The sequence below is a fragment of the Mobula hypostoma genome, chromosome 10, assembly GCF_963921235.1.
Source record: "Mobula hypostoma chromosome 10, sMobHyp1.1, whole genome shotgun sequence".
NCBI classification, from domain to species: domain Eukaryota; kingdom Metazoa; phylum Chordata; class Chondrichthyes; order Myliobatiformes; family Myliobatidae; genus Mobula; species Mobula hypostoma.
Window position 1 is genome coordinate 28,714,310 of NC_086106.1, and position 288,358 is coordinate 29,002,667.

At 44.7% G+C, this 288,358-nt stretch overlaps 4 protein-coding genes and 1 pseudogene across 4 annotated transcripts in view; 4 read left to right on the forward strand and 1 right to left on the reverse strand.

The window, feature by feature from the left end:
- Positions 1-8,513, forward strand: part of LOC134352468 (Y-box-binding protein 1-like) — a 20,147-nt gene extending 11,634 nt beyond the window's left edge. Inside the window, exon 5 of the mRNA XM_063059745.1 lies at positions 8,394-8,513. Coding sequence (XP_062915815.1) covers positions 8,394-8,513 — 120 coding nt within the window. The remainder of the gene's footprint in view (positions 1-8,393) is intronic.
- A 6,251-nt stretch (positions 8,514-14,764) lies between these two features.
- LOC134352772 (zinc finger protein 239-like) lies at positions 14,765-27,389 on the forward strand. Its single transcript, XM_063060209.1, has 3 exons — positions 14,765-14,794; positions 19,911-19,998; positions 24,324-27,389. The coding sequence occupies exon 3, from the start codon at positions 24,334-24,336 to the stop codon at positions 25,390-25,392; it is 1,059 nt and encodes a 352-aa protein (XP_062916279.1). The 5' UTR covers positions 14,765-14,794; positions 19,911-19,998; positions 24,324-24,333; the 3' UTR covers positions 25,393-27,389.
- Positions 27,390-56,151: 28,762 nt separating this feature from the next.
- On the reverse strand, positions 56,152-175,460 carry LOC134352788 (zinc finger protein 850-like; annotated as a pseudogene).
- Positions 103,870-112,201, forward strand: LOC134352773 (zinc finger protein 239-like). Its single transcript, XM_063060210.1, has 2 exons — positions 103,870-103,895; positions 106,017-112,201. Exon 2 carries the CDS (start codon positions 106,587-106,589, stop codon positions 107,634-107,636), a length of 1,050 nt encoding a protein of 349 aa, XP_062916280.1. The 5' UTR covers positions 103,870-103,895; positions 106,017-106,586; the 3' UTR covers positions 107,637-112,201.
- A 76,327-nt stretch (positions 175,461-251,787) lies between the features above and the next one.
- On the forward strand, positions 251,788-276,150 carry LOC134352779 (histone-lysine N-methyltransferase PRDM9-like). Its single transcript, XM_063060229.1, has 2 exons — positions 251,788-251,951; positions 265,913-276,150. The coding sequence occupies exon 2, from the start codon at positions 266,663-266,665 to the stop codon at positions 267,533-267,535; it is 873 nt and encodes a 290-aa protein (XP_062916299.1). The 5' UTR covers positions 251,788-251,951; positions 265,913-266,662; the 3' UTR covers positions 267,536-276,150.
- Positions 276,151-288,358: the final 12,208 nt, after the last annotated feature.

Here is a 288,358-nt window from a genome sequence, read left to right on the forward strand (position 1 = left end):
AAATTTAACTGATAGCTTCTCCCTCCTGATCCTATTCTGGTGGTAGAATGGTGGTAGGAGGAGTGATGGTGGTTGGTGGGGAGGTAGTGGTGCTGGTGGTAGTTGTAGTGGTAGGAGAGTTGGTAGTGGTGGTGGTGGTGGTAGGAGGGGAACAGATCCAGGGAGCCATGCCTTTCAGCAGTAGGGTGGTAAAACATTCCTGTTGTACAAGCCTGCAGCTCTTTTCTCAAGTGAGATTTAATGTTCTGCAAATTGTAAATTTGAAATAGAAGATGAATGGATATTTGTTAACTGAGGGATTAAAGAATATTCAGCATGTTGGGCATTTGGAATTGGGTCAAAGATCGGACACAGATGAATGAAGAGGCTGTGGGTGGGGAGAGGAGGTGAATCACTGAATCGTTACCGCACTGGTGCAAGTCATTCAAAACCCACTCTGCATCAACAATCCAGTCAGTCTTATTCCCAGCTCTCTCCTTGTAATCCTGCAGTTTTTCCATCTCGGGAATCTGCTGAAAGCTCTTGAAAGTCCCACCTCCCTTTAGGGCAGTGAGTTCCAGGCAGAGACCACTCACTGCATAAAACATTTTCTTGCTGCAATACCCCTGGCCAGCCATTCAACAGCAAGTCCCCAGCTTCTCCTCCCTTCCACCAATGGCAACAGCTTCTCTTTCTCCACTGTCTGGTCCTCTGGTGATTAGAACATTTTGTCACACACGACTGCACATCAAATACTCAAGTAATCACATTGTCAGGTTTGCTGATGTTATAACAGTGGTGGGGCTCATCACTGACAACGATGGCTTGGCCTGCAGAGAAGAGGTGGAAAAACTCGAGGCCTAGTGCCTGGCAAATACTCTTCCTCAGTGTCAACAAGACAAAAGAGACGGTGATGCATTTCCACAAAGTTTAAAGACATTACTTGCAGAAGGTAAATCCGTTGCAGTTACTGGGAAATGTGAGAATTCATAGGTCACCACTGGCACTTAATTTTACAATTGTTACAGCTACTGATCAGCCCCAGTATTGATCCTGCCTGTTTTTGTGGTGGGGAAGGGGCACAGTTTGCCATGGGAACAAGGTTGCTCTTTCATCCTTGATAAAACTGCAAGCTGTGTTTAACTTCTGTTGAGCTGATGTAGCGTCTCGTCCCGAAGTGACGACTGTCTACTTCCCTCCATAGAGTCTGGCTCCCGCATTCTCTATGTGTTTTCTCCAGATTTCTGACAAATGCAGTCTCCAGGTTTCCAGCTTGGTATTTTGGTTGTGTCCTTCTTAGCAACTTCATATAGACCTCTTAGTATGGCAGAATGTTGGACAGACACGGACATGGGCATGGGCACGCGCGCGCACACACACACACACACACACACACACACACACACACACACACCCGCCTCTCCCCAGGTATTTCAATCAGCTTGAGGAAGCCCCAGAACAATGACTACCACCTGTGGAACCGGAGTAGCCAACACAAATGATCACTGTTATCCACCATTAAGAAAACTTACCATGTCATCCCATGCCCACATGTTGGAAAGCCCGACCACCTGGCTATACTTTTACTCCCAGCGTATAGGCAGAGACTAAAGACCGCAGCACCAGTGCTGAGGACCAAGAAGGTACAGTCAAAGAAGGTGGAGGAGCACTTACAGGACTGCTTTGAGTTGGTGGACTGGACAATATTCAAGATTCATCTTCAAATCTGAATGAATACGCCGTAGTCGTCACCAACTTCATCAAAGCCTGCATAGATGAGTGTGTGCCTTTGAGAACATACCAGACTTACCAAATTTGAAGTCTGCTGAGGGCTAGATCTGTAACATTCAAGAGCGGTGAACTATACAGAACCATAAAAAAGTCCAGGTATGCCCTACGGAAGGCTATCTTAGGAGTGAGGAAACAATTCCAGTTGAGGTTAGAGATGGATTGGATGCATATCACCTCTGGCAGGGTTTGCAGGCCATTACTTACTACAAAGCAAATCCTGACAACATGAATGGCTCTGATACTTCACTCCAAAATGAGATTAACTCCATTTATGCATGCTTTGAAAGGGAAAAGAAAACTATGTCACTGCTTTCAAGAAAGAGTTAGATAGAGCTCTTAATGATAGCGGAGTCAAGGGATATGGGAGAAGGCAGGAACGAGGTACTGATTGTGGATGATCAGCCATGATCACAGTGAATGGCAGTGCTGGCTTGAAGGGCCGAATGGCCTACTCCTGCACCTATTGTCTATTGTCTATTGCTAATCCCTGCAGCATCCGGTGACCCTGTGACCTCTGTTTCGGAGGCTGACAAAGGAACATCTTTCAAGAGGTGAGCCCTCACAAGATGTCACGCCCTGATGTGCACCTGCTAGGGCTCTGAAAACCTGTTGTAACCAACCAGCGAGAATGTTCAAGGCCACCTTCAATCTCTCATTGTTCCAAATGGAAGTTCACCCCTCTTCAAAAGGGTGACAATCATACAAATGCCCAAGAAGAACAGGGTGAGCTGCTTCAATGACTAAAGCCCAGTGACATTCACATCTACTGTGATGAAGGGCTTTGAGAGGTTGGTTATGGCTAGAATCAGCTCCTGCCTAAGTCAGTACCTGGACCTACTGCAACTGGCTTACTGCCAATATAGGAGCTTGATGCAAGTACAAAGAAGGCAAGACAGCGGCAATGTTTCATCAGGATTTTGGGAAGGATTTATGTCCAAGGAGGACATAAATAATCTTCCAGAAATAGTAAGGGACAGAGGGTCCAGTGAGATGGAGGAACTGAGTGAAATACATGTTAGTAGGGAAGTGGTGTTAGGTAAATTGAAGGGATTGAAGGCAGATAAATCCCCAGGGCCAGATGGTCTGCATCCCAGAGTGCTTAAGGAAGTAGCCCAAGAAATAGTGGATGCATTAGTGATAATTTTTCAAAACTCGTTAGATTTTGGACTAGTTCCTGAGGATTGGAGGGTGGCTAATGTAACCCCACTTTTTAAAAAAGGAGGGAGAGAGAAACCGGGGAATTATAGGCCGGTTAGCCTAACGTCGGTGGTGGGGAAACTGCTGGAGTCAGTCATCAAGGATGTGATAACAGCACATTTGGAAAGCAGTGAAATGATCGGACAAAGTCAGCATGGATTTGTGAAAGGAAAATCATGTCTGACGAATCTCATAGAATTTTTTGAGGATGTAACTAGTAGAGTGGATAGGGGAGAACCAGTGGATGTGGTATATTTGGATTTTCAAAAGGCTTTTGACAAGGTCCCACACAGGAGATTAGTGTGCAAACTTAAAGCACACGGTATTGGGGGTAAGGTATTGGTGTGGGTGGAGAATTGGTTAGCAGACAGGAAGCAAAGAGTGGGAATAAACGGGACCTTTTCAGAATGGCAGGCGGTGACTAGTGGGGTACCGCAAGGCTCAGTGCTGGGACCCCAGTTGTTTACAATATATATTAATGACTTGGATGAGGGAATTAAATGCAGCATCTCCAAGTTTGCGGATGACACGAAGCTGGGTGGCAGTGTTAGCAGTGAGGAGGATGCTAAGAGGATGCAGGGTGACTTGGATAGGTTGGGTGAGTGGGCAAACTCATGGCAGATGCAATTTAATGTGGATAAATGTGAAGTTATCCACTTTGGTGGCAAAAATAGGAAAACAGATTATTATCTGAATGGTGGCCGATTAGGAAAAGGGGAGGTGCAACGAGACCTGGGTGTCATTATACACCAGTCATTGAAAGTGGGCATGCAGGTACAGCAGGCGGTGAAAAAGGCGAACGGTATGCTGGCATTTATAGCAAGAGGATTCGAGTACAGGAGCAGGGAGGTACTACTGCAGTTGTACAAGGCCTTGGTGAGACCACACCTGGAGTATTGTGTGCAGTTTTGGTCCCCTAATCTAAGGAAAGACATCTTTGCCATAGAGGGAGTACAAAGAAGGTTCACCAGATTGATTCCTGGGATGGCAGGTCTTTCATATGAAGAAAGACTGGATGAACTGGGCTTGTACTCGTTGGAATTTAGAAGATTGAGGGGGGGATCTGATTGAAACGTATAAGATCCTAAAGGGATTGGACAGGCTAGATGCGGGAAGATTGTTCCCGATGTTGGGGAGGTCCAGAACGAGGGGTCACAGTTTGAGGATAGAGGGGAAGCCTTTTAGGACCGAGATTAGGAAAAACTTCTTCACACAGAGAGTGGTGAATCTGTGGAATTCTCTGCCACAGCAAACTGTTGAGGCCAGTTCATTAGCTATGTTTAAAAGGAAGTTAGATATGGCCCTTGTGGCTACAGGGGTCAGGGGGTATGGAGGGAAGGCTGGGTTCTGAGTTGGATGATCAGCCATGATCATAATAAATGGCGGTGCAGGCTCGAAGGGCCGAATGGCCTACTCCTGCACCTATTTTCTATGTTTCTATGTTTCTAATTGGTATGTCAAAAACACTCACAAATTTCTACAAATGTACCATAGAAAACATTCTAAATTGTTGCACCATCATCTGGTATGGAGGGGCAACAGAACTGGAAAAAGCTGCCAAAAGTTGTAAACTCAGCCAGCTCTATCATGGGCACTAGCCTCCCCAGCATTCAGTATACCTTTAAAAGGCAATGCCTCAAAAAGGCGACATCCATCATTAAGAACCCCAATCATTAGGACATGTCCTCTTCTTGTTCTACCAACAAGGAGCCTGAAGACACACACTTGACATTTCCCTTCTGCCATCAGATTTCTGAATGGACAATGAATCCATGAACACTACCTCACCCTTTTCTCCTCTCTTTTTCCACTCCACTATTTATTTAATTTTTTTGAGATAAACTTCTTATTGTAACTGACAGTTTTTACCATTATGTATTGCAATATATTGCTGCCACAAAACAACAAATTTCTTGATGCCAGTGATATTAAACCTGATTCTGATTCTGAAAGGCATCAAGAGTACACAAGAGTGCTAAGAAAGAACAATTAAAGGGGAAGTGAGAGACAGGTGAACAAATTTGGCTACTTCCATATATCTACATTGGTCTTAGTATTCAGGGAGCTTGTTTGTATTTATTGGTATCAGTAAGTCAGGCATTTGTAATCTGGGAAAGGCTTGTATGCTGAGAAGGGCAGACATCACACATTTAGGTGAGAAATAACGAATTGGGCAAGGAGTTCAATGGGTCAGGAAGCATCTACGCAGGCAGAGTCTCCACCCAACAAGTTAACCATCCCTTTCTCTCTACAGGTGCTGCCTGACACACTGAGTTCTTCCAGCAATTTTATTTTTTTTTTGTTTCAGCTCCAGATTACAGCATCTGCAGTCTCATAAATCTCCCCAAGGTTTAAGAACATTACTTGCGGAATGTGTATCCATTGCAGCTGCTGGGAAACGAGAGAGTTTGTGAGTCACCACTGGCATTGAATTCTCCAGTCATTACAGCTACTGATCAATATTTTGTTGAGGGGATGGGCGCAGTTTGTGATGGGACCAAGGCTGTGCTTTCACCCTTGACAACCCCGTGGGCTGTGGTTACTTTCTGCTGAGACCAGAGCTGATTTAGTGTCTTGACCAAACTTCATGCTGAGACCAGGGCTGATCAAGTGTCTTGACCAAATGTTGACTGACACTATTTTGTGTCAGTCATCACGGTGGAGGACACCTCTAATATGACAAAGAAGGATGTTATAGACGAAATGGGAGGTGAGGACCTAGATAAAATCACTGTCATTAAAGAGATAGTGATGAGCAAACTAGAGGGCTTGAAGGTAGATAAGTCCCCTGGTCCTGATGGGATGCATCCCTGGTGCTGAAGGAATTGGCGGAGGTTGTAGTAGACATGTTGGTAATCATTTATCAAAACTTTCTAGACTCTGGGCAGGTCCTGGCAGATTGGAAGACAGCAAATGTCACGCCACTTTTTAAAAAAAGATGTAGGCAAAAGACGGGCAACTATAGGCCAGTTAGCTTAGCATCTGTAGTTGGGAAAATGCTTGAAGCTGTCATTAAGGAAGAAATAGTGAAACATTTAGAAAGGAGTTGTTCCATTAGACAGACGCAGCATGGATTCAGAAAGGGCAGGTCCTGTTTGACACACTTACTGGAGTTCTCTGAGGACATAATGAGTGCATTGGATAGAGGGGAACAGGTGGATGTCATATACTTGGATTTCCAGAAGGCATTCGATAAGGTGCCACACAAGAGACTTATAAATAAGATATGGATGCATGGAGTCAGAGGAAGTGTATTGGTATGGATAGTGGATTGGTTAACCAATAGAAGGCAGAGAGTTGGTATAAATGGGTGTTTCTCTGGTTGGCGGTCAGTGGTGAGTGGGGTGCCGCAGGGGTCGGTGCTGGGCCCGCAGCTGTTTACCATTTACATTGATGATTTGGAAGAGGGGACAGAGTGTAGTGTAGCAAAATTTTCTGATGACACTAAACTGAGTGGAAAAGCAAATTGTACAGAGGATGCCACATGCCACATCCACGAGTCTGCAGAGGGATATAGATAGGTTAAGTGAGTGGGCCAAGGTCTGGCAGATGGAATACAATGTTGGTAAATGCAAGATTATCCACTTTGGAAGGAATAATAGAAGAGCAGATTATTATTTAAATGGTGAAAGATTGCAGCATGCTGTTGTGCCGAAGGACTTGGGAGTGCTTGTTCATGAATCCCAAAAAGTTGGTTTACAGGTACAACAGGTTATTAAAAAGGCAAACGGAAAGTTGCCTTTCCTGATGGTTGAAGGGTAATAACTGTTCCTGAACCTGGTGGTGTGGGTCCTGAGGCTCCTGTCCTTCTTATATATTGGCTTTGGAGGCAGTGCAGAGGAGGTTCACCAGGTTGATTCCAGGGATGAAAGGGTTAACCTATGAGGAGAGATTGAGTCGCCTGGGACTGTACTCTCTGGAGTTCAGAAGAATGAGAGGGGATCTTGTAGAAACATACAAAATTTTGAAATGAATAGATAAGATAGAAGTGGGAAAGTTGTTTCTATTGGTAGGTGAAACTAGAACTAGGGGACATTGCCTCAAGATTCAGGGGAGAAGATTTAGGACAGAGATGAGGAGAAACTGTTTTTCCCAGAGAGTGGTGAATCTGTGGAATTCTCTGCCCAGGAAAGCAGTTGAGGCTTCCTCACTAAATATATTTAAGATACAGTTAGATAGATTTTTACATAGTAGGGGAATTAAAGGTTATGGGGAAAAGGCAGGTAGATGGAGCTGAGCTTACGGACAGATCAGCCATGATCTTATTGAATGGCAGGGCAGGCTCGATGGGCTGGATGGCCTACTCCTGCTCCTATTTCTTATGTTCTATTTCCCTCCATAGTCTGCCTCCTGCTGAGTTCCCCCAGCATGTTGTGTGTTTTGCTCCAGATTTCTGGCATCTGCAGTCTCAAAGTTTCTAACTTGGCATTTTACGGAGTCTTTCCTCTTGTCTCCTTTGGTCTGGCTGACTCTCTCTCTCTCTCTCTCTCTCTCTCTCTCACACACACACACACACACTCACTCACTCACTCTCCGAGGTGGAGGGTCATCCAGGACAACTTCAAAAGCAATGCCTCAGGAAGATAGCATCCATCATTGGAGACTCCTTCTCCCAGGACATGCCCTCTTCTCACTGCAACCTTTGAGGAAGAGGTACAGAAGCCTGAAGCCACAATTCAGTATTTCAGGAACAGCTTCTTCCTCTTCACCATCAGATTTCTGAATGGACAATGAACCCATGAACGCTTCCTCAGTATTTTCCCCTCTCTTTTTGCACTATTTGTTTATTTTTAATATGTACTTATTGTAAATTATAGTTTTATTACTATGCATTGCACTGTACTGCTGCCACAAAACAACACATTTCACAACATATACCGGTGATATTAAACTTGATTCTGTACAACAAAAAGACCCAAACACTGACCACAACCACCACTTTCTCTTGACCATGCTGCACCAGAAAAATATGGATCCCAGATGAGCCTCTACAGTCACCCAAGGACCCAACTAGAGCCAATCTCTTTTGGAACATCATACTCAACTTGAGTGATCACTCTATAACAATATATTCAACATACGGCAGTGTGGACTGAGTGGGTGGGAGGATTGACTGAATTTTCTTTCACATTCGGACTAGGAATATATCCTCTTTCTGGTGTGTACTTGCTGATATACCAGCCGGTCTGATAATTTTCTGTATTCCTTCCTGCACTCAGAGCCGCCGAATGGCCTTCCCCACTACCTCCCCCCCGCCGCACGTGAACTACAGGATGGAGAACAGAATAGAAATGGGTATATTTAATTGGAAGATTATTAAGACCATTAAAAGTTACAGGATTAGAGGACTAATACATTAGCCATGATGGAATGGCGGAGCAGACTCGATGCACCGAACGCCCTAATTCTGCCCCTTTGTCTTACAGTCTAGTGAATCCATTTCCCCACTTGGGGTAGCTGAACCGTTCCTCCCCGGTGTGAAGGGGGCCGGTGTGCCACCAGGCATCTCGTGCGACGACATCCCCTTCCACACTCAGAGCAAGTGAACAGTCTCCTCCTGGTGTGAATTCCCTGCTGTGTTTGCACACTGAGTGATCGAGTGAGTCCGTTCCCACACTTGGAACAGCTGGAAGGCCTCCGGCCTTTGTGAGTTTGCTGGTCTCTCAGATTGGGTGCCAGCATGAGTTGCTTCCTACACTCAGAGCAGGTGAACGTGCTGTCTGCTAAATATTTGCCAGTATCTTCTCAGACTGAATCATTGAGTAATTTCATTCCCGTATCAGAGCAGATCAATGGCAAGCCTCCACTGAGAGTTCCTTGGTGAGTCACCAGCTGGGATGAGTGGCTGAATCCCAGGAAATTGGTAGATAACAGCTCAGTCCATCACAGGTTAAGTTCTCCTCACCATTCAGCACATCTACAAGGAGCAATGCTACTGGAAAACAGCACCCTTAATCATAGACCCCTACCATCCAGGCCATGCTCTCTTCTTGCTACTACCATCAAGTAGGACGTAGAGGAACCTTAGGTCCCACACCAGCAGGTTCAGGAACTTTTATTACCCTACAACCATCAGGCTCCTGAACCAGCATGGATAACTTCACTCACTCTCAACTGTGAATTGATTCCACAACCGGCAGACTCAATTTCAAGGGCTTTACAACTCGTATTCTCTGTATTATATTGTTTATTTGCACGATTTCTTTTGCACATTTGTTGTTTGCCAGTCCTTGTTTATGTATATCTTTCATAAACTCCATTGTATTTCTTTAGCATCCAGTAAATCCCTCAAGAAAATGCATCTCAGGGTAGTATATGGTGCTATATGTGCACTTTGATAATAAGTTTACTTTCACTTCGATCCCTCCCCACACAGAGCGGGTGAAGGGCATGATTGTGTGACTCACGCTCGGAACAGTGGAACGGCCTTTCCCTGCTGTGAAATCGCTCATGTTCTCTCAAGTTGAGTAACCATTTCAGCCCCATACCCACAACTGGAGCAGTGAACAGCATCTCCCCGTTAAGAGCTGACTGCTGTAATAAGGTTGGATGGCAGAGTGAGCCGCTTTTGAATGCTAACATTGCATTTGCCTTCCTCACCACTGACTCAACCTGCAAGTTAACCTTTAGGGGATCCTGCAAAGGGACTACCAAGTCCCTTTGCACCTCTAATTTTTGAATTTTCTCCCCGCTTAGAAAATAGTATATGCCTTTATTCCTTTTACTAAAGTGCATGACCATACACTGTATTTCATCTGCCACTTCTTCCCCAATCTGCCCAAGTCCTTCTGCAACCTCCCTGCTTCTTCAACACTACCTGCCACTCCACCTACGTATCTTCGTACCATCTGACACTTGTCCAGAAAACCATCATCCGAATCAGTGCCATATAATGTGAAAAGAAGTGGTTGCAGTACAGACTCTGCTGAACATCACTATCTAACCTACCCCGAAACCTAGTCCATAATAATGGGCTCCAAAAACTTACTAACCACTGAAATCAGGACAGCTGGCCTATAATTTCCTTTCTTCTGCTTCCTTCCCTTCTGAAAGAGTTGAGTGAGATTTTAGGTTTTCCATTCCTCCGGAACCATTCCAGAATCTAGTGGTTCTTGAAGGATCTTTACCATTTCCTCCACAATCATGTCAGCTACTTATGTCAGAACCATGGGGTGTAGTCCACCTGGTACAGGTTATCATATATCTTCAGACCTTTCAGCTTCCCAAGCACCCTCTCCTTAACAATAACAACTATTACCCCTTAAATTCTTGAATTTCTGGCATACTACTCATGTCTTCTATAGCGAAGACTCATGCAAAATACTATGAAGTTCATCTGCCATTTCTATGTTCCCATTGCTATCTCTCCAGTGTCATTTTTCAGCAGTCTATATCCACTATCACATCTTTTACTCTTTGTATACTGTATCTGAAAAAAACTTTTAGTACTCTCTTTCAAATTTTTGGCTAGCTTACCTTCATGTTTCATCTTTTCTCTCCTTGTGGATTTTTTAGTTGCCTCCTGTTGATTTTTAAAAGCTTCCCAATCTTCTAACTTCCCACGAAATGTTGCTATATTATATGCCTTCTCTTTTGCTTTTATGCTGTCTTTGACTTGCTTTGTCAGCCACGGTTTGCTCATCCTCCCTTTAGAAAATGTCTGCATCTTTGGGATGTATAGTATCTATTCTGCTCTCAGAAACAGCAGCCATTGGTGTTCTGCTGTCATCCCTGATGGTGGTCTTACAGTTTCTTAACTCTATCACAAGAGGTCTACGAGGGGTCATTGATAAACTTGTGGCCTTAGGTGGAAGGAGACAATTTTAGAAAACCTAGCACATTTATTTTTCAACATAGTCCCCTCCTACATGTACACACTTAGTCCAGCAGTCATGGAGCATACAGATCCCTTCTTTGTAGAAATGGTCCACAGCAGGGGTGATTGATAAGTTCGTGGTACATGCACGTGCAGTTCAACTCTTTGAGTTATTATGCAGAAAGTTTGAAATTAATAACTCATCTCCTTCTTCCTTAGGCCACCAGTGATCAATCACCTCTGCTGTGGACCACTTTCTGGAGGTCCAAGACACCGACTTCTACAAAGAAGGGATCCATATGCTTCACGACTGCTAGACTAAGTGTGTAAATATAGGAAAAATAAATGTGCTAGGTCTCCTAAAATTGACTCCTTCTGCCTTAGGCCACGAACTTATCAATCACCCCTCGTACATATTCTGATCCTATGTCACCTCTTTCTGAGGCTTTGATTTCATTTTTTACCAACAGAGCCACCTACCCCTTCTGCTACCTGCCTGTCCTTTTGATATGATGCTATCCTTGGATGTTTAACTCCTCACTATGATCTTTTTTCAGTCATGTCTCAGCAATGCCCACAATGCCATACCTGCCAATCTCTAACTACACTACAAGGTCATCGACTTTCTATCATATATGGTGTGCATTCAAATACAACACCTTCAATCCTGCATTTGTCACCCTTTACGATCTTGCCCCCATGTTGCATTTTAAATCACCACATTGACTGCAGTTTTGATCTATCACCTGTCTGTCCTTCCTCAGTCTTACTAGTCAAGCCAAGTTTATTGTCATTTAACTATATGGATGCATACTGCCAAATGAGACAATGTTTCTCTGGACCATGGTGTACACATAACACACAATACCTTAGGAAAGTATGAATTAAATCTACATATGAATTACTCTTAGATAAATAAAGTGCATAAATTAAATATTGTAGAGTACAGTATGGATTATGCAATCACACTTGTATACCTGGAAAAGCAACCGAGCCTCTGTTTAAAGATTCTCCCAAAGGTCCATCTCTAATGAGATTTCATCCCTCAGTCCCGGAGCTGAGATCCTCAGGTTAGGATATGAACGCTTGAGTTACAGGTTAGAGTATGAACCAGTATTAATTGTTGAGAATTTCATTGTCTGGTTTTCTTGGCTAAATTCTGAGAATTTTATTGACGTGGAATTTAAAGGAATTTAAACCATGAATGCTTTTTGACCTCTTGCAGTTCGATTTTTTTGTAATGCTCCAGGTCCCAGCATCTACAGTCTCTGGCCCGAGGAAGGTTTTGTGAATAGAAATTTAATCTGAACAGGATCTGACAGTTTTGGTGGGAGAAATGCGACTCAGGGGAAAGTTTCAATAGCTCATTGTGATTGTGCCAACGAAGTAGTGAGACTCACAGACCTGAGCAAGAGAGTGCTGGAACAAAAGAACTGCAGGAAGAACCCAGCAGGATAGGTGGCATCTGTGAACGGTCAAAGTTTGGCATGAGGCTCTTCATCTGGACTGAAAGATAGAGGGGTGATAGCCAATAAAAGACCACAGCACATAGGAACAGAATGATGCAATTCAGCCTATCGAGACTTCTCCACCATTCCATCATGGCTGATTTAAATTCCCTCTCAACCCCACTCCCCTGTCTTCTCCTCATAACTTATGATGCCCTTATTCATCAAGACCCTATTCACCTTTGTCGTTTCCACAACCAACAACTCACTTTCAAGGACTCTACAGCACATGTTCTCAATATAGTTTAATTAATTAATATTATTATTATTATGTGTTTTGTATTGCACACCTTGTCTTTTGCACATTGGTTGTTTGTCAGCCTTTATTGCATTTTTTTTCTATCTACTGTGTATTCAAGAAAATCAATCTTCAGGTAGCTATGGTGACATTTTCAAACTTTGATAATAAATTTACTTTGAACATTTTAAGTATACCTGATAACTTAGCTTCCATAGCCGTCTGTGGCAATGATGCCTTCTGGCTAAAGAAATTTCTCCTAATCTCTATTCCAAATGTCCTGATGAAGGGTCTCAGCCCGAAATTTCAACTGTTCATTCATTTCGATAGATGCTGCCTGACCTGCTGAGTTCACCCAGCATTTTGTGTGTGTTGCTTGGTATGCCCTTCTATTCTGAGGCTGTGACTCTCCCACTACTGGAAACATCCTCTCCACAAATATAGTGGCACAGTGGCACACTTTACAGTAGAGATGTCCCAGGTTCAATTCCCGCGGCTGCCTGTAAGGAGTTTGTACGTGACTGCGTGGGTTTCCTCCCACAGATGTGCCAGTTGGTAGGTTAATTAGTTATTATAAAATTGTCCAGTGATTGGGCTCGGATTAAATTGGGATTGCTGTGTGAATTCCATGCTGTAACTCGATAAGTAAATAAAGAGGTGAGGGGAGGCATGGCAAATAATGGATGAATCCAGGTGAAGAAAGGTGATTGGAATGACAGAAATAAATGTCAAAATTCTTGGAGATTTTGTGTCAAACCGAGAGTTAAATTCAACAGGTTATTTTCAGACTGAAAAATTATCACCAGTAGGGGGCAACGGAGTTATTGCTGTTTACAATTTATAGCAGGACTTGGTGGAAGAATCTAAAGTACTGTATTATGTCGAAGTTTGCCACAAAACATGGCGAGTATGGTAGATGCAAAAAATATGTAAAAAGTCCACAAACAGAGCTGAAAAAGGTGGCACTCGTGGGGCTTGAACCGATAATTTGATTGTTTAGAACCTTACAGCAGTTAGACGAAATTATAAGAACAAGAAGTATATGGTGTTGACCATTCAGCTCCTAAGGCCTGCTGTACCATTCAATGAGATCTGTTCCCTGGTCTCAGGACTATCCCTTCTGATTCTACACAGTCTGTTTTAAAATGTACCCCACGGTGAATGAGACCTCAGCGGTACACAGCGCCACAAATGTAGTCAAACCAGAATCAGGTTTAATATTACTGACATACTATATCTTGTGAAAATTGTTTCCAGCAGCAGTGCAACACATAAAAATATAAATATAACAAATTAAGTTATACAAAAAGAAAGCGAAATAGCAGGGTATTTTGATTTATTTATTGAGATACAGCACAGAAGTTGCCCTTCCTTCCAGCCCTCAAGCACTGCCACTCAGCCATCGCCTGATTTAATCATATCTAATCACAGGACAATTTGCAATGACCTACCGACCTACCAACTGTGGGAGAAAACTGGAGCACCCGAGGGAACCCCCGCCCCCCGCCGCCCGTGGTCATGAGGAGAACATACAAGCTCCTACAGGCAGTGGCGGGAATTGAACCCGAGTCACTGGTACGGTAAAGCATTCTGCTAACTCCTCCTGAATAGAAGCAATGAGAAGATAGCATGTAGTGGGTGATGAGGTCCTTCAATTAATTTGAGACATTACCTTTCAGAGATGTCCTCAATGGTGGAGAGGCTAGTGCTCATGCTTAAGCTGGCTGAGTTTATAATGGCTTTTTCCCCAATCCTGTGTTGTGGTCCCTCCACACCAGACAGTGATGCAACCAGTTAGAATGCTCTCCATTTTATATCTGTAGAAAGTTGTAGAACATGAGCAGGAGTGATCCACCAGGATCCCCATTTAGACTGATTTTGACTGGCCCCAACTTCTTTCTGTTCCATTTCTCCACATACCTAAAGTCCACAATCTTACAGATAAAACTATGTGCCACTACTTGAATTACTTCTGATGATTTTGACCTCGAAGACTTGACCACTGTTGTCCTCCATTACTTCTATATTAAAGCTGATATCGCATAACTCCGTGAACAATTTTCTAGCTTTTAGCCACCAGGGAAAAGCTCCGAAGGTGTTTTCAGGTAATTTCCATGGCATCATCCTTACCCAGACACCTAAGCGCCCCAGAAACCGCTGTTAAGTGGGAAAGCAATCTAGTGCGCTGGCGCCGAAAACCGGAAGTCGTATCGGAAATCCTCGCATGCGGCCAGTGAAGAACAGAGGCTGGAGAGTCGGCAGCAGGTAGGAGCGGGTTGTCGATGCGCCTTTAATCAGCACTTCCTCCTCCTGCTAAGGGAGAAGCGGTGCGAGCTTCAGAAACGTTGCGGACTTCCACAGTGCCGGCTCTCCCCCGGTCCCGAAACCCGGCCAATTTCTGGTTCGCTAATTGGAACGCGCTGCCAGGCCAGCCCTGGATTCACTGCTGGCCATCGGAACGCCCGGCTGTTGCTGGAACCGTGATATATTGGTTTCTCACTCATCTGGGGTTATGGGTAAAAAGGTAGGCATGGGATACAGCCGGGGAGCTGTCCAGACTCTGCAGAGGGCGCAAGATCTAATCCAAACACTCTGCCCTCTTCTCACTGTTACCGTCAGGAAGGCTCACACTCAGCGATCCAGGAACAGCTTCTTCCCCTCTGCCAGCCGATTCCTAAATGGACATTGAACCCGTGAGCACTACCTCACTATTCTCTTTTTACCTTGGGGTTTTTTTTTGCAGTACTTAACTATTATATAGATATAGAAAAAAACTGAATTACTATATGTAATATATAGTAATTCAGTTTTTTCTATATTTATTTACCATGTATTTCATTGTACTGCTGTCGTGCATTTTGTTAATTTTACGACATATGCCGGTGATATTAAACCCGATTCTGGGTCGAAGTCGGGTTGATTGTTAAGGGGCAAGTCCAGCAGCGTCACAGGCGCAATGCATCAATTAAGCACCATTTGCAAGAAAACACAAGTCGTACAAACTGAGTGAGAGGAAGACGATCAGTTAAACTCCCAGTTACAACCTTTGTTGAATAATTCTCTTCCAATGGAAACAGTTTACCTTGAAATTACATTATACCCGTCATCAATTTGAACAGCTGCAGTAAATATTCCTTAACATTAATCTGCTCATCGAAGAATATCTTCAATTGTGTCTTTGATTAACTGATGTCCAAGTCAGCAGGGTTAATAAATTTACATCCATAATACCCCTGATAAATGCGGTACTTGGAAATGGGTCAAAAACTCGAATGCTGCTTCTGAGTGTCACTTGTATGCAGTTAAACTATTGCAACCCAGCTTGTGTCAGAGAGTTAAACAGCATGGAGACAGGTCCTTTGCCCCAACTCATCAATGCTAAACAAAATGCCCACCTGAACTAAAGGCATTTGACCCATATCACTCTAACCTTAGCTATATGTGAACCTACCCCTATGTCCTTGTAACATAATTGTAACCCACCCCACCCACAGCTCCACTATTGCCTCTGGTAGTTCATTCCATTTGCTCTCCACTCTCTGTGTTAATAAAAGACATTCACTGCAGGTATGGATAGCAAGATTTTCACTATACCTTAATATGTGACAGTAATAAACCAATTTCTAAATGTTTCTCCTCTCACATTGAGCCAGTGCTCTTTAGTTTCAGTCTCTACTGCCAGGGAGAAACTCTGAATATCCACCTCATCTCCACTCCTTCTGGTTTTATAAATTTCCATAAGGTCACCCCCGTTGCTGTCATTCCAGTGAAAACTGTTCCAGACTAGTCTATGAAAGCTCTCAGTCATCCAGGTCATTGTATATCAAGCAGTAGTAAATGAAGGCAATTGGATTCGCTGTGTTGTCTGGAAGACATTTCGCCACTCATCCGAGAGGCTACTTCAGTTCTGATCCATGGTGGGTGATTTTCCGGCTTATAAACTCTGTGAGTTTAAAGGTATGGCAATCACATGAGGGTCGTAGAGGTAATGAGAGGGTCATTAGTCTTGTCTTTGCATGAACAGAGGTGTGAACTGTTGTGAACAGGTGAGAAGACAGCTGAAACGTCTCAACCCAAGCAAGGCTGCAGGACTGGATGGTGTCAGTACCAGGGTGCTCAAAGCCTGTGCCCCTCAGCTATGTGGAGTACTTCGCCATGTCTTCAACCTGAGCCTGAGGCTCCGGAGGGTTCCTGTGCTGTGGAAGATGTCCTGCCTCGTCCCTGTGCCGAAGATGCCGTGCCCCAGCGGCCTCAATGACTACAGACCGGTGGCATTGACCTCCCACATCATGAAGACCCTGGACAGACTTGTTCTGGAGCTGCTCCGGCCTATGGTCAGGCCACACTTAGATCCCCTCCAGTTCGCCTACCAGCCCCGACTAGGAGTTGAGGATGCCATCGTCTACCTGCTGAACCGCGTCTACGCCCACCTACACAAGCCAGCGAGCACTGTGAGGGTCATGTTTTTTGACTTCTCCAGTGTGTTCAAATCCATCCACCCTGCTTTGCTGGGGGAGAAGCTGACAGCGATGCAGGTGGATGCTTTCCTGGTGTCATGGATTCTTGATTACCTGACTGGCAGACCACAGTACGTGTGCTTGCAACACTGTGTGTCCGACAGAGTGATCAGCAGCACTGGGGCTCCACAGGGGACTGTCTTGTCTCCCTTTCTCTTCACCATTTACACCTCAGACTTCAACTACTGCATAGAGTCTTGTCATCTTCAGAAGTTTTCTGATGACTGTGCCATTGTTGGATGCATCAGCAAGGGAGATGAGGCTGAGTACAGGGCTACGGTAGGAAACTTTGTCACATGGTGTGAGCAGAATTATCTGCAGCTGAATGTGAAAAAGACTAAGAAGCTGGTGGTAGACCTGAGGAGAGCTAAGGTACCGGTGACCCCTGTTTCCATCCAGGGGGTCAGTGTGGACATGGTGGAGGATTACAAATACCTGGGGATATGAATTGACAATAAACTGGACTGGTCAAAGAACACTGAGGCTGTCTACAAGAAGGGTCAGAGCCGTCTCTATTTCCTGAGGAGACTGAGGTCCTTTAACATCTGCCGGACGATGCTGAGGATGTTTGCTGTTGTGTGCTGGGGCAGCAGGGTGAGGGTAGCAGACATCAACAAACTCATTCATAAGGTCAGTGATGTTGTGGGGATGGAACTGGACTCTCTTACGGTGGTGTCTGAAAAGAGGATGCTGTCCAAGTTGCATGCCATTTTGGACAATGTCTCCCATCTACTACATAATGTACTGGTTGGGCACAGGAGTACATTCAGCCAGAGACTCATTCCACCGAGATGCAGCACAGAGCGTCATAGGAAGTCATTCCTGCCTGTGGCCATCAAACTTTACAACTCCTCCCTTGGAGGGTCAGACACCCTGAGCCAATAGGCTGGTCCTGGACTTATTTCATAATTCACTGACATAATTTACATATTACTATTTAACTATTTATAGTTCTATTACTATTTATTATTTATGGTGCAACTGTAACAAAAACCAATTTCCCCTGGGATCAATAAAGTCTGACTATGACTATGACTAAAGATGTTAGGACTGTATTGTAAGTAGCTGATAGGTGGTGTTGTACCCCACCCCCTCTGTCCAGGGATGGGTTATCCAGTTTGACAAACATGGCTTCTTTAACCCTCTTTCAAATCACCTGTCCTCCCTGTCCAAAATGTACACACTTCATTTTGGAACCACTCCACAAGCATAATAAGACCAACATAGGAAGGCTAACACCTCAGGTCAAGACTCGGCTGTATATCTACACCTAAAGGACAAGGGACACCACTTTGATGATAACAATGTGCACATTTTGGACAGGGAGGTCAGTGGCTTGAAAGAGGGAAAACCCATCCCTGAACAGAGGGAGTGTGGGTACGACACCACCTATCAACTACTTACAATGTAGTCCTAACATCTCTAAACTGGCATCTTCACAACAGTTCACACCACCATTCATGCAAAGATAAGACTAATGACTCTCTCATTACCTCTACGACTCTTAATGACCCTCATGTTATTGCTACACCTTTAACACCTCTCAGAGTTTATAAATTGGGAAACTACCCACCACGGATTAGAATTGAAGAAGCCTCTCGGAGAGTGGCAAAGCATCTTCTAGACAACACAGCAAGTCCTTAATTTACTACTGCTTGAGTCCCAGACTGTGTAGACTCTCCTTTAGATTATGAAAACACTCAATCCTTGTTTATTGTCATTTAGAAATGCATGCATGCATTAAGAAATGATACAATGTTCCTCCAGAGTGATATCACAGAAAACAAGACAGACCAAAGACTAACACTGACAGAACCACATAATTATAACATATAGTTACAGCAGTGCAAAACAATACCATAATTTGATAAAGAACAGACCATGGGCACGGTAAAAAAAAGTCTCAAAGTCCCAAGTCGATCAGCTCCTGAGTCTCCGATAGCAGGCGGCAAAAGGGAGAAACTCCCTGCCATAAACCTCCAAGGCACCGACAACTGCCGATGCCGTGGAAGCAGCCAACCACAGCCAACACCGAGTCCGTCCATCCGAAAACTTCGAGTTTCTGACCAGTCCTTTCGAGCGCCATCCTCTGCCGAGCGCCTTCGACCTCGCCCCGGCCGCCAAAACAAGCAAAGCCGAGGATTCGGGGCCTTCTGCTCTGGAGATTCCGGTTACCACACAGTAGCAGCAGCAGCGAAGTGGGCATTTCAGAAGCTTCTCCAGATGTTCCTCCGTACTCTCACGTCCGTCTCCATCAAATCAGGATTTTGCACGGTCCCCTACTTGACAAATAACAGACATCACCACGGAAGTGGCCGCGCGCACTGCCGTCGCACCTCCATCTTCTCCTCCTCCTCCTGGAAAAAGAAGTCAAATCCTCTAGTCCTGGCTGCAACCTTCTGTATCTTTTCTGCACCCTTAACCTATCCTCATAAGGCAGCATGCTAGTAAATCTCCTTTCTCTAATGAGGTGACCAGAACTGAACAAAATATTGCAAGTGAGGTCTAATCAGGGTTTTATAGTTTTATGTTTTAAATAAAGGCACAAAGTTATCCACCCTCCCCTGTGTGTGGCTAATGGTGATACAAAAATCTCTACCAAGGCCCCAGCAATTTCTTCTCTTCTCATAATGTTTTCGTCATAGAGTACTACAGAAACAGGACCTTTGGCCCATCCAGTCTGTGCATTCTGTTCTTCTGCCCAGTCCCACTGACCCACACACAGACCAAAATGATGGTTAAACTTCCTGTACAGCATTGAGGGAACGTTGTAGTTTTAGTGAGGACATTGAACTGAACAGTGTTGGCAGGTATTTCTATTGAGAAACTCCAGTGAGTTACTATGCGTGTGTCTACCATTCCAGATCTTGCTGCCAACATGCTGTAGAAACAGGAGAACAGAGTGGCATCCCCGAGTAAACACTGCCATGGGATGAGCTTGTGACCTACTGGGTGAGTCCACTACTCTCTGTGCTGCGTCTTCCTACAAGTCTCTACCTGTCTCTGCAGTGAGATTCCTTCCTGGGACCACAGCTTTGAAATGGATGGGGTGAACAGAGATGCTGAGTGTGGCACGACACAGTAGCATAGCACAGTGGTCCCCAACCACCGGGCCGCGGACCGGTACCGGGCCGCAAAGCATGTGCTACCGGGCCGTGAGGAAACGATATGACTTGGCGACATGAAAGGACAGGAGTCAGCTGCACCTTTCCTCATTCCCCGTCACGCACTGTTGAACTTGAAATAACCTACCAAATCACACCAAATAACACATAAAACCTAAAATAACGCTAACATATAGTAAAAGCAGCAACGATATAATTCACAGCCTATATAAAGTAAAAATAATGCATGTTTCACTTAAAAGAATCAGGAAGATTAAGCCAAAACTGATCTGTAGGAAAAAAAATCGGCGCATACACACATGCGCACACACAGGTCCCCGCGCAAGGCTTCATGGTCATGGTAGTCTTTCTTGGGGTAAACACAAGTGTCCCGTATTTGACTGCTACTTTTGTCCCTTATTTGGGAGTGAGAAAGTTGGCAATCCTACTTGAACACCACTCCCGTCGGACGGTCCACAAGAATATTGTCAATATTAAACCGGTCCGCGCTGCAAAAAAGGTAGGGACCCCTGGAATAGCGGTCAACACAACGCTTTACAGTACCAGCCACCCGGGTTCAATTCCTGCCGCTGCCTGCAAGGACTTTCTACGTTCTCCCCGTGACCGCGTGGGTTTCCTCCAGGTGCTCCGGTTTCCTCCCACATTCCATAAGACGTACTGGTCGATAGGTTAATTGGTCATTGTTAAATTGTCCTGCGATTAAACTAGGATTAAATTAGGGGATTGCTGGGAGGCATGTTTAAAGGGTCAGAAGGGTCTATTCCGGGTAGAATCTTAATAAATGAATTAAAAAAAATAAAACCATAGAGACACGTTTAGCATTCTGTTCTGGATACCAAAGATCAGCCGGGTCAGTGGAATAGAAACAGATTAGAAGTGAGTCAGCATCTGTGAAGGAGAGAACAGGGTTTGTGACTTGTCAATGACCTGTGGAATTCTGGGAGATAAGTTAAACATGTTGGTTCAGGTGAGGTTCATATCCCTGTATCCTTCGGAATGCTGATGACCCAGGACAGTGTGTTCCAACCAGGCCACTGTACACCCTAGCAGGGGTGGACAGAACAGATGAGTTTGGGCTCCTGGGGTTTCCCTGTAATTGGACAATGGAAATCAGTGGAAAGCTGGAGCTCCTGTTCCAGAGATCTGCAGCTCAATGAAGGAACAAGCGAGGAGTCCCAGGGAGAGAGCTGCACAATGACATGGGTTTGAGATGCTCTGCCAGAGTCTGCTAGAGGGAGGAAGACAAACAGGGTGAATGAACGGCTGGAGAATCAAACAGGTCACTGCAAGTTAACTGGGTCAGTGAGTCCTTGGTCATCCTGTGGAGATTACAGACCTGCAGGCAATGAAATACACTGGGTCTTGTTCACCATGGATTAGACACTGCAAAGTGTCAAGTCTTTGGACAAAATGTTAATGGGGGTCATCATTTTGGATTGAATGGTGAAAAGGTGAATTGACAGAGACCCCAGAAACCCAAAATAAACAATAGTTTGGGAGTGTGAGATGAGGGAATGATTTTGATGGGTTCAATGATGGTAGTTATTGGGCTAGGTGATTTAGCAGATCAGTAGCTATGGACCCATCAGCGTGATTCGAGGGTGGATACACGGGGAGAAGTCTCGTATAGAGGGAGGAAAGTGAAATGGAGAAATGATCAGAGTAATACCTTATCAGTGATGTGATGATCAGTGTCAAAAGGCCAGGGGGGAAGGCAGATGGTGGGCGTGGCTGTGAAAATAAATCCATATGTGGCGAGAGATTGAGGAGGAATAGGAGAAAGATACTTGGTAAGAAGAGAGAAAGAAGGGTTATGAAGTTTGAAATAATTAAACTCATTGTGAAATGAAACCAGGACTGTTCAGTCAGCACACTTTCAGTTATTGCCTGTTTTACTCAGGGGGCTCAGGCTGGGTGTGGGTCAGACGTGCAGGAGATCTTACTTCCTCCGAAGGATATGAGTGAACCACGTGAGCACTGGTATAAGTTTATTACTGTCACATGTACCGAGATGCAGTGAAAAGTTTGCCTTGGCAGTTAATTTGATCAACAATTCCAGTTATCCCCACTCTGTCTATTACCCCTCCCCATCACTGCTGTGTACCGTAGACACCTTAAACTATTTTTTATATTGTAAAACAAAATGTTGGTGCATGCTAATATATTTATTTATGTGCATTATATTCCATATTCAGACTTTATCCTTTAACTCAGTTAGCTCTTTTCCTCTTTTTTGTTTTTATATCATTTATTTTTAAATTATTCTTTATAATTATTGAATTTTTTTTGTCGCATGTCACACCCTGATTGACACACCACAGCAAATTCCTTATACATAGGAAATGGTCTAGTAAAGCTTTATTGCACTGCCTCTATAGCAAGAACATGTTTCCTCAGTACTTCCTTAGGAGGCTAGACATTCAGCATGTCCCTGTGATGCACACCAGTGTCGACAGATGCACCAAAGAAAGCAGCCTGTCCACATGCTTCACGGCTTGCTATAGCAGTGACAGTGCAGAGAGTTGTGAACACAGCTCAGCACATCAGAGAAACCAGCCTCCCCTCCACGGACGCTGTCTACACTTCTCACTGCCTTGGTAAGGCAACCAGCAGAATCAAAGTCCCCACCCAGCCCGAACATTCTCTTTTCACCCTCTTCCTTCGGGCAGTTACAAAAGCCAGAAAGCACTCACCACCAGTCTCAAGAACAGCTTCTACCTCACTGTTATCACACTCATGAATGGACCTCTTGATAAGAAGGTGAACTCTTGACCTCAGAATCTTCCTGGCATGGCCTTGTAGGTTATTGGTGTCGGTTTATTGTTGTTACATCTACTGAGGTACAGTGAGAAGCTTGTCTTCCATACTGTTCCTACAGATCAATTCATTACACAGTGCATTGAGGTAGAACAAGGTAACACAACAGAGATATAGTGTAAGCTGCAATGAAAGGGCAGTGCAGGTAACCAATAAGGTGCGAGATCACAACAAGGTAGATCGTGAGGTCACAGTCCAGGGAACTGTTTAACAGCCAGAATCAGAATCAGGTTTACTATCACCGGCATGTGATGTGAAATTTGTTAACTTCGCAGCAGCAGTTCAATACAATACATAATCTAGCAGAGAGAGAAAAAAATAATAATAAATAAAACAAAACATAATCATAAACAAGTAAATCAATTATGTATATTGAATAGATTATTTAAAAATGTGCAAAAACAGAAATACTGTATATTAAAAAAAAGTAAGGTAGTGTTCAAAGCTTCAAAGTCCATTCAGGAATCAGATAGCAGAGGGGAAGAAGCTGTTCCTGAAGCGCTGAGTGTGTGCCTTCAAGATTCTGTATCTCCTACCTGATGGTAACAGTGAGAAAAGGGCATGCCCTGGGTGACGGAGGTCTTTAATAATGGACGCTGACTTTCTGAGACACTGCTCCCTATAGATGCCCTGGGTACTTTGTAGGCTAGTGCCCAAGATGGAGCTGACTAGATTCACCACCCTCTGCAGCTTCTTTCGGTCCTGTGCAGTAGCCCCTCCATACCAGACAGTGATGCAGCCTGTCAGAATGCTCTCCATGGTACAACTATAAAAGTTTTTGAGTGTATTTGTTGACATGCCAAATCGCTTCAAACTCCTAATAAAGTATAGCCACTGTCTTGCCTTCTTTATGACTATATCAATGTGTTGGGACCAGGTTAGATCCTCTGAGATCTTGACACCCAGGAACTTGAAGCTGATCACTCTCTCCACTTCTGATCCCTCCATGAGGATTGATATGTGTCCCTTCATCTTACCCTTCCTGAAGTCCACAATCAGCTCTTTCGTCTTACTGACGTTGAGTGCCAGGCTGTTGCTGCGGCACCACTTCACTAGTTGGCGTATCTCTCTCCTGTACACCCTCTCGTCACCACCTGAAATTATGCCAACAATGGTTGTATCGTCAGCGAATTTGTAGATGGTATTTGAGTGATGCCGAGCCACACAATCATGTGTATACAGAGAGTAGATGCTGCCCTGGTGTTACATGTATTATAATAATCCACAAGTTTCAGCATCACCTCACTTTGATGGTGGACACACAGTTGTCCGAATTGCAGAATTTGCTTTTCTGTACTGTCTTTCTCTCACACTTCATTTAAATTAATTTCACAGGGTGTCAATAATGGAGGATTCACTGACCAGAAGCTCAAACCAAGCAACAGATCACAACCTGCAAGTGTCACCCAATCCGCTGGAATCTGAACATCAGCAGACTTTGTACATGGAAGCAGAAAGCTCCACTGACAGTGGAGAGAAATGGTCAACGTGTTCTGAGTGTGAACAAGACTTCAGTCAAGCATCCACACTGACGAGACACGAGATCAGTCACTCTGGGGAGAAACCGTGGAAGTGTGAGGACTGTGGGAAAAGATTCATTTCTCCTTCCCATCTGGAAACTCACCACCGAAGTCACACTGGTGAGAGGCCGTTCACCTGCTCTGAATGTGGGAAGGGATTCACTCAGTGTTCCGACCTGCAAAAACACCAGCGAATTCACAGTGGAGAGAAGTCATTTATCTGCTCTGAGTGTGGGAAAGGATTTATTCGTTCGGATAGTCTGGTGATACACCAGCGAGTTCACACTGGGGAGAAGCCATTCACATGCTCTGTGTGTGGGAAAGGATTCACCCAGTCATCCAACCTAAAAACTCACAGCCGAAGTCACACCGGGGAGAAGCCCTTCACGTGCTCAGTGTGTGGGAAAGGATTCACCCAGTCATCCAACCTAAAAACTCACCAACGTGATCACACTGGGGAGAGGCTGTTCACCTGCTCTGAGTGTGGGAAGGCATTCATTCGGTCAGGAAGCCTGGTGATACACCAGCGAGTTCACACTGGAGAAAAACCATTTACCTGCCTTGAGTGCGGGAAGTGTTTCACACGGTCTGACAAATTAATGGCGCACCAGCGCGTTCACACTGGAAAATGGCCATTCACCTGCTCTGAGTGTGGGAAGGGATTCAGTCGGTCAGACATCCTGGTGATACACCAGCGAGTTCACACTGGGGAGAGGCCGTTCACATGCTCTGTTTGTGGGAAGGGATTTACCCAGTCATCTAACCTAAAAACACACCAGCGAGTTCACACTGGGGAGAGGCCGTTCACCTGCTCTGAGTGTGGGAAGGGATTCTCCCAGTCTTCCCACCTGAAGAATCATCAGCGAGTTCACATTACAGAATGAACATTCATCTATCCTGTGTGTGGGAAGGGATTCAATGAACAATCCAGTCTGTGGAGTCACCAGTAAGGTGACACTGAGGTGATGCCATTCACCGGCTGGGAGTGTGGGAAGGAGCTCAGTCTGCAGAATCACCGGTGAGTCGATGAGTGACTGCAGAAGCTGGATATTTCTGTCGTTGCTACTTATGATATCCAGGATTTGACCATGGTCATTGTCCTGGTCTGGGTTCATTCTGCTGATGTTTACAGCCCATGATTAGAGTTTATTCTTGACAAATCAAGAATATATCACCTTGATCTTTAATACCCAGTCTATTTCCTGCATATCTGATATTTAAAGGATAATTTAATTGAAGATTTTATAACAAAGGTAGTGTGGGAGATAAGTCTGCTGGAGCAAGCACCAGGGAATCAGATTTTTTGTGAATGATGTGGTAAAAGGCTGCAATAATTTTTCAGGTAGAAATTTGATGCTGGGTGAATTTGTTAAGCAAGGGATATGGGGTGATGGTTGTTATTTGGAGCTGGGTCACAAGTTGGCCGTCATGGCACTGAATGAAAGGATAGGCTGGAACTGCTCCCACCTCCCTTAGCATGCAGGTGAAGCATCTGTCAAAGAGCAGCAGATGTTGCTTACGCTAGAGTCATGGCGGCCATAAGTACCCAGAAACCTCTCAGCAAAGAAAGCTACCTATCATGGTCAAAGGATGGGAGAATACATGCATGGATACCAGAGACTGGATGTGATGTCAGACCATGCAAGGCATTGTACAGCCACACACGTTCCTCCCTATTGGGCAGCAGTGGGTAGGTCAGTGGCACCGCATGGGTTTAATAGATTTCAGCACTGGTAGTCTTTGTGTTCCCGCCTAGCAGCTATCTCAATCTTTCTCCTTTTTGTTCGCCTTGATCTATCATGCACCAGCCTCTGTCTCCCTTTCCTATATGGTTCAATCTGTCTGGCAGCATTGACCCACCCCTCAGGTTATCACTTCCCTCTACTCTCCATTCCCATTTTCCTCAGACCATTGATCCAGGTCCCTGAGAACAAACTAGTACATCTTCACTGGATAAACTGTTCCACATGTGTCATGAATTCACAATGTCTTCTGAACCACTGGGACAGCAACTAGATCAAATGAGGGAGAAATCATTCATTTGCTTACTGTGTGGAAAGGATTCACCTGGTCGTCCCACCTACTGACATACCAGCGAGTTCACACTGGGCTCCAAATGTGGGAAGGGATTCACTCAATTATCCAGCCTTTGGAACATCAGTGAGTTCACAGCAGACTGAGCCCATTCACCTGCACTGAATGTGGAAACTTGCTCACTCGGTCACCCCACTTGCTGACTTAACAGCAAGTTCACATTGGAGAGAGGCTGTTTGCCTGTTCCGTGTGTGCGAGAGGATTCACTAAGTCATCTCACTTGCTGAATCATCAGAAAATTCACACTGGAGTGAATCATAAACACAAGAGAATCTGCAGTTGCTGGAAATCCAGCGTAACATATACAATATGCTGCTTGAGCAACTCAGCAGGCCAGGCAGCATCTATGGAAAGGAATAAACAGTCGGTGTTTCGTGCCGAAACACTTCATCAGAACTTTGGAGCGAGTCAACTCAGAACACTGGAGCCAGGCCTTCCATCTGCTCCAAGTGTGGAAGGGATTCACCCAACAATCCAACCTGCTAAATCACCAGCAGGTTCACACTGGTGGGAGGCTGTCCACCATATCTGAATGTGGGAGGAGATTTGCTCAGTCAAGGGAGCTCACATGGCAGAGAGGCTGTTCACTTGCTCGGTGTGAGAAGAGATTTATTCAGTCTTCCAATCTGCTGAGACACTGAGTTCACACTGATCAAAATACAGGGTACATTACCATTGCATCTGCTAAAATGAAGGGTCACAGAGGAGAGCAGGCATTATATTCCACAATTATTTATGGTGGTCAATACACACTGGGTTTTGTAGGTAGTTTTGTATTTATGCTGATGTTTCTGTCCCTAATGACTGAACTGGAGTTTAATATTCTGTATGTTACTAATAAATCAGTTCTGCTTTAAATACTCTGTTTCAGGTTGATGTCCCTGCAATAATCAACATGTTCAATAAGAAGAGTCCTAATGAACTCAGGTCATCTGGTCCCCTGGCAGAATTTCTGCTCCTCTCCACTTACCCTGTTTGAATGTTGTATTTGTGCTCAGTGGCCAATTTATTTGGTACATGTGGTTTATGCAAGTTCATGGTCTTCTGCTACTGTAGCCACTCTACTTCAACGTTCAACGTGTTGTGCATCCAGAGATAATCTTTTGCACACTACTAATGTAACTTGTGGTTATTTGAATTACTGTTGCCTTTCTGTCAGCCTGAAACAGGCTAGCCATCTCACTTACAAGGTATTTTCACCCAACAAACCGCCACTCACAGGATTTTTGTTTTGCTTTTCGCACAATTCTTTGTAAACTCTAGAAACTATGTGAAGATACTCAAACCACCCTGTCTGGCACAGACAAACATTCCCCGGTCAAAATCACTTGGATCACATTTCTTCCCCATTCAGATGTTTGGTCTAAACAACAACTGAACTTGTTAACCATACCTACATGCTTTTATACATTGAGTGCTGCCACCTGATCGGCTGATTAAATATTTGCATTCATAATCAGGTGTACAGATGTGTGTAATAAAATGGTAATTTAGTGTAAGAATGCAGAAGTCCCCCAAAGTGTTATTGCTTCATAATTTCGACAAAATGCAACAAAAAAAAACTGAACAGTCAAGGTGTGCAAACTTGAAAATTCTCATTGTCTCCTGTCCTTTCATATTTACTTACAGCACAGGTAGACTGAAGTGCTACACCTGCCCTTTCAGGTGAGGCAACACTTCACCAGCACATCGGTTGGGCTCGCCTATCTGTCTAGTGCTCCCTGAGACCTGACGCAGATTGGTGGACTGCTTTGTTGAGCACCTCTCCTCCATTCCAAAAGCAGGAATTCCCAGTGGCCAACCATTTAAATTCCTGTCCCCATACCCATTCCTACATATTGGTGCATGGCCTCCTCTTCTGTCACGATGAGACCACTCTCAGGTTGGAGGAGCAACACTTCAAATTCCATCTAGGTAGCTTCCGTGCTGATGACATTAATATCGATTTACCCCAACCTCCTGTAATTTTTCCCCTGTCCCTTCTCCAATCTCCACTCTGGCCCCTTACCTCTACTCCTCACCTGCCCATTATCTCCCTCTGCTGCCCCTCCTCTTTCCCTTCATCCCTTGGTCCACTCTCAGGTTCCTTCTTCTCCAGCCCTTTACATTTTCCACTTACACCTCCCATGGTTAGTACTTCATCTGCCTTTCTCCCCCCCCCCCAAATCTGGCTTCACCTATCACCTGGCATGTCCTCCTTTCCCTCCCTTCACCTTCTAACTCTGGCATCTTCCCCCTTCCTTTCCAGTCCTGCAACGTCGGCTGATTATTAATTTCCATGGTTGCTGCCTGACCTGCCAAGTTCCTCCAGCATTTTGTGTGTGTTACTTTAGACCAGGAGTGCCCAACCCTTTTTTTTTATGGAGTGGACCAATATCATTAAGCAAGGGAGTTGTGGACCCCAGGTCGAGAACCCTTGCCTTTGACCTGTGCCTATCGAGTCTATTCTGGCTGTCAGCATCCCCAATCGCCATTTATTTACTGGTAACCTACTCTCTCCCATCTGTAGTTGGGAAAATGATTGAAGCTATCATTAAAGATGAAAAAGGGAGGCATCTGGAAAGAAATGGATCCGTTAGGCACATGCTGCATGGATTCAGCAAAGGCAAGTTCTTTGAGGATATAACAAGCGCAGTGGATAAATTGGAACAGGGATGTTATTTACTTGGGTTTCCAGAAAGCGTCGATAAGATGCCACATAAAAGACTTATCCATAAGATGAGGATGCATAGAGTTGGGGGTGATGTATTAGCATGGATAGAGAATTGGTTAACCAACAGAAAGCAGAGAGTTGGGATACATGGGTATTGCTTTGGTTGGCAATCAGTGGTGAGCGGTGTGGTGCAGGGGTCGGTGCTGGGCCTGCAACTGTTCATAATATACATTAACGATCTGGAAGAGGGGACTGAGTGTAGGGTACGTAAGTGTGCTGATGACACTAAATTGTGCAGATGATACGGAAAGTCTGCAGAGAGATATAGATAGGTTAAGTGAGTGGACAAGGGTCTGGCAGATAGAGTACAATGTTGGGAAATGTGAGGTCATCCAGTTTGGAAGGGAAAAAAAGGTTATTATTTCAATGGTAAAATATTGCAGCATGCTGCTGTGCAGAGGGACTTGGGAGTAATTATGCATGAATCACAAAAGGTTGGTTTGCAGGTGCAGCAGGCCATCAAGAAAGCAAATGGAATGTTGGTCTCCATTACTAGAGGGACTGAATTGAAGAGCAGGAAGGTTATGCTGCAACTCTACAGGGTACTGGTGAGGCTGCACCTGGAGTACTGTGTGCAGTTCTGGTCTCCTGACTTGAGGAAGGATATACTGGCTTTGGAGGCAGTGCAGAGGAGGTTCACCAGGTTGATTCCAGAGATGAGGAGGTTAGACTATGAGGAGAGATTGAGTCGCCTGGGATGGTACTCGCTGAAATCAGAAGTATGAGAGAAGATCTTATAGAAACATATAAAATTATGAAAGGGATAGATAAGACAGAGGCAAGAAAGTTGTTTCCACTGTGAGACTAGAACTAGAGGACATAGCCTCAAGATTTGGGGGAGTAGATTTAGGGTGAAGATGAGGAACTGCTTTTCCCAGAGAGTGGTGAATCTGTGGAATTCTCTGCCCAATTAAGCAGCGGAGGTTACCTCAGAAAATATATTTAAGGCAAGGTTGGATAGATTTTTACATAGTTGGGGAATTAAGAGTTCTGGGAAAATGTAGGTCCATGGTCAGATCAGCCATGATCTTATTGAATGGCCGACCAGACTCCATGGGCCAGATGGCCTCCTATTTCTAAGTGAATCGCTGCTTCCCTGGAAGGGCTGTTCAGATTCCTGGATGATGGGAAGGAATGGAGTTAAAGGACAGATAATGCATCTTCCTTCAATATGCATCTCTTACCTCGTTCTTCCAAAAAAAGTGGAAGCCCCCCCCCCCAGTCAATTCTGGTGGACTCGAATCCGGGACGTGAGGCTTTCAATAACCAGCAAGCTACAGGATCGCCCGAGGGAGATGGCGACCCCAGAACGTGGACTCAGAGAGGGTGGAAGACGGTTCCACCGCGTTGCGCAGGCGCGGGTCGTGCGGCCGGCTTCTGACGAAGGACGCATGTCTGTGACCGGCTCTGAATGCGGGCAGCGCACTTGCGTTACTCGTCCAACTGCAGCCGGCAGCGATACGAGTGCGCCGGCGCGTTGGATCAGACCGCAGTTTCAGCGGGGAAAGTGCGGGTTGTGTTGGCGCGGCGGGTCTGAGGGGAGGTGCTGGTCTGTGGTGGGGAATGATCAGACAGGGTGGGAGGGGTGAAAGGACTTGGTTACTGAGGGGGGAGTGTGGTTTGAGGGGAGGGAGTGATGTGATGGTCTGAGGGAGGAGTTGGGGAAGAAGTGACACTTCTCACGCTCTTAAACTTTTCGATGATTTTAAGTTCCCTGGCCCCCACCGCTTTATTTTCACCATGGATGTCCAGTCCCTATATACTTCCATCCCCCATCAGGAAGGTCTCAAAGCTCTACGCTTCTTTTTGGATTCCAGACCTAATCAGTTCCCCTCTACTACCACTCTGCTCCGTCTAGCAGAATTAGTTCTTACTCTTAATAATTTCTCCTTTTGCTCCTCCCACTTCCTCCAAACTAAAGGTGTAGCTATGGGCACCCGTATGGGTCCTAGCTATGCCTGCCTTTTTCTTGGCTTTGTGGAACAATCTATGTTCCGTGCCTATTCTGGTATCTGTCCCCCACTTTTCCTTCGCTACATCGACGACTGCATTGGCGCTGCTTCCTGCACGCATGCAGAACTCGTTGACTTTATTAACTTTGCCTCCAACTTTCACCCTGCCCTCAAGTTTACCTGGTCCATTTCCGACACCTCCCTCCCCTTTCTAGATCTTTCTGTCTCTGTCTCTGGAGACAGCTTATCCACTGATGTCTACTATAAGCCTACTGACTCTCACAGCTATCTGGACTATTCCTCTTCTCACCCTGTCTCTTGCAAAAACGCCATCCCCTTCTCGCAATTCCTCCGTCTCCACCGCATCTGCTCTCAGGATGAGGCTTTTCATTCTAGGACGAGGGAGATGTCTTCATTTTTTAAAGAAAGGGGCTTCCCTTCCTCCACTATCAACTCTGCTCTTAAACGCATCTCCCCCATTTCACGTACATCTGCTCTCACTCCATCCTCCCACCACCCCACTAGGAATAGGGTTCCCCTGGTCCTCACCTACCACCCCACCAGCCTCCGGGTCCAACATATTATTCTCCTTAACTTCCGCCACCTCCAACAGGATACCACCACTAAGCACATCTTTCCCTCCCCCCCCCTCTGCATTCCGCAGGGATTGCTCCCTACACAACTCCCTTGTCCATTCGTCCCCCCCATCCCTCCCCACTGATCTCCCTCCTGGCACTTATCCGTGTAAGCGGAACAAGTGCTACACATGCCCTTACACTTCCTCCCTTACCACCATTCAGGGCCCCAAACAGTCCTTCCAGGTGAGGCATCACTTCACCTGTGAGTCGACTGGGGTGATATACTGCGTCCGATGCTCCCGATGTGGCCTTTTATATATTGGTGAGACCTGACACAGACTGGGAGACCGCTTTGCTGAACATCTACGCTCTGTCCGCCAGAGAAAGCAGGATCTCCCAGTGGCCACATATTTTAATTCCACATCCCATTCCCATTCTGACATGTCTATCCACGGCCTCCTCTACTGTAAAGATGAAGCCACACTCAGGTTGGAGGAACAACACCTTATATTCTGTCTGGGTAGCCTCCAACCTGATGGCATGAACATTGACTTCTCTAACTTCCGCTAAGGCCCCACCTCCCCCTCGTACCCCATCTGTTACTCATTTTTATGCACACATTCTTTCTCTCACTCTCCTTTTTCTCCCTCTGTCCCTCTGAATATACCTCTTGCCCATCCTCTGGGTCACCTGCCCCCCCCGTCTTTCTTCCCGGACCTCCTGTCCCATGATCCTCTCGTATCCCCTTTTGCCTATCACCTGTCCAGCTCTCGGCTCCATCCCTCCCCATCCTGTCTTCTCCTATCATTTTGGATCTCCCTCACCCCCTCCAGTTTTCAAATCCCTTACTCACTCTTCCTTCAGTTAGTCCTGACGAAGGGTCTCAGCCTGAAACGTCGACTGCACCTCTTCCTACAGATGCTGCTTGGCCTGCTGTGTTCACCAGCAACTTTGATGTATGTTGGGGAAGAATTCTGGTTGGAATGGGTCTGAGGGTAGTTGAAATTGACTATTGCTGTGCGAAAAGAACAGAGATCTTTTCGAGTAGGGTGCAGACGTAGTAGAAGCGTTCCCGCTCAAGTTTCCGGCGAAGAGCTTTAAAAACTCAGTGTCCGTAAAAGAGGGGAGCCGCCTGGCGGAGCGGTCGTCGTCGGAGTGGTCTGAGTCAGAGTGTTGGGCTTTGGCTCAACGGGGCTTCGGAGAGAACAGGCGGAGGCAAGGTAAAGTTCATTCCTTATGAAGAGAATAGAGGGTATATCTACAGAGCCAGTGTTTTGTTCTGGGTGTCAGATGCCAGCCACCCGGAGATGCAGCTCCTTAGACTCTGTGTTAGGAAACTGGAGCTGCAGATCGATGACCTTCGGCTTGTCAGGGAAAATTAAGTGATAGACAGGAGCTACATCGGGTGGTCACCCAGAGGCTACAGGAGACAGATAATCTGTCAGGAGAGGGAAGGGGGATCGTCGGATAGTGGAGAGCACCCATGTGGCCGTCCCCCTTAACAATGTACTCCATTTTAAGTACTGTTGTGGGGGGGGAATCTACCTGGGGGAAGCAACAGCGGCTGTGCCCCTGGCAGTGTCTGGCCCTGTGGCTCAGAAGGGTTGGGAAGTGAAGAGGCTGGCAGCAGTAATAGGGAACTCTGTGGGCAGGGGGACAGATAGGCAATTCTGCGGATGCAAAAAGGAAACATGGATGGTAGTTTGCCTCCCAGGTGCCAGAGCCCGCGATGTTTCTGAGTGAAAAGGAGGGTGAGCAGCCAGAAGTCGTGGTACATATTGGTTCCAACAACATAAGTAGAAAAAGGGAGGAAGTCCTGAAAACAGAATACTGGGAACTGGGAAAGAAGCTGAGAAGCAGAACCTCAAGGGGAGTAATCTTGGGGTTGCTGTCTGTGCCATATGACAGTGAGGATAGGAACAGAATGAGGTGGCAGATAAATATATGGCTGAAGAATTAGAGCAGGGAGCAGGGATTCAGATTTCTGGATAATGCGGACCTCTTCTGGGGCAGGTGTGACCTGTACAAAAGGGATGGGTTGCACTTGAATCTGAGGGGGACCAATATTCTGGCAGGCAGGTTTACTAGAGCTATTGGGAGTGGTTTAAACTGATATGGCAGGGGGATGGGAACCAGTATGATAGAGCTGAGGATGAGCCAGCAGGTTTGCAAGTAGATGATGGATGTAACATGAATGTAAGGAAGGACAAGCCAGTGATTGGGTACAAATGCAGACAGAGCAAAGAGTTAAATTGTACAATTGAAGCAAAATTCAAAAGGGGGAGAACGCAGGACTAAAGGTGCTGTATTTAAATGCATGTGGCATTTGGAATAAGGTGGATGAACTCATGGCACAATTAGAGATTGGTCGATATGATGTTGTGGGTATCACTGAGTCGTGGTTGAAAGAAGGGTCAGAGAATTTTGAATCTTTGTGGAGTTAGAAACTGCAAGGGTGAGAAAAACCATTATGGAAAGCATATATAGGCCTCCAGTAGTAGCCGAGATGTGGGGTTGAGATTGCAAAGGGAGCTGGAAAAGGTAATGTCACAATTGTAATGGGGGATTTCAATATGCAAGGGAATTGGGAAAATCAGGTTGGTGTCAGATCACAAGCAGGAGAATTTGTTGAATGCCTACAAGATGGCTTTAGAGCTGCTTGTGTTTGAGCCTGCTAGGGGAAAGGCTATCTTAGATTGGGTGTTCTCCCAGATCATATTTGGGAGCTTAATGTAAGGGAACCCTTAGGAGGCAGTGATGATAATATGATTGAATTTATACTCTAACTCGAGAGGGAGAAGCATAAGTCACATGACTGAGAAGCTTGCTGACCTTCCAGGTTAAGCTGGTGGACTTCCGGGTTGAGCTGGTGCCAGTGTAGCAGATGATGGTCTGATTGTGCGTGCTGTTTGGGAGATTGTGAGTGTGAGAAAGAGGTTTGGTTGGTTTGGCCTGTAGTATTCTTTTGTTCTATTTTAAACTTTGGATGCAGGTGCTTATACAGCTTGTACTTGGTTGCCTTACAGGGGTTGCAAAGGAGTTGTTTTTTTGGTCTATCCCTTGTTTTGGGTGGCTGGTTTTTTCACCTTTGCATAAGCAGTTTGTGTTTAGCATGTTTTTCCAAAGAGAAAAGCAGACCGATAATCAGAATAGTGGCAAAGTTGTAGGCCTAACAAGGTAGGACTAAAAGTCGCTTTGCAGTATAGTTTACTGCAAGAGGTGGAGAGAAGGGAGTTTACTAACTTTGGCTCAAGAGGCTTCGGTGAGGAGGCACAGTTGAGTAGTGGGTAAAGCTTTTGTAGTGGTCGAATTAAAAACTCACCAAACTACAACTAATTAAATAAAGTAGGGATGATGCAGGATCAGGTGATGTGCTGTAGCTGCATGATGTGGGAGCTGGTAGACCCCATCATGGTTCCTGGTGACCACATCTGCAGCAAGTGTTGGTTGCTCGAAGAACTCAAGCTGAAAGTTGATGACCTGGAATCTGAGCTTCACACACTGCGACACATCAGGGAGGGGGAGAGTTACCTGGATTCTCTGTTTCAGGAGGTAGGCACACCCATTAGATTAGCTGCCTCAAATTCGGACTGTGGGCAGGGACAAAAGGGTGTGACTGCAAGTGAGGCAGGTAGTGGGATCCAAGAGACAATGCTGGAGAAGCCTCAGCCCATGAGCTTGTCCAACAGATGAGCAACCTAACTGTGGTTCAGGGAATCATTCAAGAGGGGGACAGAAAAAAGAAATGTAGTGGTAATTGGGGATAATGTATTTGAGGGAATAGACAAAGTTCTCTGTCGCAGGGATTGAGTGTCTCGAAGGCTGTGTTGCCTGCCTAGTGCCCAGGTTTGGGACATCTTATCTGACCTTCAGAGGAATTTGCAGTGGGAGGGGAAAGATCCAATCGTCATCCATGTGGGTACCAACGCCATAGACAGAATGAGGAAAGAGCTTCTGCTGAGGGAATTTGAGCAGCTAGGGACTAAATTAAAAAGCAGAGCCAAAAGGGTGGTAATCTCTGGATTACTACCTGAGCCACATGCAAATTGGCACAGGGTTAGGAAGTTGAGAGAGTTAAATGTGTGGCTGAAGGATTGGTGTGGGAGAAGTGGGTCTGAATTCACGAGAAACTGGCACCAGTATTGGGGAAGGAGGGAGCTGTACCAATGGGACGGGCTCCACCTGAACTGTGATGGACCTGGATCCGGGGCAAATTGCATAACTCGGGTTGTGGATAGGGCCTTAAACTAAATAGCGAGGGGGGGGCCGGGGGGGGGGGGGTGGGTTCAACAGATTGGAGAAATATGGATAAAGTAAAATATAAAGTATGGATAAAGATAGGGTAAAAGCAAAAGTTAAAGAGAAAAGTAAGGGTGGGGTGCAAAAAAGTCAAGTGCATAAGAGACAAAGATCATTGGATTTTAAAGGCACAATGAGTGTAAGGTCACGTTATCTGAATGCCCGTAGTATTTGTAACAAGGTCAGTGAACTTGTGGCACAAATCAGTATAAAGGGATACGATTCAGTGGCCATTACAGAAATGTGGTTGCAGGGTGGAGAGGAATGGGAATTAAATATCCAAGGATATCAGGTAATACGGAAGGATAGGCAGGAAGGTAAGGGAGGTGGGATAGCGCTCTTAATTAGTATGAAATCATGACAGTAGTGAGAGATGATATAAGATCTAAGGAGCAGAATGTTGATTCCATCTCGGTAGAGATTAGGAATAGTAAAGGAAAAAAAAAATCACTGGTGAGAGTTGTCCATCGTAACATTACATTGGCACAGACAATAAACCAAGAAATATCTGAGGCATGTAAGGATGGAACAGCAGTTATTAGACCAGAAGATACAGGAGCAGAAGTAGGACATTCGGCCCATTGAGTCTGTGGTGGGAGGTTTTAACTTGCACATTGGGTGAATCAAGTAGGTTGAGGCAGTCTTGAGGAAGACTTCATAGAGTGCATAGCATACATGATAGCTTTCTTGAACAGCATGTAACTGAACCTACATGCTATCTTGGATCTGGTCCTGTGCAGTGAGAGAGGTAAAATTAGCAATCTTGTAGTTTGGGATCCTCTTGGAAAGAGTGATCACAGTATGACTGAGTTCCTCATTCAAATGGAGGGTGCAATAGTTTGGTCTAAAACCGGTGTATTATGCCTAAACAAGGGAGACTACAATGGGATGTGGGGAGTTGGATAGGGTAGATTGGGAACACAGGCTGTATAGTGGGACGGTTGAGAAACAGTGGAGACATTCAAAGAGATTTTTCACGGTGATCAACAAAAGTATATTCCAGTTAAAAGCAAGAACAAAAGGGGGAGAGCCAGCCATGGATAACTAAGGAAATAAAAGAAGGCATCAAACTAAAAGCTCATGCATACAAAGTCGCCAAGAGTAGTGGAAAACTGGAAGATTGGAAAACCTTTAAAAAACAACAAAGGACCACTACATGAATAATAAAGAAAGGGAAGGTAGCTTATGAAAATAAGTCAGCACAAAATATAAAAATGGATAGTAAAAGTTTTTATAATTATATAAAGTGGAAAAGGATGGCCAAGTGAATGTAGGTTCCTTGGAAGATGAGAAGGGGGATAGACATTGGGTAATGAGAAAATGGCTGAGGCTTTGAATGACTATTTTGTGTCTGTTTTCACGGTGGAGGACATGTCTAACATGCTGAAAAGAGATCATATGGATACGACAGGAGGTGAGGACCTCGATACAATAGCTATCACTGAAGAGGCAGTGCTGAGCAAATTTGTTGGCCTAATGTTAGACAAGTCCCCTGGTCCTGATGGAATGCATCCCAGGATACTGAAAAAAAAAGGCAGAGGTTATAGTTGAGTCTTTGGTGATAACTTACCAAAATTCTCTGGACTCTGGGCAAGTCCCGGTGGATTGGAAGAAGGTGAATGTCACACCATTGTTCAAAAAAGGATATATGCTATAGGCCAGTTAGTTTAACATCTGTAGCTGGGACAATGCTTGAAGCTAACATCAAAGAAGAAATAGCAAGGCATCTGGAAAGAAATGGATACAATGGACAATAGGTGCAGGAGTAGGCCATTCAGCCCTTCAAGCCAGCACCGCCATTCACTGTGATCATGGCTGATCATCCACAGTCAGTACCCTGTTCCTGCCTTCTCCCCGTATCCCTTGACTCCGCTATCTTTAAGAGCTCTATCTAACTCTTTCAGAGAAAATCCAGAGAATTGGCCTCCATAGCCTTCTGAGACAGAGCATTCCACAGATCCACAACTTTCTGTGTGAAAAAGGTTTTCCTCAACTCCGTTCTAAATGGTCCACCTCTTGCCCTTAAATTGTGGCCTCTGGTTCTGGACTCCCCCAACATCGGGAACATGTTTCCTGCTCTAGCGTGTCCAATCCCTTAATAATCTTATATGTATCAATCAGATCCCCTCTCATCCTTCTAAATTCCAGAATATACAAGCCCAGTCGCTCCAATCTTTCAACATATGACATTTCCGCCATCCCTGGAATTAACCCAGTGAACCTATGCTGCACTCCCTCCATAGCAAGAATGCCCTTCCTCAAATTTGGAGACCAAAACTGCGCACAATACTCCAGGTGGGGTCTCACCAGGGCCCTGTACAACTGCAGGAGGACCTCTTTGCTCCTATACTCATCTCCCCTTGTTATGAAGGCCAACATGCCATTAGCTTTCTTCACTGCCTGCTGTACCTGTATGCTTACTTTCAGCGACTGATGGACAGGGACACCCAGATCTCGTTATACATCAGACAGATGGAGCATGGATTCAGCAAAGACAGGTCCTTTTTGACAAACTTCCTGGAGCTCTTTGAGGATATAACAAGCGCAGTGGATAGAGGGGAACAGAGGGACGTTATTTACTTGGATTTCCAGAAGGTGTTCAATAAGATGCTATATAAAAGTCTTTCAATTAGATAAGGATGCATAGAGTTGGGGGTGATGTATTAGCATGGATAGAGAATTGGATAACCAATAGAAAGTAGAGAGTTGGGATACATAGGGTGTTTCTCTGGTTGGCAATCAATGGTGAGCAGTGTGCCATAGGGGTAGGTGTTGGGCCTGCAACTGTTCATGATCTACATTAATGATCTGAAAGAGGGGACCCAGTGTAATGTATCTAAATTTGCTGATGACACTAAATTGAGTGGAAAAGCAAATTGTGCAGAAGACTATGGAGAGTCTGTAGAGAGAGATATAGATAGGTTAAGTGAGTGGACAAGGGTCTGACAGACAGAGTACAATGTTGGTAAATGTGAGGATATCCACTTTGGAAAGAAAAATGGAAGATCAGACTATTAGTGGTGAAAGACTGCAGGACGCTGCAGTGCAGAAGGACTTGGGAGTGCTTGTGCATGAATCACCAATGGTTGGTTTGCAGGTGCAGCAGGCTATCAAGAAGGCAAATGGAGTGTTGGCCTTCATTGCTAGAGGGATTGAATTTAAGGAGGTTATGTTGCAACTGTATAGGGTACCGGTGAGGCCACACCTGAGTACTAGGTGCAGTCTCCATACTTGAGGAAGGATATACTGGCTTTGGAGGCGGTGCAGAGGAGGTTGATTCCAGAGATGAGGGGGTTAGACGATGAGGAGAGATTGAGTCACCTGGCTCTGTACTTGCTGGAATTCAGAAGTATGAGAGGAGATCTTATAGAAACATATAATATTATGAAAGGGATACATAAGATAGAGCCAGGAAAGTTGTTTCCACTGGTAGGTGAGACTAGAACTAGGGGACATAGCCTCAAGATTCAGGGGAGTAAATTTAGGATGGAGATGAGGGGGAAATGCTTCTCCCAAAGAGTGGTGAATCTGTGGAATTCTCTGCCCAATGAAGCAGTGGAGGCTACCTCAGTAAATATCTTTAAGACGAGGTTGGATAGATTTTTGCATAGTATGGGGAATTCAGGGTTCTGGGGAAAAGGCAGTTAGGTGGAGATGAATCCATGGTCAGATCAGTCATGATCTTATTGAATGGTGGAGCAGGCTCGATGGGCCAGATAGCCTACTCCTGCTCCTATTTTTTAATGTTCTTATGTATCAGTATCAAAATGGAATCACAGAGGCATGAGCGAGGAACTTACCCAGGTAGACTGGGAGACAATACTGCTGGGGATGACTGCAGAGCAGAGGTGGCTGAAGTTTCTGGGAATAGTTCACAAGGCACAGGATAGATGTGCCCACAAAAGAAGTTGTTCACAAATGGCAGGGCTAGGCATCCATGACTGACAAGGGAAGTTAAAGATTGCATAAAAGCCAAGGAAAGGTCATATAGGGTAGCAAAAGTGAGTGGGAAGTTGAATGATTGGGAAGCTTTTAAAATTCAGCAAAGGGCAACTAAAAAAAGCTGTGAGAAGGGGAATGATGAAATAGGAGGGCAAACTAGCCAATAATATAAAGCAAGATACTAGAAGTTTTTTCAGTCATATAAAGAGTAAAAGGGAGGGGTGAGTTGATATTGGACCACTGGAAAATGATGCTGGTGAGGTAGTAATAAACGGTAGATGAACCTAATGAGTACTTTGCATCGGTCTTTACAGTGGAAGATACTAGCAGTGTGCCAAAGGTCCATGAGTGTCAGGGAGGAGGAGTGAGTGCCATTGCTATTACAAAGGAAAAAGTGCTAGGCAAACTGAAAGGTCTTAAGGTGGTTAAGTACCTGGACCAGATGGACAACATCCCAGAGTCCTGAGAGAGGTTGCTGAGGAGATAACCGATGTGTTGGTTATGATTTTTCAAGACTCACTTGATCCTGGCATGGTCTTGGTGGACTGGAAAATTGAAAATGTCACTTCACTCTTTAAGAAGGGAGGAAAGCAAAATGATGGAAATTAGCCAAACTTCAGTGGTTGGGAAAGTGTTGGAGTCTATTATTAACAATGAGATTTTGAGGTACTTAGAGTCTAATGATAAAATAAGTCAAAGTCAGCATGGTTGCTGTCGAGGGAAATCTTGCCTGATAAATCTGTTAGAGCTCTTCAAGGAAGTAACAAGTAGGGTGGACAAAGAGGAAGCAGTGGATGTCATTTACATGGATTTTAAGAATGGATTTGACAAAGTGCCACACATGAGGCTGCTTAACAAGATAAAATCCTATGGTGTTACAGGAAAGATACTGGCATAGAGAGAGGAATGGCTGACAGGCAGGAGGCAGCGAATAGGAATAAAGGGGGGCCTTTTCTGGTTGGCTGCCAGTGACTAGTCGTGTTCCTCAGTATTGGGACCGCTATTTTTCACATTGTTTGTCAGTGATTCAGATAATAGAATTGATGGCTTTGTGGCAAGGTTTGCAGATGATATGAAGATAGGTGAAGGGGTAGGTAGTGCTGAGGAAGCAATGTGATTGCAGCAGGACTTAGACAAATTGGAAGAACGGGCAAAAGAGTGGCAGATGGAATACAGTGTTGGGAAATGTATGATAATGCATATTGGAAAAAGGAACAATAGTGCGAACTGTTACCTAAATGGGAAGAACGTTCAAACATCGGAGGTGCAAAGGGACGTAGGAGTCCTCGTACAAGAATCCCAGAAGGTTAATTTATAGGTTGAGTCTGGTAAAGAAGGCAAATGCAATGTTGGCATTTATTTCAAGGGGAATAGAATATAAAAGCAAGGAGATAATGCTGAGGCTTTATAAGACACTAATCAGGCCGCACTTGGAGTATTGTCAACAGTTTTGGCCTCATATCTCAGACAGGTTGTGTTGTCATTGGAGAGAGTCCAGAGAAGGTTCATGAGGATGATTCTGAGAATGAAGAGGTTAACATATGAGGAACATTTGGTGGCTTTGGGCCTGTACTTACTGGAATTTAGAAGAATGCGGGAGGATCTCATTGAAACCTACCAAATGTTGAAAGGATTATATAAGGTGGATGTTGAGAGGACGTTTCCAATGGTGGAGGTATCCAGAACTTGAGGGCACAGCCTAAAAATTGACCGGCGACCTTTTAGAACAGAGGTAAGGAGGAATTGTTCTAGCCTGAGAGCAGCGAATCTGTGGAATGCTCTGCCACATACTGTGATGGAGGTCAAGTCCATTGGTATATTTAAAGCGAAAGTTGATAGTTTTCTGATCGGTCAGGGCATCAAAGGATATGGCGAGAAGGCAGCAGGTGTATGGGGTTGAGTGGGATCTGGAATCAGCCATGATGGAATGGTGGAGCAGACTGGATGGGCTGAATGGCCTAATTCTGCTCCTATCTCTTATGGTCTAAGATAAAATTGAAGCAACACACACACAAAATACTGGAGGAACTCAGCAGACCAGGCAGCATCGAAGGAAAAGAGTAAATAGTTGATGTTTCGGGCTGAGACCCTTCATCAGGAGATGAAATTCATCAGAGGATAAAATTGAAGTCTTATTTCCTTCACTAAGGCAAAACAAATTTTATAAGACTAAGCAGTGAGTTAAGGAAAGTGACTAGGAAGCAGTGAATTGAATGGGTGTTGGAGCACTGGGAGACAGAGGGAACAGGTCCAGGATAAAGATGTTCAACCAAAGAGGAAGGATGGAGACCTGGATGACAAGAGGCAGGGTGGATGGAAGAAAGTGAAGGTGGGAAGGTTACACTGTATTAGAGACTGAATGCTCAATATTGCAGGACGTCTGTCGGGATTTAGAAAGTGTCAGGATAAAACTTAAAGGGAAATTTGGAAAGTACTGAGAGAGTGTGAAAGTATAATGGCAAGTAAAAATAAACTTAAGGATCTTTTGAGATTACACAAAGAGCAAGAGGTAACAAAAGAGTCAGGTGGGACTGAGACACTAACCTATGCGTGGAGGAGGAGGTAGATATGAGGAAGATGGATAATGAAAATTCTGCAGTTATCTTCACAGAGAATATTGTCAATACAGTCAAGGAAGGTAGTGTGAAATACAGATACAGTAAAATGAGGCATTGTGATTTCACATGTTTGAAAGTATATAAACATTCTGCAGACCAAAGAGATTGGAGAAATTGGAACAAAACAATCAAATATCTGGAGATACTTTAGCGGATCAGGCACCATCTGTGGAGGCAGAGGGATACTTGATGTTTTAGATCTGAGCCCCTTGTGAGGACTTACTGTGTAGATAGCCAGTATACACAGGGGAGGGGTGAGGTAGGAGATGTTAGGTGATAACGGTAAGATGGTTTGACTGGTAAATGTGCGCAGGTCATTGGTGATAGGTGGAGACAACAAAGGACTGTAGATTATGGAATGTGATTTAAAAAGGAAGTAAATGGAACCACAGGGAGGAATGGTAACAGTAGGAGTGGAGGTGGGGAATCAGTGGGCTAGGTGTATGGGTAATGGGCAGATGGAACCAAGTAGCGGAGGGGAAATAACCTGGGTAACAGGATTGTGTGTGGAGAGGGTGGGAGTTGAAAGAGTGTGTAGAGGACTTGGCTTGATCAGGAGAGAGAAAAGAACTGATTACCTGTTCATGCCATTGAGTTGTTTCTCTTATTTACATTTGCCCCCACCCTCACAGTGCCTACAACCAAGAGCTCAAGAAGGTAACTGTGGAAAAACGTGGCAAAGATGTCACCTAATCTGTGTTTGATCTTGTTGATTTGGAGCAGGTCACACCCAAGGCACAATACAATAGGTGAATTTCTTACCTGTAAGGGTTTTGTTAGGTACTTGGATGATGGTGAGGGAGGAAGTGTAGGGCAGGTGTTGCACCTCGGTCTGCAGGGGAAAATGACAGAGGGTTGCAAAGGATGAGCAAACCAGAGAATCACTGAAAGTGTGGTCCCCATGGACAGCAGAGAGGGATGGGGAGGGGAACATGTGGCTGGTGTTGGGATCACATTGCAACTGGCGGAAATGATGGACTCTTTTCTGCCTGCATTGAAAGTGAGAATAAAACTACAGCTATGAGGACTCCTGCAGCACCCAGTGACCCAGTGATCTCTGCCTCAGAAGCTGATGTCGGGCTGCCTTTCAGGAGAGTGAACCCTCGCAAGGCGACCTCGATGCAGTACCTGGTAAGGCTCTGAAAACCTGTGCCAACCAATGGCAGAGGTGTTCAAAGACATTTTCAATCTCTCAGTGCTATAGTCAGAAGTTCCCTCCTGCTTTAAAAGGGCAACAATTACACCAGTGTCCAAGAAGAGCAGGGTGAGCTGCCTTAATGACTATTGTCCAGTAGCACTCACATCTACAGTGATGAAATGCTTTGAAAGTTTGGTCATGGCTAGAATCAACTCCTGTCTCAGCAAGGACCTGGACCCACTGCAATTTGCCTATCACCACAATAGGTCTACAGTGGACACAATCTCACTGGCTCTTCACCTGGCCTTGGACAATACAAGTAGCTATGACAGGATGCTGTTTATTGACTACAGTTCGGTGTTTAATATAATCACTCCTACAGTTCTGATCGAATAGCTCCAGAAATTGGGCCTCTGTACCTTCTTCTGCAACTGGATCCTTGACTTCCTAACCAGAATACCACAATCTGTGTGGATCAGAAATAACATCTCCACTGAATGTGGACTTCAGAAAGGGTAAGATGAGGGAGTACAGTTTCAAGTTCCTGGGTGTCAATATCTCTGACGATCTAACCTTGATCCAACATATCAATGTAACTACAAAAGACAGCACAACAGAGGCTATATTTCATTAGGAGTTTGAGGAGGATTGGTGTGTTACCTAAAACACTTGAACATTTCTACACGTGTCCCTTGAAGAGCATTTTAACTTGGCGTCCATAGTGTTCAGGACATCTTCAAGGAATGGTGCCTCAAAAGGTCAGTGTCCATCATTAAGGATCCCCATCACCCAGGACATGCACCTCTTCTCATTGCTACTATCAGGAAGGGGGTACAGAAGCCTGAAGGGACACACTGAATGATTCAGGAACAGTTTCTTCTCCTCTGCCATCTGATTACTGAATGGATGTGAAACCCATGAACACAACCTACTTTTTAAAATTTTTGTGCTAATTTTATAATTTAACTATTTAATACTTACAGTAATTCAGTTTTTTTATTATTACAGCAAAGTTATAATAATTGTATTATTATTATAATTTTGCTGCAAATGAACAAATTTCATGACATGCCAGAGATACTAAACCTGATTCTGATTCTGAGAATGAAGTTTTGGAATAGAAAGCTTTATCTCAAGAACAGATGCAGTGGAGACAGAGAAACTGAGTAAGGGAGGGTATCCTTGCAAGAGACAGTGGGAGGAGGAGTCTCGGTAGCTGTAGGAGTCAGTGGGTTCATAGTAAATCTCAATGGATAGCTTATCTCTTGATATGGAAACAGATCCAGAAAGGGGAGCAAGATGTCAAAAAGAGTCAAGTGAACATAGAACAGTATGGTACTGGGCAGGCTATTTGGCCTATAATGTGCTGATCTATCTAAAAGTATTTTAAACTCCACCAAACTGCCGACTTCCACTGGTACCCTTGGTAACCCATTCAAGCACCCATCACTTTGCATGTATAAAGATGCCCATCATGTCACCTTTAAACTTCCCCATATAACCTTTAAAGCACATTATCTGGTGTTTGACATTTCTACCCTTGGTAAAAGATTCTCACTGCCCTATCCATGCCTCTCAATTTTAAAATCCTCTATCGCACATGCCCTCAGACTCCGATGTTATAAAGAGACAACTCAAGTTTGTCCAACTTTTCATGAACTCTCAAATCCAGGCAGCATCCTGGTAAACTACTTCTGCACCCTTTCCAGAATCTCCACGTTTCCTGTAATTGGGCAATGAGAACGGCGCACAATACACCCAAAGTTTTATATAGCTGCAACATGACTTCCTTACTTCTATACTCAATCCTCCACCAGTGAAGGTAAGATGCCCTATGCCTTATTTCGGAGTAATCGGCTTCTATACCTACTCTGTCATCTATGGGCCAGCCAGTTCTGAATCTAAACTTGTGATTCACTTTAGATAGACAGATAGACTTTATTGATCCCGAGGGAAATTGGGTTTCATTACAGCTGCACCAACCAAGAATAGAGCATAAATATAGCAATACAAAAGCCACAAACAATCAAACAACAATATGCAAACTATGCCAGATGGAAATAAGTCCGGGACCAGCCTACTGGCTCAGGATGTCTGACCCTCCACGGGAGGAACTGCAAAGTTCGACGGCCACAGGCAGGAGCAACCTCCCATGACGCCCAGTGTTGTATCTCGGTGGAATATGGCCGGAGACCAACAGTAAAAAGTTCAATATCCAGTCCACAAACACATTCCTCGATCGTAATATGACCCGGATTGCACCTTCTGTTGTTAACCAGAACAGCAAGCCCCCAACTCCTTTACGCTTACTGCTCTCAGTGCACTTCCGGTCAGCCCGAACGGTCTGGAAGCCCTCCATGGAAATGTTTTGGTTGGGTATGTCCACGTGCAGCCCCATTTCAGTAAAACACATAACACTGCACTCCCAAAATGTTCTCTGACTCCTGGCTAGCGCCGTCAACTCGTACATTTTATTACCTACCAAACTCCTCCATAAGTCTCTGTTGTCTCGACTCGGTCCTCTTTCCTCGCCTTTGTGATCCCCCTCTGCATCCTCTGTGTGTTTTCCTCCAGATTTTAGCAGGGGTGTCCGCCGCTCTGTTTGCTAAACTGCCCAGCATAAGCGCAATCCCACGCATCTTTATCTTCCTAATCAACCTACCATGAATGGACATTATCTACATGGATTCAAGTAAGGCATTTAATAATGTCCACTGCCTTACATTCACCAAGCACCCCTGTCACATTAAAAAAAATTCAATTAAGTTTGTAAGGCATGATATGGCAAGTGAAATCTATAAACAGTACATTAATGAAGGAGAGTTCACAAATACTTTACATTCATGTCACATAAGCATTCAGCAATTACAATGTCCAAAAATAGAAAGTCCAACTATTACCCTCTGATATTACCATTAGTGAATTCCACATTATTAATATCCTGGGAGTTATCATTGACAAGAAAGTGATGAAGTAGCCAGGTACACAATGTGTCTAGAAAAGCAGGTCAGAGACTAGGAATCCTGTGATGAGTAACATTCCTTACTCCACAGAGCCTGTCCACCATCTACAAAGCTCAAGTTAGAAGTGTGCAAAAGTTCAAAAGTTAATTAATTATCAAAGTATGTGTATGTCATCATATATTACCCTGAGATTAATTTTCTTGCAGGCATTTGGAGTAGATATAAAGAAAGGCAATAGATCAATGAAAAACTGCACAGAATCAAAGATTGACAAACAACCAGTGTGTAAAAGACAACAAATTATGCAAATACGAGAAAGAAAATAAAAATAATAGAGAACGTGACTTGTAGATTCCTTGAAAGTGAGCCTTCAGGATGTGGAATCAGATCAGAGTTGAGGTGAGTGAAATCATCCACGCTGATCCAGGAGCCTGATGCTTGTGGTGTATTAACTGTTTCTGAGCCATGTGGTGTGGTGGGCTGCACCTACTGGCCAATGGTGTCACGAGAAGAAATCAGAGCCTAGATGGTGGTGGTGCTTGATGATGGATGCTGCTTTCTTGTGGCAATGCACCTTGCAGATGTGCTCAATGGTAGGGAGGGCTTATCCTGTGATAGAGTAGGCTGTATTTGTATTTACTGTTTTTTTGTTGGAAGCTTTTCTATTCGTGGGCATTGGTGTTTCCATACTAGTTGTGATGCACCCATCAGGATACCTTCCAATTGCCCCAGAGAGTGCAGCTTGATACCAGGCAGGATGTAGAACCTGCTTGATAAGTGTCCTATCATAGAACCATAGAAACTACAGCACAGAAACAGGCCCTTTGGCCCTTCTTGGCTGTACCGAACCATTTTCTGCCTAGTCCCACTGACCTGCACATGGACCATATCCCTCCATACACCTCCCATCCATGTATCTGTCCAATTTATTCTTCAATGTTAAAAAAGAACCCACATTTACCACCTCATCTGGCAGCTCATTCCATACTCCCACCACTCTCTGTGTGAAGAAGCCCCCCCTAATGTTCCCTTTAAACTTTTCCCCCCTCACCCTTAACCCATGTCCTCTGGTTTTTTTCTCCCCTTGCCTCAGTGGAAAAAGCCTGCTTGCATTCACTCTATCTATACCCATCATCATTTTATATACCTCTATCAAATCTCCCCTCATTCTTCTATGCTCCAGGGAATAAAGTCCCAACCTATTCAACCTTTCTCTGTAACTGAGTTTCTCAAGTCCTGGCAACATCCTTGTAAACCTTCTCTGCACTCTTTCAACCTTATTTATATCCTTCCTGTAATTTGGTGACCAAAGCTGAACACAATACTCCAGATTCGGCCTTACCAATGCCTAATACAACCTCATCATAACATTCCAGCTCTTATACTCAATACTTTGATTAATAAAGGCCAATGTACCAAAGGTATCCACAACCTTCACTCAGTCCTCCCTAAAAGTGGGTTGTAGGAGCCTTAGGTCCCACTCCACCAGGTTCAGGAACAGTTATTACTCTCCCAACCATCAGTTTCCTGAATCAGTGTCGAACTTCACTCACTTCAACTCTGAATTTTTCACAACCTACACACTCACTCTCAAGGCCTCTACAACTCGCTTTCAGTATGCCTATATGTATGTATTTATTTATTTATCTGCTTGCTTATTTATTTAAATTTTAATTTGCACACTTTGTCCTCTGCACACCAGTTATTTGCCAGTCTTTGTAATGTATAGCTTTTCATCATTTCTATCATATTTCTTTATTTTCCTGTAAATGTTTTGAAGAAAATGCATCTCAAGGTAGTACATGGACCAGAAAGCATCTAAGGGAAACCCAACAAGGCTCCTTTGTCAGCCTCTTTCAAATCCATGATATCTACCAGCTACACGGACAAGGCCAACAAAATCATTGGACTACATGGAAGTTTACAAACAAGCCACACACCATCGTGACTTGGAAATACATAACCGTTCCTTCACCGTCACCTGGTCAAAATCCTGGACCCCTTTCTCTGACATTGTGGGTACCCATACCTCAAGAACTACAACAACTCAAGAAGGCAGCTCAATACCACTTTCTCAAGGGCAAGCAGGGATGGACAATTAAATGTTGGCTCAGCCTGCAAAGCCCAGTTACATTGAATGAATAATAAAAGAAAAATAAAATGAATTTGAAGTTCCAGAATGATGGAGGAATTAAAAGTCCTAATCACAAAGGGACATTTGTGGCAAAGTACAAGACTGTTTTTGTCAAACTCCCAGGGAGTTAAATTGTATCCTCTGGATACGTTCTGCCCAGGGACTAATGGGTGAAACTAAAGTGGGGGCACAGTAAAGCTAATGACAAAGCATGATGGGGGAGGTGACCACATGTAGGCTCTGAGACTGATGGCTCAACAGTTTGAGGGAATACACCATTCACTATTATACAGAGAAGGGGATTGCTGAAGGCTAGACAAGAGGGTTGCTGTAACAGGGGAACATCTGCCAGGCCTGTGCAATTAAATCAGTAATATTGGTGACTATTGCGAGGTATATCAGTGCTAAGGGAAAGATAAGACCCGTAAGCACGTACTACAAATTCTGTCCTGCTTGTGGTGTTTAAGATCTTCCTTGCTCACGTTGGAATAAAATTCTTGCAGGTGGGCTGTGACTTAGCATGACTTAGATCACTTTGTGATCTTCTGTTTTAAGGCAATGAGATAGCAGCTCATGTTCCTGTCTTTACAGGCACAGTCTGAAAATTGAGTCTAGTTCTGGACACCACTTTGTATGAATGACATTGAACACTGGAGATGAATGATGTCAGCAATTTGGAGAGGCAGAAGTTGTCAGGCAACATAGTTGGGTTCAAACCTGATCTCCATTTCTGTGTGGTTTTCTCTGTGACCATATGGGTTCATTCTGGGTTCCTGGATTCCTCCCATATTCCAAAGAGGTGTAGGTTTATACAATAATTGGCTCCTGATGTGCAAGTGAATGATACAATCCAGGGAAATAATGGGAATGTATTGAGAGTGAAATAGCTTGGGTGTGGGAATAGGGTTCTGGGTGCTTGCTTGTTGGAGGGGACTTGGTGGACCATATGCTGTATGATTCTGTTGGTCTCCTCAAAGCAGAGAATGTTAAAACGAGATAGCATTGTGGTTTTCAAACAATGGGTTTTATTCACAGAATAATTAGTTTCTGTTAAACATTGCTTCCACTGGCAGAGGTGTAAGTAATCAGTCACAAATTTTAAAAATACTTAACTAAAAATGCCAGGGGTAAAAAACAGGTAGAAATGTTTCATACCCGGCGAACTGCTGTGTGTGTCCTGGGATGTCCTGCCTAAATGGGTAGTAGAAGCAGATTCAATAAGAACCTCCAAAGGAAATTAAATCAAATTGTTAAAAAGGAATCACTTACCAGATCAAGTACTGGAGTCAAACACCACGGGCACGCTCTCAGGTAAGAAGTTCAGCCACTTAAGAATGAAACGATGAGAAATGCTTTGCTGACACAGTAATCAGCTAAAATAAATGTACTCAGAATCAGGTTTAGTATCACTGGCATATGTCGTGAAATTTGTTAACTGTGGGCAGCAGTGCAATGTAATCCATGATAATAGAAAAAACTGAATTACAATATATACAATGCCTATAAAAATAATTTCTCCCATATGTAACCCTCAGGTTCGGCTGGCGGTGTTAGTCTAGCGAAGACGGTCTCTGGACCCGCCAAACTTGTGAAATCTCATTTGTGAGGATGCTGCATGATGTGTTACCCAGTACCGTGAAATATCAGACAGTACACCATCTGCAATCAATGATTCATTTGACCATAGGGTTAGCAAAGAAAACAAAAAGAGAAAGGGTCCATTTTAATTAAACAGTCCAATGTACACATTGCAGCTCACAGTTTTCTGTCCGTTAGTTCTCCATCGATTTCCTCCGCGTGTCATCGACTCCCGGCCCCATTCCAAGTCTACTCCACCCTGCAGTCTAAGACCTCTCCATTCTGGCATCTTCTCTCTCCATCTTCCGCCAAACAAAAGACCTCCAACAACTCAGGGGAAAAAACACTCCCTTTATTGGACAGCGGAACATTCCAAAGCCCGCATTATCTCTAGTCATAACCCAAATACTGCTGCTTCAATGAACAACCATTACATCAGCAGTGAAACCTCTCCCAGGGCATTACACGTTTTATTGTTTTACAACATTGAATCACAGTGGATTTAATTTGGCTTTTTTTTGACACTGATCAACAGAAAAAGACTCGTATCAAAGTAAAAACAGTTCTCTACAAAGTGGTCTAAATTAATTACAGATATAAAATACAAAATAATTGATTGCATAAGTATTCACCCCCTTCAAGTCAGTATTTAGTAGATGCAGCTTTGACAGCAATTACTGTCTTGAGTCTGTGTGGATAGGTCTCTATCAATCTTGCATATCTGGACACTGCAATTTCTCCCCCCCCCCCATTCTTCTTTACAAAACTGGTCAAGCTCTGTCAGATTGCATGGGGATCATGACTGAACAGCCCTTTTCAAGTCCAACCACAAATTCTTAATTGGATTGCAGTCTGGACTCTGGCTTGGCCACTCCAGGACATTAAATTCATTGTTTTTAAGCTATTCCTGTGTATTTTTGGTTTTATGCTTGGGGTCATTGTCTTGTTAGAAAACAAATCTTCTCCCAAGTCACAGTTCACTTGCAGACTGCATCAGGTTTTCCTCCAGGGGTTCCCTGTATTTTACTGCATTCGTTTTACCCTCTATCTTCACAAGCTTTCAGAGCCTGCTGCAGTGAAACATCCCCACAGCATTCACAACTCCCACCATGCTTCACAGTAGGGATGGTGTGTTTTTGATGATGGCCAAAAAGTTCGATTTTGGTTTCATCAGACCATAGAGCCTTCTTCCAGCTGACTTCAGAGTCTCCCACATGCTTTCTGGCAAACTAGCTGAGTTTCATGTGAGTTTTTTTTTCAACAATGGCTTTCTCTTTGCTACACTCTCATAAAGCTGCAACTGGTGAAGCACCCTGGCAACAGCTGTATGTGCAGTCTCTCCCATCTCAGCCACTGAAGCTGGTAACTCCTCCAGAGTTGTCATGGGTCTCTTGGTGGCCTCCTTCACTAGTCCCCTTCTTGCACAGTCACTCAGTTTTTGAGGACCGCCTGCTCTAGGCAGATTTACAGCTGTTTCCATTTCTTGTTGATTGACTTAACTGTACTCAGAGATATTCAGTGACTTGGAAATTTTCTTGTGTCCATCTCCTAACTTGTGCTTTTCAATAACCTTTGCGCAGAGTTGCTCGGAGTGTTCTTTTGCCCTCATGGTGTAGTTTTTGCCAGGATACTGTCTCACCAGCAGATGGACTTTCAGATACAGTTGTATTTTTACTACAATCAATTGGAACACCTTGATTGCACATGGTGATTTCCATTTAACTAATCATGTGACTTCTAAAACCAGTTAGCTAAACCAGTGATGATTTGGTGTGTCATCTTAAAGGGGGTTATTTTATATTTGTAATTAATTTAGATCACTGTAGAGATCTGTTCTCACTGACACAAGTCTTTTTCTGTTGATCAGTGTAAAAAAAGCCAAATTAATTCCACTGTCATTCAATGTTGTATACTAATAAAACATGAAAACTTCCGCGGGTGGGGTGTGAATATTTTTTTATAGTCACTGTGTGTGTGTATATATGTATATAATGGTTAAATAAGTAGTGCAAAAATAGGAAATTTTAAAAAGTAGTGAGGTAGTGTTCATGGTACTTTTGGAGATTATGTATCTGAGGACTCTGGGATTAGGTGTGAGAATGGACAAGCCACAGGATCCGGTTAACAAAAGGTGGCTTGGGTTCAGTGGTCACACAGTGAATCTTTGCTACAATTGGGTATGTTCCAATATTCTCCTGGGCTGATCACTCCATATGACATGGGAGCACAATTAGGCCATTTGGCCCATCGAGTTTGCTCTGCTGTTTCATCACAGCTGATCCATTTTCCTCTCAACCCCATTCTCCTGCCTTCTTCCCATAAACTTCAAAGTCACGACTAATCAAGAACCTATGAAGCTCCACCTAAAATGTACCCAATGACCTGGTGGCAATGAATTCTCGATTCACTGCCTTCTGGCCAAAATTCCTCCTCATCTCTATTCTAAATGGACATCCCTCTATTTTGAGGCTGTACCCTCTGGACTGCGATTTCCCCCATCAAAGGAAACATCCTCCACATTCACTCCAATCTAACATTCAATAGGTTTAATTGAGATTCCCCCCCCATTCTTCCAAAGCCCAGAGACTTCAATCACTACTCATATGATAACTCTTTAATTCCCAGAATAATTCTCGTGAATCTCATCTGAACCCTCTCCAATGTGTCAGCACTTCCTTTCTTTTTGTATTGTAGGGACATTAAGACCCAAGAGTAGTTTAAAACAGAACTGACTTATTAGTAACAGATCCAGAATATTCAACTCCAGTTCGTTTATTAGGGCTAGAAACAACAGCATGAACAATACAAAACAACCCACAAAAGCCAAGATGTGTTGAGCACCATAAATAATTGCACAATCTAATGTCTGCGCTCATCAGTGACCCTTCATTTTAGCAGATGCATTGGTAAAGTACTCAATACATGTGGCTCAGATTGGCAGACTGGGTGAATTCCTTCCCACACTCGGAGCAGATGAATGGCCTTGCACAGTATGATGAGATTGACTCACTCCAAAGTCCTGATGAAAGCTTTCAGCCTGAAACATTGACTGTTTATTCCTTTCCATGGATGCTGCCTAACCTACTGAGTTCCTCTATCATGTTGAGTGTATTACTCTTGGTTTCTAGCATCTGCAGAATCTCCTGTTTATGATTCATTCCAGTATGAATTTGCTGGTTTCAGCAAATGGAACGACTTAGTGAATCCCCGCCCACACTCAGAACAGGTGGACAGCCTCTCTCCTTTGTGAACTAAGCTGGTATGCCAGCAGGTGGGATGACTAAGTGAATGAGTTTCCACATTGTGAAGATGACTGGCATCTCCCTTCTTGCTGCTGCCATCAGGAAGAAAGTATGGGTCCTCAGGTCTCGACATACACTGGAATTTGCAAAGATTTGGCATCACATCTAGAACTTCTATAGATGTGTAGTGAAGAATATATTGACTGGCTTCATCATAGCCTAATATAGAAACATCAATGCCCTTGAATGGAAAATCCTACAAAAAGTAGTGGATATGGCCTAGTCCATCACGGGTAAAGCCTTCTTTATCATTGAGCATATTTACACGAAACGTGAAAGGAAAGCCACATCCATCAACAGGGACTCCACACCAACCAATACATACTCTCTTCTCACTGCTGCCATCAGGGAGAAAGTACAGGAGAATCAGGAATCACACCACCAGGTTCAGGAAGTCATTACCCCACAAACAAATGGCTCATGAACCAAAGAGGATAACTTCACTTGCCCCATCACTGAAATGTTCCTATTGCCTGTGGACTAACTTTCAAAGACTCATCATCTCATTCTTGATATTTATTGCTAATTTATTATTTCATTCTTTTTGTATTTGCATGGGTTGTTGTCTTTTGCACAGCGGTTGAACACCGAAGTTGATGCAGTCTTTCATTGTTCTGTTATGGCTATTATTCTATTATGGATTTATTGAGTTTGTCCACAAAAATGAATGTCAGGGTGGTATATGGTGACATACATGTACTTCGATAATAAATTTACTTTGAATCTATGACCGACACCTATTTCAGGAACTGTAAATTACTCCTCAACCATGAAGCTCCTGAACCAGAGGGGATAACTTTCTTCAGCTTCACTTGCTCCAGCACTAAACGGTTCCCACAACCTATACTCACTTTCAAGTACTCTTCTTCTCATGATTTTTTTTTGTATTTGCACAGTTGTATTTTGCACATTAGTTGTTTTTCCATCTTGTTGTATACATTTATAAAGCACAAGACATTGGAGTGGAATTAGGCCATTCAGCCCATTAAGTCTGCTCTGCTAGTCCATCATGGCTGATTTATTATCTCTTTCAACCCCATTCTCCTGCTTTCTCCCCATAGCCTTTGATGTCCTTACTAATCAAGAATCTATCAGCTTCCACTTCAAATATACCCAAGGGTTTGGCCTCCACAGTTGCCTCATCTCTCTTTTTGGAAATCTGAAACTTTTTGTATCCTTTTTCTATATTATTGGTTAGCTTACCATATTTCATCTCTTTTTTTCTCTTTATAGCTTTTTAGTTGCCTTCTGTAGGTTTTTTTAAAATTTTAAGTTTAAGTTTCAGCCTAATCTTCTATTCAGTGGCATTGTGGCAGATCTGCCATCTCCAAGTATGAACCTTTGCCTCATATCCTTCAGTTAAAAAATTCACCCATTTGTTCCCAATAATTTTTGCTATATGCCCTTTTTTTTTTAGCTTTTATGCTGTCTTTGATTTCCCTTGATCATCTTTGTGAAGTATCTTCCCTACAGCTTCCAAATTGTTCCCAGAAACACCAGCCATTGCTAATCTGCTGTCATCACTGGTAGTGTCCCCTTCCAGTCAACTTTGGCCAGCATGTCTCTCATCCCTCTGTGATTCCCTTTTCTCCACTGTAATACTGATAAATTCAATTTTAGCTACTCCTTCTCAAACTCATTAATTCTATCATGATTCTGTGGATTTATTGTGAATGCCTACAAGAAAAGGAATCTCAAAAGTTGTATATGGTGACATAAATGTACTCATACATTTGTAAATATAACTTTACTTTAAACTCACTGATATTTCAAAAGCTGAACAATTGAGTGAATTCCTTCCCGTATTTGGAGTATGTGAATGGCTTCTCTCGAGCTGAACTTGCCGGTGTGTCAGCAGGTGGAATGAGCAACTGAATCCCTTTCCACACAACGAGCAAGTGAATAAGTTCTCCCTGATTTGATCTTGTTGCTGTCTCAGTGGATCACATGACATTGTGAATACATTACACATGTGGAGCAGTTTATCCAGTGAAGATGTGCTAGTTTGTTCTCAGGGACCAGGATCAACGGTCTGAGGAAAATGGGTATGAAGAGTAGAGGGAAGTGGTAACCTGAGGGTTGGGTGAATGGTGTCAGACAGATTGGACCATATAGGAAAGGCAAACAGAGGCAGGTGGATGATGGATCGAGACAAACAAAAAGGAAGATGGAGACAGCAGCTTAAGTGACAAGCAGAAACACAAAGACTACCAGGGTTGGAATCTGTTAAGGAAGGTGATAATGGGAACCATTAATGGAGAAATAAAAGGCAGAAAAGGCAATGTAGTTCACTTCATAACAGAGCAAATAGTGGGGAGATCTGAGAACAATTGTCATACCTAACATTAGATACATGTTGGGAAGGTGTGCAGAAGCCTTACCATCCACTCTATGTTTTCTAGGTTCAAAAATTCAAAGTAAATTTATTAGCAAAGTACATATGTTACTGTATACAACTGAGATTTGTTTTCTTACGGTATACTCAATAAATTCAATAACAATAATAGTCAAAGAAAGACTGTACCCAACAGGGCAAACAACTAATGCAAAAGACAACAAAGTGTGTAAAACAACAATAATATATAAATAAAGAAACAATAAATATTGAGAACGTGAGGTGATGGGTCCTTGAAAGTGAGTCCATAAGCTGTGGGAACATCTCTGTGATGGGGTAAGTGAAGTTATCCCCTGAGTAATAACTGTTCCTGAACTTGGTGCTGTGAGTCCGGAGGCTCCTGCATATTCTTCCTGATGGCAGAAGTGAGAAGAGAGTATGACCTGGGAGGTGAGGGTCTCTGATGACGGATGTTGCTTTCCTGCAACAATGCTCTCTGTAGAGGTGCTCAATGGTGGGGAGGGCTTTACCCATGATGGACTGGGCCATACTCACTACTTTTTGTGGGATTTTCCATTCAAGGGCATTGGTGTTTCCAACCAGGCAATGATACAGCCAGTCAATATACACTCCACCACATATCTATAGAAGCTTCTCATGCCAAATCTTCCAAGGAAGTAGAGGTGCTGCCATACTTTCTTCACAATTGCACTTAGGTGCTGGGCCAGGGCCGGTCTTCTGAATGATGATATTGAGGAATTTATTGTTGCTGACCCTCTCCACCTCTGATCCCCAAATGAGGACTGGCTCATAGATCACCAGCTGCCTCCTCATGAAGTCAATAATCAGTTCCTTGATCTCACTGACATTGAGTAAGAGGTTATTGTTGTAGCAGACTCAGTCAGATTTTCAATCGCCCTCCTACATGCTGATTCGTCATGATTTAGCCGACCACAGTGGTGTTGTCAGCAAATTAAAGACGGCATTAGCCATACGGTCATAAATGTAAAGCAAATAGAACAAGGCACTCAGCACACTGCTTTGTGCTTCCTCTGTGCTGATGAAGATTGTAGAGGAGATGTTGTTGCCAAACTGAACTGGCTGGGGTTTGTAAGTGAGGAAATTGAGAATCCAATTGCACAAGGAGGAACTGAGACAAAGGTCTTGAAGCTAGATTAGTTTTGCGATTCATTCTACAAAACAACAAAAATTTGCGACACTGGGATAAATTGTCTGCCTCTCCACCCACAACCACACCCTTGTTGTTAAGAAACTACAGGCAACAGAACACATGTGTGTGGCCCAGAGTCCACAGTGTACCCTGGACACAGCTGGCGGTACAAAGCTGCAATGTTCCCACGCCCCACAGCTAGGTGCAGGCGGGCCAAAATTGTCGTCAATGCAGCGGCCTGCGGTGTTCACAGATTCCCCTGATTCTCCCTCATTTGAGAACTGTCCGATGTACCAGGCTCGTTGTTATTTAAACCCATGTCACACCACTAACCTACTCCCTGCTGCCCACCAGGATAAACCTTGTGTGTGTGTTGCTGGTCAATGTCCTGCATGGTTAGACGTCACATCTAGTCTTTGGTATCCATGCACCATTATTCAACCATTAGAGGTAGCTTTCTGTGCTGAGGTATTTCTGGATGTTTATAGCCACTATGTCTCTGGTGAAAGGAACACCTCCTGCTCTTTAATAATCTGCTTGTTCAGGGGAAGTGGTAGCAGTTCCAGCCTATTCTTCTATTCAGTGGCATTATGGTTGACTTGTGACCCAGCCCCAAATAACAACCTTTTCCTCATATCCCTTGATTAGCAAATTCACCCAACATCAATTCCCACCTGAAAAATAATTCCAGACTCTTACCACTTTTGAATGTTTCACCAAATGTTCCTAAAACTTCTGATTCTCTGATGCTCGCTCTGGCACTAGCACAGTTTTATCTGCACACCCGACCAGTTACTTTCATTATAAAATCCTCAGTTAACTTATCCTTTAAATATCAAATATGCAGGAAGCAGACTGGGTGTAAAAGATCAAGGTGATTTATTCAGCATTTGTCAAGAACATTAAACTCCAATCATGGGCTGTAAACATCAGCAGAATGAACCCAGACCAGGACAATGGCCATCTGCAGACTGGATGACCTACTGACCCCTTCCCACAGTCAGGCATCACCCTCCTGTGAACTTGCTGGTGATTCCACAGACTGGATTGTTTGGTGAATCTCTTCCCACATGCAGGATAGATGAATAATCATTCCGTAGTGTGAATCCGCTGATGATTCTGCAAACTGGATTGTTGGGTGAACCCCTTTCCACACTCAGAGCAGGTGAATGGCTTCTCCCCAGTGTGAACTCGCTGATGATTCTGCAGACTGGATTGTTGGGTGAACCCCTTCCCACACTCAGAGCATGTGAATGGCTTCTCGCCGGTGTGAACTCGCCGATGGTTCTGCAGATTGGTTGGGTGAGTGAATCCCTTCCCACATTCAGAGCAGGTGAACGGTCTCTCCCCAGTGTGAACTCTCTGGTGTGTTTTTAGGTTGAATGACTTGGTGAATACTTTCCCACACTCAGAGCATGTGAATAACTTCTCCCCAGTGTGAACTCGTTGATGGTTCTGCAGACTGGCTGGGTGGGTGAATCCCTTCCCACACTCAGAGCAGGTGAACGGTTTCTCCACAGTGTGAACTCTCTGGTGTGTTTTTAGGTTAAGCGACTTGGTGAATACTTTCCCACACTCAGAACAGGTGAATGGTTTCTCCCCAGTGTGAACTCGCTGATGATCCATTAATTTGTCAGACCGTGTGAAACCCTTCCCACACTCAAAGCATGCAAATTGCTTTTCTCCAGTGTGTACTCGCTGGTGTATCAGCAGGTTGCCTGACCGAATAAATCCCTTCCCACACTCGGAACATGTGAATGGCTTCTCCCCAGTGTGAACTCGCTGATGATTCTGCACAGCTGGGTGGGTGACTCCTTTCCCAGACTCAGAACAGGTGACCGACTTCTCCCCGGTGTGAACTCGCTGATGGTTCTGCAAATTGATTGAGAGGGTGAATCCCTTCCCACACTCAGAGCAGGTGAACAGTCTCTCACTAGTGTGAACTCGCTGATGGTTCTGCAGACTGGATTGTTGGGTAAACCCCTTCCCACATTCCGAGCATTTGAATGGCTTCTCCCCGGTGTGAACACGCTGATGATTCTGCAGACTAGCTGAGTGGGTGAATCCCTTCCCACACTCAGAGCAGGTGAATGGCCTCTCCCCAGTGTGAACTCGCTGGTGCTCCATTAATTTGCCAGACCGTGTGAATCCCTTCCCACACTCCGAGCAGGTGAACGGCCTCTCCCCAGTGTGAACGCGTTGGTGTATCAGCAGGTTTTCTGACCGAATGAATGCCTTCCCACACTCGGAGCATGTGAACGGCTTCTCCCCAGTGTGAACTTGCTGATGATTCTGCAGGCTAGTTGGGAAGGTGAATCCCTTCCCACACTCGGAGCAGGTGAACGGCTTCTCCCCAGTGTGAACACGTTGGTGTGTTTTTAGGTTGGATAACTGGGTGAATCGTTTCCCACATTCAGAGCATGTGAATGGCTTCTCCCCAGTGTGAACTCGCTGATGATTCCGCAGACTGGTTGGGTGGGTGAATCCCTTCCCACATTCAGGGCAAGTGAATGGCTTCTCCCCAGTGTGAACACGCTGATGTATTTTTAAGTTGAATGACTGAGTGAATCCTTTCCCACACACAGAACAAGTGAATGGCCTCTCCCCGGTGTGAACACGCCGGTGTATCAGCAGATCGGATGACTGAATGAATCCCTTCCCACACACAGAGCATATGAACGGCTTCTCTCCTGTGTGAACTCGCTGGTGTGTTTTTAGGCTGAATGACTGTGTGAATCCTTTCCCACACACAGAGCAGGTGAACGGCTTCTCACCAGTGTGGCTTCGGCGGTGAGTTTCCAGATGGGAAGGAGAAATGAATCTTTTCCCACAGTCCTCACACTTCCATGGTTTCTCCCCAGAGTGACTGATCTCGTGTCTTGTCAGTGTGGATGCTTGACTGAAGCGTTGTTCACACTCAGAACGCGTTGGCCATTTCTCTCCACTGTCAGTGGAGCTTTCTGCTTCCATGTACAAAGTCTGCTGATGTTCAGATTCCAGCGGATTGGGTGACTCTTGCAGGTTGTGATCTGTCGTTTGGTTTGAGCATCCTGTCAGTGAAGCCTCCATTACTGACACCCTGTGAAATTAATTTAAATGGAGTGTGAGAGAGAAAGGCAAGTTCTGAAATTTAGACAACTGTGACCACCATCAGAGTGAAGTGATGCTGAAACTGGCAGACCATTATAATACACATACCAAAACTCAAGATGTTACAAGACTAAAAAAATATTTATTTATTTAGGTATACAGGCCCTTTGGCCAAAAAATCACTGAGTTAATCCTAGCCTAATCACAGGACCAAATAACCTACTAACCAGTATGCCATTGGAAAGAGAGAGGGAATCCATGGGTTTACATGGAGAAACATTCAAACTCCTTACAGGTGATGTTGGAATTGAATTGTGAACTCTGATGCCCCGAGTTGTAATAGTGTTGTGCTAACTGTGATGCTACCGTGGTGCTCACTCTCTGGTGACTTAAGTTGGACTCCTGACCTCACAGTACTTTGATATGATCTTGCACATTATTGGTTACTTGCACTGCTCCTTTGTTGTATTTGTTAAAGACTTTGTATTGCATTATTCATAAAGGTTGCTGGTGAACGCAGCAGGCCAGGCAGCATCTCTAGGAAGAGGTACGTTTCGGGCTGAGACCCTTCGTCAGGACTAACTGAAAGAAGAGCTAGTAAGAGTTTCAGTTAGTCCTGACGAAGGGTCTCGGCCCGAAACGTTGACTGCACCTCTTCCTAGAGATGCTGCCTGGCCTGCTGCGTTCACCAGCAACTTTGATGTGTGTTGCTTGAAATTCCGGCATCTGCAGATTTCCTCGTGTATTGCATTAATGTTGTGTTACCTTGTTCTACCTCAATGCACTGTGTAATGCATTGATCTGCAGGAACAATATGGAAGACAAGCTTTTCACTGTACCTCAGTACATGTAACAACAATAAACCGACACCAATAACCTACAAGGCCATGCCAGGAAGATCTGAGGTCAAGAGTTCACCTTCTTATCCAGAGGTCCATTCATGAGTGTGATAACAGTGAGGTAGAAGCTGTTCTTGAGACTGGTGGTGAGTGCTTTCTGGCTTTTGTAACTGCCCGAAGGAAGAGGGTGAAAAGAGAATGTTCGGTGTGGGTGGGGACTTTGATTCTGCTGGTTGCCTTACCAAGGCAGTGAGAAGTGTAGACAGCGTCCGTGGAGGGGAGGCTGGTTTCTCTGATGTGCTGAGCTGTGTTCACAACTCTCTGCACTGTCACTGCTATAGCAAGCCGTGAAGCATGTGGACAGGCTGCTTTCTTTGGTGCATCTGTCGACACTGGTGTGCATCACAGGGACATGCTGAATGTCTAGCCTCCTAAGGAAGTACTGAGGAAAAATGTTCTTCCTGTAGAAGTACTGCAATAAAGCTTTACTAGACCATTTCCTGGGACAGCAGGTTTGATGTATGAGGAGAGATATCGACAATTAAGCCTATATTCAGCCAGTATTTAAGAATGAGGTGGAACCTTGACTTCACAATCTACCTTGTCATGATTTCCCACGTTATTGCATACCGACACTGCATTCTCTCTGTAGCTGTTACACTTTAATCTGCATCGTTAATGATTTCCCTTTTTCTGCCTCGATGCACTGTGCAGTGAGTTGCTCTGTGTGAACAGTAAGCAAGGATCAACTTCTTTCACCATCTACACTTGCATGACCTAATACACAAACTGTATTCCTTCCTCCACAGATGCTGACTGACTAATAATTATTTCTAGTGGTTGCTATTTCTATTCCACTGACTAGGTTGTTCTCCAGTCTCCAGACCAGACAGGAACCTTGTGGTCTGCTACCGGCACCTCTATTATTTTATCAGGGCAGACTCAGCACCCCTGTCCATCACATCCATTTCAAATCTGTGGACCGACAGAATCTCACAACAGGGACGGAAGTGCAAACAAATATGAGAGACTTGTGGGGTGACACAGCACAGGACTTTTGGCCCAATGAATCCTTGCCAACCATCAGCACCATGTACTTTGAACCAACAATATGCAATCACGAGGCAAGCCCACCACAATCTTTACTTTCATAGAAGGTAAAGTTTGACTTGTTACCTAACACTCAAACAAACCTCTACAGATGCACTGTTGAAAGTATTCCAACTGGTTACATCTCTGTCTGGGATGGCTGTCTGAACGTGCATGAATGTAAGAGATTGCAGAGAGTCGAGGACTCACCCAGTACATCAGGCACACACCCCATGGCAGGGTCTCCATGGTGCAGCACAGTAACATAGCGGTTAACACAACGCTAAGCAGCATTATCTGAAAGATCGGGTTTTCATTCCCGCCACTATCTGTCAGGTGTTTAAAGTATTCTTCCCCAGGACCACGTGGATTTCCTGCAGGTGTTCCGGTTTCCCCCCCATATTCCAAAGATTACATCGGTATGAGCGAGGTGTTGGCCAAAGTAAATAGGAAGGAGCTGCTGGCAGGGATGTCAGCACAGCAACAATGGCGTGTGTTTCTGGGAAAAATGAGGGAGGTGCAGGATATGTGTATTCCAAAAATGAAGAAATACTCATATAGTAAAATAGTACAACCATGGCTGACAAGGGAAGTCAAAACCATTGTAAAAGCAAAAGAAAGGGCATACAACAAAGCAAAAATTAGTGGGAAGATAGAGTAGGGGTCACCAACCCGTCGATTGCAATCGACCGGTCGATCTTTGAGACTTTCCCAGTAGATCCCGAAGAAAAATCAAAAATAAATACACAAGTACTGTTGTAATGTGAGCATTATAAAAGTAAGTAATACTAATTAGGATAATGGTAATATAGCAATATTTTCACTAAAAAGCTGTTTGTAAAGAGAGATTGTTTCCGGGTTACGGGGGTTTAGTTCCGTTCTTTCTGCCCAGTGCGCATGTATGTAGTTCGCCCACCATGTGCCGCGTTTTCAGTGTAGCCCGTGCTGCATCAAAGTGACCAATTAGATTAGGTAACAGTACAGACTGTCGCAAACATCAATATACGGCAGTGTCCCCAACCTCCGGGCCGCGAAGCATGCAGGGGTGCAGCAGTAGTCGGGATGCACGCAGCACATCTTTAAGAAAAAAAGCCGAAATAAACAAGCTAATTAATTAGGTGAATGTCGGCTCAGATCAGAGGCGACACAATCGGCACTCGCTCATGATATCCTGATAGCATGGCGGAGGCTCCACGAAAGAAGGCGCAAACATACAAATTCCATCCAGAATGGGAAGAGGAATTTCTATTTACCTTGGTGAAAGACAAGTGTGTATGTATGTTGTACCACCAAACACTAGCACTGACTAAAAGAGGGAATCTGGAGCGGCCCCACCACACCAACCACCAGGAATTTAAAGACACCTACCCCCCAAAGAGCGCAATTTGTGCCTGGAAAGTTGAGGAGCTGAAATCAGGGTTGAAGGCCCAGCAATCGTTTTTCACAAAACATGCTGCTCAAATTAAGGCTGCTATTGAAGCATCATTTTGTGTAAGTCACCTTTAGGCTAAACACAAGAAGCCTTCTACAGATGGCAATTTATTCAAGGAAGCAATGGTCATTACCGCAGAGACTGTTTTTAGTGACTTTAGAAACAAAAACGGTATCACAACCGGAATACATAATATACCGCTTGGCCCTGCAACAGTGACAGGGAGGGTAGAGTCACCATCAGAGGACGTGAATAGTTTACACTACAGTTCGATGAATCCCTGGATGTAATGCAAACAGCTCAGCTTATTGTATTTGTCAGAATGGCTTTCCAGGATTTTACAACAAAGGAGGACATCCTCACTCTTTTGCAATTAAAGGAAAGAACGAGAGGTGAAGATATTTACAATGAGTTTAAAAAATATGTCCGTGAAAATGACATCCTCATTCATAAACTGGTGGCAATTATTACTGATGGGGCTGAGCAATGCGCAGTGTGTGCGTTAGTTTTATAGCACTGAAAGTCAGTGCCTACTTCCGGTCAACTTATCTATGTGAAATTGCATTTTCACAGATGAAAATTATTAAATCTAAGTACAGGAGCTGACTTACTGACAGACACCTCACTAGGGTTGCCAACTTTCTCACTCCCAAATTAGGGACAAAAGTAGCAATCAAATCCTGGGACATTTGCGTTTACCCCGAAAAGACTACAATGACCATGAAGCCTTGCGTGGGCACCTGTGTGTGCATGCGCGTATGTGCCGATTTTTTACCCCACGAATCGGTTTTGGCTTAATTTTCATTATTTCTACTTTATATAGGCTGTGTACTTATCATATCATTCCTGCTTTTACTATATGTTAGTGGTATTTTAGGTTTTATATGTTATTTGGTATGATTTGGTAGGTTACTTTTTTTGGGTCTGGGAATGCTCAAAATTTTTTCCATATAAATTAATGCTAATTGCTTCTTCGGCGTAAAGCATTTCAGCACGAAAGGTTTCATAGGAACGCTCTACCTTAGCGGGGGGAAATACAGGACAGGTGGCAACCCTACACCTCACAGACTGTCTCAGACTGGCTGTCTGTAGTTATGAGCCAAATTTCAGGGAACTAGTAGAAAGTATTCAGCCCCAGTCATCACACTGAGTGCAACAGTCAATTTTTATCCATTTATTTTTCGTGTTGAAATAAAATTAAATAATGAAACTTAGAATTAAAGGTGTGAAGTATTGTAATATTCTTAAAGAAAGACAGCTATGGCCTGTTTGATATGCTAGTTACAGTGTTTTCTTGTTTGAATTAATTTGAAAGTTTGACAAAAGTATTTTGTGTAATTCAAATACAATTTGCCCAGATAAGAGGCCTCAAATTGGAAGTACAATCTGATCTGTTTTTTCTCTAAACGATTTAGTAGGTAGATCTTGCCTTTCACTGAGGTCGAGGTAGGGGATTTTGGGCTTAAAAAGGTTGGTGACCACTAAGATAGAGGATTGGGAAGTTTTTAAAAACCTACAGAGAGCAACTAAAAAAATCATTAGAAGGGAAAAGATAAAATATGAAGGCAAGCTAGCAAATAATATCAAAGTGGATAGTAAAAGTTTTTTCAAGTATGTTAAGAATAAAAGAGAATGACAGCGGATATAGGACCACTAGAAAATGAGGCAGGAGAAAGAAAAAAACAGGGGACAAGGAGATGGCTGATGAACTAAATGAGTATTTTGCATCAGCCTTCACTGTGGAAGACACTAGCAGTATGCCTGACGTTGTAGTGTGTGAAGGAAGAGAAGTGGGTGCAGTTACTGTTACATAGAAAATAGGTGCAGGAATAGGCCATTCGGCCCTTCGAGCCTGCACCGCCATTTATTATGATCATGGCTGATCATCCAACTCAGAACCCCGCCCCAGCCTTCCCTCCATACCCTCTGATCCTCCTAACCACAAGGGCCATATCTAACTCCTTCTTAAATATAGCCAATGAACCGGCCTCAACTGTTTCCTGTGGCAGAGAATTCCACAGATTCACCACTACATGAGAGAAGGTGCTCAAAAAGCTGGAAGATCTAAAGGTGCATAAGTCAACCAGACCAGATGAAATGCATCCTATGGTTCTGAAAGAGGTAGCATTAGAGATTGTGATGGCATTAGAAATGATCTTTCAAAAATCTTTGGACTCTGGCATGGTGCCAGAGGACTGGAAAATTACAAATGTTACTCCACTCTGTAACAAAGGAGGAAGGCTACAGAAAGGAAATTATAGACCAGTTAGCCTGACCTCAGTGGTTGGGAAGATGTTGGAGTCAATTGTTAAGGATGAGGTGATGGAATACTTGGTGACACAGGACAAGATAGTACAAAGTCAGCATGGTTTCCTTCAGGGAAAATCCTGCCTGATCAACCTGTTGGAATTCTTTGAGGAGATTACAAGTAGGATAGGTAAAGGTGATGCAGTGGATGTTGTATATTTGGACTTTCAGAAGGTCTTTGACAAGGTGCCACACATGAGGCTGCTTATCAAGTTAAGGGCCCATGGTATTACAGGAAAGTTACTAACCTGGTTAGAGCATTGGCTGATTGGTAGGAGGCAGCAAATGGGAATAAAAGGATCCTTGTCTGGTCGTCTGCCAGTGACAAGTGGTGTCCCGCAGGGGTCAGTGTTTGGACCGCTTCTTTTTATGCTGTATAGAAATGATTTAGATGTTGGAATAGATGACTGGCTTTGTTGTCAAGTTTGCAGATGATAAGAAGATTGGTGAAGGGACAGGTAGTGCTGAGGAAACAGGTAGGATGCAGAAGGACTTAGACAGATTAGGAGAATGGGCAAGAAAGTAGCAACTGAAATACAGTGTTGGAAAATGCATGGTCATGCACTTTGGTAGTAGAAATAAATGTGCAGACTATTTTCTAAACAGGGAGAAAATGCAAAAACCTGAGATGCAGAGGGACTTGGGAGTCCTGAAGGTTAACTTGCAGGTTGAGTTGGTGGTGAGGAAGGCAAATGCCATGTTAGCATTCATTTCAAGAAGAATAGAATACAAGAGCAAGGATGAGGCTTTATAAGGCACTGGTGAGGCCTCACTTTGAGTATTGCAAACAGTTTTGGGCCCTTCATCTTAGAAAAGATGTGCTGGCATTGGAAAGGGTCCAGAGGAAGTTCACAAGGATGATTCCAGGAATGAAAGAGTTATCATATGAGGAACGTTTGATGGCTGTGGGTCTGTCCTCACTGGAATTCAGAAGGATGAGGGAGGATCTCAATGAAACCTTTCGAATGTTGAAAGAACTGGACAAAGTAGATGTGGAAAGGATGTTTCCCATGGTGGGAGAGTCTAGGACAAGAGAGCTCAGCCTCAGGAAAGAGGGGTGTTCACTTAAAATAGAGATGTGGAGAAATTTCTTTAGCCAAAGGATGGTGAATTTGTTGAATTTGTTGCCACACGCAGTTGTGGAGGCCACGTCATTGGGTGTATTTAAGGCAGAGATTGATAGGTTCTTGATTGGACAGGGGAGAAGGCCGGGAACTGGAGTTGAGGAAGAGGAAAAAAAGGATCAGCCATGATTGAAAAACGGAGCAGACTCGATGGGCCAGATGGCCTAATTCTCCTCCTATGTCTTATAGTCTTAAGGTTTAGGGTTAGTGAGATTTGGCCATGTTATCTTGGCCTTGGAAACATTGCAATTTGCAGGCTGCCAAGTACAACCCTCACTGATTCGAACTGATACAAACAATGCAGTTCACTATATATTTCAATGGGCATGTGACAAATAAAACTAATCTTTATATTACAGGAGGTGCTGACTCAAGAAGGTAAAATCTATCATCAAAGATCCCCGCAACCCTGGTCATGCCATCTTCTCGCAGCTACCATTAAACAGGAGGAACAGAAGCCTGAAGTCCACACAACCACACTCAAGAACAGCAACTTCCCTTCAACAGTTCAGTCCTTGAACCAACTTGAACAACCTTAATCACTACGTCACTACAGCAACAGTGTGGCCTCTGGTGAATCTGACTGTTAATGATTCCTCGTGGCTACAGTGTGCATAACAGTTTACTATGCCTCCAGTGGCTATACGAAGTGTGAATCTAGAAACTTTGTACTGCATTAAGTGAATAAATGGTTTTTCATTGGTTGATTTTACCTGCAGTATTGACTGAGTGCTTTCCAATTATTATTTTTAGATTATAATTCTTATAATCTTATTTCTTATCTCTATGTGTACAGCTGTTTTTTTTTGGCTAGGTGTAATATTCTTGAAACTGTCTGTTCACTTTCCTTCTGTTTTATGAACTCTTAATAAAACAATCATGAACAAAAACAACAGGAATTCTGCAGATGCTGGAAATTCAAGCAACATACATCAAAGTTGCTGGTGAACGCAGCAGGCCAGGAAGACAACAGGAATTTTTAAGTGCACAACAAAAGTGATAAGAACTTCCTCCCTTCCTCTGTTGTCTGAGAGAACCCCAATCAGGAATGGCCAACTAGTACAAGAACTTATGATGCTAACAACTGCCATCAGAAGTTGCTGTATTAAAATGTAAACGCCACTGAAAAACGACTACAACGCAAAGCTGCGGAAAGGCATACACAGATGAAATTACAAAAAAGGCAGCACAGGACGGTTGATCAAGTACCAAAAACAGTGAACCCGAAAATTGGAATTATGAAAACAAAGTTAAAGTCTGTATCACAGATGACCTTGAAGCAACAAGTTCTATGCCTTGCTCCTGACTTCTTAAAGAATCTTGGATTAAAACAACAAAATCCATTACCACGCTGATCATTTTGAGCTACTATCTGGTGCTACATGCCTGTGATAGTAAGTTTCTATTGAACTTCTGCATACATATACAATCTGTGGCCACTTCATTACATCCAGGACTGGGACCCGATGTGCTGCTCTAGCCTATTCACTTCAAGGTTTGTTGTATTGTGTGGTCAGAGATGGACTTCTGCACACCACTATTGAAATCCATGAATATATGAGTTATTGTCACCTTCCTTTCAACTTGAACTTGTCTGGTCATTCTCCTCTGACCTCTCTCATTAACAAGGCATTTTTGTCCACAATAGCTGATCAGTGGATTTTTTTTTGTTCTTCTCATCATTCTCTGTAAAATCTAGACATTGTTGTGTGTGAAAATCCCAGGATATCAGCAGTTTCTGAGATATTCAAACCACACTGCTTGGCACTAAAAATCTTTCCACAAAGTCACTTCGATCACATTCCTTGCCAATATGGATGTTTAATCTGAACAACTACTGAAGCTCATGACCATGTCTGCATGCTTTTATACGTTGAGTTGATGCCATTTGATTGGTTGATTAGATATTTGCATTAATTAGGTGTACAGGTGTACCTAAAAGTGGCCACTATGTGTATATTAACAATTTGGGTGAGAATGTTGCTGGCTCACTTTGCAGTTGACACCAAATTGAAGAAGTCTGTCCAAGATTACAACAGGTACTAGATCAACTGGGAAAGTGAGCAAAGGAATGGCAATGGAACACAGCTCAGACATGTGGAGCTAAAACAGGGCACGACTTGCAGAGAGAATGATAGCCCCATGGAGCATTAGACAGAGAGACTTAGGAGTGTGTATATATGGAGTACCACAGCACAGAAACAGGCCCTTCAGCCTATATTCGTGCCAAACTATTAGCTTACCTAGGCCCATCACCTGCATCTGAACCACAGCTCTCCATACCCTTCCGGATACTTTCCCAGAGTTCTTTTAAATGTTGCATTCAAACCCACATCCACTACTTCTGCTGGCTGCTCCCGTTCCACACCCTCATTACCCTGAGCGAAGATCCCCCTCATGTTCCCCTTTCACCCTTAACCTATGACCGTTAGTTCTATAGTTCCTTGTAAGTGGCAACAAGAGGAGGTGCCGAAGAAGCCATATGGCATGCTTAACTTCATCAGGTGGGGCACTGAGTACAAAAACTGGGACCACAAAGTACAGCTGCACAAAACCGTACCAGAAATAGTGTGTAGTCCTGGTTGCCATACCCAGGAAAAATATGATTCAGATGGAAAGGTGCAGAAGGTTGCTGCTATGCTTGGAGGACTTGAGTATTATGAAGTGTCTGTACTGGCTGGGACCGTTATCACTGGAATGAAAGCAGCTGAGGGTGACTTTATGGAAATTTATAAACCCACGGGGGGTGGAGATGAGGTGGATATGCACAGAGTTTTCCCAAAATTGTAGAGCACTGGTGTAACAAAGTGTGGTAATTGGGTTGTTACTCTCACATATACTGAAGAGTACAGTGAAAAACTTCAGCCTGCATGCCATCCACACTTGCAATACATGTTTCTATTTAAACAGAGAGTGGAGAGTATATGGAGTGAGCTACAGAGACAATTATGGTGGTGGTGAAGCTGGACGTAATGATAGTTCATTTTCGATAGGTGAAGTTTGAAGGATATGGGTCAAGTGCCCTTGGCTCAGGAGTTGGGTCAAAGGGCCTATTTCATGCTGTTTAACTCTTTGACACAAGCCAGGCTGCAATATTTTAATTGCACGCAAGTGAAACTTCAGAAGGAGCATTCGAACTTTTAACCAATTTCCGAATGCCACAGTATTGCGGCTCTAGAGATTTGTTATGAGAATTCAGTTATCTAAAAACACTGTTGAAGATATTCTTCAGTGAGCAAAGAAGTGCTTGGGAATATTTAATATGGGAGTTCAAACTGTCAACGGGGTATCATGTAATTTTCAAGATGAACTGTTTCTATTAGAAGAGAATTATTCAGCATACGTTGCTACTGGGAGTTTATCACCTCAGTCATTTGTGTTCCAGTCGTGTGCTTTTTTTATTCACTGTGCAACGGTAGTGTAGCAGATTCGTGACGCTACCGCAGTTCGGAGCATTGGAGTTAAATTCTGACATCAACTACGGAATCCATGTGTGTTCTCCAGTTTCCTCCCACAGTCCAAAGGCATACCATTTAATAGGTTAACTGGTCATCGTACACTGTCCCGAGACTAGGCTAGGGTAAATCAGGGGTTACTAGATGGCACGGCTCGAAGGCCCTACTGCGTGCAGTATCTCCATAAATAAATAAATAACGTGCTAACGTTGCTTCCCTAATGGGTTTGTGCCTGTGATGCCTCTGTACGTTTTACGCCGCACCCGTGCATACATATTCTGATGCCCATGATAATAAACTGGGTTGTGACCCTGAAGTCCTTGCAGAGTCTGGACAGTACCCCGGCTGTAATCTAAGACCGTTTCTTTACCCACAGCCCACATGAGCTAGAACCTAATGCGTCCATGGCGCAGGCGCCAATACCCCAGCAGGGTAAAGTATCTGGAACCGGCCTGTCCGACTCCCCATGGAAAAAAACAGAAAATCGCTCCATTTCGGGGCGGGGGTGAGAGCCAGGACTATGGCAGTACGACAATTTCCGAAGGTCGGACCGAACCTCCCTCAGTGGAGGGAGGCAGTCCTGATTAAACACACACCGACCACGAACTCCTACCTCCGGCCGATCCACCAGGCGTCTGCTCTCAACTGCCCGCATGCGACTGCTTCTGACACCATTTCCGGGTTTCGGCGCATGCGCACAGGATTCCAACCCTACCAACGGCGGGTTCCAGGCTGCGCAGATTTGTGGGTAAAGAAGATGCCATAGTGATGCTCTGTACGTATCATCTGAGCTTTTCCACGACTGCTGACGTCTAGTAAATTGTTGATGCGGGCAACATAGCAACCAATTAAACACAGCAAGCTCCCATGGACAGTAAAGTAAAAACATACGTGAAAATCAAAATACATGCAGTCAAATTCGAGTTTACTGTCATCTCCAAAAGTTCAAAGTAAAATTTATTATTAGAGTACATGCTGGCTGGTGGCATCGGCCCTGGACTTTGGAGCGAAGGCTCCCGAGTTCAAACCCATCCAGCTCCCCTGACACGCTTTCCATCCGTGCTGGGTTGAGTGTCGAGCTAGCAACTCGACCTCGTAAAAAAGAAATTGCCTGCTACAGAAACAGCAACAGCAAAAAGTTGATGGCCTATGCGCTCTTGTAAGTTTAAAAGGCAATTTCCATTCCATCAGAGTACATACATGTCACCACATACAATCCTGAGATTCGTTTTCTGTGAACATACTTAGCAAATCTATGGAACAGTATCTGTAAACAGAGTCAATGGCCAACAAACTGTGCAAATGCAAATATAAATAGATAGCAATGAATAACAAGCATGAAAAAAACAAAATAAAGAGTCGTTAAAGTGAGACCGTTGGTTGTGGGAACACCAGACGTAGAATGAGTGTAGTTAACCCCCTTTGTTCAAGAGCCTGATGGTTGAGGAGTAGTAAATGTTCTTGAACCTGGTGGTGTGAGTCTTGAGGCTCCTGACCCTTCTACCTGATGGCAGCAGTGAGAAAAGAGCATGGCCTGGGTGGTGAGGATCTTTGATGATGGATGCTGCTTTTTGCATCAATGTTTCATTAGATGTGCTCAATAGTTGGAAATGTTTTATCCATGATGTACTGGGCCAAATCCACTACCTTTTTTCAGGATTTTCCACTGGAAGGCATAGGTGCTCCCATACCAGCCATAATGCAGCCAGTAAGCACACTTTCCATCACACATCTATAGAAGTCTGCCAAATTTTCAATGACATGCTGAATCTGTGCAGACTCCCGAGGAAGTGGAGGCATTGCCGTGCTCTCTAGACTAGTAAAATACATGTGTGCAGAAGTGCAGTGAAACACTTGAAGACATCACAGGCGCATCGCATCAGATAAGCAAGATAAGAAATATAAAACAAATTAAAAACAAATTATACACATTGTTTACAAGAAAGAACACAATTGAAACAAAAATAAAGTGCATTGTAGTGGTGATGTGTTTGTATACTGTGGTAGTGATTAAGGTTGCGCCAATTGCTTTATAAACAAAGGTGTTGAGACTTCAGACTTCTGTACCTGCTGCCTAATGTCAGCTGTGAGGAGATGGCACGGCCTGGTTGTGGGGATCTTTGCTAATAGCTTTTTCCTTCGTGAGAGAGTGTCTGCTGCAGATATTACTGATGGTGGGGAGGGACGTACCGGAGAGGTATTGAACAGAGACTATTACTCTCTGCAGCTTCTTACATTCCTGTGCATTCAAGCTGCCGTTACCAGGCAATACTGGAATCAATCAGGGTACCTTCAGCAACCCCTCTGTAGAAGATGTGGTCATGGAGATTTACAGGTTTGAACAGCCAGTAATCAGGGAGTCACCTCAGATGCCAGCTTCAATGTAAAAGCAATGAAGGATAACTCTTCTTCATCTTTCAACTCTAAATTAGAAGTCATTGAGATAGAGGCAGATTTTTTTCTGAGATTGGGTATTTGTAGTATATTGAGAAATGGAACAGAAAGGAGTGGGGGCCCATGCAGGTCAGCCAAATCAGACTAAATTATGAAGCATGCTTGGGGAGCCTGGCGGGCCGCTCTTGCTCACGTCCTACAGATGTATCATGGAGAGTATTCCAACTGGTTGCACCACCGCCTGGAATGGAGGGGCCACTGCACCAGAAAAATCTGCAGAAGGTTGCAAACACAGCCAGATCCATTATGGGCATCGGTCTCCCCAGCATCGAGGTTACCTTCAAAGGCAATGCTTCAGAGGGCAGCATCCCTCATTAGGAAGCCCATCACCCAGGACATGCTCTCTTCTCATTCTACCATCGGGGGGATTGAAGAAACACATTTAATGCTTTAGGAAGAACTTCCCCTCTGCCATCAGATTTCTGAGTGGACAATAAGCCAAGTTATGAACACTACCTCTCTATTCTTGCATTACATACTTAGGTACACACGTGCGAGCTAGACGCTCAAGTGCATGGACACTGTCATGCCAGGACTAATATATTTTGGCCCAGTTAAACAGCTGGCCCAATTAGTCAAAGGTTTGTGGAGATAGTTCAAAAGGTATTAAAAAAGACAAGCTATCGTTTAACTCAGTAACAAATTACGTAGTACTTAAATGAAATACAGAGCAAATTAGAACAGAAATATGAAACCATGCATTAGTTCCTAATAGTTATCAAAGGAGGAATTAATCCAGCGTACACTGCTGTGTTCTTTTGATTGACTGTAAATGAACAAAATCAGCACACACTTGGGGCATATAATGGACTGCCTTCACATAATACTTTCAACAATTGCACACTCCATATCTTCATTTTCATGTTTATTGTAACATACAAGCTGATTGCCAATATTTTCAAATTCTCCGTAGTGCCTAACTTGTTGGAGTAGTAAAATTATTTCATTTCTGGTATCTCCAAGCCTGAATGCCTGAAACTGCAGTGAGCAACAGTTCTCAGTTGCCTTATTGTTGCCTCTTGGTTTTGCATCAGTTCATGATGCTAAACATTCAACACTTTCAGCAGTTATTTCCGTCATTCCAATCACCTTTCTATACCTGGATCTATCCATTACTTGACAGCTCTTGCTCCACACCTCCACCTCACATCTTTATATTTGTGGAGAGGATTGTTCCAAGAGTGGGGAAGTGTAGGATCAGAGGGGACAGCTTCAGAGTAAAAGGTTCCGCCTTTGGAACAGAGATTAGGGGAAATGTCCAGAAGCAGAAGGTGGTGGACCTGTGGACCTCACTGCCATGGGCCGCCGCAGAGGCCAAATCATCGGGTATATTTAAAACAGAGGTGGATAGATTCTTGTTTGGTAATGACGTCAAAGGTCACAGGGAGGAGGCAGGAAAATGGGGTCAAGAGAGAAAAGAAATCAGCTATTATGGAATGGAGAAGACACACTGAGCTGAGTGGCTTAATTCTGCTCCAATGTCTTGCGGTCGTATATTGGTTATACCCGCTCTCCTCTATACTTCAATCCAGATGGAGAGCCTCCATGCCACAGATGCTGCCTGACCTGCGGTGCTCTTCCTGCAGCTTGGCTTTTGCACCGGAATCCTTTCACTCCGGGGGGGGGGGGGTCTCACTACCTCGTTGGTCACAATCAGCAGTGAATTCTGTCCCCCGAGTCACACTGTGCAGACACTTCCCCTACCATGACTGTCAGATCCTGTTCAGATTAAACTCCCATCCCCAAAACCTTCCTGTTAACAAGGGCCACCATAGATCCCTTTAAATTCCCTGTCAATAAAATTCACAGAAAATAGCACAGAGAACAAGAAAAAAAAAATACTGATTCACACTCTTGCCTCACAAGTTCCAGTTCTGACCTGAGGATCTGAGGTCCGGTGCTGAGGGAGGTACACCATCAGAGATACACCCTCATAAGCATCTTGAAGAAGCTCAGTTGCTTTTCCAGCTGTACATAGATGTCCTCCAGCCCATTATTTACCTTTCCATAAAGCATCCTGCTATATCTATAGCCGACCGGGCGCGATCATTCGGAATAATCCCCACCTTTTCCCCTGTGTTTGTCAGTTATTATCTCCCTCAGGATGGCACTTTCCAAGTCCAGCACCTGCGCTCTCCGGTCTCGTGACATGAATACATCACTTTCTGTGCGGTGATTTTTAGTTACAAAATAACACCACGGAAGCTATGATGTGTTAGATTGTCCCTTCTCGTTTTACAGGCCATGGAAAGTTTGAAAACTAGGGCGCTGCTGTTTTGTGGGGCACTCAGCAACCAATCATCTTCTTCCCCCCTTCCTTCTCAGTCCTGAAGAAGGGTTTAGGATGTAACGCTGGCTGTTTATTCATTTCCATAGAGGCTGCCTCGCAGCTGAGTTCCTCCATCTTGTGTGTGTTGCTCTGGATTTCCAGAATCTGCAGAACTTCTCATGTCAATTATTTGTTTTCCTTGTCAGCAAATGGGAATTCTCATGAACCTATCCATGATTCAATCACCTTGCGCACCCATTCTAGTTAATTCAAATGATCTTCACTTGAATCTATGTGATTGACTATGTCTGACTAAGGGCTATTTTCTCTTCTACATACAGTCAGCTGTTGGCAGAAATGCAGAAGCATTTTACAAGGAAGGGTCATCACTGGTCAATCAGCAGCATCGATGACAGCTTCTAATTTCTATCACTCTGGTTACCCAGAATCCGCCACTCTCTGTAGACTCGAATTGCAAGTGTCTCAAAAAAAAAGAGGCGAGATCAGGCCTTCCTACAGATGCTGGGAAGACAAAAAATATTGGAGGAACTCAGCCAGTCAAGCAATATCAATGGAGGGAATGGATGTTGACGTTCATGGGCCCTGCTCTCGGTAGGAGCTCACAAAGTCATAAAGTGTAGAGTAATGTAATTGGGAGAAATGTGCATAATTCACAACCACCGACTTTGAGTCAGACGTGATGACAGTGTTACGTAAAGGTTTTCAGTGCGCTTTTGTTGGAGTACAATATAATGTGTTACAGGTTTCATTAAACAGAAGTCTTGGAGTACAATATAATGTGTTACAGGTTTTATTAAACAGAAGTCTTGGAGTACAATATAATGTGTTACAGGTTTCATTAAACAGAAGTTTTGGAGTACGATATAATGTGTTACAGGTTTCATTAAACAGAAGTATTGGAGTACGATATAATGTGTTACAGGTTTCATTAAACAGAAGTTTTGGAGTACGATATAATGCGTTACAGGTTTCATTAAACAGAAGTTTTGGAGTACGATATAATGTGTTACAGGTTTCATTAAACAGAAGTTTTAGAGTACGATATAATGTGTTACAGGTTTCATTAAACAGAAGATGCCTCACTTTGTTTTATTTGTGGAAACCTACATTGATGACTCTGAGAAGGTTACTCGGGTCTCCCTACCTTCTGTCCAAGACCTCTTTCAGAGTCGATGCCTCCAGAAGACACGGTACATCATTAAAGACCCCTCACACCCTCTCCATGAACTGTTTGTTCTTCTGCCATCAGGCAAACGTTACAGGGGCATCAAAACTAAAACCACAAGGCTACTAAACATCTTCCTCCCACAGGCAGTCAGGCTGCTAAATAGCTGCTCCACCTGACTCTGCTTTGGACACTTTTAACTTGCACTGGACACTTATAACTTGATTTTAACTGACATGTGGCTGTTGTGTTTTACTATTTATTGTTATGTTTATTATTTAGCATTGCATTTGTTATGTTATGATTGCACTGCTCCTGAGAAACGCTGTCTCATTCTGCCCTGCAGAGCTGATATACGGTTAGAATGACAATAAAGTTTTTTGAATCTGAATCTTGAATCTGATGCTCTCGGATGATTCCGGAGTGACTGAACATGTTGGCCAATGCAGTTGCTTTGAAGCTGCTGGAGTTTTGGGAGCAAAATGCCGCCGCTTGGTTTGTACAAGCTGAGGCCCAGTTCACCCGTGAGAAATCTCCGCTGACAACACCGAGTATTTCTATGTGATAGCGTCGCTCAGCATCTCCACGGCTGCGAGGGTGTTGAGTCTGCTTGAACACCCGCCTGAACACAATAAATATCGATTGCTGAAAACTCACCTTTCACAGGCTTTTGGACGATTGGAGTTTGAGAGCACCAAACAGGTGCTCTCCTTGCCTGGCCTCAGTGATGTAAGCCTTCGGAGTTAATGGACAACTGGGAAAATCACCATCCCTGTTTTATTTTTAAAGAAGTCTTCATGCAGCAAATGCCTGATCAAGTTCACACAGCTCTTGCGAATGCACTCATGAAGGAGTATAGGGAGCTTGCTAGAATGGCTGATAGTCCATACCCAGCTGGGCAACGATGCATTATTCCACCTCCCTTCTCAAGCTCAATAAGACGGGCCACCAAGGCCCCCAACAGAAGAAAGCCCACATTTGCAAAGCAGACGTCGCCGGATCTGTGCCTTTGCCATGATCGCCTTGGTACGACAGCTAGGAAGTGCCGACTGCCTTGTAGGTTCGACAGTGCCAGAACATCAGGACATCAGAAGTACGTGAACACCATGGATTCCAGCTACCAGCGTCATCTACTGTTCACTATGGACACCCTGTCAGGGTGGCGTTTCCTATGTGGCATGGGTGTTCAAGTGTGCTGCCAGCATCACCCATTGATGAGAAGGCAAAGAACGAAGAAACCTCACTGGAAGCCACCAACGACAGCAAAATCCAGACCTGTGGGCCATGACAGGTGATGTTACACATGGGACATTGTCCTGGCTAAAGTGGCTAGACCTCTGCTTGGTGCGGATTTCCTGTGCTCCAAAGGACTGTTGGTCGACCAGCTTCTAGATGTCTAGGACTTTGGGTCATTACAACTCAACTTCCTGAACATGTCTGCATGCTTTTATACATTGAGATGCCACCACCTGATTGGCTGAATAGGTAGTTGCATTAACAAGCACTGCTACTACTACCACTACAACGTCAACTCAGGCCTAGGGGGCCGGCGTCGGGCACAATGACGGACTCTCCACTTCTCCCTCTCCCCCATCAGTGTGTTCAGTTCATCTACATTAGCCGCGCCGCTGTCTTCTAGGAGCGTGTTGACCATAGTCTTGGGAGGGTGCTGAAGGCTATTATTAACGAGCAAGTGTACTAATAAAGTGGTAATTGCATGTAGGAAAGCAGTGGAATAGCGGAAGATCCCCACAGTGTTATTGCTCCACAATTTATTGAATAACAACCTTGTCAGAATACAACAAACAAATTGAACAGTAAAGGCGTGCAAATTTCTCATCGTCTCCAGTCCTTTCGTATTTCTCATATTTACTTATGACATAGCTAGACTGAAGTGCTACATCTGCCCATTCACCTCCATTCCGGGCCCCAAACACACCTTCCAGGTGAGGCAACACTTCACCTGTGAACCTGCTGGGGTCGTCTGTTATGTCCGCTGCTTCTGATGCGTCTCCTCTCCAATGGTGGAACCCGACGTAATTTGAGGAACTGTTTTGTCAAGCACCTCCATTCCATCCACAAAAGGCAGGATTTCCAGTGGCCAACCATTTCGATTTCTATCCCCATTCCCATTCTGACATGTTGGTCCATGACATAGAATACAGAAATCTACAGCACATTACAGGCCCTTCGGCCCACAATGTTGTGCCAACCATGTAACCTACTCTAGAAACTGCCTAGCATTTCCCTAGAGCACAGCCCTCTATTTTTCTAAGTTATCTAAGAGACTCTTAAAAGAGCATACTGTATCCGCTTCCACCATCGCCACTGGCAGTTCATTCAACACACCCACCACTCTGTGTGTGAAAAACTTACCCTGACATCCCCTCGGTACCTATTTCCAAACACCTTAAAATAATGCCTCCTTGTGTTAGCCATTTCAGCCCTGGGAAAAAGCCTCTGACTATCCACACGATCAATGCCTCTCATCATCTTACACACCTCTATCAGGTCACCTCTCATCCTCTGTCGCTCCAAGGAGAAAAGGCCAAGTTCATTCAACCTATTCTCATAAAGTACGCCCTCCAATCCAGGCAACATCCTTGTAAATCTCCCCTGCACTCTCTCTCTAGTAGCCACATAGTATAGAATCTCTATAGTATCTAGAGTATGACCTCCTCTTCTGCCATGATGCGGCTACTCCACCAGTTTGAGGTACAACACTTTATATTCCATACAGGTAGCCCCCAACCTGATGGCATTAAACATTGATTTCTCCAATTTCCAGCAATGTTTTCACCTCCCACTTCCCTCTTCTTCAATTCCTCACTCTGGCCTTTTACTTCATGTCCTCAGCTGCCTATCACCTCCTGCTGGGTCCCCTCCTCCTTCCCTTTCTCCCATGGTCCACTCTTGTCTCCTATCAGATTCTTTATTCTCCAGCCCTTTACCTTTTCCACTTAGGCAGGTGATAGAGAAGGGATGCATTCAGACCGATGGTTTGAGATGTGTCTATTTTAATGCGAGGAGTATCATGAACAAAGCGGATGAGCATAGAGCGTGGATCAGTACTTGGAGCTGTGATGTTGTGGCCACTACAGAGACTTGGATGGCTCAGGGGCAGGAATGGTTACTTAGAGTGCCAGGCTTTAGATGTTTCAGAAGGGACAGGGAGGGAGGCAAAAGAGGTGGGAGCATGGCACTGTTGATCAGAGATAGTGTCACGGCTTCAGAAAAGGAGGAAGTTATGGAAGAATTGTTTAGAAGTCTCTGTGGGTGGAAGTTAGGAACAAGAAAGGGTCAATAACTCTACTGGGTGTTTTTTTATAGACCACCCAAAGTGAAAAGGGACAGTGAGGAGCAGATAGGGAGACAGATTCTGCAAAGGTGTAATATTAACAAGGTTGTTGTGGTGGGAGATTTTAATTTCCCAAATATTGATTGGCATCTCCCTAGCGTAAGGGGTTTAAGATGGGGTGGAGTTTGTTAGGTATATTCAGGAAGGTTTTATGACACAATATGTAGATAAGCCTACAAGAGGAGAGGCTGTACTTGATCTGGTATTGGGAAATGAACCTGGTCAGGTGTCAGGTCTCTCAGTGGCAGAGCATTTTGGAGATAGTGATCACAATTCTCTCTCCTTTACCATAGCATTGGAGAGGGATAGGAACAGACAAGTTAGGAAAGCATTTAACTGGAGTAAGGGGAAATATAAGGATATCAGGCAGGAAATTGGAAGCATAAATTGGAAACAGATATTCTCAGGGAAATGTCCGGAAGAAATGTGGCAAATGTTCAGGGGATATTTGCATGGAGTTCTGCACCGGTACATTCCAATGAGACGGGGTAAGGATGGTAGGGTACAGGAACTGTGGTGTAAAAAGGCTGTTGTAAATCTAGTCAAGAAGAAAAGAAGAGCTTACGAAAGGTTCAAAAAACTAGGTAATGATAGAGATCTAGAAGATTATCAGACTAGCAGGAAGGAGCTTAAGAAAGAAATTAGGTGAGCCAGAAGGGGCCATGAGAAGGCCTTGGCGGACAGGATTAAGGAAAACCCCAAGGCATTCTACAAGTATGTGAAGAGCAAGAGGATAAGACGTGAGAGAATAGGACCAATCAAGTGTGACAGTGGAAAAGTGTGTATGGAACCGGAGAAGATAGAAGAGGTTCTTAATGAGTGCTTTTCTGCAGTATTCACTACGGAAAAGGATCTTGGCGATTGTAGGGATGATATACAGTGGACTGAAAAGCTTGAGCATGTAGATATTTAAGAAAGAGGATGTGCTGGAATTTTTGGAAAGCATTAGGCTGGGTAAGTCTCTGGGACCAGACGGGATGTACCTCAGGCTACTGTGGGAGGCGAGGGAGGAGATTGCTGAGCCTCTGGCAATGATCTTTGCATCATCAATGGGGACAGGAGAGGTTCCGGAGGATTGGAGGGTTGCGGATGTTGATCCATTATTCAAGAAAGGGAGTAGAGATAGCCCAGGAAATTATAGACCAGTGAGTCTTACTTCAGTGGTTGGTAAGTTGATGGAGAAGATCCTGAGAGGCAGGATTTATGAACATTTGGAGAGGCATAATATGATTAGGAATAGTCAGCATGGGTTTGTGAAAGGCAGGTCATGCTTTACGAGCTTGATTGAATTTTTTGAGGATGTGACTAAACACTTCGATGAAGATAGAGCAGTAGATGTAGTGCATATGGATTTCAGCAAGGCATTTGATAAGGTACCCCGTGCAAGGCTTATTGAGAAAGTAAGGAGGCATGGGATTCAAGGGGACATTGCTTTGTGGATCCAGAACTGGCTTGCCCACAGAAGGCAAAGAGTGGTTGTAGACAGGTCATATTCTGCATGGAGGTCGGTTATCAGTGGTGTGCCTCAGGGACCTGTTCTGGGACCCCCTACTCTTGGTGCTTTTTATAAATGACCTGGATGAAGAAGTGGAGTCAGTAAATTTTCTGTTGACACAAAGGTTGGGGATGTTGTGGATAGTGTGGAGGGCTGTCAGAGGTTACAGTGGGACGTTGATAGGATGCAAAACTGGGCTGAGAAGTGGCAGATGGATTTCAACCCAGAAAAGTGTGAGGTGGTTCATTTTGGTAGGTCAAATATGATAGCAGAATATAGTATTGATTGTAAGACTCTTGGTGGTGTGGAGGATCAGAGGGATGTTGGGGTCTGAGTCCATAGGACAATCAAAGCTGCTGTGCAGGTTGACTGTGGTTAAGAAGGCATACGGTGCATTGACCTTCATCAATCGTGGGATTGTGTTTCGGAGCCGAGAGGTAATGTTGCAGCTATATAGGACCCTGGTCAGACCCCACTTGGAGTATTGTGCTCAGTTCTGGTTGCCTCACTATAGGAAGGATGTGGAAACCACAGAAAGGGTGCAGAGGAAATATACAAGGATGTTGCCTGGATTGGAGAGCATGCCTTATGAGAATAGGTTGAGTGAACTCAGCCTTTTTTCCTTGGAGTGATGGAAGATGAGAGGTGACCTGATAGAGGTGTGTAAGGTGATGAGAGGCATTGATCGTGTGGACAGTCAGAAGCTTTTTCCCAGGGCTGGAATGCCTAGTATGAGAGGGAACAGTTTTAAGGTGCTTGGATGTAGGTAAAGAGGAGATATCAGGGGTAAGTTTTTTATGCAGAGAGTGGTGAGTGCGTGGAATGGGCTACCGGCGACGGTGGTGGAGATGGATACGATATGATCTTTTAAGAGACTCCTGGACAGGTACATGGAGCCTAGAAAAGTAGAGGGCTATGGCTACCCCTAGGTAATTTCAAAGTAAGGACATGTTCGGCACAGCTTTGTGGGCCGAAGGGCCTGTATTGTGCTGTAGGCTTTCTATGTTTCTATGTTTCTAGTAAACTTCCAAGCTCTTTACTTCACTCCCTCCCCCTCTCCTAGTTTGTGCTATATGGACAAATAGATGAATGTATAGATGTAATGAAAACTGTCTATCACAGGCAATATCAGATAAGCCACAATTACAAACAAAAGCACAAATTGAACATAAACTACACACAAATTTGTTCAAGCAAGAACAGAACTAGAACAAAAATCACCTGCTACCTTGTACTTCTTCCTCCTCTCCTCCAACCTTCTTATTCTGACTTCTTCCCCCTTCCCCTCCAGTCTTGATGAAGGGTCTCGGCCCAAAACATTGACTGTTTATTCCCGTCCATAGATGCTGCCTGACCTGCTGAGCTCATCCAGCACATTATGTGTCTTGCTCTGGATTTCCAGCATATGTATTACCTCTTGTGTCTACAAAAAGTGATTGCCAACATTATGACTGCCCTTCTCTTTACGTTAATGGTTTCCCTCTCTTTGTTTTCTTAATTTTTTTCACCAATTCCTTTTTTTTTTAAATGGTCATTTTGTGAAATGCTTCCAACATTAGAACACTTTTAAAAAAACACCAAATCTAGTGGAGGTCAGGGTTGGCTTCCTGAACACTCTAAGTCACTTGCCTTAAGCCACTCAAGCATGCTGCCAGACTCTTGATCCATTGGTCCAGAGGTGTAGATAGGAGTGTGGTGACTAGAACAGATTAAACTAAAATCAATTTATTGCCATATGGACAAGTAAATGAATGCACAGATGCAATGAAAACTGACTATCAAAGGCACGTAGCATCAGATAAGTAGCAATTACAAACAACAACACAAATTCAACCCAAGCTATACACAAGCTTTTACAAGCAGGAACACAACTAGAACTAAATTACACAGTCCTTCATTGTGCAGAGTGATCAGCGTGGTCATAGTGTTGCTGTACTGCCAGGATTTAAGGTTATACTGGTTGGTTCAAGAACCAAGTGGTTGAAGGGAATTTGATGTTCTCAAACGTGGTGATGTGGGACTTTAGGCTTCTGTCACTCCTGCCCAGTGGAAGCTGCGAGAAATCAGCGTGACCAAGATAGTGGGGATCTGAGATGTTACATTCTTGAGGATTAGCTTTATTTGTCACATGTACATTGAAACATACAATGAAATGCATCGTTTGCATCTAATCAAATCAGTGAGGATTGTGCTTGGCAAGTTGCCATGCCTCCAGTGCCAACATAGTTTGCCCAAAACTCTCTAATCTTACATGTGCATCTTTGGGAAGAAGCTCTCTGCAGTTACTTTCATACCTGCACATTCAGACTGTCATCCCAGACAGTGATTCAACCTATCACTATGCTTTCAACAGTGCATCTGTAGAAGTTTGAGTGTTTGGTCACAAGTCAAACCTCCTTCCCTTCTATGAGAGTAAAGATGGTGGTGGGCTTAGCTCGTGATTGCACATTGTAGGTTCAAAGTACGCAGTGGCTGATGGTTGGCAAGGATACATTGGGCCAAAAGTCCTGTGCTGTGTCTCCCCACAAGTCTCTGATACTTGACTGCACTTCCATCCCTGTTGTGAGATTCTCTCGGTCCACAGATTTGAAATGGACGTGATGGACAGGGGTGCTGAGTCTGCCCTGATAAAATAATAGAGGCGCCGGTAGCAGACCACGAGGTTCCTGTCTGGTCTGGAGACTGGAGAACAACCTAGTCAGTGGAATAGAAATAGCAACCACTAGAAATAATTATTAGTCAGTCAGCATCTGTGGAGGAAGGAACAAAGTTTGTGTTTCAGGTGAATGACCTGTAGAATTCCGAGAGGCAAGATGATAAACATGGAGGTTCAGGTGAGGCCCAGCTCCATATCCCTGTATCCCACCCTTTGGAATGCTGATGACCAAGGACAGTGTGTTCCAACCAGACCACCTTACATCCTATCAGGGGTAGATAGAACAGATGGGATGAGGGTCGTGGGTTTGAAATGGGTCTGCTGGGAGGAGGATGGTGAGGGGGAGGGAATGTGTTTCCTATAATTGGACTCTAGGAATGAGGGAAAAGCTGGGACCTTCTGATAGGGTGAACTCTTGTTCCAGTGTCTGCAACAAAGGGAAGACATAGAAGACGAGTCCTAGGGAGAGATCTGCACAGTAACATGGGTTTGAGCCATTCCGGCTGTCTCTGCCAGAGAGAAGAAGACAAGCATGGATAATAGGCAGCTGGAGAATCTTACAGGACACACCAACAGGTCCAGAGTTATCTGGGTCACTAAAGCAGACCCACAGGTAATGAAATGTGCTGGGCTCTGTTCACCATGGTTTAGACACTGCAAAGTTTCAGGTCTTTGGTGGCTTTGAATAAAACGTTAACGAGAGTCAATATTACATAATGTTGGGCTGAGTGGTGAAAAGTGAATTGGCACAAACCCCAGAAACCAATGAATAACAGGGTGTGGGAGGAATCAATGGGGTGACCATGAAAGTGGGTTGGAGAGATTATATGTGGAAAGAAATTAAGGGAGAATTGGAGAAAGATCAGGTGAGGAGACAGAGAGTAACGATGAATCTTGAAATCACCAAGGATGAAACTTGTTGTGTTACCAGTGTTGAAGTTCGATGTTTTAGATCCAAGGTTCTTTAGAAGTCAAGAATAATGCAAGAAACTTGTTGCTTCATGATCATTTTATTGAGAGTCAATCAAGCAGAGAAAAGTTGAACAGACAGTGACAGAGAAAACTAAGATTAAAGATGCTGATTTATGTTTAGCTATTTTAAAACACAGAGATAAGAAAAAATCCATTCAAATCTGTAGATATGAGACAACCATTAAGAAGGTACTCATTCGAATACTGCAGTACCAAGTTAACCAATGAGAAAGGACTTATTCACTTAATGCAAAACAAAGAAGCCTTAAGAGTTTTCCAGAATTATTCTTTGTATATTAAAAATACATATAGGAACTGCTTACATACAAATAGATAATTAATTGTTAAACTGCAATGAAATGACCAATTAAACAGTCTAATCTAAGAATTAAACAGTCGGATTCAAAAAAATCCCCCAATTGATTCTAACTCACACATTTAGAATCATTACATCTGAAAATTCAGAGGCAGAAAAACATGGTATCTACATTATGAATAAAATAATCAAGAAGCTACTTAGGTTATGAAATATCAAAGTGCATAAAGTCTTCAAGTTTTCATAAGATTATACCATAGTTAGGCAGATTAGTAGACACACCTACATGAGTTTGAACTATTCTATAAATAATCACCCTTTAAACACGTAAAAAAGATGTAAATTATGATAATTCATATTAGTATGAATAACATGATTTGTGATATGAGTAACCCCAGCTTCTGGGACTTGAATTAATTCTCTCAAAGAAATCCCGTTTATCAGATTGATGTATTTTAGTGGTTTATTTATGAATATAAACAGCCAAATTAGCTATGCTTTCAGGTTCATCGGATATGTAAGTACAACATTCCTTGTCTATAATTGCGCATGTTCTCCCCTTAACTGCTAAGAGAAGATCTAATGCCGTATGATTTCAAAGAGGCATCTTATGCAGATGGTTCCTTACCCAAGGCTTCAGCTGTGTTATTGCTTACCATTTCTAAAGCTTCAGCAACACCATAAAATGGGAATAAATTTGATGCCAAATGATCTCCTTCTGAAATGCAATACACACAAAATGCTGGAGGAATTCAGCAGGCCAGGTAGCATCTATGGAAAAGAGTAAATACTCAATGTTTCAGGCTGAGACCCTTCATCAGGCCTGCTGAGTTCCTCCAGCATTGTGTGTGTTTTGCTTTGTATTTCCAGCATCTGCAGATTTTCACATGTTTGTGATCCTTCTGAAATGTTTCATTTACTTCTGGACAGTAAGGTCTATGTATGTCTCATGGCAGGAAAAACATACCCTAAGTAACAAGATCCTAATGAATTACATGGAAAAGAAGTGTAAGCTGAATTTCTGCACATAAAATATGCATTGTTCCGTGAACATAGACTATCTCTTATTAGTGATAGGAGTTTTGCTGAATTGTAATGTCTTTCGAGTCTTCAATAAAAATTCCAGAATCATTACCCCATTTAGGACAATGTAGAGTGTAACTGCATAAACTATGTCGAACTGGAGTGGTACCTTCTGAAGTCAAGCAAAAGGTAGCTTTTACAGTGAACATGTGAAAAGCTTTGATAGGAATGTTACGTGTGGCTATATCCCAGGATAGGACATGAATAGGGTCAGGTATGGTATTCCCAAAATCATGCTGATTATATTCACATTAATGATCCAGTTTCGGACAGTATGTCAGGGAGCATGATAATTACATATTTACCTATCCCTTGAAAATAGTGAATCACAGGCATAATGTCTGCATCACCATTGCTGGATTGTTAATAAGGAGAGTGCATGTTTGTCTGGGTCCGCAGGAATGCCTACCATTGGTAAATATTTTGAAGTGTGTGGTACATATTGACATATCCAACACCTAGAGTCGTGAACAACCTCAGCAAATTCATTGTGATACTCATATTATGAGTCATCTCAATTGGCACATTATGAGTAGGGAAAATTCAGCAAATGACATGTGAATAAACTTCCTAGTATCCATTAGTTGTTGACTTGTTTGATGTCTTTTGGCTGGTTAGTGATTTGCTCCCTGTAGCCCAGCAACATAGGTACTGTGACAGAGGTTGCCAGCATATTAACCACAGGACTTGTTGTCTTTGCTGGATTCCACTTTAGCTCGCTTGCAGAGGCTGGCGTGTATCCACTTACTTTTACCTTCTACTTTCACTGCTGAGTTGGTAATTAACAGCACTTGATGACGACCTTCCCAACAAGCTCCCAGTGGATCCTTATGCAGTTTCTTAATCCGGCCCCATTCGCCAGGAATCAGGGTGTGTCCTCCTTCTGTTGAATCACTTCAAGCAGAGAAACCTGTTGAGAAGCAGGCTGGACAGATCAGGTTAATTTAATGATATCCGCCATAATGTGAATACTAGCCTCTCCGAGATTAAGAGGTCCTGACAATGACATGGGTCACCCGTAACTATCTTGAATGGACAGTTTCATTTTCCTGGTTGCTCTGATGCTACATAAGACCATAGGACCAGAGGCAGGCCATGATATGCCTTCCTCATGATACTTAGTCAATCATTATTTGATGGTTCCATTTATTTGTTTGACGTGTCCTGATGACTCTGGGTAATGTGGGCAATTGAAAACTATTCAATGTTCATCCCCTATTCCCAGTGAAATGTGCTCCTCAGTCAGAGTCAGTGTGATGTGCCAATCTCCATCTGGGAATATAGTCTTTGATCAGAATACTTTTTTTTTAGAATAGCTTCCATCCATCCTACTCATACATCTGAGTATCATTGACACTTTAATAAAGAAATATCATTCAGGTGGTGTAGGACTTAATTGTGGCAGCTTTTTCCACTGCTCCAGGATTCGTTTTCTGGCATGTCATTCTTCTTCCTTATGTTTATTGAGCTTGTGCCCTGAACTTTGGTGGGAGGAGAAGATGGTGGCGCAACTCAGCTCGCAGCGGCCACTCCAGGGGTGATGTCTGTTATTTGTCAAGTAGGGCGCCGTGCACAATCCTGATTTGATGGACATGAGAGCACGGAGGAACATCTGGAGAAATTTCTGGAATGCCTGCTTTGCTGCTGCTGCTACTGTGTGGTCCGGAATCTCCGGAGGAGAAGGCCCCGAGTCCTCGGCTTTGCTTGTTGCTCGGCGGCCGGGGCAGGGTTGAAGCGCTCGGCAGAAGATGGTGCTCGGATGGGGTGGTCAGATGCTCGAAGTTTTGGACGGACTCAGAGTCGGCTGCGGTCGGGTGCTCCCAATGCATCGGCAAGTTGTCAGCGCTTGTAGGTTCATGGCAGGGAGAGTTTCTCCCTTCTGCCGCCTGTGTTAGATGATGAGTCGATCAGGACTTTGAGACTTTTTTTACTGTGCCCGTGGTCTGCTCTTTATCAAATTATGGTATTGCTTTGCACTGTTGTAACTATATGTTATAATTATGTGGTTTTGTCAGTTTTAGTCTTGGTTTGTCCTTTTTTTGTGATATCATTCTGGAGGAACATTGTATCATTTTTTAATGCATGGATTTCTAAATGACAATAAATGAGGACTGAGTGTCCTCATAATCTAATCTAATCTAAAAACTTTGGATTCCACCACCATTGGGAGAATCTGTTGATCATCTTTCATACTCCATTTTGTCCCGGGGAGTGTGTCTGCTGTGCCAGATAAGGAAGCAACATAGTAGGACCTACTCGTGCCATACCTCCATGCTCCATCACTGTTTAACCTTCCACTACTCTCCACCCAGGACCACACTTTTCCCAGTTAGAGCACTGGGCTTGCATCTCTTGGATATCTTGTATGTTTGTCTGTGATACAGAGTTCAACTTTATTTTTATAATTCCAGTTATTGGGTTCACTGTTCTTGGCACTTCATTTACATCTTTTATTTCCTCCTGTGCTGCTTTTTTTTTTTGCAATTTCATCTGCAAATGCACTTCCACGAATTTCCATTGTAGTCATTTTTGAGTGGCTTTTACATTTTAATGCAGCACCGTCTGACGGCGGTTGTATAGCATCCATACATTCTTGTACTAGTTGGTCATTCTTTGATTGGGTTCCTACAACCACAATTACTCCTCTTTGTCTTCAAGTTTCAAAAATTCATGAACAACTCTAAAAGCACATCAAGAATCAGTGTAGATATTAACTCATCTTCCTTCAGCTAAGTTACAGACTTCAGTCAGAGCTTTCAGTTCTGCCCATTGCACAGAGGTACCAGGAGCCATGCTTCCTGATGCTAGCTCTTCAGTTCCAGAGACCACCACCTATGCTTTCTCAATCACCGAGGAGCCAACAGTGTACAGACCTTTGGCAGAGTAATAACCAACAGGACACTGTCGGTCTCCATATTCTTGAGTGAAGACTGCTATAATGTGTTTCTTGTTGCCATACAAGGTGGTCTATCTGTATCAGAGATTAAAGGCAACATTGTCCAGCTGTTCTTTATCAAGAGTCACAGGGATATCTGAGTGCTTACCGCCTTTCAGCAGGATGTTGAGTGTTTGAGCAGTAGTTGATAAATTGGCCAGTATCTTGACAATACATTGATTAGCAATGGATTCATTGTCAGTCCTGTATGTCTTCACGCCCTTGGTCTTTATTAGAGCGAGCTGTGACGTAGCTGTCAAGCTTATTGATTCATCATTGTCATCTTCACCTGAGTCACTAGGGGCCGCTGTAGAGTCCATGTCATGTCCATGCTGTAATTCTTCGGAATTCAGATGGTCATGGCGTTGCTGTCTTGGAAGACTGTCCACTTTAGGCTGTAATTCTCCGGAATTTGGATGGTAGCGCTGTGTAGGGAGACTGTTTGATGTGGACTTCAGTTCCTCATGTGGACCGTATGAAATAAATGTTTCCCAGGGTGGAGTGCTAGCAGTAGCGTCATTGGCAACGTCACTCTAGCGTCTCTAGCAGGACTGCCCCCTCAAATTCACGACTGCACTTCCTTACATGGTTTCAATTCGTTTCTAAGCCCAGAAGAATGTACTCATGCCTAATTATTCCGTTCTTTGCTTCGCTCGTTCCGTTAATGCAAAATATTACTCTTTAGATTTTTTATTGTCTCTATTACGCTGCTTTGTAGTTTAGCGCAAGTGTTGCGTTTCTTTTGATTACTAAAGGACTTTACTCGTTACGTTAACTCTCCATCGTTCATACATTCGATCAAACTGACCACATAGTCTTGTCTCTAAATCAGTAGCAGCCATTTCCTGGCCTTAACGTGGGCCTCCTAAATAAATGTAACAGTGTTGGTATCAGTGTAAGAAGTAGACCTAGATGAATACAGCTCTGAAGCAGACCTTGAGCACAGAACACGTGGAAAGAGATATTCTGGGTGCTGACATTTCATGGAAGGAGTCGTCGGAAGCTATGTGAGAGAGCGTGCTGGAATCCATGCTAGGTTAAAAGGCTAACCCTGCAGCCCGACTCTCTGGTCAATAATACTCTGCAATGTTCCCTCCATGAAAAACAAACAGGATTATCTTCCTCTGCAGCTGACCCAGCATGAGATGAGGAACTGCTGTGTGCTTATTCTTTGCAGAAACGTGGCTCCAGGACAACATCCCATCCACCATCAATCCTCAGGTTATTCCACTCAAGGACATGGACTAATAATATTTTGTGAGTGTGTTGTGCATTACCACAACTATATCATAATTATACGTATCTACAGGGTGCGGCTATATGTACCATGTTTTGCTTTGGCCCCAGAGGAACGATGTTTCGTTTAGCTGTAGACATGTGTATACTTGAATGACAATAAACTTAAAATTAACCTAGTACATGAAGGGACAGTTTGATGAACTACAACAATACTAGCTTGCAGATTTTGAAGTAATGAATCAGGACTAATTAATGGATCTGTACTAATGAGATTTCCTCCTCCTTCTTCAAAAAAGGGCATTCCTTCCTCCACCATAAACGCAACCCTTAACCGCATCTCTTTGATTTCGTGCATGTCTGCATTCACCCCATCCTACCAGGAAAAGGGTTCCTTTTGTCCTCACCTACCACCCCGGTAGCCTTTGTGTCCAGCATATAATTCTCCATAACTCCTGCCATCTCCAACAGGATCCCACCACCAACCATATCTTTCCCTCCTCACCACTTTCCACTTTCTGTAGGGATCTCTTCCTATGTGACTCCCTTGTCTATTCATCCCTCCCCGCAGATCTCCCTCCTGATATCCTTGCAAGTCAAACAAGTCCCACATCTGTTCCTTCATCTCTTCCCTCTCTACCACTCAGGGCCCCAAACAGTCTTTCCAGGTGAGGCGACACTTCACCTGTGATTCTATTGTGGTCATCTACTGTATCTGGTGCTCCCGGTGTGGCCTCCTGTATATCAGTGAGACTCGATGTAGATTGGGAGATCACTTCACCGAGCACCTACTCACTGTCCGCCAGAAAACACAGGATCTCCTGGTGTCCACCCATTTTAATTCCACTTCCTATTCCCTTTGCAGCATGTCAGTCCACGGTCTCCTGTACTCATGCCAGGAGGCCACACTCAGGTTGGAGGAGCAACATCTTATATTCCATCTGGGTAGCCTCCAACCTGATGGCATGAAAATCAATTTCCCGAACTTCCGGTAATTGCCTCCCCTTCATAATTCCCATTTCCCTCTCTCACACCTCCTTATCTGCCCATTAACCCCCTCTGGTGCTCCTCCCCCTTCCCTTTCTTCCATAGTCTTCTGTCCTCTCCTACTCAATTCACCCTTCTCCATCCCTTTATCTCTTTTCACCTACCTGTCATGGTCCGGTCCGTGAAGTCCGTATTCCGGTTCACAGTCCGGTCCATCGACCCTTGCTCCAGGTTTTCCTGTCCACCCTGTTTCTGTTCTTGTTGAGCTCTAATTGAGTCAGCTGATGCTCGTTGGGGCTGGCTGCATAAATACCTTCAGTGACCAGGGTGTGGCTGCTGGATTGTTCTTGTCCTTACTCCTTGTATCCCTTCCTCTGCCTTCTGTTTCCTCGCCTGAAGACTTGCCTTGTCTTGCCGGTAACTCTTACCTTGCCTGAAGTTCTCGTTTCGCCTTGCATTGCCTGAAGCCTTGCCTGGTCTTGCTGGTAACTCTCGCCTCATTTCGCCTTTAGTCTTGTCCTGGAGCCACCCCGTACCTAGCTCCCTTCCTGTCCCTTGCCTCCGCCAGGTAAGTCAGGCCACCTTGCCGTTACCTGCAGTTGGTTCTGTCCTTTCCTGTCCCTTGCCTCCATCAGGTGGTGATCCGCACCCTGCCCAGGAGTACCGTGCCCTGCCCAGGAGTACCGCACCCTGCCCAGGAGGAGCCTCTAGCCTCCTGCCAAGCCTCGCCTCAAGTCTCCAGCCTCCTGCCTCCTGCCAAGCCTCACCTCAAGTCTCCAGCCTCCTGCCTCCTGCCAAGCCTCACCTCAAGTCTCTAGCCTCTAGCCTGAAGACTCCAGCCTCCTGCCTCCTGCCAAGCCTCGCCTCAAGTCTCTAGCCTCACCTCAAGCCTGAAGACTCCAGCCTCCTCCCTCCTGCCAAGCCTCGCCTCAAGTCTCTAGCCTCAAGCCTGAAGACTCCAGCCTCCTGCCTCCTGTCAAGCCTCGCCTCGGGTCTCTAGCCTCAAGCCTGAAGACTCCAGCCTCCTGCCTCCTGCCAAGCCTCACCTCTAGTCTCTAGCCTCAAGCCTGAAGACTCCAGCCTCTAGCCTCCTGCCAAGCCTCGTCTCTAGCCTCTAGCCTCCTGCCAAGCCTCGTCTCTGGCCTCCAGCCTCCTGCCAAGCCTCGCCTCTAGCCTCTAGCCTCGAGCCTGAATACTCCAGCCTCCTCCCTCCTGCCAAGCCTCTAGTCTCTAGCCTCAAGCCTGAAGACTCCAGCCTCATCCTCCCTGCCAGCCAAGCCTCGTCCTTGCCTAGTTCTGGGGTCCAAGCCAGAGGCAAGACCCAGGTACTGGGTCCTTGTCCAGTCTTTGGCTCGGAGTCCAAGCCCAGGCTCCTAGCTCTCTTGTCCAATCCTGTTCTGGGTTCCCGGTTTTCGTGTCCATGTCCTTGCCCTCACCCTGTATCCTAGTCCTGTCCCTAGTACTTCAGTGTCTGTGTCTTGCACTTGGGTCCGTTCCTAGCCACCTCCTTATGACACTATCAGCTTCCCAGCTCTTCACCACTGCCCCCCCTCCCGGTTTCAGCAATCATCTACTACCTCGTACTTCTTCCTCCCCTCCCCCCACCTTCTTGCTCTAACTTTTCATCTTTTTTCCCAGTCCTGATATGTTGACTATTTACTCTTCTCCATAGATGCTGCCTGGCCTGCCAAGTTCCTCCAGTATTTTGTGTGTGTCTTGCTCTGGATTTCCGGCGTCTGCAGATTTTCTCGTTTTAATGGATGAGGTAATTGTGGGATGCCATCAGGACTGAAGGAGTTAAAGAAACAGAATGGATAAGGACTAAACTTATGGCTGTAAAGAACAGAGCAAAGGCTGGAGAGGTATGAAAAGAAATGTATAGAAAGATGTCTAACAAGATACCTAACAGGAGTGACTCCAGGGACCAACCACTGAAGAAGACTGAGCCAGGGACTCCGAGAAGAACTTGCCAAGATGAAACTCTAGTCAGATTTGTCAAGACAGGTAATATGTACGTCCATTGGTAATTTTTTAGGTACACCCTGTTACGTACCCCGTAACTGGGTTGCCAAACCAGCAGAAATGGATCACTCAGTTGGAGTCTGGAGTACTAGAACTAAGAAAGTTTTATTAAAGAAACAAGCAACACATTAATCGAAAGGATAATAAATGCAACAGTTCAGCGATGATAAACGCACATGTGCACAGAATTAAGATAACAGCATCAATCAAGCTCTATCGTTGTCTAGGGGTAAATGACCAATTTCAAAATGACTCAAAGTTCAGTCCAGTTAGTAGTTCAGTTCGCAGTAATCGTTGCCATGGCGATGGACACGGTGGGGGAAGAGACAGAGATAGAATAGGAACAACTGATCATTCAGAACAGCTTCACTCACAGACCAGCGGTATGGCTCACAAGCAGCTTTTGGGCGGGTCCTTGGTGATGTCACCTGAGGTCACCGACTGTGACCCCTCCTCCAGATGCGGTCGATCCTCTGCAGTGAACCCGGCACCCAGGCAAGGGCGGACACACACCGGGTTCCCGCTGATCGTACCTTTCCACCCTTGTCGTTGTCTGGCACTTCTCACCCACTCGTGAGAGGCGCACCGCTTCCAGGGTCTCGTTACCTCGGGTGGCGTGTGTCCCTGTCTTAGCGAACCTGTCCCTTTTTATCCCCCTGCTGGGGTATCGCCTGTCCATCACTTCAAACAGTTCAGGGTTCAAAGGGGGGAGCCGCTCCAGACAGCTCTCTCTCCCACATCCCTTCATTACACATCTCCAGACGCTGCTCCATTGTTCCTTATCTCTCCTTCCCCTGAGGGCAGGTGGCAGACCAACTGCTGATGCCACTGATGCTAGCCCAGGCCAGCAAACATCTTAATTTTATGTGTATTCTCGTCACACTTCCCCCCTTTTAAGGATTTTTACCGGGAGGTAAAAATTACAAACATGACTACATTATCTGATACATACACAATATACATCTTTAACAGTTATTTAGCTAATACAGAGAATTTGAAGCTGTCAACACCTTGACAGACAGTCATCACATTTTCTGTTCCTTTTACACGTGTTATTAATAATCCCTTAGACCAGGCTCCAACTCAGCAAACTTCATAGTGGCCAAAAACACTGATGAATTGCGACCAATGTAACCTCTCATTTGGTTTTGTCCCGGACCACAACAACAAGGGTCGTCCCATTCCGGCTCAGTTTTCTCTCGCAAGGGCTTAGTAGGAGGGGAACGGGTATTGACCGCAGAATTATTGCAAAACTTCCTGCAGTACCCCACCATCTCCAAGAGCCTTCTGAGGGCCCTCTTGTCTGTCGGGGTTGGGAGGTCAGCGATAGCCTGCACTGTAGCTTGCATCACTGCCAGCTGCCCCTGTGTCACCACAATTCCCAGGTAAGTGACCCTCGTGTGGCCGAATTCATTTTTTTCAAGGTTCACTATCAAACTGGCTTCAGACAGCCGTATTAAATTGCCAATACACACCTCTGTGTTCATCAGCCCTTTAGTCACTGAATTACTCAAAAAATATGGGTGTTGTTTACTTGGCTGCCCTATTGTAACCACAATCACCCAACGTCCCAGTTCTTTGCATTTCCTCGGGACAATCAAACACATGGGTGCGAGTCGTTTAATTACTCCTTCGGGGATTAAGGGAGAGACTTTATCAGTAGACCTGGCCAAAACAATAGCCTTCTCCCATCTGACCGATCCCATCCTAATCTTTTCAAAATGGTTTTTTTCTCTTATCAAGGGGCCCCTAGCTTCATTGATTTCCACGCTAACACCGACTAGGTTTGTTAGCATATCAAAAGCCGGTGACCGTCTCAGTTCGCGTCGGTCATGATCAATAACATTTTTCCCCCTGGGCAGCCGGTAAATCTCTTTCATGATTCCACCAACTGTTTCCTCCAGCACCGCAAAATGTCCACCGGGGGGTACCTCGTGGGCCATGTTAAAAACCTCATCCCCATAACTCTTTTGCACCACCCCCCACTCCTCATCTGCGGATGCTGTACTTGATTTCCCTTTCTTCCTTAGCACTTCCTCATCCGCACAATAGCTTGTCAAGGCTGTGTCAGAGAGAGCGGTCTCGGCAAAAACCATCAGCCCCTCGTCTCGCTCCTGCGTCTGCACAAATTCTTTCCTGGCTACTGCTACGTCCGTCCCAGCTCCCTCACTACCTCTTATCTCACTACACCCTGTCTCATACAAGGTTGGCAGAAATGTTTCAGCCAAATTCACCATCGCGGGCGGGGCCTCCATGCTGGCAGGCTGACCCGTCAATCTCACGACTGGGAACACGATTCCTCCGGCGATGTCATTACCGAGCAAGACTTCCACGTCTTTCATCGGTAATTCGGACCTCACCCCAATCGTGACTAGTCCGGAGACCAGGTTGCTCTGTAAGTGTATCTGGTGCAAAGGGACTGACTCTGTCCCTTCCCCAACACCTTTGACCTCTACCTCCCCAGTCTGGGTCTCTGAGCTAAACTCTAATACACTCTTCAGTATTAGTGACTGACACGCTCCCGTGTCTCTCCAGATCCGCACTGGAACTGGTTTTAACCCCTCCTTCACTGACACCAGTCCGGCCGAGATAAACCTCTCGCGCCCTTCCTGGACTTTTTCAGACCTGTCCTTCGCTTAACAGCTCGATACAGCCATTCAAAATTTCCGCTTTTCCTTTCCCCGTCTCCTTCCTTGGGGCAAAGCACCTGGACGCAAAGTGTCCGGCTTTCCCACAATTATAACAGACGACCCCAGGAGACTTCCTACCAGACTGCTCCCGGTCTACCTTATCCTTTTCACTAGTCCCCGGCTTACTTTCTGACTTTTCCGGCGGACTCTCCCCGCCGTCCTGACTACCCTTCTGGTAGCCTTTACTCGGGGCAACCTTCATTTTATGCGTCAACGCATACTCATCCGCTAACTTAGCAGTTGCGGCTAACGTGGCTGCCTCTTTCTCATCGAGGTAGGGTCTCATACCCTCAGGGACACAACCTTTAAACTGCTCAATCAGGATCAGCTGCAGCAGTCTGTCATAATCCCCCTCTACCCCCTTCGAGGCGCACCAACGCTCACAATATGTTTGCATCTCGCGAGCAAACTCCAAATACGTGCGGTCCCACCGCTTCCTCGCATTCCGGAACCTCTGCCGGTATGCCTCCGGGACCAACTCATAAATCCTGAGGATGGCCTCCTTCACCACCTCATACCTCTGGGCATCTTCCGCGGATAAAGCGGAGTAAGCTTGTTGGGCCTTCCCTTTCAGTACACTCTGAAGTAAAACAACCCACTTATCCCTCGGCCAGTCCTGACTTATAGCTACTTTTTCGAAGTGGAGAAAGTACCGATCCACATCGGTATCGTCAAATGGGGGAACCAGCCTAACCTCCTGGGTCGCCCGGAACCCTCCACCTTGGTTCGGCACGAGCCCCTGCTCGGCCCTTATCTTTAACTTCTCCAGCTCAAATTCCCTTTCCCTCTGTTTCTCCTCTCTCTCCAACTGTCTTTCTCTCTCTTGCCTTTCTACCTCTTTCTCTCTCTCCCGCCTTTCTAACTCTTTCTCTCTCTCCCGCCTTTCTAACTCTCTCTCTCTCTCTCCCGCCTTTCTAACTCTCTCTCCTGCCTTTCTAACTGCTTTTCTTCGTGTTCTAACTGCCGTACCCGGAACTCGTGCTCGAGTCTCAGTTTTTCAAGCTGTACCTGTACCGCGTCTCCAGCAGGTTTTTCAATAGACACCTCCCCCAGCTCACCTTGGGGAAACACACCTTTAGATACATAGTGCTCTACAATAGCTCTGTGTATCTCCTCTCTCCTCATTGTCGACTTCACCTTAGCAAGATTCACCCGTTTGGCCACAGCTATCAATTCCGATTTCCTGGCATCCTCTAATGCCTCCAAGGTCGGCGCCTTTATAAATTCCTCAACCTCCATTTCTGCTGTTTGTCTTTTCTTTCTTTCGGGAATTTTAACCCAATCAATTTACTCCGTCCCAAATTTAGCGTTCAAAATCCCGGACGAGAACCCCACTTATGTTACGTACCCCGTAACTGGGTTGCCAAACCAGCAGAAATGGATCACTCAGTTGGAGTCTGGAGTACTAGAACTAAGAAAGTTTTATTAAAGAAACAAGCAACACAGTAATCGAAAGGATAATAAATGCAACAGTTCAGCGATGATAAACGCACATGTGCACAGAATTAAGATAACAGCATCAATCAAGCTCTATCGTTGTCTAGGGGTAAATGACCAATTTCAAAATGACTCAAAGTTCAGTCCAGTTAGTAGTTCAGTTCGCAGTAATCGTTGCCATGGCGATGGACACGGTGGGGGAAGAGACAGAGATAGAATAGGAACAACTGATCATTCAGAACAGCTTCACTCACAGACCAGCGGTATGGCTCACAAGCAGCTTTTGGGCGGGTCCTTGGTGATGTCACCTGAGGTCACCGACTGTGACCCCTCCTCCAGATGCGGTCGATCCTCTGCAGTGAACCCGGCACCCAGGCAAGGGCGGACACACACCGGGTTCCCGCTGATCGTACCTTTCCACCCTTGTCGTTGTCTGGCACTTCTCACCCACTCGTGAGAGGCGCACCGCTTCCAGGGTCTCGTTACCTCGGGTGGCGTGTGTCCCTGTCTTAGCGAACCTGTCCCTTTTTATCCCCCTGCTGGGGTATCGCCTGTCCATCACTTCAAACAGTTCAGGGTTCAAAGGGGGGAGCCGCTCCAGACAGCTCTCTCTCCCACATCCCTTCATTACACATCTCCAGACGCTGCTCCATTGTTCCTTATCTCTCCTTCCCCTGAGGGCAGGTGGCAGACCAACTGCTGATGCCACTGATGCTAGCCCAGGCCAGCAAACATCTTAATTTTATGTGTATTCTCGTCACACTTCCCCCCTTTTAAGGATTTTTACCGGGAGGTAAAAATTACAAACATGACTACATTATCTGATACATACACAATATACATCTTTAACAGTTATTTAGCTAATACAGAGAATTTGAAGCTGTCAACACCTTGACAGACAGTCATCACATTTTCTGTTCCTTTTACACGTGTTATTAATAATCCCTTAGACCAGGCTCCAACTCAGCAAACTTCATAGTGGCCAAAAACACTGATGAATTGCGACCAATGTAACCTCTCATTTGGTTTTGTCCCGGACCACAACAACAAGGGTCGTCCCATTCCGGCTCAGTTTTCTCTCGCAAGGGCTTAGTAGGAGGGGAACGGGTATTGACCGCAGAATTATTGCAAAACTTCCTGCAGTACCCCACCATCTCCAAGAGCCTTCTGAGGGCCCTCTTGTCTGTCGGGGTTGGGAGGTCAGCGATAGCCTGCACTGTAGCTTGCATCACTGCCAGCTGCCCCTGTGTCACCACAATTCCCAGGTAAGTGACCCTCGTGTGGCCGAATTCATTTTTTTCAAGGTTCACTATCAAACTGGCTTCAGACAGCCGTATTAAATTGCCAATACACACCTCTGTGTTCATCAGCCCTTTAGTCACTGAATTACTCAAAAAATATGGGTGTTGTTTACTTGGCTGCCCTATTGTAACCACAATCACCCAACGTCCCAGTTCTTTGCATTTCCTCGGGACAATCAAACACATGGGTGCGAGTCGTTTAATTACTCCTTCGGGGATTAAGGGAGAGACTTTATCAGTAGACCTGGCCAAAACAATAGCCTTCTCCCATCTGACCGATCCCATCCTAATCTTTTCAAAATGGTTTTTTTCTCTTATCAAGGGGCCCCTAGCTTCATTGATTTCCACGCTAACACCGACTAGGTTTGTTAGCATATCAAAAGCCGGTGACCGTCTCAGTTCGCGTCGGTCATGATCAATAACATTTTTCCCCCTGGGCAGCCGGTAAATCTCTTTCATGATTCCACCAACTGTTTCCTCCAGCACCGCAAAATGTCCACCGGGGGGTACCTCGTGGGCCATGTTAAAAACCTCATCCCCATAACTCTTTTGCACCACCCCCCACTCCTCATCTGCGGATGCTGTACTTGATTTCCCTTTCTTCCTTAGCACTTCCTCATCCGCACAATAGCTTGTCAAGGCTGTGTCAGAGAGAGCGGTCTCGGCAAAAACCATCAGCCCCTCGTCTCGCTCCTGCGTCTGCACAAATTCTTTCCTGGCTACTGCTACGTCCGTCCCAGCTCCCTCACTACCTCTTATCTCACTACACCCTGTCTCATACAAGGTTGGCAGAAATGTTTCAGCCAAATTCACCATCGCGGGCGGGGCCTCCATGCTGGCAGGCTGACCCGTCAATCTCACGACTGGGAACACGATTCCTCCGGCGATGTCATTACCGAGCAAGACTTCCACGTCTTTCATCGGTAATTCGGACCTCACCCCAATCGTGACTAGTCCGGAGACCAGGTTGCTCTGTAAGTGTATCTGGTGCAAAGGGACTGACTCTGTCCCTTCCCCAACACCTTTGACCTCTACCTCCCCAGTCTGGGTCTCTGAGCTAAACTCTAATACACTCTTCAGTATTAGTGACTGACACGCTCCCGTGTCTCTCCAGATCCGCACTGGAACTGGTTTTAACCCCTCCTTCACTGACACCAGTCCGGCCGAGATAAACCTCTCGCGCCCTTCCTGGACTTTTTCAGACCTGTCCTTCGCTTAACAGCTCGATACAGCCATTCAAAATTTCCGCTTTTCCTTTCCCCGTCTCCTTCCTTGGGGCAAAGCACCTGGACGCAAAGTGTCCGGCTTTCCCACAATTATAACAGACGACCCCAGGAGACTTCCTACCAGACTGCTCCCGGTCTACCTTATCCTTTTCACTAGTCCCCGGCTTACTTTCTGACTTTTCCGGCGGACTCTCCCCGCCGTCCTGACTACCCTTCTGGTAGCCTTTACTCGGGGCAACCTTCATTTTATGCGTCAACGCATACTCATCCGCTAACTTAGCAGTTGCGGCTAACGTGGCTGCCTCTTTCTCATCGAGGTAGGGTCTCATACCCTCAGGGACACAACCTTTAAACTGCTCAATCAGGATCAGCTGCAGCAGTCTGTCATAATCCCCCTCTACCCCCTTCGAGGCGCACCAACGCTCACAATATGTTTGCATCTCGCGAGCAAACTCCAAATACGTGCGGTCCCACCGCTTCCTCGCATTCCGGAACCTCTGCCGGTATGCCTCCGGGACCAACTCATAAATCCTGAGGATGGCCTCCTTCACCACCTCATACCTCTGGGCATCTTCCGCGGATAAAGCGGAGTAAGCTTGTTGGGCCTTCCCTTTCAGTACACTCTGAAGTAAAACAACCCACTTATCCCTCGGCCAGTCCTGACTTATAGCTACTTTTTCGAAGTGGAGAAAGTACCGATCCACATCGGTATCGTCAAATGGGGGAACCAGCCTAACCTCCTGGGTCGCCCGGAACCCTCCACCTTGGTTCGGCACGAGCCCCTGCTCGGCCCTTATCTTTAACTTCTCCAGCTCAAATTCCCTTTCCCTCTGTTTCTCCTCTCTCTCCAACTGTCTTTCTCTCTCTTGCCTTTCTACCTCTTTCTCTCTCTCCCGCCTTTCTAACTCTTTCTCTCTCTCCCGCCTTTCTAACTCTCTCTCTCTCTCTCCCGCCTTTCTAACTCTCTCTCCTGCCTTTCTAACTGCTTTTCTTCGTGTTCTAACTGCCGTACCCGGAACTCGTGCTCGAGTCTCAGTTTTTCAAGCTGTACCTGTACCGCGTCTCCAGCAGGTTTTTCAATAGACACCTCCCCCAGCTCACCTTGGGGAAACACACCTTTAGATACATAGTGCTCTACAATAGCTCTGTGTATCTCCTCTCTCCTCATTGTCGACTTCACCTTAGCAAGATTCACCCGTTTGGCCACAGCTATCAATTCCGATTTCCTGGCATCCTCTAATGCCTCCAAGGTCGGCGCCTTTATAAATTCCTCAACCTCCATTTCTGCTGTTTGTCTTTTCTTTCTTTCGGGAATTTTAACCCAATCAATTTACTCCGTCCCAAATTTAGCGTTCAAAATCCCGGACGAGAACCCCACTTATGTTACGTACCCCGTAACTGGGTTGCCAAACCAGCAGAAATGGATCACTCAGTTGGAGTCTGGAGTACTAGAACTAAGAAAGTTTTATTAAAGAAACAAGCAACACAGTAATCGAAAGGATAATAAATGCAACAGTTCAGCGATGATAAACGCACATGTGCACAGAATTAAGATAACAGCATCAATCAAGCTCTATCGTTGTCTAGGGGTAAATGACCAATTTCAAAATGACTCAAAGTTCAGTCCAGTTAGTAGTTCAGTTCGCAGTAATCGTTGCCATGGCGATGGACACGGTGGGGGAAGAGACAGAGATAGAATAGGAACAACTGATCATTCAGAACAGCTTCACTCACAGACCAGCGAGATGGCTCACAAACAGCTTTTGGGCGGGTCCTTGGTGATGTCACCTGAGGTCACCGACTGTGACCCCTCCTCCAGATGCGGTCGATCCTCTGCAGTGAACCCGGCACCCAGGCAAGGGCGGACACACACCGGGTTCCCGCTGATCGTACCTTTCCACCCTTGTCGTTGTCTGGCACTTCTCACCCACTCGTGAGAGGCGCACCGCTTCCAGGGTCTCGTTACCTCGGGTGGCGTGTGTCCCTGTCTTAGCGAACCTGTCCCTTTTTATCCCCCTGCTGGGGTATCGCCTGTCCATCACTTCAAACAGTTCAGGGTTCAAAGGGGGGAGCCGCTCCAGACAGCTCTCTCTCCCACATCCCTTCATTACACATCTCCAGACGCTGCTCCATTGTTCCTTATCTCTCCTTCCCCTGAGGGCAGGTGGCAGACCGACTGCTGATGCCACTGATGCTAGCCCAGGCCAGCAAACATCTTAATTTTATGTGTATTCTCGTAACAACCCGTACACACGTTTGTAAATGCAGAAGGTTAATCAGTTAATCATATGGCAGCAATTCAAAATATAAAATCACGCAGACATGGTCAATAGGTTTGGTTGTTGTTCCGGCCAAAGATCAGAATGGAGAAGAAATATGATCTGAGTACACTGACCTGGGAATGATTGTCGGTGCCAGATGGGGTGGCTTGAGTACCGCAGAAATGACTGACCTCCTAGGATTTTCACGCAGAACAGTCTCCAGGCTTCACAGAATGGTGCAGAAAACAAAAAAAAAAAATAACAACCAGTGAGCGAAAGCTCTCTGGGCAAAAATGCTTTGTTAATGAGAGAGGCCAAAGGAGAGTGGCTAGACCAGCTCAGGATAACATGAAGGTGATGGTATCTTAATTAACCACGTGTTTACCACAGTGCTGTGCAGAAGGACATCTGTAAATGCGCAGCGTGTCGAACCTTGAAGTGAATGGGCTACACAGCAACAAGAGACCATGAACGGAGATACAATGGCCACTCTGTTAGGTACAGGAGGTACCTAATAAAATGACCACTGAGTCTATGTTGCGCAATAGACTTTGTAGATAGGTGGAAAATGAACGGGATGAACAGATTGTCCAATATTCATTTCTAACTTCCAATGCCTCGACCATGTGCATCCCCCCGACCACTGGAATCTCTAAGTTATTGCTTAGTGCAGGTGAGGGTCGAAAAGAAAAGTGAACAGGCATGTGTGAGAGAATGACTTGCAGGGCTGTAAGTTAGTAAAGAGAGGGGTAACAGGACTGGTTAACTATTTGCAAATTAGTGAGGTCAGCGTCTGAATGAAGGACGATATCACTTGGTTTGGCCTTTATCATCATGCAATGATTTATTGTTGGCCCACAGCTGACCTTTGACTTCTGAGGAGGATGCAGGGAGGCTGTGGTGAAGGTTGGGAGTGGATGATATGGATAGGTTAAGCTAATGGGCCAGGCTGTAGTAAAGGGAATACAGTCAGTTCGCGGTTTAAGGGTCTTGACCCGAAATATGGATTGACCATGCCCCTCCAATTGTTGGTGCCTGCCCAGCTGAGTTCCGCCAGCGCTCAGAGTATTGCTTAAAATGACACAGCCGTCATCTCAATATTGCTCATGGCAGCTTTCTGTGCATTGATAGGCAGCGGCGTTTCCTAATGACAGCAGTCACTGTGCGTGTGTGGAATGATCTGAAGCCGGGAACGACACCATCTAAAAGTAGCCACTCGACGACTGCTAACCACAAATCACCTGGGACGAGAAAGTGCGCGAAGGAGATTTAAGGAGCGCGTGCACGCGCACACGGGAAGTGACATAACGTGAATGATGTGCGCAAGCGCTCCGGGATGTTCGGCGGAAGGTAGGAGAGAGGCTTCGGGCTGTGGGTCAAATCCAACGCGGGAGAATGGGTTCGAGGCTCAGCTACCATTTGCGGGAGACTAGGAGGGAGCTGCAGAAAACCCACAGACAGCCACACCGGGTCAGACGAGGCCCCCTTGCCGCTGGCCGTGCTCTGCAATCAGGCCCGGGATTTTCCCTGCTTCCCACGGCCCCACGGCGAGAAGCTGGGATGCGCATGCGTTTTTTCCCCCGGGCGTGATGAGTGCAGAGCACTTTCTGTCGCGTGCGGGATTGTGGGTAGCCAGGTGGCCATTGACTTCGCTGGAATAAGCGTTTGTGAATATAAACCTTTCCATATTCTAAAACAACAGGAATTCTGCAGATGCTGGAAATTCAAGCAACACACATCAAAGTTGCTGGTGAACGCAGCAGGCCAAGCAGCATCTATAGGAAGAGGCGCAGTCGACGTTTCAGGCCGAGACCCTTCGTCAGGACTAACTGAAGGAAGAGTGAGTAAGGGATTTGAAAGCTGGAGGGGGAGGGGGAGATGCAAAATGATAGGAGAAGACAGGAGGGGGAGGGATAGAGCCGAGAGCTGGACAGGTGATAGGCAAAAGGGGATACGAGAGGATCATGGGACAGGAGGTCCGGGAAGAAAGACGGCGGGGGGGGGGGTGACCCAGAGGATGGGCAAGAGGTCTATTCAGAGGGACAGAGGGAGAAAAAGGAGAGTGAGAGAAAGAATGTGTGCATAAAAATGAGTAACAGCTGGGGTACGAGGGGGAGGTGGGGCCTAGCGGAAGTTAGAGAAGTCAATGTTCATGCCATCAGGTTGGAGGCTACCCAGACGGAATATAAGGTGTTGTTCCTCCAACCTGAGTGTGGCTTCATCTTTACAGTAGAGGAGGCCGTGGATAGACATGTCAGAATGGTAATGGGATGTGGAATTAAAATGTGTGGCCACTGGGAGTTCCTGCTTTCTCTGGCGGACAGAGCGTAGATGTTCAGCAAAGTGGTCTCCCAGTCTGCGTCGGGTCTCACCAATATATAAAAGGCCACATCGGGAGCACCCGATCTGATCCCGCCAGAGAAAGCAGGATCTCCCAGTGGCCACACATTTTAATTCCACATCCCATTCCCATTCTGACATGTCTATCCACGGCCTCCTCTACTGTAAAGATGAAGCCACACTCAGGTTGGAGGAACAACACCTTATATTCCGTCTGGGTAGCCTCCAACCTGATGGCATGAACATTGACTTCTCTAACTTCCGCTAGGCCCCACCTCCCCCTCGTACCCCAGCTGTTACTCATTTTTATGCACACATTCTTTCTCTCACTCTCCTTTTTCTCCCTCTGTCCCTCTGAATAGACCTCTTGCCCATCCTCTGGGTCACCCCCCCCGGCCGTCTTTCTTCCCGGACCTCCTGTCCCATGATCCTCTCGTATCCCCTTTTGCCTATCACCTGTCCAGCTCTCGGCTCTATCCCTCCCCCTCCTGTCTTCTCCTATCATTTTGCATCTCCCCCTCCCCCTCCAGCTTTCAAATCCCTTACTCACTCTTCCTTCAGTTAGTCCTGACGAAGGGTCTCGGCCTGAAACGTCGACTGCGCCTCTTCCTATAGATGCTGCTTGGCCTGCTGCGTTCACCAGCAACTTTGATGTGTGTTGCTTTCCATATTCTAATCTTTGTTTAAAAAATTCTTTCTGATTTTGGCTTTCATATTAAATTAATTCATTGTCCTTTGCTTCTTGTCCCTAATGATAAAGGAATCATTCCCTTCATTTACTTGATGCTTAATGATATTTAACACTTCTGTCAGAATTTTTTCTCATCCTCTTTTAATAACAAGAATAACTCAACTTCTAGCCACCGAACTAATGTCCCTATTTTTGGCATCATTCTGGTGCCATGGTGATAAATTCCCAGTTCTCTGTGAATCTCATGAACGATATCGCTACAAACAGTGTAGTAATCTGCGAACATTGATTTGGAGCAGTGGGTTTGATTTTGTTGTCATTAGTTGGATAAATGTCCAATCTCATGCAGAAGTCACAACGCATCATTGAAATTGAAATGATCTAATCTAAAATGCAGTCCTGTATCACTTATTAATGGCTGTTGTAAACTCCTTTTACAGGATATATTTAGAGGATTGTTGTGTGGGAACCCCAAATTCAAACCTGTGCAATTCCGTTCACCAGCATCATAATGTCAACAAATGTAGAAGAAGAGAAGGACTGATTGACTTCTGAGGAGAAATTATAAACCGCAGTGTAACCAGCAAGACAAGACTTGTTCCACTGCATGAGTGATCAAGAGCACCAAATCTGGGAAGACCTTTGGCCAGTCACACAGTCAGAGAAGATGGTTCACCAGTCACATCAGACTGAAACCGTATGCTTGTTCTGCACGTTAGTAAGGTTTTAATGAACCACCTTGGAGATAAACTTTATAAATTATTTTTCATTCTGAAGGAGGGAGCAGATATTTGTTTGATTAAAAGCAATAGACAATGAGGGGTGTTGATGCCAAGTAGCAATACTCCATTCCAACTGGAAACATATAGTTACTTTGTGTCTGAACTGAAGTTTCCAGTTTTCTTTGGTTAAAATGTCTTTGTACTAGAATCATTGATCCAGGACCTTGAGAACACAACAGCACGTCTAGGACATTCTTCTCCTCCAGGTCCTCTCTCAAAGAACCCGCAATGTCATCTGATCTGATGAGACACCAGCCAGTTTTTTCCAGAAAGAAATCATTAAAGTGTTCTGTGTGTGGGAAAGGATACAATGCTCTAACCAGCCTCAAGGTACAGCAACAAGTTCATTCAGGAGAGAGGCCTTTCACCTGCTCTGACTGTGGGAAGGGATTCACTCAGTCATCAGACTTGATGAAAAACCAGCAAGTTCCTGCTGGGGAGAAACCTTTTATCTGTTCTGAGTGTGGGATGGGATTCACTTGGTTGTCCAGCCTGGTGACTCACCGGCGAGTTCACACTGGGGAGAGGCCATTTACTTGTTCGGAATGTGGGAAGGGATTCACTCAGTCATCCAGCTTTTGTACACATCAGCAGGTTCACACTGGGGAGAGGCCGTTCACCTGTTCCGTCTGTGGGAAAAGGTTCAATCACCCATCTAACTTGCAGAGGCACCAGCGACTTCACACTGGGGAAAGGCCGTTCAGCTGCTCAGAGTGTGGGAAGGGATTCACTCAATCATCACATCTGCAGGAACACCAGCGGGTTCACACTGGGGAGAAGCCCTTCATCTGCTCTGAGTGCGGGAAGGGATTCACTCGGTCATCACATCTTCAGGATCACCAGCGCGTTCACACTGGGGAAAAGCCGTTCATCTGCTCCGAATGTGGGAAGGGATTCACTCAGTCGTACAGCCTGATGATACACCAACGAATCCACACTGGTGAGAGGCCATTTGCCTGCTCTGAGTGTGGGCAGGCATTCAGTAGATCAGACAGCCTGTTGATACACTTGCAAGTTCATTCTGGGGAGAGGCCCTTCATCTGCTCCCAGTGCGGGAAAGGATTTATTCAATTATCGGACCTGAAGACACACCAACGAGTTCACACGGGGGAGAGGCCGTTTATCTGCTCTGAATGTGGAAAGGCATTCACTCAGTCATCCAGCCTAAGGACACACCAACGGGTGCACACCGGGGAGAGGCCGTTCACGTGTTTTAGGTGCGGGAAGAGATTCACCCAGTCGGCTGGTCTTTGGAAGCACCAGCGCGTTCACAAGTGACCACAGGAGCTGGGTTCTCCAGTTGTTGCTCATGATAATCACGTCCAGGGTTGGATCACACTCACTGTCCCAGCCTGTCTTCACTACTGAGGTTAACAGCTCCTGCAGCTGGGCTGAGTTTAATGCGATGATGGTGGTCATTGTGGGAGGAGGGGTGACAGTCGAAGGGCTGGGAAAGGAGAATTAAACCAGGGAGCCGTGCCTTTCAGCAGTACGGTGGTAAATAATTCCTGCGTTTACAAGTCAGCAACTCTTTCTCAAGTGGGATTTAATGTTTTGTAAATTTGAAATAGAAGATGAATGTATATTTGTTAAGTGAGGGGTTAAGGGGTATGCAGCATGTTGGGCATTTGGAATTGGGTCAAAGATCGGGCACAGATGAATGAAGAGGCTGTGGGTAGGGAGAGGAGGTGAATCACAGAATTGTTACTGCACTGGTGCAGGTCATTCAAAACCCACTCTGCATCAACAATCCAGTCAGTCTTATTCCCAGCTCTCTCCTTGTAATCCTGCAATTTTCCCATCTCGGGAATCTGCTGAAAGCTTTTGAAGATTCCACCTCCCGTTGGGGCAGTGAGTTCCAGACTGAGACCACTCACTGCATGAAATTGTTTCTCCCTGCACCATCCATGGCCAACCGTTTTACAGCAAATCCCCTGCTTCTCCTCCTTTCCACTAATGGCACCGGCTTCACTTTCTCCATTGTCTGGACCTCTGGTGAGTAGTTTACAGAAAAGTACAGCACAGTACAGGCCCTTCAGCCCACAATGTTGTGCTGACCTTCTAACCTATTCCACCATCCCTCTGGCACAGCCCTCCATTTTTCTTTTACCCATGTGCCTATCAGATGTATCAGTATTACAGTGGAGTAAAGGGAATTACAGAGGGATGACCAGAAAAGAACTCTGGCAGAGATGACGACAGAGCAGCAATGGGTGGAATTTCTGGAAGCAATCCAGAAGGTACAGGATATATACGTCCCAAAGAGGAAGAAGTATTTTAAAGGCAAGATGAAGTATTCAAAAGGGAAGGAAAGTCAAGACCAACATAAAAGCCAAAAAGGGGGCATATAATAGAGCAAAAATTAGTGGGAAGTTAGGGGATTGGGAAGCTCTTAAATACCAACAGAAGGCAACTAAAGTGTTATTAAAAGGTAAAGATGGAATACAAAAGTGATCTAGCCAATAATATTAAAAAATGATACCAAAACTTTTTTTCAAATATATAAGGAGCAAAATAGAGGTGAGTGGATATCGGACTGCTGAAAAATGATGCTGGAGAGGTAGTGATGGGAGACAAGGAAATGGCAGATGAACTGAATAAATATTTTGCATCAGTCTTCAAAGTGGAAGACACTAGCAGTATGGTGGAAGTTCCAGGTGTCAGGGGTCATGTGCATGAAGTTACCATTACCAGAGAGAAGGTTTTTGGAAAAATAAAAGGTCTGGAGGTAGATAGGTCACCTGGACCAGATGGTGTACCCTCCAGGGTTCTGACAGAGGTGGCTGAAGAGATTGTGGAGGCATTAGTAATGATCTTTCAAAATCACGAGATCCTGGAATGGTTCTGGAAGATTGGAATATTGCAAATGTTATTCAACTCTTCAAGAAGGGAGAGAGGCAGAAAAATGGAAATTATAGGTCAGTTAGTCTGACCTCAATGGTTGGGAAGATGTTGGAGACAATTGTTAAGGATGTGGTTTTGGGGTACTTGGAGGCACATCATAAAATAGGGCGTAGTCAGCATGGTTTACTCAAGGGAAAATCATGCCTGACAAATCAGTTGGAACTCTTTGAAGAAATAACAATCAGGATAGACAAAGGAGAATTGGTCGATGTTATGCACTTGGATTTTCAGAAGGCCTTTGACAAAGTGTCACACATGAGGCTACTTAACAAGCTACGAGCCCATGGTGTTACAGGAAATTTTTTTATCATGGATAAAGCAGTGGCTGATTGACAGGAGGCAAAGAGTGGGAATAAAGGGAGCCTTTTCTGGTTGGCTGCCAGTGACTAATAGCGTTCCACAGGGGTCTGTGTTGGGATTGATTCTTTTTACTTTATATGTCAGTGATTTGGATGATGGAATTGATGGCTTTGTTGCAAAATTTGCAGATGATATGAAGATAAGTGGAGGGGCAGGTAGTTTTGAGCAAATAGGGAGGAGGAGAATGGGCAAAGAAGTGGCAGAAGGAATGTAGTGTTGGAAAGTGTATGGTCATGCTCTTTGGTAGAAGAAATGAACGATTTGTCTATTTTCTAAATGGAGAGAAAATACAAAAATCTGAGATGCAAAGAGATTTGGGAGTCCTTGTGCAGGATTCCCTAAAGGCTAATTTGCAGGTTGAGTCTGTGGCGAGGAGGACAAATGCAATGTTTGCATTCAGTTTAACAGGACTCTGATATAAAATCAAGGATGTAATATTGATACCTTATAAAGTATTGAGCATTTTTGGGCCCCTTAAAGTACTTAAACTGGAGAGGGTTCAAAGGAGGTTCATGAAAAAGATTCTAGGATTAAACGGCTTGTCATATGAAGAGTGTTTGATGGTGGGCCTGTATTCACTGGAATTTAGAAGAATGAGGGGTGACCTAATTGAAACCTATCGATTGGTGAAAGGCCTTGATAGAGTGGATGTGGAGAGAATGTTTCCTATGGTGGGAGAGTCTAAGACCAGAGGACACAGCCTCAGAGTAGAGGGGCTTCCTTTTAGAATGGAGATGGGGAGGAATTTCTTTAGCCAGTGAGTGGTGAATCTGTGGAATTTGTTGCCTTAACAGCTGTAGAGGCCCTTTATGTCTATTTAAAGTACAGGTTGATAGATTGTTGATTTGAAAGGGCATGAAAGGATATGGGGGAGAAAGCAGGAGATTGCAGCTGAGAGGAAAAATGGATCAGCCATAATGAAATGTCAGAGCAGACTCAATGAGCCAAATGGCCTAATTTTGCTCCTAAATATTATGGTCAATCTGAGAGTCTCTTGAATATCTCTTAAATGGGGTACTTCGTAAATATTAATAGTCCTAGAAATAGTGGAAGTGGAGAGGATGCTTCCAATAGTCGGACAGTCTAGAACCAGAGGGCACAGCCTCAGGTTGGAAGAAAATCCCTTTTGAATTGAGATGACGAGGAATTTCTTTACCCAGAGGGTAGTGAATCTGTGGAATTCATTGCCATAGATGGGTGTGGAGGACTAATCATTTTTGGGTATATTTAAAGTGGAGGGAAGTTCATAGGTTCTTTGGACACTTTATTCAGATGATCGTTCCTGTCCTCCTGAGAGAATACAGGGCCCACAGTGTAATATCTCACCTGGACAAGGTTCCCTCTGAAAGTCCATCGTTCTCCTAGCACTGTGCAAGAAGTTGGATTGTTGTGTATGAGTCTCAGGAACTAGAGAGGAAACTGAACCTTGAGCCCCACAGGTCAGAGTGCAGCCACTAAATCCCAGCTGACCAGAGAAATTAGAAATCTCTACTCAGAATTTCTCTCCCACCCTTATTGATGGCTTTTGGATTCTCCTCCATAGATGCTGCCTGACCTGCTATGTTCCGACAGCATTTTGTGTGTGTTGCTCTGGATTTCCGATACTCATCCACGTAGTGCTCTCTAGCTCTTCAATGGAAAAACTGCCTGCTTGAGCCAAAAATGTCAAATTGTGACTGGTCAGCCCAGAGTATTTGTTGCCATTGTTGAATAGCGCAGTCCTTGCGTTTTTGTGCATAGGTGAGTCTCTTGGCTTTGTTACCACTTTGCAAGAATTGCTTTTTGGCATGAAGACCCCTTTGGACAAAGCTTCTCCGGACTTTGAAAGGGTGTACTTGGGTTCCAGTGGTTTCTGTGAGTTCAAAGCTGATAGGAGTGCTGGACGACTTCCAGTTTGGAAGGGGTGTCAGTCTGATGTATCTGTCATCTGCTGCGCTCAGTTCCCATGGCCAGCCACTGCATTTCTGGTTCTTTACCTTGCCCACTACTCCGTGCTTCTTGAAACTCCTGTCTGCCATGAAATATCTGCTTGGGAGATCCTTGCTGATGCAAGGTGACCACCTTGTGTCTTGCTGCTATGCTCACCCTTGTCAAGGTGTAAGAATAGGTGATTTGAAGGTTAAACTGTCACATCTGCCACACCCTCACCTTTCAGTTTGGTTGTTCTTCACCATGTTTGATTCCTCCTACACATGTTTCTGTTTCATTTAATCAGTTTAGTTCACTTAACTCATGATGTCATTGACCTGTTTGCTATCTTTGTTTAATCATGCACTGGGCTTCATACCTACAAAGTATTAATTTTTGTTTGAAAAATGGCCTATTACTTAATATGTTACTTTCTTTAACAAAATACAAAAAACTCTGTAAATTTTTTTTTGAAAATGAATGTTCAGAAATCTAAAATGTTTTCTTTTCTACTGACACAGTAATGCAGAAAACAGAAAATAAACATGTAAAACAGAATGTATATAAGAAATCTAGTGTGCCTAAGGCTTTTGCATTGTACAGTAGTAATTTTACATATTGCACTGTACTGTTCCTGCAAAAAACAAAATTCATGACATGATGGTAAATCTGACTCGTATGGGACTCTATTGTAGACTGAGAGTGGGAAGGGGACAGGGAGAGGGGAATCATGGTGGGGAAAAGAGGAAGGGAGAGGGACATTCTGTAATGATCAATAAACCAATTGTTTGGAGTCAAATGACCAAGCCGGGTGTGTCTGCACACATGCCACCCCCTGCACCGACACCCCTTGTCTGCCACCTGCCCCACACCCCTCCTGTGCCACTCCACCCTCACCATTCCCCAACATTCTTTGCTCCCGTCAGATTTACAAACTCGCTTTCTGCTTCACGTTGACAAATACAATACTATGCAAATAGTCTTAGGCACATGTATATTGTTATAGTGTCCAAGACTTTTGTGCAATATTGTACAGCAGACTACAGTCAGAGTTCAATACAATCATACCCTCAATTCTAATCAACATGTTCCAAAACCTGGACCTCCGTACCTCCCTCTGCAACTGTATCCTTGACTTCCTCACTGGGAGACCACAGTCTGTGCAGATTGAAAACAACATCCCCTCGCTGACATTCAACACTGGCTCATGTCGATGATGTATGCCTCGGCTACTGTTTTACTCTCTCTATACCCACGATTGTGTGGCTAGGCACAGCTCAAAAGCCATCTATAAGTTGCTGATATAACCTTTATTGGCAGAATTTCAAGTGGCGATGAGGAGGCGTACAGGAGCAAGGTAGATCAGCTGGTGGAGTGGTGGTGTAGCAACAACTTTGCAATCAATGTCAATAAGACCAAAGAATTGATTGTGGACTCCAGAAGGGAGAAGTCTAGGGAACACACACCAATCCTCATCGAGGGTTCAGAAGTGGAAAGAGTGAGCAGTTATCAAGTTCCTGGGGTCAACATCTTTGGGTGCAATATATTGATCCAATTACAAAGAAGGCATGGCAGCAGCTATATTTCATTGAGATTTTGAGGAGATTTGGTATGTCACAAAAGACACTGGCAATTTTCTATATACACACACCATGGAGAGCATTTCATCTGGTACTGCACTGTACAGGAGATGAAATCAAGCTCAGTCATCTCTTTCGTAAGCATTCGCCGCCATAGCATCCAGGACTCCTTCAAAAGGTGATAGCTGAGAAAGACAGCATTAAGGATCCTCATCACTCAGGACATGCCCCTCTTCTCATTGCTACCATCTGGGAGGAGGTACAGGAGTGCAAAGACACACACTCAATGATTCAGGAACGGCTTCTTCCCCTCCGCCATCAGATTTCTGAATGGACAATGATTGTTCCTCTCTTTTTGCACTACTTCTTTAAACCTCTAATATATACATCTTATTCTGATTTATAGTTTTTATTGTTATGTGTTGCAATGTACCGCTGCCGCAAAACAACAAATTTAATGACATATGCCGGTGATACTAAACCTGATTCTGAATGACTTGACGTTGATCTACTTGCACAGCGGCAGAAACAACCCGAGCAGTGCTCAGAACGGTTACACCTGGGAGTGACGAACGGCTGCAATAACTACGGGATCAATGCATTAAATTTTTAAAAATATATCGTCAGCTGTAAAACAAATGAGGATCTCAGGCCGCGAAAGAAGCTATTTAAAAACCTACATGAGGTATTTAGGGTTTAGGCGGAATTCTTTTCCTGGTCGAAGCAGTGACGTAACGAAGATGTAGAATGTTCTTGTTCTCGGCGGGGGTGGCCCCTCTAGAAATGGGAGAGGGGGATGTGGGTGAGAGTGATCCCTGCCTGAGAGGTGGGGATGACAGAATCAGGGTTATTGTTGTGAAGTGTTGTTGTGCGGCGGTAGTGCAGTGTGATGTGTAAAGATTTTGTAGGTTTATTATGATGTTGCTTATGCTGCATTGGATCCCGAGAAACAATCATTTCGTTTTCTTTTACACTCGTGTACTGAAAAATGACAATAAACCATCTTGAACTTTGATAATAACCCTGATTTTTGATTCTGACCTTCCATGCAATTTCGTGTTATCCAGAAATCCCTCAGCCTCAGAAGTCGGTTTTATCCAAACTGAAGTGCTGTGGTGGTTTCTGAGCATTCCCAATGCGAGCCAGTGTCCTGGAGGGACGAGGCAGGAACACAACCAGTTTCATTCCCTCCCCGGGTAGGACTGCGGGAGCTCAGCGGCAGGTAGAAGCGGGGCGTTGGGCTGTGAAGGTGCGGAGGAGCGGTCCCTGGATAGGGCAGAGTCGGTGTGGTGGAAGGAAACAACGTGGGCGTCAAACTGGCAGCAGAAATTTACCTACAATAAATATAGTGCAAAATAGATAATTAGGTAATGATAAATAGACAATAAATAATTGTCATTTAAGACAAATTTTGATGAGTAACAACCAGGTCTTTATTTTGTATTCATTAATTTAATAAGGCAACTATTACTGTAGTGTGATTGTGTAGACTTTATTGACCTCATCAGAAATCTGATAGCGGGCAGAAAGAAGCTGTTCCTAAATCGTGATGTTCCTGTGAAATCTCTCTCGTAACCTTCAAGGGGACTGATCTTATTGTTTTCCATTCCCTTCGTCGTGTTTTCGGTGGTAAATCATCTCCGGGCTTCCATGCTCCCAAAATGTCATGGTCAGTAATGGTAAACCAGAGAAAATCTGCAGATGCTGGAAATTCAAGCAACACACATCAAAGTTGCTGGTGAACGCAGCAGGCCAGGCAGCATCTCTAGGAAGAGGTACAGTCGATGTTTCAGGCCGAGACCCTTCGTCAGGACTAACTGAAGGAAGAGGTAGTAAGAGATTTTACTAGCTCTTCCTTCAGTTCGTCCTGACGAAGGGTCTGGGCCTGAAACGTCGACTGTACCTCTCCCCAGAGATGCTGCCTGGCCTGCTGCGTTCACCAGCAACTTTGATGGTCAGTATTGGTCCAGGTTCTTTCTCTTGTCTAGCCAGTGACGTCATGAAGATGTGGAAGCCTCGCCCCGCCTGGGTGAGCCGCTGTTGCATATCTAAGCCACAAGATGTCGCTGCAGAGTCACAAGCGATTCTGCCGATGTTGGAGATCCCGAGCAAATCCCACAAAATGCAGGAGGAACTCAGAAAGTCAGGCAGCATCTATGCAGGGCAGCAAACATTCAACGTTTCGGGCCGAGACCCTTCATCAGGACCGGAGCGGAAATGGGCAGAAAACAGAATAAAAAGGTAGGGTCGGGGCGGGGGAGGGACCGTTTGGATACCAGGCAAAGGGTGAGGTGGCCATGTGCTAAGAAGCTAGGAGGGAAAAAGTGGGGGAGAGAGAAACATAGACAACCTACAGCACAATACAGGCCCTTCGGCCCATAATGCTGTGCCGAACATGTACTTACTTCAGAAATTACCTATTACCCATAGCTCTCTATTTTTCTAAGCTCCATGCACCTATCCAGGAGCCTCTTAAAAGAAAAGGGATGAAGAAGGAGGAATCCGATAGAGAAAGAGAGGGAGGGGGAGTGCCAGAAGGAGGCATGTGAACAGAATAGAAGGGGTGAAAGGGTAAACTAGAGGGAGATGATGAGCAGGTTCACCTGGCCGTACACTTCCCCTCCCTCACTTCCCTATTCTGGCTTCTGCCTCCTTCCTGGAAGAGATTTGGCCCAACACGATGTCTGTTTATTCCCTTCCACAGATGCTGAGTTCCTCTGGTATTTTGTGTGTGTTGCTCAGGGTGTTACTGCGGACACTTTATGCACAATAATCTTGAATGAGAACCACGTGGAGTGTCCTGGGAGAAACTTACTGTGCCGGAATCATCGCATTCTGATGGAGAGCAGCAGTTCTTTTGCAGACAAAATACAGAGCATGTGTCAGTGTGTTTCAGACTGTGGTTGTAAATGGTTATACATTTAAACTCTTCTCAGAGACATTGTTATCCGGAGGAATAAACTGAGGTGCCAGAGTCTTTGGGGATTGCACGGCTGCGGGAGGAAGGTGTAAGCACCAAATCAGGCAGAACCCAGCTTGGTAAATCAAACCATCAGCTGGTCCAGTCAATGTTTGCGAGGTCTTCTGGGGAGGCATTGACAAGTGCAATCTGCACCACTGGTGATTGTTTCCTGCAGGGATCTGTTCTGAGATGCTCACTCTTTGTGATCTTTACCAATGACTTGGATGAGGAAAGCAGGTTAGTAAATTGGAAGGTCGAATCTGAAGGCAGAATACAGGGTTAATTCAAGGTACATTTTGTACAAAGTACATAATAGCAGAATTCTTAGGAGTGTGGAGGAACAGAGTGATCTTAGGGAAGACATCCAACGATTCCTCAAATTTGCCAAGTAACCTTGGTGATAGGGCATATGATGAGTTGGCCTTCGTTAGTCGGTGGAATTAGTTCAAGCACATGGAACTCTGATTAGCTGAAGCCTATAAAATTCTGATTGGACCACACACTTGGAGGGTTGTTTTCATTTCCCATTAAAGGAAGGATGTGGAAACTTTAGAGGGGATGCAGAGGAGATTTATCAGGATGCTCCCTGGATTAGAGAGCATGTCTTATGAGGACAAGTGGAGCTGGCTAAAGCTTTTCTCTTTGTAGCAAAAGAGGATGAGAGGTGACTAGATAAGATGCATTAGATTGAGTGGAGAGCCAGATACTTTTCCCCAGGACAGAATAGAGTAATACAAGACAGCATAATTTTAAGGTATTTGGAGGTAAGTATAAGGGGGTGTCAGAAAGCGTTTTTTTTCACATAGAGAGTAATCGGTGTGTGGAATGCCCTATCGGGGATGGTGGTAGAGGCAGATACATTAGGAACATTTGAGAAATTCTTAGGCAAATGGATGATAGAAAAACAGAGGGGCTATGAATGAAGGAAGGGTTTGGTTTGATTTTACAGCAGGTTGAAGGGTCGGTATAAATCATGGGCTGAAGGGCCTGTACTGTATTCTATAGTTTGTGTTTACCATCCTGTCAGTGAGCAATGTTTCTGGACCCCAAGATCCCTCAGTGCTCCAATGCTGTTCAGGATTCTGCCAACAATGGTATACGTTCCCTTTACATTTGATCTCCCAAAATGTAACATGTCATACTTGTCCAAATTAAACTCCATCTTCCAATTCTTCACTCAATCTTCAACTGCTCTGTATAATGCTGTTATCCTTTGGGAACCTTCTACATGGTCCACAGCTCCACCAATCTTAGTTACTCTGGGGAATCTCTTTTGAACTCACTCAAATGTTACTGTATCCTTTCCTGCATAATTGTGGCCTCACCAACACCCCGTAACACACCTTCATATTTCTAAACAAACCCATTTACAATAAAGGCCAATAATCTCATTTAACCACTTGCAGCATCTGTCTTGTGGGCATGTGGCCATTGGACTAGCGACCTGAAGGTTGCGAGTTTGAGCCCCAGCCGAAGCAATGAGTTGTGTCCTTGAGCAAGGCACTTAATCACACATTGCTCTACGACGACACTGGTGCCAAGCTGTATGAGTCCTAATGCCCTTCCCTTGGACAACATTGGTGGCGTGGAGAGGGGAGACTTGCAGCATGGGCAACTACAGGTCTTTCATACAACCTTGCCCAGGCCTGCGCCCTGGAGAGTGAAGACTTTCCAGGCGCAGATCCATGGTCTTGCAAGACTAATGGATGCCTTTAAAGCACCTGTCTGTCAACCCATTTGTGACTCACAGAGCAGGACACCTAAATCCCTTTGTACTCATTCAGCTGCAGTCACTTTCTACATAGATAACCTACTGTTTATTCCTCTCACCCAGGTCCAGCACCTCACACTTTCCATATTGAATCTAATTGGTCAGGTGTAACTCACTCACTCGATCAACACTGTTTCAGAGTCACAGTACATTCACCACAACTTGCCTTTCAACCTCTGAGCTATCCACTTCCTTCTTGTCCCACCCCAGCCCCTCTCACTCTGTTTCATTCCCCAATTCGGCACACACAATGTGCCCAGCACCCACGGTTTCCTCTCCCCATTGTTCCACACTCTGCTCACTCCCCCCCCTTACTTGATTCCATTCTCCACCTCCCTTTTCTGTCAGATCTCCTCATCTGCAGCCTTTCATTACCTCCAGCCTCCATCACCATTTCCACTCTTCACTTGTCCAACTGCCAACTCTTACTCCACCCCTACCCCTCACCACTATCTCCCTCAGACCGATGAGGGACTTGACGTGAAATGTTGACTGTCCATTTCCCTCCACACCGAGTCCCTCTGGCATCTTGTTTGAACATAGAACATGGAGCAGACCAGCACAGTACAGGCCCCTCAACCCATGATGTTGCCCTTCAACCTATTCCCATGCAAGTGGCAGCTCTGAAGGACCCCTTCCCCCAGTGCTCCTGCACCCAGGGGAATCACGTGTTTCCAGTGTGAATTTGTTGGTGTTTCGACAGACTGTCTGCATGAATCTCATCCCATGAACAGAGCAGGTGAACAGACAGTCACTGCTCCAGGTGTGTGGATGGATTCACATACTCTTCCATTCCCCTGAGACACCAGGGCGTTGATGGTGAGGTGAGGCCATTCACCACCCTGAATGTGGTGCCCTCCCGAGATACCAGTGATTTCACACTGGGGAGAAGGTTTACATGTGTCCTGTGGAATAGTTCAACACCTTGTCTCTGTGATGTCAGAAAGACATTGGATTCACAGTTATTGCTGCTGCTCATCACACTCAGGAATGAGCCCTGATCACCAGCATAGATGGAGTTTGCTCTGCTGACGTTAGCGACCCCGGTAACCGGGCTGGGGTTCTATAGTCTCGACCTAGCCCAAATAAAGCAGTTCTGTTTGAAACAAGAGATTCTGCAGATGCTAGAAAGCTTGAGCTACACACAAAATGCTGGAGAAACTTAGCAACTCAAGCAGCGTCTTCATCAGGGCTGTTTGAAACTCTCTTATCTCTCAAATCCTTACTGTCTCCCCACTACAAAATCAGAATTAGACCATTTATCACTGACTTATATGGTGATATTTGTTGTTTAGTGACAGCTATACTGCACAAAGACATAAAATGATCATAAATTACAAAATAAATCAATAGTACAAAAAAGTGAGTTCATGAGTTCACGGACCTCACAGGAAGCTGATGGTGGAGGAGAAGCTGTTCCTAAAGAATTGTGTGGGTCTTCAGCCTCCTTGAACTCCTCCCTGATGGCAGTAATGAGAAGAGGGCATGACCCTGGCAAATATCCTTGGTGATGGGTGCTGCCCTCTCGAGGCACCTCGTCCTGAGGCTGCCCTCGCTCAGCCCAGTGGGGACCACACCGAGAACAATGTTAACCCCTTCATTCCTGGAACCATCCTCGTGAGCCTCCTCTGGACTCTCACCAATGACAACACATCCTTTCTGAGATAAGGGGCCCAAAACTGTTGGCAATACTCCAAGTGCGGCCTGACTAGTGTCTTACAAAGCCTCAGCATTATCTCCTTCTGTGAGTCTTGCATGAGGACTTCCACAAATGTTTGTAGGTCCCTTTGCATGTTTCATTTTCTCTCCTTTTAGATAGTAGTCTGTACTGTTGTTCCTTTTACCAAAATGCATTATCATACATTTCCTAACACTGTATTCCATCTGCCACTTTTTTGCCCATTCTTCCAATTTGTCTAAGTCCTACTGCAATCGTGTTGATTCCCCAGCACTATGCACCCCTCCACCTATCTTCATAGCACCCGCAACCTTTGCCACAAAGCCATTGTGGCAATATCGTGTTATTCATTATGGACTGTGCCTTTAAAAAGAGAGAGAGAGAGCATGCAGCTGGATTCAGAGAGAGAGAGGCACCGAGCCGCTCGTAAGTTGCTATGGTGATAGAAGCGAGGAGCTATATGATGGACAGCTGGTGTTCAGCACAACAGTATTTAAACCAGCGTAGTTGCTTGTTTCACAGGACACGCAGACACACTAAGGTGTGGTTAAGTTACCACTATTCTGTTCAGGTGCCCACGAGTGTGGGACTGAGGATCGATTGTGAGGGATGGATGTGTGATTATCGGTGCGTGAAAGAGTGACCCTGTGGAGTCTACCCGTGTGTCCAACCTTTGCCTGGGTTGGTAGACCATCACTTGACGACGGTGCTCTAAAGTTGGTCAAGTGTGGCTAACTTGGAAGTTTCGGAGGACAACGGGAAGAATCGACGGCATCGGCTTACATGGACAACAAACCACCTCTCTCTCTCCTCAATCCTACTCAACTCAATATCATGAACTGAACTGACTTCATTTACGTACCATCGTAAGACTGTATCAATTACCACCTACATTTGAAGAAGTTTGGGTTTTATATTTCCACACCTATATATGCATAAACTCTGCTAACCTGTTCGACTTATCTAGTTTTATATTACTGTGTTGCATAGTTACTAATAAAGTAGTGTTAGTTAACAGCAAAACAGACTCCAGGTGTGTTCCATTTCTGCTGGTTCCTTTAACATGTTACGCGGTATGTAACAGCCATCAATTGCCAAATCATTGACAAGCAATGTGAAAAGTGGTGGTCAACTACTGACCTCTGAGGAACACACTAGCAGCCAACCAGAAAAGGTCCCATTTATTCCCACTCACTCTCCTGTCTGTCAGCTAGTCCTATATCCACGCCAGTATCTTTTCTGTAATGCCATGGGATTTTATCTTGTTAAGCAGCCTCATGTGTGGCACCTTATCAAATGCCTGTGAAAATCCAAGTACATGATATTCACTGCCTCTTCTTCAACATTTTCCCAACCACTGAAGTTAGGCTAACTGGCCTACAGTTTCCTTTCTTTTGCCTCCCTCCCTTCTCAAAGAGTGGAGTGACATTTGCAATCTTCCGGTCCTTTGGAACCATGCCAGAAATAGAAACATAGAAAATAGGTGCAGGAGTAGGCCATTCGGCCCTTCGAGCCTGCACCACCATTTATTATGATCATGGCTGATCATCCAACTCAGAACCCTGCACCAGCCTTCCCTCCATACCCCCTGATCCCCGTAGCCACAAGGGCCATATCTAACTCCCTCTTAAATATAGCCAATGAACTGGCCTCAACTATTTCCTGCAGCAGAGAATTGCACAGATTCACCACTCTCTGTGTGAAGAAGTTTTTCCTAATCTCGGTCCTAAAAGGCTTCCCCTTTATCCTCAAACTGTGACCCCTTGTTCTGGACTTCCCCAACATCGGGAACAATCTTCCTGCATCTAGCCTGTCCAATCCCTTTAGTATTTTATACGTTTCAATCAGATCCCCCCTCAATCTTCTAAATTCCAACGTGTACAGACCCAGTTCATCCAGTCTTTCTTCATATGAAAGTCCTGCCATCCCAGGAATCAATCTGGTGAACCTTCTTTGTACTCCCTCTATGGCAAGGATGTCTTTCCTCAGATTAGGGGACCAAAACTGCACACAATACTCCAGGTGTGGTCTCACCAAGGCCTTGTACAACTGCAGTAGTACCTCTCTGCTCCTGTACTCAAATCCTCTTGCTATAAATGCCAGCATACCATTCGCCTTTTTCACCACCTGCTGTACCTGCATGCCCACTTTCAATGACTGGTGTATAATGACACCCAGGTCTCGTTGCACCTCCCCTTTTCCTAATCGGCCACCATTCAGATAATAATCTGTTTTCCTATTTTTGCCACCAAAGTGGATAACTTCACATTTATCCACATTAAATTGCATCTGCTATGAATTTGCCCACTCACCCAACCTATCCAAGTCACTCTGCATCCTCTTAGCATCCTCCTCACAGCTAACACTGCCACCCAGCTTCATGTCATCTGCAAACTTGGAGATGCTGCATTTAATTCCCTCATCCAAGTCATTAATATATATTGTAAACAACTGGGGTCCCAGCACTGAGCCTTGCGGTACCCCACTAGTCACCGCCTGCCATTCTGAAAAGGTCCCGTTTATTCCCACCCTTTGCTTCCTGTCTGCTAACCAATTCTCCATCCACATCAATACCTTACCCCCAATACCGTGTGCTTTAAGTTTGCACACTAATCTCCTGTGTGGGACCTTGTCAAAAGCCTTTTGAAAATCCAAATATACCACATCCACTGGTTCTCCCCTATCCACTCTACTAGTTACATCCTCAAAAAATTCTATGAGATTCGTCAGACATGATTTTCCTTTCACAAATCCATGCTGACTTTGTCTGATGATTTCACCGCTTTCCAAATGTGCTGTTATCACATCTTTGATAACTGACTCCAGCAGTTTCCCCACCATCGACGTTAGGCTAACCGGTCTATAATTCCCCGGTTTCTCTCTCCCTCCTTTTTTAAAAAGTGGGGTTACATTAGCCACCTTCCAATCCTCAGGAACTAGTCCAGAATCTAACGAGTTTTGAAAAATTATCACTAATGCATCCACTATTTCTTGGGCTACTTCCTTAAGCACTCTAGGATGCAGACCATCTGGCCCTGGGGATTTATCTGCCTTCAATCCCTTCAATTTACCTAACACCACTTCCCTACTAACATGTATTTCGCTCAGTTCCTCCATCTCACTGGACCCTCTGTCCCCTACTATTTCTGCAAGATTATTTATGTCCTCCTTAGTGAAGACAGAACCAAAGTAATTATTCAATTGGTCTGCCATGTCCTTGCTCCCCATAATCAATTCACCTGTTTCTGTCTGTAGGGGACCTACATTTGTCTTTACCAGTCTTTTCCTTTTTACATATCTATAAAAGCTTTTACAGTCAGTTTTTATGTTCCCTGCCAGTTTTCTCTCATAATCTTTTTTCCCCTTCCTAATTAAGCCCTTTGTCCTCCTCTGCTGAACTCTGAATTTCTCCCAGTCCTCAGGTGAGCCACTTTCTCTGGCTAATTTGTATGCTACTTCTTTGGAATTGATACTATCCCTAATTTCTCTTGTCAGCCACGGGTGCACTACCTTCCTTGATTTTTTCTTTTGCCAAACTGGGATGAACAATTGTTGTAGTTCATCCATGCAACCTTTAAATGCTTGCCATTGCATATCCACCGTCAATCCTTTAAGTGTCATTTGCCAGTCTATCTTAGCTAATTCACGTCTCATACCTTCAAAGTTACCCCTCTTTAAGTTCAGAACCTTTGTTTCTGAATTAACCATGTCACTCTCCATATTAATGAAGAATTCCACCATATTATGGTCACTCTTACCCAAGGGGCCTCTCACGACAAGATTGCTAATTAACGCTTCCTCATTGCTCAAAACCCAGTCCAGAATAGCCTGCTCTCTAGTTGGTTCCTCGACATGTTGGTTCAAAAAACCATCCCGCATACGTTCCAAGAAATCCTCTTCCTCAGCACCTTTACCAATTTGGTTCACCCAATCTACATGTAGATTGAAGTCACCCATTATAACTGCTGTTCCTTTATTGCACACATTTCTAATTTCCTGTTTAATACCATCTCCAACCTCACTACTACTGTTAGGTGGCCTGTACACAACTCCCACCAGCGACTTCTGCCCCTTAGTGTTACGCAGCTCTACCCATATCGATTCCACATCTTCCCGGCTTATGTCCTTCCTTTCTATTGCGTTAATCTCTTCTTTAACCAGCAATGCCACCCCACCTCCCCTTCCTTCATGTCTATCCCTCCTGAATATTGAATATCCCTGAACGTTGAGCTCCATCCTTGGTCACCCTGGAGCCATGTCTCTGTGATCCCAACTATATCATAATCATTAATAACAATCTGCGCTTTCCATTCACCCACCTTATTACGAATGCTCCTTGCATTGACACACAAAGCCTTCAGGCGCTCTTTTACAACTCTCTTAGCCCTTATACAATTATGTTGAAAAGTGGCCCCTTTTAATGTTTGCCCTGGATTTGTCGGCCTCCCACTTTTACTTTTCTCCTTAGTACTTTTTGCTTCTACCCTCACTTTACACCCCTCTGTCTCTCTGCACTGGTTCCCAACCCCCTGTTGTGAACTAACCTCCTCACGCCTAGCCTCTTTAATTTGATTCCCACCCCCCAACCATTCTAGTTTAAAGTCACCTCAGTAGCCCTCGCCAATCTCCCTGCCAGGATATTGGTCCCCCGAGGATTCAAGTGATTCTTGAAAGATTATGACCAATGCATCTGTTATCTCTTCAGCACCTCTCTCAGGACTCTGGGATGTAGTCCATCTGGTCCAGGTGACTTAAGACCTTTCAGTTTGCCTAGTACGTTTTCCTTTGTAATAGCGTTGGCACTGATTGTCGCTCCCAGACGCACACGGACCTCTGGCACACTGCTTGTGTCTTCCACAGTGAAGACTGATGCAAAGTACTTATTAAACTCATACGCCATTTCTTTGTCCCCCATTACTACTTCACCAGAGTAATTTTCCAGCAGTCCAATATCAACTCTCACCTCCCTTTTACTCTTTATATAACTGAAACTTGATCCTGTTCCTGCATTTGATCTGGTATTGGGAAATGAACCAGGTCAGGTGTCAGGTCTCTCAGTAGGAGAGCATTTTGGAGATAGTGATCACAGTTCTATCTCCTTTACCATAGCATTGGAGAGGGATAAGAGCAGACAAGTTAAGGAAATGTTTAATTGGAGTAAGGGGAAATATGAGGTTATCAGGCAGGAACTTGGAAGCATAAATTGGAAACAGATGTCCTCAGGGAAACGTATGGAAGAAATGTGGCAAATGTTCATGGGATACCTGCGTGGATTTCTGCACAGGTAAGTTCCAATGAGACACGGAAAGAATGGTAGGGTACAGAAACCGTGATGTACAAAGGCTGTTGGAAGTCTAGTCAAGAAGAAAAGAAGAGCTTATGAGAGGTTCAAAAAACTAGGTAATGATAGAGATCTAGAAGATTATAAGGCCAGCAGGAAGGAACTTAAGAATGAAATTAGGAGAGCCTGAAGGGGCCATGAGAAGGCCTTGGTGGACAGGATTAAGGAAAACTCCAAGGCATTCTACAAGTATATGAAGACCAAGAGGATAAGGCGTGAGAGAATAGGACCAATCAAGTGTGACAGTGGAAGAGTGTGTATGGAACCGGAGGAGATAGCAGAGGTGCTTAATGAATGCTTTGCTTCAGTATTCACTATGGAAAAGGATCTTGGCGATTGTAGGGATGACTTGCAGTGGACTGAAAAGCTTGAGCATGTAGATATTAAGGAAGAGGATGTGCTGGAGATTTTGGAAAGCATCAATCTGGATAAGTCACCGGGACTAGATGAGATGTACTCCAGGCTACTGCGGGAAGCGAGGGAGATTGCTTAGCCTCTGGCGTTGATCTTTGCATCATCAATGAAGATGGGAGAGGATGCAGGGTTGCGAATGTTGTTCCCTTATTCAAGAAAGGGAGTAGAGATAGCACAGGAAATTATAGACCAGTGAGTCTTACTTCAGTGGTTGGTAAGTTGATTAAGAAGATCCTGAGAGGCAGGATTTATAAACATTTGGAGAGGCATAATATGATTAGGAATAATCAAAGGCAGGTCCTGCCTTATGAGCCTGATTGAATTTTTTTGAGGACGTGACTAAACACATAGATGTAGTGTATATAGATTTCAGCAAGGCATTTGATAAGGTACCCCATGCAAGGCTTATTGAGAAAGTAAGGAAGCATGGGATTGAAAGAGACATTGCTTTGTGGATCCAGAACTGGCTTGCCCACAGAAAGCAAAGGGTGGTTATAGATGGGTCATATTCTGCATGGAGGTTGGTGACCAGTGGTGTGCCTCAGGGATTTGTTCTGGAACCCCTACTCCTCGTAACTTTTATAAATGACCTGGATAAGTGGAGGGGTGGGTTAGTAAATTTGCTGATGACACAAAGGTTGGGGGTGTTGTGGATAGTGTAGAGGGCTGCCAGAGGTTATAATGGGACATTGATAGGATACATAACTGGGCAAATGGAGTTCAAGTGTGAGGTAGTTCATTTTGGTAGATCAAATATGATGGCAGAATATAGCATTAATGGCAAGACTCTCGGCAGTGTAAAGGATCAGAGGGATCTTGGGGTCTGAGTCCATAGGACACTCAAAGCTGCTACGCAGGTTGACTGTGTAGTTAAGAAGGCATACAGTGCATTGGCCTTCATCAACTGTGGGATTGAATTTAAGAGCCAAGAGATAATGTTGCAGCTATATAGGACCCTGGTCGGACCCCATTTGGAATACTGTGCTCAATTCTTGTCGCCTCACTACAGGGAGGATGTGGAAACCATAGAAGGGGTGCAGAGGCAACTTTCAAGGATGTTGCCTGGATTGGGGAGTATGCCTTATGAGAATAGGTTGAGTGAACTCGGCCTTTTCTCCTTGGAGTGACGGAGGATGAGAGGTGACCTGATAGAGGTGTATAAGATAATGAGAGGCATTGATCTTGTGGATAGTCAGAGGCTTTTTCCCAGGGCTGAAATGGCTAGCATGAGAGGGCATAGTTTTAACGTGCTTGGAAGTAGGTACAGAGGAGATGTCAGGGGTAAGTTTTTTTACGCAGAGAGTGGTGAGTACATGGAATGGGCTACTGGCGGGGGTAGTGGAGGCAGAAACAATAGGGTCTTTTAAGAGACTCCTGGATAGGTAAATGGAGCTTAGAAAAATAGAGGGCTATGGCTAAGCCTAGGTAGTTCTAAGGTAAGGACATGTTCGGCACAGCTTTTGGGCTGACGGGCCTGTATTGTGCTATAGATTTTCCATGTTTCTATGAAAAAACTTTTAGAATCCTGCTTTATATTGTTGGCTAGTTTGCCCTCATATTTTATCTTTTCCCTTCTTATAACTTTTTGGTTCCCTTTTGTTGGATTTTAAAAGCTTCCCAATCATCCAACTTCCCACTCACTTTTGCTACCTTATATGCCCTTTCCTTGGCTTTTATACAGTTGAAAACTTCCCTTGTTAGCCCAGGTGCCTACCCCGGCATTTGAAAACAACTTTTTCTGTGGGACATATCTATCCTGCACCTTGTGCACTATTCCCAGAAGCTTCAGCCATCTCTGCTCTGCTGTCATCCCTGCTAGTATCCTCCTCCAATCCACCCAGCCAAGCTCCTCTCTCATGCTTCTGTAATTCCCTTTATTCCATTGCAATACTGATACAGGTGACTTATGTGTCTCACTCTCAAACTGCAGTATGAATTCAATCATATTATGATCACAGTCACCTAAGGGTTCCTTTATATTAAGCTCCCTAATAAGATCTGGGTTATTACACAACACCCAATCTAAGATAGCCTTTCCCCGAGTAGGCTCAAGCACAAGCTGCTCTAAAAAGCCATCTCATAGGCGTTCAACAAATTTCCTCTCTTGCAATCTGACACCAACCTGATTTTCCCAATCCCCTTGCAATCTCAGCCCCACATCTTGGCTACTATTTCGAGGCCTTTATGATTCTCATATGGTTTTTCACCCTTGTAGTTTCTTAACTCCACCCACAAAGATTCAACATTCTCTGACACAATGTTACCTCTTTCTAAAGACGTGCCTTCCTGCCTGTCCTTTGAGTACAAAGTATACCCTTTGATGTTAAGCTCCCAACTCTGACCTTCTTTCAGCCAAGGCTCAGTGATGCCCACAACATCATACCGACCAATCTCTAATTGCACCACAAGTTCATCCACCTTATTCTGAATGTTAAGCGCATTTAAATACAGCACCTTCAGACCTGCATTCTTCGCCCTTTTGAAATTTGCCTCTGTGGTACAATTTAACTCTTTGCTCTGTCTGCATTTGTACCCAGTCACTGGCTTGTCCTTCCTTACATTCATGTTACATCCATCATCTACTTGTAAACCTGCTGGCTCATCCTCAGCTCTATCATACTGGTTCCCATTCCCCTGCCATATTAGTTTAAACCACTCCCAACAGCTCTAGTCAACCTGCCCAGAAGAATTTTGGTCCCCTCAGATTCAAGTGCAACCCGTCCATTTTGTACAGGTCACACCTGACCCAGAAGGGGTCCCCATTATCCAGAAATCTGAATCCCTGCCCCCTGCTCTAATTCTTCAGCCACGTGTTTATCTGCCTCCTCATTATTGTGGATGTGTTCAGAAACATCGCGGACCCTGGCACCTGGGAGGCAAACTGCCATCCGTGTTTCTTTTTTTGCATCCGCAGAATCACCTATCAGTCCCCCTTAACTCCAGAATCTCCTATTACTGCTGCCGTCCTCTTCAGTTCCCAACCCTTCTGAGCCACAGAGTCAGAGAAAAGTTGTGTTCACACACCAGTGGGTCACTGCAATACAAGAAGATGAAACAGGGAGAAATCTCCTCAGGTTGGTGCGAGTCTGAGAGCAGGGAGAGGACCCATCGCTGAGGATGTCCCAGTGTGGCTCCGGCTGGGACGATTGTCCTGTCTCTGACTGTACATTCTCTGTATTACTGAATGGAACAGGGCAGAAACCAGATAGGGACCAGCACAGACCAGGAATGACAGCAGAGAGAGGGAATCTGCCCAGGATCAGGGATGTGGGATGTGCATAGGAGATTGGCCCATCTGAGATTAGATTGTATTCACCAGGGTTCTGCATCTGTGAGGAGGACTTGGTGAGTGTGTACGCAGCGGACTGTATCAGATGGGAGCTGGGCACAGCTCACCCGTACGCTATTACTATAACCACTCCACTGGCTCAGCAGAGGATGTTCCTCTTCCAGCAGCTGGTAAAATTCCATCTTCTCCAGAACATTCTGGTGCAATTCCACACCGGCATCATAGACAACGTCCTCACATCAGCCACTGCACGCTGGTTTGTTGAAGCAACCCCCTCATGATATACAAAAACTACAGTGAATAGTCATGTCAGCAGAAAAGGTCATGACTGCAATCACTGCAGGGCTTGTATGCGTCCAGGATGAAGGAGCAGCAAGAAAAATCATTGTGGACACTACACACCCTGAAAACTGCCTTTCCCAAAAAACTTCCATCTGGAAAGTATTATAAAGTGTTATTAAAACAAAAACTTCAAGTCAACTGAAAAATTACTTTCTCCAGGCAGTTAATCTGATCAACCATTATAGTTATCCCACCCCCCCCATCTATTACCTCAGTCACTTCCCTGCACTGTAAACACATTAAAACAGATTTTATAACCATGTCTACATTGTAAATACATGATGGATTTACATACATTTTATTCCACATTCATAATTTAACCTCTAACTTTACTTTTATATAATCTTTGTTCTTTATAATTTGTTTTGCATATTGCATTCTGAACAGCACGCCACAGCAAATTCCCCATACATTTGGTGAATAAAGTTGATCCTTGATCCTTTCTACCTCTGAACTAAATACTGGGCTAAGGAAAAGGAGAGATCTTCCCTTGATTTACTGAGCTTCATTATCACTCAGCCTCACTTATTAAAGTTTCTGCACTTTGACCTCAAGCCACACACGCTCTCTAAATCGACATGGTTAACTGGTGTTGTGCTTGCAAACTCAATCAAAGCCTCCTAGGTGCCAGGGTCTATAATGATTCTGAATGCATCCACAATATCTCGAAATGGGAAGGTGAACAGCCAGAAGATGTGGTACATATTGGTACCAACGACATAGGCAGAAAGGGGAGGAGGTCCTGAAAACAGAATACCAGGAACTGGGAAGGAAGCTGAGAAGTAGAACCTCAAGGGGAGTAATCTTGGGGTTGCTTTCTGTGCCATACGACAGTGAGGATGGGAATAGAATGAGGTGGCAGATAAATGTGTGGCTGAGAATTAGAGCAGGGGGCAAGGATTCAGACTTCTGGATAATTGGGACGTCTTCTGGGGCAGGTGTGACCTGTACAAAAGGGATGGGTTGCACTTGGATCTGAGGGAGACCAATAAAGTAACCACTGAGTGTAAGTTAGAAGCTTTAAAAATGGCTTCATGTCAAAAAGCACTTAATTTACCAAGAAACTTCCTGGTTCACACACCAACAACTACCCTCAATGGTTTATTTTTGTTTATATTTATGTAGAGATAAAGCATGGTAACAGGTCCTTCTGGCCCAACCAGCCCATGCCACCCATGTGACCAATTACCCCTCTAACCCGTGCATCTTTGAAGTGTGGGAGGAAACCAGAGCATCCGGAGGAAACACGTGGTCAGAGAGGAGAAGACATAGAACATAGAACGGTACAGCACAGAAACAGGCTGTTCGGCCCAGAATGTTGTGCCAAACCAGCTAAAAAGCAAATCAAAAGCACTCAAACACTCATCCCTCCATCTTCCTCACATCCATGTGCCTATCTGAACATTTTTTAAAAGCCTCTGATGTATTTTTCTCTACCACCACACCAGGCAGCACAGTCCAGGCATCCACCACTCCCTGAGTAAAAAACTTACCCCCTTTCATGCATGCCCTCTGGTATTTTGACATTTACACCCTTGCAAAACACATACTACCTGTCTACTCTGTCTATGCCTTTCATAATCTTATGAACATCTGTCAGATCTCCCCTCAGCCTCCAGCGTTCCAGAGAAAACAACCCAAGTTTATCCAGCCTCTCATGATAGCACATGCTCTCTAAACCAGGCAGCATCCTGGTAAACCTCTTCTGCACCCTCTCCGAAGCCTCAACACCCTTCCTATAGAGGGGCCAACCAGAACTGTCTGTAATATTTCATAGAGTTTTATAAAGTTGCAACATAACTTCTTGACTTTTGAACTCAATGCCTCAGCTAATGAAAGCAAGCAATCCATAAGCCTCCTTAAACACCCATTAACCTGTGTAGTCACTTTCAAGGAGCTATGAACTTGGATCCCAAAATCTCTCTGATCAGCTACACTGTTACGGCTCTTTCCCTAACAGTATACTGACTCCTTGCATTTGCCCACCCAAAGTGCAACACCTCACACTTCTCTGGGTTAAACTCCACCTGCCATTTCTCTGCCCATATCTGCAGCTGATCTATATCACATTGTATTCTTTGCCGGTCTTCTACACTATCCACAACTCCACCAATCTTGGTATCATCAGCAAACTCACTTACCCACCCATGTACATTTTCATCCACGTCATTTATATACTTCAAAAACAGCAGAGGTCCCAGCACAGATCACAAGATCTCCAGCTGACAAGAGCAGAATTCCATCCTGACTACTGTCTACTACAAAGAGCTCACTTCTTCTTGTCTGTGCCTCTGCCTGTTCACGCCAAAGCCTTCCCACTCTATCACTGGCACACTCTGACAATGACCACTCCAAAAGTGGCAGAAATGAACCTGGACTGCAATACCGCAGCACTACCATGCCGATTTAGTAAAGATTTTTACATGCAAGTCAATTTAAGTACATTTCATCTTGAAATATTCTATACAGAACATAATTCAATACTCTTCCTGCATGAAAACTGACTGGTGTGACACCTGATTGGAGGGATGAGTGAATTTCCCACCATCTGCTCCAAGGACTCAGAGTGAGCGAATTGTTGGGCCCCATTGTGATTTATTTGGTGGGTCAGGAACTAGATGATTGACTGAATTGTTTCCCACACTTGAAGCAGATGAATGCCCTCCATGTCCCTTACTGCAGTCAAACTGGCCTGTCTCCAGTGAGGACGTGCTGGTGTGCATTCAACATACCAGATATTAGAGGAAGGAAATGGTGTTTTCACCATGATGACCTACCTCCCAGACACAGACCAGGTGAAGTCCCACTCATCCTGATTCACGTTTCCACCTGGGATGGGGAACTGTTTCCTTCCCAAGCATTTACAACCCACACCAAAGTATCACTTTTATGAGGGAAATAACTTGTACGTTTTGCAAATCCCTGCAAGGCCGCTGGGAAAGTTGAAGGTCCAATGTCTGTGAACTCGAGTGCGAGTCCACTGGGGCCTGGGGGCCAAAGACAGCCCACCCTAGGGTTAGAGGACTGTGTGTGTTCATGGGAGAGAGGAAAGGGGGAATCTTGCTGTAGTTCTTTTGTTGTGTACCGTGTTGTTCTGCTGAGGAATGTGGGCGCACTATGTTGGCATTGGAACACCGGTCCCTGCAGCTCATGCAAATGATGCATTCACTGTACGTTTTGATGTACATGCAATAAATCTGCGAAGAGCCTTCGGTACCATACTGCCCTCATTGCTGGGGGGAAAGCTCCATTCAATGCAGGTTGGCACTTCCATTGTCCTGGATAATGGACTACCTGACTGGCTGACCACAGTTTGTGTGGCTTCAGAGCTGTGTGTCAGACATGGTTATAAGCAGCACTGGGGCCCCACAAGGACTGTATTGGCTCCCTTCCTGTTTACCCTGTAAACCTCAGACTTTAGATACAATACAGAGTCATGTCGTCTGCAGAAATTCTCCGATAACTCAGCAATAGTTGTGTGTAAAAAGGGAGGACGGGAGGATGAGTACAGGACTCTGGTGGAGAACTTTGTCAAAAGGTGCAAGCTGAATCATCTGCATCTCAACATCAGTCAGACACAGGAGATGGTGATGGACTCTAGGAAGACTAAGCCTGTTACTATCGATGGTAAGGACGTGAGAATGCTGAGGACCTACAAGTACCTGGGGGTGCACCTGGATGACAGACTTGAGTGGAGCACCAACACAGAGACTGTGTACAAGAAGGGCCAGAGTCACCTCTACTTCCTGAGGAGACTGAGGTCGCCAGTACAACGTTCTATGCGGTGGTGTGGTGGGGAAATGGCATTCACATGGGTGACGCCAGCAGGCTCAATAAACTGATTAGAAAAGGTATACGAGTCAAACTGGACATACTGGAGGCTGTGGTGGAAGAAAGGACCCTATGGAAAATCCTGGCATTTCTGGAGTGTTTCTCACCCTCTGCACAGAGGAGCACTTTAGTAATAGACTAAGACAACTGCACTGCTCCAAAGAATGCTACATAAGGTCATTCTTACCCTTGGCCATTAAGCTGTATAATTAATCAACCTGGGAACTGTTGACCCCGTCCTGTTAGAATGTCTGTTTACTTCTGTTCACCCCACTCTGCCATCACCAACACCCTGTGCATTATTGCCATCACTTCTTAGCCGGACGGTGTGAATGGGCACCTTTTACTGTATAATATTATGACGATTCTTGCACTACCATCTTATCATTGTCAACTTGGAAATCTTGTACATGTTACTTTTAAGGAAACATTTTTAAAATTCTTTCTTGTAGCACGTCACACTCAAATTTCCTTTGGGATCAATAAAGTATCGATCTATTTCTGTGAAGACATGAGAGATGGCAGACAGTCTGAGGCGTAAGGCACACGAACAGGTCCTTCAGCCTGAATGAGTTGCGACCCGAACTCGTCCAATTTATTAGCATTTGGCCCAGATCCTGCTCAACCTTTCCTGTCCATGAAACTGTCCGAATGCCTTTCAGACACTGTAATTGTCCCTGCCTCTACCACTCCCTCTAGCATTGTGTGACGAACACCCACCACCCTCTGTGTGAAAAACCTGCCCTTAAAGAGCTAGTTCAATCTTTCTCTCTTTCTCTCTCACCTGAAACAGATGCCCTCTAGCTTGACAGTCCCCTACCCTGAGAAACGGCCGTGATTATCCACCTTATCGATGCCTTTCATCACTTTATAAACCTCTGTAAGGTAATGACTCAACCTACTATGCTCCAGAGGGGTATAACCAGCAGAGGAAAGTGTTTTTTTATGCAAATGGTGGTATGTGGAACAGCCTGCCCGAGTTGGTAGAAAGAGATACTTTAGGGGCATTTAACAAACTCTGAGATGAGCACATGGATGATAGAAAAATGGAGGACTATGTATCCGGGAAGGGTTAGATTGATCTTAGGGGCAGTTAAAAGGTCAGATCAAAGGGCCCACACTGTGCTGTTGTGTTCTATGTTCCATCCAGTCTCTCTTTATAACTCAAGCCTTCCTGTCCTGGAATCATTCTTGAGAATCTATTTTGCAACTTTGCCTTTTTAATGTTATCCTTCCTATAGATAGGTGACCAGAAATGCACATAAATTCTGACATTTTCTACAGTTGCAACACGACGTACTGACCCTTGCACTCAAACCCCTGACTAAGGAGGGTAAGTGAGCCAAATGTCTTCATCACCCCGTTTACCACGTTGCCATTTTCAAGGAGCTCTGTACATATTTGTCTCTAGTGCTCCCCAGGACACTGCAATTCACGGTGCAAGGTTTATCTTCCCAAAATGCAACACTATGCACTTAGCTTAAGCTGCCCCTGCAGTTCTCGGCCCATTTCCCCAGGTGAACCAGATTCTGGACCCTGGGACCACAAAACAGGACGCTGAGCGAGCTCAGCGGGTTCAGCAGAGCCTCTGGACGTTGAAGGTACAAGTTGCTGTTTCCAGTCGAGACCCTGCGTCAGGAAACCCAGACCACTGACTCATTCCTTCTGCCTCCACAGACGCTGTTGGACCCTCAGTGTGTTGTGCTGCCTGCTTTGTGTGAGCATCATACCACAGGAAAGGGCCACCTGGCCCCTCTCTCTGCCCCATCAGTTAGCAAGGTCATGACTGACAGTGATTGGACACCGTTTTCCTGCCGTCGAACATCTCGTGATCAACTTAACATCAGAAGTTTCCACTGAGGTTGATGATCTCCTACTTCTAACATTTGACACCATCTGCCGTGTTCTTGTCCGTCCCTTCAGCTTGTCCACATCCCCTCAAAGTCTCTTCACACCCCCCTCAAACCCAGTTCATTCACACAGAACAGATCTATTTATAATCGATGCAGAATACAAATGTACCTGCAGTCCCAGGGGAAACAACCCAAATGTGTCCAGTAACCAGGGTCCAAACCTGGATGTGATCAACAGCAGCAATAACGGCAGAAGCAGTTCCTGCAGTCACTTGTAAACTCACCGCTCTCTCAGCAGCTGCCGTGTTTAAATGCCCCCCCCCCCCCATATGTACCGCACATTTAAACTTTCCCTTCAGTGTGAGCTCGTCGGTGCCTCCAGAAGTGAGAAGACCGAATAAAGTTCTTTCCACATTCTGGGCAGGTGAATGGTTTCTCCCCGGTGTGAACTCGCTGGTGCATCAGCAGATCAGTTGAACGAGTGAAGCCTTTACCACAGTCAGAGCAGGTGTACGGTCTCTCCCCGGTGTGAATTCGTTGGTGCGTAAGAAGGTCAGACGACCGGATGAATCCCTTCCCGCACTCGGAGCAGGTGAATGGCCTCTCCCCGCTGTGAATTTTCTGGTGTATCTGGAGGTTTGAGGTCCGGCTGAACCCCTTCCCACACTCGGAGCAGATGAACAGCAGCCTCTCGCTAGTATGAATCTGCTGGTGTACCAACAGGTTGGCTGTCCGAGTGAACGCTTTCCCACAATCAAAGCAGGAGAATGGTTTCTCCCCGGTGTGCACCCGTCGGTGGGTCTGCAGACTGGATGAACGGCTGAATCCCCTCCCACACTCAGAGCAGGTGAATGGCCGCTCCCCCGTGTGTATTCGCAGATGTGTCAGGAGGTGGGACGACTGAGTGAACCCCTTCCCACACTCGGAGCAGATGAATGGCCTCTCCCCGGTGTGAACCCGCTGGTGAGCCAGCAGTTTGGATGACTGGGTGAATCCCTTTCCACACTCAAAGCAGGTGAACAGTCTTTCCCCAGTGTGAATTTGCTGGTGTATCAGTAGGCTGGATGACTGAGCAAATCCCTTCCCGCACTCAGCGCAGGTGAATAGTCTCTCCCTGGTGTGAACTCGCTGGTGTACCAGTAGGTGGGTTGACTGAGTGAATGCCTCGCCACACTGAATGCAGATGAACGGCCGCTCCCCAGTGTGGACTCGCTGGTGCCTCTGCAGGTTGAAGGAATTGTTGAAACTCTTCCCGCAGTGAGAGCACGTGAATAGCCTCTTCCCAGCAGGAACTCGCTGCCGTTTCATCAGTTCTTTCCCGTGGTCGGATGGCCAAATGAATCCTCTCCCACAGAAGAATGGCCTCTCCTCACACGAGCTCAGTGGTGTGTCACCAAATGGGATGAGGGAGTGAATCCTTTCCTGCATGCAGAGCAGATGAACGGCCTCTCCCCCGTACGAATTTCCCAGAGTCCCATCGTGACCGAGTCCCTACATGCGCCTGAAGCAGGGTGACAAAGTTTCTCCAGGACCTCAGTGATCAGTCCGTAAAAAGATGACTGAATTGATTGCTTTCTTCAAAAGGAAACAGGTGGAAAGAACATGGGAATACTCTCAGGGAAATGGATCAAGTCTATCTCAGTCAAAAGAATGAATGTTTCCTGGTGCAGAAACAAGGATGTGGTGAACACGTTCCCAGTCACAGATCAGGTGAGCTCACCTCCCTCAGCGTGTCACACACGGTCTCTTGTTGCAGTGGGTGTTCCTTTCCCAATCTGCACTGCACTGATCACTGCCCGCTCCTTCACAGGCTGTAAGAAGTTACACGGCTTCTCTGCAAACCTCATGGAAGTGGTTTCTCCCCTCACCGCTGTAGACAGTGTCTCACTACCCAGCTGTGTCACGGTCGGTGTCCTGCAACAGCCCTCACTGCCTGGGGTCTGAAGTGAAACAAACCAGCATCTCTCCTTCCACGTTCACAGGCCGATGATATTCAGGTGCTGGGGAGCTGAGTGGGGTGTAGACCTGATGTGATATTCCATCTGAGATACCCAGTCGCAATTCCTCCACCTTTGACGTCCTGTAAAAAGATACCAAAATCATCAGTAAGTACAGGGTAGTGACTCTGAATTTTAATCTCCTGGGTTGGCTGTGACTCAGTTGGTGGCTCTCTGACTATGACACTGTAACTGTGACATTTAAGAGAACATTTCAGTGCTCTAACATACTATGATGGCAAGGACACCATGTTTAATTTGGGGCATTGCGGTAAGCCCTTTCCTTCTGTTCCACAGGCAAGAATGAAGGCTGATTTATACTTGTGCATACTAGTTTGCGCTGTAGCCTACACAAATGGGTTACGCCGTTGTGAGCATTTTTACTTGTGCACTGGTGTGTCTGCGTCATGCTGCAATTCACCGCCAAAACGCTAGTTGGCGGTGGGGTTTCTATGCCACTGTGTTGAGTTTCTTCGTGTTGAGTTTCAACACGAAGAAAATCAAACTTCAAACAATGGTGACAGAAACTGAAGGAGGGTGAATTTTCTGTGGTTGTCCGGCCACTGAGAGACATGGACGAGGAAATGCATTTCAAATATTTTCTGATGTCGGCAGGTAGATTTGACGATTTGGTTCATCATCTCCAACTGTTTATTTCGCATCAGTGTACGCACAGTACACTCAGAGACTGGCAATCACCATTTGAGTTTTAGCTTCAGGTGGAAGTCAACAGGCTGTAGTAGCTAGCTACAAACTGGCGTCAAGCACAGGGTCCTCCATAATTCCGGAGGTCTGTAAAGCGTTACGGAAAGCATTGCAGCCAGAGTTCCTTCCCTGCCCCTCAGTCACCCAATGGGAAGCTACTGCAGCGCAGGAGGAAATGCGAGGCTACCAAGCAGACCAATCACAGTTGTTTCGGTCTGTGACACCGCAACGCATAGTTACATTTTGGGAGAGGTGCCCGTTAGGCTACGGCGTAGGGTTTGCGTAGAGTGTGCCGCTATGCCATACCTACGGCGTATATTTGAGGCATAAGTATAAATCAGCCTTAAGGCAGCCTACACCACAGCTAACACACTACTGTAGCAGAGACATGAGGAAAAAATACTAAGTGGCTATACTTCAACAGGAGTCTGAGATTTGATATCTCACCGATGTTTTGCTGCACAATTGAGTGCTCGGTGGGGGGTGCCAATGCTTTTCTGCTGGTGGGGGAGGCTTTAGGGTTCTAACATTTAACTGTCACTCATTCTTTGGGGCACTCCTCTGTTTTCGTGGATGTTTGCGAAGAAAAAGAACTTCAGGATGTATATTGTATACATTTCTCTGACATTAAATGTACCTATAGAAATTTAACAGATTTACTGTGCATTCTAACCGGTTGTGCCACCATCTGGAATGGAGGGGCCGCTACACAGATTAGGAAAGAGCTGCAGAGAGTTGTAAACTCAGCCAGCTCCATCACGGGAACTAGCCTTCCCAGCATCGAGGACACCTTCAAAAGGTGACGCCTCAGAAAGGTGCCGTCCATCATTCAGGTGCCCTAACACTCAGCACGTGGCCTCTTCTCACTGGCATGATCAGGGAGGAGATACAGAAGCCAGATGACACACACTCAACATTTTAGAAGCAGCTTCTTCTCCTCCACCATCAGATTTTTGAATGGGCAATGAACCCATGAACATTTCCTCATTATTTTTGCTCTCTTCTGCAACACTGTTTTTTTTTATGTACTGCACTGTACTTTTGCCACAAAACAATAAAATTTCATTGAAGATAAACCTGATTCGGAAATCCTTCCAAATCATTACTGGGCCTCAGCTGGTCCATCAGGAAGGACACCGAGGATTGACGGTGGATATGCAATGGCAAGCATTTAAAGGTTGCATGGATGAACTACAACAATTGTTCATCCCAGTTTGGCAAAAGAATAAATCAAGGAAGGTAGTGCACCCGTGGCTGACAAGAGAAATTAGGGATAGTATCAATTCCAAAGAAGAAGCATACAAATTAGCCAGAGAAAGTGGCTCACCTGAGGACTGGGAGAAATTCAGAGTTCAGCAGAGGAGGACAAAGGGCTTAATTAGGAAGGGGAAAAAAGATTATGAGAGAAGACTGGCAGAGAACATAAAAACTGACTGTAAAAGCTTTTATAGATATGTAAAAAGGAAAAGACTGGTAAAGACAAATGTAGGTCCCCTACAGACAGAAACAGGTGAATTGATTATGGGGAGCAAGGACATGGCAGACCAATTGAATAATTACTTTGGTTCTGTCTTCACTAAGGAGGACATAAATAATCTTCCAGAAATAGTAGGGGACAGAGGGTCCAGTGAGATGGAGGAACTGAGCAAAATACATGTTAGTAGGGAAGTGGTGTTAGGTAAATTGAAGGGATTGAAGGCAGATAAATCCCCAGGGCCAGATGGTCTGCATCCTAGAGTGCTTAAGGAAGTAGCCCAAGAAATAGTGGATGCATTAGTGATAATTTTTCAAAACTCGTTAGATTCTGAACTAGTTCCTGAGGATTGGAGGGTAGCTAATGTAACCCCACTTTTTAAAAAAGGAGGGAGAGAGAAACCAGGATATTATAGACCGGTTATCCTAACGTCGGTGGTGGGGAAACTGCTGGAGTCAGTTATCAAAGATGTGATAACAGCACATTTGGAAAGCGGTGAAATCATCAGACAAAGTCAGCATGGATTTGTGAAAGGAAAATCATGTCTGACGAATCTCATAGAATTTTTTGAGGATGTAACTAGTAGAGTGGATAGGGGAGAACCAGTGGATGTGGTATATTTGGATTTTCAAAAGGCTTTTGACAAGGTCCCACACAGGAGATTAGTGTGCAAACTTAAAGCACACGGTATTGGGGGTAAGGTATTGATGTGAATGGAGAATTGGTTAGCAGACAGGAAGCAAAGAGTGGGAATAAACGGGACCTTTTCAGAATGGCAGGTGGTGACTAGTGGGGTATCGCAAGGCTCAGTGCTGGGACCCCAGTTGTTTACAATATATATTAATGACTTGGATGAGGGAATTAAATGCAGCATCTCCAAGTTTGCGGATGACACGAAGCTGGGCGGCAGTGTTAGCTGTGAGGAGGATGCTGAGAGGATGCAGAGTGACTTGGATAGGTTGGGTGAGTGGGCAAATTCATGGCAGATGCAATTTAATGTGGATAAATGTGAAGTTATCCACTTTGGTGGCAAAAATAGGAAAACAGATTATTATCTGAATGGTAGCCAATTAGGAAAAGGGGAGGTGCAACGAGACCTGGGTGTCATTATACACCAGTCATTGAAAGTGGGCATGCAGGTACAGCAGGCGGTGAAAAAGGCGAATGGTATGCTGGCATTTATAGCGAGAGGATTCGAGTACAGGAGCAGGGAGGTACTACTGCAGTTGTACAAGGCCTTGGTGAGACCACACCTGGAGTATTGTGTGCAGTTTTGGTCCCCTAATCTGAGGAAAGACATCCTTGCCATAGAGGGTACAAAGAAGGTTCACCAGATTGATTCCTGGGATGGCAGGACTTTCATATGAAGAAAGACTGGATGAACTGGGCTTGTACTCGTTGGAATTTAGAAGATTGAGGGGGGATCTGATTGAAACGTATAAAAATCCTAAAGGGATTGGACAGGCTAGATGCAGGAAGATTGTTCCCGATGTTGGGGAAGTCCAGGACAAGGGGTCACAATTTGAGGATAAAGGGGAAACCTTTTAGGACTGAGATTAGGAAAAACTTCTTCACACAGAGAGTGGTGAATCTGTGGAATTCTCTGCCACAGGAAACAGTTGAGGCCAGTTCATTGGCTATATTTAAGAGGGAGTTAGATATGGCCCTTGTGGCTACAGGGATCGGGGGTATGGAGGGAAGGCTGGGGCGGGGTTCTGAGTTGGATGATCAGCCGTGATCATAGTGGGTGGTGGTGCAGGCTCGAAGGGCCGAATGGCCTACTCCTGCACCTATTTTCTATGTTTCTATGAATCTGTGAGATAGTAATACAACTGTAATGTCACAGGGATCATGATTATCTGGAGTGACTGGAGCAGTCAATAGACAATAGGGGCAGGAGTAGGCCATTCGGTCCTTCGAGCCATCACCGCCATTTACTGTGATCATGGCTGATCATCCACAATCAGTATCCAGTTCCTGCCTTATCCCCATAACCTTTGATTCTGCTATCTTTAAGAGCTCTATCCATCTCTTTCTTGAAAGCATCCAGAGATTTGGCCTCCACTGCCTTCTGGGGCAGAGCATTCCACAGATCCACAACTCTCTGGGTGAAAAAGTTTTCCCTCAACTCCGTTCTAAATGGCCTACCCCTTATTCTTAAACTGTGGCCTCTGGTTCTGGACTCACCCATCAGCCGGAACATGCTTCCTGCCTCCAGCGTGTCCAATCCCTTAATAATGTTATATGTTTCAATCAGATCCCCTCTCATCCTTCTAAATTCCAGTGTATACAAGCCCAGTCGCTCCAATCTTTCAACATATGACAGTCCCGCCATCCCGGCAATTAACCTTGTGAACCTATGCTGCACTCCCTCAATAGCAAGAATGTCCTTCCTCAAATTTGGAGACCAACTGCACACAATACTCCAGGTGTGGTCTTACCAGGGCCCTGTACAGCTGCAGCAGGACCTCTTTGCTCCTATTCTCAATTCCCCTTGTTATGAAGGCCAGCATGCCATTAGCTTTCTTCACTGCCTGCTGTACCCGCATGCTTGCTTTCAGTGACTGATGTACAACACCTAGATCTTGTTGTACTTCCTCTTTTCCTAACTTGACTCCATTTAGATAATAATCTGCCTTCCCGTTCTTACCACCAAAGTGGATAACCTCATATTTATCCACATTAAACTGCATCTGCCATGCAGCTGCCCACTCACCCAGCCTGTCCAAGTCACCCTGCATTCTCATAACATCCTCCTCACATTTCACACTGCCACCCAGCTTTGTGTCATCAGCAAATTTGCTAATGTTACTTTTAATCCCTTCATCTAAATCATTAATGTATATTGTAAACAGCTGCGGTCCCAGCACTGAACCCTGCGGTACCCCATTGGTCACTGCCTGCCATTCCGAAAGGGACCCATTAATCACTACTCTTTGTTTCCTGTCAGCCAGCCAATTTTCAATCCATGTCAGTACTCTGCTCCCCAATACCATGTGCCCTAATTTTGCCCACTAATCTCCTATGTGGGACTTTATCAAAGGCTTTCTGAAAGTCCAGGTATACTACATCCACTGGCTCTCCCTAGTTACATCCTCAAAAAATCCCAGAAGATTAGTCAAGGGCAATTTCCCCTTCGTAAATCCATGCTGACTCGGACCTATCCTGTTACTGCTCTCCAAATGTCAGTGAGATTCCCCATCAAGCAGGGACTGAATAGAGATATTCAAATCAATGGGCTGATTTTAGACGAGATTGGGAGAAAAAAATAAGAAGTGACAATGTGATATTCATCCCTTTGCCTCTGATCCCTCCCTTCAATGTATCTTCACAACAGTCTTGTTAATGACAGAGGTCAGAGGACAATGTCCAGATGGGTTCAAGCTGACAGGAAGGTGACAGTAGCTTAAATAATTAAGCGTTACAACAGGGATGTGCAGGAGAACATCTCTGAATGTGTAACACATCAAACCTTGAAGTGGATGCTCTACAACAGCAGAACACCATGAACATACCTCCTGTGTCTAATAAAGTGGCTACTGAGTGTAAATGCACTATTATTTTTGAAATAACTTCCATCATTTTAACTGCTTGCTGTACCTGCACACTCATTTTCAGTGACTCATGTACAAAACTCCCAGATCTCTCTGAACACCCTCACTTCTTAACTTGTAGTCATTTACAAAGCAATCCGCTGCTCTATTTATTTCACTGAATTGGATAAGCTCACTTAAAGCCAGAGTCAGTCCTCTCCATGTGATATTTCATTTGCCCTATTCTCACCCACCAGGGGCAGCACCTCTGGTGAAGGGCCTTGTTGTGTTCATTCTGTGGCAGCACATCATAAATCTGTGACAGTCATAGACAGAAAGAACACAGAGAAAGGCCCTTTCACCAAGTACATGCCAACTATATATGCACTACATCAACATTGTTTCTGTTTTATTTTCCCAGAATTATATCAATTCCTCACCTACTCACTCGGGGTAATTTACAATGGTCCATTTATCTACCAAACGAAAAAGGGTAATTGTTCTTGCACCACCTGTTATAATTGCAGTTAGATCAGAAATATTTCTTTATTTATTAACTGGCAGTGTAACTCCGTTCCTTTTTATTCCGTCTGAGTTCCAGCTCCAGCCAGTGCACGCCCAGATCTGAGCATTGAGAACACGGCGGGGTCTGCCTGTGCAACAAACGCTGTGAGATCAATGGCCGCCTCGTTACCCAACATGCAATGCACACAAGCAGCCGCTCTACTCCATCAATACGTATGCGCTGCCACGTACATTTCAGGCCGCCAGTGACGGCTCGGGGCGACGAGTCACAAGACGGGCGGTGAGGAACGGGGGCGGGGACCGTTTATCATTAGCGCGGCGGCTAGCGATGCGTGTAGCGTCCATACCCGTTTTTACCTCGTTGGGGTCTGTTCCTTGAGGTTGATTAAACGTGCGACCCGGCGCTTGACTCCGAGCCGTCGCCGAACTCCTGAGTAGGATCGGTGGCGTCACGTCCGATGTCGTGCGCATGCGCTCTGGGCTCCTGGACAATCTTGGAAACTGTTTTAGACCTGAAGACCATAAGGTATAGGAGTAGAATTAGGCCGTTTGGCCCATCGAGTCTGCCCCACCATTTCATCATGGCTGATCAATTTCCATCTCAGCCCCAATATCCTGCCTTCTCCCCGTAGCCCCTCATGCCCTGACTAATCAAGAATCTTATCAGCCTTTGCCTTAAATATACCCAATGACTTGGCCTCCACAACCACCTGTGGCAATGAATTCCACAGATTCACCACTCTCTGCCTAAAGAAATTCTTCCTGGTCTCTGTCCTATCTAGGTTTTTCAACATGCAATAGGTTTCAGTGAGGTCTTCCCTCATTCTTCTGAATTCCAGTGAGCAGAGTCCCTGAGCCATCAAATGCCCCTCATATGATAAGCCTTTCAATCCCAGTATAATTTTCATGAACCTCCTTTGAACCCTCTTCAACTTCAGCATATACTGCCTTCGATAAGGGCACAAAACTGCTCACAATACTCCAAGTGAGGCCTCACTAGCACCTTATAAAGCCTCAATGTTACATCCTTGCTTTTATATTCTAGGCCTCTCGAAATGAATGCTAACATTACATTCACCTTCCTTACCACCAACTTAACCTGCAAGTTAACCTTTGGGGAATTCTGTGTAAGGACCCTCAAGTCCCTTTGCACCTTTGATTTTTGAATTTTCTCTCCACTTAGAAAATAGTCTGCACTTTTATTTCTTCTACCAAAGTGCATGACCACGCGCTTCCCAGCACTGTATTCCATCTGCCGCTTCCTTGCCCTTTCTCCCAATCTGTTTAAGCCCTTTTTCCTGTTTCCTGAACAATACTTGCCCTTTCACCTGCCTTTGTTTCATCCACAAACTTGGCCACAAAGCCATCAATTCTGTCATCCAAATCATCAACATATAATGTAGAAAGAATTGGTCCTAACACAGACCCCTGTGGAACACCACTAGTCACTGGCAGGCAACTAGAAAAGGCTCTCCTTATTCCCACTCTTTGCCTCTTGCTGATCAGCCATTGCTTTATCCATGCTGGTATCTTTCCTGTAATACCATGGGTTCTTAATTTGTTAAGCAGCCTCATGTGTGGCACCTTGTCAAAGGCCTTCTGAAAATACAAGAGTACAACATCTGCTGGATCTCCTTTATCTATTCTGCTTGTTATTTCTTCAAAGGATTCCAACAGATTTGTAAGGCAAGATTTTCCCTTGGGGAAACCATGCTGACTACGGTGTATTTTATTATGTACCTCCAAGTACCCAGAAACCGCATCCTTAACAACTTCCCAGCCACTGAAGTAGGGCCTTTAATTTCCTATCTTCTGCCTCTCTCTCTTCTTGAAGAGCTGAGTGACATTTTCAATTTTCCAGTCCTCTGGAACCATGCCAAAATCAATTGATTCTTGAAAGATCAACATGAATGCCTTCACAATCTCTTCAGTCACACCTTTCGGGACCCTCGGGTGTAGACTATCTGATCCAGGTTGTCTATCTGCTTTCAGACCTTTCAGTTTCCAAAGCACCTTCTCCCTAGTAATGATAACGTCATTCACTTCTGCTCCCTGACATTCTTGAACTTAGGGGATACTGCTAATGTCTTCCACAGTGAAGTCTGATGCAAAATTCAGTTCATCCACCATTTCCTTGTCTCCCATTACTACCTCTCCAGAATCATTTTCTAGTGGTCCGATATCTACACATGCCTCTTTTTTTTACATTTTATGTATCTAAAGAATATTTTGGTATCCTCTTTAATATTATTGGCTAGCTTACCTTTGTATTCCATCTTTTCTTTCTTTATGACTTTTTTAGTTGCCTTTTGTTGCTTTTTATAGCTTTCCTATCCTAAAACGTCCACTATTTTTTGCCCTCTGGATTTTATGTTCGCTTTGACTTGCCTTGTTAGCCACGGTTGCATCATCATGCCTTTAGAATACTTCTTTGGGATGTATCTATCCTACACCTTCCAAATTGCTCCCAGAAACTCCAGCCATTGCTGCTCTGCCATTATCCCTGCTAGTGTTCCCTTCCAATCAATTTTGGCCAGCTCCTCTCTCATGCCTCTGTAATTCATTTTACTCCACTATAATACTGATCCGCATGACTTCAGCTTTTTATTCTCAAACTGTAGGGTGAATTCTATCATATTATGATCATTGGCACCTAAGGTTTCCTTTACCTTAAGCTCTCTAATCAATTCCAGTTCATTGCACAGCACCCAATCCAGAATAGCTGATCCCCTAGTGGGCTCAACCACAAGCTGCTCCAAAATGCCATCCCATAGGTATTCTACAAATTCCCCCCCTTGTGATCCAGCACCAAACTGATTTTCCCGAACTACTTGCATATTGAGATTGCCCATAACTATCATAACATTGCGCTTTTGACATGCATTTATGCATCTTCTATCTCCCATTGTAACTTGTAGACTGTGTCTTTACCACTGTTCGGGGGTCTGCATATAACTTCCATCGGGGTATTTTTACCCTTGCAGTTTCTTAACTTTACCCACATTGATTCTGAATTTCCCAATCCTTATGTCACCTCTTTCTAAGGATTGAATTTCATTTTTCACCAACAGAGCCACCCCACCCTCAATAGATACTCTTGGACATTAAGATCTGAGCTATAACCTTTAATCAACCATGATTCAGTGATGCCCACAATGTCATACCTGCCAATCTGGAACTGTGCTACAAGTTCATCTACTTTACTCCGTATACTGTGTGTATTCAAATATCACACATTCATTCTGTATTCATCACCCTTTGCAATTTTGTTCCCTTTTACAATGCAACACATCCCTTTGACTGCAATTTTGCCCAGTCATCAGCCTCTCTTAATGCCACCTCTGTTTGTAAACCAACTATCCCTTCCTCAGTACTGTCACTACGGTTCCCATCCTCCTGCCAAATCAGTTTAAACCCTCCGGAACAGCTCTAGCAAACCTGCCCGCAAGGATATTGGTCGCCCTTGGGCTCAGGTGCAACCTGTCCCTTGTGTACAGGTCATACCTCCCCCAGAAGAGATCCCAAATGATCCAGAAACCTGAACCCCTGCCCCCTGCATCAGTTCTGCAGCCACACATTTATATGCCAAATCATCCTATTCTTACCCGCACTGGTGCACTGAACAGGCGGCAATCCAGAGTTTACTACCCGAGAGGTTCTATTTTTCAGCTTTCTACCAGGCTCTCTAAAATCTCTCTTCAGGACCTCCTCGTCTTTACTACCCATGTTATTGGTGCCAATAGCTACCTTGACTTCTGGCTGCTCACCCTCCCCCTTTTCGAACGCAGTGGACCCGATCCGAACATACCTGACCCTGGCACCTGGGGGGCAACATGCAATCCGGGGTCCTCTATTGCGTCCGCAGAATCTTGTATCTATTTCTCTAACTATGGAACCTCCTATCAGCACTGTAGTCCTCTTCACCTCTCTCCTCTTCTGAGCCACAGCACCGGACTCACTTCCAGAGACCTGTTTCCTTCCCCCGGTATGTTGTCCCCCTCAACAGTATCCAAAGTGGTATATTTATTATTGAGGGGAACGGCCACAGGGGTGCTCTACACTGTCTGCGCATTTCCCATCCGTCTCCTGATGGTCACCCAGTTAGTCTCCTGCGACCTAGGGCTGACTACCTCTCCTAATTTCCATTTAGTCTGCACTTATCCAGCATCTGCCACTTTTCCAGCTTCCTTGATGCTTTATGGTTGATTATCGTAATGTCAGAGAAATATATTAACAGCAAATCAGAGACTCTATGGAGGGGAATAAGCTGTCGCCGTTTCGGGCCGAGACCCTCATCAGGAGCGGAATGGAAGTGGGCGGGATAAGAAGGTGGGGGGGGGGACGGGGAGAGGTACAAGCTGGCGGGTCACGGAGGGATAGCAGCGAGAGAGGGTCTCCCCGAATTTCCCTCCATAGACACTGCCTGACCTGTCGAGTTCCTCCAGCATTTTGTGTGTGGTATCCACAGCCTCCCACAAACGACAACATTACCATGAAAGGATCTGTAACGTTGATTGGGGAGCAAATGTTAATTGGGACCTTGGGAATAGATTTCCATGGTTCACATAGTTCCCTATTTCAGTTGAGAGAACAGTTCTCTTGAAGGATGCTGTAGTGTATTTAATATTTCAGTAAAATTTGAGTACTATTGAAAATACATTGTTTGATTAAGCATTCTTTGTTTACATAACTGTATGTACAACATATGTGAATGGCGCACGTTATTATGGCAGCAGGTCATGTGCGAGTGCCTCACGAAAGTAAAACTAAGTACATGAGTATCTGTGGACTCCTGCGTTTTCCTCTCTACTAGTTTCTGAAGTTACAAAGCATAACAGATGCTGCGTGTAGCAGTGTGACAACCTGTCATCACAGCACTGGAGCAGGAGGCTACACTTGATCAACTCTTCACAGTTGGACTGTGAATGTTCAGAGTCATGGTACAGAAACAGACCCTCCAGCCCAACCCGTTCACGGGTCTCTACACTAATCCCACTTGCATGAACATAGAATATATAACTTCACAGTACAGGCCCTTCGGCCCACAATGTTATGCTGACTTTCTAACCTTTCCTGAAGTCTTATCCTTGCACCTAAACAGCCCTCCATTTTTCTGTCATCCATGTGCTTATCCAGGAGTTTCTTAAATGACCCATCGAATCTGCCTCCACCAACACCCTTGTCAGAGTGTTCCATGCACATACCACTGTCAGTGTAACGACCTCTTAGCGGTCATTCCCCCATTCCCAATTCATTCCTCCAGTTTAAAATTATGCTTTTGTATATTTTTGCCCTGGGGAAAAGGCTCTGACTATCCACTTGATCTATGCTTCTTATGGGCTTATAATCCTCTCTCTCTTTGTTTTACACCTGGCAATTAATTTTTGAATTACAGGCACTTATTCAGCTGTTATTCAGCTGTTCTTCATTTCTCTGTTTAACTGCCTCTCAGCACTGTTCTAGATTGTTTCTGCTGGTGTGTAAATAGATCTATGACAAATAATTCAGTTGTTTTAAACACAGCGTATTCAAAATTGTCACTAATCAGTGCCTAGTTCCCTGTTGGTTGTCATATACATCAAAGCTGTGGGTGATAAAGTAGGTTTCATGATTCGTAAGTTTACAGGTGACACCATAATTGGTAGTGTACTTTACAGAGAAAAAGTTGTCTAAGGTTACAACATGATCTGAGTGAACTGGGAAAGTGGGTAAAGGAATGGCAAATGGAATTTCACTCGGAAAAGTGTGACATCATACATTCTGGGAAGTTAAATGATAATAGGACATGCATGTGAATGACAGGATCCTGGGGAGCATTGTAGAACAGAGACCAACAAATACAAGTACGAGGGGTGATCGATAAGTTTGTGGCCTGAGGTAGAAGGAGATGAGTTATCAACTTCAAACTTTCTGCATAATCACACAAAGAGTTGAACTACATGTGCATGTATCGAGAGCGGTATAACTCATCTCCTTCTACCCTAGGCTACGAACTTATCAATCACCCATGCTGTGGACACTTTCTGGAGGTCTAAGATCCATATGCTCCACGACCGCTGGACCAAGTGTGTAAATGTAGGAGGGGACTATGTTGAAAAATAAATGTGATAGGTTTTCTAAAATTGAAATTAAAAGGAGTTAGAGAGCCTCGTGGCTTGGTGTTGTGTTAACAACCTTTGCCCGAATGTCGGCAAAACTAAAGAGCTGGTCATTGACGTCAGGAAGTGGGGCAAAGTACACGCTCAGGGATGAGTCAATGATGCTGAGGTGGAGATGGTTGACAGCTTCAAGTTTCTGGCTGTAATGACAATCTACCTCAATATGCCCTTGCATCTTACAGTATTGACTTGCTACCCTGCACTTTCTCTGTACTTCTTACAATTACTGTATATTCTTCATTCCATTCTTGATTTTCACTTTACCGTCTTGATGCAAGGGACTTATTCGGGAGAGTCAACATGGCTTTGTGCGTGGTAGGTCATGTTTGACCAATCTATTGGAGTTTTTCGAGGAGGTAACCAGGAAAGTGGATGAAGGGAAGGCAGTGGATATTGTCTACATGGATTTCAGTAAGGCCTTTGACAAGGTCCCGCATGGGAGGTTAGTTAGGAAAATTCAGTCGCTAGGTATACATGGAGAGGTGGTAAATTGGATTAGGCATTGGCTCAATGGAAGAAGCCAAAGAGTGGTAGTAGAAAATTGCTTCTCTGAGTGGAGGCCTGTGACTAGTGGTGTGCCACAGGGATCAGTACTGGGTCCATTGTTATTTGTCATCTATATCAATGATCTGGATGATAATGTGGTAAATTGGATCAGCAAATTTGCTGATGATACAAAGATCGGAGGTGTAGTAGACTGTGAGGAAGGTTTTCAGAGCCTGCAGAGGGACTTGGACCAGCTGGAAAAATGGGCTGAAAAATGGCAGATGGAGATTAATACAGAAAAGTGTGAGGTATTGCACGTTGGAAGGACAAACCAAGGTAGAACATACAGGGTTAATGGTAAGGCACCGAGGAGTGCAGTAGAACAGAGGGATCTGGGAATACAGATACGAAATTCCCTAAAAGTGACATCACAGGTAGATAGGGTCGTAAAGAGAGCTTTTGGTACATTGGCCTTTATTAATCAAAGTATTGAGTATAAGAGCTGGAATGTTATGATGAGGTTGTATAAGGCATTGGTGAGGCCGAATCTGGAGAATTGTGTTCAGTTTTGGTCACCAGATTACAGGAAGGATATAAATAAGGTTGAAAGAGTGCAGAGAAGGTTTACAAGGATGTTGCCAGAACTTGAGAAACTCAGTCACAGAGAAAGGTTGAATAGGTTAGGACTTTACTCCCTGGAGCGTAGAAGAATGAGGGGAGATTTGATAGAGGTATATAAAATTATGATGGGTATAGATAGAGTGAATGCAAGCAGGTTTTTTCCACTGAGGCAAGGGGAGAAAAAAACCAGAGGACATGGGTTAAGGATGAGGGGGGAAAAGTTTAAAGGGAACATTAGGGGGGGCTTCTTCACACAGAGAGTGGTGGGAGTATGGAATGAGCTGCCAGACGAGGTGGTAAATGCGGGTTCTTTTTTAACATTTAAGAATAAATTGGACAGATACATGGATGGGAGGTGTATGGAGGGATATGGTCCGTGTGCAGGTCAGTGGGACTAGGCAGAAAATGGTTCGGCACAGCCAAGAAGGGCCAAAAGGCCTGTTTCTGTGCTGTAGTTTCTATGGCTCTATGGTTCTATGAGGCATTTTGATATGATCTGTAGAGATGTCATGCAAAACAAGGTTATTCACTGTATCTGTGAAGATGTAGGGGAAGTATTTAATTTGGGAAAAGGGAATTACGATACTATTAAACAGGAACTTGGGAGCATAAATTGGGAATGGATATACTCAGGGAAATGTGCAACAGAAAAATGGAGGTTCTGAATAGGTTTATCTAACTGAGACAGGAAAAGGATGGTAGGGTGAAGAAACCGAGAGACGTGGAGCATCTAGTCAAGAGGATGAAAGAAGCTTACTGAATGTTTAGGAAGAAAAGGATCAGATGGTGCTCTAGAGAACTACAAGGTAGCCAGAAAGGGGCTGAGGAATGGACAGGAGAGCTAGAAGGGAGCATGAGAAGGTCTTGGTGGCAATAAAGGCCTTTATGAAGACCATAGAGCAGAGAGGCAGCAGCCTGCAGAAGGGGGATTTAGTTTAGTAGGTTAATTGGTCAGATGGGTGTAACTGGGCAGTGCAAGCTTGTTGGCCTGGTTGGATCTGTTACTGTGCTATATTTCTAAATAAAATATAAACTAATTTTAAAAGACTAATGATTTTCAATATTATACTGGTGTGAACTGTAGAATAGAAAGAGATGAAAAGATTAGGAATAAACAGGCTGTTTCTAGGTTATGAAGTTGTAAGGATCAATGCAGGGGCCCCAACTCTTCATAAGCCATGATTAATGATTTAAGGCCGAATGTCTGTATCCACAGTTGCTGATGATGCAGAACTGGATAACTGATTGTTTGTTTGTCCGTCCTGTCTGACGATGACCGTGAACCTGTGCAGGAGAGTTTTTAACGTGGAAAAGCTGTTTGCACTGGGGCAGGTCCACTCTCTCGACCTCAGAAGTCTGGACCAAGAGGTCTGAATATTTTGGCTACCATGGTAAAGAAGTTGTTAGCACGGTGTCCTCTGTTAAAAGTGAGATTAGATATTAGATCACTGGAAAAGGATGCTGTAAAGTCAGGAATGGGGGACAAGGGGGACAAGGAAATGGTGTATAAACTGAATATATATTTTGCAACAGTCTTCACTGTGGAAGAAACTAGCGGAATACCAGAAGTTCGAGACTGTCAGCAGGCAGAAGTGAGTAAAGTTGCCATTACTAGGGAGAAGGTGCTTGGGAAACTGAAAGGTCTAAGGTAGATAAGTCACCTGGATCAAATGGTCTACACGCAGGGTTCTGAAGGAGGTGGCTGAAGAGACTGTGGAGGCATTAGTAATGATCTTTCAAGAATCAATTGATTCTGGCATGGTTCCAGAGGAATGGAAAATTAAAAATGTTACTCAACTCTTCAAGAAGAGAGAAAGGCAGAAGAAAGGAAATTATAGGCCTTTTAGTTTGACCTCAGTGGTTGGGAAGATGTTGGAGTCGATTAAAAAGGATGTGGCTTTGGGGTACTTGGAGGCACGTGATAAAATAGGACATAGTCAGTATGGTTTCCTTAAGGGAAAATCTTGCCTGACAAATCTGTTGGAATTCTTTGTAGACATAACAAGCAGGATAGACAAAGGATAAATAGTAGATGTTGTCTGCTTGGATTTTCAGAAGGCCTTTGACAAGGTGCTGCACGTGAACCTGCTTTAACAAGTTAAGAGCCCATGGTATTACAGAGAAATACCAGAATGGATAGAACAATGACTGACAGGAGGCAAAGAGTGTGAATAAAAGGAGCCTTTCCTGATTGGCTGCCGGTGACTAGTTGTGCTCTACAGGGGACTGTGTTGGGATCGATTCTTTTTATGTTATACAATATGCCAGTGAATTGGATGATGGAATTGATGGCATTGTGGCCAGTTTTGGTGATGATACAAAGATAGGTGGAGGGGCAGGTAGTTTTGAGGAAGTAGAGAGGTTACAGAAGGACTTAGACATATTAGGAGAATGGGCAAAGAAGTGACAGATGGAATACAGTGTCGGGAAGTGTATGGTCATGCACTTTAGTAGAATAAATAAAAGCACGGACTATTTTCTAAATAGAGAGAAAATTCAAACATCTAAGGTGCAAAGGGACTTGGGAGTCCTTGTGCAGGATTCCTTAAAGGTTAATTTGTAGGTTGAGTCTATGGTGAGGAAAACAAATGCAATGTTAGCATTCATTTCAAGAGGACTAGAATATAAAAGCGGGGATGAAATATTATGACTTTACAAAACATTGGTGAGCCTTCACTTGGATTATTGTAAGCAGTTTTGGGCCTTTATCTAAGAAAGAATGTGCTGACATTGAAGAAGGTTCAAAGGAGTTTTAAGAAAATTATTCCAGGATTGAAAAGCTTTTTGTATGAGGGACGTTTGATGGCTCTGGGCCTGTACTCACTGGAATTCAAAAGAGTAATGTGGGGAGACCTCACTGAAACCTATTGAATGTTGAAAGGTCTCAGTACAGTGGATGTTGAGAGGATGTTTCCTACCGTGAGGGATTCTAAGACCAGAGGTCACAGCCTCACAATAGAGGCATGTCCTTTTAGACATGAGATGAGGAGGAATTTCATTAGCCAGAGAGTGATGAATATGTGGAATTGATTGCCACAAGTAACTGTGGAGGCTGATTTTTTAATGTATATTTAAGACAAAAGGTGATAGATTTTTGATTGGTCAGGGCATGAGGGGATACAGGGAGAAGGCAGGAGATCGTGGCTGAAAGGGAAAATAGATCAGCCATGATGAAATGGTGGAGCAGACTTGATGTGCCAAATGGCCTAATTCTACTCCTATATCTTATGGTCTTATGGTCATTCAACGATCTGCCAAAAGGCAGTAGGTGCTTAGATGATGCTGCGACTCATAATGAAGGAGACCAACTGGAAGCATTTCAAACTCTAAAGGTGACATTATGCACTGTACCTGCATTCAGAATGTCTGATACTAGTAAATCATTTATCCTGCATATCAATGAAAAACACATGATGGCCGTGTAACTCACAAACATGGGCACCGATAGTGTCCCGTTTTTTACTCCTTTGACAAAAACCTGATTCTGTACACTGATAGCTCCTCAACTGTTGAGAGAGGAATTCCAACGACTGTTTCTGAAGCTGAAACACTGACATCAGGAAACATGGCTCCCAGTACCTCTGTACAGCTGTCATGGTTCCGTTTGGCTGTTCCCCTTTAACGCTCCTTTCTCCCTGATTATGCCCTAATTTCAGTCATTAGATTCCAGTTGCTGCTAGTTCACCTGGTTTTCATCAGAGACTGTGAGATAAGTACGATGGCTTCTCTATCTCAGGTTGCCGGTTTGTTGGTTTATACTCGTGTGATACCTTGTTCTCTTGTCAGCTTAGAACCATTAGTTCTAAGTTTAGTTCCAAGTTCTGCTCTAGTTTCAAGATAGTCCCTGGAGATCCCGTCTCCTTGTCAAGATTCCTCTGGTTTGCTGTTCTACGTTCATGTCTACGCCGGCATCCCCAACTCAGTCGACGTGCTGGTGTCCTGCACTTGGCTTCTCCTCAGTCACCCTGTGCAACAGCAACAGGCAGAACTGAAAGCTCTGACTGAAGCCTGTAACGGCAGAACAGACGTGAGCTAATATCTACACTGATTCTGTATCTGCATTTTGAGTTGATCATGATTTTGAAAACTTATGAAGCCAAAGGGGATCTCTTATAGTTGTAGGAAACCCGATCAAGAATGGGAAGCTAGTACTTACAAATGTCATACAGTAGTGGCTGGATTAACATGTAAAAACCGCTCCAAAAAGACAACAAGGGAAAGCTGTGGATATATATTCGTGAGTGAAATCGCAAAAAAAGGCAGCACAGAAATAAATATAGAAAATTTTAAAAGTACTGAAAACATATGCAGTGAACAAGACAACTGAAGTTATGAATACAAAGTTGGACTCTGTATCGTGGATGAACATACAAGATATTGGTAAGGCTCACAAAACCTGTGCCAACCAGCTGGCAGGAGTATTCAAGGATATTTTCAACCTCTTGCTGCTAAGGGTGGAAGTTCTCATTTGCTTCAAAAAGGCAACAGTTATACCAGTGCCTAAGAAGAATAAAGTGAACTGCCTTAATGACTATCGCCTGGTAGCACTCACACCTACAGTGATGAAATGCATTGAGGAGTTGGTCATGACTAGACAGAACTCCTGTCTCAGTAAGGACCTGGACCCATTGCAATTTGCCTATTGCCACAATAGGTCAGCGGCAGATGTGGCCATCACACGGTCTTAGACCACCTATGTCAGGACGCTGTTCATTGACTGTAGCTCAGCACTTAATACCATCATTCCCACAATCCTGATTCAGAAGTTACAGAGCATGGGCCTCTATACCTCCCTCTGCAATTGGATCCTCAACTTCCAGAGTTGATCGTCAGTGAGGAGGATATATTATCACCAATCTGCACGGATTGTGATCTTCTGGTTAGATAGATAGATATACTTCATTAGTAACAAAACTAAATTTCCCTCAGGATTAATAAAGTATATCTATATATCTATCTAACCAGAAGATCACAATCCGTGCAGATTGGTGATAATATATCCTTTTCACTGACAATCAACTCTGGCGCACCTTGGGGTGTGTGCTTAGCCCACTGCTCTACTCTCTGTATACACATGACTTGTGTGGCTAGGCATAGCTGAAATACCATCTATAAATTTGCTGATGATGGAACCATTGTTGGTAGAATCTCAGGTGGTGAGGAGAGGGTGTACAGGAATGAGATATGCCAACTAGTGGAGTGGTGTCACAGCAACAACCTGGCACTCAATGTCAGTAAGACGAAAGAGCTGATTGTGGGCTTCAGGAAGGGTAAGACGAAGGAATGCATACCAATCCTCATAGAGGGATCAGAAGTGGAGAGAGTGAGCAGTTTCAAGTTCTTGCGTGTCAAGATCTCTGAGGACCTAACCTGGTCCCAACATATCGATGTAGTTATAAAGAAGGCAAGACAGTGACTATAGTTCATTAGTAGTTTGAAGAGCTTTGATATGTCAACAAATGCTACTACTTCTATAAATGTACCATGGAAAGCATTCTGACAGGCTGCTTCACTGTCTGGTATGGAGGGGCTACTGCACAGGACTGAAAAAAGCTGCAGAGGGTCGTAGATTTAGTCAGCTCCATCTTGGGTACTAGCCTACAAAGTACCCAGGACACCTTTAGGGAGCGGTGTCTCAGAAAGGCAGCATCCATTATTAAGGACCTCCAGCACCCAGGGCATGCCCTTTTCTCACTGTTACCTTCAGGTAGGAGGTACAGAAGCCTGAAGGCGCACACTCAGCGATTCAGGAACAGCTTCTTCCCCTCTGCCATCCGATTCCTAAATGGACATTGAACCCTTGAACATCACCTCACTTTTTAAATATATATTATTTCTGTTTTTACATGATTTCAATATACATATTCTGTAATTTATTTATTTATTTATTTTTTCTTCAGTATTGTATTGTACTGCTGCTGCTAAGTTAACAAATTTCATGACACATGCCAATGATAGTAAACCTGATTCCGATATTGATCTTTGTGTTAAACATACTCATGGACTCAACTGTCTGCAGTTGACTCTTACCACAGGCTGTGAATTTCCACAGCTTTCCCTTGATGTTATTTTGCAGTTGTTTTTATCTTTTAGTATAGCCATTGCTGATGGCAATTGTATGACATTCATAAGTATTTGTACTAGTTGTCCATCTTGATTGGTTTTCCTACAGCTGTTAAGAGACCCTTTGTTTTCATTAGTGTCTAAAATCATGATCAACTCCAAAAGAGTATTGAGAATCAGTGTGTTATTATCTTCTGTTCATTCTGCCAAGTTATAGGCTTCAGTCAGAGCGTTCATTTCTGCCTGATGTGCAGAGGTACCAGCAACCACTTTTCCCGATGTCAACATTTCAATATTCCAGACACCATCTCACCAGGGCCTCTATATACTGAGTGGCTACTTTAATAAGTACACAATAGACAATATGTGCAGGAGTAGGCCATTCGGCCCTTCGAGCCAGCACCACCATTCACTGTGATCATGGCTGATTATCCACAATCAGTATCCAGTTCCTGCCTTATCCCCATAACCTTTGATTCTGCTATCTTTAAGAGCTCTATCCATCTCTTTCTTGAAAACATCCAGAGACTTGGCCTCCACAGCTTTCTGGGCCAGAGCATTCCATATATCCACCACTCTCTGGGTGAAAAAGTTTTTCTTCAACTCCATTCTAAATGGCCTACTCCTTATTCTTAAACTGTGGCCTCTGGTTCTGGACTCACCCATCAGCCGGAACATGCTTCCTCCCTCCAGCGTGTCCAATCCCTTAATAATGTTATATGTTTTAATAAGATCCCCTCTCAGCCTTCTAAATTCCAGAGTATACAAGCCCAGTCGCTCCGATCTTTCAACATATGACAGTCCCACCATCCCGGGAATTAACCTTGTGAACCTACGCTGCACTCCCTCAATAGCAAGAATGTCCTTCCTCAAATTTGGAGACCAAAACTGCACACAGTACTGCAGGTGTGGTCTCACCAGGGCCCTGTACAGCTGCAGAAGGACCTCTTTGCTCTTATACTCAATTCCCCTTGTTATGAAGGCCAGTATGCCATTAGCTTTTTTCACTGCCTGCTGTACTTGCATGCTTGCTTTCAGTGACTGATGTACAAGAACACCTCGATCTCGTTGTACTTCCCCTTTTCCTAACTTGACTCCATTTAGATAATAATCTGCCTTCCCGTTCTTACCACCAAAGTGGATAACCTCACATTTATCCACAATAAACTGCATCTGCCATGCATCTGCCCACTCACCCATCCTGTCCAAGTCACCCTGCATTCTCATAACATCCTCCTCACATTTCATACTGCCACCCAGCTTTGTGTCATCGGCAAATTTGCTAATGTTACTTTTAATTCCCTCATCTAAATCATTAATATATATCGTAAACAGCTGCGGTACCAGCACTGAACCCTGCGGTACCCCACTGGTCACCGCCTGACATTCCGAAAGGGATCTGTTAATCACTACTCTTTGTTTTCAGTCAGCCAGCCAATTTTCAATCCATGTCAGTACTCTGCCCCCAATACCATGTGCCCTAATTTTGCCCACTAATCTCCTATGTGGGACTTTATCAAAGGCTTTCTGAAAGTCCAGGTACACTACATCCACTGGCTGTCCCTTGTCCATTTTCATCGTTACATCCTCAAAAAATTCCAGAAGATTAGTCAAGCACGATTTCTCCTTCATAAATCCAGGCTGACTTGGACCAATTCTGTTACTGCTATCCAGATGTGTCGTAATTTGATCTTTTATAATTGACTCCAGCATCTTTCCCACCACCGACATCAGGCTAACCGGTCTATAATTCCCTGTTTTCTCTCTTCCTCCCTTCTTGAAGAGAGGGACAACATTAGCCACCCTCCAATCCACAGGGACTGATCCTGAATCTATAGAACATTGGAAAATGATTACCAATGCATCCACGATTTCTAAAGCCACCTCATTAAGTACCCTGGTCCAGGGGACTTATCAGCCTTCAGCCCCAACAGCCTATCCAACACCATTTTCTGCCTAATATAAATTTCCTTTAATTCATCCATTACCCTAGGTCCTTTGGCCACTATTACATGTGGGAAATTGTTTGTGTCTTCCCTAGTGAAGACAGATCCAAAGTACCTGTTCAACTCGTCTGCCATTTCCTTGTTCCCCATAATAAATTCACCCGCTTCTGTCTTCAAGGGCCCAATTTTGGTCTTAACTATTTTTTTCCTTTTCACATACCTAAAGAAGCTTTTACTATCCTCCTTTATATTCTTGACTAGTTTACCTTCGTACCTCATTTTTTCTCCGCGTATTGCATTTTTAGTTACCTTCTGTTGCTCTTTAAAAGTTTCCCAATCCTCCGGCTTCCCACTCGTTTTTGCTATGTTATACTTCTCTTTTATTTTTATACTGTCCATTACTTCCCTTGCTCATTAATGCAAATATCTAATCAGCCAATTGTGTGGCAGCACCTTGATGCACAAAAGCATGTGGACATGGTCAGGAGGTTCAGTTGTTCTTCAGACTAAACATCACAATGGGGAAGAAATGTGATCTAAGTGACTTTGACCGTGGGATGTTTGTTGTTGCAGATGGAGCAGTTTGAGTATCTTAGAAACTGCTGTTCTCCTGAGATTTTCACGCAAACCAGTCTCTAGAGTTTATAGGGAGTGGCGCAAAAAACAAAAATTACCCAGTGCGCAGCAATTCTATGGTTGAAAGTGCCTTGTTAATGAGAGAGGTCAGAGGAGAATGGCCAGACTGATTCAAGCTGTCAGGAAGACAACAGTAACTCAAATCACCACAAGTTAAGTGATCTGCAGAAAAAACCCATCTCTGAATGCACACCACCTCGAACTTTTAGGTAGATGGGCTACAGAGCAGAAGATCACAAACATACACTCAGTGGCTACTTTATTAGGTCCAGGAGTAAAGTACCTATTAAAGTAGCCACTAACTGTAACTTCAGTATTATGTTTTAAAATTTGCTAGCAATACCTTCCATCATCTTAACTGCTCGCTGTACCTGTATATTCACTTTCAGAGACTTCATGTACAAAGCTCCCAGGTCTCTCTAAACACCTCACTTCTGAATCTGTAGTCATTTACAAAGTAATTGATGTCTCTATTTATTTCACCAAACTGGATGAACTCATTTAGAGCCAGAGTCACAGATAAGTGATATTTAATTTGTCCTATTCTCACCCACCGGGGTAGCACCTCTGGTGAAGGGGCTTGTCGTGTCCATTCTGGGGCAGCTCTCTCACTTTTAATCCCCGCCAGACACTCAGCTCTCACCTGTAGCTCCAAGCAGCTGTTATATGTGACGGTACACCCTGGTACCCGTTTCAACAATTGGACTAAACTGAGATGAGGGTATCTGGCAGGTCTCGTACCCTGATGAGACAAGGACATGCCTGTCCTAGCTTGCAAACTCAGCTCCAGTGGACTGTGCAGATGAGATCACCAGTGGGATCCAGCAGCCAGAAAGGCGGTTCTGCAATGGTTTTGGAAAGTGAAGGGCATGACAAGGCACAGAAGTAGTCCTGGTCATCCACAGCAACCAAGGAAAATCCTGTTTGTGATGAATACCACTTATATCACTGGTCCCAGACATCTAAGTTCGAGAATGGAACTGCCCCAGTTCCATGGCTTTAAAAATTCTTCCACACGGGTTTCATTGTCATCATCAGATAGGATGGACAACTGACTGATCAACTTTTCTCACTCATACATATCCAGTACACTTGATCACCTCTGTACCCATTGTTACAATATACACAGTCACCCTGTTCTGCAGCATTGACAACTGTGGATACAAGACACTTGGCTCCAAATCATTGATCATGGCTTGTGAAGAGTTGGGGCCCCTGCATCAATCCTTACAGCATCCTAATTAGAAATAACCTGCTTATTCCCATTCAATTTCTATTTTCCAATCCTCAATACACATGTATAGTATTGCCAACCTCTTGTTTTTCATTGTTATTTCTATTAAATGAGATAGCATAGTAACAGGCCCTTTTGGGCCAATGAGTCAATGCTGTCCGATTACACCCATGACCAACTAACCACCAAAATGTTCACCTTTGCAAAGGGGGAGGATACAATAGACAATAGGTGCAGGAGTAGGCCATTCAGCCCTTCGAGCCAGCACCACCATTCACTGTGATCATGGCTGATCATCCACAATCAGTACCCCGTTCCTGCCTTCTCCCCATATCCCTTCACTCCTCTATCTTTAAGAGCTCTATCTAACACTTTTTTGAAAGAATCCAGAGAATTGGCCTCCACTGCCTTCTGAGGCAGAGCATTCCACAGAACCACAACCCTGTGTGAAAAAGTTTATCCTCAACTCCGTTCTACGTGGCCTACCCCTTATTCTTAAACTGTGGCCTCTGGTTCTGGACTCCCCCAACATCAGGAACATGTTTCCTGCCTCTAGCATGTCCAATCCCTTAAAAATCTTATATGTTTCCATCAGATCCCCTCTCATCCTTCTAAATACCAGAGCACCCAGAGGAAATCTAATTAATGGTGGAAATTCAACCTGTCATTCACACTGTATTAGCATTGTGCTAACCACTACACTATCGTGCCACCTTAATTTTGTTTCATAACTTTGTGTGGCACCTTTCAAAGGTCTTCTGAAAATTAAAATAAACTATGTCCACACCTATCTGTTTTAGTTACAACACCAGCAAATAAGAAAAATAATCATCATTTTCTTATTTTAAAAAGTACACCACTGAAACAGGACCTTCAGCCCATCTAGTCTATGCGAAATTATTTAAACTACCTAGTCCCATCGATCTGCACTGGGACCATAGCCTTCAATACCTCTGCCCGTCCAAACTTCTCTTAAACATTGGAACCAAGCTCACATGCACCACTTGCCCTGGCAGCTCATGACCCACTGAATGAAGACGTTTCCCCTCATGTTCCCCTTAAACTTTTCTCCTTTCATTCTTAACCTATGACCTCTAGTTGTAGTCCCACCCAACCTCAGTGGAAAAAGCCTGCTTGCATTTACCCTATCTATACCCCTCATATTTTTCTGTGCCTCTAGTGACTCATGTACCCTTCAGCTACGTCTTCTAAAAATACAGAATCAGACTACAACAAACTCAGAGTGGATCAAATTATAAGTGTGCTTATTACTTATAAGGGAAGGCTACCTCCATACGTTGTCATTGGTAGGTAGCTTCAATCTTGTATGTCAAAACAGAACGTTTTCATACATTTTTATACATTTACAAAGTCCAGTAATTCATCAACTTTATGTCTTCGAGGTCGTTTCATCCCGTAGTTACATTTCTGTCTTATCTCGCATCCACTTTGAATGAATTGTATTTGTCTTCAATGGGCCCATTTGTCTTGAAGGTTTCTCCTCCAACAGCTGTGACCAGCTTTTCTCTGCTTTCAATCACGTAATGTCAAAACAGTCCCTGCTATAAATTACATATTCTTTATGTAATTTATGTGCAAGGTTCCCACATCAGCAAACCAGTAAAGCACTTTGGAATCACACAGGTTCCATTTTGTCACATTACATTTTACAAAAGTTATAAGTTCATAAAGACTTCAGGGTAACATACATTTCCACACCCTCCTTTCTGTCATTTTATGACAACTCCATAATCTTCAAAGCACAAGGGTTAAGGTATGAGTACAGTTATCAAAATGATTTCAGATATTTATGTAATCTTACAGTCTCAGAGCTTTAGTCAAGCAAAATCCCCTTTCCATAGTCCGCACCTACAGGTACCCATTTTCAATATCCTCACCTCCTTAGTCCTACCAAACTACACAAAAATTGCAAAGGAATAACAGCTATTATTATGATACTGTAATGTGAGATAGTCGCCTATCATCCCCTAAAACACTTGTTGTTTTCAAATTCATATCCCCACCTTCCTGCAGTAACATTCTAACTGTACCAATAAGGGGAGGAAGGAGGTCTATGTTTCTGAGCCCAATCATCGTTCCCCCAGAAACCAAACATATGCAGGGCTGAGGGCTTGGACCAGTTAAAGTTACAGTTCATCTCTATTTCATTGAGGGGCTTGGGCAAAAGGGAACACCCATTTCTACATGTGCAGGGACAGCCATACAAACCCAGCAGCTTGAGAGATTGGTCCTGTTTGCATATTTGGAAGTCGTCGCCTAAGAATATGTTGGTGGCAATTAGATCTGTCGGAGAGAAGACAAGCACTAATCCAACTACCTTCATTAGTGGTTTTATTTATTTTTTGTAGTCGTTAGACACCTTCTTACAGAGAGAGGCGTGGATCCACGACGGCTTTTCTATTATCGTGATGGCTGTATTGGTGACTAGTGATACCTGAAATGGTCATTCAAATCAAAGTCTTAAATGTCCGTACTAGCACGTAATCTCCAGGGTCCGTGTCGTGACACTTGGCGTCTGCTACTGGTTGCTAGGCTTTTTAAAAAAAAACTGTTGGTGATATTTGTAGTGCTTTTTGTTAGGACAAAACAATAGTCCAGCATACCCTCGTCCATTCATTTGCTTAACTCCTGGTGGCGCGTCAGATGGCAGGCGCAAGGACCACCCTATTGTGATTCCTGTGGGGACTGGCCAATGATTCCATTTGCAGCGGCTGGAATAGTCAGCAGAACCCAAAAAAAACCTCTTTCCACTTTAGTCCAGTTTCCTCACGCGTTTTGCTAAGTTTCTTCTTAATCATTGCATTCCTCCTTTCCACTCGGCCCGCTGACTGAGGATAATGGAAATGTTGATCCACCTGTAAGGCTTTGCAAGCTTTATTAGTTTACCAGTGAGTTGGGTAACGTTGTCGCTAGATAGTTTCTAGGGGATCCCAAGTTGCTGGATTATTTCCTTTAACAAATATTTCGCCGCTGTAACTGCACCATTCTCTCTACAAAGAAATGCTTCAACCCATCATGAGAATACATCGATAATGTCTAATCCATACTGACACCCTTCACATTGATATGATATAATATAATATAATTTATATTAAATTATATAAAGTCTACCTGTAAATGTAAATCTGACAGCGGGGTATGAGCCCCTGTAACTTGTACCAATTTTACCTGATTCTATCAGGCACATATTATACATTGCCTACAGATTTGTTCTGCACCTTGAGACACTCCAGGGGCATACTGCACCAAGTTGGGTTTACTCATCGAACCCACTTGTGTGGATTGTGAATTTATGGCTCAGCTTTTCCCACTTTCCCCTTCCGGCCGATGGAGCAGTGGACTAATATGCTCCTACGTCCTCCAAAGTGGGAAGTATCATCAGGGCCAGCTGCGTGGGGCTGCTTGTTTCTGGCGCAAGAGTGGGTCTAATTGCCGCCTCTTTTGCTGTACAATCTGCAGCTTTATTTGCCCTTAGAGACCTCATCCATTTCTCCAGTATGTGCTGCGCATTTAGTAATCGCATCCTGTTTAGGCTCCCGTAATGCAGCCCATAAGTTTTGTACGCGCGCTGTAAACATCGCCGTAATTTCCAGATCTGTCCACAATGGTGTGCTACTCCAAGGGCGTAGCTCAACTCAGTATAAACATTAGCAATCTGACCTCTAGCAAATATGCACGCCCTAGTGAGCACAAGGAGCACTTGATGTGCCGAAGTAGACACGGGAAGTGCCGTTGCCTCCACGGCATGGGTGTACATATCCGGCACATGGTTTTCCCATATCCTTACGTTAAACTGAACGGTTAACAAAGAAAATTTAATCGGTATTAGCAACAGTAAATCCACACGAGGTTTCATTACTGCTTGTGTAACGGTTTCACAGCAGAGTGGATCACTGTCTTCCTCCGTGGGGCCAAGAGTAGCGGGATAACGAGTGGCACAGCGAGTAATTCTAACATTTGGGGTTGTCAATAACTCCACTCTGTACTTAGCGGGGGCAAGGTGTTGAATAGCACGGCGAGTCAGTGACGTTTCCGCTGAATGCAGGACACGGACATGAGCAAGATGATTCAGAGTTAGGGACTGCCTGTTCTCAACAGCGATGCCAAAGCCTGCCGCCGCTGGAAGACAATCCGGCAAACCTCTGGCTGTTGGGTCTAACTGACCACTGAAATAAACGACCGGCCTCTGTCTTCCCCGTGATCCTGAGTCAAAACGACCCGAGCAAAACCATTCTCATGGTGAACGAAAAGGGGAAACTCCTTTGGGTCTTCCCCGTGATCCTGAGTCAAAACGGCCCGAGCAAAACCATTCTCATGGTGAACGAAAAGGGGAAACTCCTCTGGGAGGCCCAAAGCTGTGATGGATAACACTGCCTCTTATATATGTTCTAATGCCTCCTTAGCTTCAGGGCGCTGCGTAACAGATGTGGTTGACTGGGAAGAGACATATTCCGGAGGGATCTAACAAAAAAAGCATAATCTAAAATCCACTGTCTAACAATACCGTCACCCCCAGAAAATGCTCAGTTCCCTAGGAATCACTGGCTGCGAGGCTTTGACTATAGCTTCGAGTCGTAACCATGGACCTTGTATCCTGGGAGAGTGTATGTCCCAGACAGGTAACTTTGATACTTTATGACCTTTCTTAGCTAGTTTATGTAAAAAGTAAAGGGAGTCCTGCTCGCAAGTTTCCTTGCCTGGGGAGGCCAACAGGTGGTCAGGCACGTACTGTATTAGAGTAGAGCTCCTGGGGAACTCCTTACCTTCCACAGACTCCACTCCGGGTTTTCCAGTATCCTTCTTCTTGACATGATCTGAAGTTCTTTGACCATTAGTCTCAGGTCTTTTATCTCCCTTCTTTTGGCAGCTGCCGGTAAGGTGGGGTGCTTGATGGTCTCGATCTTAAACCATCCACTGGTCCTCGGGTGGTACGATTGATTCCACCACCACCACTGAATTCCCTACAAAAAATCTCGAAGGTATGCAATACAATTTCCTTACCTACAAAGGGACTTAGTGTCCTCCCCATTTGCTGGTTACTCCCGTCGGGTCAAAAATTGCCATACAGTGTAAGTCACAGTTCAATACCGTAGTAACTCCCCTCAACTGCAGATGCTGCTTTATAAAAAAATATTGTAACCATGGGACAGATGTGTAGGTGTCATTTGCCATTTATGCAGCAGAGGCTGTCTTGATGAAAAATAATACAATCCAAAACAGCCCTCCGGCACCCACACATTTAGCATGGAATAGTAGCTTGCATTTTACACAGAGAATCTCAGCCACATCTATTCCCAGGCACATCTGGAGAGAGGAAGAATGTGTTAAACATCTGCTGGTGATTCACATTCGTCTCAAAGGGGTCCAACCTCATAACATTTATGGGGTGTCCCCCTATTTCAGTCACACAAACATTATCATTACCTGCTGAAATACTGTTTGGACTATTACAAGCCTGTGGTCGTTTACTGTGACTGTTTCTTTAAGAGCGCCTGAGTGAGGCGGGACTATGACATCAGTCACAGGCTAACAAACTGGGGAAGCCGATAGCTTAACCTTGTCACCTTTCCTGGTTCCGGTAGCTTGGAACTCTCCTATGCCCACAGGGGTCAGTTGATCATCAGCACGCAGTGCATAACGAATAAATGACTATCACTTTGTATAATCCATAGGAGTGGATTTTGGGATATCCTGTGGGACCACTTGTGTGTTAACCCTTGCCCGGGTATGTGGTGTGTGCTACCACTCGAAGACGATATTCCTGTGACAGGTCGCCTTCGGTGATAATTCGTATGTGGATTTGGAACGACTCGACGGACTAGATCTTCAGCGATTGTTATCTCGTTTTACCAGTGTGGAACCTGTGGAATTCGACGTGACTCGCTCTCTCTCTCTCTCTACATTCCACTGTGAATTACAAAATCTCTCTCCAATCATCATTTATTTTGTGGATTACAGTACCGTACTAATTTTCCATCTTAAGACTTTAGTAACTATTCCTAAGCTTGATAGTTACACATATATACACATAACACTTTAAACTTTTGTTTATCTCATTAAGTTACTAATATATCTACATATAAGTATATCTACATATAAGTAGATACTAATAAAGATAGTGGTTTTAACATTAAAACCGGACTCAGTGTGAAATCTCTTGCTGCTGATTTGTTTCTATACCACTACAGTTCGTAACAGGACCAATCTAATATTTAAATTGAACTTCTATTTTCAATTTACATAACAAAACACTGACTGCATCAAACTACTTTCCAAGGAATCTCAAACTCAAAATCAATATATCAATATTGAGCAACATCTTTAATGTTTTTTGAAAGTCTTGTTAGTGAAAGTAACTTTTAGGATTGCTCCCAAAAGATTCGTCTTTCCAAACTTGTTAGTTTCCAATTCCCAATTTAGCTGTCTACCAATAAGCAATTCCCCCAAATACCCATTTCCTTCTGAAATGTGGCTTCTCATATCCAGAATCGAGATGCACAGATTTCCATTTCCTTAACCTAGATTCCACATGGCCAATGTTGAATCCAGGTGTCTCTCTAAACTCAATTCCATGGAAAACAAATAAAGGAACTGAAACCAAAAACACAGACAAGACACAACAAAAATCCATTCTTTTCTTCCTTCACAACCTTCTGAAATAAACTGCAAAACCTAAAATAAACTTAATACCCATTTAGAAACATTTTTAAAGAACAAAGGAAAATATAATTTTGCAGGACAATTTAACATATTCATAAAGGCACAGCCGCTTAAAAGAAATGCTCCAACTACCTTTTTTTGCTTAATGCTCCAACTACCCTTTTTTGGTTTTCTCAGACGATATTATGCTTGAATTTGGAGAAAATTAGAAGCAATCTTTATGATTCCTCACTTAAATTTGAACAGACCTGGAGATCTTTTATTCAACATTTTCATTTAATGTAATTTTTTTTCTCCTTTTTTTTTGCTCCATATTTATATACCCTTCTTGTTTTTTTTACTGTTTTTAATGGAGGTCGGGATTGAGGACGTGATTTTAAGTTTTTGAACTCTGCTTGGTTCCAAGTTAGCCCATTGCTTTGCTTTGCTTTTAGTTAGTTGCACGGTGGTTTTTTGGGTTTTTTTTTTCCTTTTCTTTATTGATATATATATATAAATTAGTATACTATTATGTTACCTTAGTATGTTATGTTTAAATTACATTGTTTGTATCATTTTTTTAATATTAATACTTCCTGTAATTTTATTATATTCTAACAGTGTATTAGTGCCTATATGGCTTACCTTTTTGTATATTTATTCAATAAAAAGATTTAAAAAGAAAAGAAAGAAATGGTAGGAAAATAAGTAAATTGATTATATTTTTCATCTGAAGCACAGGATTAATTCAATCTCTATCTCTCCCTTCTCTCTCTTCTCCTTCTCTCTCTTCTCTCTTTTCTCTCTCTCTCTCAACCTCCCCCCCCCCCCACACACACACACAAACAGACACACACTTCACACAATTAAAACATGAAAACCATTTCAGAAATGTTAAGGGATAAGCTGTTACCAAACTATCCAGTTACAATCAGACAAAATTGAGGAGATATATTATGCTAAGACTTTAAAACAAAGATACAGTGGAAGTTATTCATCATGCATAAGTAAACATTTAACAAGATTAAAGCATGACATCCCTAAAATTCCAACATATTCGGATCCTTCTTTAAATCGACTTTCTGACCTCATGTTAATCTATGTATTCCTTGGAACAGCACCCATAGATGGGACAAAGATGCAGTGTGTGTTCTCCATTCCGCTGGATATATTGGCTAGTGTGTCTACCGGGCCCCCCTGTTAACACCCACAACAGTCAACAGTGGATTCTTTAATTCCTCGTTTGTTGCCCTAGCATGTTGCTGTGCTTCTGACATCTGTGTATGATCAGATGCAACCAATCAATCTCTTTTCCTCAGTGTCATCTAGACTGTGTATTACTCTCTGATGACTAGTTCCCTGGAACAGATCCCTAGCATCATCCCTGGGGCATATATAGATCCCGATATCCTCACCAATATCCCTCAGCTGCTATAGTAACTGCGGGGGGGGGGGGGGCGGGCAATCACACCAATAGTAACACAGACTCTTTTTGGTTGTTTGACAGCTGGAGATCCTCCGGTGAAAGATCCTCATCATAACCATAAAGGTCACTTTTTCTGCTACATCATTCCAATCCATACTTCTCTGCCCCTATAAAACAGTAAGTTTATCTTTCTGGATGAGGGAAAAATACACCCTGCCTCATCTTTTACTTTATCTCTTTTTCCCCTTCTTTTTATGCTGACGTATATTTTATCAACTTCCCAGTTTTCACTACATTTTTTCACTAGTTTTTGCTACAGTTTTCATTATGGTTTAACAAATCATTCAGTAGTTAGGTTTGTCGCTAAGTGCCTCTGACACCCTTTTGTTATTCGATAAAACATGGAACAAAAAAACATTATAGCACAGGAACAGGCCATTTGCCTACAATGTTGTGCCAAACCAGCCGAAAAGCAAATCAAAAACACACAAACAGTAATCTCCCCTACCTACACCAATGTCCATATCCCTCCATCTTCCTTCCAACACTGGGAAACAGATACCACTGTCCACTCCATCTATGCCTCCCATAATCTTGTAAACCTCTATCAGATCTCCTCACAGTCTCCGACACTCCAGAGAAAACAACCCAAGTTTATCAATCCTCTTGTGATAGCACATGCCCTGTAAACCAGCAGCATCCTGGTAAACCTCTTCTGTGCCCTCTCCAAAGCCTCAACATCCTTCCTATAGTTGGGAGACCAGAACTGTACACAATGCTCCAGATGTGGCGTAACCAGGGTTTTATAAAGTTGCAACTTAATGTCCTGACTTTTGAACTAATTTCCTGTTTCACCATAGCTTAGTAAGATATTATGTCCTAGATTGATCTGTATGTGTCCCTGACACCAAGACATTCAGTTTGTCTGTTTGCCTCTTTTATTACTCGCACAGGTATGATCAAAAGGCAAACATCCTTCACCAAAATCTTACTTTAAAATCAAACTCATAAAAGAAACCATACCTTACTATAAATACAAGCCTGATCTAGTTTTAGAGTCAGAGTCCTACAAGTTACATTACGACTGAACCATTGTTACTGATAGGACAATCGATAACAACCGTCCAGCTATAATATTGCAGGATAAAAAGGAAAGGTACGTCGCATCCGGAGTTTCTCCGGTTAGCGGACGATCTCCCTCCACGCCTCTCTGACGTAGAGGGGAACCGCGTATGAGGTAAGTTACAGCAGTGGTTTGCCATTGCCTTCTGCCGGGTGAGTTTCCAAAGAGATCAGCAGCTCGTAAACCAGCACAGATGGAAAGTGTGCAGGGGAGCCGGCTGGAGCTGGATTCGAACTTGGGACCTTTCGTCCCGAAGATTACAGGATAAACAAGCAAGAACAACTTACTTAATAGATATAGCTATTCCAAATACACGCTGAATGCATTGGAATCATGATGAGAGAAACTTATCCACTCACAACCATAGCATTGATCAGAGTGTATAGGGCGAAAGTGAAAAGAAACCCAAAGTCTGCCTTCCAACAGAGAAAGACTGTCTGTAGGAGTGAAAAGAACTCACTCTTCAGTGATCACTTCTCTCCAGGAGTTTTGTGTAGGTTGCCCAGTCCTCGGAACTCCCTGTTGTGCTGTCACACCTAGACAAGCAAATCTCGGTAGACCTCCAAATTCTGTTGTGTACCATTCAGCTAGGTCTTCTAAGTAACCAACTACAACAAACCCAGAATGGATCAACTTCTACGTGTGCTTATTATTCCCGCTGTACTTTAAATCGCTGATAAATAGCTTCAATCTTACAGATTAAACAAGGTCATTTTTATATGTTTACAGAGTCCAGTAATTCATCCACTTCACGCCTCTGAGGCTGTTTCATCCCTTAATTGCATTCCTGTATAATCATGCATCCATCTTGAATGACCCCTTTTGTCTTGGAGGCTTCTCCCCACCCCCGCAACAGCACTGTCCTGTTTTTCTCCGCTTTCAATCATGTATCTCAATCAAAATATTACCTGCCATAAATCACATACCTTTGCAAGTTTCCCAGTCAACTGCTTCAGCAAACAAGCCATGCACTCTGGAGTCACACAAGTTCCATTTTGTCACATTACATTTTGCAAAATTTATAAATTCATTAAGGGTTTCAGATTTATTTTCACACCAACTATCAGTGACAAAACCATTGTTTTTTAACTCAAGCATACACAACTGACACCATTTAAATTGTATTCATTCTAAGTATAGTGCAGTGTCTAACTGCCACATAAGTGCACATGCCTGACACTATTCAGCAATGGTCTCCTGTCCCAATTAAGCAGCATAGTGTCCCAAATAAATGAAGAAAATTCCCAGCTGTTTTCTCAATTAGTTTTTGTTGCTTAAGAGTTGTCCCGAGTAAGTGGCTGCCCCGATTAACTGATTGCCCAATAAAGCAGAATTCACTGTATACCCAAATGATTTGCTCTAACTTAGACAGAACGTCTTCACCCACAGAGTGAGGACAGGGTGGAACCCATCACCACAGGGAAGGGCTGAGGTAATCTGCAGGAATGGATTTAACATGAATCTGAGTGAACATGGAGAGGACAGAGAGACATGAGAATATTCCTATATGGTGAGAGGGGATAGACAGTTGTGGAACAGAAACACTGGCAGGGACCAGCTGGACTGAATGATGTAGAGACACTGAGAGTCTGAAACTGTGTGTGTGTGTGTCTGTGTGTGTGTGTGTGTGTGTGTGTGTGTGTGTGTGTTTGTGTGTGTTAAAGAGAATAGGTGCAGAATACTGGAGCCTGGTCACAACAGCAGAACAAATCCCAGCCGTGCCCAGTAACCAGGGTGCATTCCTGGATGTGATGAGCAACACCAGTAACTGCAGAATCCAACACCCACAGCCACTCACTGTTGTCTCTGCATTGCCAGAATTAAATAGACACAAATAACATAGAACACTACAGCAGTACAGTTCTTTCAGTCTCGGATGCTGTGCCCATTTTTACCCTACTCTGAGATCAATCTAACCCTTCCCTCACACATAGCCCTCCAGTTTTCTTTCATCCATGTGCCTCTTAAATGATCCTAATGTATCTGCCCCCACCACCACCACCACTGGGAGTGTGTTCCACACACCCACCATTCTGTGAAAAAAAAACAAATGTACCTCTAACATCCCTATACATTCCTCCACTCACCTTAAAATTATGCCCTCTCGTATTAGCCATTTCTACCCAGGGAAACAGGCACTGGCTAACCTCTCTATCAATGACTTGTATCACCTTGTACTCCTCTATCAAGTCACCCCTCATCCCTCTTCACTCCAAAATGAAAAACCCTAGCTCTCTCAACCTATCCTCATAAGACATGCTCTCTGATCCAGGCAGCATCCTGGTAAATCATAAGAGAGAAAGTTTTGAGAGACTGATTTTCTGTTTGTATTCAAAAATAGTATATGCAACCCTCCAGGGAAAAATAATAGAAAAGATCATGGGATTTGGAGGTCATTTGGAACACAAGTGCTTTGTACACAAATCCACTTGGTTTCGTGATATCTACAAATTTTCTCATTTGTTCCAAAATCCCTGAATCAAACTCCAACCACAGAACTTGCTGATACTCAGATTGGCACCGAAGTGGGGATATGGGTTCTCACGTACAGTCATTGGTCACTTTATTAAGTGCCTCCAGGTCGGTTTCTGTCACATAATGATGCTGAAAAACTAATTCGCTCCTTTATCAAATAGACTAGATTACTGCAATGCAATTCTTACTGGCCTTCCAAAGCAACCTGTTGACAAACTTCAACTCATTCTGAATATGGTTGCTGGACTTTTGACTACAACCAGGATGAGGAAGCATATCAATCCCGTCCTATCTACCCTGTATTGGCTTCCTGTATTTTTTACAGTTGATTTTAAGGTTCACATACTTGCTATTAAAGCTCTCATTGTCTGTGACTGGAGAACATCACAGAATCACTTTTGTTTCATGATCTTGCTGAGCTCTCAGATCTTCTTCCATCGGTATCTTAAACGTAAACAATCTCCCTCAGAAGTAAATTGTCAGGTCGTTTTTTTTTTTAACTACATTCCTGAACTTTGAAACTGAACATCTAAAACTTTAATGGATACAGTCTTAGATGACACTTCCAAACAATAGTTTAAAGCAATTTACTTAACCTTGCTTTTAATTAACATAATTTTGCCTTTTATTTTTACGTTTGTACTTTATCCCATTGTAAAACTCTTTGAACTGCAGCTTTTCTATGAATCAGTTTTTATTTACCTGCACACTCATTAATACAAATATCTAATCAGCCAATCATGTGGCAATATTTCAATCCACAAAACCATGCAAACTTGGTCAAAAGGTTCAGCTGTTGTTCAGAATGGAGAAGAATTGTGATCTAAGTATCTTTGACCATGGAATGATTGTTGGTGACAGATGGGGTGGTTTGAGTATCTCAGAAGCTGCTGATCTCTTGGGATTTTCATGTACAACGTTTTCCAGAGTTTCCAAAGAATGGTACAAAATTTTTAAAAAGCTTCCAGTCAGTGGCAGTGTTGTAGGTGAGCACAACTCGTTAATGAGAGAGGTGAGAGAGGAATGGCCAGACTGGTTTATGTCGACAGGAAGGTGACAGTAACTCAAGTAACCATGTGTTACAACAGTGGTGTGCAGAAGTGCATCTCTGAATGCAGAACATATTGAACGTTGAAGTATATGAGCTCCAGCAACAGAAGACTACAGAAGATTCCACTCCTGTACCTAATTAAGAGGCCTCTGAGCGTAAGTTAGAAGCTTTAACAATGGCTTCATATCAAAAAGCACTTAATTTACCAAGAAACTTACTGTTCCACACACCAACAACTACATTCAGAGGGTTATTTCTATTTCTAAACATTTAGAGATACAGCTTGTAACCAGTCCCTCCAGCCCAACGAGTAGTTCTTGAAGTTTTGGTTCTGAGTCAGCTATTAGTACAATGTCATCAGCATATCTGATATTATTTATATTATGCCCTCCAATTGTGAATCCTTTGATGTCTTTGATACTTCTCAAGATATTTTCACTATACAGGTTGAATAAGTCTGGCGAAAAGACACAACCTTGCCTGACTTTTCTCATTATATTCATATACTCACTCACTTCTCCTTCTATTCTGATGGATGCTGTCTGGTCCCAGTGTAAGTTTCTTAAGAAATGTATATCTTTCCCATCTATGTCAAGATCTTGAAGCATTTCCAGAAGATCTGGCTGTTTGACAGTGTCATCCAGTAGCAATTACATTCACTGTTATAAAAGACTTTGAGAGGTTGGTGATAAAACAGATCAACTACTGTCTGAGAAGCGACTCGGATCCACTCTGATTTGTCTACAATCACAAAAGGTCAAAAACAGAGGCCAATTCATTGGCTTGTCCTCAACCCTGGAACATACTTACATCAGAATGCTCTTCATTGACTGAGCTCGGCATTCAACACTATTCCCCTCATCATTAATCAATAAGCTCAAAGACCTCAATACCTCCTGGTGTAACTGGATCCTCAACTGCACCCTTCGCTGTAGACTCCAGTCAGCTCAGATTGGCAACAACATCTCCTCCACAAGCTCCAAGCACAAGGCTGTGTGTTTAGTCCCCTACTCTACTCACTTTATACTTATGACTGTGAGGCTAAGCACAGCTCCAATGCCATATTTAAGCTGGCTGATGACATGCAATCATTGGGTGAATCAGATGTGGTGATGGATCAACATATAGGAGGGAGATTGACTAGCTGGTTGAGTGGTGCCATAACAACAACTGCTCACTCAGTGTCAGCAGGACCAAGGAGCTGACGACTGATTGCAGGACAACAAAACCAGATCCATGAGCCAGTCCTCATCAGGGCATCAGAGATGAAGAGGATCAGAAACTTTAAATACTTAGGTGTTATCATTTCAGAGAACCTCTTCTGGGTCCAATTACAAAGAAAGCATGGCAGAGCCTTACTTTCTTAGAACTTTGCATAGATTCAGCATGTCATCTGAAACTGTGACAAACTTCGATAGATGTATGTTGGAGCGTATGTTGACTGGTTGCGTTACAGTCTGGTATGGAAACACCAATGCCCTTGTACAGCAAAAGCTACACAAAGTAGTGGAAACGCCCACCACATCATGTGTAAAGTCCAGCCCACCATTGAGCACATATACATGAAGCATTGGTGCAGGAAAGCAGGCTGTGATCTCGTCCTGCTACTGCCAGCCAAAGGGATGTACAGAAACCTCAGTACCCATACCACCAGATTCAGGAACAGTTATTAACTCTCAACCATCAGGGTCTTGATCAGAAGGGACAACTTCACTCACCCCAACACTGAGCTGTTCCACATCATATGGAGTTACTTTTAAGGACTCATCATTTCATGTTCTTGATATTTATTGCTTTTGTTTCATTTTTTTTTTGTTTTTACTCTGAATTCTCACAATAAAATGAATCTCAGGATAGTATATGGTGACGTATATAAACTTTGATAACAAATTTACTTTGAATTTGAACTTTGAATCGTTTCCTTCCCAAGTATCAACAACCCATAGTTCATAGTTCAAGTTGAATTATCATTCAACCATACATGAATACAGCCAAACAAACTAACGCCGCCCCAGGACCAAGGTGCAAAACACAATACCAACAGTCATAAACACCACAAAGCACATACAAGATGGCAAGCACGTATCAGTAACATAGTCCAAAACCCTACATTAAAAAATATGTATATATAGCCCAAGACCCTGAGTCCTGAAATCAGTCATCGAACATAATACGGCTGTCTTCTGCCAAACAAACACTGGGGGGCAGCACCAACTGCCGTTTGGACGCCGCGCCGCGCCGCATCACTTCTGGTGGGTGCCCCGACTCTGACGCCTCTCTCCTGGGGGGGGGGGGGGGGCTGTAAACAGCTGACACCACGGCTTGTGTCCTATTCCTCACTACGACTGAGGTTCTGCAGCTCCTCCTGACCCCCCCCCAACCCCACCATCCACAAATAAATCAGTGAATCAGACCAACAATGGTTACAAGAAAAGCGACTAAAACGATCCCTCGCTGTTAGACTGCACACCACCAGTTCTGTTCTGTTTTGTGGTGTGCTGTGTTGTTCTGCTGAGGACCGTGTCGTGCTAAGCTGGTACCGGAAAGTTTGGTGACACTCGCAGGCGGCTCCCAGCACATCCCCGGGTGTGTTGGTTGTTAACACATATGACACATTCACTGTGTTTCGATGTGATAAAACTGAATCTTGAATCATTCCTCTGGAGACCTGAAGAAAACGTACCTGGCTTCACTACAGATTGGTTCTTCAAAACCTCTCAGACCATGTCTGTATCCGCCCTGGTGTCTCCGGTTGTGGACTGCGAAACGCCTTCTCCACGGTCAGAACACTCTCATTCATGGCGCAAGTTTCGCTGGCTTGCCAGTCACATTGTAGTCTGCAATCTGGTGTGAGAAATAAAACTGGAAATCATCTCCTCTACACTCACAAGGCAGCAAAAGCCTGAGCTGCTCTGGTCATCTGTGAATAAGTACCAACACCCTCACCTCTGTCAGAAAACTGGGCCCTACATGATGTCAGTTGAGGTAAATGTACCATGGAGAGAATTGGAACTGGTTACAGCGGGGTTAGGGTACAGGATCGGAAAAAGCTGACAAAGGTTGTAAACTCAGCCAGCTCCATCAACGACATCTTCAAAAGGCAATGCCCCGAGAAGGTTGTATCCATTATTAAGGACCCCTATTATCCAGGACATGCCCTCCTGTCATTACTACCATCATGGAGGACGTACAGGGGCCTGAAGACACACACTCAACAATTTAGGGACAGCTTCTTCCCCTCTACCATCAGATTTCTGAACGGACAATGAACCCATGAACACCACCTCATTACATTTGCTCTCTTTTTGTACTACGTGTTTAATTATAAATGTTTAATAGTATTTATGTAATGCACTGTACCGCTGCTTCAAAATGGCAAATTACGTGACATGATAATAAACCTGAATTTGAGCCAGTGTGCGAAGGTGTGTGGAGTAGCAGACTTCCAGGTCAGAAGAATAAGTTTCTTAGCCACCACCATTCCTAGACGCAGAGCACTCTGCATGTCGTGCGGCAACTCAAGGGTCTCTGCAGAGCATCCAAAGATGGCGAGGTCGTGACTGGGCTGAATGTCTCCAGAATAGACTTTTGAGAGCCACTCAATAATTGCAGTCCACAAGTTGTATCATGTAGGACAAAACCAGAAAAGGTGTGCTAGTGAGCCCACAGCAGAGCGGTACTTATCACATTCAGGAGACACAGGTGGGAAGATGTTTCAGTTTTGTTTTTGAATAATGTAATCTATACATCACATCGTACTGGATTAACCCTGTAGCAACAACAGTGCACCCGGGACACTGCCTCCTCCCAAAGTTCCGCTGATATCTCTGAGTTCAAGTCCCTGGCCCAGGCTTCCCTGATAAAATCTGTAGAAACCAAAGGAGTACAGCAACTCACAAATTTTGACTTTAACTGTTTGGAGTCTGGAGGGAGCAAGAGGTTTTTCAAGAAAGGGATGGGTGGTGGAAGTAGGGTGGAAGTGTGGCCAAGGAGATGTTGTCTATTATACAAACGGAAAGACTGCGTCTGCACAAACCCAATACACAGAATACATTTGAGAGAATATGGGGACCCTTACTGGCTCTGTGTCATTTTAGCTCACATGCATAGTGACCTTGACCTGTCCAGTCTCACGAGTGGGTGTGGTGCCTAACCAGATTTCTTTATTAATTTCACTTCACATTGCTTCTGTGATGTCAGTATTGTGTCAACTCCTTATCTGAAAGTTTATTCATGTAATCTTGTATATTGTTTGGCTGCCTTTTTGTTTTTTTTTTGTCCTTGATTTGTTTTGTCTGTGCTCCAGCTGGAGCTGTATTCCTTTGTATTGTTTTGTACGTCTTCAATATACTTTGTCTTTGTAAAACTGAAAATTGTAAATAAAGTATTAACAAAAATAAACCTGATTTTGATTCTGACCAACTTCTCCAGGATGTGACAACCCCTTGTGCTTTCACTGCTTCTGTAATTCATGATGTGCACACCCTGCAGGTTTCTTCACATACTTGGAGGAAACTGATTTTGTGTCTCATCTCAAGGTCCGACCAGGTTAGGGAAGGACAGAAGTGAAGGCAATAATGATGCACCAAATCCTGTTTCTGAAATATTCTGTGAACACTCCCCCTACCCCCCGCCTCTGAAAGAACTTCACCTCAGATGTAATAGTGGTCAGAGGACCTAGGGTTACAGAGGAACTGAAGGAAATTCGCATCAGGCAGAAAATGGTGTTGGGTAAACTGATGGGACTGAAGGCTGATAAATTCTCAGGACCTGATGGTCTGCATCCCAGGGTACTTAAGGAGGTGGCTCTAGAAATCGTGGACGCATTGGTAATCATTTTCCAATACTCTATAGATTCAGGATCAGTTCCTGAGGACTGGAGGGTAGCTAATGTTATCCCACTTTTTAAGAAAGGAGGGAGAGAGAAAACAGGCAATTATAGACCAGTTAGTCTGACATCAGTGGTGGGGAAGATGCTGGAATCAATTATAAAAGATGAAATAGCGGCATATTTGGATAGCAGTAACAGGATTGGTCCGAGTCAGCATGGATTTATGAAGGGGAAATCATGCTTGACTAATCTTCTGGAATTTTTTGAGGATGTAATTATGAAAATGGACAAGGGAGAGCCAGTGGATGTAATGTACCTGGACTTTCAGAAAGCCTTTGATAAGGTCCCACATAGGAGATTAGTGGGCAAAATTAGAGCACATGGTATTGGGGATAGGGTACTGACGTGGATAGAAAATTTGTTGGCAGACAGGAAACAAAGAGTAGGGATTAACGGGTCCCTTTCAGATTGGCAGGCAGTGACTAGTGGGGTACCGCAAGGCTCAGTGCTGGGACTGCAGCTATTTACAATATACATTAATGATTTAGATGAAGGGATTAAAAGTAACATGAGCAAATTTGCAGATGACACAAAGCTGGGTGGCAGTGTGAAATGTGAGGAGGATGTTATGAGAATGCAGGGTGACTTGGACAGGTTGGGTGTGTGGGCAGATGCAGTTTAATGTGGATAAATGTGAGGTTATCCACTTTGGTGGAAAGAACAGGAAGGCAGATTACTATCTGAATGGTGTCAAGTTAGGAAAAGGGGAAGTACAATGAGATCTAGGTGAAAGTAAGCATGCAGGTACAGCAGGCAGTGAAGAAAGCTAATGGCATGTTGGCCTTCATAATAAGGGGAGTTGAGTATAGGAGCAAAGAGGTCCTTCTGCAGTTGTACAGAGCCCTGGTGAGACCACACCTGGAGTATTGTGTACAGTTCTGGTCTCCAAATTTGAGGAAGGACATTCTAGCTATTGAGGGAGTGAAGTGTAGGTTCACGAGGTTAATTCCCGGGATGGCGGGACTGTCATATGTTGAAAGATTGGAGTGACTGGGGTTGTATACGCTGGAATTTAGAAGGACGAGAGGGGATCTGATTGAAACATTTCAGATTATTAAGGGATTAGACACGCTAGAGGCAGGAAACATGTTCCCAATGTTGGGGGAGTCCAGAACCAGAGGCCACAGTTTAAGAACAAGGGGTAGACAATTTTGAATGGAGTTGAGGAAAAACTTTTTCACCCAGAGAGTTGTGGATCTGTGGAATGCTCTGCCTCAGAAGGCAGTGGAGGCCAATTCTCTGGATTCTTTCAAGAAAGAGCTAGACAGAGCTCTTAAAGATAGTGGAGTCAAGGGACATGGGGAGAAGGCAGGAGAAGGGTACTGATTGTGGATGATCAGCCATGATCACAGTGAATGGTGGTGCTGACTCGAAGGGCTGAATGGCCTATTCCTGCACCTATTGTCTATTGCCTATTCAGCAGCTCAGAGCCTACATTGTTCCTTGTTCTGTTCTACCACAAACAGAGATGTCTGTGAGAACATCAGTCTTCTCATTGTGCACTAATTTGACTGGGAGAAATTATTCACCAGCAGATTTTATTCTTAACAATTCAGTTTAATTCTTAAAAGTTCAGTTGGAAAAGTTCCCTCTTATCATGTGTGGTATGTAGCATAGCGGCTGGCAAAATGTTTTACAGTGCCAGAGACCTGGGTTCAATTTCACATGTCTGTCAGGACCTTGTATGTACTTCCCATAACCACTGGGATTTCTCCAACATTCCAAATATGTACAGGTTACAGATGCTGCCTGACCTCCAGTATTTTGTGAGCGTGTGACTCGTGATTTCCAACATCTTCAGAATCTCTTGTTTTGAACGAGTGACCAATTTTACATGCTTCAAGTGTTCAGGTGGAACAGTTTCTACTGACAGGAGAAGGGGAAAAACTAGTCATTTTGAGCTGATGGGCTTCATCAGCAGTGGTTGGCAGCTCATCTGGAAGGTTAGTGCTGATCTCAAACTGCTTTGTGGTTAGACTGTCTCATGGGGAAGGCTTCAGTAGTAAACTCCGAGGAAAAATCCTGAGCTGGATTCTGTAAGACAGTCCTACATTGAGTTCAAAGGTGTTTGTCAGCTCCTGTGATGCCGTTGGTTTCAAACTGCATCCGTCTCTGCAGTTCTATTGGATTTATCGGCTGTGCAGAGAGGGGTAGCCTGCTATATGGGTAACAGGTTACTCCCAGTCTCATACTGCCTCTGGTTTGCATATCACGGCTGGCACACTACATCCATGGTTGACCCCTACAAACAGAGAGCCTCAGAGTAGGACATGGTGCAGGGATTTGGAAATTGAAGTGACTAATTCAGCAGCAGGAATGTGGAGGAATAGGTGTTAGATAGGAAAACAGAAAGAAGTGTTCAAGTGCTTGTCATTTCAGTGGGATTGGAGAGGAACATGAGGCTGTGCGAGAGACCAGAGGGTCTGGGACTTTGGAACCCCTCATACCCGGCTTTGATCCTGAATTTAGGTGTTATCTGTGTGAAGTTTGTACTTGTTCCCTTGTGACAGAGCAGGTTTCCTCTTATACCAAATATTTGATGGAGGAATAATTAATTCTATAGTGGGATAATGTTGTGCATCATTCAGTTGTGATCAGAACTGTAGTTCTCTGACCACAATATAAAGACAAAACACAAACTGATTGCAGATACAGGCCTTTCACAACCTTCTTTGAAACTGGACTCTTGTTTCTTTACAATCTTCTCTTCAGAGGTGCTCTCTCCACAGACGCTGCCTGACTTGTTGAGTATGTCCAGGGTTCTCTGGTTTTATCCCACTGATCGGGCTGGACTCTGGTTTCTAGAACAGGCAACAGCCTCACTGCTGACAAGTGGTGCGTCCACCACTTGTTCAGGGTCCAACCAACAGTCTGCTCATCCCACTCACCCCTCCCCACTGTGGACCGAGCGATTACACTACAGCACTAGAAATATGACCAAACATTAGCAAAATACCCTAAAGTGATGTCACAAAGGGGTGCTGGGAACAGACCCACATGTGAGACACAGACACTGAAGTTCAAGGAACAGGACCTGACAGGATTCAGACCAGGAGCAGGGACAAGAACACAGACTTGGGCTAGGGAAAGCGGGACCAGGACTAGGAACCAAAGACTAGGATACAAGGCTTGGACTCTGAGCCCGAGACTGGACAAGAACCCAGAACCTGGGTCTTGCCTTGGCTCAGACCCCAGAACCAGGCAAGGACATGACATGGCTTCAGGACAGGACGTGGCTGGGGTCTAGAGGCCTGAGCTTGGAGACAGGCCGGGGTCTTTGCTCTTGATCCTCGAGGCTTGGGTTCTTGAGTCTTGAGCTTGGCTGTGGGATCATCAAGGCTTGGGTTCTTGAAGCTCAGAGACAGACTAGGAACCGAACATCAACATAGAGGCAGGACTTATCCTTCGACAAGCCGGGACTCATCTTTAACACGACACTAACATGAAACAGGACAGAACATAAACATAGAGCCAGGACTTATCCTAAGACAAGCCAGGACTCGACTTAATCTCCACACCAAGGTGGGACAGGTCTCTCCGTCAGGTAACGGCAGAACAGCCAGACTTACCCCACAGAGGCGAGGACAAGACAAGACTGGACCCCCTACAGGGCAACAGCAAGATGGACTGGCTTACCCCACAGAGGCAAGGACAAGAAGAGATGAACACCAAAGAACAACAGACAGTTCCATCTCTGCTCCGGGGTTCCTCCAAGTCTCAGTTCGGCCAGCAACCGCAGCTGGCTACAGAAACAGCCAGATTCCTACCTAGCTCGGAGTGCCTGGCAGCCACTCAGCTGGCCCGGGAAACAGCCGAATCCATACCACAAAGACTACTCCAATGAATGGCAACAAGACTCCATGAAGCAGTGGTCCTCCAACCAGGCCTAGAGATCACAAATGGCTTCACTAGCCTTCCATCAGCAGGTTGCTCCAAGGGGGACTGACAAGACAAACCAGCAGCCCACAATCAGCCCCAAGGCTACTTACATTCCAAGCCCAAAGATGGGAATCAGGTGCCTATGATTAACTCAAACAAGGGACAGCTGGAAGACCCGGAGTCCTGAGTCCACGGACTGGACCGTGAATCAGAATGCGGATTTCACGGACCGGACCATGACAAATGATCAGTACTCCCAAGATTGTGCACTAATCTTTGACATAGTCAGGTAAGGTGTAAAGCCATGCCAAGTGGAAGTTTGCAGGAACTATCACAACCATTTCTTGTATCACAGTGTTTCTGCTCCAGATAACCTCCAGTCCATGACCTCTGTTTCTTGGCCCTATTGCCAATGGACATGCCTCCCCTCGTCTACTTTGTCCCCACTTTCAATGATACCCAACTCCCTGTTGAGATTCCCCACTAACATCCACACAAGTACGAGATCCTCAGCTTCTCCTGTATGTCCACGTCTTTAAGCTCCTTCTTTGCAGACGTCCGGCATGTAGAGCACTTTTTTTCTTTCCTACCTTTTGTCCTCAAAATAGACAATTCACCCAACATTAATTCCCACTTCTGGAGGCCGACCAGACTTGTACCATACGGGAATGTGTCACCACTCTGCTCCGAGTCATGAAATCCTCACCAGCAGAACAGATGCTGCACACCAGCTGTCTTCAATATAAACCATTAGAACAAAATTTCTATCAAATGTTCCATTGGACATCGAAGTTCTTTAGAGTGCGTCGTGTGTTACTCCGGGATTTATCCAGCTGGAATGGATCCCACTTCTCGGGGCTGTAACTGTGAGTAGAATTAACCCAGGTGGGAGAGTGAGTGTGAGCAGGTGAAGGGCCTCTCCCTGGTGTGAAGCTGTCTGTCTCTGCAGGTCTGATGTTGGACTGAACCCCCTCCCGCAAGGAGATAGCAACATACGCAGGGAACCCCATTACCCAGCGTCCATTCCTTCTACCCCGTTCGGCCCTGCGGCGCAGCACAACGGACAGTCGCATCGGGCTGAGTCTGTCCGGCAAAACTGAGGTCCGGGGCTGCGGCCGGACGAGACTTGAAGCTCACAACTGAGCAGTGACACTGACACTGGGGGATGAGGGGACGGTGTTGCGGTACGCAGGAGATCCAGGGCCCGGAATGGGAGACAAAACCTGGCTGAGAGCTGCAGTATACTCACCAGGATTAGTGACAATGAACTCTGCACGGACTTTGAACCTATTGAATTTGAAACAGAACTGATTTACGTGACATAAATCCACCTAACGTATGTTTGACACCAACTGAAACAAACCGCAGCAGTGCACGGAAATTCAGGTTTGATTGTAGATATGACGAGCAGCGGTAAAAACTGGTAATAACGAGCGGCAAGATGAATGGACAGAACGGAAACGTACTTTACCAGATATAAAACAAGCACGGATAATATCAGACTGCGTAATCGGCGTTTAAAAGATTGTCATCCCTCCACAGTGTCCAGTTTTAACATCGGCTTCGGTACGCGTCCCATCGTGTTATGGGAACTGAGGCCGTGATGCCATCGACTGGAACAATTCCAGAGGTAGAGTAATGCCTCACTGGGACATTCCGGCCCGTTAACTCTTCGCCCCAATTCGAGCCGCGGGATCCTCCAGTTTCACACCGAAGATTTCACCAAGAGTCGGGCTCGGACGAGCCTGGAACCCGGTCCTTGTACTGTCCATCATAATCACGAGAAAGTCTACAGATGCTGGAAATCCAGGCTACACACAGAATGCTGGTGTCTCGGCCCAAAACATCGACTGTTTATTCCCCTCCATAGATACTGACTGACGTACTCCGTTCCTCATCCGATCCCACATCGTTCAGGGAAGGGAGCTGGTCTCCCGGTCTGGCTCTCACTCAGCCGTCGGAGGAGTGTCATGGTCCGGTCCGTGAAGTCCGTATTCCGGTTCACAGTCCAGTCCATCGACCCTTGCTCCAGGTTTTCCTGTCTACCCTGTTTCTGTTCTTGTTGAGCTCTAATTGAGGCAGCTGATGCTCGTTGGGTCTGGCTGCATAAATACCTTCAGAGACCAGGGCGTGGCTGCTGGATTGTTCTCGTCCTTACTCCTTGTATCCCTTCCTCTGCCTTCTGTTTCCTCGCCTGAAGCCCTGCCTTGTCTTTCTGGTAATTCTCGCCTCGTCTCGCCTGCAGTCTTGTCCTGGAGCCACCCCGTACCTAGCTCCCTTCCTGTCCCTTGCCTCCGCCGGGTAGGTCAGGCTGTCTTGCCATTACCCTGCGGCTGGTTCTGTCCCTTCCTGTCCCTAGCCTCCGTTGGGTAAGCCAGGCCATATTGCCGTTACCTATGGTTGGTTCTGTCCCTTCCTGTCCCTTGCCTCTGTCTGGTGGTGATCCGTGCCCTGCCCAGGAGAAGACTCCAGCCTCCTGCCAAGCCTTGCCTCAAGTCTCTAGCCTCTAGCCTCAAGTCTTAAGACTCCAGCCTCATCCTGCCTGCCAGCCAAGCCTCGTCCTCGCCTAGTTTTGGGGTCCGAGCCAGAGGCAAGACCCAGGTTCTGGGTCCTTGTCCAGTCTCTGGCTCGGAGTCCAAGCCTGGGTCCCAGCTCTCTTGTCCAGTCCGGTTCCGGGTTCCCGGTTTTTGTGTCCGTCCTTGCCCTCACTCTGTATCCTAGTCCTGTCCCTAGTACTTCAGTGTCTGTGTCTTGCACTTGGGCCCGTTCCCAGCCACCGCCCTATGACGAGGAGAGAGAATAGGGTGAGGTGAAGAGGCTGAAGCTTGTCAGTGATTTCAAGGTTTATCATTGCTCTTCCTTCTGTCCTCCCTTGAGTCTGGCTCCTCTCATTCTCCCTCGATGTCCCTCTACATAAAACCCTGCACCAGTTTATAGAAACAACTTTACCAAAACAAAGAAGATTTTAACTACTCAAAAATCCAGTGGAGCTGCATTGTTTCCAGGAATCAGATTGAGAGACCATTTCGCCAAGACATTTTGCTCCATACACTGCAAAAAGGTGAATGTAGTGCACGGCGAGAGAGCACCTTCACTTTCCCCCTTCCCCTCCCACCAAACACCCCTCTCCACCTCCTGTATGGTTCACTGTGCTCGCCTATCAGATTCCTTCTTCTTCAGCCCTTTACCTCTTCCAGCTGCCAATCGCAGCTTCCTACCTCATCTCTCCTCCCCGCCCGCCCCTCACCATCCACCCAGCTGATACGGTCTCACCTGTCACCTGCCGGATTCCACTCCTCCCCCCTTCCCCACCATCCACCCACCCGACACGGTCTCACCTGTCACCTGCCGGATTCCACTCCTCCCCCCTTCCCCACCATCCACCCAGCTGACACGGTCTCACCTGTCACCTGCCGGTTTCCACTCCTTCCCCCTTCACCACCATCCACCCACCTGACACGGTCTCACCTGTCACCTGCCGGATTCCGCTCCTCCCTCCCCCACCATCCACCCACCTGACACAGTCTCACCTGTCACCTGCCGGATTCCACTCCTGCCCGCCCGCCCCTCACCATCCACCCAGCTTACACGGTCTCACCTGTCACCTGCCAGATTCCACTCCTCCCCGCCCGCCCCTCACCATCTACCCAGCTGACACGGTCTCACCTGTCACCTGCCAGATTCCACTCCTCCCCCCTCCCCCACCATCCACCCACCTGACACGGTCTCACCTGTCACCTGCCGGATTCCACTCCTCCCCCCTTCCCCACCATCCACCCAGCTGACACGGTCTCACCTGTCACCTGCCGGATTCCACTCCTTCCCCCTTCCCCACCATCCACCCACCTGACACGGTCTCACCTGTCACCTGCCGGATTCCACTCCTTCCCGCCCGCCCCTCACCATCCACCCACCTGACACGGTCTCACCTGTCACCTGCCGGATTCCGCTCCACCCTCCCCCACCATCCACCCACCTGACACAGTCTCACCTGTCACCTGCCGGATTCCACTCCTCCCCGCCCGCCCCTCGCCATCCACCCAGCTTACACGGTCTCACCTGTCACCTGCCGGATTCCACTCCTCCCCGCCCGCCCCTCACCATCCACCCAGCTGACACGGTCTCACCTGTCACCTGCCGGATTCCACTCCTCCCCGCCCGCCCCTCACCATCCACCCAGCTTACACGGTCTCACCTGTCACCTGCCGGATTCCACTCCTCCCCCTTCCCCACTATCCACCCACCTTACACGGTCTCACCTGTCACCTGCCGGATTCTACTCCCCCACCCGCCCATCCATCCATCTTATTCTGGCTTCTGCAGTGACAGCGTTAGATTTTAGTTGGAGAGATTTCGTTAGTGGCCCTGTTGGCCCGGCGTTTATTATGTTTCCTTCCGATCTGCGCAGTTTTATTAAACCCGGTGAACTGTTGGTTCTGCTGCTGTGTCTCTCCCTCGGCGCTCGGCGCTCGGCTCACTACAGAGCACCTTGTTAGGAAGACGGCCATTAAAATGGACCCTTCGGAGAGGCAGCTGCTGACCTTAGCCCCGAGGCTCGTTGGGCAGTTGGAGAGCAGTTAATGTCAGTGGAGACTGGGTTGGCAGAAGTAGTTCACACTGCGCGACAACTACCTGCAGAGCGGCAAACCCAGCCCTAACATGAAGAACAGGTGTCAGCACTCACGGTCACGGTTCAACATCTGAGCACGGAGAGCTGGAATCAGACGGCAGCCATTATTGCTCTCACTGCCGCTGTTCAGCTCCTCACTACCAACAACTAGAATCAGATGGCAGTCATTCCCCTCTCACTGCCGCAGTTCTGCAGTCTTCATCCAGGGCAGTCCCATTTCCAACATCTCCCACATCCTTCTGTATGATAGTCTCATTAGCCTCAGCCTGAATGCCACGATGCCCATGGCAGCTTTAGCATCGGAAATGAGTATTTCCCCAAAAGGCTGATACTCTGGTGACCCCGGATGCTGCAGGAACTTTATTACCCAGTGCGAGACGACTTTCCATGCCCAGCCAGGTCGGTTCGGTGATGATGCATGTAAACGGGTTGACATTGTGAATCTCTTCGACGGATCCCCACTCGGAATCTCCAACACTCTGCGAGACAAGGCCCACCCGCAGTCCAGTCCTTCCAGCAATTTGTAGCCGAGGTCAGGGGAGCGTTTGATGTTCCAGAACACGGTCAGAATTATGCCCACCGACACCCGGAACATCGCTGCCTCCCGGTGTGGGCTGAACGCAGGGGTCCGGCATGGGATTGTGTGATGAACACGACAGCCTGGAAGATCTGATAAATCTGTCCATTTGAATAGATGTGGGAAACCGAGTTGCGCAGAGAGAGAATGCCGTGAGTCCCTACTCCTTAGATCAGCGTCTGCCTTCGCGTTCTCTCTCATCACTCAGCACATAGGCTTCAGTGGAGTCCGTACGGGCGTGGGAGGGGGTGCATACATCTATATCAGGAGGAATGACATCAGTCCAGGAGAATCTACTTCAGCACTCCAGAACATTTCTGGGAAACGTGTCCCAAGCGTCCGGTAACATCCAGCAGGAAAGGGAAATCTGAGGAATCGATTCTCCCTGCGAGCGTCTTCCCATAAACGCGTAATGCTTCCAGCTTCCTTGTTGTAGGGGGGTCTCAGATCCAGGTGCTTCCGTCATTTACTGACTCCTGGACAGCCGGGATCCTCATGATGTCCCTCTGTCTCCAAGATGGGGAGTTCCAACTCCACAAATGAGAGCGAATATTAGTGTTAAGGCTCAAGATGGTCGGCCCCTGGACACCGGCAAGATCCACCTGTTTGCAGTTGCCCTTCCAACGTGCCAGAAGGCAATCAGCGGGAATAATTCTCCTTCTATCTTGTAGATTTCCCTGAAATGCTGCCGGTGCTTGACCTTCTCTGACCTTCTCGACAGAAGCCACGGATCGATTGGTCCCTCAAGGTGTTACAGAGTGGGGATAAGAATGTCTGTCTACGTATCTGGGTCCAACTGTAGCTCCTGTCAGCATATCCACTCCCCTGCCAGCTGCTAGCCTGGACCTGTCTGATATTCCAGCCGAACATTCCTCAGGTGTTCATTAAGGCGGCTACCTCCCTGTATCTACACCGGCTCTACGTCAGCGCCATTGTTACTAGCCCTCCCCAGGGCCAGTCTTTTCCCTTTTTTATCCTGAAATTGTGGCCATGAAGAGGCATTGGCTTTGGGACTTAGCTGTCCATCAATCTCACCAGCATCGTCAGCAGTCAGGTCATAAGTCTGCGAGTCCACTCAAGAAATCTAAATGGTCAGGTATGTGCTATGGACCATGTGAGCCCGATGATGGTGATGGTGATGATGATGATGATGATGATGATGGTGATGATGGTGATAGGAATGATGACGATGATGACTGTAATGATTGTGAGTACGGTGATGAAAAACAAGCAGAATGTGAGGAGAAAGAACCCTTGTTTATAGCATTTAAAGTAAATGAAAAACTTGTTAAAGTTCTGCTAGATTCTGGTAGCTCACTGATGTTTATTAAAAAAGTGCAATCCCTGTTTTTGGTGTTGACGACAGTCACCAAACACATCTCTAATGTGTCAATGGTGACTGGAAGTCTGAGCCACTGGTAGAACTCACCATTGAACTGGATGACCACAACTACTTGATGAATGTCGGGGTGATGGAGAAACTACCAGTTGACATGATTCTGGGGGGAGATTTGCCTATGTTACATGAGTTACTGAAGAAGGGAAATAACCAATCACTTTCATTTGTTAATTCGTGCAGCAGATAGTTTTGTATTTTCCCATGGGGGAGACCTCGTCCATCTCGATGGTGGCCAACCAGTGGAGTTGCAGAGGGCGTTTGATGGCTTTGCACAGCTGTTCCAGCAGAGACTAGGACAGGCAAAAGTCTTAAAACATTATTAGATTATGAGAACACTCAGTCTTCTTTTATTGTCATTTAGAAATGCATACATGCATTAAGAAATGATACAATGTTTCTCCGGACTGATATCACAGAAAACAGGACAAACCAAAGACTAACTCTGACAGAACCACAACATTCCATCAAGATCAGACCTGACCAGGGTTCAGCACACCAACCACTGCTACAGGTCGATCGCCAGAGTGACTAGTGGGAGCCCTGAGAGGCACGAAGTTCGGACCATGCTGGAGTTGGGAGTCACCAAGCTTTCAAACAGTGATGGAGTAGTCCTATCCTTATTGTTCCAAGCTGGAAGAGCAGCCCGTGGGTGTGGATTGATTTCTGGAAGCTGAATGCTATTTCTTATTTTGGTGCTTATCCTGTGTTTGTCCTGTATTGATAACCTACTGGAGCGGACTGGAGGGGCAAACTACAATAGTACACTGTACCTTAGTAGAGGATACTGGCAGGTTCCCCTGGATAACCAATCAAAGCCCCTCTCTGCCTTCTGTAACCTCTGGGTCTGTTTCAGTTCGGAGGTTCCCATTGGTCTTCATGGTGTCCCAGCAATGTTCCAGCAGTTGATAGCCTGGATGCTCTATGGTTGTGAGGACTGCAGAGTGACCGGCCTAGATGACGTGGTTATCTATAGCTAGAGCTGGTCAGGGCGCCTGGACCATCTGCGCAGGGTCCTGGGGAAAATTCTTGCTGCTGGTCTCACCCTCGATTAACAAAAATGTGACTGGGCAAGAAGGGAAGTCAGATACCTTGGCTACCAACTGGGACATGAAGAGGTTCGAGCACAGGTGGAGGAACTGGAAGAGGGCTGCAACAGGCCACAATCTCACACCGAAAAGGGAGTGAAGTCTTTCCTGTGTCTGATCGGGGGTGGGATGTCGTAGGGGCAATCCCCAATCTGTCAATCTGGGCACTAACATGTGCCCTTCGCCTGTTCTTCAGAGGCCAGACTTACAAATACGTAGTTCCTTGTCCTGCTGGATGCTCCAGGAGTAGGAATTGGAGCAGCGTTGGTACAACGAGAACCGGAGAAGAGTGACCAGTCCCTTACATCAGCTGAAATCTCCTCTGAAGAGGAACCAGGTATTCCACTATTGAAGAGGAGAGTCTGGCGCAAGACACAGTCTCCGGTACCTTCTCCTCTGCAGGAAGTCTGGAATTTATACAGGCCACAGAGCAGCGGCATGGATTGGGACAATGAAGGACTGTAATACCGGGAGTGACCGAGTGGGAGCTGGAGCTCCAACATTTCAAATTCTGTGTCCATCAAAAAGCAGGGAAAGGAAATGTTACCGCAGACTAACCTGTCTCGGTTGCTGAACATCGTCGCCGCAGGAGAGGGGAGTGGGAATGCGATGGAGACTGATCGGAACCACACTATGTACACATGAGCACACACACACACAACATTGCCTGTCATTCTGCTGTCGTTAAACTGAGTGTGGGCAATTCAGTTTCTTTCCCCGGTATATTCTCATAATGGGTTCACTTTCTGAAGCCTTTCTCGCCGAACACGGTGGTACGTTACATTTCTTTGTTAATGGGGAGGTTTAAATGCGTTTTTATCGATTGTATGCTCTAATTAAGAAAGGTACTTCTGTTCTCTTTGTAACAGAGTGTAACGATGTTGTGAAGTGCATCATATTCTGATCCACGTGTGGTCTCAAGTTAACTTTGTCGGTAATTAATGATTGTTTGGCCTGGTACCTTAAACAAAAACGGGCCGGATGACTCTCGGCAGGGAGAGAGAGAGGAAGGGATCGAGTTCCCGGGAATTCACACTGAAAATAGTACATACCTGTAGTCATAACGGTGCTTTCTAGAAGAAATTTTTTTATAAATATTGACAGTTTTATATTTGTTAATAAAGTTTATTTTTTAACACCTGCAATAAACACCTTTGCATAAAAGAACTAAGTGACTCCAGCCATTATTTTCTTCGGTCACAGACCAAGTACGTCACAGAGAGCGACTAAATACTGAAAACCCTGGATAGACTAGACACGGATAGGATGCTTTCGGTCCTGGAAGAGTCGAGGACCAGAGGCCTCAGCCTAAGATAACAAGGATCTCCCGGTAGAACAGAAATGATGAGGAATCTCTTTCCCAGCCAGTGGAGAATCTGTGGATTCGATTGCTAGACGGCATATTTCAGCGGAGGTTGAGAGGATTTTTATTAGTAAAGAAATCTAAGATTACAAGACGACATAAATGAGCAATAATTGCATAGCAGAGCAGAACTGGTGGGAGTGGGACAAAGAATCATTTTCAACTGTGTCTGTTACCAGGTTCGGATACGGCCCGAGTGCGGAGTCAGAGACACTGAAGCAGGTCGATAGTTCACAAACTTTATTGCGAACAGTGTTAAAGGGGAAATGAACGATGAACGCTGGGCCAAATAGAGCCGATAACTCTCAAATGGGAAACGAAGCCGAAACTACGGCCGAAAAGAAAACCTAAACATTAAACGAATACCGCTAGTCTGCAAAGTCAGTTAACGCAAAAGTCCCAATTTCTCAGGGAAGGCCGAAAGCAAACAGGCAGCGAAGCGTTGCTGTACTCTGAACAAGTCTCCACAAGCACTACGACAACAAGTATGGAGTTAAATACTATCACGATTAGCTGACACGTGCAAATTGACGAGCGCAATAGTCGTATCTACTGCGCTGCTGAATCCGTGCATGTGACTGTGTCCAGCATCAGACCAGGAGACCCTGATCCCTATTGCAAACTCACAGCTGTTCCTTTTGTCCTATGCACACCTCCGCAACTATCCCTGCAAGTTAAACAAGCTACTATATTTCTCTTCCCAGTTCAGATGAAGGTGTTTCCAGCTGAAACTTTAATAGCTTCTGTCCGTTCAATAAAAGCCATAAAATATATCAGTATTCTGCAGAGTACAACACCAGACAGTAAATTGACAAAGCACTGTTTGCAAGACATTTCATCATTATTACCCAAGAACATCAAAGTCTATCCTCGTTAAAAAGGCTGTAAACATCAGAAGATTCAATTCAGACTGGGACAATGATCTGGATCCAGCCCTGGATAGACACTTTAGAGATCGCACACTGCATGCAATTATAAAGTATATTTGCAAATGTGTAAGTGTGAACATTCTGTTTGTAAACTGTACTTAAGCTAGATTATTCTCCTTGTTTTCTAATATGATTGTAACAACATTGTGGAGCGCATCATAGTTTGATTCATGTGTACTCTTAAGTTAATTGTCTGGGTAATTAAAGATAGTATGTTCGGGTGCCCACAAAACGCGGAGGATCGCTCTCGGCAGGGAGAGAGCGATCAAGCTGCCAGGAACTCACACTGAAATAGTACATAGCTGTACTGGTGTTTTCTGGTAGAAACCCTTTTATAAACAGTGAGTTTTCTGCTCTCTAGTTTCACTATTTTCTGTAATATTTTAAAAAAACAATGACCGAATAAACACACTTTCACGAAAGTGTTAAGCGACTCCAGCCATTCTCTTATTCGGTCGTAACACACGTACATAACAGAGACCCGGTGAATGTTGAAACGCCTGGAGAGACTGACATAGATAGAATGTTTTCAGTATTGGGAGAGTCGAGGACCACAGGGCACAGCCTCAGAAAACAAGGATGTCCAGTTAGAACAGAGATTAGGAGGAACAACTTCTGCCAGAGAGTAGTGAATCTGTGGAATGCATTTTCCCCGATAACTGAAGAGCTCTGCGGCTAGATACCGCGGCGATAACCCCACCTCTCTCCTGCTTCGTTTGTCTAAGACGCACAGTATACGATTCTGGTCCCGCCAGTTCCACGGGATTGTTTTGTCTTGCCCACACATGGTTTGTCTGAATGTTGTCTCATTTACTGCCCTGCAATAGCCACTGGGCATGAAATAACAGATCACACGCTGCATACAGTTATAAAGTATATTTGTGAACGTTAACTTAACCAAAGATTTAGTAAAGGAAAGAAAATAACTTAACAGTCATATGGGCACAGGTCAAATCGTCCAAAAGCCACATTCACCGACCTCCACGCCCGGGCTCCAGCGAATCTTGTTCCCCACCCGGATCAAATCCCACGACTGGTTCCCTCCAGCGACCTCTCTCTTCATCTCCCGCCGAACTGAGACAAAGACCCACCACCGGTGTCAATCACAAAACCGCTCCCCCAGCCTCCTCTCGTGATAGGATGGCCCACACTCCTAAGCAAACCTTATCTCCCACTGTAACCTAAGCAATGCTTCTACAGAAAGGTTGATAGGTTCTTTATTAGTGAAGGCATCTAAAATTAAAATATGAAAACCAGAAATAATTGCCTGTGTTTGTACTATCAGTTTCCAACTGTCCCATTAGCAAACAGCCCAGGAGACTGGTCCCCATTGCAACCTCTCACAGTCGTTCCTTCTGTCCGAATCATCCAACTCCTACGATCCCTGTCATTCATAAGAGTAGAACAGCAGCCATAAACAGACAAAAAATCTTTATTCGAGACCTTTATTCATTGTAGCCCGAGAACATTAAGATCTATCCTAGTTACAGTGGCTGTAAACATCAGCAGAGTCAATTCAGACTGGGACAATGATCTGGATCCAGCCCGGGATATAATTATCAGGAGCAACAGGGGAATCCAACTCCTGCAGTGACCTGTGGACACATTGGTGATTCCACAGAGCAGCTGACTGACTGAATCCGACCCACACTTGGTGTGGGTAAATGGTTTCTTGGTGTGTCATCATGATGTCTGACCCACCAAACCCTTTTCCCCTGTAGGGATGCAAGAGTCCTCCTTGCAGTGAACTCGCTGGTGTGTCCTTAGTTTGTTAGCTGTTGTGAATCCCTTTCCACACACAGAGCAGAGAAACGACTTTTCCCTAGAGTGAACACACATGTGAGTCTTAAGGTTTGATGTTTGACTGAACGCCTTCCCACACACAGAGCAGACAAATGGCCTGTCCCCACTGTGAACACGCCTGTGACTCTGAAGGTTTGCTGCCTGACGGAATCCCTTCCCACACACGGAGCAAATAAATGGCCTCTCCCCAGTGTGAATACGCCTGTGCCTCTTAAGGGTTGATGTCTGACTGAACACCTTCCCACAAACAGAGCAAATAAATGGCCTCTCCCCGGTGTGAAGACGCTTGTGAATCTTCAGGCTTGATGACTGACGGAATCCCTTCCCACAAACAGAGCAAATAAATGGCCTCTTCCCAGTATGAACACGACTGTGGACCCCCAAGCCAGATATATTAGTGAATCCTTTCCCACACACAGAACACAAGTATGGCCTCTCTCCAGTGTGGACTCGCTTGTGGGTTCTCAAGTTGGTTGCATGTAAGAATCCTCTTCCACATGTTGGGCAGATGTACGGCCTCTCCCCAGTGTGAACACGTTGATGCCTCATCAAGCTGGTTGCCCGAGTGAATCCTTTCTCACACACAGGACAGGTAAATGGACTCTCACTAGTGTGAGTGCGTCGATGGTTCCACAAGTTCCAGGAACAGGTGAATCCTTTCCCACACACAGGGCAGGTAAACGGCCTCTCCCCAGTGTGACTGCGGTAATGAATTTCCAGAAGGTATGGGAATTCGAATCCCTTCCCACAGTCTCCACATTTCCACGGTTTCTCCCTTGTGTGACTGTTCCGGTGTCTCGACTGTCTGGTTCCTTGGCTGAAACCTCGTCCACACTCAGAACCTTGATGCGTTGTTTGGTTTGAAATTCCCTTCATTGCTGTGATCCTGTGAAAAATATTCAAAACAGGAAAGGGGAGAGGGAGAGAAAGACAAGAATGAAAGGCAGGATGTGAAATTCGGAAAAATAAATATCAGTGGATCATGGTGAAGTCCAACTGGTTTAATTTCCCCAGCTAAATTAAAGTGAACAGTCTGAGTGACTCTAACTTTGACCATAATGAAAAACTTTGAGAGATTAGTAATGGCACCAGCACCCAGTCAGTCTCTGCTGCAAACAGGAAAGATAGGTCTATGGAGGACACCACCTCCCAATGTGGAAGCCAAGGGGAGACACAGTAGAGAATAATAAGGTTATGTGAGATATAGATAGATTAGGCAGACAGTGGTTCTCTCCCAGGGTCAAAATGTCTAATAGTAGAGAACCTATATTTAAAGTTTAAGGGGAGAAATTCACCACAGGATGTCCACAGCAGATGCAATTTCATTTGTTCCTCTCATAGCCTTGGATCATCTGGACAATACTAATACCAGTACTACTGTTTGTTGACGGCAGCTCAAAGTTTAACACAGTGGTTCTTGCAGTTCTGATCAAGAATGCTTCAAAACCTAGGCCCTTGTATCCTCCACTACAACTGGGTCTGTGACTCCCCCACTGTCGGAGCAACAGCCTTGCACTTAATGTCAGTAGGACCAAAGAATTGATTGCGAACTTCGGTATGGGTAAGATGAAGGAAAACCCATCAGTCCTCATCGAGTGACCAAAAGTGGGAATGGTCAGCAATTTTGAATTCCTGGCTGTCAACATCTTCGAGGATCTATCCTGAGCCCAACATCTCGATGCAGATACAAGGAGCCCGAAGGCACGTGTGCAACGATTCTCCCCTCTGTCATCAGGTTTCTGAATCAACTTTGAAGACATGAACACTGCCTCACTACTTTCCGTTCTCTTTTTGCAATACCTGCTTAATTTGACTTTTTAAAAAGATGTATTTTCCCTGTAATTTACAGTTTTTATTACGTATTGCATTGAATGCTGCCACGTAACAACAAACTTCATGGTAAATACCAGTGACACGTCAAACTGATTCTGATGCCCTTCTATTCTGAGGCTGGACACTCTGGTCCGAGACTCTCCCACTATTAGAAATATCCTCTCCATGTCCACTCTGTCTGGGCCTTTCAACAGTTTCATTGAAATCCAACCACCCCAAACCCCGAGAGAATTCCGGAGTCAGTGGCTTTCTAGAATATATCAGAAGGTCTGTCTTCTAAGATGGAGACAAAGAGATCAGGGAAGTGAAGGGAGGTGTTGGAGATAGACAAGTGAATCTGAGGGCAAGGTGGAAGTTGATGGAGGAGTTGAGGGATTGACAAGGGCTGCACTGGTGCTGGTGGGGGACATGAATGCAGTTGTTGCTATAACAGAGAAACATGCGGAGTGCTGGCATTCCAGGTTTGGACACGGATCGCACCAGATATCCAGTGAAAAGGCACGTAGACCTGGGGTCAGTGGCAGTGTCCACAGCTACAGCGTTTTTTCCCTCAGAAAGTGAGGGTGCCAAAAAGCAAAGCTCCTGTGGATAAGCAGCAGGTCTGATAGATGGACTGGGGTAGCGGTGGAGGGCAATTATCAGGTCCGTTACCCAGAATGAAAATGGAGAGTCCGACTGGGGCAGTTAGATCTGTGGATCTGGAGTAGGTAGTAGAGATGGGCAGTGCGGTGTTGGAGGATGATGAGGATGGAGACTGTAGTGGGGAGATCTCCAGAGGAGATCAAGCCAGTGATGGTGAGGGAGACAGGGGTCCGATATAGTGGCAATTAGGAGGAGGTGTTGTAGAGCTCACCTCTGACCTCAGACAAGTTAGCCAGGCTACAATATCACTATTCATGTCTGCTTGCTTGAGAGTGAGGTTGGGACTGGTACAGAGTGAGTGGCGTGCAGTGCATCCAGAGAGTGGAACCACTGAACCCTTGAAGTCCAGTCACTCACTAACTGTCCCTCCTTGTTTATCGTAATCGGATTCTGAGCTTTGTGTCAATTCACCAACAAGTGAATCCTCTACTGTCAGGACGGAGTTAATAGAATCTTGAAGTCCCACACGACCAGGATCAAGAACAGCTACTTCCCTGTCACCATTGGGTTCTTGAACCAACCAGCACAACCCTAATCATCCGTCTGGTAACACAGACCACTTTGCATTAAAATTCACTTTTGTTCTATTTGTGACTTTTCTGGTGGAAATTTGTTACAATTCATGTTTAATTTCTGTTTTCCTTGTGAATGTTACCTATATGATCCCAGGTACCTGTGATGCTGCTGTACGTTTGTCATTACACCTGTACAGACATGTGCTTGTCCACAGGACAATAAACTCCACCGGCTTGGAATCTGAAATGGTTAATGTTGACCCACGGTGACATTTTGTTTTGAGCCACCAAGACCTGACACGTTCCAATGTCTAAACCATGTAAACAGAGCCCGGCATGTCTTTCATTACCTGTGTTTCCCGGGTGGAAGTCGTAATCTCTGCAGTACGACCTGCGGCCTCAGCACCCCTGACAACTTTGGATCAGACACCGTGTCCCACGAGCTCCCCCAGTCGCCCATTCTCTCCACTTCTCCAGCATCCATTTCCCTCTCACGAGGTCTGTTGGCCAGGACTCTGGCTTTATTCTTTTCCTCAGGGTTGGACCTTGATAAAAGGAGTTTTCCCAGTTAGTGACTTCTGTAAACCACACCTGCTTTTCATTGTCCAATTACATTGGGGACTTCCATCCAAACACTTTAATGTACTTTTAATAGTGTCCAATATTAACCAGAAGCGCCTGTGCCCCAGAAAGCACCCTATCAATGTTATGTGAATGTCAATGAAACTTCAAAAATGGAATGGCTCCTGACCCTGCGAGATCGACAATGTCTCGGTGGGAAGGAGGGTGGCCACATCAGGGTTTGTTCTCTCCCCGAGTTGAGGGAGGCTGCAGCAGCTCAGCTACTGGTAGGAGCGGGACATCAGGCTGTAACTTCAGTCAACAGCGAGGTTGCCAAGGAATGGTTCCCTGATGGAGGAAAATTGGGGCAATATCCATCACAATAGGACTTGTGTCTTGTTGGATGCAAAGGGATGGATAACTGGAGCACGAGGGAGCCTGGGTAGGATGGCAGCCATTACTTCCATTCGCAGAGGTCAAATACATTGGAAAAAGCAGCCAGAGAGTTCATCATCACTAATCTGCTTTGACGTCCCTGACACCCATAAATATCATGTTTAGCATCATATTCAAGATAGAGGAGTCCAGAAACAGGGCCATAGATTTGGGGTGGGGGAAAGATTTGAAACAACACGACGGCCAATATTTTTCCATGGAGAGGGCAGCAAATACATGAATTACTGGGTATGTCGAGCTACCGGGTGAACAAGTAACCTTTGGCCTACTGCAAGTCTGTGTCTTTGATGATGCTTTGCTGTACACTTGAATGCTTGGTGGGGATTACCGATACTTTTTTGCTGGTGGGGAGATGCTTTGTGGTTCTGACGTTAACTGCCTTTCATTCTTCAGGGCACTCCTCTGTTTTTGTGAATGCTTGTGAAGAAAAAGAATTTCAGGATGTATATTGTATACATGTCTCTGATGTTAAATGTACCTATTGAAACAGGCTTCCAGAAAAAGTGATTGATGCAGGTACAATAGTATCATTTAAGAAACACTTGGATAGGTTACATGGAGGGGCAGGGCAGAGAGGGATCTGGATCCAATGTACAAACCTGGGAATAGCTGGGTGAGCACCACATCCAGCATGGATTTGTTGGGCCAAATGGCCTGCTTCTGTGCTGTATTGCTCCATGACTTCACATTTTCTAAAGCTTAAGGTTAAGTTCAGAGTAGGATTTGTACAATATACTACATTCAGATTCAATTTCTTGCGAGTGTTTACATAAATGGACAAAGATTGACGAATAGTCAACGTGCAAAAGAACGTGAACTGTGCAAATATATAAAAATAATTCTGAGGACAAGTTGAATAGAGATTTTGAAACAGAGGTCTGTGAATCAGTTTGGAGTAGTGGTGACTGACGTTGTGTAAACCTGTTCATGAGCCTGACAACTGTAGGGTAATCACTGTTCCTGACCCTGGTGCTGAGGGACCTGAGGCTTTTGAGCAGGAGATGACAATGGTAGTAGTGAGAGGAGATCAGGGCCTGGATGGTGGGGGTCATTGATGATGGATGTTGCTCTCTTGTGGGGACACTCCATTCAATTGCCTGTGATGGACTGACCCATGTCCACTACTTTCTGTAGCCTTTGTTGTTACTGGTCATTGGTCATTCTACACCTTGTCATGATGCCACCAGTTAAGGTACTCACCAATGTCCATCTATAGAAGTTTGTCCAAGTTCTTGGTGACATGCCAAATCTATGCAAACTCGAGGCACTGTTGTGCCTTTTTAACAATTGCATTTCTGTGCCAGTTCTAAGGGAGATTGTCTGATATGTGACCACTGAGGAATTTAAAGCCACTAACCCTCTCCACCTCTGATCCCACAATGCAAACACTAATAAGAACACATCTGCACTATCGTCATCTTGGCCTGGGACCTTCAGATATCTGTGAACATTATCCTCCTATTAAAATCTCTCATTCCCCCGCCCCCCCCCATTCTGTTAGTGGATCTTTTCATCTTTTGTTCCAAAGTTACCATTGGCTGCTAGGGTCCTAGACTCTCCCACTATTAGAAACATCCTCTCCATGTCCACTCTGTCTAGGATTTCAACGGTTTCATTGAAATCCAACCACCCCAAACCCCGAGAGAATTCCAGAGTCAGTGGCTTTCTAGAATATGTCAAAAGGTCTGTCTTCTAAGATGAGACAAAGAGATCAGGGAAGTGAAGGGAGGTGTTGGAGATAGACAAGTGAATCTGAGGGCAAGGTGGAAGTTGATGGAGGAGTTGAGGGATTGACAAGGGTTGCACTGGTGCTGGTGGGGAGCATGAATGCAGTTGTTGCTATAACAGAGAAACATGCGGAGTGCTGGCATTCCAGGTTTGGACATGGATCGCACCAGATAGCCAGTGAAAAGGCACGTAGACCTGGGGCCAGTGGCAGTGTCCACAGCTACAGCACTTTTTCCCTCAGAAAGTGAGGGTGCCAAAAAGCAAAGCTCCTGTGGATAAGCAGCAGGTCTGATAGATGGACTGGGGTAGTGGTGGAGGGCAATTATCAGATCTGTTACCCAGAATGAAAATGGAGAGTCCGACTGGGGCAGTTAGATCTGTGGATCTGGAGTAGAAGGTAGAGATGGGCAGTGCGGTGTTGGAGGATGATGAGGATGGAGACTGTAGTGGGGAGACCTCCAGAGGAGATCAAGCCAGTGATGGTGTGGGAGACAGGGATGCAATATAGTGGCAATTAGGAGGAGGTGTCGTAGAGCTCACCTCTGACCTCAGACAAGTCAGCCAGGCTACAATATCACCATCCACATCTGCTTGCTTGAGAGTGAGGTTGGGATTGGTACAGAGTGAGTGGCGTGCAGTGCATCCAGAGAGTGGAACCACTGAACCCTTGAAGTCCAGTCGCTCACTAACTGTCCCTCCTTGTTTATCGTAATCGGATTTCGAGCTTTGTGTCAATTCACCATCAAGTGAATCCTCTACTGTCAGGACGGAGTTAATAGAATCTTGAAGTCCCTCACGACCAGGATCAAGAACAGCTACTTCCCTGTCACCATTGGGTTCTTGAACCAACCAGCACAACCCTAATCACCCGTCTGGTAACACAGAGCACTTTGCATTAAAATTCACTTTTGTTCTATTTGTGACTTTTCTGGTGGAAATTTGTTACAATTCATGTTTAATTTCTGTTTTCCTTGTGAATGTTACCTATATGATCCCAGGTACCTGTGATGCTGCTGTACGTTTGTCATTACACCTGTACAGACATGTGCTTGTCCACAGGGCAATAAACTCCACCGGCTTGGAATCTGAAACGGTTAATGTTGACCCACGGTGACATTTTGTTTTGAGCCACCAAGACCTGACACGTTCCAATGTCTAAACTGTGTAAACAGAGCCCAGCATGTCTTTCATTACCTGTGTTTCCCGGGTGGAAATCGTAATCTCTGCAGTACGACCTGCGGCCTCAGCACCCCTGACAACTTTGGATCAGACACCGTGTCCCACGAGCTCCCCCAGTCGCCCATTCTCTCCACTTCTCCAGCATCCATTTCCCTCTCACGAGGTCTGTTGGCTGGGACTCTGGTTTTATTCTTTTCCTCGGGGTTAGATCTTGATAAAAGGAGTTTTCCCAGTTAGTGACTTCTGTAAATCACACCTGCTTTTCATTGTCCAATTACATTGGGGACTTCCATCCAAACACTTTAATGAACTTTTAATAGTGTCCAATATTAACCAGAAGCACCTGTGCCCCAGAAAGCACCCTATCAATGTTATGTGAATGTCAATGAAACTTCAAAAATGGAATGGCTCCTGACCCTGTGAGATCGACAATGTCTCGGTGGGAAGGAGGGTGGCCACATCAGGGTTTGTTCTCTCCCCGAGGTGAGGGAGGCTGCAGCAGCTCAGCTACTGGTAGGAGCGGGACATCAGGCTGTAACTTCAGGCAACAGCGAGGCCGCCAAGGAATGGTTCCCTGATGGAGGAAAATCAGGGCAACCTCCATCATAATAGGACGTGGGTCTTGTTGGATGGAAAGGGATGGATAACTGGAGCATGAGGGAGCCTGGGTAGGATGGCAGCCATTACTTCCATTCACACAAGTCAAATACATTGGAAAAAGCAGGCAGACTGTCATCATCACTAATCTGCTTTGAGATCCCTGACACCTGTAAATATCATGTTAAGCATCATATTCAAGATAGAGGAATCCAGAAACAGGGCCATAGATTTGGGGTGGGGGAAAGATTTGAAACAACATGAGGGCCAATATTTTTCCATGGAGAGGGCAATAAATGCGTGTCACAATGGAGCGCTGGGAACGGACCCAAATGCCAGACACAGACACTGAAGTTCAAGGAACAGGACCTGACTAGAGTAGGGATGTGACAGGATTCAGGCAAGGGGCAGGGACAAGAATGCAGAGTTGGGCTAGGGAAAGCTGGATGAGGACTAGGAACCATGGACTTGGAGACAAGGATTGGACTCCGAGCCCAAGACTGGACAAGGACGCAGAACCTGGGTCTTGCCTTGGGCTCAGACCCCGGAACCAGGCAAGGACATGACATGGCTTCAGGACAGGACGTGGCTGGGGTCCAGAGGCCTGAGCTTGGAGATAAGACAAGGTTCAGACTCCGAGCCCGAGACCGGAAAAGGATCCAGAACCTTGGTCTTGCCTCGGGCTCAGACCCGGGAACCAGGCAAGGACATGACATGGCTTCAGGACAGGACATGGCTGGGGTCCAGAGGCCTGAGCTTGGAGACAAGACAAGGCTTGGACTCCGAGCCCGAGACTGGAAAAGGACCCAGAACCTGAGTCTTGCCTCGGGCTCAGACCCCGGAACCAGGCAAGGACGGGGCTTGGGTTGAGGCCGGGGTCTTGGGTTCTCGGAGCTTGGCCGCCGGATCCCTGAGGCTTGGGTTCTCGGAGATTGGCTGCCGGATCCCCGAGGCTTGGGTTCTTGGAGCTCAGAGACAGACTGGGAACCGAATATCAACATAGAGCCAGGTCTTATCCTTCGACAAGATGGGACTCATCTTTAACACGACACTAACATGAGACAGGACAGAACACAGACATAGAGCTGGGACTTATCCTGAGACAAGCCGGGACTCAACTTCATCTCCACACCAAAGTGGGACAGGTCTCTCCGTCAGGTAACAGCAGAACGGCCGGACTTACCCAACAGAGGCGAGGACAAGACAAGGCAGATCCCCCCGCAGGGCAATGGCAAAACAGCCTGGCTTACCCCACAGAGGCAAGAACAAGAAGAGACAAACACCAAAGAACAACAGACAGTTCCATCTCTGCTCTGCAAAAGCTCCAAGTCTCAGTTCAGCCATCAACCTCAGCTGGCTATGGAAACAGCCGGATCCCTACCTAGCTCAGAGTGGTTGGCAGGCCTGGCAGCCAGTCAGCTGGCCCGGGAAACAGCCGAATCCATACCACAAAGACTACTCCAACAAGTGGCAACAAGGCTCCATGAAGCAGTGGTCCTCCAACCAGGCCTAGAGATCACGAATGGTTTCACTAGCCTTCCATCAGCAGGTTGCTCCAAGGAAGACTGACAAGACAAACCAGCAGCCCACACTTACCCCCAAGGCTACTTACATTGCAAGCGCAAAGATGGGAATCAGGTGCTTTTGATTTAGTCAAACAAGGGACAGCTGGAAGACCTGGAGTCCTGGGTCCACGGACCGGACTGTGAACTGGAATGCGGACTTCACGGACCGGACCATGACAATATGTGAATTACCAGGTATGTCGAGCTACCGGGTGAAAAAGTAATCTTTGGCCTACTGCAAGCCTGTGTCTCTAATGATGCTTTGTTGTATGCTTGACTGCTCGGTGGGGAGTTCCGATGCTTTTTTGCTGGTTTGGGGGGCGGGGGGCGGAATGGTTTGTGGTTCTAACGTTAACTGCCTTTCATTCTTCGGGGCACTCCTCTGTTTTTGTGAATGCTTGTGAAGAAAAAGAATTTCAGGATGTATATTGTATACATTTCTCTGATGTTAAATGTACCTATTGAAACAGGCTTCCAGAAAAAGTGGTTGATGCAGGTACAACAGTATCATTTAAGAAACACTTGGATAGGTTACATGGAGGGACAGGTCAGAGAGGGATCTGGTTCCAATGTACAAACCTGGGAATAGCTGGGTGAGCACCACATCCAGCATGGATTTGTTGGGCCGAATGGTCTGCTTCTGTGCTGTATTGCTCCATGACTTCACATTTTCTAAAGCACAGGGTTAAGCTCAGAGTAGGAGTTGTACAAATTACTACATTCAGATTCACTTTCTTGCAAGTGTTTACATAACTGAACAAAGATTGACGAATAGCCAATGTGCAAAAGAACAGAAACTGTGCAAATATATAAAAATAATTCTGAGAACACGTTGAATAGAGATTTTGAAACAGAGGTCTTAGAATCAGTTTGGAGTAGTGGTGACTGACGTTGTGTAAACCTGTTCATGAGCCTGACAACTGTAGGGTAATCACTGTTCCTGACCCTGGTGCTGAGGGACCTGAGGCTTTTGTCATCTCCTGCTCAATGGTAGTAGTGAGAGGAGATCAGGGCCTGGATGGTGGGGGTCATTGATGATGGATGTTGCTCTCTTGTGGGGACACACCATTCAATTGCCTGTGATGGACTGACCCATGTCCACTACTTTCTGTAGCCTTTGTTGTTACTGGTCATTGGTCATTCTACACCTTGTCATGATGCCACCAGTTAAGGTACTCACCAATGTCCATCTATAGAAGTTTGTCCAAGTTCTTGGTGACATGCCAAATCTATGCAAACTCGAGGCACTGTTGTGCCTTCTTAGCAATTGCATTTCTGTGCCAGTTCCAACGGAGATTGTCTGATATGTGACCACTGAGGAATTTAAAGCCACTAACCCTCTCCACCTCTGATCCCACAATGCAAACACTAATAAGAACACATCTGCACTATCGTCATGCAGGCCTGGGACCTTCAGGTATCTCTGAACCATTGGCTATTAAGCACATTGGTCTGGGTGGGGGGGGGGTGACTGTACAGAGCTGAAGAAGTTGATGATGGGAGTAGATACAGTGAATGGTCAGTCCTTTCCCCATTGTAGGGGAGGCTACAACAAGACAGCATAGACTGAAGATGGGAAAGATGAAAAAGGACACGAGGAGGAAAATCTGGCCAATTGGCCCATCAATTCTACTCCCACAATCAAACATCTCTATTCTAAATGAATGTCCTTGTGTTCTGAGACTATGCCTTCTGGTCCTAGACTCCCCCACTATCAGACACATCTTCTCCGCATCCCCTTTACATAGGCTATTAAATACTCAATAGGTTTCATTGAGACCCTGCCACTCATTCTTCTAAACTCCAGCCCATAAACATCATTGGTGGGGAAGATGCTGGAATAAATTATAAAAGATGAAATAGCAGCATATTTGGGCAGCAGTAGCAGGATAGGTCCAAGTCAGCATGGATTTATGAAGGGGAAATCATGCTTGACTAATCTTCTGGAATTTTTTGAGAATGTAACTATGAAAATAAACAAGGGAGAGCCAGTGGATGTAATGTACCTGGACTTTCAGAAAGCCTTTGATAAGGTCCCACATAGGAGATTAGTGGGCAAAATTAGAGCACATGGTATTGGGGGTAGGGTACTGACATGGATAGAAAATTGGTTAGAAGACAGGAAACAAAGAGCAGGGATTAATGGGTTCTTTTCAGAATGGCAGGCGGTGACTAGTGGGGTACCACAAGGCTCGGTGCTGGGATCACAGCTATTTACAATATACATTAATGATTTAGATGAAGGGATTAAAAGTAACATTAGCAAATTTGCAGATGACACAAAGCTGGGTGACAGTGTAAAACGTGAGGAGGATGGTATGAGAATACAAGGTGACTTAGACAGGTTGGCTGAGTGGGCAGATGCATTTTAATGTGGATAAATGTGAGGTTATCCACTTTGGTGGTAAGAACAGGAAGGCAGATTATTATCTAAATGGTGTCAAGTTAGGAAAATGGGAAGTACAACGAGATCTGGGTGTCCTTGTTCATCAGTCACTTAAAGTAAGCATGCAGGTACAGCAGGCAGTGAAGAAAGCTAATGGCACGTTAGACTTCATAACGAGGGGAATTGAGTATAGGAGCAAAGAGGTCCTTCTGCAGTTGTACAGGGTCCTGGTGAGACCACACCCGGAGTATTGTGACAGTTTTGGTCTCCAAATTTGAGGAGGGACATTATAGCTATTGAGGGAGTGCAGCGTAGGTGAACGAGGTTAATTCCCGGGATGGCGGGACTGTCATATGATGAAAGATTGGAGCAACTGAGCTTGTATACACTGGAATTTAGAAGGATGAGAGGGGATCTGATTGAAACATATAAGATTATTAAGGGATTGGACACGCTAGAGGCAGGAAACATGTTCCCAATGTTGGGGGAGTCCAGAACCAGACAGCACAGTTTAAGAATAGGGGGTAGACCATTTAGAACGGAGTTGAGGAAAAACATTTTCACTCAGAGGTTTGTGGTTCTGTGGAATGCTCTGCCTCAGAAGGCAGCGGAGGCGAATTCTCTGGATGCTTTCAAGGAAGAGTTAGATAGAGCTCTTAATGATAGTGGAGTCAAGGGATATGGGGAGAAGGCAGGAACAGGGTACTGATTGTGGATGATCAGCCATGATCACAGTGAATGGCGGTGCTGGCTCGAAGGGCTGAATGGCCTACTGCTACAACTATTGTCTATTGTCTAAATACTTAGCACATGATAAACGTTTCATTCCCAGGATCACCCTGTGAACCTCCTCTGGACCCTTTCCAATGCCAGCATCCCCATCCTTGGTCAAGGACACAATAGTTCTCACAATTTTGTTGAATCAATTTGGAGAGATCAGATCTCGGAGGGAGTGGACACATACAGTTCCTATCGCAGCTAGCACCTGGTTTGTGTTTCCAACACTTTCCACTCGTTCACCTCCAAATCTAAAGGCAAAAGTCCCTTTCCTTGTTTCCGTATTTCTTTGTTCCACTCTCTGTCACGTTCCCCTTCTCTCCTCTGAACTTGACCTCTTGGTGTTTTTCCCTGGAAAAACTTTCTCTGAAGCACTTTCAATTTCCCAACCATCTCTCAAACACAGCATCTGCTGATTCGCACCTTATCCGGTATATTTCATCAATAAGTATTTGAAGAGCAAGAGGATAAGACGTGCAAAAATAGGACCAATCAAGTGTGACAGTGGGAAAGTGTGTATGGAACTGGAGGAGATAGCAGAGGTGCTTAATTAATACTTTGCTTCAGTATTCATTACGGAAAAGGATCTTGGCGATTGTAGGAATGACTCGCAGTGGACTGAAAAGCTTGAGCATATAGATATTAAGAAAAAGTATGTGCTGGAGCTTTTGGAAAGCATCAAGTTGGTTAAGTCACCGGGTCCAGACGAGATGTACCCCAGGCTACTATGGGAGGTGAGGGAGGAGATTGCTGAGCCTCTGGCGATGATCTTTGCATCATCAATGAGGACGAGAGAGGTTCTGGAGGATTGGAGGGTTGCGGATGTTATTCCGTTATCAAGAAAGGGAGTAGAGATAGCCCAGGAAATTATAGACCAGGAAGTCTTACTTCAGTGGTTGGTAAGTTGACGGAAAAGATCCTGAGAGGCAGGAATTATGAACATTTGGACAGGCATATGATTAGGAATAGTCAGCATGGCTTTGTCAAAGGCAGGTCGTGCCTTACGATCCTGATTGAATCTTTTGAGAATGTGACTAAACACATTGATGGAGGAAGAACAGTAGATGTAGTGTATATGGAATTAGCAAGGCATTTGATAAGGTACCAGATGCAAGGCTTATTGAGAAAGTAAGGAGGCATGGGATCCAAGGGGACATTGCTTTGTGGATCCAGAACTGGCTTGCCCACAGAATGCAAAGAGTGATTGCAGACAGGTCATATTCTGCATGGAGGCTGGTGACCAGTGGTGTGCCTCAGGGATATGTTCTGTGACCCTTACTCTTTGAGATTTTCATAAATGACCTGGATGAGGAAGTGGATGGATAGGTTAGTAAATTTGCTGATGATACAAAGGTTGGGGGTTTTGTGGATACTGTGGAGGGCTGTCATACTCTACAGTGCGACATTGATAGGATGCAAAACTGGGCTGAGAAGTGGCAGATGAAGTTCAACCCAGATAACTGTGAGGTGGTTCATTTTGGTAGGTCAAATATGTTGGCAGAATATAGTATTAATGGTATGACTCTCGGCAGTGTGGAAGGTCAGAGGGATCTTGGGGTCCAAGTCCATAGAACACTCAAAGCCGCTATGCAGGTTGACTTTGTGGTTAAGAAGGCAGACAGTGCATTGGCCTTCATCAATCATGGATTGAGTTTAAGAGCAGAGAGGTAATGTTGCAGCTATATAGGACCCTGGTCAAACCCACTTGGAGTACTGTGCTCATTTCTGGTCGCCTCACTATTAGAAGGATCTGGAAACCTCAGAAAGGGTGCAGAGGACATTGACAAGAATGTTAACAACAGGAATTCTGCAGATGCTGGAAATTCAAGCAACACACATCAAAGTTGCTGGTGAACGCAGCAGTCCAAGCAGCATCTATAGGAAGAGGCGCAGTCGACGTTTCAGGCCGAGACCCTTCATCAGGACTAACTGAAGGAAGAGTGAGTAAGGGATTTGAAAGCTGGAGGGGGAAGGGGAGATGCAAAATGATAGGAGAAGACAGGAGGGGGAGGGATGGAGCCGAAAGCTGGACAGGTGATAGGCAAAAGGGGATACGAGAGGATCATGGGACAGGAGATCCGGGAAGAAAGACAAGGGGGGGGGGTTGACCCAGAGGATGGGCAAAAGGTATATTCAGAGGGTCAGAGGGACAGATGGAGAAAAAGGAGTGAGAGAAAGAATGTGACAAGGATGTTGCCTTGATTGGGGAGCATTCCTTATGAGAATAGGTTGAATGAACTTGGCCTGTTTTCCTTGGAGCGACGGAGGATGAGAGATGACCTGATAGAGGTGTAGAAGATGACGAGAGGCATTGATCATGAGGATGGTCAGAAGCTTTTCCCCAGGGCTGAAATGGCTAGCATGAGAGGGCACAGTTTTAAGGTGCTTGGGGGTAGGTTAAGAGATGTCAAGGGTAAGGTTTTTTTACGCACAGAGTGTGAGTGTGTGGAATGGGCTGCCTGAAACAGTGGTGGAGGCAGATACGAGTCTTTTAAGAGACTCTTAGATAGATAGATAGATAGATAGATAGATAATAGACATACTTTATTGATCCCGAGGGAAATTAGGTTTCGTTACAGTTGCACCAACCAAGAACAGAGTACAAACATAGCAATACAAAACCACAAACAATCAAATAATAATATGTAAACCATGCCAGATGGAAATAAGTCCAGGACCAGCCCACTGGCCCAGGGTGTCCGATCCTCCAAGGGAGGAGCTGCTAAGTTTGAAGGTCACAGGCAGGAATGCCTTCCCATGACGCTCAGTGCTGCATCCTGCTGGAATGAATTTCTGGCTGAATGTACTCCTGTGTCCAATGGTGTAAATGATGTTACACGCCGACGTCAGGTTAGCAGAGGGAGGGATGTACACAACAACCACAATTGCAAGTGAGATTTCCCTTGGCAAATAATGTGGCCGGAGTCCAACAGCAAAAAGTTCAATATCTAGGCTTCATCGTAATATGATCAGGATTGCGCCATCTGTTGTTAACCATCACAGCAAACCCCCCTCCTTTACACTTACTGCTCTTAGTGCACTTCTGGTCAGCCCGAATGGTCTGGAAGCCCCTTATGGAAACGTTTTGGTCGGGTATGTCCTTGTGCAGCCATGTTTCAGTAAAACACATAACACTGCACTCCTGAAATGTTCTGTGACTCCTGGCTGTTGGATAGGTACATGGAGCTTAGATATATAGATGGCTGTGGGTAACCCTAGGTAATCTCTATAGTAAGGGGGGACATGTTCGGCACAACTTTGTGGGCTGAAGGGCCTGTATTGTGCTGTAAGCTTTCTATATTTCTATTGTTGTCCATACATTCAAATTCTCTGAAGTAGTGAAATCGATTCATTTTCACACCCAGCCATATCTGGTATCTCCAGGTCTTAAAACTTGAAACCATAGTGACCAGAACAATTTAAAATTTGCTTACTGCATATTTCTCACAAACTATCAGTATTAAAATAAGTTTTTTGAACACAAACATGCATAATTAAAGCTATTTCAATAGTGTTCTATCTAACCACAGTGCTATTCAGCAATAGTATCCTGCCCCAACTGAGCTGCATAGTGTCCCAAATAAATTGAGAGATTTCCAGCTATTTTCTCAGTTTGTTTTTGTTCTTTTAGTGTTGTCCCGATTAAGCGATGACTTAATAAAGCAGAATCCACTTTATACCAAATAATCTGGCCTAATTTATAGAAAGCATCTTCAGCCACAGAGTGGGTTCAGTGTGGAACCCGTCTGAACAATATAGAGACACTGAGCATTTCAAAGCGTGTGTGTCTGTGTCTGTGTGTGAAAGAGAATGGATCCAAAATACTAAACTGCAGCCTGGTCACCACAGCAGAACAAACCCCAGTCGTGCCCAGTGACCAGGGTCCAGTCCTGGATGTGATGAGCAACAGCAGTAACTGCAGAACCAGTCCCAAAGAGAACCAAGTATTCTAAATGGAACTAAAGGCAACTGTGGCTGAAAATGGAATCTTAAACAGCATAAAAGTGAAAGAAAGGGCATTGATTCAGCTCCTCGAGTGACCAAAAGTGGGAATGGTCAGCAATGTCAAGTTCACAACATGCAGGAGGAACTCAGCAGGTCAGGCAGCATTCATGGAAACTATCAGTGAATTTTTCGGGCTGGAACCCTTCGTCAGGACTGAAGGGGGATGGGGCAGAGGCCCTATAAAGAAGGTGGGGGAGGGTGGGAAGGAGAAGGCTGGTAGGTTCCAGGTGAAAAACCAGTACGGGGTAAGATAACGGGGTGGGGGAGGGAAGCAGGGAGGTGATAGGCAGGAAAGGTGAAGGAATAGGGGAAAACACAATGGGTAGTATCCCCTTTCACTCTGCCCCCTTCCCCAGCTGCCCATCACCTCCCTCATGGTTCTGCCTCCTTCTACTACCCATTCTGTTTTCCCTATTCCTTCTTCACATTTCCTGTCCATCACCTCCCTGCTTCCCCTCCCCCACCCCTTTATCTTTCCCCTGACTGGTTTTTCACCTGGAACCTACCAGCCTTCTCCTTCCCACCCTCCCCCCACCTTTTTTATCGGGCCTCTGCCCCCTCCCTCTACAGTCCTGATGAAGGGTTCCGGCCCGAAACGTTGACTGATCGTTTCCACGGATGCTGACCGACCTGCTGAGTTCCTCCAGACTGTTGTGAGTGTTGCTTTGACCCCAACATCTGCAGAGTATATTCTGTTCAGCAATTTCAAATTCCTGGCTGTCAACATCTTCGAGGATCTATCCTGAGCCCAACATCTCGATGCAGATACAAGGAGCCCGAAGGCACGTGTACAACGATTCTCCCCTCTGTCATCAGATTTCTGAATCAACTTTGAAGACATGAACACTGCCTCACTACTTTCCGTTCTCTTTTTGCAATACCTGCTTAATTTGACTTTTTAAAAAGATGTATTTTCCCTGTAATTTACAGTTTTTATTACGTATTGCATTGAATGCTGCCACGTAACAACAAACTTCATGGTAAATACCAGTGACACGTCAACCTGATTCTGATGCTCTTCTATTGTGAGGCTGGACACTCTGGTCCGAGACTCTCCCACTATTAGAAATATCCTCTCCATGCCCACTCTGTCTGGGCCTTTCAACAGTTTCATTGAAATCCAACCACCCCAAACCCCGAGAGAATTCCGGAGTCAGTGGTTTTCTAGAATATGTCAGAAGGTCTGTCTTCGAAGATGGAGACAAAGAGATCAGGGAAGTGAAGGGAGGTGTTGGAGATAGACAAGTGAATCTGAGGGCAAGGTGGAAGTTGATGGAGGAGTTGAGGGATTGACAAGGGCTGCACTGGTGCTGGTGGGGGACATGAATGCAGTTGTTGCTATAACAGAGAAACATGCGGAGTGCTGGCATTCCAGGTTTGGACACGGATCGCACCAGATATCCAGTGAAAAGGCACGTAGACCTGGGGCCAGTGGCAGTGTCCACAGCTATAGATTTTTTTCCCTCAGAAAGTGAGGGTGCCAAAAAGCAAAGCTCCTGTGGATAAGCAGCAGGTCTGATAGATGGACTGGGGTAGTGGTGGAGGGCAATTATCAGGTTCGTTACCCAGAATGAAAATGGAGAGTCCGACTGGGGCAGTTAGATCTGTGGATCTGGAGTAGGATGTAGAGATGGGCAGTGCGGTGTTGGAGGATGATGAGGATGGAGACTGTAGTGGGGAGACCTCCAGAGGAGATCAAGCCAGTGATGGTGTGGGAGACAGGGGTCCGATATAGTGGCAATTAGGAGGTGTCAGAGTTCACCTCTGACCTCAGACAAGTTAGCCAGGCTACAATATCACTATTCATGTCTGCTTGCTTGAGAGTGAGGTTGGGACTGGTACAGAGTGAGTGGCATGCAGTGCATCCAGAGAGTGGAACCACTGAACCCTTGAAGTCCAGTCGTTCACTAACTGTCCCTCCTCATTTATCGTAATCGGATTCTGAGCTTTGTGTCAATTCACCAACAAGTGAATCCTCTACTGTCAGGACAGAGTTAATAGAATCTTGAAGTCCCTCACGACCAGGATCAAGAACAGCTACTTCCCTGTCACCATTGGGTTCTTGAACCAACCAGCACAACCCTAATCATCCGTCTGGTAACACAGACCACTTTGCATTAAAATTCACTTTTGTTCTATTTGTGACTTTTCTGGTGGAAATTTGTTACAATTCATGTTTAATTTCTGTTTTCCTTGTGAATGTTACCTATATGATCCCAGGTACCTGTGATGCTGCTGTACGTTTGTCATTACACCTGTACAGACATGTGCTTGTCTACAGGGCAATAAACTCAACCGGCTTGGAATCTGAAATGGTTAATGTTGACCCACGGTGACATTTTGTTTTGAGCCACCAAGACCTGACACGTTCCAATGTCTAAACCGTGTAAACAGAGCCCGGCATGTCTTTCATTACCTGTGTTTCCCGGGTGGAAATTGTAATCTCTGCAGTACGACCTGTGGCCTCAGCACCCCTGACAACTTTGCATCAGACACCGTGTCCCACGAGCTCCTCCAATCGCCCATTCTCTCCACTTCTCCAGCATCCATTTCCCTCTCACGAGGTCTGTTGGCCACGACTCTGGCTTTATTCTTTTCCTCAGGGTTAGACCTTGATAAAAGGAGTTTTCCCAGTTAGTGACTTCTATAAACCACACCTGCTTTTCATTGTCCAATTACATTGGGGACTTCCATCCAAACACTTTAATGAACTTTTAATAGTGTCCAATATTAACCAGAAGCGCCTGTGCCCCAGAAAGCACCCTATCAATGTGACGCGAACGTCGATGAAACTTCGAAATGGATTGGCTCCTGACCCTGTAAGATTGACAATGTCTCGGCGGGAAGGAGGGTGGCCACATCAGGGTTTGTTCTCTCCCCGAGTTGAGGGAGGCTGCAGCAGCTCAGCTACTGGTAGGAGCGGGACATCAGGCTGTAACTTCAGTCAACAGCGAGGCCGCCAAGGTATGGTTCCCCGATGGAGGAAAATCAGGGCAATATCCATCACAATAGGGCCTGGGTCTTGTTGGATGGAAAGGGATGGATAACTGGAGTATGAGGGAGCCTGGGTAAGACGGCAGCCATTACTTCCATTCGCACAGGTCAAATACATGGGAAAAAGCAGCCAGAGAGTTCATCATCACTAATCTGCTTTGACGTCCCTGACACCCGTAAATATCATGTTAAACATCATATTCAAGATAGAGGAGTCCAGAAACAGGGCCATAGATTTGGGGTGGGGGAAAGATTTGAAACAACATGAGGGCCAATATTTTTCCATGGAGAGGGCAGTAAATACATGAATTACCGGGTATGTCGAGCTACCGGGTGAACAAGTAATCTTTGGCCTACTGCAAGTCTGTGTCTTTGATGATGCTTTGCTGGACACTTGACTACTCGGTGGGGATTACTGATACTTTTTTGCTGGTGGGGAGATGCTTTGTGGTTCTGACGTTAACTGCCTTTCATTCTTCAGGGCACTCCTTTGTTTTTGTGAATGCTTGTGAAGAAAAAGAATTTCAGGATGTATATTGTATACATTTCTCTGATGTTAAATGTACCTATTGAAACAGGCTTCCAGAAAAAGTGGTTGATGCAGGTACGATAGTAACATTTAAGGAACACTTGAATTGGTTCATGGAGGGACAGGGCAGAGAGGGATCTGGATCGAATGTACAAACCTGGGAATAGCTGGGTGAGCACCACATCCAGCATAGATTTGTTGGGCCAAATGGCCTGCTTCTGTGTTGTATTGATCCATGACTTCACATTTTCTAAAGCAGTGGGTTAAGTTCAGAGTAGGATTTGTACAAATTACTACATTCAGATTCACTTTCTTGCAAGTGTTTACATAACTGAACAAAGATTGACGAATAGCCAATGTGCAAAAGAACAGAAACTGTGCAAATATATAAAAATAATTCTGAGAACACGTTGAATAGAGATTTTGAAACAGAGGTCTTAGAATCAGTTTGGAGTAGTGGTGACTGACGTTGTGTAAACCTGTTCATGAGCCTGACAACTGTAGGGTAATCACTGTTCCTGACCCTGGTGCTGAGGGACCTGAGGCTTTTGTCATCTCCTGCTCAATGGTAGTAGTGAGAGGAGATCAGGGCCTGGATGGTGGGGGTCATTGATGATGGATGTTGCTCTCTTGTGGGGACACACCATTCAATTGCCTGTGATGGACTGACCCATGTCCACTACTTTCTGTAGCCTTTGTTGTTACTGGTCATTGGTCATTCTACACCTTGTCATGATGCCACCAGTTAAGGTACTCACCAATGTCCATCTATAGAAGTTTGTCCAAGTTCTTGGTGACATGCCAAATCTATGCAAACTCGAGGCACTGTTGTGCCTTCTTAGCAATTGCATTTCTGTGCCAGTTCCAATGGAGATTGTCTGATATGTGACCACTGAGGAATTTAAAGCCACTAACCCTCTCCACCTCTGATCCCAGAATGCAAACAGTAATAAGAACACATCTGCACTATCGCTCATCTTGACATGATAAACGTTTCACTCGCAGGGTCACCCTGTGAACCTCCTCTGGACCCTCTCCAATGCCAACATCCCCATCCTTAGTCAAGGACACAATAGTTCTCACAATTTTGTTGAATCAATTTGGAGAGATCAGATCTCGGAGGGAGTGGACACATACAGTTCCTGTCGCAGCTAGCCACCTGGTTTGTGTTTCCAACACTTTCTGCTCGTACACCTCCAAGTCTAAAGGCAAAAGTCCCTTTTCTTGTTTCCTTATTTCTTTGTTCCACTCTCCGTCACGTTCCCCCTTCTCCTCTAAACTTGACCTCCCGGTGTCTGTCCCTGGAAAAACTTTCTCTGAAGCCCTTTCAATTTCCCAGCCATCCCACAAACCTAGCATCTGCCGATTCGCACCTTATCCGGTACATTTCATCAATAAGATGGAAGGTGTACAGAAAAAATTTACAAAGAGGTTGCCGGGTTCGTAGGACCTAAGTTATAGGAAAAGGTTTCAAAGGTTAGGTCTGTATTCCCTGGAACGTAGGGAAATAAGGGGAGATTGGATAGGGGTATACAAAATAATGAGAGGTATAGACTGGGTCTCACCCGAACACAGTCCGGTGTCTGAGCCGCGGTGAGCAGAGCGCAGCGGGTGTCATTACCTGTGGGTCCCGAGTGGAAGTCACAATTTCCGCAGCCACAGTGCCCTCGATAACTTCGGATCCGCCTGTGTGTCCCGAGAGATTCTCCAATCGCCTGATCCCTCGGCTGGTCTTGTTTCGGTTCTCTATCGAAGTCCGAATCCCGTGTTCCCGCACACTTTCCTACCCGACACGTTAGTTTTGTTTCGCCCGCTGGCGGCAGATCTCCAGCAGGAGCTCACCCGATCAACAGTTCGATAACTAATCCAGTGTAAACTCTCCAGGTACATGGGTGACCCCGGCTAGCCAGGTAAGGGAAACTCCGTGACCCTGACACTATCTGTTCCCTCCGCCCCGTTAGCTCATCAGCCATGTAGCGACAGTGGGAACACATTGTCCCTGGCCATCAGCATCCCAAAGCGGGAATACAGCTCCATACATTCACAGGTGGTTAGCGAGCTGGTCTGAAACTGGGCTCGCCGTGGTTTATCAGGTTGTCACAGGGATTCCACAAACCGTTTCTGGGACTTTCTGTTCCTGCCCTTGTACAAGCAGAGCCGAACATCAGTCTCTTAGCGAATCAGAATTCTTAACACTTGTTGAAAATAAAACAAAATATCGAAATCGGTTGGATGTGCAACTTGAAATGCAACATGATATGCTTGTAGCTTTGTCAAAGACAACGTCACAGTTTAATGTTCGGGTTTAAAGTAAGCAGCCTTCACACTGCTTTATTTTAAAAATAAAATTTTAATTTGAACTTGCCTGTGTTTTAAATGTATAGTTTTGTTATTTAATACGACAACACGGAACCACACATGACTATATCACAAATGAGTTTTATTTAATATTTTGGTAACTGGATTTCCGTATAATTTCTGCAGATGCTGGAAATTCAAGCAACACACATCAAAGTTGCTGGTGAACGCAGCAGGCCAGGCAGCATCTATAGGAAGAGGTGCAGTCGACGTTTCAGGCCGAGACCCTTCGTCAGGACTAACTGAAGGAAGAGTGAGTAAGGGATTTGAAAGTTGGAGGGGGAGGGGGAGATCCAAAATGATAGGTGAAGACAGGATCTCCACCGCATCTGCTCTCAGGATGAGGCTTTTCATTCTAGGACGAGGGAGATGTCTTCCTTTTTTAAAGAAAGGGGCTTCCCTTCCTCCACTATCAACTCTGCTCTTAAACGCATCTCCCCCATTTCACGTACATCTGCTCTCATTCCATCCTCCCACCACCCCACTAGGAATAGGGTTCCCCTGGTCCTCACCTACCACCCCACCAGCCTCCGGGTCCAACATATTATTCTCCGTAACTTCCGCCACCTCCAACGGGATCCCACCACTAAGCACTTCTTTCCCTCCCCTCCTCTCTCTGCATTCCACAGGGATCGCTCCCTACACAACTCCCTTGTCCATTCGTCCCCCCTATCCCTCCCCACTGATCTCCCTCCTGGCACTTATCCGTGTTAGCGGAACAAGTGCTACACATGCCCTTACACTTCCTCCCTTACCACCATTCAGGGCCCCAAACAGTCCTTCCAGGTGAGGCAACACTTCACCTGTGAGTCGACTGGGGTGATATACTGCGTCCAGTGCTCCCATTGTGGCCTTTTATATATTGGCGAGACCCAACGCAGACTGGGAGACCGCTTTGCTGAACATCTACGCTCTGTCTGCCAGAGAAAGCAGGATCTCCCAGTGGCCACACATTTTAATTCCACATCCCATTCCCATTCTGACATGTCTATCCATGGCCTCCTCTACTGTAAAGATGAAGCCACATTCAGGTTGGAGGAACAACACCTTATATTCCGTCTGGGTAGCCTCCAACCTGATGGCATGAAGATCGACTTCTCTAACTTCTGCTAATGCCCCACCTCCCCCTCGTACCCCATCTGTTACTTATTTTTATGCACACATTCTTTCTCTCACTCTCCTTTTTCTCCCTCTGTCCCTCTGAATATACCTCTTGCCCATCCTCTGGGTCCCCCCGCCCTTGTCTTTCTTCCTGGACCTCCTGTCCCATGATCCTCTCGTATCCCCTTTTGCCTATCACCTGTCCAGCTCTTGGTTCCATTCCTCCCCCTCCTATCTTCTCCTATCATTTTGGATCTCCCCCTCCCCCACCAACTTTCAAATCCCTTACTCACCCTTCCTTCAGTTAGTCCTGACGAAGGGTCTCGGCCTGAAACGTCAACTGCACCTCTTCCTACAGATGCTGCTTGGCCTGCTGCGTTCACCAGCAACTTTGATGTGTGTTTCCATATAATTTGCTTCTTTTGTAATCCTATTTTATATATTTCAATACATTATTCTGTGAAGGGGGTCTATAGGCTTCACCGAACTGACAAAGGGATCCGTGACATCAAGAAGGTTGAGAAGCCCTGTTCTACGCACAAACTCCCTGGCACCTAAATATGGCTCTTTTGTTACAGAGTTATACAACTATTCAGATTACTAAATCACAAAACAGACCTGTTTGTACTGTACATGAAGTGGCAGCTATACCCCTTAAATACAGGAGATGGGCACTTAATGCCGTCCCTACCACAATTGGAAGGTCACCAATTAACATGGATATTCATCTGTTGTTCCAATAGTTCCCAATCAAAATGTCCCTCAAGTTTTAATAGCCTTTAACAAAAGTTAAATTGTGAAGAGATTTTATTTCTTAAAGATTGGTTCTCATTTTCATTAATGTCTGTATCCATAGTAACATTATTTACATTGTTTTCGAGTCACAGTACCTTCACCTCCACTTGTTCATCTACCTCCTGAACTACCCACCCCAGTCCCTGCATCCTGTTTAATTCCCCAATTCCCCCAGCACCAATGGCCACAACCTTGGCAAAATAAAACAGTTCATTTTGAAACACAGGAGGTTCTGGAAATCTTCAGCCGCATGTAAAATTCTGGGGGAGCTCAGCGATTCAGATAGCATCTTTGGAAAGGGACAAACAGTCAACATAACAGTCTGACCTTCCGTCAAAACTGAAAACTCCTCTCTCAAATCTTTACTCTCTCCCCAGTACAAAATCAGAATCAGACTCATTATCACCGACTTATATGATGTGTTATTTTGTTTTTAATGACAGCTATAGAACACAAAAATATAACATTATTATAAGTTACAAAATAATTAAATAGTGGAAAAGAAAATAGAATAATAAGGTAAACTTTCGGAAATTTGATGGTGGACGGAAAGCACATTAAACCACATTTTTTGCATGTTGGTCCTCAAGTCCGAAGCTACCGACGTTGACCCTGGTTGCCGTTTTATTCTGAGCCGCCGACACCCGAACACAGTCCGGTGTCTGAGCCGCGGAGAGCAGAGCGCAGCGGGAGTCATTACCTGTGGGTCCCGAGTGGAAGTCGCAATTCCTGCAGGACCATCCGCAGCTTCAGAAAGTTTTGGATCAGTCAGTGTGTCCCGAGAGATTCTGCAGCCGCTCATGGTCTCCGCTGGTCTTGCTTCAGTTCCAGTCTGTCAGAGTCCGCTGCAGCGTCCCAAACCCGAGTGTCTGCACATTTCCCTCCCCGAACTGTCTGTTTTCTTCCTTCAGACCGCGAGTTAGAGTTCACTCAACCCGAAGTTCTTCTTCTTCTTCTTCTTCTTCTTCTTCTTCTTCTTCTTCTATTTCCGGTAGTTTAGACACATCTAGACGTATTACAGCCCTCCGCAGGATGTATAATTGATTATAGAACTTCAAGGAACTCAAATTCTCAAATATAACCTCGTCTCACGTATAAACTGAATGATAAACGCTTCAGTCTGATGTTGGTATTTATGACATTTCATTCCGTATCTGTGTTTTAACTTCTGAATTTATTTTTTGTGATTTTTTTGGCATACAAATATTTAATAGCAAACCAGAATAATTTTAAGCCTGATAGCCTCTTGAACAATATGCTTCTTTCAATTTTGTATCGATTACAGCTCAGCAAAACAGGCTGGACTGTCTCTGGACTACCAAAGTCGCATAATCCAGTAGGATGTTTTCCTATTATCTTTAAATAATAGTTTAGCCCACAATGCCCAAATCTAAGTCTTGTAAATTTCACCACATCTCTACGATTTAAGAGATAACAGTCTGAGACCTTTTTAATTAGTGGGTGACTGGAAAAATAATGCCTGCCCCTTAATTCATTTTTCCAATCCTCCTGACACTTCTTCTCTATACTTTTTTAATCCTACTTCTCAATTCTGCTCTGCCTAGGGGAACTCTAATTTCTACTTGCCTGCTCTGTAAGGAAGACTTTGCAATGCCATCCACAATTTCATTTCCCTCCACCCCAGCATGCCCAGGTATCCATGAAAATCTAACTGCACAACCCATCTTCCCTACTCTAAACAACACTAAGAGAATCTCAATACTGTAACTATGTCAGGACGAGCTTTTGATTTACTCCCTTTTATAGCCGCTAAGGCAGCAGCAGAATCCGAACAGATGATAACCCTACGTGGTCAAGAGTCTTCTATCCACCATAAGGCCCAGAGGATTGCTAATAATTCTGTCGCAAAGATAGAAACACCATCTGAAACCCGGTGACCAATCTTAACTCCAAGTTGAGACATATACATCCCAAATCCTGCCCTACTGCTCTCTGGGTCCACTGAGCCATCAGTAAAAATCTTCAGATAAGATCCCCATTTATTATTTAAATATTCATTTGTGATCAACGCTGATGAAATTGCACTGCTTCCTTTAAGCTGAAAAAGAAGGAATAGGTCTACTTCTGGTTCTGGAAAGAGCCAAAAAGGGACGGGTGGCAGGCAAATTTGGTCAACTCTGTCTTCTTCAGTCAGTTTCAATTTCACAGCCCAGTCATTAACCAAATCTAAAAATGGGTATCTTTTAATTTTACTTTGGTGCTCCGACTTCCCCTGTAAAAGACACTTTGGTGGACAGCTGTGATTGAATCCATTTAGTTTTACCCAATACTGCAAGCCCAGCTGAATTCATCTTAAATGCAGAGGCACTTCTCCCATCTCCACACATAATGCCGGGACTGATGTTGTTCTAAAAGTTCCACAACAGAGTCTAAGTGCTTTGGACTGCACAGTGTCTAGTTTTCCAAGCACTGCTGTAGCAGAGAACTATAAGCAATACAACCATAATCTATGATTGATCTAATCATAGCTAGATATCTCAAGTACATAGTTTCCCGCCCTGCTCCCCAGTCGCATCCAGCAATACTTCTCATAACATTTAAAACTTTCTCACACTTTCCAATTATTTTATCTATATGAACCCTCCAAGTAAGTCTTTCATCAAACCAGACACCTAAAGCCTTGAATAGCTTGACATTTTCTACTGGAGAATCATATAGACCCAATTCACAATCAGGAATCTTTCTTCTAAAGCCAAGAATCATATATTTGGACTTAGAAGCAGAAATCCTGAAACCCCATTTATTAGTCCAGTTTTCAACTGATCTTAAAGCCTTTTGTACCTGTCTTAATATATACTTGACGTTTCCTCTTTTCCAGATTGCACCATCGTCTGCAAAGTATGATTTGCCAAATCCTGTCCCTACCTGATCAAGGATATCATTTATCATGACACTAAAAAGAACTGGACTAATGACACTTCCTTGAGGGGTACCATTACCTATTTTAACTGACTTGGAGCTTGTTTCGCCTGTTCTTACTTGAATTGTCCTTTCCTTAAGGAAATCTTTGATCCCATGAAACATTCTACCTCTAATTCCCGCATCATAGAGTTTAATCAATTTCCCCCGGGATCAATAAAGTATGACTATGACTAATTAATAAGCCATCCTTCCATAGTGAGTCATATGCTCTTTCAATTACCATTACTTCTCTACTTTGAATTGCTTTTTTAATATCATGATCTAAAAGGGCATCAGATTCCATTGTTGATCTTCCATTTCTAAAACCATTTTGATAGGCAGCAAAATTTCCCTTATTTTCCAAAAAATAAACAAGGCTGTTGGTGACCATTCATTCCATAATTTTACAAAGCACTGACGTTAAAGCTATAGGCCAATATGAACTAGGACTAGACAAATCCTTACCTGTCTGTAAAACTGGAACTACTGTGGCATGCTTCCATTCTACTGGTAATTTCCCTTCTTTCCACACTGAATTAAACAATGCCAGTATCTCTATTAACACAGATGCTTAAACAATTCATAACACAGTCCATCCCTACCAGGAGAAGTGTTTGAACCTGATTGGACAGCTTCCTGCAATTCCTGAAGGGAGAAAAGCAAATTTATGGAGCTATTATCATCCAAACTCCTGTCCAATTTCCAACTTTCCTTTAACATAATTTCCTTTCTCAAATCACCTAACTCTCCAGAACTGTGTAACACTTGGAACACCTCTACAAACATATCAGCCTTTTCCTTATTGGTTACAGCTTCAATATCTCCTTCCAGCAAAGCTGGGATAGATGTTTTCCTATATATCCCTGACATTCTGTGAATGATCGTCCATAGCTGCTTTATAGGTGTCTCAGGGCCCAGGGTTCCACAAAATCTTCTCCAACTATCCCTCTTTGCATTTTTAATTACTCTCCCTGCTACTGCTCTTTCCTTTTTATACTCCATAACATTATCTAACACTGGGTACTTTCTTAATTTCCTGTAAGCTCTATTTCTGTTTCTTACTGCTATATCACAATTTTTATTCCACCACGGAACTAGTGCTCGAGCCTTAGGAACATTCCATAGCGGGATAGTCAACTGAGCAACTTTACGAATTATAGAACAGAGGGATTCATTCCAATCGTCTATGGAACCCTCGCTATTAATCTCTTCTATTATATCCACAGCTTTCTCCTGGTACTCATCTCAATGGGCCAAAGAGAAATTATACCTAGTAGAACTCCTCAACTTCTACTATCAAATTTCTAACAAATCTAGATAATATAGGATAGTGATCACTTCCTAGTATGTATCTGTTCATAACATCCCATTCCCCAACCCTAGCTAAGTTTGAGGAAGTGATAGATAAGTCTAAGTGACTGCAAATATTCTTTACAATATTAAATCTTGTAGGCCTTCCGTCATTTAGCAGTACCATGTTGTATTTATCTAGAAACTCCTCTACTACCGCTCCATTACTAACTTTACTTTCACTACCCCATATAGGATTATGGGCATTGAAATCTCCAACCCAGATTACTGGGGATTTTACCTTATTCATAATTTCATCCAAATCTGATAACCTGGATTATAAAAGTTAATCAAAGTTATTTGACCATGAGAGCTCCAAACCTCCACAGCCACACTTTCAAGGTTAGATTTAAAATCAAGACTTCTAAACTGGAGTCCTGTTTTTACGAAAGTTGCACACCCTCCATCAGATTTACCTGTTCTGTCAGCTCTCAAGCTATAATATCCAGGGATCACAAAATCTAAATGAGGCTTTAACCATGTCTCCTGTAAACAGATCAAATCAGGCTTGTCTTTAAAAGTTCCAACAAATCTTTTAAATTCTTGACCATTTGCAGATAAACTTCTTGCGTTCCATTGTAATATTAAAAACATCCAAATACTAATTATCGGCCTCTTCATCCACATAAAGCTCTTCCGTACTCTCTGATCCTGACAACTGGGAAGTATTCAGTGATTGTTTTTCTGTCATATACTCATGTAATTTTTCCAGTGAAATCTGTTTTCAATCAAGGAATCTCTCTGCAGCTCCAACAACTATTCTTATCATATCCGACTTCTTGGTTGTAGCTTTAGCCCCAACCAGGACATCAACATTTTGGAGCGTAGAAATTTGAGGGGGTACTTGATAGAGGTTTTTAAAATTATGAGGGGGATAGATAGAGTTGATGTGGATAGGCTTTTGCCATTGAGAGTAGGGGAGATTCAAACAAGAGGGCATGGGTTGAGAATTAGAGGACAAAAGTTTAGAGGTAACATGAGGGGGAACTTCTTTACTCAGAGAGTGGTAGCTGTGTGGAACGAGCTTCCAGCAGAAGTGGTTGAGGCAAGTTTGATGTTGTCGTTTAAAGTTAAATTGGACAGCTATATGGACAGGAAAGGAATGGAGGGTTATGGGCTGAGTGCAGTTCGATGGGACTACATGAGGGTATGCGGAATGTGCTGACTCCCCATCATTCCAATCTCAAACTTGATAAGACATGCACCCAAGATAGACTCTAACTGGAAGAACATCACTTGCACAAACCAGAAGAACAGGGGAATCCCAATCACCACTTTCTCTCGATTTTTAATCATTTGGCTTCAATCACTCGACCACCTTTAATATTGTCCAAAACTTCCTTTTCAGTCATGCCAGACCAAATACCATTAACTCCCTTCCTTTAGGAGTAATACACTCCACTTTCACAACCAATTTCCCCACCATTTTAGCACTCTTATATTGGTCAATATCTTTGCAACAATTTTTCAGCAATCCATTAGACAAAATCTTGGCCTGGAATCCTTTACCTATTTGGTTCTCTAACCCTGCTGCCACTTTCAAAGGATTAACGGCTCTAAATCCTCCTTCCCCTTCCTTCTGACCTTTAATTTTATACAGAACTATAAATTCCTCCAATTCACCCATTTTCCTCAATTTGTTGTCCCCCATTACTTCAGGTCTTTCACTTGATGCACCCCTTTTTTGGCTACCCTTACTTCTGGAGCATTCCACAGTCTCCTGCCCTCCTCCTTCAATCTCACCCCCCTCCTCCCTCCCTTCCTTCTGCAGCCATAGGCTACAAACTAACCCTTTCCAAACTACCAGGCTGAATCTGGGTAAGATATTTCCAACCCCCTGATCCTTTAGCCAGCCAGCCTCAACCCGAAGTTTCGATCACTTGTCCTTTGTACGCTCCCCAATTACAGGGGTGACCCCCGCTCGCCAGATTCCCGGAAACCCGGGACCCTGACACTATCCGTTCCCTCCACCCAGTTAGCTCATCAGCCGATTAAAGGGGATGTAGCGACCCCGGGAACCCATTGTCCTTGGTCATCAGCATTCCAAACCGAGAATACAGATCAATATATCTACAGCTAGTTTGCAAGCTCGTCTGAAACCGGACTCTCCGTGGTTTATCCCGTTATCACCGGCATCCTACAAACCGTTTCTGGGACTTTACGTTCCTGCCCTCGTCCAAGCAGAGCCGAGTCCTTTAGCGATTCAGTATTTTCAAATCAATTTGGAAACTAAATTAAAACAATATCGAAATCGATTGGATGTGCAACTTGACATGCGTACTGCTTTGCCAAAGACCGCACCACAGTTTAATATTCTCATTCAAAAACGAAGCAACAACGGTCTTCACGCTGCTGTCTTTAAAAAATAAAAAGTAATTTTAACTTGCCGATAATCCATTAATAAAGAAGAATATATTACCATATCAGGAACAGGTTTTTAATATTTGATAGCTGTATTTCAATAAGCGACACACACAAAACTCTAGAGGAACAAGCGTCGTGGCCATCATAAAAAGTCAGCTATCCCTACCGAGACCCTTCATCGGGACGCGGGACTTCCCGAAGAAGGGTCTTGACCCGAAACGTCGACTGTTCACTCTTTTCCATAGATGTTGTCTGGCCGCCTGAAATCCTCCAGCATTTTGTGTGTGTTGCTTTGGGTGTCAGCATCTGCAGGTTTTCTCGTGTTTGTGATTCTGTGAAGGGGTCAATGGCACACAAAGAAGGTAAAGAACCCCCGTTCTAAGCACAAACTCCCGGACACCAAAAATATAGGTCTTTTGTTGCAGAGTTGTGAATGGCTTGCTGATTATACAACTATCCAGATTAATGAAGCACAAAACAGACCTGTTTGTACAGTACATGAAGTGGCAGCTAAACACCTTTAAACAATATGTTAATACAGGAGAGGGGCACTTAATGTCTTCCCTATCACAACCAATTAACGTGGATATTCATCTTCCCCTCTGCCATGGATATTGAACCCTTGGACACTACCTCACTTTTTAAAAATATGTAGTATTTCTGTTTTTGCACGATTTTTAATCTTTTCAATGTACGTATACTGTATAAAGTATACTGAACAAGATTTACTTATTTTTTATTATTATTACTATTAGTATTTTAGTTTTTTCTTATATATTTTGTATTGCATTGAGCTGCTGCTGCTAAGTTAACAAATTTCACATCACATACCGGTGATAATATGCCTGATCCTGATTCTGATCTATTGTCTTCACCTGCTGCTTTACAATCAAAATGTCCCACACCCAGTAATAGGTTTTAACAGCCTTAAATCAACAGTTGAACTTTAATTGTGAACAAATTTTATTTCCTGAAGACTTGTTCTCATTTTAATTAATAACTGCTGTCCATAATTTCACAACTCCATGATAATCGCTGACATTACCTTCAGCTCAACTTGCCCTTCTACCTCCTGAGCTACAGAGAAAATAAGTTTGATTATTAAGGAGATAATAAGGAGACAGTAAGGATTTGAGAGATAAGAGTGTTTCAAGCTGTCCTGATGAATGATGTCAGACTGAAACGTTGACTGTTTATTCCTCACCTGTTCCACACCCGTCTCGTGGTGCTGTAACCTCACCTTTCACAACATCCTTTGCTCCTGCCATATTTACAAACCTGCTCTCCCCTCCGCATTGACAAGTACAGGTCTGTGCAAAAATCTTAGGCACCCTTACTATATATTTGCACAGTACTGTATATCCTCAAAATAAGTTTTAACATTGCATTTTCCTTCTTTACCACTGACTCATCCTACAAGTTTTAAGTCATCCGTTAGTCTTGCGAGACCATGGGTCTGCGCCTGGAAAGTCTTCACTCTCCAGGGCGCAGGCCAGGGCAAGGTTGTATGGAAGACTGGCAGTTGCCCATGCTGCAAGTCTCCCCTCTCCATGACACCGATGTTGTCCAAGGGAAGGGCAAGGGCCGATACAGCTTGGTACCAGTGTCGTCGCAGAGCAATGTGTGGTTAAGTGCCTTGCTCAAGGACACAACACGCTGCCTCGGCTGGGGCTCAAACTCACGACCCTCAGATCGCTAGTCGAATGCCTTAACCACTTGGCCACGTGCACACAAGTTAACCTTGAGGGATTCTTGTACAAGGACTCCCAAGTCCCTTTGCCTCAAGTATTTCCTGTTTCACCCCATTTAGAAAGTAGTCCACTCCTTTATTCCTTCTACAAAAGTGCATGACTATACACTTCCCCACAGCATATTCCATCTGCCACTTATTTTCCTTTTCCCTCAATCTGTCCAAATCCTTTCTGCTGACTCCCTGCTTCCTCATCGCTACCTATCTTTGTCTGCTGAGCCAGGTCTGTAGAAGAAAACCCAGGTATAACTTGCAGGGGGCTATTTCAAGAGCGAAGAAACAATTCTGAGCAAAGTTGGAGGTGACATCGGATGCACGTCAACTCTGGCATGGTTTGCAAGATATTACTTCCTACTTTCCTATTCAAGAATTGATTATTTCTTTATTGATTCTCGTCTTATTCCCTCAGTGATTAAATGTGATTATGATTCTATAACCATTTCGGATCATGCTCCACTTAAGCTTTCTATTAAAATTCTGGCCAATATACAAAATAATAGACAATGGCGTTTTAATTCGCTGTTGCTTCAGGACTCGGACTTGGTTAACTTTATGAATGAACAGATTGATCTTTTTTTTACAATTAACCATACAGAGGATATTTCTGTTAACACTCTTTGGGATACTTTTAAAGCTTATATTCGTGGTCAGATTATCTCGTATTCTGCTGCTTTGAGGAAGAAGCAGAAGCAGGAGGAGTTGGTAATTGTGGACAAGATTAAGGAAATTGATAAGAAATATGTTATAGCTCCTTCTGAGGAGTTATATAAACAAAGAACTGAACTTCAAATGGAACACAGTTTTTTACTCTCGTCCTCGATTGTAAACCAATTAAAGAAAACAAGAAGTGAATTTTATGTACACAGTGACAAAATTGGTAAACTGTTGGCTAATCAATTGAAGTCTAATTATGCTAAATCTCAAATTAATCAGATTTATAACCAAAATGATCGACTAATATTTGATCATGTGGGGATTAATCAAACCTTCTGTGATTTTTACTCTTCCTTATATCAATCAGAGTCTCCTCGAGATTCTAAATATATGAATGATTTTTTAGATAATTTAGACTTACCTGAGATTTCACAGGATATGGCTTCTATGTTGGATACTCCTATTACCATGGATGAGATTAAGAATGTTATTTTCTCTATGAATTTGGGGAAAGCTCCTGGCCCTGATGGGTTTACCGTAGAATTTTATAAATGTTTTGCTCCTTCATTAATCCCTTGGCTCTGTAGGGTTTTTGAGGCTTCATCGAAACTTGGTAAACTTCCTGAATCTTTTAATAGAGCGTCAATCTCTTTAATATTAAAGAAGGATAAAGATCCTGCTCAATGTGCATCTTATAGACCAATATCTTTATTAAATGTTGATTCTAAAGTTTTTTCTAAGTTATTAGCAAATAGATTAGAAAAAGTACTTCCCTCTATTATTTCGGAAGACCAAACGGGTTTTATTAAAGGTCGTTACTCTTTTTATAATATTCGTACACTGTTAAATATCATTTATACTCCCTCATAAAATGTTCCTGAGTGTGTTATCTCTTTAGATGCCGAGAAAGCTTTTGATAGAGTAGAATGGCCTTATTTATTTAAGGTGCTTGAAAGGTTTAATTTCAGCTCGAAATTTATATCCTGGATTAAACTCTTATATTATTCTCCTGTGGCCTCGGTCCGTACTAACTCTTTAAGTTCACCTTTTTTCCCTCTTTTTCGAGGTACTCGACAAGGCTGTCCTCTTAGTCCCTTATTATTTGATATTGCATTAGAACCTCTTGCAATTGCCATTCGAGAATCTCCAAATATTACTGGGATAACTCGGGGCTTAAAGTCCCATAAATTATCACTCTATGCTGATGATTTACTTTTATATATTTCTAATCCTCAAAAATCCATCCCGGCTGTTTTAGAGTTATTAGCACAATTTGGTCTTTTTTCAGGTTATAAATTAAATCTTAGTAAGAGTGAACTCTTTCCGATTAATAAACAACTTCCCTTATATTATAAATTTCCATTTAAATTGATTACTAATTATTTTTCATATCTTGGGATTAAAATTACTTGTAAATACAAAGATTTATTTAAGACTAACTTTTTACCATTAATAGACCATATTACTCAACTTTCATCTAAATGGCTTCCTTTATATTTAACTTTGATTGGTCGTATTAACGCAGTTAAGATGTTTTTTTTGCCAAAATTTTTATATATATTTCAGGCGTTACCAATCTTTGTTCCAAAATCTTTTTTTGACAAAGTTGACTCTAAAATTTCTTCATTTATTTGGCAGAATAAAAACCCAAGACTGGGTAAAATACATTTACAGAAAGCTAAGAGAGATGGAGGCTTAGCATTACCTAACTTTAGATTTTATTATTGGGCAATTAATATTCGACATATGAAATTCTGGTTACTGGACCAGGATATACTATCCATTCCTAAATGGGCAGTATTGGAATTACAATCTGTTCAGGGTTTTACACTTGGTTCCATTTTAGGTTCCTCTCTTCCTTTTGATTGGAAACGCCTTAAACAGGTGTCTAACCCGATAGTTAAATATACCTTGTGTATTTGGTTTCAATTCAGAAAATTTTTTGATCTTAATCAATTTGGGTTAGCGATTCCTATTTTAGGTAACATATTTTTTCCTCCCTCTTTTACGGATCGTGCTTTTCAAATTTGGAAGACTAAGGGTATTTCACGGTTTTTGGATTTATTTTTAGATGGTTCCCTTATGTCTTTTGAACAATTATCTAATAAATATAACTTATCAAGAATACATTTTTTTAGATATTTACAAGTTAGAAATTTTCTAAGTACTATACTTTCTTCCTTTCCAATGCTCCCTCCTACATACATTTTAGATACTATAATCAACCTTAATCCATGTCAGAAAGGTGCATCGGCTATGATTTATAATATTATTATGAAACTTAGGAAAGCTCCATTTGATAAGATTAGGGTAGATTGGGAACAGGAATTGGGGTTTACCATTTCTGTGGATGACTGGGGGCAGATTTTACAATTAGTCAATACTTCCTCTATCTGTGCTAAACATTCCCTAATTCAATTTAAAGTTGTTCATAGAGCACATATGTCCAAAGATAAGTTAGCGCGCTCTCATATTAATCCTTTTTGTGATAGATGTCCGGGGCAGATAGCCTCTTTAACTCATATGTTTTGGTCTTGCCCTACTTTGGAAACTTTTTGGAGAGACATTTTTAATATTATCTCCAAGGTATTGAATATAGATATCTCTCCTCACCCTATTACTGCTATCTTTGGACTACCTAAAATTTCCAGTAATCTCTCCCCTTCAGCCCGTAGAATGATTGCATTTCTTACTTTAATGGTGAAAAGATATATCTTACAACATTGGAAAGAGCTTAATGCTCCAACTACCTTTTTTTGGTTTTCTCAGACGATATTATGCTTGAACTTGGAGAAAATTAGAAGCAATCTTTATGACTCCTCTTTTAAATTTGAACAGACTTGGAGATCTTTTATTCAATATTTTCATTTAATGTAATATATACCCTTCTTGTTTTTTTCACTGTTTTTAATGGAGGTCGGGATTGAGGACGTGATTTTAAGTTTAACTCTGTTTGGTTTCAAGTTAGCCCATTGCTTTGCGTTGCTTTTAGTTAGTTGCACGGTGGGTTTTTTTTTGGGGGGGGGTTTCTTTTTCTCTATTGATATATATATAAAATTAGTATACTATTATGTTACCTTGGTATATTATGTTTAAATTACATTGTTTGTAGTATTTTTTTTGTATTAATATCTTCTGTAATTTTATTATATTCTAACAATGTATTAGTGTCTATATGGCTTACCTTTTTGTATACTTACTTAATAAAAAGATTTAAAAAGAAAGAAAGATATTACTTCCTACAAAGTGAAACACCACAGCATGAATAGCAGTGATGTTTCACTATCAGGTGAGCTCAACGCCTTCTATGCCACTTTGAAAGGGAGCCCACAATGACAGCCGTGACGATCCCTGGTGACCCTGTGACTACTGGCTCGGAGGCTGATGTTAGGCTGTCTTTAAGGAGGGTGAACCCTTGCAAGGCGGAAGGCCCCATTGGAGTACCTGGTAAGACTCTGAAAACTTCTGCCAACCAACTGGCTGGAGTACTTACAACCTCTCACTGTTACAGACAGAAGTTTCCACCTGCTTCGAAAAGGCAACAATCATACCAGTGCCTAAGAAGAGCAGTGTGAGCTGCCTTAATGACTATTGCCCAGTAGCACCCACCTCTACATTGATGAAATGCTTTCAGAGGTCGGTCATGACTACAATAAACTCCGACCTCAACAATAACCTGGACTCACTGCAATTTGCTGATTGCCACAACAGGTCTGTGGCAAATGCAATCTCAATGGATATTCATATGGCCTTAGATCACCTGGAACATACAAACATCTTTGTCAGGATGCTGTTCATTGACTATAGCTCAGTGTTTAACACCATCATACCCACAGTCTTGATTGATAAGCAACAGAACCTGGGCTTCTGTACTTCCTTCTGCAGTAGGATCCTTGACTACCTAACTTGAAGACCGCAATCTGTGCAGATTGGTGATAATATCTCCTCCTCACTGACGATCAACACTGGTGCACCCCAGGGTGTGCTCCCAGCCCACTGCTCTACTCCTTCTTTACCCATGACTGTGTGGCTAGGCATAGGTTAAATACCATCTATAAATTTGCTGATGATACAACCATTGTTGGTAGAATCTCTGATGGTGACGAGACCACGTACAGGATCAAGATATACTGGTGAATTGAGTGGTGATGCAGCAATAACCTTGCACTCAATGTCAGTAAGATGAAACAGCTGATTGTTGACTCCAGGAAGGGTAAGATGAGGGGACACGAACCAATTTTCATAGACATAGTCATAGTCATACTTTATTGATCCCGGGGGAAATTGGTTTTTGTTACAGTTGCACCATAAATAATAAACAGTAATAAAACCATAAATAGTTAAATAGTAATAGGTAAATTGTGCCAGTAAATTATGAAATTATAATATAGAGATCAGAAGTGCAGACAGTGAGCAATTTTAAGTGCTAGGTGTCAAGATCTCTGAGGATCTAACTTGGTCCTAGCATATCGATGCAGTTATAAAGAAGACAAGACAGTGGCTATATTTCAATAGAAGTTTAAAGAACTTTGGTTTGTCAACTAAAACTTTCAAAAACTTTTATAGATGTATCATGGAGAGCATGTACCATGTAGGCTGCATCACTGTGTGGTTGGGGGGGGCACATGGCTACTGCACGTTGGAACACTGTCCTTACATATGCCTTTTCTATTTCCCATTGAAATTGACATCCCACAACTTAGGTACTGTTCAGGGGTGGGGGCTGTATATAACTCATCAGTGTCTTTTCTCCCTTGTACTATCTTAGCTCCACCAACATTCTACAGCTCCCGGCTGTATATCACCTCCTCCTACAGATTCATTTTTAACCAACAGAGCTCCCCATCTCAGTGCCAACTTGAGTATCAGCAAGTTCTGTGGTTGGAGTTTGATTCAGGGATTTTCGAATGAGTGAGAAAAACTGCAGAAGTAATGAAACCAAGTGGTTTTGTGTGCAAAGCACGTGTGTTCCAAATGACCTCAAAATCTCATGGTCTTTTGTGTTCTTCCTCCCCCAGAGTTTGCAGATATTATTTTTGAATACAACCAGAAACTCAACCTCTCAGAACTTTCTCCCCAATGATTTGCCAGGATGCTGCCTGATTCAGCGAGCATGTCTTATGAAGATAGGTTGAGTGAGCTAGGGATTTTCATCGTGGAGTGAAGAGGGATGAGGGGTGACTTGATAGAGGAATACAAGGTGATACAAGTCATTGATAGAGAGGTTAGCCAGTGCTTGTTTCCCTGGGTAGAAATGGCTAATACGAGAGGGCATAATTTTAAGGTGAGTGGAGAGATGTGTAAGGGGTTGTTTTTTTCACACAGAGTGGTGGGTGTGTGGAACAGACTCCCAGTGGTGGTGGTGATAGAGGGAGATACATTAGGGTCATTTAAGAGACTCTTAGATAGGCGCATGGATGACAGAAAACTGGAGGGCTATGTGTGAGGGAAAGGTAAGATTGATCTTGGAGTAGGGTAAAAATGGGCACAGCATCCTAGACTGAAAGAACTGTACTGCTGTAGTGTTCTATGTTATTTGTTGTCTATTTAATTCTGGCAATGCAGAGACAACGGTGAGTGGCTGTGGGTGTTGGATTCTGCAGTTACTGGTGATGCTCATGTTACGTACCCCGTAACTGGGTTGCCAAACCAGCAGAAATGGATCACTCAGTTGGAATCTGGATTACTAGAACTAAGAAAGTTTTATTAAAGAAACAAGCAACACAGTAATCGAAAGGATAATAAATGCAACAGTTCAGCAGTGATAAACTCACATGTGCACAGAATTAAGATAACAGCATCAATCAAGCTCTATCGTTGTCTAGGGGTAAATGACCAAATTTCAAAGTGACACAAAAGTTCAGTCCAATTTAGTTCAGTTCGCAATAATCGTTGCCATGGCGATGGACAATGTTGGGGGGGGGAGGGAGAGAGAGAGAGAGAGAGAGAACGGGAACGACTGATCATTCAGAACGGCTTCCACTCACAGACCGGCGATATTGCTCACAAGCAGCTCTCGGGGCGAGTCCTTTGTGATGTCACCTGGGGTCACCGACTGTGACCCCTCCTCCAGATGCGGTCGATCCTCTGCAGTGAACCCGGCACCCAAGCAAGGGCGGACACACACCTGGTTCCCGCTGATCGTACCTTTCCACCCTATGCGTTGTCCGATACTTCCCACCGACTCGTGAGAGGCGCACCGCTTCCAGGGTCTCATTACCTCGAGTGTCGTGTGTGTGTCCTGCCTTAGCGAACCTGTCCCTTTTTATCCCCCTGCTGGGGTATCGCCTGTCCATCACTTCAAACAGTTCAGGGTTCAAAGGGGGAGCCGCTCCAGACAGCTCTCTCTCCCGTCCCTTCATTACACATCTCCAGATCGCCTGTCCATCACTTCAAACAGTTCAGGGTTCAAAGGCGGAGCCGTTCCAGACAGCTCTCTCTCTCCCGTCCCTTCATTACACATCTCCAGATGCTGTTTCATTGTGTTCCTTATATCTCTCTTGAAGACAGGTGGCAGACCAACTGCTGATCACACAGGACAGCTAACATCTTATCTATGTGTATTCTCGTCACACTCATCACATCCAGGACTGAACCCTGGTCACTGGGCACGGCTGGGGTTTGTTCTGCTGCTGTGACCGGGCTGCAGTTCAGTATTCTGAATCCATTCTCTTTAACACACACACAAACACATAGTGTTTTAAACCCTCAGTGTCTCCACATCATTCATCCCAGCCGGTGTTTCTGCTCCACAGCTGTCTATCCCCTCTCACCATGTAGGAATATTCTCATGTTTTTTTTAAGATTATGAGGATACGCAGTCCTCTTTTATTGTCATTTAGTAATGCATGCATTAAGAAGTGATACAATAGTCCACCGGTGTGATATCACAGAAACACAGGACAGACCAAGGCTGAAAAACTAACAAAAACCACATAATTATAACATATAGTTACAACAGTGCAACAATACCATAACTTGATGAAGAACAGGCCATGGTCACAGTAAAAAAGTTCAAAGTCTCTCTAAAGTCCCACATCTCACCCATGCCCGACCACAGTCCGACTCTGAGTCGTCCGAAAACTTCGAGCCTCCGACCAGCCCTCTGACACCGAGTACCGAGCACTATCTCTGCCAAACGCTTCGACCCCAGCCTCGGTCACCAGCAGCAGGCAAAGCCAGGGATTTTGGGGCCTTCCCTCCGGAGATTCTCGATCGCACAGTAGCAGCGGCAGCGAACCGGGCATTTCAGAAATTTTCTCCAGATGTTCCTCTGTGCTTCTCACGTCTGTCTCCATCAAATCAGAATTGTGCATGGCATCCTACTTACAAATACGATATAATTTCACCGGAGAGCTGCGCGCGCTGCGTCGCGCCACCATCTTCTCCTCCCACCTGTGAGATGTTTCTCTGTCCTCTCCATGTTCACTCAGATTCACATTAAATCTATCCCTGCTGATTATCTCAGCCCTTCCCTGTGGTGAGGGGTTCTGAATTAAACCAAATCATTGGGTATATGGTGGATTCCACTTTATTGGGCCATTGGTTAATTGGGACAGCCACTTATTTGGTACAACTCTTAAAGAACAAAACGAAATCAAGAAAATAGCTGGGATTTTCTTTGTTTATTTGGGAGACTATGCAGCTCAATTGGGGCAGGATACTGTTGCTGAATAGCACTGTGGTTAGAAAGAACACTATTGAAATAGTGTCATTTGTGTATGCTTGTGTTCAAAAACAGTGATTTTTGTCACTGATAGTTGGCAAGAAATAAACAGTAAGACAATTGAAAACTGCTTTGATCATTGTGGTTTCCAGCCTTCGGCTTTGGAGATGCCAGATATGGCTGGGAGTGAAATTGATACGATTTCACTACTTCAGCAAGTTAGGAAATGCAAAGAATTTGAATGTATGGACAATAATCTTGAATGTTACAATGAAACTGAGGATTTGGAGGATGTAATTGTCAAAGGCATTGTATAAAGGCAGTCTATTATCTGCATTAAGTGTCTGCACTGATTTTGTTCTTTTACAGTCAATCAGAAGAACACAGCAGCGTACACTGGGTGAATTCCACCGTTGATAGCCCTGAGGGACTAATGCACAATTTTATAACATTTTAGTGGTATTGGTAGTGTTCTAATTTGTTCTGTATTTCATTTAAATTAATAATTTGTTACTCAGTTAAATGACAGTTCATATTTGTTAAACCTTCTGAACTAGTTTCATGAAACTTCAGCTACTTGGGGTGTTGCTAAATTGGGCCAAAATGTACTGGTCCCAATGTGTTCCACTGTATTTAAAGCAGAAGTTGATAGGTTCCTGATTAGTAAGGGTGTCGAAGGTTCTGAGAGAAAGCAGGAGAATCTAGTTGAGAAGGAAAATACATCATCCATGATCTCATGGTGGGAACTCAATGGGCTGAATGGCCTTATTCTGTTACTATGTCTAATGGTCCTCTGGGATTTCCTACAGACTGCCTCACTATATGAGTTCTCCCGTCTGTGCTGATTGAGCACTGCTGGTGATATTTTCCCCCATCAACCCTCCCCCACCCCCCGGCTCTGTCACGTCTACAATAGCAAAACCTCGGAATATTGAGCCACCAGTTTTGCCCCTCCTGCAACGAAGCCTCACTAATGGCTACAATACCATAATTCCATTTGTTGATCCATACTCTGAGTTCATCTGCCTTTCCAACAATACGTCTTGCATTGAGGTATACACAGTTCAGAACATTAGTTGCACCATGCTCAGCCTTCTAATTCTTGACTTTCTCTGAGATCTTAATATCTGTCACCACAACCTTTCCCATAAATGTACTGGCACTTGGGCTCCCATCCCCCCATAACTCTAGTTTAAAAAAAACCCCATGCAGAATTAGCAAACCTTCCCGCTAGGATATCATTCCTCCTCCCATTCAGGTGCAAACCATCTCTTCTATTGGGTTCCTGCCTTCCCTGAAGAGATCCAAAAATCAGAAGCTCTCTCTCCTACACCAACTCCTTAGCCATGTATTAAACTGTATAATATTCCTAGTTCTGACCTCACTAGCATGTGCCACAGGTAGCAATCCTGACATCACAACACTTGAGGTCCTTTAACTTCCCACCTAACTCCCTGAACTCACTTTGCAGAACCTCATCTCTCTTCCTGCCATACGGCATTGATTCCTACATAGACCATGACCTCTGGTTGCTCACCCTCCTACTTAAGGATCTGAGGATGTATTCAGAGATGCCCTGGACCCTGGCAGCCAGGAGGCAACATGCCATCCAGGAACCTGGTTCTTGTCCACCAACGTTCTTTCTGCTTCCCTAACTATCGAATTCCCTATCACCACAGCTCACCTCTTCTTCCCCCTTCCCCTATGGTTCATTGAGCCAGACTCTATACCAGAGACCTGACCACTGTGACTTTCCTTGGTTACATCACCATCACCGGGTGGACATACCCGACCAAAACGTTTCCATGGAGGGCTTCCAGACCATTTGGGCTGACCGGAAGTGCACTGACAGCAGTAAGCATAAAGGAGTTGGGGGCTTGCTCTTCTGGTTAACAACGGATGGTGCAATCCTGGTCATATTACAATTGAGGAACATGTTTGTAGCCCGGATATTGAACTTTTTACTGTTGGCCTCCGGCCATATTCCACCGAGATACAACACTGGGCGTCATGGGAGGTTGTTCCTGCCTGTGGCCGTCGAACTTTGCAGCTCCTCCCGTGGAGGGTCAGACACCCTGAGCCAGTAGGCTGGTCCTGGACTTATTTCCATCTGACATAGTTTGCATATTGTTGTTTGATTGTTTGTGGTTTTTGTATTGCTATATTTATGCTCTATTCTTGGTTGGTGCAGCTGTAACGAAACTCAATTTCCCTCGGGATCAATAAAGTATGTCTATGTCTATGTCTATGTCTATGTCTATGTCTATGTCTATCTCCCCCCCACCCCTCCACACACACACACACACACACACACACACACACACACAGAACCCAAAGTCTTATATCTTTTGTTGAGGGGTACTCTACACTAGCTGATTAACCCCTTTCCTCTTCCTGACTGTCACACGTCTCCTCTGTGCCGCACCCTCAGTGTCCCTAACTACCTCTCTATGTGTCCTATCTATCACCCGCTGCTCCCAGTGTACCGAATGATCCGGAATTCATCCAGTTCCAACTCTAAATCCTTAACATGAAGTGTTGGGAAGAAGTTGCAGCTGGATGCCCTTCTTGCAGGTGAAGTAATCAGAGACAGAGAAAGATCTCCTTGCCCCCCTGCCTCCCTACGTTCAACCATCCTACCTCGCCATCCCCACTGTTCTAACTGTGCAAATATAAAGAAGGAAAAACATTAAATAAACAGGGGAAGCTTACAACTTTGTCGCCTTCTCTCATTCATGCCCTTCCTCGATGAAGCGTCGAAGAGCTGAAGATTCAAAATTCCCACTCTAACACTATCCATTCCATCAAAGGCACTCAGCTTGCCCGCCTTATTTTAGTTTATTGCCAATCAAACCCTATCACTGATTGGCCACTGTTCAAAACACCAAACTACCATGAACTGATGCATTATATACTATTGAAAAGAATTGTTTTCTCATGCTCCCAATTGCTGATTGGCTACTGCTCAAAAGTTCAGTGAAGTTATCCCCACTGGTTCAAGAGCCTGATGGTTCAGGGGTAATAAGTGTTCCTGAACCTCATGATGTGAGTCCTGAGGCTCCTGTACCTTCTTCCTGGTGACAGCAGCGAGAACAGATCGTATCTTGGGTGGTGGAGCTCCTTGATAATGGATACTGTTTCCTGCAACATTGGTGGGGAAGGCTTTATCTGTGATGTAATGGGCTGTATCCATTACTTTTTGTAGGATTTGCCTGCTGCTTCTTTGAAATTCAACATAGCGAGTCAATAAATTCTTCAATAAAAATAGTATAAGGAAGGCAGTTCTAAAATCTGCAGACAGATCATCGCAAACTGCACGTTGTCAACACTGTCTGCATCAGAAACCAGAAGAGGAAATGCGATTGTGTACGATCATGAAATGTATTTAACATGCCAACAAGGTACAGAGTGACAACCTTTGGTGTGCATTTTAAGCTCCTATGTATGCTAGTTGTAAAAGATGTGTGCGCACACGCACCTTAGAGGGGATGTTGTCAGTGAACACTCCAGCTGGTTGAACAGGATAGATCTTTAATACAGGCACCCCACCTGGGCCGGAAACTGTTCCTGGATTCACCCTCCTGAGGGCTACTCACACATCAGCCTCAGAGACTGGAATCACAGGAGTATCTGGGGCTGTGGAAGCTTGTGATGTTTCCCCCATGTTTTGACAGTCAAAGCGAGCATAGAAGGCATTGAGCTTATCTGGAAACGAAGCCCTGCTGTCACCTATGTCACTTGATTTAACTTTGTAAGAGGCTTTGTAATTCAAGCCCTGCCATAATTGTCGAGCATCCTTCGTTGATTCAAGTTTAGAGCAGAATTTTCACTTTGCCCATGAGATGGCTTTCCAGAGATCATACCTTGTAACTTTCTTGGTCACCAGATTTGAATGTCTCTCAGCAGATCACAGATCTCTTGGTTCATCCAGGGCTTCTGATTGAGGAAGAGTCTAACTGATTTTGTGAGGACACACTCAACTACAACAGTTTTACAAAAGTCTGTGCAACCATGGTGTATTCATTCAGATCCACAGAGGAGTCCCTGAACACGGCCCAGTCCAGTGACGGTGCAATCCCACAGTCATTCCTCTACCTCCGGCGACCAGCAGAGATTTGGACAACAAGGTTAGCAGAATCAGAACTGGGTTAATCATCACTATCTTAAATGATGTGAAATTTGTTTTTTTGTAGCAGCAGTACATTGCAAAGCAGTAAGGAATATATTTACAAGTTCAGTGGGTCAGGATCAGGCAGAAACAATAAATACCGTAAAAAGAGCAAAAACAGTGAGGTACTGTTCATGGGTTGATTGACAGTGGGAGATATTCAATGAGGAACCCAACCATCTCCAGTGGCTCCACACAAAGATGTCCTCTTTGGTCTTGGGGGGAGTTGGGGTCCTACTCTCGAAGGGTTCTCGGCACAAAATGTTGACTATCTGTTCCTCTCCATAGATGCTGCCTGGCCAGGTGAGTTCCTCCAGCAACTCGTGTGTCTCTCCAAAGACACATTTCCCTTTTATTGGATTTTGAATTGACTTTATTTCTTACATCCTTCACATACATGAGGAGTAAAAATGTGCAATCATAGTAATTTATAATGATTTATAATAAATAGAACAGTCAGTGTAATATAGAGTCACTCAAATCAGCGTGAGCTAATCTTTCTGATGGCCCGGTGGAAGAAGCTGTCCCGGAGCCTGTTGGTCCTGGCTTTTATGCAGTGGTACCATTTCCCAGATGATAGCAACTGGAATAGGCTGTGACTGGGGTGACTCAGGTCCCCAATGATCTTACGGGCCCTTTGTACACAGCTGTCCTTGTAAATATTTGAAATCATGGTAAGTTCACAACTACAGATGCGCTGGGCTGTCCACACCACTCTCTGCAGAGTCCTGCGATTAAGGGAGTTACAGTTTCCATACCAGTCAGTGATGCATCCAGTCAGGATGCTCTCAATTGTGCCCCTGTAGAAAGTTCTTGGGATTTGGGGGCCCATACCAAACTTCCGCAACCGTCTGATGTAAAAGAGGCTTGTCTCCATTCCTTCTGTAATCCACAACCAGCTCCTTTGTTTTTGCAACATTGAGGGAGAGGTGGTTTTCTTGACACCACTGTGTCAGAGAGATAACTTCTCTCCTGTAGGCCACCTCATTATTGTTTGAGATAAGGCCAAATCAATTTAGTGTCATCAGCAAATTTAATGAGCAGATTGGAGCTGTGAGTGGCGATACAGTCGTGGGTATACAGGGAGTAAACGAGAGGACTCAGTACGCAGCCCTGAGGGGCTCCTGTGTTGAGAGTCAGAGGGGTGGAGTTGAGAAAGCCCAGTCTTACAACCTGCTAGTGATCTGACAGGAAGTCCAGGATCCAGCTGCACAAGGCAGGGTCAAGGCCGAGGTCTCTAATCTTTTTGTCAAGCCTGGATAGAACTATGGTGCTTAATGCTGAACTGTAGTCCAAGAACAGCATTCTCACATAAGCATCCTTCTTCTCCAGATGTGTAAGGACGGTATGTAGAGCTGTGGCTATTGCATCATCTGTTGATTGGTTGTGTTGGTAGGCGAATTGTAGGGGGTGGTAGCAAGCTGCAGATGTAATCCTTGACCAGCCTCTCAAAGCATTTGCTTACTATTGAGGTGAGTGCGACAGGACGCCAGTCGTTCAGACATGTTACTTTGGTCTTTTTTGATACAGGGACAATGGTGGATAATTTGAAGCAGGAGGGCACTCTACTCCGGGAGAGGGAGAGATTAAAAATGTCTGTAAACACACCTGCCAGTTGTGCTGTGCACACCTAAGTACTCACCCTGGGATGCCGTCCGGTGCCGCAGTCTTGTGACTGTCCACTCGTTGGAAATATCTGCATACCTCAGCCTCAGAGATGACCAGGTTGCAGGTTGTGGTGATGGCTTTCCTCGGAGACTCTGAGTTAGTGACATCGAACTGAGAGTGAAAACGATTGAAGTCATCTGAGAGTTGACGTTCTCTGCCAAAGCTATCTCCGTGCCCACGTTGTCCTGATTTTCATTGTGAGCCCGCTGCTGCATCCCCTATAGTCCTCCAGGGATTCACTTGATCCCAGCTGCCTGTACCTGACCCACGCCTCCAGCTTTCTCCTGACTAGAGCCTCGACATGCCTCATCCATAGCAACATACAGAAAATGCAGGTATGGGAGCATCCATGGAGGGGAATATGCAGGTAATGCTTTGGGTTGAGACCCTTCATCAGAACTGGAGAGGAAGGGGGAAGAAGGCAGAATATGAAGGTGGGGGAAAGGGAAGGACTACCAGCTGGCAGGTGATAGGTGAAGCCAGGTGAAGGGGAAGATGGGTGACCGGGGGAAGGGAGATGAAGTGAAAAGCTGAGAGGTGTAAAGTGAAAAAGGTGAAGGGCTGCAGAAGAAGGAATCTGATAGGAGAGGAGAGTGGACCATGGAGGAACAAGGAGGAGGAGAGGATCGAGGGAGAGGTGATAGAGAACTGAGGAGAAGAGAAGGGGTAAGAAGGGAGTTATAGTGGGGAATGAAAATAGAGAGAAGGGGAGAAGGGGAAAATCAATATTCATGCCTTTGGAAGCTACTCGGACAGAATATCAGGTGTTTCTCCTCTAACCTGAGAGCGGCCTCCTCATGGCAGTAGAGGAATCCATGGAGCTCATCCATAGTTCTCTCCTACTGCCAGACTTGTCATCACTTTAACTGGAACATGCAGGCCAAGACTGCTCTAGAAAAGCCTCAAACTTTGAAATGTCTCCTGCTCCCTGGGTGTCTCTTTCCCTCCAAATAATCTACCCAATTCACTTTTGCAAGTTCTAGACTAATCTGTTGACTTTGGGTTCTATGGTAGTGTAGTGATTAGCGTAACACTATTACAGTGACCCAGGTTCAATTCTGCCGCTGCATATGATCAAATGTGTTTCCTCCGGGTACTCTGCTTTCTTCCCACATTCCAGAGATGTACGTATTCACAGATTAACTGGTCACATGGGTGTACTTGGGTGGTGCAATGCTTTTAGGCCATGTTACTGCGCTACATCATGAAATAAAATAAAAATGAACATGTCCTGCATTTTGTTTTGTTATTTCCGATTCCCATTGTGGTTTCCTGAAGCGGGGGTCTCGGCCTAAAACGTTCACTGTTTATTCATTTCCTTTGATGCTGCCTGACTTGCTGAGTTCCTCCAGCATTTTGTGTGCATAGCTTTGGAATATTATTTTGTTGTTTGCACATTTCAAATACAGTTCCCACTTACGGATAGATATTGTAATTGTTTCAGCAATGGGAAATGCACGTGTGTGACTTGGTTTAACATGGGTAGCCACCACACAGTCCTTGATAGATCAAAGAGTGTCAGGGTCCAGTGACACAGAATGCAAGATAACTGGGACCCTTCATAACTGGACCAAGTGGAAATGTTCCACCAACCTGCTTTGGAATGGCCTGGCTTATTGGTTCAGAAACTCACATTACTACAACAGGTTCCAGACATCCCACCTCTCCCGGAAGTTCCGGCAGTCTCCTGCATATCGATAGTGGCTCCCTGATGCCCGGAAATTATATACAATATCCCAGAAGTTGATTTTTTTGAGAGGGAGAGGGAGAGCGAGCATCCTGATTGGTCTCTCTTCGTGCTAAGTAGACCTATCAGTTTTGTCTGTGGTCGGGCTTTACAATCGACCTCAAAAATAATAGCAGTGTTGCTCGCTGCACTGTTTGCAACAGTGACTTTTCTATTGCCCATGGTGGGTTAAAATGCAAAAGACATGTTGAGGTGAATTTAATAGATGTTATTCGTTCATTGGTGTAGCTAACATTATTTAAACTTGCTGGCTAGCTGCAAAGGAGCTACACTATTGATGTCCTACGTGACGAGGCCAAACTCCCTGTAGACTTGCTTAAAGTTGTAATAGAATAAACATGATAATATAGCATAATATAAGTACATATTTTAATGTCATATTTTCTGCATATACGCAACTTTTACAGATTAGAGAAAATCACTAAACAAAATATTACATACACCCTTGGAGGTCAACTGTGGGGGGAAGGATATGGGGTTGCGGGGGGCAGGGATGCTACCTCCCTGAAATGAATATTTGCAGGGTGGGATGTCTGAGATTCTATCTAAAAATAAAAACCACAAAACAACAATGATATTTTGTGTTATATTTCTAAATTGTGAAGAGTACAACACTTGTACTAATTAAACATTATGTGCTCAAAATCTAGAAAATTTATTGGGCACTGGTAAGGGACATTAAAAATCATTCCAGTTACAGGAGCTGTAAACATCATCAGGAGGATGCCAGGCTGGGATAGTAAACCCGGTCCAATCCTGGATACAGTTCTAAGGAGCAATTACCGTGGAATCCAGCTCCTACAGTCACTTGTGGACTCACTGGTGATTCCACAGACTAACTGACTGACTGAGTCTCTCCCCCAACTTGGAATCAATGAACACCCTTCCTCCAGTATGAATTTGTTGGTGTGTCTTAATCCTCAATGACTGAGTGAAAGTCTTCCCATACTGATGGATGTCTCTTCTTCATATGCTTTTGCTGGTGGGTGTTATAAACTAGTTGAGGGATATTCATCTGGGTCAATTAAGAAACTCTTCGATAAGCACATGGGTGACAGAAAAATGGAGGGCTGTTTAGGTGGCAAGGATAAGACTTTAGAAAAGGTTAGAAGGTCAGCACAACATTTTCGGCAGAAGGGTCTGTACTGTACTGTACTATAATGCAGCTTTATATATTCTATGTTTATTCAAATGGGATTAGTGTAGAAAACTGTGAACGGGTTGGGCTGGAGGGTCTGTTCTGTGCCATGACTCTGAACATTCACAGGGTGCACAGTCCAATTGGGAAGAGTTGATGAAGTGCAGCCTCCTGCTCTAGTGCTGTGCACACGGTATTGGGGGTAAGGTATTGATGTGGATAGAGAATTGGTTGGCAGACAGGAAGCAAAGAGTGGGAATAAACGGGACCTTTTCAGCATGGCAGGCAGTGACTAGTGGGGTACCGCAAGGCTCAGTGCTGGGACCCCAGTTGTTTACAATACATATTAATGACTTAGATGAGGGAATTAAATGCAGCATCTCCAAGTTTGCGGATGACACAAAGCTGGGCGGCAGTGTTAGCTGTGAGGAGGATGCTAAGAGGATGCAGGGTGACTTGGATAGGTTAGGTGAGTGGGCAAATTGATGGCAGATGCAATTTAATGTGGATAAATGTGAGGTTATCCACTTTGGTGGCAAAAACAGGAAAACAGAATATTATCTGAATGGTGGCCGATTAGGAAAAGGGGAGGTGCAACGAGACCTGGGTGTCATTATACACCAGTCATTGAAAGTGGGCATGCAGGTACAGCAGGCGGTGAAAAAGGCAAATGGTATGCTGGCATTCATAGCAAGAGGATTCGAGTACAGGAGCAGGGAGGTACTACTGTGTAAGTGAAAAGGGGGTTAGAGTACGGGATAGGAAGGGTTAAGTGGTGTATGTGACCTGGAAAATATAGCAGGGGCGGGAACTAGACAACAGAACCGGCACGGTTAGGATGTGGCAAATGCATGTTCATTTCTTAGAACAGAGGTGCTTACTGACCTGTATATCTGCACGTGAAGCTATGGAGACCATGATGAAATTGCTAACCACAAACCGTCACAAGCGTGGACAGGGAAAACAGGTGCTAACTAAAACCTTTTTTTCTGGATATAAATGTAACCTTGTACTCGTGCTAGGCAGAGTTGATTGCCAGACGCTGTAGATGCGTATGGTGATTACCTCTCCTTCGATCAAATTAAATAAAGAATTGATCGAGCGAAAACGTGGCCTCTGAGTGTTTTCTCCGACTGAATAAAGAATCGATAAGGACAATTTGACGAGCCAGCCAGGAGTCCCAACGGGGGCTCCAGCGACCCTGGTGTTAGTGAACTAGCGATCCACTGGACGCCGCAGAGACGGACGGGCGGGCCAACGGGGTGACTTTCCCCCAGTCCTCTCACGGTCTCCTTTGGTTGCTTGTTCCCCTCAGGGTTCCTGTTGAGCTGCTCAGCGGACTCCACAGACCACAGTCGGTAGAGGCCACGAGGTTAAGTGGTTTTAACGTTGATTGATTTCTGATAAGAGAATCTGTAAGAGAAATAGTGTTTGAAAAACGGGGAGTCGGGGACTCCGAGACCAGGGGCCGACACGCATGATTTGTTTTGGAGGTCCGGGACCTCAATGAGGGGTTAGAATCCCCGACGAAGTATCGTGAGTATTAAAGCCTGCCGGTGCTAATAAATTGGGCAGCGGATCATTGGTAGTGATCTATTACATTTTTCTTTGAGTGTGTTACAGCAAATTGGTCAGCGGGTCAGTGGCAGTAACCTATTACATTTTGAAGCTGGTAACCATTCTAATGGCGTAGGAGGGGACGGGGCGTGCAGATTAAATTGATCAGCACAGGACAGAGCAGATGTTTGGCCAAACACAGGGGAAGTGGCTCTCCCCTGCAGTCTATCCGGATGCTGTAAAAACGTTTTGGGGTACACTTGTGAACTAGCGGAAATCTCGCTTTTCTACGAGTGACTGAGTTGGGGTTGCCTCGCACGCGAGTACTGCAGTAAAAGAATCGGGGAGGGACGGGTGATATTTCACCGAAACTGCATCCAGCCTTAGACCGGTTGTCAAGAGGGGAAAGCCCCCAGGCGAAGGTCAGGACCTTGAAGTGGATGCGGGAGTAAAGTGATAAACATGGGTCAGACTTTGGATAAGGGGGACATTACCACCCCACTCGGAAAGAAGTGTAAGGAAAATCCGGAGCTAGAAAAGAATCTAAGACGTCTTAGTGCGCGCTTCAATAAAAGATTCGGGGATGGGGGGAGGGAATTGGCCTTTGGGGGGAACTTGGAACCTGGACAAATGCAAAAAAAAGCAGAGACTTAAGTCTGGAAGCAGAGTTGCTCTCAGTGATGGAAAGATTTGATTACGAAGTGGGTAAAAGTACTGTAGCAGACAGATTAAATGAGCGTTCCAGACAGACATCCTGGGAAGAAAATGACAAAAAAACCGAAACATCCCTATTCCTGATGATCAGGGCCAGGTCCGACCATATGTGGTTTTAAAGGCCTTATGTGAATTATTTGATAAACAACAAATTAAATCAACTGGGAAAGGTGCACCTTTGGATATGTCAGGACTGCAGCTTTTATTTGACACCGGCGAAGAAACCGACAATGAGGGTGTAATAGTTCCTTCAGCCCCTGCAGAAATCCCACTCCCTCCCCCACCCGGTTTACCAGATCCTTCAGGTCAGGTCTCGAAACCACCCCCCTATTCTCCTACCCCCACATCAGCCCCCATGATGGCCCCATCCTGGCATCCTCCATACTTCCCGGGACTATTACTAATGGCGGATCAGGTACCCCACAATTTTCGGACTATGTTGCTACCCGAACTCGCTGGCGGACCACACAGCACTCCCAGATTCCAGTCCCAAAGCCCCGGCCGAAGCGCAACGCGGTGGCTCGCCCAGTTGACGGGCTGTTGGGCGATGGTCCCACCCTGGACCCCCAGGACCCTGATGATCCAGACCCCAACTCTAATTTTGATCATGTTTCCGGGAATGACTGGCCTCCGTTGACCCGACAATTCCCACTTAGGACTGTGCAACAGCGGTTTTGGCACAAGCACACGGAGACCAACGCCAACAACAGGAATTCTGCAGATGCTGGAAATTCAAGCAACACACATAAAAGTTGCTGGTGAACGCAGCAGGCCAGGCAGCATCTCTGACGAAGGGTCTCGGCCTGAAACGTCGACTGCACCTCTTCCTAGAGATGCTGCCTGGCCTGCTGCGTTCACCAGCAACTTTTATGTGTGTTGCTTGGAGACCAACGCCGTCCGGTTGCCTACTATTCCGTAGCCTTGGACCCAGTGGCCCAGGGCTTTCCCCCGTGTACTAAAGCATTACCCACCGTCTACAGCATGGTCACGGCAGCTGCTAATATCACCCTTCAGCAGCCAGTAACAGTTTATACCTCCCACATGATGACGACGCTGCTCACTACACACAGTACCCAACATCTTACCCAGGCCCGCCTTAATCCGTACCAGATTGCCCTCCTTCAGAACCTTTTCCTTACTTTTGAATATTGCTCTGCTATCAATCCAGCGTCCTTTTTACAGGAGCCACTGACACCCCTAACCAACCTCCTCACTCTTGCATAGAACTTAACTACTTTCATACCTCTGCCCCCGCCCCCACCTGACCTTTCTGACCACGCACTACCCAACCGGGACCTTACTCTTTTCGTGGACGGATCCTCTTCAATCTCCCCTGCAGGTGACCGGATAGCTGGCTACGCTGTGACATCCCCCTCCCAGACCTTAGAAGCAGCGGCCCTTAAATCTCCCGTTTCGGCCCGGAAGGTGGAATTGTTAGCGCAAATATATATACGGACTCCCGCTATTCCTTTGGCGTCGCCCATGACTTCGGGTCCCTCTGGGCGCAGCGCGGATTTCAGACCTCGACGGGCAAACCTATTGCCAATTCTGATTATATCTCCAACTTACTTAAAGCCATACTGTTGCCCTCCAAATTGGCAATTATCAAATGCGCTGCCCACTTAACAGACGCCTCCTCGGTGACCCAGGGTAACTCCCGCGCCGACGCGGCAGCGAAAGAGGCGTCCCTACTTGGCCCCTGGGAAGTGAGCACAGAACAGCGTGCATTGCTACCACGCAGGCCCCCTAATGGTCCTGACATATCCACCATTTTGCAGTCCCAGGGAGACGCCCCTGAGGCTGAGATTGACCTGTGGCGCGACCACAGTTGCGTTCAAGACTCTAACACGTCTCTGGCAGACACCAGTGGGACAAATATGTGCCCCAGATGCATGGTTACCCATGCAGTTCTTGTCGATAAACTGCACACTGATACACATCTGGGCAAGGAGGGAATGTGTGCGATATTGCTAAGAACCTGGTGGACCCTTAACTCGCAGGAGGCAGCAAAGGACAGAGCCAGGCGATGCCTAACCTGCCAGAAGGTAAACCCTGGACAATCTATCAAATGCGAGAGAGGCCGGACTCCACTTCCGGGAGGGCCTTTTGAAGTGTTACAAATGGACTTTATTGAGCTGCCTCGAGTACACTGTTACAAATATTGCTTGGTGATAGTAGATATGTTTAGCAGGTGGATAGAGGCTTTTCCGACCACCTATAACAAAGCAAGTACGGTGGCTAAGATACTCGTAAAGGACATCATACCACGATTTGGAATCCCCTGTCGCTTATCTTCAGACAATGGGCTGCACTTCATTGGAAAGATCAACAAGGAACTCTGTGAATTACTAAAGAGAGACCAGCAGTTCCATTGCTCCCACCATCCTGTAGTGGCAGGACTGGTGGAAAGGGCTAATGGGATACTAAAGGACAAATTGACTAAACTAACCCTAGAGACCGGACAGAACTGGTTGAAAGTGCTTCCGCTGGCATTATATCATATGCGGATCACTCCCCAGATTGGGACAGGACTAACCACAGCAGAGATAGTTTATGGACAACCTGGTAGGACTCCCTGGGACAGTGACAGACCTCCCCCTCTGGTAGTGGACTTACAAATAATGGGACACGAATTACAGGACTATTGTAGGCAATTAACTCTCTCTTTGAAGTTCCTCCATACTCAGGTTGTGGAAGCCTATAAGGAGAGAGCAAACGACAGCGACTGGCTTAACCTGGCGACTGGGTGCTGATCCGAGACTAGGAAAGACCAAAGTTGGGACCTCGGTGGAAGGGACCGCACCAGGTCCTCCTGCAGACCCCTTCAGCGGTCAAGGTGGAAGGACAAGAGCGCTGGATTCATCTGAGCGACTGCAAACGCTGGGACCCAGAATTACCAGGAACTATGAAGGACTAAAAGAGTACTGATAATTGTACTAAGATTGTCCCCTGTGTATGATTGAACTTTGTCTTTTTGGAGTGCCACAGCCCTAAAACCGTGCCCGGGGGGATGGAAGGTAGGATAACTTTGATTGTTTGTATCCTTTTAGGGATAGTAGAAACTATGGGTAGGATCAGGGGACGAGTACATACCTGTGATACAGAGCGGGAAAATAAGGTTTATCATCTCTGCAGTCAGGATGTTCTGATGTGTGAGGGCGATGGGGATGATGAATTAGGGGACCTCGGTGGAAGGGACCGCACCAGGTCCTCCTGCAGACCCCTTCAGCGGTCAAGGTGGAAGGACAAGAGCGCTGGATCCATCTGAGCGACTGCAAACGCTGGGACCCAGAATTACCAGCATCACCAACATCAACTACTGTACTGGAAGGCTTGAGCAACCGGACTGCTGGGCTGGTCCTGGACGGAAGAAACTCTTGGGTCATCCCCTATTGGTACCAAAACTGCAGGTTTGATTTTGACTGCAGAAGGAACCGAATGGAGAACCAACTAGAAAACCAGTCCTATAAAGGAAGGTGTTCCCGGGGAGCCCTAAAAGGGACCTCAACACCCTTAGTGGGCTCAAAGAGGGGCACCTTGAGGAAAAAGAAGGAATTTGGGTTTCACCGAAGGCTCCACGCTTGGAAGCCCCCCCCCCGGGATATATCAGTGAAAATTGCTTTCAAAAGGTACATAGACGATTATTTGGAACCACTATCATCTGTTATCCTCCCCCCACGAGTGTTTCCTTCCTATTCACTATCTTCCCGCACTGGGACCGCACCTACCAACCTTTCCGGTGCACCCCCCGCGACAGTACCCTGCCTCAGGAAAGGAGGGTGAAACTTACCTATGACCCCACCAAGGCCCCTGTGGCGGACTGTCTATTTCCTCCGGCTAACATTACATGGACAAGTAGCGACCACCGTTACAGTACGGAATGGTTAACGGGAGACCTCTGGTGGAAGGGCAACCCCGAACCCCCGCGGGGAGTCCCAGACTATGAGGACTGTTACACTGGAACAGGATGGGGATGCTCTGACATTTTTGCCTGCACACCCCTCGCCTGCCTACATGACGTCTGCGAAAGAAGGCAGTGTCGCCCCTCGAACAAAGGGCAGAGCATCACCTGTACCTGTAGTAAGTCAAATTGTGTGCCCCTGTCCCGGGGAGAACACCTTCTATGCGGAGAAGGAAACCGCACACACCTCCGAGTCTGCAACCACCTGTTCCCCCACCCGGACTACATCAAGGGGACCAAATGGGCCTCCTGTCCTCCCGGTAAAAGCCCAAGTGCCTGGAAGGACCATGGGTATCTGACGACAGCCAAGGGATGTACTGAAACCCTGTACACCTCCCAGGGGTATTTCTTCTTCTACAATGGCACCGCCACCTGCAAAATTTAAGAGAGAGGTTTCCCAAGAGTTCTGCGCGGACTACCGGAAACTGACTACCCTCACCCCGGGACAAATGGCTGGGTATGGGGCGGCCGGCTTTTTCTCCCTAGGAGCAGTCATGGCAGCCCACGATAGGAACTACTTATCTTGCGGCCTCACAAGTCTTGGAAACGCTACCCGGGGGGCATTAAAGCTCATAACGGACAACCTTAGCCAACTACACCTCTTCTCCATGCAGAACTATTATGCCCTTGATTATGTCCTTGCGAGGGAAGGTGGGGTATGTGTTATCATAAAAGACCAATGCATAAAGGGCCTGGACGATGCCACTGCAAACATAACACGCTATGTGAACCAAATAGATGAACAGTTAGGATCAATTAAGGAAGGAACAGACTGGGGAGGATGGGGAAACTGGGGATTAGGAGCATGGAAGGACTGGTTGATGAATGGTGCCATCTATGCAGTAATGGCTATCATAGGAATCTTTGTCTATATTGCCGTAGTGAAGTGTGTTCTGAACCGAATGATGGCCTCCCTAGGGGACTTAATGCCGGCAAAACAAATGATGGTAGTGAAGAACCCTGTAGAAGCCGGTGAGCTGCTTGAACCAATACCTGAGGGTTTCCATGATATTGGTGGTTATCATTGAGATGATAAAAGGAGGGAATGTGCAAGTGAAAAGGGGGTTAGAGTACGGGATAGGAAGGGTTAAGTGGTGTATGTGATCTGGAAAATATAGCAGGGGCGGGAACTAGACAATATAACCCGCACGGTTAGGATGTGGTAACTGCATGTTCATTTCTCAGAATAGAGGTGCTTACTGACCTGTATAGCTGCACGTGAAGCTATGGAGACCATGATGAAATTGCTAACCACAAACCGTCACAAGCGTGGACAGGGGAAACAGGTGCTAACTGAAACCTTTTTTTCTGGATATAAATGTAACCTTGTACTCGTGCTAGGCAGAGTTGATTGCCAGCTGCTGTAGATGCGTATGGTGATTACCTCTCCTCGGATCAGATTAAATAAAGAATTGATCGAGCGAAAACGTGGCCTCTGAGTGTTTTCTCCGACTGGATAACGAATTGGTAAGGACACTACTGCAGTTGTACAAGGGCTTGGTGAGACCACACCTGGAGTATTGTGTGCAGTTTTGGTCCCCTAATCTGAGGAAAGACATTCTTGCCATAGAGGGAGTACAAAGAGGGTTCACCAGATTGATTCCTGGGATGGCAGGACTTTCATATGATGAAAGACTGGATCGACTAGGCTTATACTTCCTGGAATTTAGAAGATTGAGGGGGGACCTTATTGAAACGTATAAAATCCTAAAAGGGTTAGACAGGCTAGGTGCAGGAAGATTGTTCCCGATTTTGGGGAAGTCCAGAACGAGGGGTCATAGTTTAAGGATAAAGGAAAAGCCTTTTAGGACTGAGATGAGGAAAAACTTCTTCACACAGAGAGTGGTGAATTTGTGGAATTCTCTGCCACGGGAAACAGTTGAGGCCAGTTCATTGGCTATATTTAAGAGGGAATTAGATATGGCCCTTGTGGCTAAAGGGATCAGGGGGTATGGAGAGAAGGCAGGTACAGGGTTCTGAGTTGGATGATCAGCCATGATCATACTGAATGGCGGCGCAGGCTCGAAGGGCCGAATGGCCTACTCCTGCACCTATTTTCTATGTTTCTATTTTTCTATGACAGGTTGTCACACTGCTAGACACAGCATCTCTTACGTTTTGTAACTTCAGAAACTAGTAGAGAGGAAAACGCAGGAGCCTGGAGATACTCATGTATCTCGTGAGGCTCGCACATGACCTGGTGGCATAATAACGTATGCCATTCACACACATTGTACATACAGTTATGTAAACAAACAAAGAATGCTTAATCAAATGTATTTATAAATTTTACTGAACTATTTAATAAACTACGCTAGAGCCGTTCTCTCAACTGAAACACAAAAGATCCCCAACTATGTGAACCAGAGATGGAGATCTATTCCCAAGGTCCCGAATAACATTTGCTCCCCAGTCAACATTACAGATCCTTTCATGGTCACGTTGTCGTTTTCGGGAGGCTGTCTGTCGACACCACACACAAAATGCCGGAGGAACTCAACAGGTCAGGCAGTGTCTATGGACCCTCTCTCACAGCTACCCCCTGTGACCCCCCACCTTCTTATTCTGGCGTCTGCCCACTCCCACTCCAGTCCCGATGAGGGTCCCGGCCCGAAACGGCGACATTCCTTCCCCTCCATAGATGCTGCCCGACCTGCTGATTTCCTGCAGCATTTTGTGTGTTGCTGAAGATTTCCAGCATCTACAGAGCTTCTCGCGTCTCCGATTGTCTGTTCATAGAATTGTTTCTGACTTTGCAATACTGTACTCGAGCATAAAACAGCGAGGAACCCGGAAGCCAGGCTGTTTAAAGCCAGCGCGCATGCGCACGGGGTGTGCCGTGACGTCACCAGGCGGGTGGTCCGGCGCCGGTTTGGAGCCCAGCGGCGGGCCGCGGCTTTAATGAACATCGGGAGGCGGCGTCCCGGACGGAGGAGCGGCCGGTACCGGAGCCGCCAACAGCAAACATCGCGGGCTGCCGCACGAAGTCTTTTCAGGACTGCGCAGGCGCGGTGAGTGTCGCTGTCAGAGGCCTTTGAGTGCGAGTGCAAGAAGAGCGGATTCGGGTAAATCCGGTCTGACTTTCGGCGGCTCAGGCACGGGGAGTGTGGGCGTCGGTGTGAACCCCTACCGAAGTCGGCAGAGACAAAGTAAAGGGGCAGATTCGGACATGGGCTGGCTTTCCCCGCTGCGCAAACGCAGAAAGTGTCAGCATCAGAGGCCTAAACTCAGCCACGGCTAAAGGGAATGCAGGCAAAAGCGGAGCGGTCTTTGTCGGATTGTGCCAGTGATGGAGTGGGAAGTCTGGTTTAACATGCTTTGGCGTGAATAGGCGGAGACACAGTTACAAAGGACGAGCCTTTTTTCTTTTTAATACAGAGTAGTTAGGAATGTTCCTCCTGTCATTGCTGAAACTTAGTTGAGAGGGGTGATTTAATGCCTCTTCTTTTCTTAAACTTTAAAAATCTATAGAACTTTTCACGTCAAAGTTGCTGGTGAACGCAGCAGGCCAGGCAGCATCTCTAGGAAGAGGTACAGTCGACGTTTCAGGCTGAGACCCTTCGTCAGGTTGCTTGAATTTCCAGCATCTGCAGAATTCCTGTTGTTTGAACTTTTCACATCTCTGATTTGCTGTTAGTGTATTTTTCTGACATTACAATAACAGATCACAAGGCAGCGAGGAAGCTGGAAATCAGTGGCACAGTATCACAGCTCAGCTCAGGGAAGGCATAACGGAGGGGATCAGGCACTGAGTCCATTGGGTAGAACTCAGGAATAGGAAGGATTCAATCACACTGATGGGGTTATACTACAGATACTGAGGAGCAGATTAAGGAAATGTGAAAGAATAATAGGGTTGTTGTTGTGGGGGATTTCAATTTCCCTAACATAAACTAGGGCCTTTTTAGTGTAAGGGGATTAGATGGTGCAGACTTTGTTGCGAGTATCCAGGGGGGAGTCTTGGATCAATATGTGGAAGGTCCAACAAGAGGAGGGGCTGTACTGGGTAATGAGCCCGCCCATGTGACTGACCTTTCAGTGGGTGAGCAGTTGGGGAAGGGTGACCACAACTCAACCTTAAGGATAGGTATAGCCCTTGCGGGAGGACCATACCAAATTACGGAGGCATTAGGCAGGAACCAAGAAGAATTATTTGGGAACACTTTTTCTCATGGCAAGTCCTCATCAGGCATGTGGAGGGAGTTTAAACATCAATTGCACAGAGTACAGGAAAGGTATGTTTCTGGTAGGAGGAAAGATAAGAGGAGCTTGGGTGTCCTGAGAGGTGATGAATATAGTCAAGGAGAAATGGGAAGAGTATGTAAAGATTTAGAAGTTAGGATCAAATGAAGCACATGAGTATAAAAAATATAGAAAAAAAACTAAAGAAGGAAATTTGGAAAGCTAGGAGAGTCCTTGGCAAGTAGGATCAAGGTGAATCCCAAGGCATTCTACACATACCTCAAGAGCAAGAGGATAACCAGGCAGAGGGTAGGACCACTCAAAGATAAAGGAGGGAACATGTGTGAGGTACTTAATGAGAGTTGTACAGTGCCTGATGCCATTAACTCAAAGTAATTGAAGGAGGCAAGAGACAAGATTGATGTTGCCTTGACTAGTATCTTCGTGTCCTCTCTAGCCACAGAATATGTCATAGAGGACTGGCGAGTGGCTAATATTGTATGTCGATTTAAGAAGGGAACGATGGAAAAGCTTGGCATCTATAGACCGGTGAGTCTCAAGTCAGTTGTAAGGAAATTCCTGGAGAAATTTCTTAGCGATAAGATATGTAAAGATTTGGGAATGTAGGGCCTAATGAGGGAGAGCCAGCATGGGTTTGTGTGGGGCAGGTCGTGTCTTACCAACATGATTAAGTTCTTTGGAAAAAGTGACGTGAGACATTGGTGACGGTAGGGCAATGGATTTTAGTAAAGCATTTGACAAAGTTCCTCATTGGAGGATTATTCAGAAGATTAAGATGCATGTAGTTTGCGGTGAATTAGCTGTTTGGATTTAGGACTGGCTTGTGCATAGAAGCCATAGGTCAATGTTTGAAGAGGCTTATTCGAGAATGAGGTCTGTAATGAGGAGAAGACGGCGGCGCGATGGCAGTGCGCGCGGCCTCTCCGATGAATGAATGATATCTGTAATCTGTCAAGTAGGGGACCGTGCACAATTCTGATTTGATATAGGCGGACGTGAGAGTACGGAGGAACATCCGGAAAACTTCTGAAATGCCTGCTTCACTGCTGCTGCTACTGTGTGGTAACCAGAATCTCCGGAGCAGAAGGCCCAGAAATCCTCGGCTTTGCGTGTTTCAGCGGCCGGGGCAAGGTTGAAGGCGCTCGGCAGAGGATGGCGCTCGGGAGGCTGTATTGGAGTAGCTGGTCGGAGGCTCGAAGTTTTCGGACGGATGGACTCAGTGTCGGCTGTGGTCAGCTGCTTCCAAGGCATCGGCAAGTTGACGGTACCTGAAGGTTTATGGCAGGGAGTTTCTCCCTTTTGCCGTCTGCTATCGGGGACTCGGGAGTCAATTGACTCGGGACTTTTGAGACTATTTTTACTGCGCCCATGGTTTGTTCTTCATCAAATTATGGTATTGCTTTGCACTGCTGTAACTATGTTATAATTATGTGGTTCTGTCAGTGTTAGTCTTTGGTTTGTCCTGTTTTCTGTGATACACTCCGGAGAAACATTGTTATCATTTCTTAATGCATGTATGCATTTCTAAATGACAATAAAAGAGGACTGAGTGTTCTCATAATCTAATTAGTGGTGTTCGGCAGGGATCTGTGCTGGGAACTCTTCTGTTTCTGATGTGAAACACGACTGGTTTCCTAAGTCTAGAAAATCCGCACTCCAGTCCTGCTGAACCCATGAGATTGAGACAGCACTTCCACCCCAAACTCCGATTTGTGTGGATGCTGCGTAATTTGCTACCCTGTTACAACTCAGTGCCAAGAAATAACAGACAGCACACTCTGTACAATCAAAGGAATTATATTTACGAATCTTAACTTAAGTAAAGGGTTAGTAAAGAAAAAAAAGAGAAAACAAAAAGGACCTATTACAGTATAATTAAACAATCAAATGTGCACAAGTTAGAGCTCAACTCTTCCCAAAATATATATTCACTGATCCTCAGCCAATCTCGGCGCCTGGCTCCATCGAATCATGGTCCCCCAATGGGTCGAATCCTATGACCGGTTCTCTCCAGCATCTTCTCTCTCCATCTCCCGCCGAACAAAAGAACCAACTCACGTTCCAAAGCACCCATTATTTCGAACTAAACTCTGCTTCCACAGAAAGACAGTGAAACCTTTGCCAGGGTGTTACAGGTGTATGTAAATGATCTGGATGAAAGTGTAGCCAGGTGGGTTAGTAGGTTTGCAGGTGATGCCAAGATTGGTGGAGTGGTGAAGAGTTTAGAGAACTGGACTCAGAAGTGGCAGGTGAAGTTTAGACGAGAAATGTGAGGTTTTGCAAACGCAGGGAGACAGTACACGGCTAAGGGCAAGATTCTTAACAGTGTTGCTGAGCAGAGAGAGATCCTAGGTTCCAGTTCACAGCTCCTTGAAAGTGGCGATGTAGGGAGATAAGGTGGTTAAGAATGCTTGCTTTCACTAGTCAAGGCATTGAGTTTAAGAGTCTGGCAGCTTTACGAAGTTCTGGTTAGGCTGTGTCCCTGGTATTACAGTACAAACAGTTCTGGTCACCCCCGTCTAGGAAGGATGTTGAGGCTTTGGAGAGGGTGCAGAAGAGGTTTACCAGGGTGCTGCCTGTTCTGGAGGGCATGTTCTATCATGAGAGGATGAACAAACTTGGGTTGTTTTCTCTGGACTGCCAGAGGCTGAGGGAGTATCTGTTAGAGGTTTATAAGATTATTAGAGGCATGAGAGTAGACAGAGAGTATCTGTTTCCCAGGGTTGAAATGTCTTAATACCAGAGGGCATGCATTGATGGTGGGAGGGGTAAGTTCAAAGGAGATGTTGAGGGGTAACCTTTTAACTCAGAGAGTAATGAATGCCTGGAATGCACAGCCTGGTGTGGTGGTAGAGGCAAGTACATTAGAGGCTTTTAAGGAATTAGTTCTTAGGTGTTTTTGATTTGCTTTTTAGCTGGTTTGCACAGCATTGTGGGTCAAATGGCCTTTTTCTGAGCTGTTCTGTGTAAAGCACCCCTCACCACCTGCCCTGTGACTCTACGCTCCGAGCTGCCACCAGCCAGAGATTTGGAATTAGCTCAGCCCGAAACGTCGACTGTACCTCTTCCTAGAGATGCTGCCTGGCCTGCTGCGATCACCAGAAACTTTGATGTGTGTTGTTTGGAATTAGCTGGCTATTTGTTTAGATATTCAACACAGTGATTCTGCGTGGAGCCGGCACTTCCGGCCAAACGAGCCCGTGCTTCTGGGACAATCACACCTATTTAACCTCATCACAGGACAACTTATAATGAACCTACTAACTGGTCTGTCATTGAAATGTGGGATGAAACCAGAGCTCCCGGGGGAAACCCATGTGGATTCAGGGGCTCCAACATTTCACAAGCCATGATTCATGGTTTGGGGCCAAGTGTCTTGTATCCACAGTTGCCAATGGTGCAGAGCTGGGTGACTGTGTGTATTGTAACAAGGATACAGAAAGTGATTGAGTGTACAGGATATGTGTTGGTGGATTATCCCTCCTATCTGACTATGACCGTGAAACCTGTGTGAGCAAATTGTTAAAGTGGAAAAGCAATGGGTTTGCAGCAGTTTCCATTGTTGACCTCCGAACTCCGGGCCCAGGCAGACAAGTGGTGTCACAGCAGGGGTCTTCCTTGTTTGCAGAGGGTAAATGTGATATCTGTGCCTTGCCATGCCCTTCACTCCTCACAAAGCATTGCAGAACCATCTTCTGACTGTTGATCCCACTATCTGCCCAGTCTGCTGCAGCTGACTTTGCTAGGACAGGCGTGTCACCAGCTCTTAGTTCCTTGAGCCACAGGTGACATGTGAGTAAACTGCCCGAGACTGGACGTGACAAGTATTTTAATTTAATTTCATTTTTTAAATCTTCTTATTAATTATTATTGAAAATTGACAACAAAAATACATTAAAATAATCAAGTCAATATATCAATATGTATAATAACAGTTAAACTATTAACCAAGCTAAACAGTATATCAATGATAATAATTAAAAAAAAACAAAATGTTGAAGCTATTTTTATTTTTTTTAAAAAGAAGGAAAAAAGAACCCCTACTAACTAAAACAAAAAAAAACAGCTAACAAACAAAAAAAACGAGAAAAAAAACCCATTTGGAGCACAAACTCAGAGCTATACGCCATACAAGCTTCTATATAAAAAAAAGACATCAATCCACCAACCAAATCCATTTACACAAGAATCAGAAGGGAACCATCTTAATTAACTCAAATCAAATGATAGTAGCGGGCAAAAGTGCCCCACCTTTTCTCAAAGTCAAATCGAGGATCAAAAGTTCGACTTCTGATTTTCTCCACAATAAGACATAACATCACCTGAGAGAACCATTGTATCAAAGTGGGAGCAGAGGCATCTTTCCATTTTAATAAAATAGCCCTTCTAGCCAATAATGTAACAAATGCAATTACATGTTGGTCTGATATAGAAATACCATGAATATATTGAGGAATTATACCAAACAAAACTGTCAATTTATTAGGTTGTAAATTAATTTTTAAAGCTTTAGAAATTGTAGAAAAAATAGATTTCCAGAACTGTTTCAGTACAGAACACAACCAAAACATTTGTGTCAATATAGCTATCTCAGTTTTACATCTATCACACTGACTATTAACATTAGGAAATATTTTAGACAGTCTCTCCTTTGTCAAATAATACCGATGTACAATTTTAAATTGAATCAAAGAATGACTGGCGCAAATCGAAGAAGAGTTAACCAACTTCTAAATTCACAACCAATCGTCTGACAAGGGAAATTAGGGATAGTATCAATTCCAAAGAAGAAGCATACAAATTAGCCAGAAAAAGTGGCTCACCTGAGGACTGGGAGAAATTCAGAGTTCAGCAGAGAAGGACAAAGGGCTTAATTAGGAAGGGGAAAAAAGATTATGAGAGAAAACTGGCAGGGAACATAAAAGCTGACTGTAAAAGCATTTATAGATATGTGAAAAGAAAAAGATTGGTTAAGACAAATGTAGGTCCCCTACAAACAGAAACAGGTGAATTGATTATGGGGAGCAAGGACATGGCAGATCAATTGAATAATTACTTCAGTTCTGTTTTCACTAAGGAGGACATAAATAATCTTCTGGAAATAGTAGAGAACAGAGCGTCCAGTGAGATTGAGGAACTGAGGGAAATACATGTTAGTAGGGAAAGTGGTGTTGGGTAAATTGAAGGGATTAAAGGCAGATAAATCCCCAGGGCCAGAGGGTCTGCATCCCAGAGTGCTTAAGGAAGTAGCCCAATAAATAGTGGATGCATTACTGATAATTTTTCAAAACTCTTTAGATTCTGGACTAGTTCCTGAGGATTGGAGGGTGGCTAATGTAACCCCATTTTTTAAAAAAGGAGGGAGAGAGAAACCGGGGAATTATAGACCGGTTAACCTAACGTCGGAAACTGCGAGAGTCAGTTATCAAAGATGTGATAACAGCACATTTGGAAAGCGGTGAAATCATCGGACAAAGTCAGCATGGATTTGTGAAAGGAATATCATGTCTGACGAATCTCATAGAATTTTTTGAGGATGTAACTAGTAGAGTGGATAGGGGAGAACCAGTGGATGTGGTATATTTGGATTTTCAAAAGGCTTTTGACAAGGTTCCACACAGGAGATTAGTGTGCAAACTTAAAGCACATGGTATTGGGGGTAAGGTATTGATGTGGATAGAGAATTGGTTGGCAGACAGGAGCAAAGAGTGGGAATAAACGGGACCTTTTCAGAATGGCAGGCAGTGACTAGTGGGGTACCGCAAGGCTCAGTGCTGGGACTCCAGTTGTTTACAATACATATTAATGACTTGGATGAGGGAATTAAATGCAGCATCTCCAAGTTTGCGGATAACACGAAGCTGGGCGGCAGTATTAGCTATGAGGAGGATGCTAAGAGGATGCAGGGTGACTTGGATAGGTTAGGTGAGTGGGCAAATTCATGGCAGATGCAATTTAATGTGGATAAATGTGAAGTTATCTACTTTGGTGGCAAAAACAGGAAAACAGATTATTTTCTGAATGGTGGCCAATTAGGAAAAGGGGAGGTGCAACGAGACCTGGGTGTCATTATACACCAGCCATTGAAAGTGGGCATGCAGGTACAGCAGGCGGTGAAAAAGGCGAATGGTATGCTGGCATTTATAGCAAGAGGATTGGAGTACAGGAGCAGGGAGGTACTACTGCAGTTGTACAAGGCCTTGGTGAGACCACACCTGGAGTATTGTGTGCAGTTTTGGTCCCCTAATCTGAGGAAAGACATCCTTGCCATAGAGGGAGTACAAAGAAGTTTCACCAGATTGATTCCTGGGATGGCAGGACTTTCATATGATGAAAGACTGGATGAACTAGGCTTATACTCGTTGGAATTTAGAAGATTGAGGGGGGATCTGATTGAAACGTATAAAAATCCTAAAGGGATTGGACAGGCTAGATGCAGGAAGATTGTTCCTGATGTTGGGGAAGTCCAGAATGAGGGGTCACAGTTTGAGGATAAAGGGGAAGCCTTTTAGGACCGAGATTAGGAAAAACAACTTCACACAGAGAGTGGTGAATCTGTGGAACTCTCTGCCACAGGAAACAGTTGAGGCCAGTTCATTGGCTATATTTAAGAGGGAGTTAGATATGGCCCTTGTGGCTAAAGGGATCAGGGGGTATGGAGGGAAGGCTGGTACAGGGTTCTGAGTTGGATGATTAGCCATGATCGTACTGAATGGCGGTGCAGGCTCGAAGGGCCGAATGGCCTGCTCCTGCACCTATTTTCTATGTTTCTATGTTATCAAGGTCATGTTAAGCTCTCTTTCCCAATCTTGCTTAATCTTAAATAGAGGATAATTATCCTATTGTAATAGTAAATTATAAATTTTCCCAATAAAACCTTTCACTAAAGGGTTGATTTTTAAAATAGTGTCTAACAGGTCAAAGTCTTGTATATATGGAAAATTACTGAAATATTCTTGTAAAAAATGTCTGACCTGAAGATATTGCAAAAAGTGTGAGTATGAAAGAGAGTATTTAGTTACTAATTTCTCAAAGGACATAAATCGGCCTTCTTGAAACAAATCCATAAAGGAATAAACTCCTTTATTCCTCCAAAGAGAAAAGGTAGGATCACTAAGTGAAGGTTTAAATAAATAGTTTCGATAAATTAAACTAAGAAGGTTAAATTTTTTAAGATTAACAAACTTACGAAACTGGTACCAAATTCGTAATAACTGCTTAATCATAGGATTAGTATTTAAAATAGAAATTTTGGCTAGTTGTACAGGTAAAGAAGCTCCTAATAATGAACTTAAGTAAAATTGTTTCACAGCTTTCAATTCCAAGTCAATCCATGGTGGACGTTCATTTTTATCGGTCCAATATAACCAAGAACACGCGTAACCTATATTAACCGCCCAATAATACATTCTTAAATTAGGCAAAGCAAGACCTCCATCCTTTTTTAATTTTTGTAAATGACATTTTCCAATTCTTGGTCTTTTATTATTCCAAACAAAAGATGAAATAATGGAGTCAACCTGATCAAAAAACTTCTTAGTTAAAAAAATAGGAATATTCTGAAATACATATAAAAATTTTGGTAAAAATTTTAACTGCATGAATTCCACCAACTAACAAAAGTGTAAGAGGATTCCATCTAGAAAATAATTGCTTCATGAAATCCACTAAGGGAACTAAATTAGCTCTCTAAAGGTCTCCATAATTTTTAGTGATGATAATACCTAAATATTTAAAAGAATCTGTAACTTTAAAAGGAATATCATCATATATAAAAGCAGACTCATTTAAAGGAAATAATTCACTTTTATGCAGGTTTAATTTATATCCTGAAAACTTTCCAAATTCATTTAGTAATTTCGTTAAACTAGGAATAGATTCTTCAGGATTTGAAATATAAACTAAGAGATCATCGGCATAAAGGGAAATCTTTTGAATAATCACATTTATGGAAATTCCTTGAATATCCTTAGCTTCACGAAGTGCAATAGCCAAAGGTTCCAGTACCAAATCAAATAACAAAGGACTTAACGGACATTCTTGTCTTGTACCTCGCGAAAGTCGAAAAAAGGGGGATCTACATTTATTAGTAATCACAGTGGCAATAGGGCTTTTATATATCATTCTAATCCACTTATTAAAATTAGTACCAAAGCTAAATTTCTCTAAAACGTTAAATAAATATTTCCATTCAACTCTATCAAATGCCTTTTCAGCATCAAGAGAAACAACACGTTGGGGAGTTTTCGAGGAGGATGAGTATATAACATTTAACAGTCTCCGGGTGTTAGAAAAAGAATAACGGCCTTCTATAAAATCTGTTTGGTCCTGAGAAATAATATTAGCTAGTATATTCTCAACCGATCAGCCATTATTTTTGAAAGAATTTTGGCATTTACATTTAATAATGAGATAGGTCTATATGAAGCACAATCCATAGGGTCTTTATCTTTCTTAAGAATTAAAGAAATAGAAGCTTCATAAAATGTAGAAGGTAACAAAAAAGAATCTTTAAACATTTCCAACATATAAGGAGTAAGCAAATTTTCGAATTTTTTATAAAATCCTACAGAAAAACCATCTAGTCCAGGAGCTTTACCAGATTGCATTGAAAAAACAGCTTTCTGAATTTCTCTTTCAGTAAAAGGAGTATCAAGAATTTGTTGATCTTCAACAGATGTTCCAGGAAAATCAATCTTTTGTAAAAAGGCGTTCATTTTAGAAGGATCAGCTGGAAACTGAGATTTATAGAGTTCACTGTAATAGTCTTGAAAAATTTTATTAATATCTTCATAGTTACAAGCTAAACTACCATCTCCCTTATGAATTTTTAAAATTTGTCTTTTAGCTCTAACTGCTTTTAGTTGGGATGCTAGTAGCTTATTACTTTTATCTCCAAACACATAAAATCGACTTTGTAATTTAAGCAAATTTCTTTCAATAGGATGTTAATAATAATTTATATTGTGATTGAATTTCAACCCTTTGTTTAAATAAATCTATATTAGGAGAACCTGCATAAGTGTTATCCAAGTCTTTAATTTGTTTTGAAATCCTATCTAACTCTATTTTTGTCTGTTTCTTAAGCTTAGCCAAATAGGACATTATCTGACCTCGCAAATACACTTTAAATGTATCCCATATAATCAATTTCGACATATCTTCTGTATTATAAAAAAGAAAAATCTTTTATTTGAATCTCTATAAATTTGACAAAGTCCAAACTTTGTAATAAGTTTTGGAAAACACCAAGGCAAGTTTACATTACTAACATCATTCAATTCAAAAGTTAAAACTTAAAGGTGCATGATCCAAGACAGCAATAGCATCATATTCACATTTCTGGACTTTGGACAAAAATCGGAAATGAGCTATAAAATAATCAATTCACGAGTATTTTTTATGGACGTGTGAATAAAAAGAATAATCTCTATCATTAGGATGTAGATTTCTCCAGATTTCTATCAAACCATAATCAATTCAAAAGGAATTAATAAGTGATGCTGAACAACTCGGAAGCTGCTGATTGGTTGAACTCTTGTCAATCAAAGGGTTTAAACAACAGTTGAAGTCACCTCCCATCAGCAGCACATATTCATTTAAGTCTGGTAATAAACCAAATACATTTTTTTTAAAATTAAGGATCATCTACATTAGGTCCATATAGATTAACCAAGACAATTTTTCTATTACAAATTGTTCCTTTAATAATTAAAAATCTACCATTGATATCTGAGACGATATCTTCTTGGATAAATAAAATATTAGCTTTAATAAAAATAGATACTCCCTTTGTTTTATTTTGACAAGTAGCATGATATTGAAGGCCCTTCCACGTTTTAAAAAATCTATTTTGATCACCCATTCTGATGTGCGTTTCTTGAACAGAAATTATATCGGGCTGGAATCGGTTAATAATTTCAAAAGTCTTCTTTCGCATAATAGGGTGATTCCAGCCACATACGTTCCAACTAATAACGTTTATCTATTTAATAACCATAGAATATTGTTTTAAACACGAAAATACATGCATACCATCGTGGGCTAATCAAAGATTGTGGTGATGAATATAACCATCTAGAAAACACGCATGCTTCGGAGCTCTATGATGGGGAAAAAAAATCCTATAATAAACCCCAAAATGCAAAAAAAAAACCCTGAATCCTCCCCCCATCCCAATAGGTAGAAATCCGGCAAAAAGGAAGGAAAAATCCGGAATGCCTCCCCAAAGAAAAGAGAAAAGCAGAACGCATGCGGCTCCATATAAATAGTGATTTAAAAGCCCCCCCCCCCCCCCCGGCTTTACAAAGAAATCATGTGACCCTAAGATAAGGAAGCTCAGCAGAGAAGCAGAAAAAAGATGTTTATAGTTAATCATTGAAAATCAACTAGGAATGTACTTTGCAAAAACAGTCTCCAGTGACGTGAAAACAACACTATTAAACCTAAACAATACATTCTCTAACAAGAAAAAGACACCATTATTCCTCTAGCTTAAAACTAAAGCTAATTATCTATTCTAAACACTCCTCACTATACAAGAAAGAGTCTATATAAACTATGAAAGCTATCACTTAATTAAGGAAGAAAGAAGCAGATAATCAAACCAGTTAATAATCTGTCCGCAGTGTTAGTTCATTCCATATACCAAACAGACTACAAAAAAGTCATTCATTAGTCAAACCGAGAAGTTCACCTCTTCTTTAAATGGTTCATCGATCAAAGAAAAGCTTCAGCATATCAAAAATCTTCAAAGCCTTTTTTCTCTCTGGAAATTACTCAGCAACCCAAATATCAATCATGCGTCAGCCGACTCCACGATAGAGTTAACAAAGTCCAATGCTGCCTGGGTATCTGAAAACACACGAGGTGTAGAATCTTTAGGAAATAATTTTAATTGAGCAGGGTAGCGGAGCGATGGAAAAAGTCCCTTTGCATAAGCAGTTTTCACCGCTGGGGCAAATTTGAACTGCTGTTCCATAATTTCCCGTGGATAATCTTTGTAAAAACTGATGTCGGAACCGTTAAATTTAAAAACTCTCTGTTTCCTTGCACATTTTATGATTTGGTCTTTAACTTTAAAGCGAAGAAAGTTGACTAAAATAGGCCGAGGTTTACCTGAAGTCTGAGAATTCGATATGAAAATTCTATGAGCTCTTTCAATATCGGGAGGTTGAGGTAGAATATCTGGAAACAAAGATTGAAACAAATTGGCAAAATAGTCCAATAAATTCCCACTCTCAGAACCTTCCTTGAGTCCGATAATACGTATATTATTCCGGTGAGACTTCGCCTCTAAATTGACAATTTTACGTTCAGCCTGTTCCAAGGGGGTTGCGGTAAGAGTCCGCCCCAGACGGCCCTCGAGGTTGAGTCCCTGAGTACATTTAAGAGAGAGATCAACAGATGTTAAGGTACCTGGAATGGGCTGCCGGGGAAGTGATGGGAAGCAGATACAACTGGAACGTTTAGACAGATGTGTGAAAGGCAGGGAATGGGGTCGGATGGATCCTGTGCAAGGGGACGGGATTAGTTTGGATCGGCATCACGGTCAGCACAGACATGGTGGGTCACAGGGCCTGTTCACCTGCTGTACTGTTCTGCTCTCCATACTGAGGGGCGTAAGAAATGGGGTCAGTGCAGGGATGATGCATCGAAGGAAGAGATCAGAGGTAAAGGGATGAATATCACACTGGCACTTCCAATCTCATTTAGAACCAGTTCATCAATAAAATAAACTACAGATTACAGTAAAAATATATTTTAAATAGTGAGATAGTATACATGGGTTCATTGCCCGCTCATAAACTTAATGGCAGAGGAAGCAACTGTTGCTAAAACAGTGTGTTTGTGTGTGTGTGTGTCTTCAGGCTCCTGTACATCTTTGCTGATGGTACAATGAGAGAGGGTGGTGTTCTGGGTGCTGGTGTCCTTCGTGACGGATGGCACCTTTCTGGAGCATCACCTTTTGAAGGTGTCCTTAATGGTGACGATACTAGTGCCCATGATGGAACTGGCTGAGCTAATAACCCTCTGCAGCTTTCTCCCATCCTGTGCGGTGGCCCCTCCATTCCAGATGCTGCCGCCAGTTCGAATGCTCTCCAGGGTACATCAGCAGGAATTTGGTAGAGTCCCTGGTGACATACCAAATCTCTTCATTCTCCTAATGAGATGTAGCCACTTCCCACCGTGTTCTTGCTTTCCTGTTTTCGTTTCCCTCCCTGATTTGCAGATCTCTTGTTAATCATCAGTCTGCTTTTTCCATGAAGGTCCACTTCCTTGGCTCCCTTACGGTACAAAACTGCTTTCATATCACCTGTGAATGTATTCAGTGGCTCTACCTCCATTGTGAACGCAGGCAGAGAATTGCAGGAGTTTGTATCCATGGATTTCCAATCTTTATGCAGTGATCCGTGATCTGAATGTGAAATAATTGACCTGTCTGCCCAGTCTTGTGCTCAAGTCTCTGGAGCTGGACACAAGCCCCTGATCCTGACCCAGAGGCAGAATAATCATAGAGCACTACAGCACAATAACAGGCCCTTCAGCCCATCTAGTCCATGCTAGCTGGGTTTTCTACCTAGACCTGTTTACCCCTAGCCCTTCCTTCCCCTCTCATCCGTGTACATATCCAAAATTCTTAATTGTTTTAATCAGAATGTCATCATCAAAGAGCTACCAACTGAGTCACAGCTGACCCAGGAGATTAAAGTGATTTGTTCTGAGTCACTACCCTGTACTTACTGATGCTTTTTGTACCTTTTTACAGGACATCAAAGGTGGAGGAATCGCGGCTGGGTATCTCAGACGGAATATCACATCAGGTCTACACCCCACTCATCTCCCCAGCACCTGAATATCATTGGCCTGTGAACGTGGAAGGAGAGATGCTGGTTTGTTTCACTTCAGACCCCAGGCAGTGAGCGCTGTTGCAGGGCACCGACCGTGACACATTGGGGAGATGACACACTGTCTACGGCGGTGAGGGGAGAAACCACTTGTGTGTGGTTGGGAAAGGAACACCCACTGCAACGAGAAACTGTGTGTGACACGCTGGGGGAGGTGAGCTCACCTGATCTGTGACTGGGAACGTGTTCACCACATCCTTGTTTCTGCACCAGTGAAACATTCATTCTTTTGACTGAGATGAACTTGATCCATTTCCCTGAGGATATTCAAATGTTCTTTCCACCTGTTTCCATTTGAGGAAAGTAATTAATTGGGTCATCTTTTACTGACTGATCGCTGAGGTCCTGGAAAAACGTTGTCACCCTGCTTCAGGCGCATGAAGGAACTCACTCGGTGATGAGACGCTGTCAAATTCACACCAGGGAAAGGTCATTCACCATCTCCTCATGTGGGAAAGGATTCACTCACTCATCCCACTTAGTGATACACCACTGAGCTCACAACACAGAGAGACCATTCTGCTGCTCTCGTTGTGAAAGAGCGTTCAACCAGTCATCCAACCTCCTGACACATCTGACTGCCAGAAAGAGTTAAGCAGCTTAGCGACCTGATGAACCACCAGCAAATTCCCACCGGTGAGAGGCCCTTCACCTGCTGTCACTGTGGAAAGGGCTTCAAAAATTCCTCCGGACTACAGAGACACCAGCTGGTCCACACCAGGGAGAGGCCATTCGTCTGCACTGAGTGTGGGAATGGGTTCACTCAATCATCTGACCTGTTGACGCACCAACGAATTCACACTGGAGAGCGGCCATTCGTATGCCGTGAGTGTGGTAAGGGATTCACTCGTTCATCCAACCTGCTGACACACCAACGAAGTCACATGGGGGTGCGGCCATTCGTCTGCACTGAGTGTGGGAGGGGATTCACAAGGTCGTCCGAGCTTCTGAGGCACCAACGCATTCATAATGGGGAGAGGCCCTATGTTTGCTCGGAGTGTGGGATGAGGTTCACTCGTTCGTCCCACCTGCAGTCACACCAACAAACTCACACCGGGGAGCGGCCGTTCATCTGCTCTGAGTGTGGGCGGGGATTCACTCGGTCATCCGAGCTTCGGACACACCAACTCATCCACACCGGGGAGAGGCCCTATGTCTGCTCCGAGTGCGGGAAAGGATTCACTCGTTCATCCCACCTGCAGTCACACCAAAAAATTCACAATGGGATGCGGCCATTCATCTGCTCTGAGTGCGGGAGGGGATTCACTTGGTCGACCGAGCTTCGGACGCACCAACGTATTCACACCGGAGAGAGGCCCTTCCCCTGTTCTGAGTGCGGAAAGGGGTTTACTCGGCCGTCTGACCTTCTGAAGCACCAACGAATTCACACCGGAGAGCGGCCGTTCATATGCAGTCAGTGTGGCAAGGGGTTCACTCGATCGTCCCACCTGCGTACACACCAACGAATTCACAACAGGGAGTAGGCTTTCATCTGCTCCGAGAGAGACGGGATTCACTCAGTCTGACCTTCTGACGCACCAACAAATTCACACTGGGGAGAGGCTGCTCACCTGCTCTGAATGTGGAAGAACTTGTCTGTCGTGTCACCTCAAGCACCAGCGAACTCACACTGAAAGGGCAGTTCAAATCTGCAGAACCTATGTAGGGCATTTAAATTGCAGCTGCTGAGAGAGTGGTGAGTTCACAAGTGACTGCAGGAACTGATTCTGCAGTTATTGCTGCTGTTGATCACATCCAGGTTTGGACCCTGGTTACTGGGCACATTTGGGTTGTTTCCCCTGGAACCGCAGGTACATTTGTATTCTGCATCAATTATAAATAAATCTGTTTGGTGTGAATGAACAGGGCTTGAAATGATAACACCTATGAATTTATAGTTTGCTGCTCCTTTCCACCCCTGATTCTCCCATGACGACTGGATCATGGACCTCTGGATTACGCCTCTTGAAGTCAATAATCAATTCATTGAGTAACTGGTTGTTGTTGTGACACCACTAAACCAGATTTTCAGTCTCCCTCCTTTCTGCTAACTTGTCACCACCTTTGATTCAGCCAGCAGCAGCGTGTCATCAGCAAATTTGAATATGGCACTAGAGCTGTGCTTATCCACACAGTCATAATTGTAAAGTGAGTAGAGCAGGGCTAGGCACGCGGCCTTGTGGTGCACTTGTGCTGATGGAGATTGTGGAGGAGATTTGTTGCCAATCCAAACTCACTGGGGTCTATATATATATATATAGCCATCTGTTAGTCTCATGAGACCATGGATTTGTGCCTTGGAGGGTTTCTAGGGTGCAGGCCTGGGCAAGGTTGTATGGAAGACCGGCAGTTGCCCATGCTGCAAGTCTCCCCTCTCCGCGCCACCGATGTTGTCCAAGGGAGGGGCATTAGGACCCATACAGCTTGGCACCAGTGTCGTCGCAGAGCAATGTGTGGTTAAGTGCCTTGCTCGAGGACACACACGCTGCCTCAGCCAAGGCTCGAACTAGCGACCTTCAGCTCACTAGACCAACGCCTTAACCACTTGGCCACGCGCCAATGCTGGGGTCGACAAGTAAGGAAATAGAGGATCCACAATTGCAGAGGGACGTATTGGCGCCAAGGTCGAGAATCTTATTGATTAGTTTTGAGGGTATTGAATGCTGAGCTGTAGTGTATAAAAAGCTTCCTGATGTCTGTATCTTTGCTGTCCAGCGTTGAGTGAAGAGCCAGTGAGATGTCATCTGCTGTGGATCTTTTGCTGCGGTAGGAAAATTGGAGAGGGTCCAAGTCACTTCTCAGGCATGAGTTTGTGTGTTTCATCGCCACCCTCTCAAAACTGTGGATGTAAGTGCTTCTGGATGGTAGTTATTGAGGCAGGTCACCATGTTCTTTTTAGACACCGGTGTAGGTGAAGTGTGCTTAAAGCAGCTGGGTACCTCAAACTGCCTAAGCGACAAGTTAAAGATCTCAGTGAAAATTACATCCAGATGATCATCTTAGGTCTTTAGCATTTGGCTAGGCACACAGTGTCGAGGTGGGATGCTTTGCACGGGTCACTTTCCTGAGGGCTGCTTGCACCTTAGCCTCAAACTGAAATCACAGGGTTATCAGTGGCTGTGGGAGTTTGTGATGGTTCCTCCGTGTTCAGGTGGTCAAAGTGAGCGTAGAAGGCGTTGAGCTCAGCTATATCACCTCACCTGTCAGGGAAGTTAGTGCAGGAGTCAGCAAGTTGTGTCGCAACTGCACGAGATATTGTGACCACACTTGGAGTTTATATGTATTTCCGGTCACCTAACTATTGGAATGATAACATTATGAAGGCAAATGTGCAAAATAGGTTCACAAAGATGATACCAAGGCTGGATGGCATGAGTTATAAGGAGAGACTGGATAGAACTTAGAATAGTACGGCAGAGTCTGGGCCCTTTGGCCCATGATGTTGTGCTGACTTTTTAACCGACTCTAAGATCAATCTAATCCTTCCTTGCTGTAGAGCTCTCCATTTTTTTCTGTCATTGATGTGCTTATCTAAGATTTTCTTAAATGCCCCTGATGTATTTGCTTCTACCATTTCTGGCAGGGTCTTGCGCTCACTCACTACTCTCTGGCTTTTAAAAAAAAACTCTGCTGGGTTCATTCCCTGGAGCACAGTAGTTAGAGGTGTTGGCCATCATCAAATTAAAGTAAGCAAGAAAACATCAAACTTGAATGAGTCAATGAGAGTGTAAGTAAACAAACCAGATGTTTTTGTTCTTGCCATGTGCCTGAAGGAATAGAGTATACCATTTTGTGAAGCTCTTCTGTAACCTCCATGTTGTGAACTGTTTCGACTGATTCTTGTCCTGCAATAACTTGATCAGAGCCATTTGAACATGGACACAAGGAGTTTCTGCTATTGATTTACTCAACCTGAGATCATTTTCAGATAAGCTGTTTGTGTACAATATCAGATTCGCAGAAGCGATCTTGTTATCTCGGCCCAGTGACTGGTGACAAGGTTTGACTGCTTTGAATCAGAGTCGAATAGAACAAAAGAAGTCATCTACGGCCAAAATTGTGTAGCCCTTGGACTACATCCAGTAGGAATCTGTCACAGATCGGTCAGATAACCTCAATTCGATCAGATTGAAATGCAACATTTGAACTGATGAGTAAAGACTAAAAGTAAAAGGCTTCAAATGCAATGTGGTGAGAACTCTGGAGACTAACAAGTGCAATGAACAACCCATGCCAGGGGCTGGGAGGGAAAAGGATCAATCATCTGGCCAACAGGAGATTCCATTTCGGTGTTATAACTGGAGACATGGTTTAAGTGAGTATTGGTGCAGAGGGATCAGTAGAATTCATGTTTTAAGTTGTTGGCCCCAGGGGTCAACATAGTTACGTTGTTGCTTGGGCAGAGACAGTAAAATAAAATGCAGAGACAATAAAATGCAAGCTTCAATTTAATAAGAGTTGCGTAGTGAGTTTTTACCTAGATTAGTTTTCGATCAGAGTTTGGTGCCCTGGGGTGCGCTCTTAAAGAAAGAATAGAAATCTCGAGCTCTTGTTTTGAGTTGAACCACCCACTAGGTTAGGATTTTAAAATGGGAAAATGAAGGTACAGGAGGAGCCCAGGGAGTTTGGAGGATTGGAATGTGAATCAGATTCAATATCACAAGCATAGGTCATGAAATTTGTTAAATTTGCGGCAGCAGTAGAATGCAACACATAATAACAGAAAAAGACAATTACAGTAAGTATATATTTGACTCAACTCTAATAAGTAGTGCAAACATAAAAAAAATGATGAGGTGGTGTTCATGGGTTGAATGTCCATTCTGAGGGGAAGAAACTGCTCCTGAATCATTGAGTGTGTACCTTCAGGCTTCTAGACATCCTTGCTGCTGGTAGCAATGGGATGAGGACATGTCCTGGGTAATGGGGATCCTCAATGATGGATGCTGCCTTTCTGAGGCATTGCTCCATGTAGATGTCCTGGATACTCTGGAGGCTAGTGCCCAAGATGGAACTAAGTTTGCGACTCTCCGCGGCTTACTTCGACTCTGTGCAGTAGCCGTGCACACCCCCCCCCACCCCACCCATGGCCCCATACCAGACAGGGATGCAGCCAGTTAGAATGCTCTCCACGGTACATCTATAGAAATTTGCTCATGTTTTAGGTTACATATCAAACCTCCTCCAGCTCCTGATGAAATAAAACCACTGTCTTGCCTTTGTTAAGCTGCAGCGATGTATTGGGTCCAGGTTAAATCCTCAGAGATATTGGCACCCAGGAACTTGAAATTGCTCACTCTCTCCACTTCAGATCGCTATGAGGACTGGTGTGTCGTCCATCATCTTGCACTTTCTGAAGTTCACAATCAGTTCTTTGGTCTTACTCACAATGTTGTTGCTGTGACCCCATTCAACTAGCTGATTAAATCTTGCTCCTCATCACCATCTGAAAATCTGCCAACATGGTTGTGTCATCAGCAAATTTATAGATGCTATTTGAGCTGTACTTAGCCACACAGTCATGGCTGTAGAGAGAGTAGAGCATTGGCTAAGCACCCATCCCTGAGGTGCATCAGTGTTGAGTGTCAATGAAGTGGAGCTGTTATCTCTGATCCACAGAAATTGTGATGTTCCAGTTGAACAGGAAGTCGAGGATCCAGTTGCAGGGGGAGGTACAGAGGCCCAGGTTCTGGAGTTTTTCAATCAGAACTGTAGGAATGATTGTGTTAAATGCTGTGCTATAGTCAACAAGCATCGGTATTTGTACTGTCCAGCTGATTCAAGGTCATGTGAAGAGCCAATGAGATCGCATCTGCCATAGATCTATTGTGGTGATAGGAAAGTTGCAGGGGGTCAAGGTCCTTGCTGAGACGGAAGGTAATTCTAGCCAGAACCAACCTTCCAAAGCACTCCCTCACTGTAGGTGTGAGTGTTACTGGGTGATAGTTGTTGAGGCAACCCATGCTCCCCTTCTTAGGCTCTGGTATAATTGTTGCCCTCTTGATGCAGGTGGGAACTTCCTAATGTGGCAATAAGAGATTACTTTCTTGATTATACATTAAGGGAATGATGATGGTGATAACAATTGGATAGGAACAGTTGAGAATGGAGGGTCAGGAATCCTGGGGGATGCATTGCGGAAGGTAGCTAGTGAAAATAAATCAGAGAAGTTACAAGATATTTTAAAAGAAAAAAGCTGTCATAATGGGATGTATGTTGGAAGATCAAACTGAAGAGCAAACAGAAAAACAGGATTACCAGAATTGTGCAAGTGTATTGAAGAGCTAGAGAAAGAGTTGGAGAGAAAGGAAAGAAAATAAAATTCAGAGGCAGCAGGGTCAAGTGAATTTGACAGGAATCCGTTTCAGGCTCAGTGTGAACGTGTGACAAGAGAAAAGGGGAAAAGTGAAGAGGAGTGTAAAAGGGTGAATACAGAAGTAGAGAAATGGAAAAGTCAGTGTCAGGATTTACGGACTGCTATGAAAGTCATGCAGAATTCAGCAGGTGAGAAGAAAGGAACTGCCGATCACACCAAATGTTTAAAACAGATTGAAAAGTTGCAAAGTGAACTCAGTTCAGAGAGGAGTGACGTGTATTTAATGTGATAACTGATGGTGATGTAGATTGGGGTGATCTAGTGTCTGAGGCAACACACTGTAATAGTGAGGATGATTAGAGAAGTGCTCCACCTTCACGTGGAGAGTTCAGCAACATAGGATAATTTCACAGTTTAGATGAAACAGAGGAAAGGAAATTAACCCTTCTGTGCTTAACTTTAGTATTAACCTCAGCCCTGCTGGAGAAACAGGCACAGAGCCAGGGGTTACAGGGTGATTTACAGGAGCTATGTTAGAAGCTGCAGGGAGTAATTGAGGTGACCTGGTAGAGGCTTTGCATATGTGCAGAGAGCAGAAGAGGGGAGCACCCCTCAACGTGATGAGGTTCTGACCAATTTTCACGAGTGTGTATGGATCTACTTTGGATAGGATTGGGGGATTTCAACTTCCCTAATAGTGCAAGGAGATTAGATGGGGCAGAATTGTTAAGTGTATCTAGGAAAGTTTCTTAAATCAATAAGTGGATGGTTCAACAAGAGGAGGGGCCGTGCTGGACTTGGCGTTGGGTAATGAGCCTGGCCAGGTGACTGACCTTTCAGTGGGTGAGCAGTTAGAAAACAGTGACCACAACTCCTTAACTTTCAGGATGGCTAGAGATAAGGATAGGTATAGTCATTGTGGGAGAATTTTAAATTGGAGTAGAATAAATTACGGGAGAAGACCTTTTCTTTGGCAAGTCCACATCAGACGTGTGGAGGATGTTTCAAGATCAGTTATACAGAGTACAGGAAATGTATGTTCCCGTTAAAAGGAGGAACCGGGATGGAAAGGTGAGAGAACCTTGGATGTCCAGAGAGGTGATGAGTTCAGACAAGAAGAAAAAGGAAAAGTATGTTAAGATTTGAAAGTTAAGATCAAATGAAGCACATGAGTATAAAAAAGCCAGAAAAGAACTAAAGGAGGAAATTAGGAAAACCAGGAGGCGCCATGAAAACTCCTTGGCAAGTAGGATTCAGGCGAATCCAAGGCATTCTACACATACATCAATAGGCAGAGGATAACTAGGGAGAGGGTGGGTCCACTCAAGGATAAAGGGGGGAACATTTGCTTGGATGCAGAGAATGTGAGTGAAATACCTTGCGTACTTTGCTTCAGCATTTCCTAAGGGAAATGATATGGAAGACCAGGAGGTCAATGCTGAGTGTATAAATATGTTAGGGCATTTGGAGCTCAAGGAGGAGGAAGTGTTGGGCCTCCTAATGAGTATTAAGGTGGATAAGTCCCAAGGGCCTGATGGGATCTACACCAGGTTATTGAAGGAGTCAAGAGATGAGATTGCTGGGACCTTGACCAGTATCTTCATGCCACCTCTAGCCACAGGCAATGTCTCAGAGGACTGGCGAGTGTCTAATTTTGTACCTCTGTTTAAGAAAGGAACAAGGGAAAATCATGGGAGCTAATAGACCAGTGACTCAATTCAGTAGTTGGGAAATTGCTCACTAAAATTCTTAGGGAGAGGATATGTGAGTATTTGGAGACCCCGGCCTGATTGGGGAGAGCCAGTATGGCTTTGTGCAGGGCAAATCGTGCCTTACCAACTTGATTGAGGTTTTTGACAAGGTGACAAGGGAGATTGATGAGGGTAGGGCAGTGGATGTTGTCTACATGGATTTTAGTAAGGTATTTGACAAAGTCCCCTGTGGGAGGCTAACCCAGAAGATGCATTGGGATGATGACAAATTGGCTGTTTGAATTTAGAATTGGCCTGCACATAGAAGACAGAGGATAGTGGTTGAAGGGACTTAGTCGAGTTGGAGATCTGTAGTTAGTGGAGTTATGCAGGAATTTGTGCTGGAACCTCTGCTCTTTGTAATGTATAAGAATGAACTGGGTGAAAATTTAGAAAGCTGAGTTAGTACATTTGCAGATTATACCAAGATTGGAAGAGTTGTGGATAGAATAGAAGACTGGCAAAGAATGCAGTGTTATATAAGTCAGTTTTAGATTGGACTGAGAAATGGCAGACGAATATGAGGTGTTACATATTGGTAGGGCAAATGCAGGATCCTTAATAGTATTGCTGAGCTGAGAGATATTGGGATTCACGTCCATAGCTCCTTGGTAGTGGCTGCACAGGTTCAGAAGTTGTTAAGAAGGCTTATGGAATGGTTTTTATTGGTCAAGGCATTGAGTTCAAGTTGCAACTTTATAAACCTCAGGTTAGGTCACATCTGCATACAGATCTGGTCGGTCCATTATAGGAAGGCTTTGGAGAGGGTGCAGAAGGGCTTGTTTCTCTGGAGCACCAGAGGCTGAGAGGAGATCTGATAGAGGTTTACAAGATTATGAGCGGCATAAATAGAGTAGATGGGGAGTCGTTTTTTTCCCCAAGTTAGAAAAGTCTGATACCAGAGGGCCTGCATTGAAGGTCAGAGGGAGTAGGTGAGGGGGGATGTGAGGGGTAAGTTTTTTTACTTAGTCATGGCTGCCTGGTATGGTCGTAGGGGCAAATACATTAGAGACTTTTGAGAGACGTTTAGAGTGGCACATGAATCTGAGGAAAGTGGAGGGATATGGACATTGGTTAGAGCAGTTAAACTTCTAAGCAAACTGTATGCTCTTCCACCTGTTGCACTCAGCAACACTGGTACTTGTTTCTTATTGGCTATTTTGTTGCATCAAGATACTGCTCAGTTCATTCAGTACACATCAGCCAGTTACTTGTTGTGCAATTGAACATGTCTATGTTTCCAAAGTAGCTAGTCAGCTCTACTTTTTTAAAAAAAATTATGATTATTCTAACCCAGTACTCAATGTTAATGAACCTGTGAATTTTGTCAATTTTCTGCCTTTTTTAAACTCTACTGTCTTTCTTCTCTGAAGAAATTGTGCAGTATTTTTTTAAACTGGAACATCTCACTGCACCACAACAGTTAGGTAGTTACATGTTAGCTGTTCACATACTGTTATATATAACCTGTAATGAATTATTTAAACAAAGAATGCTTAAACAATATATTCACAATATTACTCAAATATTAATGAAATATATTTAAAAAAACAACATGGAGGTTGATACATTCATGAATAATAAGGGCAATTAAGGCTCTGGAGAGATGGCTGGAAAATAGGGTTGGGAGGGAAAATAAAGTGGCCATGATCAAAGGTTGGAGCAGACTTGATGGGCTGAATGGCCCACTTCTGTTCCTATGTCTTTTGGTCTTTCCCCAATGGAATAACACAATGGCCGTGGTCTTTTCACACCTGGGCAATATTCAGTCTAAGACTTGCCCTTTCTGTTCAGCTCGGAAATCTGATGGCACAAAGTCCAGGAACTTTCTGTCCAGTTTCCGAATGATTAAGGGATCTTGAAGGAGCACAACCTTTGCATTAATGTCTTTGTCATTGTCAATGTAGATCGACACACCACCTGCCTCGCATGTTCAGTGGGATTGCGGTCTGAGTCTGGATACACAGAATAGACCGTCCACCTGCACAGTTATACCACAAGTGGACAGCCAGAGAACTTTTCCCAGGATGGAAATGGCTAATGTGGGGGGGGGGGGGGGGCATAATTTTAACGTGATTGGAGGAATATGTAGGGACAGCATGCCATTGTAATGGTGTTTGAGGCAGATACATTAAGGATATTTAAGAAATTCTTAGATAGGCACTTGGGTAATAGGAAAACGGAGAGCTCTGTGGAACGGAAGGATTAGATTGATCTTGGGGTAGGTTATACAGTTGTCACATCATCATGGGCCAAATGGTGTGTGCTCTGCTGTAGTGTTCTGTTTTCTAAGTGTCCTGATTCCCACATGGAAGGAAGAGAGGTAAGGAGGGACAATGGTAATGTGTGCAGCCAACCACCGATACTGGTGGTGGGATTGTATTCCCAGGAAAGGTCCATACTGTGATTTATTGTAATACAAATCTGTGCTGTCAAAAACTGCAACTTAAAGCAAGTTTCTGTGTATTGCTTTGCAAATTCCATAAGGGGGAATTTCCTTTTCCTGGACTGCTATAACTTTTGTATTTAGAGATACATGATACGATCCTTCCTACCCAATTGCCAGTTAACGTTCTAACCCGTACATCTTTGGAATGTGTAAGGAAAGAGGAGCCCTCAGAGGAAACCCTGGTGAACACGTGGAGAATGTACAAACACCTTACATCCGTGTAAGGAGCGAGAATTGAACTTGGTGAACTGGCCCTGTGACAGCTGGTATTGCCATGCTCCTGCTGCCAACAACGTTCTAACCCTAACCTGTACATATTTGGGATGTTGGAGGAAACCCAGTTGGTCATGGGAAGTACGTACAAAATCCTGACTGACGCGGTGGGATTGAACCCAGGTCTCTGGTGCTGTAAAATGTTTTGTTAACCGCTGTGTTGTTATACCACACATGACCAGAGGAAAATTTTCCAACTGAAATTTTAAGAATTGAATTAGATTGGTATGAATAAAATTTGTGGGTAATAAGCTTCTCTCAGTGAAATCGGTGCACAGTGATAAGACAGCGTTGTCACAGGCTCCTCTGTTTGTGGTGGAATGGAAAAAGGATCAACTTAGGCTCTGGCTGCTGAATTGAGAATCTTTCAGGGGGTTCACAGAATTTTTTGGAAGCAGACATGAGGCCTGGATTTCCTACAATGTCTAATGTCTGGTATTAAATGTCTAATACCAGAGCACATGCATGGGTGGGGAAGGGTATCTTTGGAGGACACCATCTCTCAGTGTGGAGGCCAAGGGGAGACCCAATAGAGTTTTATAAGATTATATGAGACATAGACAGAGGAGACATCCAGTAGCTCTCTCCCAGGATCGAGATGTCTGATAGCAGAGGACCTATTTAAGGTGAGAGGTAGAAAGTTCAAAGCAGAGATGTACACAGACTCTGGTAAGTGCCTGGAATTCACTGCCGGGGCAATGGTGGGAACAAATATGACAGAGGCATGTATAAGGCTCATGAATATGCTGAGAATGGAGGGGTAGGGACAATTTTAGGACAGAAGGGATGAATTGAGTTAGGCATTTAATTACTACATTCATTACTCCAACATAATGTTGTGCACCAAAGGGCCTGTTCCTGTGCTGTACTGTTCCTGTTCCAGTCTCATCAAGGATGCCTGTCACTCTGGCCATTCCCTCTCTGCTATCTTCCTGGACAAGTTACAGGAGTTTGAAATCCCGGACCACCAGGCTCAAGAACAGCGTCTTCCCCACTGCTGTCAGACTCCTGAACCAGTCAGCTCTCAGATCCCCTTCCCGGAGGGGGTCCCACGTTCTCGGTTGTTCTGCTATTGGCTCTGGATCATTTCTGTTTGCACTTGGTCAGGTGACACTGCTGAACTTTCCACCAACCTGTTGTTTTCCGCTCCTCACTGTGTTTATGATAACCATGGACACCGTTCACTCTGTCACCTACATGCAAGGGCTACTTCCCTTTCACCATTGGGTTCTTGAACCAACCAGCACAACCCTAATCACCCGTCTGGTAACACAGACCACTTTGCATTAAAATTCACTTTTCTTCTATTTGTGACTTTTCTGGTAGAAATTTGCTACAATTCATGTTTAATTTCTGTTTTCCTTGTGAATGTTACCTATATGATCCCAGGTACCTGTGATGCTGCTGTACGTTTGTCATTACACCTGTACAGACATGTGCTTGTCCACAGGGCAATAAACTCCACCGGCTTGGAATCTGAAACGGTTAATGTTGACCCACGGTGACATTTTGTTTTGAGTGCCAAGACCTGTTTCTGTGCCGTATCGCTCTATGACTTCATGTTTTCTAAAGCAGAGGGTTAAGTTCAGAGTACGGATGTGTACAATATATCTCATTCAGATTCAGTTTCATGCAGGTGTTTACATAAATGGACAAAGATTAACAAACAATCAATGTGCAAAAGAACATAAACTGTGCAAATATAAAAATTACGAAGAACAAAAGTTGCAAAGAGTCTTTGAAAATGATGTTTTAGAATCAGTTCAGAGTAGTGGTGACTGAAGCTATGCAAGCCAGTTCAGGAGCCTGATGACATGCCAAATCTATGCAATTGCACTTCTCTACTGGCTCCAGCTGAGACTGTCTGATATGTGAACATAAAGAATTTAAAGCTACTGACACTTTCCATCTCCTGGGGCAGCACAGTGTCCAAATGAAAATCAATGAGTCTTGGCAATAAAATTTTTTTATCCCTCACCTATGTCCCCATTCACATAGCTGCCTGCATTTTGCTAACTGTAAAACTTATATTCCTGCCTCTCTTGCACTCTTCACCATCATTAGCATAAACCAGTATGGAAATGTTTGTGTCCATAAAATGTCATAAGCTTTCTCCACATCAAAGAAAACTGCTACCACTGACTGTTTATTAATTTGGACCTTACAAATACAGATTCCAAACTTAACACCGAGTCCATGGTCATTTTATCTTTACAAAATGCAGATTGATATACAGATAATTTTCCACAAATTATATGTTCCACAAAATAGAGTTTTGCAATAACCACTCATTCCATTATCTTACATACCTGTGAAATTAGTGAAATAGGTCTGTAATTGGAAGGATCTGATTGATCCACACCAGGTTTCAATTCCATACAGGGATAACAACCAATAATTTCCAGAAAACAGGAAGTCGCCCTTCAACCCATATTGTGTTAAAGAATTCCAAAACCATAACAAGTTTTCACTCTGATAACCGTGGAAACACTATAACAAATGCCATCTTTCCCAGGTGATGTCTGACCAACATTTCAGACAATGTAAATTCAACATCCAAGCAGGAACTGGAACACTTCTCAGCAATATGAAGATCTCTTGCTCAAGCTGTTTCTCTATGACCTCTCTTCTTTACTTAAATTGGCCAAACCATGTACACTGACAAATGTTTTTGCTTATAATCCTGCTTTTTCAGAGTCAGTAACTGCAACCTTCTCCCCACAATACAAAACTGATAATGCATCAAGTTTTCTAACTACCCCCATTTTCTGTATCAGACCCCAAACTTCCCTGACCTGGATTTCTTTCCCAGTATTATCACAGTATGTTCCCCAATACATTCTCTTTGCCCTTCTCACTACTATTCTTACTATAGCTTCCCAGTCACACACTTCCCCACACCACCCACACTTTCCAATGTATCAGGTGTTAACCTATCACAAAGGTTATAAAAATTTATTATCTGTACTTTTCTTTTCCCAAATTTCAACCACAATGGACTCATAGGCAACTCCAATTTCCATTACACCATGTGCTAACCCATTTTTGAACGAAGGCAGCCACTCCTCCTCCAGTAACCAGTTTCCAATCACATCTTACATCAACATAACCTTGTAACTTAAAACTTCGACAAGGTTTCAACCAGGATTCCTGCTCACATTAGTTTTCTTTGGTAACTCACCAGATTTCTTCAATTCTTCACCATTAGGCAACAAACTTCTAGCATTCCATTGTAAGATTGCAAAAACCATTAATAAACTTCCTTTGATGTCTGAAAATTATTTGCTCCTTGTAAAGCATCATTAATAACTTGTCGAGTTAAGTATTTATCTCTAGATATTTTTTGCATTTTTTAATATAATTTACATTTGTTCTGTTCTACTTTTAGTTTGTGCTGTACAATTTACCAGATCTGCCATGAGATTAATGAATCCTTTGTTATACAATCATGCATGTTACACACTGACTTTAATCTATCCACATTCTTGACATTAATAGGCCCTATTGACTGTCTTCTGTACTTCCTGCAGAGCCTAGGTTTGTGATATGCCCATCTGCATCCACGCACACTGCATTTCCACGCTTTGTTACATATAGGAGACCCTGCATAAGCAGAGCTATTCTCGCAGGTGCTACATTTTAGCCTAACGCCTCTCCACAATTGCCGTGATCATGTTCTCCACCACATCTACCACACTGCTTATTGCCCCACACAGTTGCTATATGACCAAACTCCTGGCACCGAAAACACCTCCGAGGGGGTGGCACATAGACTCAAACTCATATTAACCCTATTTGGCAATTTTTTCCCCATCAAATTTAATCAACATCAATAACCTATCGGTTCTTACACAATCATGCAACCCTTTTAAACGCTCAACAGCCTCAAATTTTCCTAAATTATTTTTTAATTTGGTCCATGGATACGTCTGGAGGCATCTGGAGATTACTCCCCAAACCCACTATTGTTCAAAAGTAATTCCTTTGTGTTACTTTCCTCTCTCCCTCAGCGTTACTATCAATATAGAACACTGTCTCTTAAAGGTTTGGCATCCATAATAACTCCTAAAGCTGTTTAAAAATCTTTATCTAATCTGATTGCCATCAAAAACAGGTTCACAAATATCAACAATACCTCAAATACTTCCTCCTTTTATTTAAATCCTGTCTAATGGCTCCATCACTGGATGGTAAGGCAGTTCAATCTTCGATTTGCCATTTATGTTTCTGTTTCCCAGAACTCCCGTCACACAATACCGTCTCCCGTTTGCTGCCTCCGTCCTGTTTGTCACTTACCTTCCTGCCTGAGGGCAACTCCAAACGGTAGGTTCTGTCCTCAATGTTCCCCAGTTCATCCTCTGCTGCACTGACAAATGCATTGGTGCTGCTACTCGCCCCTGCGCTAGCCTCACAACTTTATCAAATCTGCCTCGAACTTCCACCCTGCCCTTAAAATTCACTTGATCTATTTCTGACACCTCGCTCCCCCGCTCTCTCCATCACTAGAGACTACTGATTCCCAGGATTATCTTGACGGTGGTGTTTGAAAAGAGGGTGCTGTCCAAGTTGCATGCCGTCTTGGACAATGTCTCCCATCCACTACATAATGTACTGGTTGGGCACAGGAGTACATTCAGCCAGAGACTCATTCCACCGAGATGCAGCACAGAGCGTCATAGGAAGTCATTCCTGCCTGTGGCCATCAAACTTTACAACTCCTCCCTTGGAGGGTCAGACACCCTGAGCCAACAGGCTGGTCCTGGACTTATTTCCTGGCATAATTTACATATTACTATTTAACTACTTATGGTGTTATTACTATTTATTATTTATGATGCAACTGTAACGAAAACCAATTTCCCCCGGGATCGATAAAGTCTGACTATGGTGCCTCTTCCCACCTTTCTCTCAAGGGGTGGAGTTTCGGAGGATGATGGCACCTTTGCTTGCATCTTCAGAACAGCTCTTTCTCTATCTCTATTATTCCCTTTCGGGTTCTTTTGAAGACGCTGACCTGGAGTTACACGCCGACTTTGTTTCTTTGCGGGAATGGGACCCGCTGTCGGGGGTCTCACGACTAGATGCTATTCAATATACGAAGCACGTGGTCTATCTGTGGAACGCTCTGTCTCAGAGGGCAGTGGAGGCCAATTCTCTGGATGCTTTCAAGAAGGAGGTAGATAGAGCTCTTAAAGATAGTGGAGCCAAGGGATATGTGGAGAAGGCAGGAACCGGGTACTGATCGTAGATGATCAGCCATGATCACAGTGAATGGCGGTGCCAGCTTGAAGGGCTGAATGGCCTACTCCTGCAACTATTGTCTATTGTGTAGAAGACTGGCACGCCTTCAGGGTGCCGGATTTTTGTGGCTCTGGAGGTGGGCAGATTCAAGGCCAGTGCCACTGCCTGACGTGTCATAGTCATAGTCATACTTTATTGATCCCGGAGGAAATTGGTTTTCATTACAGTTACACCATAAATAATAAATAGTAATAGAACCATAAATAGTTAATAGTAATATGTAAATTATGCCAGTAAATTATGAAATAAGTCCAGGACCAGCCTATTGGCTCAGGGTATCTGACCCTCCAAGGGAGGAGTTGTAAAGTTTGATGGCTACAGGCAGGAATGACTTCCTATGACACTCTGTGTTGCATCTCGGTGGAATGAGTCTCTGGCTGAATGTACTCCTGTGCCCACCCAGTACATTATGTAGTGGATGGGAAACATTGTCCAAGATGGCATGCAACTTGGACAGCATCCTCTTTTCAGACACCACCGTCAGAGAGTCCAGTTCCATCCCCACAACATCACTGGCCTTACGAATGAGTTTGTTGATTCTGTTGGTGTCTGTTACCCTCAGCCTGCTGCCCCAGCACACAACAGCAAACATGATAACACTAGCCACCACAGACTCGTAGAACATCCTCAGCATCGTCTGGCAGATGTTAAAGGACCTCAGTCTCCTCAGGAAATGGAGACGGCTCTGACCCTTCTTGTAGACAGCCTCAGTGTTCTTTGACCAGTCCAGTTTATTGTCAATTCGTATCCCCAGGTATTTCTAATCCTCTACCATGTCCACACTGACCCCCTGGATGGAAACAGGGGTCACCAGTACCTTAGCTCTCCTCAGGTCTACCACCAGCTCCTTAGTCTTTTTCACATTAAGCTGCAGATAATTCTGCTCACACCATGTGACAAAGTTTCCTACTGTAGCCCTGTACTCAGCCTCATCTCCCTTGCTGATGCATCCAACTATGGCAGAGTCATCTGAAAACTTCTGAAGATGACAAGACTCTGTACAGTAGTTGAAGTCTGAGGTATAAATGGTGAAGAGAAAGGGAGACAAGACAGTCCCCTGTGGAGCCCCAGTGCTGCTGATCACTCTGTTGGACACACAGTGTTGCAAGCACACGTTCTGTGGTCTGCCAGTCAGGTAATCAAGAATCCATGATACCAGGGAAGCATCCACCTGCATCACTGTCAGCTTCTCCCCCAGCAAAGCAGGGCGGATGGTGTTGAACGCACTGGAGAAGTCAAAAAACATGACCCTCACAGTGCTCGCTGGCTTGTCCAGGTGGGCGTAGGCACAGATCAGCAGGTAGACGATGGCATCCTCAACTCCTAGTCGGGGCTGGTAAGCGAACTGGAGGGGATCTAAGTGTGGCCTGACCATAGGCCGGAGCAGCTCCAGAACAAGTCTCTCCAGGGTCTTCATGATGTGGGAGGTCAATGCCACCAGTCTGTAGTCATTGAGGCCACTGGGGCGCGGCGTCTTCAGCACAGGGACGAGGCAGGACATCTTCCACAGCACAGGAACCCTCCGGAGCCTCAGGCTCAGGTTGAAGACATGGCGAAGTACTCCACATAGCTGAGGGGCACAGGCTTTGAGCACCCTGGTACTGACACCATCCGGTCCTGCAGCCTTGCTTGGATTGAGACGTTTCAGCTGTCTTCTTACCTGTTCAGCTGTGAAGCCCACTGTGGTGGTTTCGTGTGGGGATGAGGTATAGTCATGAGAGCAGGGTGGGGGACTGTGAGGAGGGGTAGGAGGGGAGAGTGGAATATGTGGGAGTACATGGAAAATTGAAAGCGTTTTCAATCTAAAATAATGTTTTTATTTCTTGAGACATTGTAAGTGTTGCTTACTTTGATGTACTCGTGTTAATTTTGGACACTAATAATAAAAAGATTTGAAAAGAGAGGAAAATCGAAAGCAGTGAGCTGGGGCCTGGCCGTGTGCCCAGAGACCTGAGTTCTTTGGGCACAGAGCTCGGAAAAAGCGATGCAATGGACTTTTAACATCATAATTCAGTGAGTTGTTTGCTATGTCTGCCCTCTCGCTGTGAAACAGAGACACTCCTTTTTCCCTTATTAGGGAGAGAGAGAGCCTGTGGTATGTCAGATTACCGGGTGAATGAGTCGTCTATGGAGTACTGCGGCTGTGTCTTTATTGATGCTTTGCTGCACGTTTGAGGGCTCGGTGGGGGACGCCGATGCTTTTTTGCAAGTGGGGGAGAGAGGGTCATTGCTTTGTTGTTACTTATGTGTGGGTGGGGGGAGCTGGGGGGGCCTTCGGGGTTCTAACATTTAACTGTCATTCATTCTTTGGGGCACTCCTCTGTTTTCGTGGATGTTTGTGAAGAAGAAGAATTTCAGGATGTATATTGTATACATTTCTCTGACATTAAATGTAGCTATTGAAACCTTTGAAAAATGCTATTTCTTTGTTCCTTCATATCCATCACATGTGTACCCAGGAATCGGCTTTCCTATCCAGCACATCAGAGATGTCCATCTTCTTCAAAGAATGGGGTTTCCCTTCCTCCACTATTGACAATACCCTCACCCGCACCTCCTCCATTTCCCAAACATCTGGACGCATCTTGTTTTCTTGCCACCCTAACAGTGATAGAGTTCCTCTAGTCCTTCCCTCCCACCTCTTGAGCCTCTGCAACCGACACATCCTCTTCCTTATCTTCGGCACTTAACCCTGCAAGCTACGCCTGCCCATTCACCTCCTCCCTCATCACCATTCAGGGTCCTAAACAGTCCTTCCAGGTGAGGCAACACTTCACCTGTGAACCTGCTGGGGTCGTGCTTTGTGACAGGTGCTCCCAATACAGGCTCCTCGATATTGAGGAGACCTGTTGTAAGTTGGGGGAACGCTTCATCAAGCATCTCCGCTCCATCCAAAAGCAGAACTTTGAGGTGGTAAAACATTTTAATTCTGACTCCCTTTCCTATTCTGACTCATCAGTCCATACCTCCCATACCAAGATGAGACCATGTTCAGGGTGGAGGAGCAAGTGTGTAATCTCCAACCTGATAGCATGAATATCAATTTCTCCTTCTAGTAAAAATATTTCCCCCTCTCCTTTTATTCTCCACTCTGGCATCTGACCTCTTCTCACCTGCTTTTCCCTCCTTTCCTTTCCACTCTCCTCTATCAGATTCCTTCATTTCCAGCCCTTTATCTTTCCTACCCACCTGGCTTCACCCATCACTATCTAACTATCATCCTTCCCCCTCCTCCACACCTTTTATTCTGCCGTCTTCCACCTTCCTTTCCAGTCCTGATGAAGGGTCTCCGCCCAAAGTGTCAACAGTTTATTCATTTCCATAGCTGCTGCCTTACCTGTTGAGTTCCTCCAGCATTTTGTCTGTGTTGCTATTTTTTTTGTTCCACTCTGGAACCCAATGCATTTTCATCCTCCTTGTTAGCTGGGGAGTGACCCGTTTAAGGAGCATTGCAACCCGTCCACTGACTGAGGGGTGGCGCTAAGGTGGTGCTAGCTGGTACTATAGCCCCAGCAGAAATTGCAATAACACCAGCGTAGCACCACCAAAAGAAATTTACTGAAATTTCACATACAAATTGCAGCTGGTTTGCTTTCTCTGTATAGTTTTGAATACAGCTTGTTTCTCTGGTTGATCTAGTGAGACAGCGCCCCCAATTGCCATAGCACCCACGCAGCAATGAAGTTATAAACTCTGTCAGATCCACTCTACACTTCTGTTTATTCGTTCGTTGTCAATGTCTCGCCATTGCTGTCCTCAGATCAGATAAGCTGATCTAAGATCACTTAAGCTGGTGATGTCACTCACTGTCACTCACACGAGAGATTGATAGTGTACATCCAGGCGCAGATCCATGGTCTCACAAGACTAACGGATGCCCCCCCCCCCCCCCACACACACACACACGCCTTGTGCTTTTACACGCGCATTATTTTGGCGGCGTGAAGAATGGATCAATTTTTAGTCAGAAAACGACCTCAACCAGAGGAATCAGTGGTGTCTCAGCCTGAGCCGGTCTGAATCGAAAGTGAGATGCAGAAAGGAGTCAGTGGGGATGAGGACGGCAGCGGTTCATCGGAGGAGGAGAGGGACAGGAAATGGAGCGGGATTGGGAAGAGAAGGTCTCAGTGCGAGTGGGAATACTGTTCGCCAGCAGCCTGAGGAAGGACCCTTCGCAAGTCTGGCAATCAGCAAAGGAGTTTTATTCGTGGCTGGTTTGAATATTCACTCACAAAAGATGCTACCTTCTGCTTGGCATGCAGACATTTCCTGCGTGGAGGACATGGGCTCCATTCTGAGTCTCCGGTTACCGCAACTGGCGGAAAGCGACAGCAGCTTTCAAAACCCACCGTGTCAGTGCAGCCCATAAGTTTGCGATGGAGGCGCGGGCCGAATTCAGATTGAGAAAACAAGACGGTGCAAGACTGGGAAATATGCTTGATAAAGGACATGCAAAGATTGTCCAAGAAAATGGTGAGTATATGCGAGCAGTGGTTGGGTCTCTGCGCTGTACTGCGAGCCGAGGCGTTGCCCGGCGAGGACACCGGGAGAATGATGGATCTGGCAATAGGGGAAACTTTGTTGAGTTGCTCCCTGTAATTGGGAAGTTTGATTAGACTGCAGCTAAAAAAATAGAGGACAATCCTGGAAATGCAAACAACACCCATCACGATATCCAAAATGAAATTATGGGTATTATGGCAGATATGGTCAGACATCAAATAAGTGCAGAAATTAAGGAGGCTGGATATTTTGCCGTCATGGTGGATGAAAGTAAAGACTTGAGTAAACAGGAGCAAATGTCAGTGGTGGTGCGGTATTTGAATTGAAGAATTCTTGCACTTCACTCCAGCTGAAGGGTTGGACGCAGAGTCGCTTCTTAAAAGCATTGAACAGACACTCGCCCGGCCGGTGTGTTATTGATGAGAACGCGTGTCCGGGTCAGTGTCGGTCCTCATGCGAACCGAGTTTCTCTCGCCTCAGACGCGTCAAAAACTACCTAAGAATAGCAGCGGCGATGCTCGGAGCAGCAACTTGGCTCTGTTGGCCATAAACAGCCGGAGGACCAGGCACTTGACATCCAGAAAATCATTGATCACAACGACAGGCGGATTGCGCTTCTCTGAAAACATTCATGGTGAGTGCAGTTGATTTTTTAAAAGTTTGGGCCAAGACTAATGCTGATTATTGTTATTATTATTTTGTGGTGGATACCCCATAGTCCTTATGTTTACTGCAAATCCTAAAATATTACGTTTACTGCTATTAAGCCTACTGGTTTTGTTTAGACTTCCAAGCGGTGGTTCTGTTGATTTTTGTTTAAATTCAATAGCCGAATTAATTGAGGTATTGCATGGTCAGAGTACGCCTGGTAAAGCCTTGCATCTGTTGTTTGCCTTATTTGACTTTAATAACGGTGTATCTTCTGGCATTGCTGTCTATGTGATGCGAATAGCTGTGGGTTGGTGTTGTGAACACGCATTTGACACTGATTGCGGGATTGGTGCGTGATTCACGTTGTCCGCTGGTGCTCGGATGCTCTGTTTGTTTTGTTTATGCTCCGTGTCGCCCCGGTTGTCTCCGATGCCGTTGACACTGTAACAGTTCACTTCTATATTAGATCTATCAATTGCTGTTGCTTGTGAATCAACAGAGGCATTTATAGTAGGCACATAATGCTTGAAACTGACTTTTGAATGCCATGTGTCTGGCCCTGTGAATACATATTACCATAGGGTACATCCCTCAGCACCATCACTGAATAATTCAGCCCCACTGTAGCACCAGCAAGAAAAAATCTCTGGCGCCGCCACTGCACTGACTGCCGTTTGGTGCTACAACGCCGGTCGAACATGAATCCAGCAGTCGGTCCCTTTTGCTCTCTGGGTCACCACTAGCTGGCTTGCGACTGGTGATGCAGGAATAGCGGTGCAGTGAGGGCCTGTCTGTACACTGTAGGTAATGATTTGTAACTTGATTAACTGTTTATTATTTGTCTTGCCCTGTAAATGAGGTAAATAATTAACTTACCGGTAGCGAGTGTCTTCTGCCCCGCTCACCGAACCTGATTTCACACAATTGGCGCTGCGAGCAGAATGGACAGGAGAGCGTGAAAGGGACAAGAGAAGGTCTTGGTGACAATAAGACCTGAAAGCAGCGAGGAAGCCGTAAAATAGAGACAGGCGCTGTTTAAATGCAAGTTTGTAAACAGTTTGCA

Excerpts from the sequence above, each read along its gene's own strand:
- LOC134352772 (XM_063060209.1), top strand. The coding sequence starts at position 24,334 with ATGGAGGATTCACTGACCAGAAGCTCAAACCAAGCAACAGATCACAAC.
- LOC134352773 (XM_063060210.1), top strand. The coding sequence starts at position 106,587 with ATGTCATCTGATCTGATGAGACACCAGCCAGTTTTTTCCAGAAAGAAA.
- LOC134352779 (XM_063060229.1), top strand. The coding sequence starts at position 266,663 with ATGAACCACCAGCAAATTCCCACCGGTGAGAGGCCCTTCACCTGCTGT.